The 288358-nt window shown below is 43.0% G+C and overlaps 3 protein-coding genes across 11 annotated transcripts; all 3 read right to left on the reverse strand.

Annotated features, from left to right (window-relative positions):
• Positions 1–1476: 1476 nt before the first annotated feature.
• On the reverse strand, positions 1477–17468 carry LOC106590026 (ras-related protein Rab-18). The gene is made up of 7 exons (XM_014180512.3): positions 17277–17468; positions 13920–13975; positions 9397–9458; positions 8897–8969; positions 8001–8119; positions 3222–3288; positions 1477–2285 (listed from the first exon to the last, which is right to left on the reverse strand). Exons 1-7 carry the CDS (start codon positions 17342–17344, stop codon positions 2113–2115), a joined length of 618 nt encoding a protein of 205 aa, XP_014035987.1. The 5' UTR covers positions 17345–17468; the 3' UTR covers positions 1477–2112.
• A 273-nt stretch (positions 17469–17741) lies between these two features.
• LOC106590025 (integrin beta-1) lies at positions 17742–68507 on the reverse strand. Of its 4 annotated transcripts, none has more exons than XM_014180506.3 (17): positions 68154–68507; positions 46858–46924; positions 46296–46381; positions 44232–44451; positions 43609–43779; positions 43101–43339; positions 38223–38378; positions 35208–35303; positions 29719–29808; positions 29354–29494; positions 28941–29143; positions 28481–28719; positions 27924–28146; positions 26966–27198; positions 26505–26671; positions 21125–21202; positions 17742–18875 (listed from the first exon to the last, which is right to left on the reverse strand). In XM_014180506.3, the coding sequence occupies exons 2-16, from the start codon at positions 46922–46924 to the stop codon at positions 21125–21127; spliced, it is 2409 nt and encodes an 802-aa protein (XP_014035981.1). In that variant the 5' UTR covers positions 68154–68507; the 3' UTR covers positions 17742–18875. The 4 variants fall into 4 exon arrangements, with proteins under 4 accessions (XP_014035981.1, XP_014035982.1, XP_014035983.1 ...); XM_014180507.3 differs by having other exon boundaries at positions 68432–68451; XM_014180508.3 differs by lacking the exon at positions 68154–68507 and adding an exon at positions 67623–67867.
• A 20533-nt stretch (positions 68508–89040) lies between these two features.
• On the reverse strand, positions 89041–215851 carry LOC106590027 (neuropilin-1a). Of its 6 annotated transcripts, none has more exons than XM_014180515.3 (19): positions 215567–215851; positions 212874–213325; positions 210456–210630; positions 172793–172974; positions 158518–158745; positions 153647–153802; positions 149664–149830; positions 118468–118623; positions 115321–115465; positions 105096–105271; positions 104625–104780; positions 103152–103296; positions 96161–96268; positions 95080–95127; positions 93423–93566; positions 93013–93290; positions 92695–92791; positions 92330–92383; positions 89041–92024 (listed from the first exon to the last, which is right to left on the reverse strand). In XM_014180515.3, the coding sequence occupies exons 2-19, from the start codon at positions 212938–212940 to the stop codon at positions 91723–91725; spliced, it is 2784 nt and encodes a 927-aa protein (XP_014035990.1). In that variant the 5' UTR covers positions 212941–213325; positions 215567–215851; the 3' UTR covers positions 89041–91722. The 6 variants fall into 6 exon arrangements, with proteins under 6 accessions (XP_014035990.1, XP_014035992.1, XP_014035991.1 ...); XM_014180517.3 differs by having other exon boundaries at positions 212874–213286; positions 215567–215801; XM_014180516.3 differs by lacking the exon at positions 215567–215851 and adding an exon at positions 214696–215277 and having other exon boundaries at positions 212874–213286.
• Positions 215852–288358: the final 72507 nt, after the last annotated feature.

Raw genomic sequence — 288358 nt, forward strand, 5'->3', positions numbered from 1 at the left:
GGCAATAGGGAGCCATTTGGGACACAACACAAATGTCTCTGCAAGTAATTCCCAGACTAAACATGAATAAAATAAGAATTCTCATGCAATTAAGGATGAATAATTATATTCTGATTAGATATACTGTAAAGGCATCTGTGTCACTCCTGGCACAAATATAGGTCATAGGTATGGCCACCCAAAACTACATTTCCCAAACACATTCTGGCACTCAAGTAGGGCTGGGCGGTATACCGTATTTTACCTAATACCGGTATTGATGCACTTACCAGTTTGAGTTTTTAACGGTATTTCTGTTTGGTTTGTTAACTCCGGCTCGTATCATTTTTATAGTTTACTCCATTTTCAACTTGAGTTGTCTCTCCATCTGCTGCATGCCGCTAACCACACTAAGCCAAGCCCCCATCACTTAAGAGAGCAGTTGCTCAACATGCTGCTTTCCACAAGCGTTCTATACACTATTAGTTTGTGTATCTTACTGTCTGCAAACTACTACCTACTAGTTTGTCTTTTCTTAGCAAGGTGTTGCTAAAATAATTTGTGTTAGTTGCTAACGGTATCTTATCGGTGCAGAATAGGCGAAGCATGAATTTGTTGGCTAGCTAGATTAAGTTAGAAAACATGTAATGTAACATTTAATTAGGGTCACCTGGAAACACTGACAAACACTTGGGTTCCTAGCCTGTCAATAATTCCTCTGATTTATTCATTTGTCATGTCAAACAATGTATTCAAGGTGCTGCCCACTATATTCCAACTATAGAATTAGAATAATTATTACATTTCCATCACTCCAACAGTTCACCAGTTAACTGGGCCTATATTTTTTTCCCCATATCATCCTGCGTGGCACAGTGTAGAAATTATAATAAAAGTGCAGGAAACATAGAAATTAATCAAAATGCTGAAAATGTTTTTTTTTTGGGGGGGGAGTTGGATTGAACAATATAAACGGAGAAAGAGAACTCTGCAAAAAACATTTGTACAGGGTTTAAGCCTCTTTAATTTCAGATTTCAATGGAAACACCCATATGACTCATTGTATTCTTTAATATAAAACACTTTTCCTTTTGTATTTTTTCCCCCCCACATAGGGATGAATTATGAAAAGCTGAAGCTAGGCTATAGTGTTGATATTTACTAATATCATCTGTCTGAGTGGCAGATGGGCTGTGACCAAACAGGCTATTAGAACAACTAGAAACAGCAGCGTTTGATCGTTTAGTTCCTTTTTCATAACACACACAATGGAAAGCCACCCCCCGGTGCCTGCCAATCTGTTTGATTTTTAAACCTTTCAAAAACACGCTGAAAGTTTGGAGTCCAAGTCAATAAACATAGTAAAACTTCATTCCAGAAACTTGGTAACTATTACTTTTGAACAAAATAGGTTTGTGGACAAAAGAGAGAATCATGTTGTGGGACTGAGTGGTGAAAGGGAATACAAGACGACTTGGGCTGATAAGACTATAAAACACAGAGGTGTTAGGAGAGTGAGCACTGGAGGATGACAAAGGTTGCATGATCACACAGGGCAGATACACTGGAGAATCAGCTCTGCAGCCAACACACACTAGTTGTGCTTGCCTTGCTAAGAGGAACAAAGTGCTAAGGGAGAGAAAATAGGGGGAATCTACAAAGAGGGGAGGGCAAAGAACATTTGTAAAAAACGTGATTGAGAACAGGTGATAAAAAAAAAAAGATCCTTGCTAAATAAGCATAATACCCCCATGTGCTATTGATGGTATTGTGTTTTTCCTCACTATTCATTACCAAGTCATACACTCATTAATTTTCTCCATTCCGGTCATTGGACAAAGAGACAGGCAGAATGAAAGACAGGGTAGAGGACTTATAAATAGCATTATAGCCATGATACAAGGAAGTGTGCAAACAGCAATGTCCCTATGAATGATCACAGCCAGGAAGCTTAGGGTGCTGGTCAGGAGCAGCCCTGCTTCACACCACACCTCAGGGGCTGATGGGGGAAATAGTCTGAATACCATAGCCTTCATAGTCCTCTTCAAAGGACATCAGCCATTAGTGTTTGGTAGGGTGTCTTTCAAGTGTGCGTGTATGTGATTTTTGTATATGTATGTGAGTATGTGTTGTCTACACCAGGGAGCAGTAGCCCCCACAGCTACCCCCTGCAGCCTGGTCCTGCCTGCCCAGCTGGACTCCTCGGCCCTGCGTCTCGCTCTCCCACAGTCCCGGGGTCTGGATGATCTTCTCAACCAGCTCCTCAAACGCACACTGCACCCCATCTCGCGTCTTCGCACTGGCCTCTGGCCCACATGAGAGAGATAGAGACAGAAAAAGAGGGTGTGAGAGAGGAGAAAGAAAGGATACAGACAACTGCCAGTGACTGGCTGCTTCATCATCTCATCTAGCTGCTGAAAATATACTGAAACCAGAATGTGTAATTTTCCTGAAGATTCCTTGTGTGCCTCCCCTGTGCATAGGGCCCAACAACGCCATTTACCCGTGACTATATTCATGACAGAGCACAGACTCTTATTGTTTAATTAGAATGTGCTCCCCTGTGCTATAATTGGATAATTTCAACATCAGGAAGTTATTTTAGCTAAAATAAAAATTAAAAGTTTGCGGTTACTCAGATAGCCGTAAACTCTTGATTGGTAGAAGTTCATTTCTGTTCTGATTGCTTAATGGAATAGCGAAGACATGGACAAGTAGTTCATACACTAGTTTGTTGTCTTACTTGTTGGGAAAGTGGTCAACATTATTGTTTCTTAAAGTGGAGAGAAAAAAAAAGTAGTTGACGCGGTTACTAAAACAGCCGTATCTCCGGATTGGTAGAAGGTATCTCTGTTCTGATTCATTATTTATTCCAATGTTGGTCTCACTGCTCTATAACACATAGCGTGTGTGGTTATCATATGAAAATGATCTAAAACATGTAATGCAAAAGCATGGTAAATGTACACTAATTTCAAAAGTCATTAAAATTGCTTTATTCAAATAAATCCTGTAAAATTTGTCCACAAGAGCCAAGGGTTTGGCCATGAATCAATGTGAAAAAATGTTAGACAGAGGACAAAAAAAAAAAGAGTTAAAAATAGAACTAGGCAAACATTTCAATCCAAGTATGAGAGATATCCAAAAAGCAGATTCCCCTGCATAACGGTCTACGATAACTCATGCCCCGGGTCAGTCCGAGAGGGGAGAAGAGAGGGGAATCTTCTCAGCTCCTGGCTTACCTATAAACAGCATGGAATGTTTTCTTGCAAACTTCAGGCCTTCGTTCCTGTCCAGTTCGCGGTTTTCCTAAAAGAAAGAATAGTCATCTTTTATGAGGTCTGTCCGGCATACCTGTCAGCTATGGGGAATATGACTGGGCTGGGAATACAGGAAACATAGTAGTCCAGTCAGTCCCACAGACAAAGGCTAGTACTACACAGTACTGTAAATGATGTCTACTCAAGTTATTACTATAGGGTCAACAACAACAACCAAGGACATATAATGGTGGAAGATGAGCATGACATGAATACATGATATGTAATTACATGTTTAAAAGAACAAACTTATGGAACTAAACCCAGAGAAAACAGTTGGTGGAACATGTGAACATTTTTTAAAACTGCTGTGGGCCACATGGGCTCGAGCTGTGTTAAAATATGAGGACATACACACTAAGACCTCTTCTCTCAGTTCAGTGGGACACAACTGGATGGGGGAGGTAATATTATTAACAATACATTCCAGCTCAAATTGGTAACACACCCATGTAGTAACAATGTTATTAGTGATGCACCTATGTGACATTTTTGGCCGATACCGATAGCCGATATTTTCCTTGCCCAAAAAAATAGATACTTTTTTTGCGGCTTTCTAAGCATTCTAGTACAGTTAAATAGTTAACACACACACACATGGATGCAGCGGTCTAAGGCACTGCATCTCAGTGCAAGAGGCGTCACTACAGTCCCTGGTTTGAATCCAGGCTGTATCACATCGGCTCGTGATTGGGAGTCCCATAAGGCGACGCACAATTGGCCCAGCGTCATTCGGGCTGTCATTGTAAATAAGAATTTGTTCTTAACGGACTTACCTAGTTAAATAAAGGTGAAATAAAATAAATAAACAATGATTACTTCTATTTCATATGGCACAACGATTCATCGATACATATTCTATAATGCTGTTAAAGTTCTCGCGCGCACCAACAGTGCTGGTCATAAAAAAAAAAAAATGCAAACAATGTAGTTCCTCCCCAAAAACATAGCAACACGACATAATCTGTTTCAGTAGCTATAGTTAGCTAGCTAACTATACATGTAGGTGTCATCTAAAATAACCCTAATTTATAAGACAGTTCTTATTTGATTAATGGTGGTCGGACCCATCTATGTGAAGCTAGCCACAATAAGGATTAGCCACAATAGTGGACTTTGCGGTTAGCCTTTAAAATAAAAGTATGGCATAATTCTACTATTTGTATTACTGTCAATGGCATACTTTTATTTTGAAGGCAATCCGCAAAACTCCACTATTGGGCCTAATCCTTGTGGCTAGCTTCACAACACATAACCCGGTCCGGCCGAGCCTCACTAGCCAGATGAAGCTAGCTGGCAGCTTATAACCTTAGCTTTGGGCACCAGGGTTAAGTAGCTGGCTAGCTATTTATTTTCATGAACTGAAGTTCAATTTCAATAGGCGAACAACAAGTGGCAACCTAGCTAATACTTAGTCACAAAGGATTCCTAAATCATTGATAAGAATTATGAAAATGACTGCAGTTTCTACTGGTCATTGTTTTCAGGCTGGTTGTATTGGTGATAGCTATGGACTAAGCTAACGCTAGCTGCCCAAGAAGTTGCGGTCGAACAAATGATGCTTTATTACCAACGCGGTATTGTAAACACATTGTTTCTGGCCGGTGTTGGCAGACTTTTTTTGTACAGCTTTGACAGTGCGACTGTATCTTTTTTGACACGCAAAGACCCAAACGGTGTTCCGTAGTATGCATGTCGTGAAGCTAATAGCAGTGACGCTATTACTGTGTAACTCCGGTAGGGCAACATCTGAAAAATAACACACTTGGTAGTGTGTACTGTTGCTTGACCAGTCAGCGGAAGCCAACATTACCCATGACAGATAACGGTTGTCAAGGGCAAGGAATTCCATTACCTTGGCTTTAATGGATTTCACCTATGAGTGGTCTCGCTGAAATTTTCTTACTCTTTCAAATGACTGCTTGATCCACACAGCAGACATTCTGGGCTAGGTTAAGAATACTGTGTTGCACGTGTAGCACAACATTTTACGTGGCGTCATTACGTCATGTACCAACGTTATATAGGTATGCACGGTAGCGTTGACATCGGCTTTTAACATCGGGCCGATACCGATTTTTGCATTTTTAGCTAATATTGGCCGATTCCGATATGTTCACCGATATATCGTGCATCCCTAGTTGTTATTGTAGTATTTACTGGATTACTACACAGGTATAAAATAAAAACTTAATGTAAAGTGTTACCCTCATACTTAAATAGAAAGCATTCCACAAATTGTATAACGTACGCAATAAAGTATGTGTTGTCATTCTGAAGACGGAATCCCTTGTTACCTGTAAACTATAAACGAACACATTTCTCCCTGATTACAGACCACTCTGATCTGACAAACTGTATACTTAACAAAAATATAAAAACGCATGTAATGTGTTGTTCCTATTTTCCATGAGCTGAAATAAAAGCTTCCAGAAATGTTCCATATGCACAAAAAGCTTATTTTGCTCAAATTCTGTACACAAATTCATTTACATCCCTGTTTATGAGCATTTCTCCTTTGCCAAGATAATCAAAATTGATTAAACAGCATGATCATAACACAGGTGCACCTTGTGCTGGGGACAAAGGCCGCTCTAAAATGTGCAGTTTCGCCACACAACACAATGCCACAGATGCCTCAAGTTGAGGGAGTGTGCAATTGGCATGCTGACTGCAGTAATGTCAAACAGAGGTAATGCCAGAGAATTTAATGTTAATTTCTCTACCATAAACCGAATCCAATGTAGTTTTAGAGAATTGTACGTGTATCCTAGCCAGGGGTGTTGAGGAATATTTCTGTCTGTAATAAAGCCCTTTTGTGGGGAAAAACTAATTCTGATTGGCTCGGCCTGGCTCCCCAGTGAGTGGGCCTACGCCCTTGCAGGCCGATCCATGGCCTGCCCAGTCATGTGAAATCCATAGATGAGGGCCTAATTTATTTATTTCAATTGACTGATTTCCTTCTATGAAGTGTAACTCAGTAAAATATTTGAAATTGTTGCGTTTATATCCACACACACAGCCATGCGAAAGTATTCACCCCCCTTGGAATTTTTCCTATTTTGTTGCCTTACAACCTGGAATTAAAATACATTTTTGGGGGGTTTGGATCATTTGATTTACACAACATGCCTACCACTTTGAAGATGAACAATATTTTTGTGAAACAAACAAGAAATAAGACAAAAAAACAGAAAACTTGAGCGTGCATAACTGTCCACCCCCCCATAGACAATACTTTGTAGAGCCACCTTTTGCAGCAATTACAGCTGCAAATCTCTTGGGACACGTCTCTATAAGCTTGGCACATCTAGCCACTGGGATTTTTGCCCATTCTTCAAGGCAAAACTGCTTCAGCTCCTTCAAGTTGGATGGGTTCCTTCTGGTGTACAGCAATCTTTAAGTCATACCACAGATACTCAATTGGATTGAGGGCTGGGCTTTAACTAGGCCATTCCAAGACATTTAAATGTTTCCCCTTAAACCACTCGAGTGTTGCTTTAGCAGTATGCTTTGTCCTTTAGCAGTATGTCATTGTCCTGCTAGAAGGTGAACCTCCGTCCCAGTCTCAAATCTCTGGAACATGGAAACAGGTTTCCCTCAAGAATCTCCCGGTATTTAGCACCATCCATCATTCCTTCAATTCTGACCAGTTTCCCAGTCCCTGCCGATGAAAAACATCCCCACAGCATGATGCTGCCACCACCATGCTTCACTGTGGGGATGTTGTTCTTGGGGTGATGAGAGGTGTGGGTGCTGGGTTTGTGCCAGACATAGCGTTTTCCTTGATGGCCAAAAAGCTCAATTTTAGTCTCATCTGACCAGAGTACCTTCTTCCATATGTCTGGGGAGTCTCCCACACACCTTTTGGCGAACACCAAACGTGTTTCCTTATTTTCTTCTTTAAGCAACAACTTTTTTTCTAGCCACTCTTCCGTAAAGCCCAGCTCTGTGGAGCATACGGCTTAAAGTGGTCCTATTGGCAGATACTCCGATCTCCACTGTGGAGCTTTGCAGTTCCTTCAGGGTTATCTTTGGTCTCTTTTTTTGCCTCTCTGATTAATGCCCTCCTTGCCTGGTCTGTGAGTTTCGGTGGGTGGCCCTCTCTTGGCAGGTTTGTTGTGGTGCTACATTCTTAAAAAAATGTAATAACCGATTTAATGATGCTCCGTGGGATGTTCAGTTTCGGATATTTTTTTGTAACCCAACCCTGATCTGTACTTCTCCACAACTTTGTCCCTGACCTGTTTGGAGAGCTCCTTGGTCTTCATGGTGCCGCTTGCTTGGTGGTGCCCCTTGCTTAGTGGTGTTGCTGACTCTGGAACAGGTGTATATATACACTGAAATCATGTGACAGATCATGTGACACTTAGACTGCACACACGTGGACTTCATTTAACTAATTATGTGACTTCTGAAGGTAATTGGTTGTACCAGATCTTATTAGGCGCTTTATAGCAAAGGGTGTGAATACATATGCACAGACCATTTAAAAAATGTAATTTCACCAATTTGAACTATTTTGTTTATGTCCATTACATGAAATCCAAATATAAATCAATTTAAAATACAGGTTGTAATGCAACAAAATAGGAAAAACGCCAAGGGGGTGAATACTTTGGCAAGGCACTGTGTACACACACACACACACACACACACACACACACACACACACACACACACACACACACACACACACACCTTATCAATTTTGTTCCCGACCAGCATCTTGATGAGGTCATTCCTTGTAGAGTACGTCTCCAGCTCATTGAGCCAGTTGTCCAGCTTGGTGAAAGTATCCCGTCGTGTTACGTCATACACTGAGGGAGAGATAAGAGACGAGATGCTCGGTCAGAAACATTTGATTTCTTCTGTCACCAGAAGGCTGCAGGACATACTGTCACTGAGGGGGGCCATTTGACCTTTCAAACCATGTTCCACGATAACCCGACATATGTAAAACGTACAGATTCTGGTGTTTTTATAATTGAATAGGCCTAAGCTTAGGGCTGGCACCGCCATAACTGTTGGGGAACGAACAGCTGACTGAAGACGGGCTGGCCAATTACTGTCATCCAATTACCGTTCCCCCTAATTTCATGACCGTCACAGCCCTACCTGACCTGTGTATCAACATAGTGAGTTACAACACTGGTCCTGGTCTTAATAGGAACTGAAATGATGAGGTAGGGTTGCAAAATCCCAGTAACTTTACACAAATTCCAGTTTTTCAGAAATCCTGGTTGGAGGATTCCTAGATTTCCTGCTAACTTGCCCTCCTGATACTGGGAATTTTCAAACATGATTTCTGGAAAACCTGGGAATTGTGCAACTCTAAGATGAGGAAAAAGATACCTACTTTCATTTCGAGTGGGAGCTCTACTTCATCCGTGGTGTTAACCACTATATCATAGCCTCCACACATCGTGTGCTTTGGAGGATGTCTGCTTTAGCGTTAAGAGTAGTAAAGTCTGTTCCAGAGAGTAAGGAAGAGGACAGGACAGGATGAAAATCCATCACTGTCTTTATGGTGGCTGTACGGACCAACGGTGGCTGACTGCATCTAAAGCATCTGAATTATGAAGTTGTTTGCTCACCCAGGATGACTCCCTGAGCGCCCCGGTAGTAACTAGGCGTCAGGGTTCGGAAACGCTCCTGGCCAGCCGTGTCCTGCAAAACACAACCATTACAGTTCTGGAGTCTGGACCATAACAGCTCTGGACACATCAAAACACAACCATAACCCTCTCAGCTATCATGCTCTGGACACATGGGGAGGAAGATATGGTGGTGTGACTAAGACAGAAGCATAAGTGATGCAGGACCAGGACTAAAGCATAAAGATACATTTAACTGCCATTTATCATTGATGGTTGGTGCTCAGCATGCTGTACATGATCGCTATCTTGTGGACATTTAGTGAACAACATTTTAAGCGGAAGGAATGGGAATTCAGCAATGTGATCATTTTTTCACTAAACCTTAATAAAAAACACACATACCTAGGAGGTAGAACTGTCAACAACAATACAATTGAATGTGCAGCCCAAACCAGCTCCTTACCAGTCTGAATTTCTAAGTTCAGAAGAATACATACCCATATTGCCAACTTTGCCTTGTTCCCATCCACTGAAATGGTCTTCACTTTGAAATCAACGCCTGCACGAACACACACAAAATATCACAGATGATTCATCACACAAGTCATATACGCCAAGAATATGAATCAAGAAGAAGTATGATGATATTATGTGATTCATTTAAACTGAATGGTCAAAAACATTCATAGGCCTACATACCACACAATATGTGTCTGAACTAAAACTGACCCTTCCACTAGTCAAGACAGGGTCTCAGCCTTGTGCACTTAAATTATGATGCGAGTCCTGATTTAAAACTACACAGGGAATATGTGGTTTAATATGTAAAGATCAAACAAATACAGCAGCTTTCAATAAAAAAAAAAACTCCACATGACATCGCTCAGAAGTGTAATGATTCATTCTTTAAAATCCCCTCCGTTCGGCACGAGAAATACATTTACATAAAATAACAGCGCTGTGCTCGTCACACTCAATGAGTAAATCTCTTCTATGACTTTTTTCAGCTCACATAGCATGAAGCGTTTGGCTGGACGTATTGCCCATCGTTTTAGCACACACTGAAAGATTTATCAAGAAAAACATATCATTGGGATGGAGTTGTTTCTGTCTGGACCAGGACCCAGACAAGATCCAAAACAGAGTGGGGGGTGGTGAAGGACATCAGACTCCCATTTTCCTACACCACACGACCCAGGAGGTTGTCAATCATGGCCCCTCGTTCTTCTCCGAGCCCAGCAGGGTTGCTCCACTTCTGTCGCCAGTCACGTAGCGCGCCGAGCAAGTGACAATTTACACTAAACAGTCCTGCTGGCCTACAGGCCGTGGTGTTTAGCACACACTACAGCAGTTCACCAAGTGCCATGATGCAGCATCCGATTGATATATCGTCAACCCAACAATAACTCACCATACTATATACATTTTACTCACACAGCATATTGTAAAATATACTGTGTCCGTAAAATGTATATAGTATGTAGCGTATAAGCTGGAAGTAGATGCCTAAGTGTTGTTGTCCATTAGTTTACTCCAATTAGGGGAGGGTTAAAATAATAAAATAAATATCACACACACACACACACACACACACACACACACACACACAGAAATGTTCTTGTTTTTGAAAGAAAAAAATATGCTTTTGTCCATTAAAACATAAAATTTATCAGAAATACAGTTTAGACATTGTTAATGTTCTAAATTACCATTTTAGCTGGAAACAACTGATTTTTAATGGAATATCTACATAGGCGTCCAGAGGCCCATTATATCAGCAACCATCACTACTGTGTTCCAATGGCACGTTGTGTTAGCTAATCCAAGTTTATAATTTTAAAAGGCTAATTGATCATTAGAAAACCCTTTTGCAATTATGTTAGCACAGCTGAAAACTGTCATGCTGATTAAAGAAGCAATAAAACTGTCCCTCTTTAGACTAGTTGAGTATCTGGAGCATCAGCATTTATGGGTTCGATTACAGGCTCAAAATGGCCAGAAACAAGGAACTTTCTTCTGAAACTCGTCAGTCTATTCTTGTTCTGAGAAATGAAGGCTACTCCATGGGAGAAACTGAAGATCTCATACAACGCTGTGTACTACTCCCTTCACAGAACAGCGCAAACTGGCTCTAACCAGAATAGAAAGAGGAGTGGGAGGCCACGGTGCACAACTGAGCAAGAGGACAAGTACTTTAGAATGCCTAGTTGGAGAAACAGACGCCTCACAAGTCCTCAACTGGCAGCTTCATTATATAGTACCCGCAAAACACCAGTCTCAATGTCAAAGGTGAAGAGGCGACTCCGGGATGCTGGCCTTCTAGGCAAGTTCACAACAATGTTTCTGTAGCGCTCATGTAATTGGTTTGCAAAACAAATGCCCACTGGATTGATGCCAATAATCATATCATCATTCTGACAGGTAGGCATTGGCTACTTTGAAGTTAACGTTTAATTGAGAAGGTTAATGGGAAAGCCTTTCCATCTCTACCAGAAGGATATCATTAGCACTGCACACATACATAGATAGGGGCATTCCTGTGCCGTTTCAGAAAGTTGCAAGAAAATACAAGTCACTGATGTATTTTGTTCTTGTCTTATGATTAACTTGACAAATTAATGCATTTCTAATAAATTCTAATAGATTTAGTTGATTTTCAAGTAAGTTCAATACATTTTTTTATATTGTTGAATTCCATTTTAATGTCTGGATTCTGTCCGCAATGCACATTTTATAGGGCCCTAAACATAGTGAACAACAGCCAAAGGCACCAAGTCAGTAGCAGTGTCAAGTATTTTCCCCAGGTTAATAGATTACAGACAAACAGTGTCTGAGGTTCTGCTTTTAGGCTATTTATGAGATATTCATCTGAATCTCTCATCACCATAGTAGTTGTTGAATAATAGGGAGGTATTTGTATTTGGTTGGCTCTATTTAATGTCAAAGGGGCAATACAAACCATGTGTTCCAATACAGATTTATTTAACATGCTGCTACAAAATTAGAGCAACTCTCAAATAAGATGTCTACAGAGACCTCGGAATGTTTATGCCAATATGACAAGTTTATAGTGAACTGTTGTGTTTCGACACCCACCATCTCTGATTGTTCTGAAATTGTTTCTTTTGTTAGATATGATTAGCATTCCTGCAACATTTTTTTGATTAAATAGAATTTGATCTGAGAAATTAAGCTAATTGATTGCACTCAAATTGTCAATTTTAATTTATAGAATTCATACATGTTCCTGGGGGCCGGAACATAATTACAAATCATTTATAGACTGCAATTTCACAGCAAGAATCACAAACAGATATAATAATAATTCTCAAAAACATGATAATTTCAAACCTTACATTTGTAGACGATCACGTGTCTCTCTATTATTCGTGGGAATACTTGGGAACAGATTTCCAAAAATAAAATAACTGGTGTTTTTATTTTAGATATTTTTTCTCTCAAAAACCTGATAAAAGCACCTGTTTTTTTTTTAGATACATTTTTAGATACTTTAGGATGATTTGCATTTGAAACAGTGGAAAACTAAACCAAAGCATGGATTACTGTCATACCTTGTCCAGTGTCATTTTTTTATTTGGGTGAACGATCCCTTTTACGTTGGGGGGGGGGGGGGGGGGGTTAAAAAAACAGCCTGGAACAGCACCATCTAGTGGTCAGAAACTGGTAATGACGTAGACAGAGATAAACCTTTCAACTTCAATAACTAATTTCTCTGAACAGGGGAAAAAAACATCACCAAATTCACTGGTTATACATTACATAGGAGGAAGAAACAATACTGTGAGCCGAAGCTCCATACTACTTGTCAGACATAGAGAAGTGATACCATATACTTGTTGTTGGGGTGGGATTGGTGTGGGGAGATCGTTGGTGGCTTTTGACAATTTATTTGGATTCCTCATGCCTAACTCTTGGTCCAAATCGGATGTTAGGTACTATATTTATTGGATATTATATGAATCTTCTAAATTAAAATGGCCAATTTGAGTGAAATCAATTAGCTTAAATTCTCAGAGATCAAATTATATTTCATCAAAATAATGTTGCAGGAATGCTAATCTTATCTAAACTACAGAAATGATTTCAGAACAATCAGATGGTAGGTGTCATGCTTGATGAAATGACATGGAACGACCGTTTCTTTATACCACAGCTGTCAAACTCATTCTACGGACGGCAGAGTGTCTACAGGTTTTCAATCCTCCCTTGTACTTGATTGATGAATTAAGGTCACTAATTAGCAAGGAACTCCCCACACCTGGTTGTCTAGGGCTTAATTGAAAGGAAAAACAAAAACCTGCAGACACTAGGCTCTCCATGAAATGAGTTTGACACCCCTACTTTATAAAAAGAGAGGAAGGAATAAGCAGGAATTGAGTGGTTTTCAGCAACAAATCACAAGGGACTTGTATCAATGTGGGGAGTAGCGTAGCTAGACTTCTATGGGGACATCTGTTTGGCAAATATATTAAGTTGGCCAAGTAAAATAGGAGTGAGGCATGCCTACCTCTCTGGGAATCCACAGGCATGTATGGTTGTTTCAACAAAGACTACATTGTGCAGTCAGAATAACTTCAGAGAAATCACATTATAGTAAAAAAAGAAAAAAAAAAGTTGGTTTTATGTCACCCCACCCCAGTAGTAATCAATAGCACTATGGATGTTTTGCCTGTCTTGCACTTCTTCCACTAAGTCACTCCTGGCTGTTAACCGTCTCAAGGCTACCTGAAAATAATAATAGGGGTGTCTTTGAAGAGTCTAATGTTTAATACATTTTGCTATTCTGATATAATTTCCAGATACGTGAAGGAAAGAAAGAATTATCCTTTTCCCAAACCATGTATTTCACCATCAGATGAATTACTCATTCACTGTAAACCGGGTCGTATCTGAAATTCATTTTGTTGAATACTAGTTAGTGAGTACAAGTTATACATTTTTTATGTAACTTTTAGGCAACCAAACTTATTTTTTCTTCATACAGTAAGAAATTACTTACCTATTGTTGCTGCTAATTCCGGGTCAAATGTGTCATCTGTGAATCTCAAGAGAAGACTGCAAAAAAAGAAACAAAAGACATTAACAGGGAACTTGATGAAACCTTACCATGTCTCTTCTATGGCCGATACTTAGAAAACATTTCATTTGACATGTGAGTCAACACTTACAGAGTTTTTAGAGTAGGCCTACATAACACATTTGAAATGAGGGCAAACTCCACAAAGTCAAATAGACAAGGGAACTTTTACTGGTATTGTACAGAGTCTGTGTTTGGTTTCCAATTAGCCTAGATATCGGTAAATGAAAATCAGCCCTGCCCTGGGGAGCTAAATGGAGTCGTCGCCCCCCCCTCAGGTCTATTTATTGCAAAATGATTGGACATGAGAACAAAGGTCTACATATTCAACACAACAACAACCAGACATCAGATTACATCATTACTTGCTGCATGGTCAGAGGGTCAGTGTTCAGTTGTGAGTCACTAATCAAGTGCTAGGAACTGAATCACAGGGCTAATGATGTAGCTAATCCTTCTTATTTCCAGTCAACCCAAACACAGATAATAGCCTAATGCTCAAATATTCTTTTTCAACCATACTCTAATTTCCTTCATCCATATTCATAAGAAATTGCTTCATCAGATAGAATGTCAGAACAATGACTGATCATTGTTTTATGTCTCAGTAGCCTGATACCTCAGTAGCAATGCGGTTAGGCTAAATAATAGCACAATAGCAGTGCAACAGGCCAATTTGTCTGGTAGAATGGAACCTCTTCTCTGCTAGGGATATTTCTAATGATTTGAAGACCTAGGCAGAGGGTAGAAATTAGAGAATGAGATCATGCATTTATTTATTTAATCAAAATAATAAATAAATAAATAAATAAATAAATATATATATACACACACACAATGTCAGATATGAGCACGGAGTCTATTAAATTCAAACAAGTTAAAAATACAAGGTAGAGGAAGATAACCAAAACAGCCAGTTGAAACACTAGCCTTGGCCTACATTGCTCATACCAATAGTTACACTTACTGTATCCTCATCAAGAAATTGCATTGATTTTTATGAGTCTATAGTTAACTAAACATTTTTTTACAAAAAAAAAAGTTACTGTTTACTGAAATCATAGAATTTCATTGTCTGATAGGCAGTAAACCCTCCCTCACCAGTCAGGTGGAAGGAATATCTAGTTTCACTCTACCGTTGGGTCGTTTCTTTAATTAAACTCATTTATTTGATTATTTCGAGAAAATTAAGGCTGTCTGGTCTGGACCAAAGGCATTGCATGAAAATGACATCTGCTACAAGACCATGGTGCTTGCCTATGGAGCGGCACCTCCGTACCTTCAGGCTCTGATCAGTCCCTACACCCAAAGAAGGGCACTGCGTTCATCCACCTCTGGCCTGCTCGCCTCCCTACCTCTGCGGAAGCACAGTTCCCGCTCAGCCCAGTCAAAACTGGTCGCTGCTCTGGCACCCAATGGTGGAACAAGCTCCCTCACGACGCCAGGACAGCGGAGTCAATCACCACCTTCCGGAGACACCCCCCCCCCCTAAAAAACATATAGATGTACTATTGTAAAGTGGTTGTTCCACTGGATATCATAAGGTGAATGCACCAATTTGTAAGTCGCTCTGGATAAGAGCGTCTGCTAAATGACGTAAATGTAAAATGTAGTCCCCATGCTGTAGTAATAAAGCATAGGACACGTGCCATCTTGGTTTTTAGGAGCATATACCCATGTGGGTGATTGAAAAATGAACTGAGGTCCACACCCCAGTCCAGTTGGTAGTGCACCTTAAAGTTGGTTGCCAACCTCCATATAAAGTCCAAAGAAGAAGCCTGAAGGAGGAGAGATTACTAGAAATGAACTCAGTTTATCCTTTTATCTGTGGATTAATAGTCAGAGTAGAGGACCTTGTGCATTCAGGTAAAATAACCTAATGTTTATATCCCTGGACAAATTAGCTAGCAACAGCAAGCTAGCTAGCTAAATTGCCATACATGTTTCATGCTTTTCAACCTGTCCCCAAAAATATTATATTTGGTTCAGAGTTTGTTTTGATATTTCAACCTGTGTGTGTCCTGATTGCATCTGGTGTGGGTGGACAAAATCAACATGCGCGTGCAGTCTGGTCAGCATGTTAGTCATTGGATGAAGGCATCTTCTGTAGGGGGGAGTTTTGATAAGATCCTCATCTTTCATTATAGCAAGATGGAAAAAAGGGTTAAATTGATACACACCATTTTAGTCACACATGGCAATATCTCCATGTTACAATGCTTGTTTATGGAAAACAGACGGAAGACCACCTGTGCTAATTAGCTATCTTGCATGCTCTTAACACCTGTGTGTACGCATAAGTGTAGCAGAAGTGTAGCAGAAGTGTAGTTTCAGTGGATGGAGGCAACCAGAGATGTATGGATCTGTGCAAAACTGCTACAGTAAATGTATCCTTTTAATTGTAAGGATTCTTTCTCGCTGAGCCATATCGCAAGCTAAGATTAATGAGGTTTCTAAACATTAAAAAAAACAATATCGGGATTGTAGTTCAAATGAGGCAGTCGTGGGCGAAGCTAATGGCTGAGAGCTGTAGGGAGAGTTTTCAAGAACTAACATTATTCAGACATACCAGAATTCTTTCTAGCAGTCTAAGAGCCAGAGATATACACAGCTTGGTAACTACAATATACTCCATGTTGGCACCAACCATTGCATAACAATAACATTCTACTTAGATTTTTTTATTTTTTTTAAACATATGGTGCCAACATAGCATCCATTAACATTATATTCTCAGTTGAGTTTGCCAAACTCTTTAGCTAAGCATTGGCCAAACTATTTAGCTATGCTAAGGCATTGGTCTTCACATAAGCATTTGTATCACTCAGGACACATAGCTAAACTCTGCTGTCATGTGAGGCAGGGTTTATCACTTCGCTGACACTTTTCCTAATAAGTGAAATCACTTACTGATGTGACTACTGAAGGTAGATCAATACATGTGCTTTATCAAACTGTGTGAACATGTAATTACAGCCACCCTAGTTGTTCTCCACTTAAACACAACGTTCCACGCAGCAAGCTAGCAAATGTTGTTAGCTAGCTGATGTGGCATAGCAAACAACTGTGTTACATTAGCCTGTTCGCTGTGGTCCACTAATATACATTAGTTTTTGCTTTGTTGACAAGTTCTTCTTAACTGACAAAATATTGACATTTAATTATTGGGCATGTTTTTAAACGAGACAACAATAGCTCCTAGCTAATCGTCCCAGCTAACAGTTAGCTCTACAACAACTTCACTCAGCTAACGTCAGTTGGTTACTGTAACCTTCTTACCTGGACTTCCCAACGCCACTTTCTCCAATTATTAATATTTTCAGTGTTGTCAAAACGTCGTCTTCCATCTTCCTGTCCTATTATAGGTTCAATTCAACGGGTAGCTGTAAAATACAACCCCAGAAGTGTTGTTTGTCAGCCGGGGAGCTGAATGATAAGACAACCAACACTTTCTCGCACTTCCGGTTTCCTTGGTAGACTTCCGGTACAATGTTGAGCGAGTTCTCTTCTTTTGAAAGTTACACATCTAACTTTGCAAACTGCATTTCATAATAATATAGTTGATTAACAGGCAAAATGTGATGTATTTCTTGTTTTTTTTTTAAATACATTTTCCATCAAACTATGGCTTTCCATAATAAAACCACAGAGAGGAAGGAGCTAGTTACAAGTTTCTTTGATCAAACCATGCCTCCTCTTTCTAGAAGCAACGTAGCAAAGCTAAAATAAAATAAGCATTCCATGTCATTTAGGTACTTATTTAATAAATAAATTCAGAAACAGCACTGGGAAAAGTGAACATAATATTGAAATAAAAGGCACTTTAAAAACAAGATGTGGTATTTTGAGGAGTTTTTGTATTTTAAAACAATTCCAAGAGGCCTTTCACTTAATACTGATCTTACACAAGCACTGCAGATGAGGGGTTACCCCAGCCCAATGATTTCAAAAGGGGGAAACAACAGATTAAAACAAGCTAACTTGTATCAATCAGTATGTTTTAAGAACAAAGTTTACAATTTGTTAAACATTGATCAACATGAAACACATGGAATAAGGCTTTGCAAAGAAGGCAGAGATTTGGCTTAGCTAGTAATGAGTACAGAAAAGGACCTGAGGTTGAATACTGAAATCTTATAGAATAAAACTAAATTATACTAAAAATAAATGGAACTTCTAATTTTGTCACAAATGCATCTCAATTGATTATGTAATTAAGTGATTTACATTTCTTTATCCCATTAATACAAGTGGTTTTAATCCCTTTAAAATAGCCTGTTTATGACAGTTTTATGAAATCATTCATTTTTCATGGATGCTAGTCTATCGCAAGGCAAAATCAATGTTTACTACATATGTACCCTATGGTTGAAAAAATACTTCACAGCCATAATGCAAAATATTGGTATGCTTTAGTCTCAGGTGCTGTCTGACACTCAATGGCACAATAATAACAAGTCCATGAAGAGAAAGAGAGCACTGTCTGCGCCCATATGGGTATGGTCTCTGAAAGGCACAACCCATGGCCCATAACAGTCCTGTGGCAAAAACCTTATTTCTAACCAATTCTTCAAGAAAAAAAAGCACCTTAAAGTATATACACATAACTAACTGTACATTTTAAAAGACAATGATTGCATAGAAAATAAATTGTTAGTAAGAAGACCAAATGTAGTGGCCAAATGTAACGTTATAATACTGAAGCGACAAGAAGAAGAAATTACCAAAGACAAAAATTACACCCCCCTCATACCTCTCATGCCCTAGAACTATATTTGCATACAGTGTTGTTCTGGGAGAACTGAAACTCCATCATTTGCCTTCATATTTGGGGTTAACCACTGTCGTAACAGCACTCTTGTAGATGGGATTTTCTCCCTGGAAGGCACAAGAGAAACAAGAAGAAAACGTTAGAATTGTAATTTACAGTCATTATATATGTACAGTGAGGGAAAAAAAGAGTATTTGATCCCCTGCTGATTTTGTACGTTTGCCCACTGACAAAGAAATGATCCGTCTATAATTATAATGGTAGGTTTATTTGAACAGTGAGAGACAGAATAACAACAACAAAATCCAGAAAAACGCGTGTCAAATTTTATAAATTGATTTGCATTTTTATGAGGGAAATAAGTATTTGACCCCCTCTCACTCAGAAAGATTTCTGTCTCCCAGGTGTCTTTTATACAGGCAATGAGCTGAGATTAGGAGCACACTCTTAAAGGGAGTGCTCCTAATCTCAGTTTGTTACCTGTATAAAAGACACCTGTCCACAGAAGCAATCAATCAATCAATCAATCAATCAGATTCCAAACTCTCCACCATGGCCAAGACCAAAGAGCTCTCCAAGGATGTCAGGGACAAGATTGTAGACCTACAAGGCTGGAATGGGCTACAAGACCATCGCCAAGCAGCTTGGTGAGAAGGTGACAACAGTTCGTGCGATTATTCGCAAATGGAAGAAACACGAAAGAACTGTCAATCTCCCTCGGCCTGGTGCTCCATGCAAGATCTCACCTCGTGGAGTTGCAATGATCATGAGAACAGCGAGGAATCAGCCCAGTACAACACGGGAGGATCTTATCAATGATCTCAAGGCAGCTGGGACCATAGTCACCAAGAAAACAATTGGTAACACACTACGCCGTGAAGGACTGAAATCCTGCAGCGCCCGCAAGGTCCCCCTGCTCAAGAAAGCACATATACATGCCTGTCTGAAGTTTGCCAATGAACATCTGAATGACTCAGAGGACAACTGGTGAAAGTGTTGTGGTCAGATGAGACCAAAATGGAGCTCTTTGGCATCAACTCAACTCGCCGTGTTTGGAGGAGGAGGAATGCTGCCTATGACCCCAAGAACACCATCCCCACCGTCAAACATGGAGGTGGAAACATTATGCTTTGGGGCTGTTTTTCTGCTAAAGGGACAGGCCAACTTCACCACATCAAAGGAACGATGGACGGGGCCATGTACCGTCAAATCTTGGTTGAGAACCTTCTTCCCTCAGCCAGGGCATTGAAAATGGGTCGTGGATGGGTATTCCAGCATGACAATGACCCAAAACACACGTTCAAGGCAACAAAGGAGTGGCTCAAGAAGAAGCACATTAAGGTCCTGGAGTGGCCTAGCCAGTCTCCAGACCTTAATCCCATAGAAAATCTGTGGAGGGAGCTGAAGGTTCGAGTTGCCAAATGTCAGCCTTGAAACCTTAATGACTTGGAGAAGATCTGCAAAGAGGAGTGGGACAAAATCCCTCCTGAGATGTGTGCAAACCTGGTGGCCAACTACAAGAAACATCTGACCTCTGTGATTGCCAACAAGGGTTTTGTCACCAAGTACTAAGTCATGTTTTTCAGAGGGGTCAAATACTTATTTCCCTCATTAAAATACAAATAATTTTATAACATTTTTGACATGCGCTTTTCTGGATTTTTTTGTTGTTAATCTGTCTCTCACTGTTCAAATAAACCTACCATTAAAATATAGACCGATCATTTCTTTGTCAGTGGGCAAATGTACAAAATCAGCAGGGGATCAAATACTTTTTTCCCTCACTGTAACATGTCAGTCATAAGACAAAAGTTGCAATTTATGAGGAAAAAAACCCACAGGAAAATCCGAGCCCATTTAGAATATCAAATGATTATCAAGCATTCTTTGGAAAGATCATGCCATCATATGGATATCTTGGTGTCATTTTGAGTAAGCATTCATGTGTTGTCATCCAGGTAACACTGTTAGAAGAAATATCAACAATCGTCTCAGACACATGCCATTTCAATCATAGCTTCAAATATGACACAATGTACATACTGTGGTTAAACTGAAGTGTAATAGGCTTATATGTGATGACCTGTTACAGTACTTACCTCTAGTCAAACTATTAACAGAGGGGACAGTTTACAGTATATGGGTTTATTGTTGGTTTTAATATACCATCGTGGATCTTTCTGTACAGTTTCCTCAACTGACTTACTTGGCCCAAAGAGTGACCAAATGAAAGCCAGAAATATTGAGATTGATGAAATAGTGACAGCTTACAGTACATTGACAAAAACAAAGAAACACACAAATAAAACAAACAGGAAACCCATGCATGAAAACAGACAAGAAAGTAAATACAAACTTATAGAACCGCAGCTTTACGTCCATAGATTGGATTCTGGAACTTATTAATAGGGCTCTTATATATAGGATTCTCTTGCTATGGGTAGAGAGAGTGGGACAGACAATTCAGAACAGGAAAAAACAACAGAAGAGAAACAGAGACAGAATGAAATGAAATCATGGGTAAAGACAAATGAGAAGGAATGAAACAATGATATACGGAAAAGAGGTAAAAAATAAATAAAAATAAGAATCCCTAGAGAAAGGAGTATTTCTACATCAGCATCAGAGGCTCAGAAGTTGAGAATCATCTAAGAGTGCTGGGAAGATTCCCTTTCTACAGTTGAAGTCGGAAGTTTACATACACTTAGGTTGGAGTCATTAAAACAAATTTTTCAACAACTCCACAAATTCCTTGTTAACAAACTATAGTTTTGGCAAGTAGTTAGGACATCTACTTTGTGCATGACACAAGTCATTTTTCCAACAATTGCTTACAGAGAGATTATTTCACTGTGGGTCAGAAGTTTACAAACATTAATTTGACTGTGCCTTTAAACAGCTGGGAAAATTCCCGAAAATGATGTCATGGCTTTAGAAACTTCTGATAGGCTAATTGACATCATTTGAGTCAATTGGAGGTGTACCTGTGGATGTATTTCAAGGCCTACCTTCAAACTTAGTGCTCTTTGCTTCACATCATGGGAAAATCAAAAGAAATCAGCCAAGACCTCAGTAAAAAAATGTAGACCTCCACAAGTCTGGTTCATCTGTGGGAGCAATTTCCAAACACCTGAAGGTACAACGTTCATCTGTACAAACAATAGTAAGCAAGTATAAACACCATGGGACAACGCAGCCGTCATACCGCTCAGAAAGGAGACGCGTTCTGTCTCCTAGAGATGAACGTACTTTGTTGCTCTCGTTGGCTGGCCCTCGCTTCATACTCGTCGCCAAACCCACTGGCTCCAGGTCATCTACAAGACCCTGCTAGGTAAAGTTCCCCCTTATCTCAGCTCGCTGGTCACCATAGCAGCACCCACCTGTAGCACGCGCTCCAGCAGGTATATCTCTCTGGTCACCCCCAAAGCCAATTCCTCCTTCCGCCGCCTCTCCTTCCAGTTTTCTGCTGCCAATGACTGGAACGAACTACAAAAATCTCTGAAACTGGAAACACATATCTCCCTCACTAGCTTTAAGCACCAGCTGTCAGAGCAGCTCACAGATTACTGCACCTGTACATAGCCCATCTATAATTTAGCCCAAACAACTACATCTTCCCCTACTGTATTTATTTATTTTGCTCCTTTGCACCCCATTATTTCTACTTTGCACTTTCTTCCACTGCAAATCTACCATTCCAGTGTTTTACTTGCTATATTGTATTTACTTCGCCACCATGGCCTTTTTTGCCTTTACCTCCTTTATTTCACCTCATTTGCTCACTTTGTATATAGACTTATTTTTCTACTATATTATTGACTGTATGTTTGTTTTACTCCATGTGTAACTCTGTGTTGTTGTATGTGTCAAACTGCTTGCTTTATCTTGGCCAGTTCGCAATTGTAAATGAGAACTTGTTCTCAACTTGCCTACCTGGTTAAATAAAGGTGAAATAAATCAAATAACCTGAAAGGCCGCTCAGCAAGGAAGAAGCCACTGCTCCAAAACCGGCATAAAAAAGCCAGACTACGGTTTGCAACTGCACATGGGGACAAAGATTGTACTTTTTGGAGAAATGTCCTCTGGTCTGATGAAACAAAAATAGAACTGTTTGGCCATAATGACCATCGTTGAGTTTGGAGGAAAAAGGGGGAGGCTTGCAAGCCGAAGAACACCATCCCAACCGTGAAGCACTGGGGTGGCAGCATCATATTGTGGAGGTGCTTTGCTGCAGGAGGGACTGGTGCACTTCACAAAATAGATGGCATCATGAGGATGGAAAATTATGTGGATATATTGAAGCAACATCTCAAGACATCAGTCAGGAAGTTAAAGCTTGGTTGCAATTGGGTCTTCCAAATGAACAATGACCCCAAACATACTTCCAAAATTGTGGCAAAATGGCTTAAGGACAACAAAGTCAAGGTATTGGAGTGGCCATCACAAAGCCCTGACCTCAATCCTATATAACATTTGTGGGCAGAACTGAAAAAACATGTGCGAGCAAGGAGGCCTACAAGCCTGACTCAGTTACACCAGCTCTGTCAAGAGGCATGGGCCAAAATTCACCCAACCTATTGTGGGAAGCTTGTGGAAGGCTACCTGAAACGTTTGACCCAAGTTAAACAATTGAAAGGCAATGCTACCAAATACTAATTGAGTGTATGAACATTTCTGACCCACTGGGAATGTGAACGAAATAAATAAAAGCTGAAATAAATAAATTCTCTACTATTATTTGGACATTTCACATTCTTAAAATAAAGTGGTGTTCCTAACTGACCTAAGAGAGGGACTTTTTACAAGGATTAAATGTCAGGAATTGTGAAACTGAGTTTAAATGTATTTGGCTAAGGTGTATGTAAACTTCCGACTTCAACTGTATATGGGTACAAGTCAGGTCAGACTGCTCTCTCATACAGTCATTGATGTCTGAGGTCTTCTCCATGTACCATAATGAGAGGGTCTAGAAGCCTCAGCGCCCTGCCCATTTCACCAGAGAAGCTCTCACATGTGGCTGGTCTGAAAGAGTAATTAGGACGTGCTGAATCATCAAGCATTTTGGAAATCCTGGGTCACATTCATTAGGGCATATCGTAGCAAAATGCTTTGCAATGGAAAAGGGATATGAGTGTTTCTTACAGACAATTCCATGTAGTACTCTGTCTGTTTTCTTACATTTGGTGCTGTTAGGTTCTAATTCTCAGAGTAAATAACTCAACGGACACTATGAAAGCTTAACCAAATGTAATTCTTCCCAGAGGATCAATACAGCCTCTTTAGACAAAACATGTTTCCACCACCACAAGTATTTATACACTCCAATTTTAGGCACTCCTCCTTCTCTCCAATCCTTACATCTATTATGGTTCGACAGGAAGATGAAGTAATAGGGTAATAAACCATAATTTCTCCCTTAAGGGGATCTGACCTCAACCCCTCATTTGCCTCATCCACAGATGTCCATCCGTATCCCCTATAGCAATCCTGTGACTTCCTCACATCCACCCAACACATTCCAAAGCCATCTGGCTCCTACAGATAACCATTAACTTCTGATGTAAAAACCAGTCTCTTTCACTCCTCAAATACTATATTTCCGAGTATAACAATGTTCCAAGTTTATCCCAGAATCTAACAGTGCCTAATGAATACCACCCTGCTGTCCAGAATTTAACCTCTGCCCGCTGTGTGGTTAACACGACACTAGATGGCAGAAGAACACCACCAACCAAACTAGGCTTCTGTAGCAACTCCCAGGAAAAGACAGATGAACAGTACCAGTCAAAAGTTTGAACACACCTACTCATTGAAAGATTTTTCTTTATGTTTACTATTTTCTACATTGTAGAATAATAGTGAAGAACTCATAAATACTATAAAATAACACATGGAAACGTGTAGTAACCAAAAACATTGTAAAACAAATCAAAACATATGAGATTTTTTAAAAGTAGCCACCCTTTGCCTTAATGACAGCTTTGCACACTCTTGGCATTCTCTCAACCAGCTTCATGAGGTAGTCACCTGGAATGCGTTTCAATTAACAGGTGTGCCTTGTTAAAAGTTAATTTGTGGAATTTCTTTCCTTCTTAATGCGTTTGGGCCAATCAGCTGTGTTGTGACAAGGTAGGGGTGGTATACAGTAGATAGCCCTATTTGGTAAAATACCAAGTCCCTATTATGGCAAGAAGAGCTCAAATAAGGAAAGAGAAACGACAGTCCATCATTACTTTAAGACATGAAGGTCCGTCAATTCAGAACAATTCAAGAACTTTGAAAGTTTCTTCAAGCGCAGTCGCAAAAACCATCAAGCGCTATGATGAAACTGGCTCTCATGAGGACCGCCACAGCAAAGGAAGACCCAGAGTTACCTCTGCTGCAGAAGATAAGTTCATTAGTTAACTGCACCTCAGATTGCAGCTTATATGCTTAATAGAGTTCAAGTAACAGACATCTCAACATCAACTGTTCAGAGGAGACTGCGTGAATCAGGCCTACATGGACAATTTGCTGCAAAGAAACCACTACTGAAGGACACCAATAAGAAGAAGAGACTTGCTTGGGCCAAGAAACACAACCAATGGACATTAGACCGGTGGAAATCTGTCCTTTAGTCTGACGAGTCCAAATTTGAGATTTTTGGATCCAACCGCCGTGTCTTTGTGAGACGCAGAGTAGGTGAATGGATGATCTCTGAATGTGTGGATCCCACTGAAGCATGGAGGAGGTGGTGTGATTGTGCTTTGCTGGTGACACTGTCAGTGATTTATTTAGAATTCAAGATACAATTAACCAGCATGGCTACCACAGCATTCTGCAGCGATACGCCATCTGGTTTGCGCTTAGTGGGACTATCATTTGTTTTTCAACAGGACAATTACCCAACACACCTCCAGGCTGTGTAAGGGTTATTTGACCAATAAGGAGAGTGATGGAGTACTGCATCATGTGACCTGGCCCCCACAATCACCCGACCTCAACCCAATTGAGATGATTTGGGATGAGTTGGACCGCAGAGTGAAGGAAAAGCAGCCAACAAGTGCTCTGCATGTATGGGAACTTCTTCAAGACTGTTGAAATGCATTCCTCATGAAGCTGGGTGAGAGAATACCAACAGTATGCAAAGCTGTCATCAAGGCAAAGGGTGGCTACTTGGAATAATCTCATAACTAATATATTTTCATTTGTTTAACACTTGTTTGCTTACTACATGATTCCATATGTGTTCTTTCATAGTTTTGATATCTTCACTATTATTCTACAATGTAGAAAATAGTAAAAATTAAGAAAAACCCATTGAATGAGTAGGTTTGTCCAAACTTTTGACTGGTACTGTATCTGTATTCAGGGACCTTCACATTCCAAAAAGGCTTCTGTTTTTTGGTTTCTCTATTTTGCACAGAGATTACTTCAAACTTCTAAGATATTTATTTTGAAATTGAGTAGGACTGTCTGAGTCTTATAAAATCATCATCATCAACAGGTCTGTTACAGTCATCAAAGGTTGAGAGAGAGTACAACACTGTTTCCAACTCTATATTTCTCTAGGAGTCCATTCTCTGTTTAAGAGATTCACACGGTGGTCATATCTATAACACCTGTTTTCCATGTCTCAATCAACCTACTGAAATTAGTCAGGGAGAATATAAACTAAGACCGGCAAAAATACATAATCGCCATTACAAACTTCTCAAAGATGGCTGCCTGGTACTGTGTCTACTATTCACTCTTACCGTGTCCCATTTAGCATTCATCTTCTCCTTTTCAAACTTGGCGAACTCCCTCCTGTCGTGGATGATCATGAGCAGCTTCCAAATGAGCAGCAAAGCCAGGCCGATCAGCACAATGCCCGCTACAACGCCAGCCACGATGGGGATGATGTCCGGGCCCGCAGGGCAGTCTGGAACACAGACAGGGAAACCCACAGCAAGAAAATTAAGTTAGCCCAATATTTTTGAGGGTATTTAACCAGGCAAGTCAGCTGATGTAAAATCAAATTCATATACACAATTACGTCCTGATTTGCATTATACTGCATCTAGGACAAGGAACTTCTGGTCAGTTCTTCACAGTCAGGGCAAGAACTCCTTGCTCTAATCACAACACTACTCAATGGATAAAACAAATAAACCTATTTTTCACTCTGTTATATCCTCAGTCACAATGCCATGCCATAGACTGCATATTCTCTCACCTAGTGTTTCCACCACATGGACCTCCTTCTCTGTGTTGTTGTTGACAGCGTAGGTGTAGTAGAACCAGCAGTCATTGGCATCCCTCTCCTTACAGTGCATCAGGGGGAAGGCCTGTCCTGGCTGGGGCAGCTTGTCTCGGTCCTTCACCTTAATCAGGTTGAAGTAGCTACAGTCCCTCTCACACGTCTCCTTCTTTTCCCCCGTCCCAAAGGCCCTGCACTGAACACACTCCCTGTGGAAGACAGGACATTGACATTAAACTCTGTACAGATGGAGTAACACATGCAGGTAGTCTCACATTGGGATTCCTAGACTTGTAACATATTCACTTGTCTATTGGAATGCAAGAAAGCTAAATATTGAGGTTTATGCAAGCGTCTATAGTGGGCAATGCTGTACCCTACACTCTTAGCATATTTTTTCTATCTAGAACCTAAAAGGGTTCTTCAGCTGTCCCCATTGGAGGACCCTTTGAAGAACCCTGTTTGGTTCCAGGTCTCCTTCTTGTGAGAGGGACTGGGTTTTGGGAACCCAAAAGGGTTCTACGTTGAATCAAAAAGGGTTTTCTCTGGAAGCAAAAAGGGTTATTCTATGGGGACAGCCGAATAACCCTTTTATCTAAGAGTGTAACTCGCACTTTTTTTTGGAATGATTGGAAGAAAGGAAACAGTGGTCACAAAAATAATGGAGGTTAAGTCGGTTTAAATGAAGAAAGCTAGATGCCTATTTAAAAAGGTTATGAGGCAAACTTAAGGCCGAGGAAAGAGAGAAGGAATCAGTCCCTTAAAAAAAAGAACGGGGGAAAAAAAAGCTGAATTATTTTCAACCATTACAATAAACCTTTATGTAATCCACATATAACATTCCCACAAGGAAATACAGCAAATAGTTGTTTTTTTCATTGTTAAAACAATATAATGATCAAATACAATTAATTAATTCCTTTATTCAACTCACTTGTGTTCTGCGCAGACTCCTGGACAGGTGGGACAGATCTCACAGGTAGGCCCCTGGAACTTGGGGTCAGTGCACTTGCAGGTGCCACACTCACAGGTGCCCCGGCCATTACAGATCTGCTTGTTAGAGGCCAGGCAGGTTGTGGTGTCCAGAGAACAGTCACAGGCACTGCCCGTCCAGTTGGCATCACAGATACACACCCTGCACTCACAACGACCATGTCCTGCCACAACACAACACACACAGGGTCAGAGATGAGAGATTACCCTGCAAAGATCAAATACAATCACAGATAAAAAAGGCTGACATTAACGAGGGTAAATCTAATTTCATAACGGGCAATGATCTGTAATTTCATTGGAAATGGGCTCATTATAACCACAAACGATCACAAGGTCACTCATTTGTGTGCAGAGCAGGATGTCACACTTGTCTTCAGATGGTAGAGCTTGGCCATCATTTCACAGTAAGCATAATCTGTAATGATATCATTTAATGCATTTATCTTCTTCGACACATGCATATTGCACACCACTGCAGCTCAACTGATGACTTACCTCCACAGAGTTTGTTGTTGGAGCGGTCACAGTTAAAGTTGTCACAATCGCAGAACTTTCCACTGTAGCGTTCCTCTGGGTTCTCCCTCTTCTTACACTCGCAGGATCCACACACACAGTCTCCATTGTTGCTGCAGATGTCTGTACCATTGTCTTTACGACAGTTCTTATCCAGGTCTTCACTGGTCACTTCGTTGGTGCTGCACTCACAATGTCTACCTATACGGCCCTCGTTGCACCTGAGCGACAATAAAGAAAATAAAATATAATCCTTTTTTACAACAACATGCCAATATTGTAGAATATTCAGACAAACCGATGCAATACACCGGAAATCAGTTACATATCAATGGACTATAGAAATAGATTTACAATGCATTATACATACAGTATCAAACATCATACTGTACACTTTCTCTAAGGGTTAAGATCTTCTGCCTGTGAAACATAAGTGCCTTACCTGCAGGCTCCACATTCATATGTCCCGTTGCCGTTGTGGCAGATTTCACTGTTCTCAGTGCCGTTTTTGTGACAGTCACATTCACAGATGAAGTTCAGAGCGATCTCCACCTCCTCTGTGAACCCAAGGGGTTTGATCTTGATGGTCTCTGGTTTGCCCATCTTAGGACACTGCTTAGCTGTGATGCTTATGTTGAAAGACACCTACAGATAAGTGATGAAGGAATGCATTCACACTAAGGGCATACTAATTACATTTCATAATAAAAAAACGATGGATTTGACAAGTCGGACATCTAATAATGGACAAATCCAATGCACTTGGTCAGAAAACTGAAATAACTGAACCCGAAAGATGAAAAAATAGATCTATATTTAGAATAGAAAACAATGGAGGATGTTTTGGTTACCCACCTCGTCTCCAATGGAGATGTTAGAACATTTTCTTCCCATCTCTCCCTCACCAGTCACTCCATTCTTGCAGCGTGACTGGTACGTGATGGTAACTCCCTCTGCTAGCTTACTGTTCTCCAGAATCACCTCTGAGGAAAGAGACTACCACACAAAAAACAAGAGTTAGCCCACTGCAAATTGAAAATATACTATTTTCCCATACAAATCTTCCCATACAAAGAACATTTCAGACAGAGACGTGATGACTTTAAAGTAACAACAGCAGCACGGTTTTTGCCAACTATTTTGATATTGAAAGGATTAGTGAGATTGTGTGCAGCAGGTGCATATTGTCTAGTAAACAATCCAATTCAATTTATACTTACATTGTAGGCATCAATAATAAGGTTGATAACGTTGCTGGAGTTTGCAGAGAGTGTCCCCACTGCAGACTTAGGAATGAGATTCTTCAACTCCTGAGTAGAGAGAGAACACCGTAGAGTAAATTATCTAGTATGTCAATATGAATCATGTACAATTGTGGCCAAAAGTTTTGAGAATGACACAAATATTAACTTCCACAAAGTTTGCTGCTTCAGTGTCTTTAGATATTTTTGTCAGATGTTACTATGGAATACTGAAGTATAATTACACGCATTTCATAAGTGTCAAAGGCTTTAATTGACAATTACATGAAGTTGATGCAAAGAGTCAATATTTGCAGTGTTGACCCTTCTTTTTCAAGACCTCTGCAATCGGCCCCTGGCATGCTGTCAATTAATTTCTGGGCCACATCCTGACTGACGGCAACCCATTCTTGCATAATCAATGCTTGGAGTTTGTCAGAATTTGTGGGATTTTGTTTGTCCGTCCGCCTCTTGAGGATTGACCACAAGTTCTCAGTGGGATTAAGGTCTGGGGAGTTTCCTGGCCATGGATCCAAAATATCGATATTTTGTTCCCAGAGCCACTTAGTTATGACTTTTGCCTTATGGCAAGGTGCTCCATCATGCCGGAAAAGGCATTGTTCATCACCAAACTGTTCCTGGATGGTTGGGAGAAGTTGCTCTCGGAGGATGTGTTGGTACCATTCTTTATTCATGGCTGTGTTCTTAGGCAAAATTGTGAGTGAGCCCACTCCCTTGTCTGAGAAGCAACCCCACACATGAATGGTCTCAGGATGCTTTACTGTTGGCATAACACAGGACTGGTGGTAGCGCTCACCTTGTCTTCTCCGGACAAGCTTTTTTCCGGATGCCCCAAACAATCGGAAAAGGGGATTCATTAGAGAAAATGACTTTACCCCAGTCCTCAGCAGTCCAATCCCTGTACCTTTTGCAGAATATCAGTCTGTTCCTGATAACTAAAGAAAAATCAGCCCCATCGCGGATCACGATGCCTTGCTCCCAGACAGACTAAACAACTTTTTTGCTCGCTTTGAGGACAATACAGTGCCACTAACACGGCCCGCTACCAAAACCTGCGGGCTCTCCTTCACTGCAGCCAACGTGAGTAAAACATTTAAACGTGTTAACCCTCGCAAGGCTGCAGGCCCAGACGGCATCCCCGGCCGCGTCCTCAGAGCATGCGCAGACCAGCTGGCTGGTGTGTTTACAGACATATTCAATCAATCCTTATCTCAGTCTGTTGTCCCCACATGCTTCAAGAGGGCCATCATTGTTCCTGTTCCCAAGAAAGATAAGGTAACTGAGCTAAATGACTACCGCCCTGTAGCACTCACTTCCGTCATCATGAAGTGCTTTGAGAGACTAGTCAAGGATCATATCACCTCCACCCTACCTGACACCCTAGACCCACTCCAATTTGCTTACCGACACAATAGGTCCACAGATGACGCAATCGCCATCACACTGCACACTGCCCTAACCCATCTGGACAAGAGGAATACCTATGTAAGAATGCTGTTCATCGATTACAACTCAGCATTTAACACCATAGTACCCTCCCAACTTGTCATTAAGCTCGAGACCCTGGGTCTCGACCCCGCCCTGTGCAACTGGGTCCTGGACTTCCTGACGGGCCGCCCCCAGGTGGTGAGGGTAGGTAACAACATCTCCACCCCGCTGATCCTCAACAATGGGTCCCCACAAGGGTGCGTTCTCAGCCCTCCCCTGTTCACCCACGACTGCGTGGCCATGCACACATCCAACTCAATCATCAAGTTTGCAGACGACACAACAGTGGTATGCTTGATTACCAACAACGATGAGACGGCCTACAGGGAGGAGGTGGGGGCCCTCTGAGTGTGGTGTCAGGAAAATAACCTTGCACTCAATGTCAACAAAACAAAAGAGATGATCGTGGACTTCAGGAAACAGCAGAGGGAGCAGCCCCCTATCTACATTGACGGGACAGTAGTGGAGAGGGTGGAGACGTTTAAGTTCCTCGGCGTACACATCACGGACAAACTGAAATGGTCCACCCACACAGACAGCGTGGTGAAGAAGGCGAGGTCAGTACAGGTGCATCAAAGCTGGAACCGAGAGACTGAAAAACAGCTTCTTCTCAAGGCCATCAGACTGTTCAACAGCCATCACTAACATTGAGTGGCTGCTGCCAACATACTGACTCAACTCAAGCCACTTTAATAATGGGAAAATTGATGTAATCAATTTATCACTAGCCACTTTATATTATTTATATTAGATAATGTTTACACAACCTACATTATTCATCTCATATGTATATACTGTACGCTATACCATCTACTGCATCTTGCCATCTTGATGTATTAGATGTATCACTAGCCACTTTAAACAATGCCACTTTAATGTTTTCATAACCTACATTACTCATCTCATATGTATATACTGTACTCTATGCCATCCTGATGTAATGTATCACTAGCCACCTTAAACAATGCCGCTTTATATGTTTTCATACCCTACAATACTCATTTCATATGTATATACTGTACTCCAAACCAGCTATTACATCTTGCCTACGCCGTTCGGCCATCACTCATTTATATATTTTTATGTACATATTCGTATTCATTCCTTTACACTTGTGTGTACAAGGTAGTTGTGGAATTGGTAGATTACTTGTTAGATATTACTGCATGGTCGGAACTAGAAGCACAAGCATTTCGCTACACTTGCATTAACACCTGCTAACCATGTGTATGCGACAAATACATTTGATTTGATGTTTTTCCTGGAGAGAAGTGGCTTCTTTGCTGCCCTTCTTGACACCAGGCCATCCTCCAAAGGTCTTCGCCTCACTGTGCGTGCAGATGCACTCACACCTGTCTGTTGCCATTCCTGAGCAAGCTCTGTACTGGTGGTGCCCCGATCCCGCAGCTGAATCAACTTTAGGAGACGGTCCTGGCACTTGCTGGACTTTCTTGGGAACCCTGAAGCCTTCTTCACAACAATTGAACCGCTCTCCTTGAAGTTCTTGATGATCCGATAAATGGTTGATTTAGGTGCAATCTTACTGGCAGCCCTTTTTGTGCAAAGCAATGATGACGGCACGTGTTTCCTTGCAGGTAACCATGGTTGACAGAGGAAGAACAATGATTCCAAGCACCACCCTCCTTTTGAAGCTTCCAGTCTGTTATTCGAACTCAATCAGCATGACAGAGTGATCTCCAGCCTTGTCCTCGTCAACACTCACACCTGTGTTAACGAGTGAATCACTGACATGATGTCAGCTGGTCCTTTTGTGGCAGGGCTGAAATGCAGTGGAAATGTTTTTTGAGGATTCAGTTCATTTGCATGGCAAAGAAGGACTTTGCAATTAATTGCAATTCATCTGATCAGCCTTCCCTGTAGCTCAGTTGGTACAGCATGGTGTTTGCAACACCAGGGTTGTGGGTTCGATTCCCACGGGGGGCCAGCACAGAAAAAAAATGTATGAAATTGTATGAAATGTATGCATTCACTACTGTAAGTCGCTCTGGATAAGAGCGTCTGCTAAATGACTAAAATGTAAAAAAAAAAAAACATGTAAAATGTGATCACTCTTCACAACATTCTGGAGTATATGCAAATTGCCATCATACAAACTGAGGCAGCAGACTTTGTGAAAATTAATATTTGTGTCATTCTCAAAGCTTTTGGCCACGACTGTAGATCTCTACATAATCACTGCACCAGAAAAGTTGCTCAGAGCAAAGCTATTATGTTTTGCCTGACCATTTAGATTGGAGAGTAGTTTGATTGTGGTCTGCAAACACGTAGTTGTAAGGTCTGAATCTAAAGTTAAAACTATTTAGTGTTGTGACATTCTACATTTCGACAAAGATCCAAGTCAAAGTCTGTATTAAAATGGCACCATATTCCTTAAACAATGCACTATCTAGTGCACTATATACATTGCCTTCGGAAAGTATTCAGACCCCTTGACTTTTTCCACATTTTGTTACGTTACAGCCTTATTCTAAAATGGATAAAATATATATCCTCAGCATTCAACACACAATACCCCATTATGATAAAGCCAAAACAGGTTTAGACATTTTTGCAAATTTATTAAAAATAAACAAAAACCTTATTTACATAAGTATTCAGACCCTTTGCTATGAGACTCAAAATTGAGCTCAGTTGCATCCTGATGTTACTACAACTTGATTGGAGTCCACTTGTGGTAAATTCAATTGATTGGACATAGTTTGGAAAGGCACACACCTGTCTATATAAAAGGTCCCACAGTTGACCGTGCATGTCAGAGTAAAAACCAAGACCTGAGGTCAAAGGAATTGTCTGTAGAGCTTCAAGACAGGACTGTGTCAAGGCACAGATCTTGGGAAGGCTACCAAAAAAGACTCTTCCTAGAGCTGGCCGCACGGGAGAAGGGCCTTAGTCACGGAGGTGACCAAGAACCCGATGGTCACTCAACCTCAAGATTCTCTGGTCTGATGAAACCAAGATTGAACTCTTTGGCCTGAAGGCCAAGCGTCACGTCTGAAGGAAACCTGGCACCCTCCCTATGGTGAAGCATGGTGGTGGCAGCATCAAGCTGTGGGGGTGTTCTTCAGCCGCAGGGACTGGGAAACTAGTCAGGATTGAGGCAAATATGAGCGTAGCAAAGTACAGAGAGATCTAACAGGACAACGACCCTAAGCACACAGCCAAGACAGTGGCTTTGGGATAAGTCTCTAAATGTCCTTGAGTGGCCCAGCCAGAGTTTGGACTTGAACTCGATCAAACATCTCTGGAGAGACCTGAAAATAGCTGTGCAGCAATGCTCCCCATCCAACCTGACAGAGCTTGAGAGGATCTGCAGAGAAGAACGGGAGAAACTCCCCAAATATGGGTCCGCCAGCCTTGTAGCGTCATACTCAAGAAGACTCAAGGCTGTAATTGCTGCCAAAGGTGCTTCAACAAAGTACAGAGTAAAGTATCTGAAATTCTTATGTATTTTTTTTATTTTTTATATAAATTAGCAAAAATGTGTAAACCTGTTTTTGCTTTGTCATTATGGGGTATTGTGTGAAGATTGATGAAGAGAATACGGCTGTAACCTAACCTCTGCCGAGGTTGACAAACATTGTCCAAGCATTGGGACTGATGTGGATATGATAAAGGAATATTGTCGAACTCCAGGCAGACATCTAAATGGCTTGAAAAGCAGTAGAGGGCAAAAGGGAACATTCAGAGGCTTGTGTCCCAAATGGCACCCTATAAAGTACACTACAAAAGTAGTAGTGCAATATATAGGGAAATTGTTGCCATTTGGGACACAACCAGATGTCCAAAAACATGTTACCCGTAAAAAGGAGCAGATGCTGCAGAGCAAAGGTAAATGTTTCTCTGCTCTTCAAAGGGTTGGGCTTCCTCCAACCTCCAACAGAGAAGCACAGAAACTCGAAAATAAATGTTTTCCACACACACAGGAACAACTGACTGACCTTGTAAACAGGCTGGAACTCCTCTGTGATGGCAAAGATTGTCTGGATGTTGTTGTCACTTAGTTTCTGAACCAGATGGGCGATGGAGGGGTAGTCCTGTTACAGGGAGACAATTAGTAAGTACAGGTACCAGGTTAGCCCTTTGATGACATCACTAAGGCAAGTAGCCCATAACCTTCAAATCTTGTCATATTCAAAATACAGACCACACAGAAGACAAAGAAAAAGCCACAATACATACAGTAAATAGCAGTGTATTATTTAAGAAATAATGCCTAAGAATCCGGGCATTACAGTGTGACAACTCCCGACAAGGGCTGTTCTAAGGCCCGGAGTGAAGCCATAATTCCTGGGTTCCAGGGCATTATTGTTTTAGTTATTTCCTCATCTTTTGACCCAGTCTTAATTCTATTCATTCGACATTGCTATGCTAAACAAATCATTGGCATGTACAGTTGAAGTCGGAAGTTTACATACACCTTAACCAAATACATTTAAACTCAGTTTTTCACAATTACTGACATTTAATCCTAGTAAAAAGTCCTTGTCTTAGATCACCACCTTATTTTAAGAATGTAAAATGTCAGATAATAGTAGAGAATTATTTATTTCAGCTTTTATTTATTTCGTTCACATTCCCAGTGGGTCAGAAATTTACATACACTCAATTAGTATTTGGTAGCATTGCCTTTCAATTGTTTAACGTGGGTCAAACGTTTCGGGTAACCTTCCACAAGCTTCCCACAATAAGTTGGGTTAATTTTGGCCCATTCCTCCTGACAGAGCTGGTGTAACTGAGTCAGGTTTGTAGACCTTCTTGCTAGCACACTCTTTTTCTGGTCTGCCCACAAATCTTCTATAGGATTGAGGTCAGGGCTTTGTGATGGCCACTCCAATACCTTGACTTTGTTGTCCTTAAGCCATTTTTCCACAACATTGGAAGTATGTTTGGGGTCATTGTCCATTTGGAAGAGCCATTTGCAACCAAGCTTTAACTTCCTGACTGATGTCTTGAGATGTTGCTTCAATATATCCACATCATTTTCCATCCTCATGATGCCATCTATTTTGTGAAGTGCACCAGTCCCTCCTGCAGCAAAGCACCCCTACAACATGATGCTACCACCCCAGTGCTTCACGGTTGGGTTAGGGTTCTTCGGCTTGCAAGCCTCCCCCTTTTCCCTCCAAACATAACGATGGTCATTATGGCCAAACAGTTGTATTTTTGTTTCATCAGACCAGAGGACATTTCTCCAAAAAGTACGATCTTTGTCCCCATGTGCAGTTGCAACCCGTAGTCTGGCTTTTTTATGGCGGCTTTGGAGCAGTGGCTTCTTCCTTGCTGAGCGGCCTTTCAGGTTATGTCGATATAGGACTCGTTTTATAGATACTTTTGTACCGGTTTCCTCCAGCATCTTCACAATGTCCTTTGCTGTTGTTCTGGGATTGATTTGCACTTTTCGCACCAAAGTACTTTCATCTCAAGGAGACCGAACGCGTCTCCTTCCTGAGTGGTATGACGGCTGCGTTGTCCCATGGTGTTTATACTTGCGTACTATTGTTTGTACAGATGAACGTGGTACCTTCAGGCATTTGGAAATTGCTCCCAAGGATGAACCAGACTTGTGGAGGTCTACAATTTCTTTTCTGAGGTCTTGGCTGATTTCTTTTGATTTTCCCATGATGTCAAGCAAAGAGGCACTGAGTTTGAAGGTAGGCTTTGAAATACATCCACAGGTACACCTCCAATAGGCTAATTGACATCATTTGAGTCAATCAGAAGCTTCTAAAGCCATTACATTTTCTGGAATTTTCCAAGCTGTTTAAAGGCACAGTCAACTTAGTGTATGTAAACTTCTGACCCACTGGAATTGTGATACAGTGAATTAATTATAAGTGAAATAATCTGTCTGTAAACAATTGTTGGAAAAAAATACTTGTGTCATGCACAAAGTAGATGTCCTAACCGACTTGCCAAAACTATAGTTCGTTAACAAGAAATATGTGGAGTGGTTGAAAAACACGAGTTTTAATAACTCCAACCAAAGTGTATGTAAACTTCCGACTTCAACTGTAGCTAGGTAGCATAGATTCAATGATGATAAGAGACAAGAACTTCAATAAATAATGACAATACTGTAAACATCCAATTGGCCTACATAGGCAAGAACTATTATGGTTGGCGAGTCCGAGCTAACCAAGCTGGTGATGTTAATAGTAATGTTTCCGTTGATGGCACATGAGTCCATTCTCCTGGCGCTGGTGGTGACAGTCAGTGCTTACCTAACACCGAACCCAAACCGGCTACGCGCGTGCGCCATCGTGCATACATTTATTTTGTCCCCCCACACCAAACGCGATCACGACACGGTAGGTTAAAATATCAAAAGAAACTCTGAACCAATTACATTAATTTGGGGATTGGTCAAAAAGCATGAAACATTTATGGCAATTTAGATAGCTTGCACTTGCTAGCTAATTTGTCCTGGGATATAAACATTGAGTTGTTATTTTACCTGAAATGCACAAGGTCCTCTACTCAGACAAATAATCCACACATAAAATGGTCAACCGAATCGTTTCTAGTCATCTCTCCTCCTTCTAGGCTTTTTCTTCTCTTGACTTTATATTGTGATTGTCTACTTTCATAAATTAGGTGCATTACCGCTTCTGACCTCATTCGTCTTTCAGTCACCCACATGGGTATAACCAATGAGATGGCACGTGGGTACCTGCTTCTATAAACCAATGAGGAGATGGGAGAGGCAGGACTTGTAGCGCGATCTGCGTCACAAATAGAACTGACTTCTATTTTAGCCCTTGGCAACGCAGACTCAATAATTGAATAATATAGATTTCGAAATGTATTTTGCAAAGCTGGCGCAGTGAGATTGAACAGAGTAAACAGGCATTTCAAGGCATAGACACCGGCTGGAAAGCAGTTTTAACCCATCATCATTCAGGATTAGAATCACCCGTTGTATAATACACTACATTATGTATTATTATACATACATAGTAGTGGCTCATGGTGTACATGTTGTTCTCCAGGTGGCATTTCCCATCGTTGGGCAGAACAATCCCTCCCAGTTTCCCATCTCCAGCAAAGTGGAAGCCAGCATCAGTGGAAAACACCAGCAGACGGGTGACGTTCCTCCAGCCAATGTGCTCCTGGGAGGAGGGAGAGAGAGAGGGGCCCATACAAACTCATTGTGAAATAAAACCACATACAGAAAAAGGACACAGCTTACAGAAATACCAGAGAACAAAACTACAACACATAGGAAAGATTCAGGAAATATATTCAAAAAACTAGGAACAGCTATGTAAGAGGTTAAAACTTCTTAGGGCTAGGCGTCCAGCTAGCGAGACAAATTCCGGTGCAATTCAAATAAATAATCATAGAAATTATGGATATTTAACATTTAGGTACATACAAGTGTCTTATATCGGTTGAAAGCTTAAATTCTTGTTAATCTAACTGCACTGTCCGATTTACAGTAGCTATTACAACGAAAGCATGCCATGCGATTGTTTGAGGACGGCGCCCCACATCAAAATATTTTTCCACCGGCACAGGTTTCATAAATTCACAAATGGTGATTAAATATTCCCTTTTTTTAAATCTTCCTCTGATTTGTCATCCAAAGGGTCCCAGCTATAACATGTAGTGTCGTTTTGTTAAATAAAATCCTTCTTTATATTCCAAAAAGTCTGTTTAGTTGGCGCCATCGATTTGAGTAATCCACTCGTTCAACATGCAGAGAAAGGAATCCGAAAATCTACCCCTAAACTTTGTTTCAACAAATCAAAATAGGTTTCTATTTACTCCTCAGATACCCTAAAATGTAATCAAACTATAATTTTTCTTACGGAAAGAAGTATGTTCAATAAGAAATCGATTTTAGCAGGTGCGTCTTGTCTTCATGGCGCGCCCAAACACCAATTTCCAAGACTGTGTTCCTGAACTAAAACTCATATTTCTTATTCGTTTTGGAAGATACAAGCCTAAAAACTTGAACATAGACTGCTGACACCCTGTGGAAACCATAGGAATTGCATCCTGGGAGGTAGAATTCAGTATGCCCCTATACTTTCCATTGTAAGAGCATGGTCTCTCAAAAAAGAAATTCTGGTTGGTTTTTCTTTGGATTTTCTCCTACAATATCTATTGTGTTATATTCTCCTACATAATTTTAACATTTCTACAAATGACAAAGTGTTTTATTTCCAATGGCACCAATTATATGCATATCCTGGCTTCAGGACCTGACCAACAGGCAGTTTACTTTGGGCACGTCAGTCAGGCGGTAATTGAGAAAAAAGGGGCCTAGTTAAGTACTGCAGTGCATCTCCTCCTCATGGACTGCACCAGATTTGCCAGTTCTTGCTGTGAGATGTTACCCCACTCTTCCACCAAGGCACCTGCAAGTTCCCAGACATTTCTTAGAGGAATGGCCCTAGCCCTCACCCTCTGATCCAACAGGTCCCAGATGTGTTCAATGTGATTGAGATCCGGGCTCTTTGCTGGCCATGGCAGAGCACTGACATTCCTGTCTTGCAGGAAATCAGGCACGGAACGAGCAGTATGGCTGGTGGCATTGTCATGCTGGAGGGTCATGTCAGGATGAGCCTGCAGGAAGGGTACCACATGAGGGAGGAGGATGTCTTCCACGTAACGCACAGTGTTGAGATTGCCTGCAATGACAACAAGCTCAGTTCTATGATGCTGTGACACACCGCCCCAGACCATGATGGACCCTCCACCTCCAAATCGATCCCGCTCCAGAGTACAGGCCTCGGTGTAACGCGAATCTGATCATCACCCCTGGTGAGACAAAACAGCGACTCATCAGTGAAGAGCACTTTTTGCCAGTCCTGTCTGGTCCAGCGATGGTGTGTTTGTGCCCATAGCCGACGTTGTTTGTTGCCAGTGATGTCTGGTGAGGACCTGCTTTACAAACAGGCCTACAAGCCCTCAGTCCAGCCTCTCTCAGCCTATTACGGACAGTCTGAGCACTGATGGAGGGATTGTGCGTTCCTGGTGTAACTCGGGCAGTTATTGTTGCCATCCTGTACCTGTCCCGCAGGTGTGATGTTCGGATGTACCAATCCTGTGCAGGTGTTGTTACACGTGGTCTGCCACTGCAAGGACGATCAGCTGACCGCCCTGTTTCCCTGTAGCGCTGTCTTAGGCGTCTAACAGTACGGACATTGCAATTTATTGCCCTGGCCACATCTGCAGTCCTCAAGCCTCCTTGCAGCATGCCTAAGGCACGTTCACGCAGATGAGCAGGGACCCTGGGCTACTTTCTTTTGGTGTTTTTTTCAGAGTCAGTATAAAGGCCTCTTTAGTGTCCTAGGTTTTCATAACTGTGACCTTAATTGCCTACCGTCTGTTAGCTGTTAGTGTCTTAACGATCGTTCCACAGGTGCACGTTCATTAATTGTTTATGGTTCATTGAACAAGCATGGGAAACATGTTTAAACCCTTTACAATGAAGATCTGAATTTATTTGGATTTTTATGAATTATCTTTGAAAAACAGGGCCCTGAAAAAGGAATGTTTCTTTTTTTGCTGAGTTTATATTGACTCAAGACAAAGAGGAGTAAGTAAGTATGTTTATTGTCACTGTGAATTGATCTTGTGGTACCAGACCCCAACACCCTATTCTCATTTGAGAATGGCTGGAGTGGAGGCTAACTGGAATCTAAGAGAAAGACGTTTTATAAAACCTCAATGTTGAGAGTTCATTCACTCTAGGGTGCTAAACTGCTATTTCAAAGGGCTAATGCAGCTGGTGGCCACACCAGATACCGACTGTTACTTTTGATTTTGACCCCCCTTTGTTCAACGACACATTATTCAATTTCTATTAGTCACATGTCTGTGGAACTTGTTCAGTTTGTTGAATCTTATGTTCATACAAATATTTACACATGTTAAGTTTGCTGAAAATAAACAGTTGACAGTGAGAGGACGTTTCTATATTTACTGAGTTTAAAACCCTGATAAAATGATTATTTGAATAATTTACAGTACACTTACTCATTCAAGGGTTTTTCTTTATATTTACTATTTTCTACATTGTAGAATAATAGTGAAGACATCAAAACTATGAAGTAACACATATGGAATCATGTAGTAACCCAAAAAGTGTTAAACAAATATATTTTAGATTCTTCAAAGTAGCCACCCTTTGCCTTGATGACAGCTTTGCACACTTTTGGCATTCTCTCAACCAGCTTCACCTGGAATGCTTTTCCAACAGCCTTGACAGCCTTCAACAGCCTTCACTCCGTGGTCCAATTCATCCCAAAACATCTCAATTGGGTTGAGGTCGGTGATTGTGGGGGCCAGGTCATCTGAAGCAGCACTCATTTACTCTCCTTCTTGTTCAAATAGCCCTTACACGGCCTGGAGATGTGTTGGGTCATTGTCCTGTTGAAAAACAAATGATAGTCCCACTAAGAGCAAACCAGATGGGATGGCGTATCGCTGCAGAATGCTGTGGTAGCCATGCTAGTTAAGTGTGTCTTGAATTCTAAATGAATCACTGACAGTGTCACCAGCAAAGCACCCCCACACAAACACCTCTATGCTTCACAGTGGGTACTACACATGCGGAGATCATCCGTTCACCTACTCTGCATCTCACAAAGACACGGAGGTTGGACTCATCAGACCAAAGGACAGATTTCCTCCGGTCTAATGTCCACTGCTCGTGTTTCTTGGCCCAGGCAAGTCTCTTCTTCTTATTGGTGTCTTTTAGTAGTGGATTCTTTGCAGCAATTTGACCATGAAGGCCTGATTCACACAGTCTCATCTGAACAGTTGATGTTGAGATTTGTCTGTTACTTGAAATCTGTGAAGCATTTATTTGGGCTACAACCTGAGGTGCAGCTAACTCTAATGAACTTATCCTCTGCAGCAGAGGTAACTCTGGGTCTTCCTTTCCTGTTGCGGTCCTTATGAGAACCAGTTTCATCATAGCGCTTGATGGTTTTTGCGACTGCACTTGGAGAAACTTTCAAAGTTTGATTGACTTTCATGTCTTAAAGTTGTTAGGTTGTAATTATCAGAGTAAGAACTCAATGGACACTGAAAGCTCAAATCAAGTTTATTCTTCCCAAAGGATCGAACAGCTGAATAGACGACATTTCATACAAGCACTGATATTTAACCCTTTCTCCTATGCTGAGTCTCCTCCAGATCTGAACAGCCAATGCATCTCTGTTGCTAGACAGAACCTTAGTGATACCTGTTCTTCCTCACTTCATCTGACCTGACCTGTGCCCCAATGTGCTCACTCCTCCCCAACTCATGTCTGTCATGGTGACTGGTACCAGACTGTGTCTCTTCTCCTCCCAGAGGATCCCTCCCATAGGATCCCTGATGGCTAACAATAACATATCCTGACATAATGTAAACATTATACATTACCCTCTCTCACTCAGTGACATTAATAAGTATATTTCATATTCTCAGAACCCAACAAAGTAATGATGGATTGTCGTTTCTCTTTGTTTATTTGAGCTGTTCTATACAACCCCATACCTTGTCACAACACAACTGATTGTTTCAAAGGAAATTCCACAAATTAACAAGGCACACATGTTAACTGAAATGCATTCCAGGTGACTATTTCATGAAGCTGGTTGAGAGAATGCCAAGCGTGTCATCAAGGCAAAGGGTGGCTACTTTGAAGAATATATTTTGATTAGTTTGACACTTGTTTTTTTATTCCATATGGGGTTATGTCATCGTTTTGATGTCTTCACTATTATTCTACAATGTAGAAAATAGTGAAAATAAAGAAAAACCCTGAAATGAGTAGATGTGTCCAAACTTTTGACTGGTACTGTATATTATAATAAAAACATAATACTTACACCACAGACAGCCACTTGCATGATGGCATCAAAGCCTCCCTCTGGTGAGTCCAGGTTTCCAGAGATCTGCTGTTGTCCCACCAGGGTGTTGAACTCCTGTCCATTGCTGGTCAGCTTCAGGACGTTCTTATAGCTGAATGGACTGGTGCAGTTCTGGTCCCCAGTACAGGGGTTCAGCAGCTTGGCTGGGGTGGTGCTTATGTAAGGCATCACAGTTTTCTCAACAAAGGAACCAAAACCTAGAAAAGAAGAAGAGAAGATATCCAGCTCACATATAAACTGTATTGGTAAGGAGACAGGACACCAATTTGTTAGCTTCAGAACATCTTTACTAAGATAAAACTGGATATGTTACACATAACATTATGGGTATTGTAGAAAATGTATAATTATGCAATATGCACCCAAACAGCACTGAAAGCAGAAGAGATCAAGTTATTGTGGAGGAAAAGTTATAAGAAATATGGACATCCCCATTCCTCATACCGGGGCAGATTCATAATCTTACCAATTCTGAAATCAGATGTGATCTTTGACATCTCCAGCATCAGCTGTGTTCCCAGGTTCTTTACATTTTCCAGATCATCCTTCATTGAGTAGGAGAGGTCCATCAGGTAGTAGAGGTCGATGGGGTAATCCTCAGCTCGTTTGAACTTCAGATTAAAAGACTGGGGTTCACCTACAGTATACAAACAGAGGCAAGGTTAAACCAGGGACTATGGATGAAAATTTGCACTTTTGCTAACTCTGGCATATTTATATTGATGTTAACACTGAAATGTTGATTAAGGTCCATTGTCCCTGTCAAATAAGCCTCTGGCACGGAAGAGTGCAAGGAGCACTCCTTCCTTCCACATCATAATAACAGCTGTACAGTTGATAGCTTAAACTCTCAAAGAAAATAGAGGATACTGTAACTAATCAACATAACAGTGAAACAGCAACCCTCAGCAAAATTGCTTCAGCAATGATCAAATGGGAAGTTATGGCTAAAACAAAGTTAACTAAGACTGCGTCCCAAATGCCACCCTATTCCCAATATGAGGCACTACTTTTGACCAGAACGAAAAGTAGTAGAACTAAATAGGGAAAAGGTTGCCATTTGGGATGCACCCTTATCAAAGGTCCTACCAGATCTGAGGCTAAGGGTGAGTTTCTGGGGCTGGATCTGTGTGATATCCTCTGGTCTGAGTTTCTTTGCTCCCTTGTTGCGGTTGGTCACAGCCTTGTTCTTCAGGACCCACTGGCTGCCTCGGGGGTTCTCTACCTTGGCGCCGCCGCAACCTCTCTTCCTCAGGGATTCCAGCTCGTCACAGCGGGTCGACGTGGCCTCACCCTGCTTAAGAAACTCCTGGGGGAGAGGGAGGAGGTTAATCAGTATCATGACAAATTGCATTATGCACTCAGAGGGAATCCACCCAAAATGTAAGGTCCTTATTTTCTGAAAATATACACTGCTCAAAAAAATAGAGGGAACACTTAAACAACACAATGTAACTCCAAGTCAATCACACTTCTGTGAAATCAAACTGTCCACTTAGGAAGCAACACTGATTGACAATAAATTTCACATGCTGTTGTGCAAATGGAATAGACAACAGGTGGAAATTATAGGCAATTAGCAAGACACCCCCAATAAAGGAGTGGTTCTGCAAGTGGGGACCACAGACCACTTCTCAGTTCCTATGCTTCCTGGCTGATGTTTTGGTCACTTTTGAATGCTGGCGGTGCTTTCACTCTAGTGGTAGCATGAGACGGAGTCTACAACCCACACAAGTGGCTCAGGTAGTGCAGCTCATCCAGGATGGCACATCAATGCGAGCTGTGGCAAGAAGGTTTGCTGTGTCTGTCAGCGTAGTGTCCAGAGCATGGAGGCGCTACCAGGAGACAGTACATCAAGAGACGTGGAGGAGGCCGTAGGAGGGCAACAACCCAGCAGCAGGACCGCTACCTCCGCCTTTGTGCAAGGAGGAGCAGGAGAAGCACTGCCAGAGCCCTGCAAAATGACCTCCAGCAGGCCACAAATGTGCATGTGTCTGCTCAAACGGTCAGAAACAGACTCCATGAGGGCCCGACATCCACAGGTGGGGGTTGTGCTTACAGCCCAACACCGTGCAGGACGTTTGGCATTTGCCAGAGAACACCAAGATTGGCAAATTCACCACTGGCGCCCTGTGCCCTTCACAGATGAAAGCAGGTTTACACTGAGCACGTGACAGACGTGACAGAGTCTGGAGACGCCGTGGAGAACGTTCTGCTGCCTGCAACATCCTCCAGCATGACCGGTTTGGCGGTGGGTCAGTCATGGTGTTGGGTGGAATTTCTCTGGGGGGCCGCACAGCCCTCCATGTGCTCGCCAGAGGTAGCCTGACTGCCATTAGGTACCGAGATGAGATCCTCAGACCCTTGTGAGACCATATGCTGGTGCGGTTGGCCCTGGGTTCCTCCTAATGCAAGACAATGCTAGACCTCATGTGGCTGGAGTGTGTCAGCAGTTCCTGCAAGAGGAAGGAATTGATGCTATGGACTGGCCCGCCCGTTCCCCAGACCTGAATCCAATTGAGCACATCTGGGACATCATGTCTCACTCCATCCACCAATGCCACGTTGCACCACAGACTGTCCAGGAGTTGGCGGATGCTTTAGTCCAGGTCTGGGAGGAGATCCCTCAAGAGATCCCTCCGCCACCTCATCAGGAGCATGCCCAGGCATTGTAGGGAGGTCATACAGGCACGTGGAGGCCACACACACTACTGAGCCTCATTTTGATTTGTTTTAAGGACATTACATCAAAGTTGGATCAGCCTGTAGTGTGGTTTTCCACTTTAATTTTGAGTGTGACTCCAAATCCAGACCTCCATGGGTTGATAAATTGGATTTCCATTTATTATTTTTGTGTGATTTTGTTGTCAGCACATTCAACTATGTAAAGAAAAAAGTATTTAATAAGATTATTTCTTTCATTCAGATCTAGGATGTGTTGTTTAAGTGTTCCCTTTTTGAGCAGTATATTTCCTACACTCCAAAGCAGGTTATAAAGGTTATAAACAATATTGCCTGACACACTACTGTTGTAATTAGAAGGGACAGTTTAGATGACATACTTCTCTCCTTGATTGCATACGAGTTCTAATGCTGAGTCAGTTACAGTAACAATGCAGTAACAAAGTTATTGACAAATTCAAATCCACATACTGGGTCTGTGCACCATCCACATTTCGCTCCCACTTGAATACACTCCCCACAGGATTTGGCATTGGCCTTGATGCACTCGTTCCCTTCTGAAGGTTGAAGAGAAGCAAACTCATTATAGACTCCTAAAGACTAAGCAGGCAAAAAGCCTCAGTGTTTACACATTGTTTAATTTAGAATTAGGAAAACTGTGCGGCTCAGAGAGAACAGTAATTGGAGCCAGAACGGAATATTCCGCTGTTCCATAGTTCTATAATGTCCTCACTACTAAGCTCCAAAAAGCCTAGGTGGAGCTGCTTCTTCTTCTGACGAATGATATCATTACATTACAGCAGCATGCTCGCTTTGCTTCGACTCACCCATGGAAAATCAGGCTATTAGTCACCATTCTGTATTTTATGTAGGCCTACATCGTTTATGACATAATATCATTAGATGATGTACTGTGTAGTCAGTGTACAGAAACAGAATACTGATGTTACTGTTGAGGATTGATTTTGTCTAACAAGGTGGAAGTTAAAGTAAGTAGGACAGAAACTTGAGATATGAGAGAGAATAACTTTACCTTGCTGCGCACTGCTGTAACAAATGACTGCTAACAATGTTGATACCAGAAGTAGTTTCAGGTCCATCTGAAAAATAAAACGGATACAACATCATGAGGTTAGTGTGAGGATACAGTAAAATCTAGCAGTGAATACTGTGTTTCTGTTTACATTTGTACTACAAATAGAAGACATTAGGCTGGATACCAGTTAATTGATATAACCTTAGGGCCCAGAGGTCTTGATGGTCAGGTGGTCACATGGTCTGGAGCCCTAAACAGTGCCTTCAGAAACTATTCACACCCTTTTATTTTTCCACATTTTGTTGTGTTACAGACTGGATTTAAAATTGATTAAATTGAGATTTTGAGTCACAGGCCTACACACAATACCCCATAATGTCAAAGTGGAATTATGTTTTTAGAAATGTCTACAACTTAATAAAAAATGAAAAGCTTAAATGTCTTGAGCCAAATATTATTCAACCCCTTTGTTATGGCAAGCCTAAATAAGAACAAGAGTCAACATTTGCTTAACAAGTCACATAATAAGTTGTATGGACTCACTCTGTGTGCAGAAATAGTGTTTAACATGATTTTTGAATGACTACCTCATCTCTGTACCCCCAAACAGATGCCTCACAAGTCCTCAAATGGTAGCTTCATTAAATAGTACCCGCAAAACACCAGAAATTGAGCTCAAGTGCATCTTGTTTCCATTGATCATCCTTGAGATGTTTCTACAAATTGATTGGACATGATTTGGAAAGGCACACACACCTGTCTATATAAGGTCCCACAGTTGACAGTGCATGTCAGAGCAAAACCCAAGTTATGAGGTTGAAGGAATTGTCTGTAGAGCTCTGAGATAGGATTGTGTAGAGGGGAAGGGTACAAAAACATTTCTGCTGCATAGTAGGTCCACAAGAACACAGTGGCCTCAATCATTCTTAAATGGAAGAAGATTCGAACCACCAAGACTCTTCCTAGAGCTGGCCGCCCGGCCAAACTGAGCAACTGGGGGAGAAGGGCCTTGGTCAGGTAGGTGACCAAGATCCCGATGGTCACTCTGACTGAGCTCCAGAGTTCCTCTGTGGAGATGAGAAAGCCTTCCAGAAGGACAACCAACTCTGCAGCATTCCACCAAATTAGGCCTTTATGGTAGATTGGCCAGACGGAAGCCACTCCTCAGTAAAAGGCACATGACAGCCCGCTTGGAGTTTGCCAAAAGGCACCTAAAGGATTCTCAGACCATGAGACCAAGATTAAACTCTTTGGCCTGAATGCCAAGTGTCACGTCTGGAAGAAATCTGGCACCGTCCCTACGGTGAAGCACGGTGGTGGCAGCATTATGCTGTGGGGATGATTTTCACGGCAGGGACTGGGAGACTAGTCAGGATCGAGGCAAAGATTTACATTTTACATTTTAGTCATTTTGCAGACGCTCTTATCCAGAGCGACTTACAGTAGTGAATGCATACATTCCATTTCATGCATTTCTTTTTTTTTTTGTACTGGCCCCCCGTGGGAATCAAACCCACAACCCTGACGTTGCAAACACCATGCTCTACCAACTGAGCCACAGGGAAGGCAGATGAAGATGAACGGAGCAAAGTACAGCGAAATCCTGCTCCAATGAAAACCTGCTCCAGAGCACTCAGGACCTCAGGTTCACCTTCCAACAGGACAACAACCCTAAGCACACAGCTAAGACAACGCAGGAGTGGTTTCGGGACAAGTCTCTGAATGTTCTTGAGTGGCCCAGCCAGAGCCCGGACTTGAACCTGATAGAACATCTCTGGAGAGACCTGAAAATAGCTGTGCAGCGACGCTCCCCATCAAACCTGACAGAGCTTGAGAGGATCTGCAGAGAAGACTGGGAGAAACTCCCCAAATACAGGTGTGCCAAGCTTGTAGCGTCATACCAAATCAGACTCGAGGCTGTGATAGCTGCCAAAGGTGCTTCAGCAAAGTACTGAGTAAGGGTCTGAATACTTATGTAAATGTAATATTAGTATTTTATCAAAATTACAAGTTTGCTAAAATGTCTAAACCTGTTTTTGCTTTGTCATTATGGGTTATTGTGTGTTGATTGAGGGGGGGGGGGGGGGACAATTTAATACATTTTAGAATAAGGCTGTAACGTAACAAATTGTGGAAAAAGTCAAGGTGTCTGAATGCTTTCCGAATGCACTGTAGATGTATATGTGATGGGATGTATAGACATTATGTGGATAGAATATTTAGTATTTCTGTAGGATACGAAGGATAGAATAGTATATATATACAGCAAAAGTTGAATAGGATGGCATTGACTAGAATACAATATATTCATATGAAATGAGCAAAACAGTATGTACTGTAAACATTAGTGACCAGTGATTCCATGTCTATTTACAGTGACAAGAAAAAGTATGTGAACCCTTTGGAAATACCTGGATTTCTGCATAAATTGGTCATAAAATTTGATCTGAACTTCATCTAGGTCACAACAAGAGACAAACACTGTCTGCTTAAACTAATGACACACAAACAATTATATGTTTTCATGTCTTTATTGAACACACTGTGTTAACATTCACAGTGCAGGGTGGAAAAGTATGTGAACCCTTGGGTTTAATAACTGGTAGACCCTCCTTTGGCAACAATAACCTCAACCAAACGTTCTCTGTAGTTGTGAATCAGACCTGCACAACGGTCAGGGTGAATTTTGGACCATTGCTCTTCACAAAACTGTTTCAGTTCAGCAATATTTTTGGGATGTCTGGTGTGAACTGCTCTCGGAGGTCATGCCACTCCAGAAGGCGTATTTTCTTCTGTTGAAGCCATTCTGTTGTTGATTTACTTCTGTGTTTTGGGTCGTTTCCTGTTGGATCACCCAACTTCTGTTGAGCTTCAATTGGCGGACAGATAGCCTAACATTCTCTTGCAAAATTGTTTTTTTTTGACAGCAGTGCTTACATAGCTTACATACATAAAACACTAAACAAGAATGGTGTTCATGGAAGGACACCACGGAAGAAGCTTCAAGGATTTTATAGATACTTTTGTAACCCTTTCCAGCTTCATGCAAGGCAACAATTCTTAATCTTAGGTCTTCTGCGATCTCTTTTGTTCGAGGCATGGTTCACATCAGGCAATGCTTCTTGTGAGTAGCATACTCTAGGGTGGAGGCCGGCTAGTGATGGCTATTTAACAGTCTGATGGCGTTGAGATGGAAGCTGTTGTTCAGTCTCTCAGTCTCAGCTTTGATCCACCTGTACTGACCTCACTTTCTGGATGATAGCAAGGTGAACAGGCCGTGGCTTGGGTGGTTGATGTCCTTGATGATTTTTGTTGGCCTTCCTGTGACATCTGGTGCTGTAGGTGTCCTGGAGGGCAGGCAGTGTGCCACCGGTGATACGTTGGGCAGACCGCACCACCCTCTGGAGAGCCCTGTGGTTGCGGGCGATGCATTTGCCATACCAGATGGTGATACAGCCTTACAGGATGCTCTCAATGGTGCATCTGTAAAGTTTGTGATGGTTTTACGGGCCAATACAAATTTCTTCAGCCTCCTGTGGTTAAAGAGGCGCTGTTGCACATTTTTCACCACACTGTCTGTGTTAGTGGACCACTTCAGGTTGTCAGAGAAGTATACACCGAGGAACTTGAACATTAAACCTCCACTGTGGCCCCGTTGATATGGACGTGCTCTCTCGGCTGTCTCCTGAAGTCCTCGATCAGCTCCTTAATTTTGTTGATGTTGAGGGAGAGGTTATTTTCTTGGCACCACTTCACAAGGGCCTTCACCTCCTCCCTCTAGGCTTTCTCGTCATTGTTGGTAAGCAGGCCTACTGCTGTTGTGTCGTCTGCAAACTTGAGGATTGAGTTGTAGGCGTACGTGGCCACGCAGTCATGGGTGAACAGGGAGTACAGAGGGGGCTGAGCCCCTGCGTTGAGGATCAGCGAAGTGAAGGTGTTGTTTCCTACCTTCACCACCTTGGGGTGGCCTGTCAGGAAGTCCAGGAACCAGTTGCACAGGGCGGGGTTCAGACCCAGGGCCCTGAGCTTAATGATGAGCTTGGAGGGTACTATGGTGTTGAAGGCTGAGCTGAAGTCAATGAACAGCATTCTTATATGTATTCCTCTTGTCCAGATGGGATAGGGCAGTGTGCAGTGTGATGGCGATTGCATTGACTGTGGATCTATTAGGGTGGTATGCAAATTGGAGTGAAATTGTAAACGGGCGAAGAAGGATTTTAGCTTGTCCGGGAGCAAGACGTCAGTGTCCGCTACGTGGCTGGTTTTCCCTTTGTAATCTGTGATTATCTGGAGTCCCTGCCACGTACATCTTGTGTCTGAGCCATTGAATTGCGATTCCACTTTGTCACTGTACTGATGTTTGCCTGTTTGATTGCCTTACGGAGGGTATAACTGCACTGTTTGTATTCAACCATATTCCCAGTCACTTTGCCATGGTTAATGTGGTGGTTTGCGCTTTCAGTTTTGCTCGATGCATCTATCCGCGGTTTTTGGTTTGTGTAGGTTTTAATAGTTACAGTGAGAACAACATGCCCTATACACATCTTGATGAACTCAGTCACTGTGTCAGTGTATACGTCAATGTTATTCTCAGAGGCAACCCAGGAACATATTGCAGTCTGCTTGATCAAAACAATATAGAAACTTGGATTCTGATTGGTCAGACAAGCATTGAATAGACATTAGCACAGGTACTTCCTGTTTCAGTTTCTGCCTATAGGAAGGGAGAAGCAGGATGGAGTCGTGATCTGATTTGCCGAAGGGAGGGTGGGGGAGGGCCTTGTAGCCATCCGGGAAGGGAAAGTAACAATGGTCTTGAGTTTTTGACGTGCGAGTCCTATAGGCAATGTGTTGATAGAACTCCGGTAGCGTTTTCCTCAAATTTTCTTTGTTAAAGTCCCCGGCTACAATAAATGCAGCCTCAGGATATGTGGTTTCCAGTTTGCACAAAGTCCAGTATAGTTCCTTCAGGGCTGTCGTGGTATCGGCTTGAGGGGGAATATACACGGCTGTGACTATAACCGAAGAGATTTTTCTTGGGAGGTCATATGGTCGGCATTTGATTATGAGGTATTCTAGGTCAGGTGAACAAAAGGACTTGAGTTCCTGTACATTATCACAATCACACCATGAGTAGTTAATCATGAAACATATACCTCTGCCTTTCTTCTTCCCAGAGAGTTCTTTATTCCTGTCTGTGTGATGTACTGAGAACCCAGCTCGCTGTATGAACAGGGACAGTATATCCGGAGAGAGCCATGATTCTGTGAAACACAGTATGTTAAAGTCCCTGATGTGTCTTTGAAAGGAGAACCTCACCCTGAGTTTGTCTACTTAATTGTAGACGAGCTCGTGTACTTAGGAGCTAGATAAAGAGCTGCCATGTCTATCAACGCCATCTTCTGTAATAGTACTAGGCTATTATACTGTGATGTAACTAACAAAATACATAGCCTCTCTGTAACATGTAATATTAGAGGAAGATTTGCTGAGCTAACGTTGCGCCTGTACACAGGTTTATTCCCTGCTAGCTAACGTTAGCAAGCTAGTTAGCTCATAATCAAGCAAACCTGACAACATGTTTGATGCATGTTGCCAGCTTGCTTTCAATAATGTTTCAACTTGAACTGGATAGCTACTGTCCTTGTTTGTTGTAATTCTTGGGCAAAGACACACCCACATTAAACCACACCTCCAAGACAACTCTTGTTTACCTTCAGTCATGGCTGCTAGCATTTCTTAACTTGTTATGGATAGGGGGCAGTATTTTCACGGCCGGATAAAAAACGTACCCGATTTAATCTGGTCATTACTCCTGCCCAGAAACTAGAATATGCATATAATTAGTAGCTTTGGATAGAAAACACTCCAAAGTTTCTAAAACTGTTTGAATGGTGTCTGTGTGTATAACAGAACTCAAATGGCAGGCCAAAACCTGAGAAGATTCTGTACAGGAAGTACCCTGTCTGACCATTTCTTGGCCTTCTTTGTCATCTCTATCCAAAACAAAGGATCTCTGCTGTAACGTGACACTTTCTAAGGCTCCCATAGGCTCTCAGAAGGCGCCAGAACGTTGAATGATGACTCTGCAGTCCCTGGCTGAAAAACAGTAGCGCATTTGGTAAGTGGTCGATCTGAGAACAATGAAACGGGCGCACGCGTGCACATGAAGAGTCCATTTTACTTTTTCAGTCTTTGAATGAAAAAAACAACTCCCAGTCGGAATATTATTGCTATTTTATGAGAAAAATCGCATTAAAATAGATTTTAAACAGCGTTTGACATGCTTCGAAGTACGGTAATGGAATATTTTGAAATTTTTTGTCACGATACGCGTCCGCGCGTCACCCTTCGTTACCCTTTGGATAGTGTCTTGAACGCATGAACAAAACGCCGCTATTTGGATATAACTATGGATTATTTGGAACCAAACCAACATTTGTTGTTGAAGTAGAAGTCCTGGGAGTGCATTCTGACGAAGAACAGCAAAGGTAATCCAATTTTTCTTATAGTAAATCTGAGTTTGGTGAGTACCAAACTTGGTGGGTGTCAAATTAGCTAGCCCGTGATGGCGAGCTATCTACTCAGAATATTGCAAAATGTGCTTTCACCGAAAAGCTATTTTAAAATCGGACACCGCGATTGCATAAAGGAGTTCTGTATCTATAATTCTTCAAATAATTGTTATGTTTTTTGTGAACGTTTATCGTGAGTAATTTAGTAAATTCACCGGAAGTGTTCGGTGGGAATGCTAGTTCTGAACGTCACATGCTAATGTAAAAAGCTGGTTTTTGATATAAATATTTACTTGATTGAACAAAACATGCATGTATTGTATAACCTCTCCAGCGTCTCGTCCCGTATGCGGGATCAAAATCCAGCGAAAACTCCTAGCGACATTAGCATAACAAAATTTTATATATTTTTTTTTTCAAATATAGGACTGTCTCATATCGTTTTATAGATACACCTCTCCTGAATCGACCCACGTCGTCCGATTTCAAAAAGGTTTTACAGGAAAAGCAAATCATTAGATTATGTTAGAGGAGTCCATCGTAAAAGCAGCAACATAGCCATTTTCCGAGCAACCACATGCATCACAAATAACCAAAAAACAGCTAAATGCAGCACTAACCTTTTACAAACTTCATCAGATGACACACCTAGGACATCATGTTACACAATGCATGCATTCTTTTGTTCAATAAAGTTCATATTTATATATGAAAACAGCATTTTACATCGGCGTCTGACGTTGACTAACTATTTTCCCGTCAAATGCATCCCGGGAAACAGTGCTACAATTTACTGAATTACTATTCGAAAACATTTTTAAAATGTAATATTGTCATTCTAAGATTTATAGATGAATATCTCTTGAAAGCACCTGTCATACCAGATTTAAAAATAACTTTACTGGATAATCACACTTAGCGATAAAAGGGGATGCGATACTCAGAAAATGAGCTAGTAAACCTAGCTCGGCACCATCTTGGAACAATCGCATATCACATCTAATCTTGTATAATATTGTCAATAATCGCTTACCTTTAGTTGTCTTCATCAGAAAGCACTTCCAGGAATCCCAGGTCCACAACAGATGTATTTTCGGTCGAAAAAGTCCATCCTTTATGTTCCGTTAGCTTGCTGTTGTTAGCGCGTCTGAATGCTGTATCCAAATGCTCTGCCGGGCGCGGGACAGCCGTTTCGAAATAAAACATTTTTTTCCCATTTAGGTTCGTTCAAACATGTCAAACGTTCTATAACATAAATCTTCAGGGCCTGTTTCAACAAGAGAGCCAATAAGATTCGAGGGGGACGATTGTATTGTGTTTCAAAACGTTTCGAAAGGTGGGGGTAGACAGGGCCGCCGGCGTCATAATGGTGATGGCCCTCCCCCTGTGACCAATTTCCAACGCGTCTCATTCACTGAGTTTCGACAGTAGAAGGCTCAAAACACTTTGTAAAGACTGGGGACATCTTGTGGAAACAATAGGAAGTGCTCAATGAATGATAGCTCACGGTGTGAATAATAGGCAACGACGTGAAGTTGAGTCCACAATTCAGAATTCCACTTCCTGTTTCAATCGGTCTCGGGGTTTTGACTGCCATATGAGTTCTGTTATACTCACAGACACCATTCAAACAGTTTTAGAAACTTTAGGGTGTTTTCTATCCACAAGTATTAATTATATGCATATCCTAGCTTCTGAGTTTGATTAGTAGGCCGTTGAAAATGGGCACGAATTTTTTCCAAAATGCGCTGTGGCGCCCCCCTATCCTAGGGTAACGTCAAGAGGATAACATAATGTCCTAGGAGTGTCATCTGATGATGATCATCAAAGGTTAGTGCTGCATTTAGCTGTGGTTTTGGTTTTTGTGACATTATATGCTAGCTTGAAAAATGGGTGTCTGATTATTTCTGGCGGGGTACACTGCTGACATAATCTAATGTTTTGCTTTCGTTGTAAAGCTTTTTTGAAATCGGACAGCGTGGTTAGATAAAGGAGAGTCTTGTCTTTAAAATGGTGTAAAATAGTCATATGTTTGAAAAATGGAAGTTTTCGGATTTTCGAGGAGTTTGTATTCCGCGCCACGCCCTATCATTGGATATTGGAGTGGTGTTCCGCTAGCGGAACGTCTAGATGTGAGAGGTTATGAACATTAAAGAAAAACAAGGCCAAATCAGGAAGTGCAGTCACCCTTTAACAGTTTGAAGAATCTGCTAAGTGGGCAATGCTACGGGAAAAGGGATAAGCACAGCATACATCACAGAATCCCCTAGGGTGGAAGAGGGAGTTGAGAGTAGAAGAGGGGGTTGAGAGTGCACCAATATAGAGAATTTAGAAGAATTTATGTCCAACTTCCTGTCTCAGTTCAACACACCAACCCTAGGGATTACACTTCAGGACAATCCTCTGCAAATGCCTATCTACTGAGGACATCCGTCCAACATAGAACTGATAATCATCAGCATGCTGAACTTGTGTACAGTAATGCACATGGTTTACAATAACGCTTGTATGACCAGCCGGCCAGAGATACAGAAGCTAGTTATGAATTCGGATTCCTCCCCATTTTACACACCATCGAAATGTGTGGTAGGGACCTGTCATAAATATACAGTATACCCCTGACCTGTCAATGACACCAATCGCTAGGCAGAGTTACTGCCTTAAGAGTGCTGCTGTATTTTCAGTGCTTTACATGGTGAGGAGGGAGTTCTGGCAGTCAGTACTGTATGGTGTTGAGTGACGCATTCCTTAGCGCCTCTGTGTGTGTGTGTGTGTGTGTGTGTGTGTGTGTGTGTGTGTGTGTGTGTGTGTGTGTGTGTGTGTGTGTGTGTGTGTACTCCATCATGTTCTATACAGAGCCTAACTGCACAGACAGCCTGTCTGCGACCCCCAGATTAGACTGAATAGCTGACTTGCTGACAGACTGACTGATTGTTGGACTGGCTGACTGATAGACTGACTGGCTGGCTAACTGGCTGACTGATCTTAGAAGAGCTGAAGCCACAATTAGTTCTTCTGCCATGACATTACCCAACTTCTGTGTTACACTAATGCAACTGACCAAAGGTCCTTCAGTCAGGTTAAGGCCAACAGCCTACGGCTCCAAATTCTAAAGGAATGTATCCTAGACCTAATAAGTCTAAGCTAATAATCTATAATGTGATTCAGTTGTTGATGTCTTTGTGTTAGAGACTAAATGTTGTAAATGTTGCTACTTTAGCTGAGTGCTTCAGCAAAAGTTGAAGTTCACGCAACACCGATTTGAGCCCAAAATGTGCACCTACTTTGTACCAGATCAAATAATCATATGAGATCTCTGGACAGTGTAAATAAAGATCATTTATATGTTTTTGGTCAGAAACAAATCCCTAGCCCCTGTTATTTTCTCCAACATTCTTGTTGGTTTGACTTTTAGTCCAGCACATAGTTCCAAGGAAACGTTTGAATGAGAAAATATGCCTGTAAAATGCCAGCGAGGTGTCAAGTTAGAAAAACAACAAGGCTACTTCTATTCTATGAAGCTTAGCAGCTGGAGAAAGGAATGTTCTTCAAGTTTTCAGAGGGACTAGGGACATGGCAGCAAAACATAAGATAACATTTAGACCAACACAATGGTACTACCCCCCGAAGATGATAACCCTACACAATACTGCTTTTGAGGGGTTGCATCTTAAGCTCATGAGGGTAACTTAACTTAAGAATCAGTACCTCCTGGAAAGATCTTTCACTGGGCAGATATACAACACAGGGGCCAACAGGATGGAGGGGGGGATTGAAACTATTATGGGAACTTGACTTAACAACCAAATTGCTCAAAGTATTTGCCTCCTCTGGGAGTGGAACAAAAACAGACAGATCTCCAGTTAAACTCAACCATGTCCAAAACCAGACATAGATCACTGGTGCTTAGACAGCGTGGTAGTGGGGCAGCTCCCTCAAACATCATCATCCAGGTGATACACACACACGCACACGCACACACACACAAACCCTCTCATCAACTCATTGCGGTGTTCAAGAGAGGAGAGGTGATACATGATGGTGGTCTGTCTGTGGAGAGTACCATGACTAAAAAGGACACGACCTGAGCTCACAGGCAATTCTCTGGGATAGGATACTCTCAGCAGTCAGACCAGGATAGTAGCTGCCTGCCTGGTGCCTGCACTTCATTGGGGAAACCAGATCACTCACATCCATGTTCCTGAGCCGAGTAGAGCTTCCATATTTGGACAGGCACCAGTTGTCATGTCCCATCTCTCCGACCGCAATGTTCCCTCTACCTGGTATTTTCCCCATGATAACCACCCTTTCCCTTCAAAAAACATACAGCCCACTCGGAGCACTCTCCCTGTTTTTTTTATTTAGCTGGCCTCTTGGCCAGGTCTCCCTTGTAAAATAGGTTTTCTAGGACCTCAATGGAGCTTCCTGGATAAATAAAGACACATTTAAAAAAAAAAAGCTGACCAATCGTGTATAAAGCTGGATGGGAGAGGGTTAAAAACAATCTCTGCATGTCTAGATTGTTGAAAGCTGTGTGACTCTAAGCATCAGATTGAGTCACTCGCAGCCCTTAGTCACGACTGATTGAGTGGCTTTATTTGTCAGCTCCTTTGCTTTAGAAATATCTACACATCAGCAAATGCTTCCTAGCAGCAGCAGCAATAATGGTAGAATCACAAATACCAAGCTAGCTGCTTTTTTGGGTAAAGCAAAGGGAGAACTTGGCAGTACTCCACTGTGACAATGCTCCAGAGAGAGCTTGCATTGGGATTTCTCCTTCTCCAGCCATGAAAAGAAGGAATGGAAAAGGAAAAACAGGAAAAGAAGGTTTTGTAACAGGGAAAGGGCTGCCTTAAGTCCAGAGAAAATAACTTTTACAGTGACTGCGCCACTCTGGTCCCTCCCTCCTTCTCCCTCCCCTTTATGCTCATCCCCCATCTTGACAGACCCTGTTATGACAGACAAAAGCAATGGGAGAATCTCCTATGCATTTCCTTGATTTCTCACGTCCTCTGTCCTTGCCTCCTTCTCAACCCATTGGAAGAGAAGGTCAGAGGGGAGGGGACCTATTCTCTGAGTAGGAGAGGCTGAGCCGAGACAATCCCGATAAGGTCCTCACTGTCCCAAATTCCCAGCATGCTTTGAGAGCCCCTGTAGATCCTACTAATGAGAGCTCTTCAGTCACAGAATATAATAAAGAATGGAACAGAATAGAAATCCGCCATATTAAAATATATAGCCTATACAAACACAATTCCACTGGAATATCCACAGAAAATTCACTCAATGTTTGAAAGCTGATTCCAGTAGCAATAACAACAGATGTTTTAAAAATAAAACTTTTAGAAGAATATTGACCGGAAGGTACTTTAGCTCCCTGCAGTCCTTCAAAAAATCTATAGCATTTACGCCTTTCTAGTGCGTTTTCAATTAAGCCTATTTTTGTCTCCCCCTCTTCAAAAATACATCTGCCTCTAGTCTTGCAAAACTAATAATTATCCTAATAATACAATTCCCCAGTTGAAATTATCATTAGGCCTATAACAAGGACTACTAGGCCAAAAAAAAGAACAACCCAAAATATCTGGAGCATGGCCAAGTTCACACTACTAACTATTTCTGACTCACCCACGTGGTTTTCACACTCAGATAATATTCAACCATCTCACAGACTAGGCCTATGAGCATTATGCTTAGTGTAAGAAGCACAAAACCCCCCAAAAAAGTATCTATTTGCCATACCATCTCAAATAATAAATCCATAAAATCATTCCGGCAAGGGGAAATAGAGACATTTCATTTAATCTGAATCTTAGCTAACAGATACCAATCCCTTCTATACACAACCTATTTCTGTGGTACTCATAGTACTTGAGTTCCTTTCCTGTTGCACACCCATGGCCCCAGATTCCCCCAACGAACAGCTAAGCTATGATAATGAGTCCACCTGTACAGAGATAAAATAAGGGAGATGAATACTATGATCCTGGGGGCTTGCGCTCTGGGCTGGAGTTCAGACCAGCAGCAGTTGCAGCAGCAGTTTTAGTCAGACCTGGGTTCAAATACTATTTGAAATCAATGAAATACTTTGAACCTTTGCTCTAGAATGCCTGGAGTGTCAGATGGGTGGTGTTTTCCATTTACAGACTATACTATTGGTCCATTAAGCCTGGCAAGCTCAATCAACATTTACATTTACGTCATTTAGCAGATGCTCTTATCCAGAGCGACTTACAAATTGGTGCATTCACCTTATGATATCCAGTGGAACAACCACTTTACAATAGTACATCTATATCTTTTTGGGGGGGGGGGTTAGAAGGATTACTTAATCCTATCCCAGGTATTCCTTAAAGAGGTGGGGTTTCAGGTGTCTCCGGAAGGTGGTGATTGACTCCGCTGTCCTGGCGTCGTGAGGGAGCTTGTTCCACCATTGGGGTGCCAGAGCAGCGAACAGTTTTGACTGGTCTGACCGGGAACTGTGCTTCCGCAGAGGTAGGGAGGCGAGCAGGCCAGAGGTGGATGAACGCAGTGCCCTTCTTTGGGTGTAGGGACTGATCAGAGCCTGAAGGTACGGAGGTGCCGTTCCCCTCACAGCTCCGTAGGCAAGCACCATGGTCTTGTAGCAGATGCGAGCTTCAACTGGAAGCCAGTGGTGTGTGCGGAGGAGCGGGGTGACGTGAGAGAACTTGGGAAGGTTGAACACCAGACGGGCTGCGGCGTTCTGGATGAGTTGTAGGGGTTTGATGGCACAGGCAGGGAGCCCCGCCAACAGCGAGTTGCAGTAATCCAGACGGGAGATGACAAATGCCTGGATTAGGACCTGCGCCGCTTCCTGTGTGAGGCAGGGTCGTACTCTGCGAATGTTGTAGAGCGTGAACCTACAGGATCGGGTCACCGCCTTGATGTTAGCAGAGAACGACAGGGTGTTGTCCAGGGTCACGCCAAGGCTCTTAGCACTCTGGGAGGTGGACACAATGGAGTTGTCAAATGTGATGGCGAGATCATGGAACGGGCAGTCCTTCCCCGGGAGGAAGAGCAGCTCCGTCTTGCCGAGGTTCAGCTTGAGGTGGTGATCCGTCATCCACACTGATATGTCTGCCAGACATGCAGAGATGCGATTCACCACCTGGTTATCAGAAGGGGGAAAGGAGAAGATGAATTGTGTGTCGTCTGCGTAGCAATGATAGGAGAGACCATGTGAGGATATGACAGAGCCAAGTGACTTGGTGTATAGCGAGAATAGGAGAGGGCCTAGAACTGAGCCCTGGGGGACACCAGTGGCGAGAGCACGTGGTGCGGAGACGGATTCTCGCCATGCCACCTGGTAGGAGCGACCTGTCAGGTAGGACGCAATCCAAGAGTGAGCCGCCCCGGAGATGCCCAACTCGGAGAGGGTGGAGAGGAGGATCTGATGGTTCACAGTATCAAAGGCAGCAGATAGGTCTAGAAGGATGAGAGCAGAGGAGAGAGAGTTAGCTTTAGCAGTGCGGAGAGCCTCCGTGACACAGAGAAGAGCAGTCTCAGTTGAATGACCAGTCTTGAAACCTGACTGATTTGGATCAAGAAGGTCATTCTGAGAGAGATAGCAAGAGAGCTGGCCAAGGACGGCACGCTCAAGAGTTTTGGAGAGGAAAGAAAGGGATACTGGTCTGTAGTTGTTGACATCGGAGGGATCGAGTGTAGGTTTTTTGAGAAGGGGTGCAACTCTCGCTCTCTTGAAGACGGAAGGGACGTAGCCAGCGGTCAAGGATGAGTTGATCAAGCATATTTGAAATGATTTCAAAATAGTATTTGAACCCAGGTCTGACAGGAGTACAGTGAGACATCTCTCTCTGCATTGGTTTGCTGAATTGGCCCTTCCTTTGCTGGGACACAGGAAGCTCATCCCAATCACAGAGGAAGACAGCCGGCATGCTGCCTGGCAATAGGCCACATCTTTAAATCTATCCATCCACAGTGATTTAAGTTCTGGAAAACACAGCAACACAGCAACACAGCACAGCAACAAGACCATTAACTGCTAGCACAACCACCCAGAGCTTATCTTTAATGGATAATAGTTGCAGAAATGAATGTAAGAGAAGGTCTCGCACAAAGAATAAATTAATTTTACCAATAAAGGATGGTTTGGGTAGCTATTCGAAACATCATGGCAGAAGACAGATGACCATTAAAGGAGTAAATATTTACTATGAGAAGTGATTGATCAGTTTCTCAAAGCCTTGATGTTGGAGCAGGATCAACACAGATGCTCATATCGGGGATTAGTAAAGTCCCTCAGTCTACCGTAGGAAATCCTGCTTGCTGCCTGCTACTGTGTTCCCAGTTGAGCTAAGGACTAATTTACTAAAGTTGTTAAAGTTGTTAATAATAAGCCAGTAATAATAGAACTTGAATAAAGAGTACCTTATAAAACCCATTAAATGGATCATTCTTGTGCAATTTATATTGATAGAAAAACCTCAATGTAGCCTATCATTATTTTAGGCTATCAGGCATTAGCGCGGAAGCTTTAGGGCCTAACTGTACGCTTGCCAAATAGCCTATACACCAATCGGAAAATGCTTTTGAGAACGGGCAGAACAAGTGAACTTCGATCCACGGAGGCAAAAAGGACAATGGCGGAGTTCAATAATTCAATAAGAAAAAATCTTTGAAATGAAGAGTTCAAAATGAAGAGAAGGGAGGGCAAGAAAAGTAATGTTTGGGAAAGATTTAGTGAAGTGGTAAAAGAGGATGATAGCAGTGCCTGCCGATACCATAACTCCACCTCACCATGGGGCACACTGTTCACAACGTTAACATCAGCCAACCGCTCGCCAACAAGACCCCATACACACCGTCTGCCAGGTACAGTTGAAACCAGGATTCATCCGTGAAGAGCACAATTCTCCAGCGTGCCAGTGGTGAGGATGTCATGCATGCAGATGAGCTTCCCTGAGACGGTTTCTGACAGTTTGTGCAGAAATCCTTCGGGTTGTGCAAACCCACAGTTTCATCAGCTGTTCGGGTGACTGGTCTCAGACGGTCCCGCAGGTGAAGAAGCTGGATGTGGAGGTCCTGGGCTGGAGTGGTTACATGCGGTCTGCGCTTGTGAGTTCAAGTGGGTGTACTGCCAAATTTAAAACAACGTTGGAGGCGGCTTATGGTAGAGAAATGAACATGAACAACAGTCCTTGCCAATTGCACGCTCCCTCAAAACTTGAGACATCTGTGGCATTGTGTTGTGTGACATAACGTCACATTTTAGAGTGGCCTTTTATTGTCCCCAGCACAAGGTGCACCTGTGTATTGATCATGTTGTTTAATCAGCTTCTCGATATGCCACACCTGTCAGGTGGATGGATTATCTTTACAAAGGAGAAATGCTCACTAACAGGGATGTAAACAAATTTGATTGACAGAAGCTTTTCATGAGTATGGGAAAATTCGGGGATCAGCTTATGAAACATGGGTCCAACACTTTAAATTTAGTGTTTATATTTGTTTCAGTGTATTTATGACATTCTGGTGAGCAAGGTTTTATTTAGTCTCATAGGGCAACATGTAATGACAGAAGAGAAGCTGCATGTATCTAATTATAGACAAGTTGACCAACAAATAGCCTACCAAAATGTTATAAATTATCAGCAGAAACATAACTGAATCAGGCAAAATAAATCTGCACTCCCAGTCAAAAAATCTGTAGCCTACAGCGCATTTTCTTTTAGTGGGTTAGGGTGCGGTGCGGGCTTCAGATTTTCACATGTAGTCTGGCAATTGCGGATGGGTTATTAGCAATTTCAGGCGAATGAGGGTAAACAAACAGCTGACCCGCGCACCACTAATGTGCACGCAGACACACACACTAAATCAAAACTTAACACGATAACAACTGAGCAGAGAAGAACACACAGGCTGTCCAACAGAAGCTAACATACCACAAGTGTTAGGACTATAGAACACAGACCATAGCCTGTGTGAAAACTCACTGTATTAGACTAGGAATGAAATCTCTGCAGGCCTAGAACAGTAAGCACTCACTACTTCCTCCTGGAATCATTGGAGAATTTTTTTTTCTACTTTCATTGCAAGACAATATGTAATTTTTTTCAGAAGCTGCAATTGAATGTTGTGTTGGGTTTTGCATTCTTCTACTCACCTGAAATGGCACAAAGCATTGATTCTTCATCCATGTTATGTCTTACTAAAGCAAATGAAAATCTAGCATTTGTAACAGGGGGAAAAGCTATTTTGAACAGAACTGCATTGAATCCTATAGCCTACAAACGTTTACATTTCTGGGCTATAGGCTAAAGGAAAATATGCAACTGAGTGACCATGCATGACCCTTGAGGTCTCAGAGTTCTGTAGGAACAGAATCTTCTAAGCGAGGACCATGCCGAGATAAGGCTGTCATGAAATTGAAGGCTATCATGGGTTGAATTAAGGATTTGTTCTGTCCCTTCAATGTCCTTTAAAGATCAACATTTAACAAATATCATTCATGAAGCTTGAACACAGGCACTTTGTTCATTTCAGTATACTCGTGCATAGAGTATAGATAAGAATACCATGGCAATGACGGTCTGGTAAATGTTCAGTAATCCGTTATTCTAAACAAAGATATACTGTATGGTGTAACTTTAAATTAAAACAAATTTAAACTCCTCCAAAATAGAACGTCCACGTAGCAAAGCACTGTAAACCCCCAAAATGTGCAAGGCCTCAATTCCACTTAAAGCTCTCAAATGTTCAAACTGTCATAACAATAAACAACATCTGACTACACACAGGCTGAGATAATATGGCTACACAGAGCCTGAGATCATCCCACTCTATTATTTACTAACAATATAAGGAGTTTGGCCCATTTTCAACACAGACCTCCTGTAGCCTTGCCAGGTTGACTAAACCAAGGCTCTATCCCAAATGGCATCCCATTCCCCTATGGACCCTGGTCAAAAGTAGTGCACTACATAGGGAATAGGGTTCCACTTGCACAACCTTAACCACACCCTTTCTCTGAGTGGTTTTGATGCCGTTTTTAGACCTGGACGTGAAAATCACAAAATGGCTCTGTCAGAGGGGAGTGGGAGGGCATTAGGGCTACACTTTATATAAACTACTGAGGAGGTCAAACCTAAACTCAAAGCCCTAACCCACAATTTCCACACACAAAATGGCAATTATAACCCAGACAACACACATACTTTTATAAGAGTGGAAATCAATCCGATATAGGCTTGACCATAGAAATCCTATAATTCATGGTTCTATATGTAATCCAATGGCTAAACACAGTAAATAATGACTATTCTTATACCTTTATCGCATTCAGATACATCGCAATAGAGCACAGTTTATTTCTAACATCAGCATGAGATGATTTCAAAATTAGACTGAAATATGACTAAAAATCAAGTTGAGAACTAATTATGAATTCTAAATTTGTCCACTCTCCCACGGTTAAAGTCCTTAGGTGATTCCATGATGTGCTAGTTAGAGCAGACAGTGATTTACTGACAAACAAAACATGATAACCACATTGTTATCATATGTTTGTTATAGAGTCAGACTACTCCTTGTTGTGTGTTATGGGTGTAACAGGCAGGCCTTGTACTACTTGTTTTCTAAACAAATCTCCCCTTTCAGCACAAATCATGTGTTGGAGTAGCAGCAGATATAGTGCACATTCATCACTTCCATCTCAGAGGGACAGGAGGTCTATGTCTCACACACACAAAACATTACATGACCCCCAGAACGGCAGGGCGGGGTCTTCTGTCAGTGAATCTGTAAATCAGATGAAAAGCCAGACCTCCAGCAGCTGTTATCTGGGGTTGGAAGTCACACCCATTCAGCTGGTAGATCCCCAGCCTAGCATCTCCTACAGTACCTACTGCCTCCACCCTCCATCTCTCCTAACACACACACACCACTCACACACACACAATGTCCCACGTGTAAACACACACACCCATTCTCTCTTCTTCTCCCTCAATTAGCCCTAATTCCTTCGCCTCCTCCCTTCCTCTACTTTCCTTCCTCCCTCATTCCATCCCTTCCCACCACTCCATTCCCTTAATAAAAAGAGAGAGTCAGCTCGCCTCGGCCGGCTGTATTTACAAGGTTAAAGAAAACCACACGCTCGTGCACACACAAACACAACAGACATGATACATGAGATTAAATGGGGGCCTTTTTCGGCTTGATCCAATTAATGTGACAGCCTGCACATTGCACAACATCTCACTCCTCCTTCCAAAAATAAAATTGTATTGATTGCATACACATATTTAGCAATGTTATTAGAGGTGTAGAAAAATGCTTGTGTTCCTAGCGCCAACAGCGGAGTAGTATCTAACAATTCACAACAATACACACAAATCTAAACGTAAAAGAATGGAATTAAGAAATATATAAACATTAGGATGAGCAATGTCGGAGTGACATTGACTAGAATACAGTAGAATACATAATATACATATGATATGAGTAAAACAGTATGTAAACATTATTAAAGTGCCCAGTGTTCCATTATTAAAGTGTCCAGTGATTCCATGTCTATCTACATAGGGCAGCTGCCTCTAAGGTGCAGGGTTGAGTAACCGTGTGGTAGCTGGCCAGTGACCGTGACTAAGTTCAGGGCAGGATACTGGGTGGAGGCCTGCCTGTGATGGCTATTTAACAGTCAGATGGCCTTGAGATAGAAGCTGTTTTTCAGTCTCTCGGTCCCAGCTTTGATCCACCTGTACTGACCTCGCCTTCTGGATGATAGTGGGGTGAACAGGCCGTGGCTCGGGTGGTTGATGTCCTTGATTATCTTTTTGGCCCTTCCTGTGACATCTGGTGCTGTAGGTGTCCTGGAGGGCAGGCAGTTTGCCCCCAGTGATGTGTTGGGCAGACCGCACCACCCTCTGGAGAGCCCTGCGGTTGCGGGAAGTCCAGTTGCCATACTAGGCGGTGATACAGCCCGACAAGATGCTCTCAGTGATGCATCTAAGAGTTTGTGAGGGTCTTAGGGGCCAAGACGAATTTCTTCAGACTCCTGAGGTTGAAGAGGCGCTGTTGCACCTTCTTCACTACACTATCTGTGTTGGTGGACCATATCAGATTGTCAGTGATGTTTACACCGAGGAACTTGAAGCTTTTCACCTTATCCACTGCGGTCCCACCGATATGGATGGGGGCGAACACCCACTGGTGTCTCCTGAAGTCCACAATCAACTCCTTAATTTTGTTGATGTTGAGTTATTTTCCTGGAACCCCTCTGCCAGGGCCCTCACCTCCTCCCTGTAGGATGTCTCATCATTGTTGGTACTCACGCCTACTACAGTTGTGTCCTCTGCATACTTGATGATTGAGTTGGAGGCGTGCGTGGCCACGCAGTCATGGGTGAACAGGGAGCACAGGAGGGGGCTGAGCACGCACACTTGTGGGCCCCTATGTTAAGGACCAGTGTAGTGGAGTTTTTTCTTCCTAACTTCACCACCTGGGGGTGGACTGTCAGGAAGTCCAGGACCTAGTTGCACAGGGCGGGGTTTAAACCCAGGGCCCTGAGCTTAATGATGAGCTTGGAGGGTACTATGGTGTTGAAGGCTGAGCTGTAGTTAATAAACAGCATTCTTACATAGGTCTATTCCTCTTGTCCAGATGGGATAGGGCAGTGTGCAGTGTGTTGGCAATCCCAATAGATCTGTGGATCTGGATCGGGCAGTATGCAAATTAAAGTGGGTGTAGGGTAAGGCGGACGTGATATCATCCTTACTTACCATCTTACATTATAAAGGGCAACTGAATGTCTGAAGCTGTTGCGTTTGTAAGCTGATTGGTGGTGGATCAAAGAAAATGACATTGACTGTATCAGGAGAGAGAGAGATGTCGCTCTATAAGACTAAAAGGAGGCTGAGTGTGTAGACCTGTTTGTTTTGAAGTCATAACCACTGGCTGTGTTCTTCTTTGGGACACACCTAGCCCTGATGTTATCTACGTGTCATGACCCGAACACACATCTCAACACACACACACACACACACACACACACACACACACACACACACACACACACACACACACACACACACACACACACACACACACACACACACACACACACACACACAGGGCTGTTCTTAGACACAATGCAGAGTGCCTGGAAGCAGACCTTTGCAGTGGCATATTGGTCATATACTGCAAACCTCAGAGGTTCCTTATTGCTATTATAAACCGGTTACCAACATAAATATAACAGTAAAAACATACCACAGATTTCAGCCAATCAGCATCCAGGAGCCAAACTAACCAGTTTATTATCTATTATAGACCTGTGGCCCACAATGTAGGGCAGGCATCAAGCACAGTAGCCTATCCAACGCGCCTACAAAAACGGCAAGATTATCATGAGGATGACATATTCGTTGTTGAATTAAAAAAAACATGGAAGAAAAAATAGTCAGATGAAATGTTGTTCGAAACACTACTTAAAAACAACATATTGTCCAAAACATATTTATCTGTACCAGATCATGTGAAGATTCAACCTCAACTAAAAAAAGAGAAGATTTGAGATCCATCTGGAACAGATATTCTCTCTCCACCCAAAATATTTATTCTGGTCCAAATTGGAAGACTGCCAAGATCCTACTGTCTGCCTGTAAAAAAACTTGAATTCTAGATAGGATATCCATCATCCAAGTCCTTCATCCATGTGGAAAAAGAATAGACTTTGGTTGGAGAGTAATCAACGAACGGATAAAAACAGGGTTCATACAATTATGAAATTATAACATTTACCTTCTCCTCGTGATTTATTGCCGAGGCAACATACGTAAATGTATCTATCCTTTTTAAAATATCCGTAGTGACCGCTACCCAGCGTAGACACAGCAACAATTGCCTTGTTGGCAAAGGGAGCTACTTTCTCCTCCTGCAAAAAGTCACGGTCGATTTACTCCCCTACGGGTCATTCCTTAAACAGTTACTCCATTGCGAAAGGAAAAATATTGTATACTATTTGGTTGTATAAAAGTGTACTTATTTGATATATTTAGTATTTTCCAGTAGCCGCGAACCTCTTTTTCTTCGCAAAATTAGATGAAGAGACAAGTCCGCAGTACCCTCCTCTGAACGAAGCCCCAATTTCACAGGAAAAGCCGGCTGACGTCATGAATTTAAGACACGCCCATATTCTATTACAGGCTATTATCCGTTATTATGGACATGGCTACTGGTGACATGTATGATGAGCGTAATGAAAGTTCTCCCAAAACTAACCCTGGAATAGCCCCCTCTTGTCAAATCAATTTTCTGAATGTTGTGTATGGATGGGTTTTTGTTATGTAGCCTATTACATAGCCTGTTCAGTCTCTCTCCTTTATAAGGTACCTCATTTTTTATGGATATTGTATGTTTAATATATGTTATGTTTTGGACATATACATAACATATATATATATATATACACACTTTGCAACAGGTTCTTGGGGGAATTGTTGACATCTAGATCTACTATAACACCCATTACTAAGTAGACTGACTGAGGGTGTGACAACAGTTTTCATGTGTTGTGAGGGACTGGACTGGTAAGGGTGTACACATACAGGCTCCCTTGAAGCTGTGCCTGTCAGAATGGGACACTGTTTGGGCTTTACAGAAAACTTCATTCAGTAAAGAATCAAAGGGGCATTCATTCTTTCTCATATTTGGACTTCTCACTCTCACACTCAACAACTTAATACACTACCTGTTATTTTATTGCTCTTCAGCATGGGTTTGGGTTATCGCTGCCTGTATTGTGTGCTTTAGCGACCTCCTGTGTTGGACTACACCTAGAGTGCGACACAAATCTGGCAAATCCTATGACAGGCCAGGGCACATATCACTGCAGGATGTGATTACAGCTTGTCCTGTATTTGTAAAACCAAACTGCTTTTGTGTGTGAATGATATCGTACAGTTTGATTGGTACTACAAATATAATCACATTAAATGGACATTCCACTTTGCAACTAATGTTTATGTCTATATTCTAATACGTCAATCTTCAACCAGATGACAAGTACCGTTTCAAATAATTTTCCTCATTTCTTTTCATGATTGTCGTTATTATCCCATGATTGTTTATTGTTTACCTGAAACCAGTAGCTATGAATATTTATACTGTGTAATTTAATATGTGTGCATTTTGTTTTTCACTATGGTTTGTTGTTTTGTAAGCCATTTTTTTTCTCTCTCTCTCTCTTACTCACTGCCCCACCATACTCACACACCTTTCACAAATTCTGCAGGGGCTGCAGACCCCAATCCAGAACTATGTTTGTGTGTAGGTGTTTTTATCTTCCGTAGGTTGCCACCTTGCCGTGCTGGAGGAGTCCCAAAGATCCCAAGAGCTATGCCGTCTGACGGATATGTTGACCGAGAGGTTTCAGACTAAGAGTGATAATCTCACAGACATTCATACTTGAACTGCACCTTTATTTTCCAAGGTAGAGTAAGTACATGATCAGTGACTATATTAAATGTAGAGGCTACAATGTGGGGATCTCATGCATGGTAATAACTACATGTATATACGACTTTCATCCTTGGCACAAAGTAATAATACATTCTTCTCAATCTATAGTCTTCATTAATGTCATTCAGACTGTTTTGAAGTTAATACAACTGGCTATGATAGCTGAGGTTCATAGCTAGGTTCTGAACTAATATGTATATAAAACGTTTTAGGGTCCATACACAAATAGAGCTACAACTTTCCGAGCTGAAGATCACTGATGTCACGATTTGACCTTGTTTTTTTCCGAGTTCCCAGTTGTCTTAAAAGCACAATGAATAGACCCATAGTCTATTAGGATTAGAACATTAGTTGAAAGGCAGTGTCAGGCCTGGAGCAAATTATACCCTAAACTTCAAGCCCACTGCATAAGGACCAACCATCCAGACAACTGGCAGAGTAAGTTAAAAGTTCAGAGTAAGTTCAAAGTTCCTTTACCTTTTGGATGAGTTATATTCATAGCAAGTTAGTATTGATTAATCTTGAATGTTTTATTTGAGCACATTTATTATTGTTTGCCTAATTGATTGTTGCCATCTTCTCTTATCTAAGAAACTATTTTACATTGGTATGTACAGTATGTTGTGTATATTAATTCCTTTACATGCTGTTTCATACACTCCCTTACTGTATGTATTTGGACAGTGATGCTACATTTTTTTATTTGGCTCTAAACTCCAGCATTTTGGATTTGAGATCAAATGTGTCATATGAGACAGTGACAGTACATACTGTAAGGTTAGCCTTTTATTTGAGGGTGTTTTCATACACATCTGATTTACCATTTAGAAATGAAAGTGCTTTTATTTATCCAGTCCCCCCCATTTGAAGATGTCATAAGTATTTGGACTTATGATAAAGTAGTCAAATTTAAGTATTTGTTCCCATATTCCTTGCACACAATGACAACATTAAGCTTGGGACTCTATAAACTTGCTGGATGCATTTACAGCTTGTTTTGGTTGTGTTTCGGATTATGTTTTAGTCTCATAGGGTGGTGCACAATTGGCCCTGTGTCGTCCGGGTTAGGGGAGGGTTTGGCCGGGTTGGCCGTCATTGTAAAATAAGAATTTGTTCTTAACTGACTTGTCTAGTTAAATAAAGGTTAAATATTTTTTTTTTTTTAAATGTTGGCCCAGTAGGAAGTGAATGGTGAACAATGTACTGTTTCATTTTGGAGTCACTTTTATTGTAAGTAAGAAAATAAGATGTTTGTGAACACTTATACATGATTGTGGCTGCTACCATGATTATGAATAATCATGAATAAATCGTGAATGATGATGATTGAGAAAGTTACAAAGATAAAAAAAAAAATGCTTTTCTCCCCAATTAAAGGTAATGTTGAGAAATTGGCATGCTTTGTTGTAGCCTCTGTAACTTTCTCATTCATCAACGTTCATGATTTAATTCATGATTAATTCATGATTATTCTTAATCATGGCATTATCAGGATTGACTTAGAAGTGTTCAGAAACATATTATCTACTCACTTAGAAAGAAAATTACTCCAGTCATCAATCACCATTCAGTTCCTATTGGGCAAACCACAATCAAAACAAATGGCAAATGCCTCCAACAACTTTGTAGAGTCACAAGCTTGATGTAGTCATACTAAAGTTTTGACTACTGTGGTACACTATAAGTGAAATTTGTCCAGTTACTCAACCTGGACTCAGGGATAGACGTAACATAGTAAATGTAAATCGGTAAACCCTCCATTTAGTATGATATGTTATGTTTCGTATGGTATGTATGAAAATGTATGGATGCATCATCCATTTCGTATGATGTGTTACGAATTGCAATTCGTATTATATGTTATGAATTTACAATACGCATGAATTCCACACTGTTGTGGCTAACATTACCTAGTTGGCTAGGTGTTAGGTTTAAGGTTAGGGTTAGTGGAAGGGTTAGCTAACATGCTAAGTAGTTGCAAAGTAGCTAAAAAGTAGTAAGTAGCTGCATTGTTGCTAATGAGCTAAAATGCTATAGTTGTTCATTGATATGATTCAGAAACGCAACATTTTCATTGTTAGATGTTCATGTTATACGCCCACCCATCCTGCTCGACCAACTTCCTTCTTTTAGTTTTTTTGGCATAAGTAACCTTCTGTCTTATGTAACCATAGCAATCGTAACATATCATACTGATTTGAGTGTCACAGATTTACATTTACTATGTACTAGTGTTTGAGGCCAGGCTGAAATACTTATGACCTCTTCAAATGTAGATCTATAAATCAGATACAGTGCCTTCAGAAAGTATTCATACCCCTTAACTTATTCCACATTTTGTTGTGTTACAGCCAATGTTCCCCCAATTTCTTTCAGAATTGAGCAAATTTAAGGTCTGCTGAGCGCAAACTTGAACATTGTGAAAATTCAGTGCAACTTCCAGCACGCGTTTACTGTAAACACAGGCTGTACCCGCTTTAAGTTACAGTTTTAACAGTGGCTAAGTAGGCTACTGTGGCTATTTGATCATAATGTGGGACTACGAGTGTGGTCTACCATCAAAAACAATGGTGATGCATCCCATAACATTTGAACATAGAAATAGCTATCATTCAGCCTACAGTAGCAGCCAATGTGTGGTGTTTAATGTAGGCCTACATTCCATGAGGGCTTGACATGAACATGTATACAAATTGTTGACATCTAGAACTACTATAACACCCATTACTGAGTATACTGACTGAGGGTGTGACAACAGTTTCCATGTGGCTGTTAGGGTCTGGTCTGGTAAGGGTGTACACATACAGGCTCCCTTGATGCTGTGCCTGTCTGAATGGGACACAAAGACACTGTTTGGGCTTTACAGAAAACTTCATTCAGTAAAGAATCAAAGGGGCATTCATTCTTTCTCATATTTGGACTTCTCACACTCAACAACTTAATACGCTACCTGTTATTTTACTGCTCTTCAGCATGAGTTTGGGTTATCGCTGCCTGTATTGTGTGCTTTAGCGATCTCCTGTGTTGGACTACACCTAGAGTATGACACACATTTTATTGCGTTACAGCCAATGTGCACTCAAATTTTTTCAGCAAATTTAAAGTCTGCTGAGTGCAAACTTGGACATTGTGAAAATTCTGTGCAACATCCAGCACGCGTTTACTGTGAATACAGGCTGTACCGTTTTAAGTTACAATTTTAACAGTGGCTAAGTAGGCTACTGTGGCTATTTGATCATAATGTGGGACTATGAGAGTGGTCTACCATCAAAAACAATGGTGATGCATCCCATAACATTTTAACATAGAAATAGCTATCATTCAGCCTACAGTAGCAGCCAATGTGTGGTGTTTAACGTACGCCTACATTCCATGAGGGCTTGACATGAACTTGTGTTACATTTTATTATTTTTTACTTTAGTTTATTTGGTAAATATTTTCTTAACTCTTTCTTGAACTGTGTTAAGGGCTTTTCACGGTAAGGTCTACACCTGTTGTATTCAAATAAAGTTTGATTTGATTTATCCACTTGTCCTTCAGACATGGAGGCGACTGAAAATGTTGTTGTGTTGTTTGATGCAAGAAACCACTTTACAAAATAAAAAACATTACTAGTTCCATAGCATTATTACAGAGAATCAGACAAATGATGCTACCCTCTGACTATTGGCTACTTAGTTTATTCAAGCCTGTCTCAAAATACAACACTCCCCCTTTACCTGACTTGCTTTTCAAAGATGTCTAGAAATGTACACGATTTGTAAACTTGTAAGGAGCAATCACTTCCCTATTGCTGACTACAAATGATCTATAATTGGGCTAATAAATAACTAACTAGCTAAGGATATAAACAAAATGTGCACATATGGTTACATGAAGCTCTAGTCAAAACAAGCACATCTTCTCACTACCACTCATGCTCTAACACAGTCCATTTCAAAGTAAATAGCACAGATCCATATGACAATGTTCTATTTGCATATAAGCCTACTGCAGCTTTTATGTGTTATGCCGCACTAGTCTGTGTAGAGTACGGACTGAGTCATTCATGTCAATGCAATGGAATCCTACTGCTATGCGTTCTGCCTGCAACAAAATCTCTTGCATAGTTATTTTTGTTTCGGTATGATGCATTGAAAGTGGCTAATATTGCGTTGGTTCAATCACAATTGCTACAGTAAAGGGAAACGTTGATAGTGTTAACAGGGAAAACTCTAGAACAGTGGCCACCAACCTTTGAGTCAAGATCACTTTCTGATTCAAAATGCAAGCCGAGATCTACCACTCAGATTTTTTTTTAACAACACTTAAAAAACGTAAGCCTATGCAACATTGACCAGTACTGTAGCATTAAACAGTACTCTAGCAATGAGGTTTGTGCAGTAAGCTATAGGACCAGTACATTATCACCACATATTGGCTTTGCTTGAATTGCCCTTCCATTTTTTGTAATTATATTTCGAACGTTGAGGTGGGCTATAAAATCACACCGGTAATCGAGCCTTGTTGTATTACTTGTGAGGCACAGCTGAGTGAGCATACATTGAAATAATTCGCTTTTTATTTTTATTTTACTGGGTTTATGGTGCCTGCATCTAAAGGTCATTTACAGCGGAGGCAGAGAGCAGCAGATTGAGGGTTCGCCACTCAACATCCCTCTGCTCTCCGCTTCTTCCACTGACCAAAAAGGACACCGTCTTTCAGCTGATGGTGAAACTAGAGTTGCACAGCATTATTTCTTTCTCATGCACAAATAAATGTTGTTACTCCGATGAACAGAGAAAGTGAAATATTCCTCGATATAAAAAAATACCCAAGCCGCTAATAATAACAACACTTTCCTACTCATTCATAACTGCTGCAGTGCTTGATATAGACAGCGCTGAGTGGAAATGGAAAGAACGCGCCTTTTATTCCTTATAAAAGTGTTGAATACAATGTGTTGACAGTGCTGAGTAAGAACATAAACATGAACTCACTCATAAAAACAGGAGCTCTTTGCTGTATTCGTCTATATCTAGTCATGGTTTTAAACGTTTTGAAATCTCAGTTTTGCCTTATCTTTCTTATATACTTGCTAAAGTACTGCAGACACAGTAATCTGAGCCATCCGATTGGCCTATATTGCACTTGATATGCTCTCTGGGCCAGCCGGGAAGGCAAAGTTTGTACCTTCAGACACATGAAATGGTTCAAAATGGCAACAGTTCGCAGTTCATTTTTTAGGTAGACCTGAGATCAAATGCCGCTGCCCTGCACACCGGGTAGACCTAGGTAGGCTTGCCAGTTTGATCTCAGGCCAACCCAAAAAAATTCCCAGAAATTATTCAATATAAATGGTGTTTTATTTGATTACATTTTTAAAAGAAATGCATGTGCGATTTATTTTCTATGGGTCATTTTATTATAATGTAACAAAGAAATAGTCTGCAACAATGAAGTTGGCTTTCAACTATTGATTACATTTAAAAAATGTAATCTGGAGGAAAAGGAGTGTGTGTGCCAGAAAATTATTTGGATCAATCTATCGATAGCTTTCAGAATGAGACATTAACAGGCGGCGCTAGCATAGAAACAACCGCAATCGCCATCACAACCGCCAACGCTGCGTTGAGCCAGGCATGCTTGCCTACCCCACCGTCTCCTCTCGTTATTGATGCTGCGGGCGGGGGTGAACCTGCAATAGGTCCACCGACAGATTTGTCTGCCGTTGATGAACCAGCCTGTCAACCAAAGCTAGCAAAGTTCCCTTCAAGTATGCTAAATGGCAAATCATGCTGCTTCTCTTCAAGGTGGCTTGACCAGTTCGTGTGGATTGAGTATAGCAAAGCAAAAAGTATAGTAAAGCAAAATATGCAATATATTGTAACATTTTATACGAGATGGATTTAAAAATTGCAGACTCACAAGAAATGCTTGCTGCAAACATGAGAATAGCAAATTACATGCTAGTGCCCTTGCAAAATGTTAATCCTACAAGGCGACCCATGGGCCTAGAAGTCGTGGGACTGTGTTGAACCAAATACATGGTGATGCAAAACATGGATTTTATAGAAAGAAACCGTGCACGTGTTAAAGTGGTCATAGATATTGTTCTCATGTGCAGGGGCGAAAATCTGATATCAACTTTGGAGGGGACAATTACATGACATTTTCTCAAGAGCAATTCCTGAGGGGGACACCAAAAGTAGTACTGTAACACATAGCCTACATTGTAATATGGTAAATGTATATTGAACCAAAGAAATAAGGTGTTTGCCGTACTCCTAACTACCGGTACCCAAAACTACACAACTAATCACAACAGCAATACCATTGCCTTTAACAAATCTTAGTTCAGTCACCAGTTTAAGTTGAGAGTGGGGGTATCCATGGCATTTTCCAATTATGTTCCTATTTTACAAGTAAAAAAAATGGAGAACCTTTCATAATGTTGCCAAACAAAGACTCAACAAACTTACCTGAGACTCCCTGTCTCTGCCAGTCTGTCCCTGCATATCTGTCCCCAACTCTGCTGTCTGTGTGCCATCTGTTGCCTGCTCTGCATAATGACATCATTGTGAAACATTTCCATTAGAATTTCATTTCATTATGAACATTTTATCAACTAGTCTTTGAGATATTAGGCTACTAGGGTTCTTACTTTGCGTTTTGGTGTTCTGAAAAATACTCTGATGTCCGTCTTTTATTTTTCTGCCATTTTTCTAGCTGGCTGGCTGGCTACACACACACACACACACACAGTGTGTAGGTTATTTACAGTAGGTGATGGGCTTCTATCATCTTATCTTTTAGCATTCTATTTGGGCTTCGATCTAAAAGGTAGCTCGCAAATGTGAACGGATTAAAATGACAAGAGTTGACAGCTGTATGAGTTCACCATTTACACAACATATGCTGCAACCTTTTGTAATTTTAATAGTTTGTTTCATATTGGCTGGCTTCCAACAATAGCTGAATTTGCAAAGCTAGCGAGCACCAATTCCGTTTCAGTGGTGTTTGCTATAATCTTTGCTACCCGGGTTAAATAAAGGTGCAATAAAATAAATAAATAAAAGTTCCCTTGCGACAATTTAGCTTTTGCAACGAGACCATTAAATATATTTAAGACAATGGTAGAAGAGAGTGTAGTTCTGTTCAGTTTGGACTTCAGTTTATCGCTAACCTTATCACAGGGACTTTGAAGCACTAACTTACATCATCTGCATGCTGATCTTGGAATAAATTGACGATAGCAAAGATTCCATCTTTGACGAGGCCACATAAATGGAATAGGTACTAGCTATGTTAATAGTTAATATTTGCGCGCTAGCTCTGCATATTCAGCTAGTGTGTGTGCGCGATTGACTGGATTAACCTCACGTCAGTTACGTTCATTGAGTGCCTTTCAGACAGTGGATACGACCCCTCTGTTACCTCGCCAACTAAGGAACTGGCAGTGGATCAAACCATTGTGAGGCAAAGGGTGGGGGGGTCGCAATCTTTTGAAACTTAAAAACGCGCTATTAAGTGTCTATAATCAGCACAATTGCTTTCATTCTGTATCATTAATATTATTTAAATTACATAGTTATGTTTCAGTGGTATATTGGGGGGGACAAATCATATTTTTCCCAGGATGGGGGGGTCGTGTCCCCCCCGTCCCCCCCCGGGATTTCAGCCCCTGCTCATGTGTGCAAAGCAAGATATTCTACTCAGAGGGCATAGAGAAACTGAAGAGGCAATCAACAAAGGTAACTCTTCAGAAATCTTAAATTTCATGTCAAAGTATGACTCAGAAACACAAAACAGGCTTAATGAGCTACCACGCAATGCCACGCTTATGAGCCCTGAAATTCAGAACGAGTTGCTGGAGTGTGGAGCATCATCGTTACTGTTGAGGATAAAAGATGAAGTTCATTCTGCGACTTCCACGTATTTTGCCATATTAGCAGATGAATATAAAGATCAATCTAAACGTGAACTTATTGCTGAGTGCATCCGATACATTAATGCTGGAATGATTTAAAGAAAGTGCTGTTGGGTTTATGGAAAAAGCTGATTTGTCTGCACAAGGAATTTCTCTGAAAATATTTGATGTGTTGCAACGCCTGGAGTTGGATTCCACTCTGTGTGTGGGTTTTAGTTTCAAAGACGTTTCAGTCATGTCAGGGAACAGAGGAGGGGTACATGTCCTACTAAAGCAAACATTTAAGCAAGCGGTATACGTGCATTGCAACTCCCACCGTCTGAATTTGTTTCTGTGGACCGCTGCAAAAGTGTCGGGACATGTCAGTACTTTTTTGACACAGTAAACCAGCTACACACATTTATGAGTGGATCATCATCCCACAGACATGCTCGATTCATAGAAGTACAGAAAGAGTTGCATCCCGATAGACCATGTATTGAGCTAGAAAGATCCACAGATGTACAGTGGAGTTCAAAATCAGGGTCTGTGAGTAAAGTTCTGCTACTGCTAGATGTCATTTTAGAGGTTCTTGCAGAGTTTTCAGAGGCTTGTGGACAAAGCTTGTGGACACACCAATTTAGAAGCCGATGCCCTCTTACAACAAATCCAGAACAATACGTTTTTATTCCTGTTGGTCATGTTTAGAAAATAGTTTGAGACAAGTAATTTTGCTATGAAGGGATTACAAAGCTCTATGTTATCTGTGACGACTGTATTGGTTTAATTGAAATCCTCAAAAGCAGCTTTTCTACGTTCAGAGATAACTCAGGAGGAGACTTTTGATAAAGTTCTCAAGCTAACTGAAGAGATGATTAAGCATGATATTAGTAATTGGGATGTGAGCACATCACGGCAGTGGAAACTGCCTGTAAAATTGGCAGACAATGTAGTCACAATTTCATTGGGTAAAACATCCAGCATCAAGAGTGACAGTGACCTAAGGCAACTTTGGAACAATATTCTAGACAGACAGACAGATTACTGAGTTGAACTCAAGATTTCAACAAGACACATATGGGATCATGCAAGCGGCAGTCTCCTTTTCCAAAGAATCCCAAACCTGCGGCCTTAAAGAGCAGCTGAAGACCACATGCGATCATAATGCAATATCAATTGAGGATGCTGAATCACTGTTTTTACTCAGCAGTTGAGTTGCAAAATGAACATGGGGAAGAGTGACTTTTCCTCCATAATGAGTGTACTTGACAGCTGCCCTGATGCTATTTTCCCTAATATTTCTCCGGATTCCTACAGCAAGCTCTGAACCTTTTCACCTGGATCATCGCAGCTAGCTAGCTGCAATCCGAGTGACTACTCCTCGCTAACGTCTCTGTTCCGAAGCAAGCACCAATTAGCCTGGAGCTAGCCCATGCTAGGCCCATCTCCTGGCTAGCTGAAGAGGCCCATCAGCCACTCCTGGGCTACAATACCTGAACCCCTTCTACTGCCGGTACGGGGCACAGAACCCCGCCGATCCCTCATGACTGGACTACCGACATAACCTGCTCGAGGGGGTACTCAACTGGCTCCTACGTCGCGACGTCCCCTGAATGCCCATCTGCTAGCCTGCTAGCCATGGCCCGCTAGCTGTCTAGAGGTTATCGGACTGTTGGCTAATAGGCCCATCGGCCAATTTCTTGGGCCACTATACCTATTTTGCCAATTTGCCTGGGCCCCTTTTACTCAACGAAGCCCTGCTTATCCATCACGACTGGACTACCGACGTAATCTGCCCGGGCTTTTTTTTTCCAACAGGCCCCTCCGTCGGGATGTCCCCTGAATGCCCATCTGCTAGCCTGCTTGCCGCGGCACGCTAGCTGTCTAGAGCATATTGGACTGTTAGCTGAATAGATCCATTGGCCAATTTCTTGGGCCACTAAACCTATTTTGCCAATTGGACTTGGACCCCTCTGCTAATTGGAACCCTACTAATCCATCACGACTGGTCTATCGACGTCACTGCACGAAGAGGCTGAAACAGACTTTCCTCAGTCGCGACGTCCCTCTAAGGCCCTTCTGCTAGCTTGCTATCCCCGGCCCGCTAGCTGTCAATCACCGTGTCTCCAGCCAGCCCAACCACTCACTGGACCCCTATGAACACTCGGCTACACATGCCTCTCCCTAATATCAATATGCCTTGTCCATTACTGTCCTGGTTAGTGATTACTGTCTTATTACACTGTAGAGCCTCTAGCCCTGCTCAATATGCCTTAACAAACCATTTAGTTCCACCTCCCACATATGCGGTGACATCACCTGGTTTATTAAACGTCTCTAGAGACAATATCTCTCATCATTACTCAATGCCTAGGTTTACCTCCAATGTCCTCACATCCTACCATACCTTTGTCTGTACGTTATGCCTTGAATCTATTCTATTGCGCCCAGAAACCTGCTCCTTTTACTCTCTGTTCCGAACCTACTAGATGACCAGATCTTATAGCCTTTAGCCGTACCCTTATCCTACTTCTCCTCTGTTCCTCTGGTGATGTAGAGTTTAATCCAGGACCTGCAGTGCCTAGCGCCACTCCTATTCCCCAGGTGCTCTCATTTGTTGACTTCTGTAACCGTAAAAGCCTTGGTTTCATGCATGTTAACATTAGAAGCCTCCTCCCTAAGTTTGTTTTATTCACTGCTTTAGCACCCTCTGCCAACCCTGATGGCTTAGCCGTGTCTGAATCCTGGTTTAGGAAGACCACCAAAAACCCTGAAATTTCCATCCCTAACTATAACATTTTCTGGCCAAGATAGAACTCCCAAAGGGGGCGGTGTTGCAATCTACTGCAGAGATATCCTGCAGAGTTCTGTCTTACTATCTAGGTCTGTACCCAAACAATTCAAGCTTCTACTTTTAAAAAACAAGTCTCTCACCATTGCCACTTAATATAGACCACCCTCTGCCCCCAGCTGTGCCCTGGACACCATATGTGAATTGATTGCCCCCCATCTATCTTCAGAGCTCGTGCTGCTAGGTGACCTAAACTGGGACATGCTTAACACCCTGGCCATCCTACAATCTAAGCTTGATGACCTCAATCTCACACAAATGATCAATGAACCTACCAGGTACAACCCCAAATCCGTAAACACGGGCACCCTCAAAGATATCCTCCTAACGAACTCGCCCTCCAAATACACCTCTGCTGTTTTCAACCAAGATCTCAGTGATCACTGCCTCATTGCTTGCATCTGTAATGGGTCTGCGGTCAAACAACCACCCCTCATCACTGTCAAACGCTCCCTAAAACAGAAAGGCGAGCAGGCCTTTCTAATCGACTTGGCTGGGGTATCCTGGAATAATATTGACCTCATCCCATCAGTAGAGGATGCCTGGTTACTCTTTAAAAGTGCCTTCCTCACCATCTTAAATAAGCATGCTCCATTCAAAAAATGTAGAACCAGGAACAGATATAGCCCTTGGTTCACTCCAGACCTGTCAGCCCTTGACCAGCACAAAAACATCCGGTGGCGTACTGCATTAGCATCGAATAGCCCACGTGATATGCAACTTTTCAGGCAAGTTAGGAACCAATATACACAGGCAGTTAGGAAAGCTAAGGCTAGCTTTTTCAAACAGGAATTTTCATCCTGTAGCACAAACTCAAAAAAGTTCTGGAGCACCTTCTCCCAGCTGCCCACTGCACTGAAGCTAGGAAACACTGTCACCACCGATAAATCCACTATAATTGAGAATTTCAATAAGCATTTCACTACGGCTGGCCATGCTTTCCACCTTGCTACCCCTACCCCGGTCAACTGCCCGGCACCCTCCACAGCAACCCGCGAAAGCCCCCACCATTTCTCCTTCCCCCAAATCCAGATAGCTGATGTTCTGAAAGTGCTGCAAAATCTGGACCCATACAAATCAGCCGGGCTAGACAATCTGGACCCTCTCTTTCTAAAATTATCTGTCGAAATTGTTGCAACCCTTATTACTAGCCTGTTCAACCTCTCTTTCGCATCGTCTGAGATCCCCAAAGATTGGAAAGCTGCCGCGATCATCCCCCTCTTCAAAGGGGGTGACACTCTAGACCCAAACTGCTGCAGACCTATATTTATCCTACCCTGCCTTTCTAAGGTCTTCGAAAGCCAAGTTACCAAACAGATTACCGACCATTTTGAATCCCACAGTACCTTCTCCGCTATGCAATCTGGTTTCAGAGCTGGTCATGGGTGCACCTCAGCCACGCTCAAGGTCCTAAACGATATCATAACCGCCATTGATAAGAGACATTACTGTGCAGCCGTATTCATCGACCTGGCCAAGGCTTTCGACTCTGTCAATCACCACATTCTTATCGGCAGACTAAACAGTCTTGGTTTCTCAAATGACTGCCTCGCCTGGTTCACCAACTACTTCTCTGATAGAGTTCAGTGTGTCAAATCAGAGGGCCTGTTGTCCGGACCTCTGGCCGTCTCTATGGGGGTGCCACAGGGTCCAATTCTCGGGCCGACTCTCTTCTCTCTGTATACATCAATGATGTCGCTCTTGCAGCTGGTGATTCTCTGATCCACCTCTACGCAGACGACACCATTCTGTATACTTCTGGCCCTTCTTTAGACACTGTGTTAACTAACCTCCAGATGAGCATCAATGCCATACAACTCTTCTTCCGTGGCCTCCAACTGCTCTTAAATGCAAGTAAAACTAAATGCATGCTCTTCAACCGGTCGCTGCCCGCACCTGCCGCCCGTCCAGCATCACTACTCTGGACGGTTCTGACTTAGAATATGTGGACAACTACAAATACCTAGGTGTCTGGTTAGAGTGTAAACACTCCTTCCAGACTCACATTAAGCATCTCCAATCCTAAATTAAATCTAGAATCGTCTTCCTATTTCTCAACAAAGCATCCTTCACTCATGCTGCCAAACATACCCTCGTAAAACTGATCATCCTCGCCGTCTGCGCCTTGTGATGTTGGTCACACCGTATGATACATCTACTAAAGGTAAGGTACCCTTTTATAGTACTACTGCCCGCCGTGGTATAAATTGTAACATCAAATATAGGCTTGTTTGCCCATCGAGATTAAAGTGCATCTGAAGATGAGTTTTATGTTGTTGGCAAGTTGGCAACTGGTCTAAAGTTACTGTCTTATTTTAATATGCTGGGATAGGTAATTTGTATACGTAACGAGGTCGCTCCAAGTACTATGCACTAGTATAAAACGATTGTATTACGAAGTAATATATGGTGCACATCGCAAAATAAATTAAATAAGTTGAAAAAATGCTTACCCAAATTTTTCTAGGCCTATCCCCCCCAACATTTCTGTCTACGCCCCTGGTGCAGGGAAGATGAATCGGATGCACCTACCGGCAACAGCCCGAGACAAATAAAAAAAAATAGGAGCACAACGCTTTATCGTTGGCTTTTTTACAGAAATGCTTGGCGATCGACTAGGAAGGCCTTGGCAATCGACCGGTTGGTGACCACTGCTCTATAGAGCTGAGTGAATTACATCTTGTGCTTCTCTCTATGGGCTGATATTTCTTTCTTGTCCCTGGGGAGTTGTGCGCCCGTGCACAAACGCAGTTTAGAGGGATTGGTTATGGCCTGAATTCAAAATTAATTTAATTGAGTTTCTTTCTCACCCATCTACACACAATACCCCATAATGACAAAGCGAAAACTTGTTTTTAGAAATCTTTCCAAATGTATTGAAAATGAAATACAGAAATATCTAATTTACATACAGTACCAGTCAAAAGTTTGGACATACCTACTCATTCCAGGGTTTTTCTTTATTTTTTAAAATGTTCTATATTGTAGAATAATAGTGAAGACATCAAAACTATGAAGTAACACATATGGAATCATGTATTAACCAAAAAATCTACATATATTTTAGATTTTAGATTCTTCAAAGTAGCCACCCTTTGTTGTTTACTACATGATTCGATATGTGTTATTTCATTGTTCTGATGTCTTCACTATTATTCTACAATGTCGAAAATAAAGAGAAACCCTTGAATGAGTAGGTGTGTTCAAACTTTTGACTGGTACTTTAAGTATTCACACCCCTGAGTCAATACTTTGTACAAGCACCTTTGGCAGCAATTACTGTCTTTCTGGGCAAGTCTCTAAGAGCTTTCCACACCTGGGTTGTGCAACAATTTCCAATTATTCTTTTCAAAATTCTTAAAGCTCTGTCAAATTGGTTGTTTATCATTGCTAGGCAACCATTTTCATGTCTTGCCATAGATTTTCAAATAGATTCATGTCAAAACTGTAAATCGGCCACTCAGGAACATACACTGTGTTCTTGTTAAGCAACACCCAAGGTAGATTTGGCCTTGTGTTTTAGGTTATTGTCCTGCTGAAAGGTCAATTCATTTCCCAGTGTCTGGTGGAAAGCAGACTGAACCAGATTTTCCTACAGGAGTTTGCCTGTGCTTACCTCTATTCCGTAAAATTGTTTATAGTGAAAAACTCCCCAGCACTTACCAATTACAAGCATACCCATAACATGATGGAGCCCCCATTATACTTGAAAATATTGACACTAGTACTCAGTAATGTGTTGTATCGGATTTGCCCAAAACATAACACTTTTTATTCATGTAAAAAAGTGAATTGCTTTGCCACATTGTTTGCATTATTACTTTAGTGCCTTGTTGCAAATAGGATGTTTTGGAATATTTTTATTCTGTACGGGCTTCCTTCTTTTCCCTCTGTCAATTAGGTTAGTATGTGGAGTAACTACAATGTTGATGATCCATCAGTTTTCTCCTATCACAGCCACTAATCTCTGTAACTGTTTTGAAATCACTATTGGCCTAATGGTGAAATCCCTGACCAGTGTCCTTACTCTACGGCAACTAAATTAGGAAGGACGCCTGTATCTTTGTAGTGACTGGGTATATTGATACATCATCCAAAGTGTAATTAATAACTTCACCATGCTCAGTGGGATATTCAATGTCTGTTTTAGTTTTTTTTTCTCCACCTAAATTAGGAAGGATGCCTGTATCTTTGTAGTGACTGGGTGTATTGATACACCATCCAAAGTGTAATTAATAACTTCACCATGCTCAATGGGATATTCAATGTCTATTTTTGTTTTTTTTCTACCCACCTACTGTAATGCGGATACTGGGAGTTGGGAAGTAAGTGCAGGTGGTGAGTTTAATAATAAACGGAACAATACAAGATACACGAGTGGCGTACAGATATGATAACCCAGGACGACACACTGGAAGGGAGTAATCCCGGTGGAGGAGTGATGTAATGAATTCTGGGCATATTCCACTCAGGGAAGGAATCGGGCACACTCCCCCTTCCGGTCCTGGCAGTGACTCCTCATGAACCTCCCCAGCTCCTGGTTCATCCTCTCCACCTGCCCATTGGACTGAGGCCAGTACCTGGAAGTGAGGCTGACCATGACCCCCAGTTTCTCCATGAAAGCCATCCATACCTGCAACGTGAATTGGGGGCCACTGTCCGAGACGATGTCCTCCGGAAGCGCATAGTGCCGGAAGACCTGCTGGAACAGTGCCTCAGCGACCTGGAGAGAGGTAGGGAGACTGGCATGATACAGAAAATCTGTTCACAACCACCAGAATGGTGGTGAAACCGTCAGAGGAGGGGAGATCGGTAACAAAGTCAATGGACAGATGAGACAAGGGACGCTGAGGCACGGGAAGGGGAAGGAGTTTCCCTGCTGGAGCGTGCCAGGGAGACTTAGTTTGGGTACACACAGAACAGGAGTTGACATAGCGAGTAACGTCCTGCGCCAAGGTGGGCCACCAATACTTTTCGGAGAGTGATTGTATAGTACGGGTGATCCTAGGATGTCCAGCGACGACAGCTGTGTGTGCCCAGGTCAACAGTCACTCCTTTATCCCCGTGGGAACATAGATTCGCTCAGTAGGACAGGTAGTGGGAGCGGGTTCCCTCTCCAGAGCCTGGCAAATATCCATGTCTACATCCCAGACCACAGGGGCTAATGCATGAGAGGAACAGGAAAACAGGTCCTCCGGCATTCGGGTGACCAGTCTGTGATTTTCATCCTCGACATGAGATGGTGGGGTTATGGCGTTGGAGCCACGGGAAGCCGAGGATGATCTTGTGAGCTGGTGCAATAATGATGAAGGGAACGTCTTCCTGATGAATGGACACCACGGTGAGAGTGAGTGGTGTGGTGATGTGTGTGATGGTTCCTGATCCAACTGGATGGCCATCGCGAGTCCAGGTGTGCCTATTGATGAAGCGCAGGTGCACGTAATGATGAATGCCAGGTGCGAGTAATAATGAATGCCAGGACCGGTGGTTAGTGAACAGGCGAAGTCGAACGCCGGAAAGGAGGAGCTGTCTTTTTGCTTGCCCTACCAAGCAAAAAGACAGTAACTGCTCATAGTGTGGAACTGAGAAAAATTGCTTTTATTTACCTTGCTTTCACAGTAACTTTATGCAGTTACTGCTAACATGACCCCCATTTTCTCCAAAACACAATATAATAGAGGCAGGATACTTGTCCACATGATTAAGCATGTATTTAATGTTGCAAAAATGACATTAACTAATTTTTGACCAAATGAGCAGTTATTGATTGGCTTTTTGCTTGTTAGGGCAGAGTAGACGTGACACCTACCAATAGGTGCCCTTCTTTGCAAGGCATTGGAAATGCTCCCTGGCCTTTGTGGTTGAATCTGTGTTTGAAATTCGCTGCTCGACTAAGGGACATTACAGATAATTGTATTTGTGGGGTACAAAGATGAGGTAGTCATTCAAAAATCATGTTAATAAACACCCTATTATTGCACACAGAGTGAGTCAATGCAACTTATGTGAATTGTTAAGCAGCATTTTTACTCCTGTATTAATTTAGGCTTGCCATTACAAAGGGATTGAATAGTTATTGACTCACAACATTTTAGCTTTTCATTTTGAATTAATTTGTAAACATTTTGAAAAACATAATTCCACTTTGACATTATGGATATTGTGTGTAGGCCAGTGACAAAACAAATCTAAATTTAATACATTTTAAATTCAGATTGTAACACAGCAAAATGTGGAAAAAGTCAAGGGGTATGAATACTTTCCAAATGCACTGTATGCATGAGAAAACACTTGTCACGTCCTGACCAGCAGAGGGAGCAATTGGATTAGTTTTGGTCAGGATGTGGCAGGGTTTTGTGTGTTAAGTGTTGTGTTGGTGATTGGACTCCCAATTGAAGGCAGGTGTGTTGAGTTGCCTTTGATTGGGAGTCCAATATAGTAGTGTGTGTTTTTCTTTGGGGTTGTGGGTAGTTGTTTTTGCACTGCATGTTGTGTGCCTGCAAAACTGTTCCTGTCGTCGTGAGTATTGTTTATTGTTTTTCCCTGTGGATGCTTTACTTGTGTTTATTTAAAAAACTATGAGTATCCACATTCCCGCTGCGCCTTGGTCCATTCTTGAAGACAGTTGTTACAACACTCAAATAAAAAGTGATGTTATGTACTGTCATACGAAACATTTTGATCTCAAATCCAAAATGCTGGAGTATAGAGACACATTTTTTATTTTAGAATCACTATCCAAATGCATATGTAGAGGGAGTGTACAGTGGCTTGCGAAAGTATTCCCCCCACTTGGCATTTTTCCTATTTTGTTGCCTTACCTGGAATTAAAATTGATTTTTGGGGGGTTTGTATCATTTGATTACACAACATGCCACTTTGAAGATGCAAAATATTTTTTGTATTGTAAAACAAACAAGAAATAAGACAAAAAAACAGAAAACTTGAGCCTGCATAACTATTCACCCCCCGAAGTCAATACTTTGTAGAGCCACCTTTTGCAGCAATTACAGTTGCAAGTCTCTTGGGGTATTTCTCTACAAGCTTGGCACTTCTAGCCACTGAGAATTTTGCCCATTCTTCAAGGCAAAACTGCTTCAGCTCCTTCAAGTTGGATGGGTTCCGCTGGTTAAGTCATACCACAGATTCTCAATTGGATTGTGGTCTGGGCTTTGACTAGGCCATTCCAAGACATTTAAATGTTTCCCCTTAAACCACTTGAGTGTTGCTTTAGCAGTATGCTTAGGGTCATTGTCCTGCTGGAAGGTGAACCTCAGTCCCAGTCTCATATCTTTGGAAGACTGAAACAGGTTTCCCTCAAGAATTTCCCTGTATTTAGATGAAAAAAATCCCCACAGTGTTCTCGGGGTGATGGGAGGTGTTGTGTTTGCACCAGACATAGCGCTTTCTTTGATGTCCAAAAAGCTACATTTTAGTCTCATCTAACCAGAGTACCTTCTTCCATATGTTTGGGGTGTCTCCCATATGCCAAACGTGTTTGCTTATTTTTTTCTTTAAGCAATGGCTTTTTTCTTGCCACTCTTCCATAAAGCCCAGCTCTGTGGAGTGTACGGCTAAAAGTGGTCCTATGGACAGATACTCCAATCTCCGCTGTGGAGCTTTGCAGCTCCTTCAGGGTTATCTTTGGTCTCTTTGTTGCCTCTCTGATTAATGCCCTCCTTGCCTGGTCCGTGAGTTTTGGTGGGCGGCCCTCTTTTGGAAGGTTTGTTGTGGTGCCATATTCTTTCCATATTTTAATAATGGATTTAATGGTGCTCCGTGGGATGTTCAACATTTCTGATATTTTTTTATAAACCAACCCTGATCTGTACTTCTCCACAACTTTGTCCCTGACCTGTTTGGAGAGCTCCTTGGTCTTCATGGTGCTGCTTGCTTGGTGGTGCGCCTTGCTTAGTGGTGTTTGTTTTTAAATTTCACTTCACCAATTTAGACTATTTTGTGTAATGTCCATTACATGACCTCCAAATAAAAATCTATTTAATTACAGGTTGTAATGCAACAAAATAGGAAAAAGCCAAGGGGGATGAATACTTTTGCAAGGAACTGTAAATAACGTAGTATACATTTACATTTAAGTCATTTAGCAGACGCTCTTATCCAGAGCGACTAACAAATTGGTGCATTCACCTTATGATATCATTTGGGTTTATTTGTATTCTATTAGTTTATGACTAAAGTGTATGTTCTTTCCCTTGTTTGTAGAGCAACAATCTAGAACCTTGTAAAATAAATCACCCCTTCCATTCCTTCCAAATAAACCGGGTGATAGCCCTTTGAACTGTACCTCCTCCTCCTGTGTTCTTATCGACACACCATCACAGTAGCCCACACCCAAACCACCAGCATGTTCAACTCAAATAAGAGTCGTTTAAACCTCAACCCTACAATACCAACACAAACGTTCTGCTCAGTTTTTTTAAGGCCTTGCTGTTTATTCATCTTTTCCTACAACAGCAAATTACAGAATTAATTATATAGTAGAAGCAGTATTGAAAATACAAATTTTTTTGTAAAAAGAAGTTGCACAAAATGTTAATGACAGTACAAAACGAAGCAATAATAATTCAGGTAAATGGATACATTACTATAGGAAATTTGTGTACCTTTTTCAATAATGAAAACTTCTCAATAATTTGTACATTTCAGAATTATATCACATAATCTGAAACTATAAAAATAAGAAAGGAAATTAACACCGTTTTTTCTGTTTTTGTTTTTGTTTACAAATGACAACCTTATTGAATATATTTATCAGTGCAACATTGTTTATTTTTAGTTTCCACGCTACAGTATCCATTTTCTCTAGTTACCAGATTGAGGCTACTGTCCTCGAAGCTAAATGCATAAAACAGTAAGCATTGCAAAGTGGGAAATCAAACCTGAAATGAACAAAACCCAAGCTGAGAATGTGTTCACCACAGCACACGACATAGCACACAGATGTAGCAGATGTCCTCTTGTTCAACATCATTATGTCTCTCTGATGGTAGTGGTGTAGAAAATCCACTGGACATTTCCAATGGTCAAGTCCTCCTCAGACCTGATACTGTGAGCCTCTTACTAAGTCCTTACTACAGATCCCCTTACTTCTCCATCCCAAACACTCTAGGAGGATTGATAGCTAGATTGATTGGTAAAGTGAGTCTGAAATCCAAGACTCGAGATTTCAGAGTTCACATGGATGCAACTTCAGCTGAAAAAATATGAACCATCGAACATTATAATTTCAACAGTCAACCCACCGTCCCCTCGTGACTTTGCCAGGAGTCCAGTCCATTTACTGTGAACATTTGTTGAAAAGGGGTGATTGTGGTTGAAATGCTGCAGTCCAGTAGTAGTAGTGTGTTGATAACAAACCCCTCCCCCAGTAGAAAAGGTATCCAATCATCCTTTGGTAATGACAACAGGGCAAGTGGCCTGATTCGCCATGCTTGATGACATCACTCAACCCCTTAGCTCTGTACCAGCGTCCCTTCCTAATGAAATCAGCCCTGACATCACAGCGTATGGCTGCTACACGTTACACATAAACCTTACGGCACGACTAGGCCATAGTAGGGTAAAGTATGTGACAATACAATACAAACTGTGTTATAGTTATGATTATGAGCATCTAGCCTGCAGTGTGAATGCGATAGCACCATTGATATACCCCAGTATATGTAATCCATCCTCCCTTCAGTATATCTCACTAGTGAGGATTAAGGTGTTGGATAATGAATTGCTTGTTCGTAAAAGTTAACACTTTTTTGTATGACAAACCACAGATGTATGTAGCTGTAAATAACTAGCCACTGGTCAACTCCATGTAGCTATAGCAATAGTTATTTTTTTGGTATGCTGGCAGACATTATACATATCTTCTTCCACTAATGCAGTTGATATGAGATATGATAGACCCTGTGACCACAGAAGGATATGGGATGTGTGGCTGCCATATGTTAATTAGTGTATAGAAGTTAGTAACATGAATACAACTGTTTTTCTTTTTTTCTTTTCTGTTTATAGTAACTTCTTCGTCCTCCCCGTGGTGCCATGAAGTGGATTGCATCTAGAAAATGTAGAACAAGAACATGTCTTCTTTGAATGTGCACTGGCCTATCTTTACACAGCACACAGAGCCTGCTCGAAATGAAACAATAAAACCAAAACACTTCACTCTTCACAACAACAGGCAGATGATTGTATTTACAACACACAACCCATTGGAAAAATGGATACTGCAGCTTTTTTTCAATTTCTTTCTTTAAAATAATTAAAATATATTAAAACGTATATACAATTATATGTGGGTCTGGGACAGAGAGAGAAAAGCGCCATGGAGGGATTGGATCCTGTTTTGCAGACTTGATTATTAGCTAATTTAAAGTCCCTGCTTCAGATGTCACAACGTTGTCAGAACGTAAGAGATGTCAAAACTCCAAAATCAACAAGGAAGCCAACAAATATGTATTAAAGGCACTCAGAACCATCTACTGCCAAGGGGTGCAACCTTTACCTTTAACCTCTGACCCACACCTGTAGACAGGGGCAGAGGTCAGGGGGCAGGGGGGGGGGGGGGGGGGGGACACACACCCTGCTGCTACTCCCCCATGGTGCAGTATGACCAACAATATTGTCAGTTATGGTTAATTTAGGGTTTTGATACTTCTTCTTCAACACAAAAATGACTGATTTAAAATAATTAGAATAACAAAAATGTTTCTTCCTCACAGAATATGATAAATACTTTAAACATTGTGATTATTAAATTGGTCTCAACACCAGCATCCTATTGTAAAAATGAATGAAAATCAAATAGAACAATTTAAATAATAATCTAATCATCTGTACATATTTTTTCCTCCTGTATTTAATTTTGTACACAGTGTCTCCTACTGGTAGGTTCCCATTACTGCAGCTCCTGAGAAAAGCAATGGCTCAATCACAACCTCCCATTGGTTCCTGAACCTGGGCCTCCTCCAATGAGAGGCCTCCAGCACTTCCTTTAGCCCCAGCCACACATTGAGTCTTGGCTATGCCTACAGTCTTGTGCACACTCACGGCATACTACACTCCCCACACACACATCTCACATCCCCCTTCCCGCTCACGCCTCTGTGTATGAGTTATGTGAGTTGAGTTTGTCTTTCTTTAGCTTGACTCCGTCCACAAGCTCAAAGTTATAGTTCTCCAGAGCGGATAAGTTCCTGTCTGACATGTGGCCATGTGAGCAGGCACAGTAGAGGACCACTCCACAGATTGCCCCCAGGAAGACCCCCAGGGCACTCATAGAGATGATGGTGATGAGGATGGGGTCCAATGTCTGCAGCATGTTGCCTGCCCCGCCACTGACACCGTTGAGGATCTCATTGTCCTCCATCATGTCAGGGAAGTCTGTGATATCCACAACTACAGGAGAGAAGAAGAAGAGGGTGAGTAGACCCTCATCTCATTTTCAACCATCCCAGTATTCAGGGAAATCTACAGCTTTGTAGATAGCTGTTACATATGTTTGGACAATGCTTGTTATTATTTTTACAACACTGAATCCCTAAACTTTGTGTTACAGAGTAAAGAGAGAGAGGTAGAGGGTGAGCAGACGTATTAGTGAAATCTACTGTATTGCTAATACATGTCATCATAAGTATGTTACTCTGTTTTACAACACTCAACCCCATAGACATTTTGTATTAATATGCAATATGGTGACATACTAATTTCATTAAATCGGTCTTCAGGCAGCATGGGCTCTGTAGGAACATCAGGATCTGTTGAAAATGATAGGACGAGTCAGTTACAAAAGCACTTCCCTCCAGCACAATAGTAGAAAAATCATCATCACTCTTTACATTGAACATGACATAGAGGGACAGTTTCCCAGACACAGATTAAGCCTAGCCATGGACCAAAAAAGCATGTTCAATAGCGAATCTCCATTGAGTTAGATTTTTTTGTCCAGAACGTCGCTTAATCTGTGTCTGGGAAACTGGCGCTAAAGGTCATGCCTGTACACACTGGTGTCCTTAGGTCACTGGTTCAAATCCAGCTCAAAAGATCAATGTAGCGAAGTAACAGTCACCCTTGCAGTCAGCCATGTTCAGATTATCCAGGATCTTGATATCATCCACAGCAATGTCACCCCAACTCTTCCTCTCCACAAACCCTTCAATCACCACCTGGGAGAGAAAGAACAAATTGTATTTTTTTTACCTGTATTTAACAACCCTTGAGTAACCTGCGCCAATCACCAAGTAGCACTAATCAAACAGACAAAACAGGCTCTGCAATTCTAACATATTGTATTTATACACATCAAACATAGTTTTAATGTATATGATGCTACATTGATCTGTCCAAGCTTATAGTTCAGTGTATGGAGACTCTCTCCATACCATACCTGATAGGGTTTACTGGAGTGCGGTACCAGCACGCGTCCCTCTCTCCAGCGGTTGCCCTGGTGACCGCTGATGGTCCACAGTAGTATGTCAGCCATGCCATCGACCGTCTCCTTCCTCTGTTTGATGTGCAACGTGCCAATGTGAGAGCCGAACATGTGGTACCAGAATGACACGCACAGGTCAGACTGACCGACTGTCACCACCGGACTGACCAGCCTAGCAACCTCCGTTTCCTGGGAGCCCATCGCTAGGGTGTAGATGAAGTTACCGGATCCGCCTGAAGAGGGAAATTATAAAGTTGGAATAGCTAATGAGAAAAGGGGTAGGTGATGACATCTAAAGTAGTGGTGGGGACATAAATGACGTATACTATTATCATTCGCTTCTGTTGTTGTTGTTTTGTCTGTACCTGTGTGGTCCATGTTGGGTCCGGTGTTGAGCGTGGGCGTGCCGCTGGACTGTATCTGCCATCTGAAGTCGCTGTCCTCTGAGGTCCAGCCGCAGAACGAGGGGTCGTTGGCCCAGCCAAAGTCACACGCAAACCACAGGAACGCTGCAGACAGATCACAGGTCAGTTGTGTCTCATAGAGATACATATAAATAGGGGCAGTTTCCTGGACACAGATAAAGCCTTGTCCTGGACAATAAAAAAAAAAGTTATTCTGTGGTGTGACAGGGGTCAGGGTAAGAACACAGACTGGTTGAAATAGACCATTGTTTTAATATGGTACTGAGAGATATACTCCAAGAGTATTTGTGTTGACCTGAGGGGCCACTAGACTAGATACAGTGAGTCTTGTGAAGGTGGATTATTTAGGTAAACCACTAGAGGGAAGCAGAGAACTGTGAAACTCAAATTTCAGAGGAAAGGGTAGATACAAAAAACTATGAGAAAGGGAGAGAGAATTAGAGGATGATACATTCTTGACAGAATAGGGTGGTGGTAGGAGTGAAGAGACTCCATGCAGACTTTGCAAGGAGGGAGATTGAATCAATCCAGTTAATCATCTATTTTAAATAAAGGGCCTGTGAACGTGACATGGGTTCATAAAAAAAGTGTACAATGCCAGTAAAGAGATACATAGCAGGCGAGAGGAGAGAGAGAGTTTGTGTTTTCCTTTACAGCAGACTGCTGAGAGAGAGCCCATTGGGCACAGACGTCAATTCAATGTCTATTCTAGGTTGGTTCAATGTAATTCCATTGAGATGATGTGGAAACAACATTGACTCAACTAGTGTTAGCCCAGCGTGAGGTCTTTATAATGAGCAGAGCAGAGCCCTGTTGGACTCTAAAGGCAGATATGGCTAATAGAAAGGACTTGCATTCCTGACACACAATCCCTCTATGGCACACACACACACACACACACACACACACACACACACACACACACACACACACACACACACACACACACACACACACACACACACACACACACACACACACACACACACACACACACACACACACACACACACACACACACGTTTGTGAGAGCGGGGCGATGGGGAGCCTCGTTTTGTTATCAAATTGGATAAAGAAAGAGACTTCCAAAGAAGCAACACAACAGAGATATGTTTAGGATGTCAGCAATGCCTCAGAAACCCTGTGTGTCTGTGTACGTTGGGCACTAAGGCCCCAGCTCACCAAAGGATAAAAAATGTGAGCCAATATTCCATTTAATAATCTCTGGGTTTTAACTAGTTTCTGCAGGCACCAGAATATATTTACCCATTAAACACAAAGTATGGAATTCTCATGTGGAACCACATTTCAGGCACAGAGACAAATTTTTCCATTCCCAATTAAGAGGGCTTTTTGTTTTTTCCATTCTAGGGAGGACTGAAGCAGGGATACTGACAAGCTCCACGTAAAATGAGCAGCCCAACAGTTCTGAGGAACACTAGAGAACACATTTTTCTTAAATAGTCAACTGGAAAAAACGATATCTACCCACACACGAATTAACCTCACATGCTCACACATGCATTCAAAGCCCCTCAAACACATACAGTCACAAGAGTCTTGTATACAGTACATTGATAATACAATGGATCCTAACCTGGGATGGTATCCACCTCTGTCTTGCCCTCTGGCACTGTGGTTCCACCTGTCAGAACAACAACACAGTGGCAGGACAGTTAGTCTAGCCGTAACACATAACAATGATATATATATATATATATATATATATGCCATTTAGCAGATGCTTTTATCCAAAGCGACTTACAGTCATGCGTTCATACATTCTACATATAGGTGGTTCCGGGAAGCACACCCACTACCCTGATGTTACAAGCGCCATGCTCAACAAACTGAGTTACAAAGTACAGTTAGCCTAGTGGTAACGCATAACAGTGTAGCACAGTTAGTCTAGCTTCCTCAAGCTAAGAACACAATGTAGCTCAGTTAGTCTAGCTAGCTTCCCTCTTTTGCTGACACTCGTCTTGTGTTAAGGCTATAGTTAAAAAGGAGCCTTGCTGACAGAAGGATAAGGGTCAAACACATTAGCATCCTCCTCCTTTATTCTGGTTCAAACAGATGCCCTCTCTCCTATCTCTCTAACTAATACCAAACACTTCCACACTCCCTCTTTCACTACATATAGGGCCAGGAGGGAGAACCAGAGTGACTGAGAGTGCCATGCACATCACTGATGGCTGGAGACTGCTGCTTTAAAATGGGAGGGAGGAATAGCCATAAAGATAACTCTATGCCTGAGTCCCAAATGGCACCCTAGTCCCTGTATGTTGACATACTTCTGACCACAGCCCTAGGGGCCCTGGCCAAATTAAATGCACTATGAAGGGAACAGGGTGCCATTTGGGAGGTATCCATAAGGAACAGCAAGGTATAGCAAGGTTGAAGGCAGGGGGAGTAAGGCAGGTTATAATTAGGTTAGTGGGGAAAGAGGTCAGGCTAGAAAGAGAACAAGTCTGTCTGTCTGTCTGTCTGTCTGTCTGTCTGTCTGTCTGTCTGTCTGTCTGTCTGTCTGTCTGTCTGTCTGTCTGTCTGTCTGTCTGTCTGTCTGTCTGTCTGTCTGTCTGTCTGTCTGTCTGTCTGTCTGTCTGTGTGCGCTGGGTTATTATATAGCGAGAGTAGGGTTAGGGGAGATAGCAGTCTCATGAGAGTGATGTTAGCACCTGTCACATCGTAGTCATCACCTGTTCCACTGTGGCAGCTGGCCTGGTCATCATCACACTCATCTGACGGAGTGGTGGATGCCAGTGTGGTAGGGAGGGGAGTGGGAGCTGCGGAGCAGAGGGAGAGAGAGGGCAAGAGAGTGAGAGAGGACACATGTTAAACTTGCATTCAGCTGCTGCTTTGTATGGTTTGCGGTACCACACGCACATACACACACATATACAAACATATACAAGGCAGGCCGTGCCAGTGTCACGAAACTGGGATTCAATCACTGAGCTATTAGCAGCCCTCCTTTTATAAGGATGCAGAGGGAGGTATAAATATATATTTTGGATGGTGCATGGTGGATGCTTAGGCTTTAGGTGTGTCCCCCAAATGGTACCCTATTCACTATGTTTTGCAATACTTTTGACCAGGGCCAATAGGCCTCTCATCAAAAGTAGTGAACTTTGTAGGGAATAGGGTGCCATTTGGGACACAGTTTAGGTTTGGGTTTAGGCTGGATATGAGATGCATAGGGCCTGGGATTGGGCTGAAGACTGGGCCCCACCCTGGCCTATCATTAGGGCCCGCTGGCCTTGTTGGATGTGGGCACGGCCCCAGCTCTGTTCCACGCTCTGCTAACACACAGCCTGGATGTGTTTACCCTGACGGAGTAATGAGAGGGCTTCCCCTGGAGGGAGGGAGCGAAAGTGAGAGAGAGCGAGAGGCAGAGAGGCCGAAGGAGAGAGAGGGAGAGGAAATGGTGCATGTGTAATCTAGAATTTCCCTCGCCCTCTGCTAGATGAAATATGAGTGAGATCAACCTCTGTCAGACTCAGGGTGAAGAGGTCATTGACAGGGTCAGTGTTCTAGTTGGAGACTTCCAGAAAAAAATATAGATTTGGCTATACTAACTGGGTTTTTAGCTTACATACCACCACTCATTGTCTCCTAGCTGGTATTAGTACCTGTGTGTGTGTGTGTGTGTGTGTGTGTGTGTGTGTGTGTGTGTGTGTGTGTGTGTGTGCTAGTGGTGCACAGGTCAGATAATAACCCGTTCGCAACTCCCCAACTATATGAGATAAAGTGAAAATCTGAGGCCTGCACCCAACCCTAATCTGCAAATATCGAAAATGCGCTATAGGCTATTCAAAGACGGCAGAACGATTTTTTGATAGGGGTGCAAGATTTTATTTTGCCTGATTTAGATATGTTTCTGCTTATAATTTCCGACATTTTGGTAGGCTATTTGTTGGTCAACTTGTCTATAATTACATACATACAGCTTCTCTTCTGTCATCATATGTTGCCCTAGAAGACTAAATAAACCCTTGCTAAATAGAATAATGTAATAGATCGATATAAGTAATACTTCAATCTAGTTGACATCATTAAAATTCTCTGTCATCTGTCACAGAGCCAAGATGTTTAGGGACTGGGAAGAAAATACAATAACGGAAAAAAAAAACGGGAAAGATTTTCTGTGCAAAATGTCCAAATGACATCAGTTTGACCAGTTGTAAGGGTAAAAAACAAGATTTCAGTTCGGCTTCGATGCATATTTTATGTGGTTGAAACACTATCAGCTTTTATGATGAAGACAGGACCTCTACAGATGGTATCTAACTGAGCATTGCATTCTCTCAAGATGCAGAAATAAATAAATAATATTTATGTTCCAACGTCCAAATTTTGCTTATCATTTTACTGAAGAAATGCTTAATTCTGCAGGAGTTAATATTAATTAAGGCTGTGTGAGAGGTTATAGAACCACAGTCAGTGTCCAGATTTCAGTTTCCATTTAACCCATCTAAACATTAGGCTACAGTTCCCTTGACATGCCATAGTCCCGTCTTGCAAATGTCAAATTTGTAAAACGCCTCTCAATCATCACACATAACATAACATAACTACTATTATCGTCTTTACCACTTCACCAAATCTTTTCCAAACATTACTTTTCTGGCCTTCTCATCTATTTATTTTTAACTCTTCTTTCACAGCTTCTTTCGTATTGAATTAAACTTCGACAATATCCTTTTTGCCTCCTTGGATTTACGGTAACTTTTTCTAATACCAGATATATCAGGATAAGGTAAGACCCAGATGCAGACCGTGTCGAAGTAACCATGTTGATTACAGCAACAGAGGTAAAGGTACAGGACGGCAGGCAGGCTCAGGTCAGGCAGAGTTCGGAAATCCAGATGGGGCAAAGGTACAGGACGGCAGTCAGGGTCAGGGGCAGGCAGAGTGGACAGGCGGGTGGGTTCTGGGTCAGGACAGGCAAGGGTCAAAAACCAGGAGGGCGAGAAAATGAGAGGCTGGGAAAAGACAGTAGTGACAGTAGACCCCCACCCCCCCTTTAGGGGCGCCACCTGGCGTCCTCCTGGGCGCATACCTGGTTGACCGGGGTGCTGGCGGTGGAAGTCGGCGATGAGGGCTGGGTCCAGGATGTCTCTAGCGGGGACCCAGCACCTCTCCTCCGGGCCATAACCCTCCCAGTCAACCAGGTACTGGAAACCCCTGCCCCGTGGTCGAACCCTCAGGAGGCGTCTCACCGTGTACGCCGAATGGCCATTGACGACACAGGGAGGAGGGGTGGGCCTGGAAATGGAAGACAAGGGACTATGAGACACGATCTTGATATGGGACACATGAAAGGTGGTATGTATACGAAGGGTACGGGGCAACAGAAGACGAACAGCAGAGGGGCAGATCCCGGGTGGAGACCCATACCTTGGAGATGGGGAAAGGGCCGATAAACCGGGGGGACAGTTTGCGAGACTCCACCCGGACGGGCAGATACTGGATGGAGAGCAATATCTTCTGCCCAAGACGAAACCGGGGAGCCGGGGTCCGATGCCAATCCGCTTGTCATCGACACCTGGAGGTGGTCTTGAGGAGGGCCGACCGGGCTCTCCTCCAGGTAAGACGACAGCGGTGGACAAACATCTGGTCAGAAGGTATGCCGACCTCCTCTTCCTGCTCAGGCAAGAGTGGTGGTGATACCCCAGGGAACACTCGAAGGCCCGTGGCAGACCAGGGAAGGGTGTTGCGGGCATATTCGACCCATACAAGTTGCTGGCTCCAGGTGGTGGGGTTGGCTCGCTCCTATTGGCTGTTGGACTGGGGGTGGAACCTGGAGGACAGGCTGGCCAACGACCCAATGAAGGTGCAGAACACTTTCCAGAACTGTGATGAGAACTGAGGACCCCGGTCGGAGACCATGTCCACGGGCAGTCCATGGATCGGAAGATGTGCTGCACCATGAGCTGGGCCGTCTCTTTGTCAGAGGGTAGTTTGGGAAGAGGAATGAAGTGGGCGGCTTTGGAGAACCGATCCACCATGGTCAGGATGACGGTGTTGCCATCAGATGGGGGAAGACCCGTGACAAAGTCCCGGGAGATGTGAGACCAGGGACAGTGAGGGACAGGCAGAGATTGGAGGAGATCAGCCAGAGCTTGCCAAAGTGTCATGTTCTGTGTACAAACTGTTCAAGCGGCGATGAATGAGGACACGTCCAGGACCATGGTAGGCCACCAAAAGCACTGTCGCACAAAGGCCAGGGTCCGACGAGCGCCCGGGTGGCAGGAAAGCCTGGAGGAGTGGGCCCAGGACCGCAGAGCCGCAGAGCGGCTCCAGGACCGCAGAGCGGACGATGTTGGGAATGAAAATCTGATTATCAGTGCCTCCCCTGGAGTTTGGCTGGGAACACTGTGCCTCACGGACCTGCTTCCCTATTTCCAGCTGAGGGCCGTCGCCAGGCATGAGGTGGGAAGGATGGTTCCGGGGTAGTAGTCGTGGGGCTATAGCGGTGGGACAGTGCATCCGGCTTGACATTCTTGGATCCCAGCTGGTATGAGAGAGAGAAGATGAACCGTGTGAACAGCAGGGCCCATCTGGCTTGCCTGGAGTCGAGGCGCTTGGCAGTGCGGAGATACTGCAGGTTCTTGTGGTCAGTCCTCACGATGAACGGATGTTCCACACCCTCCAGCCAGTGCCTCCATTCCTCCAACGCCATCTTCACCGCAAGAAGCTCCCGATTCCCCACATCGTAGATCCTTTCTGTGGTGTTGAGGCAATGGGAGAAGAAGGCACAGGGATGTAGCTTGAGGTGAAGGGCAGAACGCTGGGACAGGACAGCCCCCACTCTGACGTCCGAAGCTTCGGCTTCCACCACGAACTGACGAGATGGGTCCGGATGAACCAGGATGGGAGCTGTGGTGAAGCGATGTATGAGGTCCCGGAATGCCCGGTCAGCAGCTGGGGACCACGTGAACGGAACCTTGGGCGAGGTGAGTGCTGGGGAAGCCAGTGTGCTGTAACCCCGCATAAAGCGGCGAAAGAAATTTGGCAAACCCCAGGAAATGTTGCAGCTTCACCCTGGACGTAGGCTAAGGCCAATTCATCACTACTCTCACCTTCCTGGGATCGATCTGGACACTCCAAGCAGAGATGATGTAACCCAGAAAGGGGTTGGTGGAACGATGGAACTTGCACTTCTCCACCTTCACAAACAGCGGATTCTCCAGAAGGCTTTGAAGGACCTGCCAGATGTAGAACACGTGTTCTTGAGGAGAGCGGGAGAAGATGAGGATGTCATCAATGTAGACAAAGATGAACTGGTTCAACATGTCACGGAGAACATCATTCACCAGAGCCTGGAACACAGCAGGGGCGCTGGTGAGACCAAAGGGCATGATCAGATACTCGTAGTGCTCACTGGCCGTGTTGAAGGCGGTCTTCCACTCATCCCCCTCTTGGATCCACACCAGGTGGTAGGCGTTCCGTAGATCCAGCTTGGAAAACACAGTGGCCCCCTGGAGCGGCTCGGAGGCCGAGGAGATGAGTGGTAGTGGGTAACAGTTCTTAAGCATAATGTCGTTGAGTCCCCAGTAGTCAATGCACAGGAGCAGGGTCTTGTCCTTTTTCTCCACGAAGAAGAAGCCTACGCCAGCGGGAGAGGAAGAGGGACAGATAAATCCAGTAGCTAGGGAGTCCCCAATGTAGGTATCCATATCCTTGGTCTCCGGTCCCGACAGAGAGTACAGACGTCCCCGGGGCGGCGTGATGCTAGGGAGAAGGTCAATCCAGCAGTCATAGGGTCGTCGCGGCGGAAGCGAAGTGGCCCGGGCCTTGCTGAACACCAACCCGGAGGTCCTGGTACTCCGCAAGAATGGTTGGAGAGGTTCGGGGCAATTTCTGAGCACCCAGGAAGACGTCCCAGGGCAGGTTGTGCTGACTTCAGGCAATGGGCGTGGCAGAACTGGCTCCAGCCCATGATGGCACCAGTAGACCAGTTAATGAGGGGATTGTGTCCCTGGAGCCCGGAGAATCCCAATACCACAGGAATCAGAGGGGACTTGATGAGCAGGAACTGAACAGCCTCGCTGTGGTTCCCTGAAACCCGAGGGGAAAGAGGGCTGAAGCTCGGAAATGAGGACAAGCTGAGCTAGAAACACCCGACAGGTTGTAAACGGTAGGCTGCCTCCCAGACAACCCACGGAATTGCTTCAGCAAACCGTCCAATGTTCGGTCATGGCGTTCAGCCAATGTTTGGACCCCCTCCATAAGGCCACAAAGCAGTTCCTCGTGCCTCCCGATGGTGGAGTCGCGCAGCTTGCCCAGGTCTGCTGGGTCAGTCAAGGCCAGTTTGAACTATCAGGATAAGGTAAGACCCAGATGCAGACCGCGTCGAGGTAACAATTATATATTACAGCAACTGAAGCAAAGGTACAGGATGGCAGGCAGGCTCAGAGTCAGGGGCAGGCAGAGTGGACAGGCGGGCGGGTTCTGGGTCAGGACAGGCAAGGGTAAAAAACCAGGAGGGCGAGAAAAGACAGGAGCTGACAGGACAAACGCTGGTAATCTTGACAAACAAGACGAACTGGCAACAGACGAACAAAGAACACAGGTATAAATACACAGGGGATAATGGGGAAGATGGGCGACACCTGGAGGGGGGTGGAGACAATCACAAGGACAGGTGAAACAAATCAGGGCATGACAAGATAACCTAAAATAATGAAAGAATAACCTCAATGAAGCCTAAATAAATTCCACATGGATTTTTTGAAGGTATTGTTTTCTCTTTATTCAACCTGCCCGCCACCCACCCGCCCTTCAGCCACACAATATTTGATGACCCTAAACCCGTCCGCCCCACGGATATAACCGCGGGGACTGAGGTTTATGAGTCAACCCGCGCATCACAGTGTATGTGTGTGAGTGTTTGTGTGTGTGAGAGAGAGAGGGAGAGAGCATATGTGTTGGTGTTTGAGTGTGTGGTAGCATTAATAGTGAAAACAAGCATTATCATCCTTCTAAAGCCCCCAGTGGGACTCCATGTCTTACACAGGGCTGCACTTGCTACAGCCTCCCTAAAATCCAATATGTAAATCCACTTAGGCCTGGCAGAGCATGTTCTTATAGCTGAGCTGGTTCTAGTCTAAATTAGCTTTCGGTGGTGGGGGTGTAGAGAGGAGAGGGATAGAGAAAGCGAAGAGAGATAAAGAAAAGGAGGTGAGGGAAAGAGAGAAGGAGGGGGGAGGGAGAGAGAGGGGGAGAGAGAGAAAGAGGTAGAAAGCGAGAGAGAGGGGCAGAGGGGGAGAGGGTAGGGTGGGAGAGAGGCCCCAGAGAAAGGATGGAACAGGGACTAGAAGGGGCTTGCAGTAATCCTCAGGCCAGGTGGGTTTTCATTTGATCCCATGTGCAATGTGCATGAGTGGTCTTTCTTCAGGAATAGCTTTGATGCAGCACGCATGGAGACAAGACAACTGTCCCTCTCAGGGAGATAATGTTGCCTTTTGGGCCTAGTAGGACAAACACCATGCATTCAAACACCACCTTGACAAACACCATGCATTCAGCTCTAAAACTGTCATCACACAGATGATAGAAGATGGACTGTGTGTGTCCATGTGTGTGCCTATGTGTCTGTGTGTTGTGTGTGTGTGTGTGTCTACAATTAAAATGCGTGTGTGTGGGATTCCATTTGAGGCCTACGTTCAATCTCACAGCCCAGGAGCTCGAGTCGGAGGCCCATTCCAGCAGGGGTGGACCTCTCTGGGTAGACCCTGATGTAGTGTGTCAGCAAGGGCTCCACAGTCCTCAGCTCTGGTGTATCGTAGTTCTGATTCCCCTCGAAAATCTGTGGAGAGAGACAGAGAGAGAGAGAGAGAGACAGAGGTAGTGAGATTTATTGTTATTTTTAGAAATCCTTTATTGGCACCATTTAGCTACTGACATACAAAGCAAGAGAGATATAGAGCGAGACAGAGACATTCAGAGAGAGATACAAAGAGAGAGAGAGAGAGCGCAATATTACTGTCTGATAATGTCATGGCTCTGTCTGATATCTCTCCTATCAGAGGCACGAAAGCAGGCTTATTCCTTCCTTCTGAAAAGGAGCAGGGCTTCAGCAAGGCTGAGAGGGGGGAGAAAACAATGGAACATTGACCAGATTTCTCTGGCTGACATCTAAAGTGCTGTCAGTGGGACTGCAACCAAGAGCCCGGTGGCTACAACTAGCACCAGCCGCCCAGCAGGACACAGTGGTCAAAGACAGACTCGGCTCTCTCTGTCTCTGCTCAGGCTCTAAGAAAGAGAGAGGCTAGGGGCCCTTTCTTTGGTAATAACGTAGAGAAGAGGTACAATAGAGGAAAGGAGAGGTTTGACGCTGTCTCTCTCTGCTCAGCCTCTGAAGTTGACTTCTGAAAGGGGGATTCACTTTGGGATAACAGAGGTAGACGTAGAGGACAGTATAGGAGAGGAGAGTGATGGAGTGCAGTGGATTAATGGCCTTTAACACAGGAACAAGTCTTGTCTGTCTTTGATGCTCGGAGGTTCTTAGGGAAAAAGGGAGAGACGGAAAGAGAGAGGAAGAGAAAGGAGTGATTCGTAGGACAGGAGAATATCGAGCCTCTCACTCCTTCATAAATCAACCATCAGGCCATCTGGAACACATTTGTATCCTGTCGAAGGAGGTTGTAATTGGGGATGGGCTGTAGCGGTGCTTCCTGGAGAGGTATGTGTGTGTGTGACACGCACAAAGCATATCGAGGCCGGCAGATACATCTGGGGTGGTTTCTGTGTGTCACATGCTCTCTCAGCTCTCCTGCCTCTTCTCACCTCTCCTCTCTCTTGAGGAGAGCATAATTCCACTGAAATGCTTGAGCAACACCAGTAGAATATTAAGAGGAAAGACGCTAGGCAGCGTAGGACTAGGAGAAGCATTACAGGTGGTTATACAAATGTGCTATAGAGTACTACCCAAATGGACTCCGTAAATGATTCGGCCACAGGACAGGGATTATTACCTGTATCAATGTCACTGTATGTCTGTGGATGGTTTTCAGTTGAAAATATTAAGATCATTTTCCATTAGTTAGTCAACCAAACCCTATTTTTTGTCAACTCCTCAACACGGTAAACACAACCAACAAACAAACAACCAATCAAAACCGTCCTTTCTCTCACCTTTGGCTTGTTGCCGTTAGCGTCCTGGACCATCTTCCAATCAGATTCATTGTTACTGTATCCCAGTCTGAACTTCTTCATGAACACCTTGTTCTCTCTGTGTTTCCCTCCCTGGATGATGAGTCCTCTCACCAGCTTCTCCTCCCCCAGATCCACCTGCAGATGAATGGAGATGAAACGCCTTATAAGCAGTTCATAGATATGCATGACAAGACTTATAACGCATTATGACAGAATCATAATGCATTATACCTGCATGCCTTAAGTAAAGCATTACCAAACTGTTTATTTGCAATGTCATCATAATTTTTGCCAAATTCTTTGTACGTGAATGCAGAATATATACTGAAAACCCAAATGTACTGTGATATGTTACTGTATATTAACCAATATTTCGTAACCATCAAACCTTTCTCCAATTACAAAGCGATTAAAAACATAAGAAAAGTCTGTTACTGTAGGTGATCTAACCTGTAGCCACTCTGAGGTGAAGGGCTGGGGCTGGGGAAGCAGGGTCCACCCGGAGCGGCTGGTCAGCAGGCGGGCATTCTCAGGAACCCAGCTCCGGTCAGTGTGGGATGAAGCTGTGATCTGGGCATCTGTGATCAGACCTGATACCATGCCCAGCATGCCCGAACATGGGTACTCTGAGAGAGTGAGAGGGAGAGAGAGGGGTAAACAGAAGTCTTTCATTGAGCAAGAGGTGATTTGAGAGAGTACCTGATGGGATATAAATATAGCAATAAATGATTTGTATCAGCAGCCAGAGAAGGTTGTTCTTCATGGTTTACGTGTTTAAGGGGGAAAGACAGGGATGAAGTGAATGTTTGAGACAGTGAGTTATAGCGATGAATAGGGATGGTGTGAGAAACAGTTTCTCTGATGCATCCACCTCTCTAGACATTTATCTCCCCCCTCTCTCTCTCCCTCTCGCTCTCTCTCTCACACACTCTACCTCTCTGCTGATGTCTTGCATACTAATGTCTCTGCCTGCAGCGATTGTCTCCCGGCAGCCAATTAAAACTATCCTCTCCTTCGGCGTTCGTTTCTACCTCTATGCATTCTGGGATTTTCTTTCATCTCTAACCCCCTCCCTCCCTCTATGCCCATTTTCCCCCTTTCCTTTTGTCTTTCTATACCTCTGCTCTCATTTAGCCCTGTGTTCTCAGAGCTTTCATCCTGAATCTGCGTTAGTTCATTTTCACCCCCTTGAGAACCTTGTGCATTCTGCCTTTCATTCTACGTTTCATATGCCCTAACTGCATAATACCAGTACTACCGATTTCACTTTGAGCTGCACCGTTTCGTTTGCTGGCAGAAATTTTCCGTCAATGAACCCACACACATACAGGCTGGCTGTCTTGTCTGTCTCCTGGCTGGCCGTCTCTTCCATTTCCTTCCACTTCATCAAAAGCGTCTGAGTCTGCAGTGACCTGTAGTAACCAATATCATCCTTACAATCAGCTCCCAGGGAACGGGATAAAAGCAGATACATTTTGGAACGTCTGCATCTGTATTAAACTCAGAATAACTCTGCCAACTCAACAGAAAAAGGATTCATTTCAGTCCTCTCTCTGTCTTTATAGTTATCTGATGTAGTTCCTGTTCGAATCAGAGAATTAACTAGTCCAAATGAAATTAGAGAGAACTCCATGTTTCCTCAGGACAGGTCCAAACGCTCACTGGGAGATTTGTCATCCATTTGAGGGTTCCCTTTCGTCAACTGCCAAGAGCCCTGCCAGTGTGATCTCTGACAGCCTCCCTCTGACACGGCACTAAGGCACTCCACTGTAATGGCTCACACTCTCGCTCTTTGAAGTAGATGGATAAAACAGAGTTGTTGGGGGGGGGGGGGGGGGGGGTTCCAGGGGGCTGGGAAGTTTGGGTGATCAGAGCCATCCAAACTGTTGTCATGAGCTGTTAATGCATCTCAGCGGTCTGGTTGGAGATTGTTTGGGACGGCACGCATGGCGGACACACCGACCGTGTATATGTGTGCGGTGTGTGTGTGTGTGTGTGTGTGTGTGTGTGTGTGTGTGTGTGTGTGGTGGAATGCTACTGTAAGGAGCAGGGTAACCCAGGGTTTGAATGGAGAATTCTCTGGCTAAACACACACATGGGCTTATTTACCAACAGAACAGCAGAAACTAAGCAGTCAGCAGGGATGAGGTTAATAAGTAGCTGTGTATCTCTGACGCAGGGCACATCTCACATGTGCAAATACCAGATGTGATTAGACACAGCCTGAAGGCCCTGGTTTTCTGTGGGCTTAAATTGGGACACATTTTTGTATCGCATGAAAAGTATTTGTATACTGTCAGTAATCTCATTAAATTATGATTCTCTCTGAATGTATGTGATTATAGGATTGCAAAGTGGACTGGACTGAAAGCTGAAAACAGTTAAAACCCCTTTGACCCGTATGAACACGTGGGTGTGATCATTCATTCTACAGTGGTCCCTGCAGCATACGCTCTAACCAGTGTGATTAGAACACTTCATTGGAACGTCTAGTTACGATTGACGCAACAGTCAGCGTTTGAGCAAACCACAGTTTTTTTTCACAGAAACAGTTTGCACAAACACACTCTTTACAAGGTTATATCCTCAATGTGAACAGTTTATTTCTTCCTAGGTTCTGGCCTTTCTAGGGAGCTTTTCCTAGCCACCGTGCTTCTACACCTGCATTACTTGCTGTTTGGGGTTTTAGGCTGGGTTTCTGTACAGCACTTTGTGACATCAGCTGATGTAAGAAGGGCTTCATAAATACATTTGATTGATTGATTGATTGATTTCTGGATGCAATGTTCAGACAGTCACAGAAGTAGCAACTGCATAACACTTTTGTCATCCAAATCAGAAAATGTAGGCTACATTAGTCTTAGCGCTAACTGAGTAAAGGGTGAGCTAACACAAGCGGTCATATTTAGCCAACTCTCAGCTAATAGTAATTATACTCTGTCTCATCAGCCCAGCCAAGCAATTCAAAAACTTGTTCTTCACTATAAAAAGCATCTAGACATTATCTCTCATTTCATTTAGACTAACATTTCGTTTTCAACAACGGAGAGTTGTATAAATCATGCTGTCTCTCCGACATTTGAAGCATTGTTTCGATATTCAAATTCGATCTCCAGTTGTCCCATATTAATGAACGTGTCGGGATGAGACAGACAGGCAGGCAGTGTTTCTCAACCAGTTGAAGTCATGAATCAGCAGGCATCATTTTTATGGATATATACTGTCACGTCCTGACCAGTATAAGGGTTATTTGTTATTGTAGTTTGGTCAGGACGTGGCAGAGGGTATTTGTTTTATGTGGTTCGGGGTGGTGTTTTTGTAGAAGGGTATTTGATTTATGTATTCCGGGGTTTTTGGGCACTGTTCCTTGTTAATGTATTTCTATGTTTAGTCTAGTTAGTTGTATTTCTATGTTTAGGTTAATGGGGGGTTGGACTCTCAATTGGAGGCAGGTGCTTTCTCGTTGCCTCTGATTGAGAGTCCTATATATGGGTAGGTGTTTGGTTTAGTGTTTGTGGGAGATTGTCTCTTGTTTTGCGTGTGTGAGCCTTACAAGACTGTTTGGTTGTTCGTGAGTTCTTTGTCGTTTTGTTATTTTGGTGTTTTCTTGGTTTTCAATAAATATCAAGATGAGCATCCACATCCCTGCTGCGTTTTGGTCCTCCTTTCCCGATGACAACCGTGACATATACAAAGAAATGTCAATTGAAAAAAGATCAAACGAAACGAAGTGCAGCTAGTTTGCCGTCTTTCCAGCTTCAGTTTGAAGTGATTGTGTTAGCTGTATTATTGTCTCTCTCCTCTGAACAACAGTGTCCTGATGAGTGAGCACATTTTCTATGCCAGGCGAAATCGTGCCTCATTAGCTTATTGTTATGGATGCATCCAAATGAATGTCTCTAGAAAACAGCTTAAACAAATGCAAATGCAGCTACTTTGCTATTATTCTGGCTGCACTTTTAGACATGACCGTATTTGGCTAGCTAGCAAGCAAAGGATAAGAGCGTTGCCAGCCAGTATTTTACTTTTTTTTTTTTGTTGTCAGTTTTGTATGGCAATGGAACACTCAGAACAACTGGGTCGCGTCCATAGATACAGAACAAAAAGACTGAACGACTGGGTCTAGAACGAACGACCAGCCGGGTTGGGTAGCAACCCTAGATTTGTGTCTAGACTATATCTTGTGGAAGGATGAAATAGTATGAATAAATGAATACAAATAATGAAAATATGTCAATTATTATTTGAATATGTTGGTAATCCGTTGTATAAAAGTGATAATGCCCTCGAAGCCGGTGTTTGGAGGATATATTGGCATGGTTTGTCTTGACTTCGTCTCGGGCCTACCAACACCCGTGCCAATTTATCTTCCAAACACCAGCTTCTCGGGCATTATCACTTAATTATAAGATTGGTTGTTTGGATACTGGATGACGATTGGGCGAGCAACGTTCCATGCCGTGCTGTAATGGCCATTACAGACACTCCTACTGTATGCCTGCTAATCTGAAAATTATCACTGCGCCTCCATAAGAATAAATTGTTCATGTTGCTGTCCGAATCATCTCTTTTATTTATCTCAACTTGCACATCATTTTCCCCTTGCTTCCAGCCTAGCATTTAGTTTGGTACATTGGGGGTTATTGTCACATCCTGACCTGTAAAAGGGGTTATTTGTTATTGTAGTTTGGTCAGGGCGTGGCAGGGTGTGTTTGTTTTGTGTGGTTCGGGTTTTTTGGTTTATGTTCTACATTTTCTATTTCTATGTGTTTATCTAGTTTTTCTATTTCTATGTTAGGGTTTTGGTAGGACCTACAATTAAAGGCAGCTGGTTTCTGTTGCCTCTAATTGGAGACCATATTTAGTTGGGGTTTGTTTCACTTGTGTTTTGTGGGTGGTTGTTTCCGGTATAGTCTGTGCACCTTACTGGACTGTTTTCGTCATTTGGTTTGTTTAAGTGTTTTTTCTTTAATAAAGAAGAAGATGATAAATATACCCGCTGCATTTTGGTCCACTCCTTACGACGACCATGACAGTTATAAGCCTCGCTGTCTGCCTGTCCAACCTTTAGAATTTTGATCTCTGTATTATCAGAGTGAACAGTGCCCAGACGAGAAGAGACAACTTTTTCTGAGCCAGTCGAAATCATGCAACAAATGTCATTATCATGGACATATCCAAGTAAATGCCAATTGAAATGCAGCTAGTGTACTGTTATTCCAGGTTCAATGTTTGACGTGACTGAAATTGCTGCAGTTAGCTAGCTAGCTAGCAGGTTGCAAGTGACAAGAATGTTTTTCTTTGTTAACCAAAGATAAGAAGAGGTGACAAGTTGAGTTGGGTTTGTTTGCAGTATGCATGTTGAAGGCGAAGGGGGTGTGTCATCTACCATCATTCACTTCCCATCATTTACTTCCAGAAAGATGAGTGAACAATCCCTTTACCTCGTTTTGCTATAACATCTTTGGTCTGACAGACATTTACATGATACCCAAAATGCTTTGAGTGATGTCAACAAACATGGATCCACATATAGCTGGAAAATAGCTTACAACCTTCAAAAAAGTATTTAACACACGTGTCCATTACAATCTATGCAAGAATTGGAATGCATGATTTGTCACCAGTACTTGCAAATGTGAATAAAACAGTAAATAAAGAAATGATTACCACACAAACCATTTTCTAATAGTGATTTATTGATACAAGTGGCCCATGCCATTGTTATGATGCTGATGATTTGTCGCCACAGATGGTTTGTTTACATTTCTACTGTTGTGGCTAGATGGAGTAGCTAGGCCTACAACAGCTCTATCTAGTGGTCGTGTCAGGGACAACAGTTGTTGACAACTAGCATTGTAGCTAAGCCTTGCCTCTAACTCTTTTCCTAAGCTAAACCTCATTCTCTTAACCTCCTATGTTAATTCACCTAACCTTCTGCATTAGTTCCTAACTTGCCACGTTAATTATCCTAACCTGATATGTAAACAAACAATCTGTGGAGACATATCATCAGTATCACCACACCAGCAGCCAATCACGTCAACTGACACTCTGATCATTGTTGTTGTTTATGTAGCCTATGTAGCTAGTGGGCTAAGCTGTAGCATTAGACATGTCTTTCAAAAAGAGACAGCTAACAAATGCAGAATTTCTGGAGATTTTTGTAAATTTTAACAATGATTATTTTTTGGGTGAAGTACAGTAGGTCTGCAGTAGCTGGAAGGCCTCCAGCCATTTCACCCCTCCTGGCCCTGCTCTTGGTTTTGATGAGACCCAGTCTTGAGTGCAAAGCCCCTTTTTTGCAATTGGACATACAGTTCACATACAAATCAAATATAGTTCCATTATGCAATTGTATTGACAATATCTCACCCACCTCCCCACTCTCTCACCATCGTCTCCACTCCCTCATCCTCCCTACTCCCTCTTCAAACAGTATGTTGCTAGCATACAAAGGTGTCCTCAATCTTTAGCACAAAAGATGTTCAGTTCCAGTTATGATGTTGGCAAGTTATGTTCAATAATGTGTGTGTGTAGTTTCTGAAATACAGAATAAAGAGGAATTATTAGTAATTACAATACAATATCAGGATATAGCAATAAAACACTATTACAAGTAACATAATAACTTTAGAGCTCCACAAGGGGGAAGGGCATAGCTATGCAGGCCAAATACAGGCCAATTCAATGGTTATGATAAGGCCAGCCTGGGTAACTTCAGGATACAACAGAAGTTTTGCACATGCGCACTTCACAGGGTAGGCATTCCCTAACGAAAATATGCAAATAAATGCTAGAACGCGCCAATAGGATCTTACTAGCTCATGCTTGGCTCTGCCCACGTCCTTACTTTTTCTGCCCATCTCCTTGCTTATTATACCCTATATGATTAATTTGCTCCCATTGGAAATGACAGGCGCTGGTCTATCTTGGGTTAGTTATAAAAATCTTTGCTAATACTTCTTTGACGCCATTAGCATCAGCATTGTTTTACAGAACTAATAGAAAAATGTAACTACATAAGCACAATTGAGTATAACACCATAAAGGTTATGAAATCAGTACCTTGCTTGTCCGTGGTTGTAAAGGAATACACACAGAATACATTATGCTCCATACATAAATACGGTGTGCTACAGTAGAAATTACACAACACAGTATACAGAAACTGCATTATGATAAAGTAATAAGGCACTTACTTTGATACGAACACACAGAGTAATTATTAGTAAGGAAAACAACAACAAAGGCAATATGAGCACCATCTGGAAAATGCACCAGGGTGAAAAAGTTTGGGCAGGTTCTGTTCTGACTGGAAATGTGCAAATGTCTGCATACTTGACCTAGGGAAACACTGGTGGAATGCTTGGGCCATTGGGCTCACATCGAAAAGATAAGTCTGTCTGCCTCATCTAGCTAATCCTTGCCTTACATCAGCATAGCATGCCTCAAACGTAAGTTGTCCGCCACAGTGAAATGGGCTACTTCTATGTGAATTAATGAGGAGGAGGAACGCACCTCATTTCAAACTGTTGTAAAAATATACAAGTTGAAAGATAGCCTATAGATAATTAGCAGGCAACGTGCCTTGGTTTTTACTGGCAGTGGGGGTTAACTGTCCTGTTGCCTAAGAATCCCATTTTGGAACAATAACCATGTTTCCATCCACAGTTTTTATGCAAGTTTTATTTTATTTCACCTTTATTTAACCAGGTAGGCTAGTTGAGAACAAGTTCTCATTTGCAACTGCGACGTGGCCAAGATAAAGCAAAGCAGTTTGACACATGCAACAACACAGAGTTACAATAAACAAACATACAATCAATAATACTGTAGAAAAAATCTATATACAGCATGCGTAAGGTAAAGTCATACCGTATAAAAAAAAAAGTCACGACAGCTGTGTGGAAATAGGAAGTTTCAGTACAATTTTATAAATCCCGACAGATAATTTGTTTGTTCTACATTGTGGGATCTTTTTGTGTCTGTAAAATTAATTATGTGAGAAAAGGCGGTGGAAACGCCTTTATGGGCAAATATTTATATAATAACCATCATATCGAAGTAAACTTGGAGTCAAGCAATGATATGGTGTGTGGTCCTCCCACTATGACTCGGGAAACCGAGCAGTGTATTAGGCTACAGATGAAATAACTTATGATGAATTTCACAGGGTGGTGAAAGTGCACTGTGATCTTGATTCGCCTTTCCAATAAATATCAAGGGTATCATTCTAGTGACATGATGATTGATGCTGGACTGCCGTATGACAAATAATCATCCATAATAATCTCATCATGTAGACTAGCCTACCTGCAGAGCCTACCCACACTGTATCTGCAATCTGTTGGCTAGAGCGCACATGCCAAGACCTGAGCAGGCACATTTGCTATTTAACGCAACTGTTTTTTGTGACAAAAATATCGGTAGAGTTGAAAGTAGGATAGAAATATATTGAACTTTACATTTTTATTCCGAACATGAAAACGTAAGCGCAAAAAAATTATTTTGTGTGCACTATATCATCACGCACTGATTTTTACCCACAAAAAGTGCAATTGGTGAAAACACACCACTGGTGGGAAAATTGACATATTTTCTTTATGCGGATTCTAGAGTATTTGCATGAAAATCTGTTGCCAGTTGGAAGGAAATCTAGCTTCCGAACAAATTCTGAAATCACACGCATAAAAATATATACTTGGAACCTTCTCAAACCTGACTTGAGCATTACAAGATTCCCTGCCCCCCTCCCCCCCCTCCCCTCCCTCCCCCCCGCTCTCTGAGTGCCTGCAGAAAATCCCAGCTGGCAGCATGATCAGAGTGGTGTTCTGCCTGCCGCAGGCTGATGACGGCACAGAGGGGCCCTGTGGCACTCCCTGCTCCTGTGATGTGTCTGCAGTGTGGTCTTTGTGTCTGTGTGTCTGTAGTGCGGTCTGGTCGCAAGCCCAAACCCTCTCCAGCTATGTGCCAGCACCGCACTGCCCTCTGCTCTGCCACAGATACACATATATGTAGATACACACACACACACCACACACACATGCACAAACACTCAAACGCATAGAGACGCACACACATAAAAGGCACAGGCTCTCACACACACTAACAAGCACAAATACTAATAAACATTCAAAAGCAAGAGAACATAGACAGACTTTCAGACAAACAAAAGCACACACATGAAAAAGAACCCCACACACACATAAATCCTTTCACATACTCATACAAGAAATGCATGACAAAAATGGAAGTGATGATATGAACCCAGCCACAATCAAAGCCTTGCAGTGGGTGGAAAGGTTCCAACATCACACTGATGAGGATCACTGCAGCAGGAGACTGAGGCTAGGTGGGTTGGGGAGGGGGGGACAGGAAGGTGGACCAGAGCCATGGAGGTGGTGTGTGTGTGTGTGTGTGTGTGTGTGTGTGTGTGTGTGTGTGTGTGTGTGTGTGTGTGTCTACGCGGTAGAAGCAGCAGCACTCAGCTAGGGGAAGGCGCTCTGCTGGCCCCCGCTCCAAGAGCTCTGCCTGTCTGCTTGCTGTTGAAGTCATCCATATTGAATGAGGTACATTCAAACATCAGGTAACATAAATACGTAATCACCTTCATGTGTCTCTCCTTCATAATGCAGAAGGCAGCACTTGCCTCAGAGTAAACCTTCTCTCACTGGGCTCTCACTACTGTGAGATAGTAAACCATTTCATCTAAGACGAGGAGGAAAACATCAACCAGGTAGGTTACATGAGAGACGAAAGGCCTAAACAAATTCCAATGGAGACCTGTGCAAAAATATCACTTACCGTAATTTCCAGACTATTAAGCGCACCTGAATATAAGCCGCACCCACTGAATTTAAAAAAGATATTATTTTGAACATAAATAAGCCGCACATGTCTATAAGCCGCAGGTGCCTACCGGTACATTGAAACAAATTAACTTTACACAGGCTTTAACGAAACACGGCTTGTAACAAAAATAATTAGGCTTTAACGAAACATGGCTTGCAACAAAAAATAAAAAATTTGCAGTAAGCTTTAGTTGTCTTTTTGCACTGAGCCAATTCCTCACGCTGCTGTTTCCAACGTCTTATCATCGACTCCTTAAGACCAAGCTCCCGTGCAGCAGCTCTATTTCCTTTTCCAACAGCCAGATCAATCGCCTTCAACTTGCAAGCTGCATCATATGCATTTCTCCGTGTCTTTGCCATGATGAGGGTGACAAAATGACTACTGTAATCAGAATGATGGGAAGTTTGAGAGCGCTCGATTTAATCTAAACAGTAAACAAAAAAGTTGTTTGACCTTAACCGTTCGGCAATTTCATTGGTCTAATGAAAGCTTCATGCCGCCAAAAAACTGAGCACGTCACAGAATGTGTTAATTTGGAGAAAAAAAAATTGAAAGCGGGAAAAATCCATATATTAGCCGCATCATTGTTTAAGCCGCGAGGTTCAAAGCCTGGGAAAAAAGTTGCGGCTTATAGTCCGGAATTTACGGTACTCATTTTACCAAAAAGTAAAATCGGGTAAATAAAATATCATCAGCAGTCAGTGACTTGCATGCATTTGAATATTGTTTTGCCATTTGCATGGCAAACTAACATCGCTAAGTAGAGTCTGGTCTGCCAGTGCCAGACAGTGTGAAACACTGAGATTTCTATGGTACTGACCTGATATCTTACAGCCGTACACCTCGAAGCGCAGAGCGATGCCCATTTCCCAGGCAATGGGCCGGACCCGGACGAAGCGGGTGAGAGTGGGTTTGGGAAGCATCGTCCTGGCAACATCAGTAGGGTTGGTGTTCCCTTGGAAAACCTGGGATGGAGACAAGAAGTTGTTAATTATACACAGTTTGTTTAGTACGTGATGTAGATTCACCAGGAAAGAGGCCTACTTGGCCAACTGAGGCCTGGGCCTCGCATCACACAGTTTCCCACACAGCATAGGGACAGTATATTGTAATTTATTTTAATGGCCACATTAAATATTTCACTTGTAACACTGCTGCAAAAAGCAATACAGGAATTCAATCTTTTAGCCTACAGTTTTACCACCAAAATGAGGTACCACCAAACTGAGTGTTAATGAAATGTCAACTAAACTAATACATACAGATAATACATGTCTTCCAGAGAGGACAGACACAGATGAGTGTATAGAACAGCACAGTGCCCTTTCTGCTACTCCATCAGTGATCTGAACATCTTTCCGCTACTCCATCAGTTATCTGAACAACCTTTATTACAAGCACGCACACACGCAGGCACGGACACACACACACACACACACACACACACACACACACACACACACACACACACACACACACACACCACACACACACACACACACACACATACATACATACATACATACATACATACATACATACACACAGCTATGTCTTGCTACTCTTGTGAGGACTTTTTGGAGACCAACAATTGATTCCCATTGAAAATACTATTTTTCCTACCCCTAACCTTAAGCCCTAAACCTAACCCTAACTCCTAACCCATAAACCTAACCCCTAATCCTAATTCTAGTTCTAACCCAAAAATAGTATTTTCTGAATTTTGGTTGGTTTACTATTCTTGTGTGGACTTCTGGTACTCACAAGTACAGTAAAACGTGTACACGCACACACTCACACTCACACATATACACACACACACACAAACATTTGGTGGGATCTCTCTGACCTGTCTGACTGAGTGACTCTGTACTCTGTAGAAACCAGTGGTACTGTGGTGTTAACCCCGTGAGAGAATAGTGCTAGCCAATCAGTAGCAGTGGGTTGCTTGGTAGTAAACCTAATCTTGGCTGAAGTGTATGAGACAAATGAGATAAAATGTCAGCAGGCAGGGCCAATGGAACCTTAAGTCCGTCTAAGAGCCTTCCTCTCCCCGTCCCTATCCTCACTTCCCTGTCCCTATCTTTACTTCCCTGTCCCTATCCTCACTTTCCTGTTCCTATCCTCACTTCCCTGTCCCTATCCTCACTTCCCTGTCCCTATCCTCACTTCCCTGTCCCTACTTCCCACTCCTGGTTCCCTATAGATAATAGTCATCAACTGAGTAACGGAAGTAAGGAATGGCAAAAAAAAAAAGTTATCCACTCTCTTAAATGTCAGGCCGGTCAGAGATTCTCTCTCTCTGTCGCATTACCTGGATTTTTCCAGCTAGCTAGCGCCATCACCATCACGCTAAAGCGCCAAACTGCGGGCTCAGCACCTAGTAAATGGGACCCACTCCTCACAAAAGCACTTTAGAGGCCGGAACAGAGAAACATGGTTTTCCACATCACATTTAAGCACCCGGTGCTTTAAAAAAAGAACGGTATACTTAGGATAGGTCTTAAAAAAATTGGGCCTGAGAGGGGTGGTGGGTAGGGTACACACACTCACACACAAGCACAAAAAGTGCTACTTTGGTTGCTATTTGGGGAAAATGTTGCTGTCCTTGACATAAACACACACACACATTTTGACACATACACACACATGTACAATGGTGACTGTTTACAGGTTCCACAGATAACTTAGGCTGGTCAAACTAACATTTTGATGGCCCTGTGGAGTGTGAACACCGAGAGAGATGTTTACAGATAGAGAGTCTGCTGGTCTGTTTCACAGGCTGATCGCTGATCGGTTAGTAACGCTCGGGTTAATTCTCTCTCTCTCTTTCACTATTAGCCACCTCTACCAGCTGCTCAAACATGGAACCTCTCCTCTTACCATCCATTAATCTTTTTCTTTCTCTCTCCCTCCTCCCCATTTCATTCATCCATCTCACTCCTGGTTTATTAAAGCCTTTAATAACCCCTTTCCTTTTTCAGAAAAATACCAGAGCCTGACCCACAGTAAACAATGACTTCATCCAGCCCTCACTAAATGACTACGACCTATATACCAGGCGGTGTCAGAGGAAGGCCCAAAAAATTGTCAAAGACTCTAGTCACCCAAGTCATAAACTGTTCTCTATGCTACCACACGGCAACCAGTATCAGAGCGCCAAGTCTAGGTCCAAAAGGCTCCTTAACAGCTTCTATCCCCAAGCTATAAGACTGCTGAACAATTAATCAAATGGCCACCCGGACTATTTACATTGCTGCCCCCCCCCCCACACTTGCTGTTTATTATCTATGCATAGTCACTTTACTCCTACCTACATGTAAAAATTACCTTGACTAACCTGTATCCCCGTTATTATTATTTTGTGTTACATTTAATTTTATTTTGAAAATATTTTCTTAACTCTATTTCTTGAACTACATTGTTTGTTAAGGCTTGTAAGTAAGCATTTCACGGTAAGGTCTACACCTGTTGTATTTGGCTCTTGTGACAAATCTAATTTGATTTGACGACTGTAGTCTCTTTAAAAGACAGAGAGTAGTACGGCATTGTAAATACAGTCTCTCTCACACAATGTTGTGTGTATTAGCATACCACGCTTAGCACATAATATTATAGTGGGAACATTTTTGTTACACAAAGACAGAACAGAACACAGACCAGACCAGGCCAGGGGCATTCCCCTTTTTTGAGGTATGGTGTGGCTGAGACAGAGATCCAAGCTAATATTAAGGAGGAGACCACAATTCAACTCTGGCTGACTGTTAGTTTACACATGACTGACTATTTGAAGTACTGGGTCTGGTTGGCCATGTCTTCTGCTTTTGATATACTATTCTATTAGTACTGCTACTTCTGCAGTAACACACACAGTGCTGAAGTATAAGAAAAGCCTATGCGCTTATGACACCATGCAATCTTAGAGGTGGGCAGTGGGGTAGAGTGGGTGAGGAGTAATCTCTCTTACCTTCTGTTTTGACCCCTCCTTTAGTGTGATCCAGTCTTCTCCGTTAGAGCTGACATCCACCTTGTAGGACTTGATCCAGTAGGTTTTCCTGGTCTCCTGGGAAACGGCCCCCTGTGTTCCGATGGCCGACACAAACCGAAGGAAACCCAAGTCCACCTAAGGAGAGAGGGAACGGTCAGTAAAGTTCAATTCAAACTTTATCTTTCTCATTAGGGAACTTCTTGTGTGGAATAGTACAGAGCATACAGAAATACTGTACTTTCAGTATAAAGAGAAACTGTACTGCATGTACCAAATACTGACGATATAAAATAGTTATTGGAAAGCACCTTTAGCCCACACCTCATCAAACTATGACTGAAATGTAATAAACAGCAGAAGTACGGAATGATATTCTATTGATAAAAAAAGGACACTGGATGAAATCTTAATTTCCTGTGATGGGAAGAGCTTATTTGATAAAAGTGAATATTGAATGGAATGGAGTCTCCTCATATTCAACAGAAAAAAAGCCGATATTAGGTTGAATTTCAAATAGTATAAGGCTGTGTAAAAAAAAATGTAGCTTCATAAATAATCATGAACTGCTGTAACATTACTGATTTGTTATTATATTTTTACGAGCCGACTGTCAGACTGGGAGAATAGGGCCAAGAGGTTATTGGAGAGAAGGGAGTTAGAACAGAGTCAGTAAGGTTGAAAGGACTGTGATGCTGAACAGACTAAAGTGAAGGAGGTTTCCCTGCATCAGGGTTTGAGAACGTTTACACTGTTTTCTATCAGAACTGTGGACAGTCTCTGTCTCTGTCTGTCTCTGTCAGGAAGAAGCAAACCCATACTCCTGCACTGCCTCTCCATGTGTTGACTCCTACTCCTCTGAACAATCAGGACATCTCGACCTCAACCACCCCATCTCCCCATGGATCCCCTTAAATGGACAGATCCATGTCCCATCAAGCTTGTCTAACAGGGCTAAAGTTACAGTAGGGGCTTGAGTCTGGATTGATTAAACAGTTCAGACGTGGACTGTTAGTTACAGTAGCCCCCACTCTGAGAGAGAGAGAAGACATTGTATCGGCTCGCTGGTCCCTCACGCAGAGAAAGAAAAACAACACTTGTCCTTTTGGCTTGTCTTCATCCTCTGGTCTGCCCGTATGGATGCCACTTAAATCCTGCATCTCATCTCTCTATCCAAAACAGAAGAGAAGGGGAGGAAAGACTGGCGGACGACTGATGGAGGGCCCGTGGGAGAAACCTCCAGTTTGGCTCTCTCCCTCACTCTCTCATTTGACAGGACACACTGATGCTAATAAGGAGTAAATGATGCATCTCAAATGGCTCCCTATTCCCTATAGTGCACTAATCTGACCAGGGTCCATACGGCTAGTGCACTAAATCGGGAGCCATTTGGTATGCAACCACAGAGAGCCGAGGAGATCAGCCTTTCAATACTAGCTTAAACCAGCTGACTAGACCACTAGCCAGCTAGCCAGTCAGTACAGGCAGCCCAGGCAGTGCAGGTTAAAGACATCCATACAGCCTTAAACAGTGAAGAGTGCTCCTCTCTCTCCCTTGCTCCGCTGCACATGCTTAACATATGATAGTTAAGACTCAGACTCACATCTGCATATCACAGTGAATACATTGTGTATACATTGTCATTCCTGAATACATTGTAATTTGTCTACTTTAAATGCATTCAGATCCAAAAACAAAGGATAAAACCAGATGGGGAGACCATGAATAAAGTCTATATATTACTTACTTTTTTGGGGGAGCCGATGGATGGATGAAGAAAAAAAAGAGAGAGAAAGACAGAATACTTTTGTTCCTGCCTTGGAGCTTAACTGGGTTTACAGAATAAGGCCCAGATTTGTTTTGCCCCATAAACAGAGACAGAATCAAATCCCCTGTTTCAGAGCCTTCCTTTTTAATAACAGACAAGTCACAATCCCCATCGCATGGTTGGAAGGGAGAGGGGAAGAAAATAAGAATGTGCCAGTACAGATGGAGAGCGGTCTGGATGGGGAGAAAATGAGAGAGGAGAGGAGAAGAGTGAGGCGAGGCAAGGCAAGTCCTCCTCATCCTCCTCCTCATCATCTCCTTTTATAGGGGATGACATGTCATGAGAGTTGCCTCCTATGCTGCTTCACGGCTGACCTGAACCAATGACAGATCGGCTTACTGAGAAGACAAGGTCGAGTGGGATGACTTGGCCATGGATCATCCTTCTGCTTGGATCCTCATTAGCCATAATGGAATAATGGAATTAGAACGTTACGAGAGTTACAAGAGTTAGGAGCTCTCTCAGTCAGTGACCACCCCTAATTGAGAAAACTCATGAACACTCATAGTCAGTCAGATAGGCTGTGTCATTGGCTGGCTAAATGGTTCCCTCTGCCTGTGTCTCCTTCACTCTTCTTAGTTATGCGTCAGTGAGCAGTCACCTGATCACAATGATCTGCTCTGTACCTCCAGACCATGGACTCAGACACACAGAGTTGTGATTCCTCCATCAGGCCCAGTCTGAGCATGTTCAAAAATGCATGGCTATAAAGAGCAGTACTCTGAGGGTGGGTACAGTGAGGGCCATGAGGAGAGGTGAGGTGAGGAGAAGGAGAGAGGGAGAGCAAAAGATAAGAGAAGACAAGACAAGGAGAGAGAGAGAGAGAGAGAGAGAGAGAGAGAGAGAGGAGAAGAGAGGAGAGAACAGAAGAACAAAAATAAGGAAAATAAAACTGAAGAGAGGAGAAGCCGGGCTGCTTTGCTGAGGACCTGAGGATCTAAACGACAGAGCCTTGTAAGGCTATTCTGTTGTAAGGAGAGAACAGACATACTGGATCAATTTCACAGACATGAGCCTGATAACAGGGCTGTGCTAATGAGAGACATGATTTATTTATGACTCGTTGTTCAGCCAAAACAGAGCAGAAAAGGGAACCACGGCAATGCTAACAGACCAGTGTTACAAGGGTCAGGTATACTGGACAGACAAGCTAAAACAACAACGGCTGAACATACTGTACACAGTCCAAAACGCACAGGACAAAGAGGGTAATCATATCTGCTGGCACTTCTTTAACTCGGAGTGTGTATGGGGGGGGGGGTGTGGGTGTGTGTGTGTGTGTGTGTGTGTGTGTGTGTGTGTGTGTGTGTGTGTGTCTGAGGCATGGAAGGCATAGCTCACCCAAACCCCTTAACGCCCCTCAGGATGGGTGAGAAAAGAGTTGGGTGCAGTTGAATCAGTGAAGGTAACCTGTAGTGGATTTGTGATATTTGTTTGTTTTTTCTGGTCAAAGAGAGCAGGCGCTCCGAGTCATGCAACTTGGGTCAAGATCTGTTAATTGCTTTGCTCTTAGGAACATGGCATCATTCAAAGGAATGATTTCTGGGGTAGCGTTAAGTGTGGAGTTGAAAATGGAAAATTCCTGGTGTTTGGTGCGACGCAGACCCGGTGGGGAGCGTGGTGAAACATAGGAGTCATTATCAGTCCTTTTGAGTTTTGAGTTAGAGTCTCTACCAGACAAAGTCATGTTAGGAAGTATCAGTTATCCTGTTGGAGCTTTTGTGCTGACTCCACTGCACTGTTTCAGGTGCAGTGGTCATGTTGCAGCAGTGTGTAGGAAGGAGATTCCAAGATGTGGGAAGTGTGCAAGAGGGCGTGGGACAGAGGATTGTGTATTTTCGGTGGATAAAGTTGTGTGTGTCTACTGTAGGGGTGCTCATGTTGCTGTGGATCAGAAGTGTCCAGTGCGAGAGAGGCAGGTTGAAGTGACCAGAGTCAGAGTAGTGCAGAAGGTGTCGTATGCTGAGGCAGAGAAGTAGCTAGGTGTACTTTTTGTTTGTTTTTATGAAAGAGTGGTATATAGGTATAGGGTTTTAATTTTTATTTTACCTTTATTTATACCGTTTTTTCTCATTGAGATAACATATTTTTTTCCAAGAGAGACCTGGTCCAATAGCAGCAGGGGGAACAATGTTTCAGACAAAACAACTTACATACACAAACACAACATTAAACAAAACTATAAACACACATACATTACAACAAAACATTTTACGTTAAAAACACAAAAGTCTTGACTAAAAACAGCTGGCCTAAAACAATTACACTCTTCTATGATATATACATCGATCAAGTGTTTAAACTCCACCAACGAAACTAGATCATCAAATTTTAAAATGTTCAGGAGAGAATTCCAGTACCACGGACCTAAGTAACTAAAACTATTTCTACCATGACCTGTTCTAATTTTTGGTACTGCTAGAAGCAAATGAGAATGGAACAGTAATTGATATTTATTTACCGACCTGACTAAAAAAGAACAGAGATTAAATGGCATTTTACACAATATGGCCTTATAAATCAGTGTATACCAGTGTCTAAGCCTACGCAAGGGCAATGACGACCAGCCAACAGCGCTGTAGAGATCACGATGATGTATTAGACGTTTTTGATTTGTAATGAACCTGAGGGCTGCATGATACACTGAATCAAGTGCTCCCAGGGCAGTGGTTGAGGCCTGCACATATATAACATCACTAAAATCTAAAACCGCCAGTAATTTACATCATACCAGCTCGTTCCTGGCCTCAAAAGAAAAACAAGCCTCATGCCGGTAATAAAAACCTATTTTCAGCTTGAGCTTCCTTATCAAGTTCTCTACATGCTCAGCTTATCATCAACCCACACACCCAAATATTTGTAAACTTTAACTTGCTCTATAGTATGTCCAGCCAATGTAGCAATGACATGATTAGGAATATGCCTGGCATTTGAAAGTACCATACATTTTGTTTTACCTGAATTTAGAGCCAGCTTTAAATCATACAGAGTCTGTTGTATGATGTTAAATGCTCTTTGGGCATTTTCAAAAGCCAAAGATAAACTACTACCACTTGAATAAAAAACAGTATCATCTGCTTAAAAATGAACATCCGCTGTTTCAATAAGATCCCCAATGTTGTTGATATACAAAATGAACAACAGTGGGCCCAAAATAGAACCTTGCGGAACACCTGAGCACACCTCTATGGACACAGATTTACAACCATCCGCCATTACACATTGTGTACGATTTGATAGGTAATTGATAAACCTATCTAGAGCATGACCAGTAATTCCACAACATTTGCACTAACACAGCATGGTCCACGGTCTCAAAAGCCTTCGACATATCAATTAAGACAGACACACAATGTAACTTCTTATCAAGAACACAGTGGATGTCAGTGGATGTTAGTTGGTGGTGTTATTTTTTTCCTTTTAGAAACAGGAATAATGACAATAATTTAATTTAGGCAGGCCGTGACTGGCCTCACACTTCAGTACAGTAGGTGGAGGTGTATGCACCTTTTAAGTTGGATGCGATCCGCCAACCAAATCCCAAAGAAGAAGAAGATGTGTTGATAGTCCTTTCTACCGCTGCTTTTTTGAGCCATTGAGAACTAAAAAAGTTTTGCTACTTTTCTCAACAACATTGATGCCCTGAATTTAGCAGGCACTATCAACAGATCAGTTGGAAAAAGTTGTGATGGTCTACTTTCTGCACACACCACAGTCAGTGTGAACCGGAGTGACTTGACACAACGCTGGCCAAACAAGATGTAGCTACAAACAACATTTTGTTAAATGGTTCCAGTCTGCCGTGAAGCGTTCATCCACCAAATTTAGTCAGAAAGGAATTTTCATTTCAAGTTAAAGCGTACTGTTAGTTAGCTAGCGAACATTGAACCTAGTTAGTTAGATTTACCTACTTCCAGATTCATACTACAGCTATGACAATCAGTTTGAATTGGTGGTACAGTAGTAGTATGAGTTGGAATTATGCTGGTTCATTATTTAGCTAGTTATCTTGCAAGCTACATGTCTAATTCAAAAGACTCCACTTCGCCAGATGATTACATGACCCATCATGTTAGCCAGGTGTGTCTGGGGATGATATTGGCCATCTATTGTACAAGTATAAACCACTTCAAATTCCTTATATTAAGCAAACCAGACGGAACAGTTTTGTGGTTTTTTAGATTTACGGATAGCCAGGGGCACACTCCAATACTCAGACACCATTTACAAATGAAGCATTTGTGTTTAGTGAGTCCACCAGACCAGAAGCAGTAGGGATGACCAGAGATGTTCTCTTGATAAGTGTGTGAATTGGACCATTTTCCTGCCAAAATGTAACGAGTACTTTTGGGTGTAAGGGAAAAATGTATGGACTAAAAGGTACATTATTTTCTTTAAGAATGTGGTGAAGTAAAAGTACAGGTTGGCAAAAATATAAATAGTAAAGTAAAGTAGTACTATAAAGTATTTTTTACTTTAGAACTTTATACCACTGCCACTTAGCTACATGTGGATGGGGTGTGGTTTTAGCATTTATTTCACGTGATACATAAATTTAGACAAGTGTGTCTGGGTAAGTGTCATCTACAAATTATAAAATATTTATGAAATATTTTTATCTGGACACTTTCTGTTTTTTTTATATTGCTACTATGCAAATATGCAAGTAAACATTTCACTGTAACGTTTACACCTTCTGTATCCTGTGCATGTGACAAATAAAGTTCTATTTTATTTGATTCAGTGTGTGTTTACCAGAGATGGTAATGTGAAGAACAACATGGACTGCACCAAAGTCAGATTAGGATATAGGCCAAGGACTAGATAAAGTGTATATTTTCTTGGAGTTTTTCCTTATTGTAGACTACTACTTTTACCGCCTTTAGTCTTGAAATCTTTGGTTGTTTACTACACTACTCACTCTGTTTAGCACATGGCCTCACGTGAATCCTTAACCTCTTAGTGACCCCTTAACACGCGAATCCCATTAGCAGGATCGATTTGACAACAGCCAGTGAAATAGCACAGCGCCAAATTCAAAAAACTAAAATCTCATCATTCAAATTTCTCACACATACAAGTATTATACATCATTTTAAAGATAAGATTCTCGTTAATCTACCCACAGTGTCCGATTTCAAAAAGGCTTTACGGCGAAAGCAAAACATTAGATTATGTTAGCACATCACCTAAACAAGAAAAACCAAACAGCCATTTTGCAAGTAAGGAGAGGCGTCACAAAAACCACAAATACAGCTAAAATGAATTACTAACCTTTGACGATCTTCATCAGATGACACTCCCAGGACTCAATGTTAGACAATACATGTATGTTTTGTTAGATAAAGTTCATATTTATATCCAAAAACCCCATTTTACATTGGCGCGTGATGTTCAGAAAATGTATTGCCACCGAAAACTTCCGGTGAATGAGCACATCAATTTACAAAAATACTCATCATAAACGTTGATAACCTTTGCAACAGTTATTGAAAGAATTATAGATATACTACTCCTTAATGCAACCGCTGTGTCAGATTTTAAAATAGCATTTTCGGCGAAAGCACATTTTTCAATATTCTGAGTACAGAGCTCACCATCAAAGCAAGCTATACAGATACCAGCAAAGTTCTGGAGTCAACTAAACTCAGAATAAGTATTATAAATATTCACTTACCTTTGCTGATCTTCGTCAGAATGCACTCCCAGGACTCCTACTTCCACAAGAAATGTTCGTTTTGTTCGAAATACTCCATATTTATGTCCAAATACCTCCGTTTTGTTCGTGCGTTCAGATCACTATCCAAAGGCATATCGCGCAAGCATAAATCCAGACACGAAACGTCAAAATGTTCCATTACAGTTCGTTGAAACATGTCAAACGTTGTTTACAATCAATCCTTAGGGTCTTTTTAACATAAAACAATAGCGTATTCATTCAAGAAGAAAAAGAAGGAACGGCGCACTAGCGGGCTCGCGCATAACCAAGTCCTTTGTCCTTAGGCAGTCCATTGATTGACAGAGCTCCTATTTTCTGCCCAGTAACAGGAGAAGGATGAAACAAGTTTCTAAAGGCTGTTGACAGCCAATGGAAGCCTTAGGAAGTGCAATGTGACCCCACAGACACTGTAGTTTCGATAGGGATTCAAAAGAAGAACTACAATTCTCAGATTTCCCTGGTTGGATTTTTCTCAGGTTTTTGCCTGACATATGAGTTCTGTTATACTCACAGACATCATTCAAACAGTTTTAGAAACTTCCGGTTGTTTTCGATCCAAATCTACTAATAATATGCATATCCTACCTTCTGAGTCTGAGTAGGAGGCAGTTTAATTTGGGAACGTTTTTCATCTGAACGTGAAAATACTGCCCCCTATCCTTAACAGAGATGGGTGGGGCTAAGAAGTTGTGAACAATGCTGAATAGGTGTAGACAAATAAAATCTAGGTGTACCAAAACATTTAAGGGTCATTTATCAACTTTCAAAGCATGATTACTTAACCATTGTTCCTCAACTGCAGTGTATGATATACCATTTTCTAGCTCTGAGTCTATACTTTTATCCAATGTAAAAAACATTTCAAATTTTGCTACATAGGACCAAATCCAGGTGGCCAGTCACACATCTACAGGGGCACACACCCGTTCCCATGAAATGCCGCATAAAAAAATTGCAGTGACCAAATAATGTCTCTTTCTCTTTTTCCTCTGTTTTCTCTATCTTCTTCCTGCTCTTTCTCTCAGGGTTTTTCCCTGTCCTACTAAAATAATGGTTCTTTCACCTGGTCCACTAGTGTGTGTGTGTGTGTGTGTGTGTGTGTGTGTGTGTGTGTGTGTGTGTGTGTGTGTGTGTGTGTGTGTGTGTGAGAAAGCTGCCTCTAAGTCATGTGTTTAACAACATGTAAAGAGAGAGAGCAGGCTCCAGTCATTACGCTGAAAAGCAGAAACAGAATTATTGTCGTTGCACAGGCTTTTAAGCCCACAGTTTAGCCTGTTGGTCCAATTAGATTAACGTAGAGGTTTTCACCACATCAGAGGTTGTGTGTGTGTGTTCCTAGGCTGTGATGGTTATCACATTTTGTCAGCTGGTAATTGTCATGCAAATGACTGCTGGTCTCACAGTAATTGACCGTTAATTACCAAACACTTTTAGCATCTCCAGGCCATTTAATATACATTATCACAATAAACCCATTATTTATTTTAGGCAGGTCTAAAGAAACATTATGATATGAAGAACATTTATTTCAGAAGAATAGAATATCAGTCAGCCTACTGTATGTTATCTGGCTATGCGCCATGCTATAGGCTGTAGGCTAGTTAATTTAGCAGACAAGATATGCTTATAAGTCCCGTGCCATTATCTTATATTATATGATTTTATAGTAAGAAGAATATAGTTGAACTTAGCTGAATACAATAGAAAGGGCCTTTTTCCCATTCTGAAGCGAGCACATATGAAGTGGCTATGTTGAGCGTAAAAGCGATCATTTGAAACAGGTTATGTATGCTAGATTTAGAGTTACTTGACAACTTTTGTTGTGAATGTTACAAACCTGAGAATGTCTTACAAATCAAAACATACAGTGCATTCGGAAAGTATTCAGAGCCCTTGACTTTTTCCACATTTTAGCCTTATTCTAAAATTGATTAAATCGTTTTTTCCCCTCTCATCAATCTACAAAAAATACCCCATAAGGACAAAGCAAAAACAGGTAAAAAAAAACTTGGCACACCTGTATTTGGGGAGTTTCTCTAATTCTTCTCTGCAGATCCTCTCAAGCTCTATCATGTTGTATGGGGAGTGTCGTTGCACAGCTATTTTCAGGTCTCTCCAGAGATGTTCAATCAGGTTCAAGTTCAGGCTCTGGCTGGGCCACTCAAGGACATTCAGAGACTTGTCCCGAAGCCAGTCCTGCGTTGTCTTGGCTGTGTGCTTAGGGTCGCTGTCCTGTTGGAAGGTGAACCTTCGCCCCAGTCTGAGGTCCTGAGCGCTCTGGAGCAAGTTCTCATCAAGGATCTCTCTTTACTTTGCTCCGTTCATCTTTCCCTCGATCCTGACTAGTCTCCCAGTCCCTGCCGCTGAAAAACATCCCCACAGCATGATGCTGCCACCACCATGCTTCAGGCCAAAGAGTTTCATCAGACCAGAGAATCTTGTTTCTCATTGTCTGAGAGTCCTGTAGGTGCCCTTTGGCAAACTACAAGCAGGCTGTCATGTGCCTTTTACTGAGAAGTGACTTCCGTCTGGAGTGTTACAGAGATGGTTGTCCTTCTAAGTATCCCTTTCTCCTTCCCTTTCTAGAAGGTTCTCCCATCTCCACAGAGGAACTCTGGAGCTCTGTCAGTGACCATTGGGTTGAATGATGGGGGCCAATGTGTTCTTGGACACTGCTGCAGAATTTGTTTTGAACCCTTCCCCAGATCTGTGCCTCGACACAATCCTGTCTCGGAGCTCGACGGACAATTCCTTCGATCTCATGGCTTGTTTTTTTCTCTGACATGCACTGTCAACTGTGGGACCGTACATAGACAGGTGTGTGCCTTTCCAAATCATGTCCAATCAATTGAATTTACCACAGGTGGACTCCAATTAAGTTGAAGAAAAATCTCAAGGATGATCAATGGAAACAGGATGCACCTGAGCTCAATTTCGAGTCTCATAGCAAAAGGTCTGAATACTTATGTAAATAAGATATTTCTGTTTTTTATTTTGAATAAATGTGCAAGATTTTCAAAAACTCTGTTTTCGCTTTGTAATTATGGGGTATTGTGTGTAAATTGATGAGGGAAAAATGTAATATCATCCATTTTAGAATAAGGCTGTAACATAACAAAATGTCGAAAAAATCAAGGGGTCTGAATACTTTCCAAATGCACTGCATATGGGCGGCATGATGCGACTATAGGCTATTGATTATTTAAAAAAACTTGCGCTCTGTTCCTTGCCTCAGGCTGCACATGCTGTTCTCTCACCAAGTGATCATATTTTCACCCATCAAATGATTCTCAATGTAATATTGTCTTTTGTTTAGATTTACAATGGCTCATTATCAAATGGGCAGGAACAGGGGTAGGGGAAAAATACATGTCGCCTGTATCCGAATGGAGGCCGTTTTCCCAGTTTTATAGTGGTGTAATGCTTAATTTTAGCAACTGAGAAATAAATATAGTAGCAGTAAAGGCTGGGATCCTCCCGTTTTTAGTGGCAACCATCAAAACTTTGCTTTCACATGGGATTGCAAATGGAAATGTCTGGGCTTATAAGAACACATTTCACTCCATCTATCAACCACTGTTTGAGGAACATGCAGCCTCTCGCTGTGCGACAGATGATATTCAACCCAAACTCTGTATGCCATGGGCTCTCCAACCCTGTTCCTGCAGCTACCCAGTGCTTCATTTGGGAAATCAAGTCAGTCAAATCTGTTCGGGAATATCGATAGTAACATGTTTTCACAACTAAATGTATTTCATTAAACTGTTGAAGCCCATCTGCGCAATGTCTAGAATATAATAAAGAAGAGAGAGGAGGAGATGGAAATGCATGGTGGTGAGATATTCTGTAGCTTAAGGTAATGTGTCAGCCTATTAAGAAAATATAAAAATACCCTATTACTAGGCTAACTCAATAAGCTGGCCTGCACAATCAATCAACCAACCGTATTGGCCAATATGTTCTCTCCCAGACTCATGGATATAAAGTTTGGAGCATAGGATAAGGTAACCAGTCCACCCAGTATGTATAATAATACAGGCCACACTCATAGGCAACTACTTGAATTTGTTTAATTTTGGAGTATAGGCTAGAACAATTATGTACCTAAGACATCTTAAATCATTGTATTTTTTATGTTTTTCTGCAGTGCCTAATATTCGGTAGGCTATAAGGCTATGTACAGGTTTTTTTTTTCGGGCTTGTGCTCATTTATAGACCTATGTGTATGCATAAGCTCTAATAGGCGTATGGGTGTTTCAAATTAATCATCACCTTAGGACAATGGTTCCCAAACTGTAGGGCGAGGGTAACATTTTCAGTCCGGCTTTTAACTTTCTCTTGAAAGTAATAGTAGAATGCAATTTCGAAGGTGCAATTTCGAACTTGGGTAGGGAATCATCTTGTCATGTTAGTCATTGAATACTATTTATAAGTTCTCAGAAATGTCCAGATCAACTAGCCCATGTCAGCTAACTTTTTTTAATTATTATTTTTTTGACCATAGATATTGCTATTGAGTCACTCAAATATAAAATGCATACACATTAGAAATTGCAAATTGTATTGATTTGCAAGAAAATGACCTTTAAACCTACAAAATTCTCTCCACCAACAAGAGGGGTGTGAACAGTTTGTGTCATTAACAGTGCTTGTTCCAATAGAAATAGACGTGGCATGTGCGTGCGCACAGGAGAGGGGGGGTGTGGGATGTTCCCCAATGATGAAAGGGGGGGACCGAGAGAAAAAGTTTGGGAACCCCTGCCTTAGGAAGCGATGTCCATTCCATTGTGTTTGACTTTGAAACAACATCCACAATGACCATGTTTTCTACTCACTTTCAACCTCTTACTTTCTTCAAATAGTTCAATCACATTGAGGTGAGTTTTAAACGAATAATACTGTGTTTGATGTGACCTTCGATTGCATTTGCAATGATGTCATAGTGGTTAGAGGGACAATAGAGCGCTGAGTACCAGGCTATTAGCGACCTGATGGTCATTAGCGAGTTGGGTACTATAAACACATATCCAGAGTGCATAAGAGGAGATTACCATGACTCAACGGTCATGTGGAATTTGACTGTGGTCATGACCAATGTTCCCTCTAAGCTGTTTAGGAGCTAGAAGCAGAGCTGCCATATCTGTCAGTGTCATCTTACTATTCCGTGCGCAGAGAAGCACAAGATTGAACTTCACTCAACTTTCTAGAGTTTTCCCCTTCAGTTAACACAATCAACGTTTCGCTCTACTATGGGAATTGTGCTCGAATCAATGCCATATTGGCCACTTTCAATGTAACATACCAAAACAAAGCAAACTATGCAAGACTTAGTATGAAAAACTAACTGTGCGATAGATTTTCTTGTAGGCAGAGCTCTTTGGAGCAGGATTCTATTGCATTGACAGGCACGACTCAGGCCCGTATCCTACACAGACTGGGGTACCATAACCAATCAGAGCTGCAGTAGGCCTATATGCAAATAGCCATTGTCATATGTGGATCTGTGCCATTCACTTTGAACTGGACTGTGTTTATAGCATGAGCAGTTGCGAGTATATGCGCTTGTTTTGATATCAAAGTGAGAGCTGCATGTTGCCACCTGTGCACATTTGTTCATATTCTTTGCTAGTTAGTAAGTTATAGTGGAGTGGTTGCTCCCTACAAGAGCACAAAATGTATGCATTTCTAACCATCTTTCAAAAGTGAATCAGGTACAGAGCTTTTTTTATGTCTTAAAGGGGCAGTGTTGTATTTTGAGATGGTCTTGAAAAAGCTAAGAAGCCAATAGGCAGAGGGTAGCATAATTTGTCTGTTTCTCTCTAATAATGGGATGCAAATAATAATTAATTTTATTTTGTAAAGTGGTTTCTTAATTCAAACAACACAGCATTTTCAGTCACCTCCTTGTCTGAAAGAGTCTCATGGAATGTAAGCCTACATTGCACACCACACATTTGCTGCTACTGACAGAACAGCTATTTCCATGTTCAAATGTTATGGAATGCATTTTTCTACATTGCTTTTGATGGTAGGCCACTCTCATAGTCCTACATTATGACCAAATAGCCACAGCAGCCTGACTGGCCACTGTTAAAATGTCACGATTCCCACCGAAGGAGGCGCCCCCTCCAGCTCGGGTGGAGCTCGGCGGTCGTCGTCACCGGCCTACTAGCTGCCACTGATTCCCTTTTTGTTTTCCCCCTTTTGTGATTGTTTGCTCCTGTTCGTAGTGGGAGTGATTAGCGGGGCTATAATTATTAGCTGGCCCGCCTTCTCTTTGTGCGGGATTGTTTATTCTGTTGTATGCTTGTGTTTGCGCTTGTGCGTTGGTTTTGCGCCGACTGTGTTTTCCCCTGTGTTTGGGGCACTTTGTTTTGTGTGTGCGCTTATCGCTGTTTGGGGTGGCTTGTGTTTGTTCGCCTCTTGGCCCATTAAAAGCCACTACCTTGTACTCGCTGCTTCCTGCGTTTGATTCCTCACCCACGACGCCCGAGCATTACATAAAACTGTAACTTAAAGTGGGTACACCCTCAGAGTTCACAGTAAATGCGTGCCGGAAGTTGCACAGAATTTTCAATGTTCAAGTTTGTGCTCAGCAGACCTGAAATTTGCTCAATACCCCAAAGAATTGAGGGAACATTGGCCCTATGTGTTCCTCAAGTTCGATGAGATTACTTCCATGAATCATCTATTATAATCACCACAGACAGTGTCGGACAAGGACATAATCCTCATCCATTGCTCTCTATATATAGTAACAAGGGTGCAATTTGGGACTCAGACCCTGGAACAGGATCACTGTCTGAGGTTACAGTTAACTCATTGTTATGTGGCTGCCAACTGAATAGCAGAGCTGAGGGGTGGGGTGTGGTTGGTAGAAGTGGAGGGGAATACAGAGTTCATTTCAGAGAACAATGACTTCCATAGCCGTATTCTTACTGTTTGACTACCTCATAATTGAGCTGGTGGAAGTTAGTCCAATCATTTCTCAAGGATAGTTTAGTTTTTAACCAAGTTTGGGCCCTATTTTGCTTTGCCTCCCTGACTGTGGATGGGAAAAATAGATTCCCCATCTGTTGGTGTGTGGGCTGAATGAATAATCAAGAAACTCCAGGGAACACAATAATACATTTTCTCTTCTTCTTTTCTCTCTCTCTGTCTTTCTCTCTCTCTCTCTCTCTCTCTCTAAAAACAAAGAACAACCACAGAAAAAGCTGATCACCACACAGAGACGGGGTATTATCTTAATGTATTTCAAAGTCAAACACCAGCTGGTAGTCGAAGACCAGACAGACAAACACAGACTCCCAGCTACAGTAGATCTCTGACTGCATGGGGAGGTTGTGTGATCCTCTTTGGCAATCCAAAACAAACAATCGGATACCTTGCGTGTTCAGGTACAGTATTTCTAAACTAGCCTGGTCCCAGACCTGTTTGTGCTGTCTTTTCAACTCTTATGGTCATTGTCACTGTTTAGAGTTGGTAAGACAGCACAAAGATCTGGGACCAGACTACAGTACTTCTGAACATTGTGATAGATAGTGATTCATCACTATTGCCACTTCCTCTAATTCCATGTAGAGACTCTGGCTAGATGGTGTTATATTATTATATTGGTTTGGGCTTGTCCTCCAGATTTGGGTCTGTCCTCCAGATTCCATCCCCATTAGCCTAAAGTATAATGAAATCCTCTTTCATGAAAATATTATGACCACGACAACGCTGTAATGCTGTAAAACCTATGAGCTCCTTCGAAGACCTTCCATTCATAACAGGGTTTACCTGACAGAATTACGAGCGTATTTTTAGCTCTTTCTGCCGTTAAATTATGCACGTCTTTACTAAGCAGTTGATCATCTATTTTATCCTAAAAAAGAGGAGTGAGGTGGGTGGGTCTAACGGGTGTCGCAGGTATGAGTATGTGTGTGCGTGTGTGTACTTGTGCGTGTGTGTGTCAGACGTTGCATGATTACAGATTTCAGTCTGAGACAGTAGCCTTGCTTCAGGGCAGGTAGTTTATTACCTGTTGAATCAAAGCTTGATGACGAGTTGGTTATTTGCATCAGCTGTGTAGAGCTAGGGCAAAAACCAAAATGTGCACCCAGGGTGGGCCCCAGGACTGATTTTGAGAAACCCTGGTTTTGGGTGATTCAATAGGTAGTAAACTTTTGGAATGCATCCTAAATGGCACCTTATTCCCTATATAGTGCACAACTATGGACCTTGTGGGCCCTGGTCTAGTAGTGCAGTAAATATTGAATAGGATGCAACCATGGTTAAAAGTAGTGCACTAAATAGAGAATTTGGGACGGTTGGGTACACTGGCGTTGAGAAAACAAAGCAGCTGTCCTGTCCCAACGTTCAGCCCTGGACCTTAACCTGTTAGGGCTAGGGGGCAGCATTTGCACGTCTGGATAAAAAAAATGTACCCGATTTAATCTGGTTACTAATCCTACCCAGTAACTAGAATATGCATATACTTATTATATATGGATAGAAAACACTCTAAAGTTTCTAAAACTGTTTGAATGGTGTCTGTGAGTATAACAGAACTCATTTGGCAGGCAAAACCCTGAGACATTTTCTGACAGGAAGTGGATACCTGATGTGTTGTATTACCTTTAAACCTATCCCATTGAAAAACACAGGGGTTGAGGAATATTTTGGCACTTCCTATTGCTTCCACTAGATGTCACCAGCCTTTACAAAGTGTTTTGAGTCTTCTGGAGGGAGATCTGACCGAACAAGAGCCATGGAACGATGATGTCCCATTAGACACCTGGCGCGAGTGTTCATGTTGGGTACCCTCGTTCCAATACGTTATAAAAGAGTATGCATTCGTCCACCTTGAATATTATTCATGTTCTGGTTAAAAAAGGCCCTAATGATTTATGCTATACAACGTTTGACATGTTTGAACGAACGTAAATATATTTTTTCCCCTCGTTCATGACGAGAAGTCCGGCTGGCTTAGATCATGTGCTAACAAGACGGAGATTTTTGGACATAAATGATGAGCTTTTTTGAACAAAACTACATTCGTTATGGACCTGTGATACCTGGAAGTGACATCTGATGAAGAGAATCAAAGGTAATGGATTATTTACATAGTATTTTCGATTTTAGATCTCCCCAACATGACGTCTAGTCTGTATCGCAACGCGTATTTTTCTGGGCGCAGTGCTCAGATTATTGCAAAGTGTGATTTCCCAGTAAGGTTATTTTTAAATCTGGCAAGTTGATTGCGTTCAAGAGATGTAAATCTATAATTCTTTAAATGACAATATAATATTTTACCAATGTTTTCTAATTTTAATTATTTAATTTGTGACGCTGACTTGACTGCCGGTTATTGGAGGGAAACGATTTCCTCAACATCAATGCCATAGTAAAACGCTGTTTTTGGATATAAATATGAACTTGATAGAACTAAAAATGCATGCATTGTCTAACATAATGTCCTAGGAGTGTCATCTGATGGAGATTGTAAAAGGTTAGTGCATCATTTTAGCTGGTTTTATGGTTTTGGTGACCCTGTCTTTGAATTGACAAAACATTACACACAACTCTTGTAAATGTACTGTCCTAACATACTCTAAATTTATGCTTTCGCCGTAAAATCTTTTTGAAATCGTAAAACGTGGTTAGATTAAGGAGATGTTTATCTTTCAAAGGGTGTAAAATAGTTGTATGTTTGAAAAATTTGAATTTTGACATTTATTTGGATTCAAATTTGCCGCTCTTGAAATGCACCTGCTGTTGATGGAGTGCACCACGGGTGGCACGCTAGCGTCCCACCTAGCCCATAGAGGTTAAGCTGCATCCCTGCGCCTTCTTCTCCCACCACCTCAATGCCACGGAGAGGAATTACGATGTGGGGAATCGGGAGCTTCTCGCGGTGAAGATGGCGTTGGAGGAATGGAGGCACTGACTAGAATGGGCGGGACATCCGTTCATTGTGTGGACCAACCACAAAAACCTGGAGTATCTCCGCACCGCCAAGCGCCTCAACTCCAGGCAAGCGAGATGGGCCCTGCTGTTTACCCGGTTCAACTTTTCCCTCTCTTACCGGCCGGGGTCCAAGAACGTCAAGCCGGATGCCCTGTCTCGCCGCTATAACCCCACGGTTACCACCTCGGAGCCCGAGACATCCTCCCCACCTCGTGCCTGGCGACGGCACTCAGCTGGGTTATAGAGAAACAGGTCCGGGAGGCGCAGCGGTTCCAGTCGAACCCTATGTCTCGGGCTTCGAGGTGGTATTTGTGCCTGACTGTCCGCTCCATGGTCCTGGAGTGGGCCCATTCCTCCAGGCTTGCCTGTCACCCGGGTTCTCGTTGGACCCTGGCCTTTGTGCGACAACACTTTCGGTGGCCTACTAGGGTTCCGGATGTTGCCGCGGTTGTCGCCGCCAGCACGGTTTGTGCACAGAACAAAACTCCTCGGCAAGCTCCGGCTGGTCTTCTCCAACCACTGCCTGTCCCTCACCGTCCCTGGTCCCATATATCCCTGGATTTCGTCACGGGTCTCCCCCCATCTGAGGGCAACATTGCCAACCTGACTGTGGTCGATCGGTTTTCCAAAGCCGCCCACTTCATTCCTCTCCCCAAACTACCCTCAGCCAAGGAGACGGCCCAACTTATGGTGCAGCACGTCTTCCAGCTCCACGGACTCCCAGTGGACATAGTCTCCGACCAGGGTCCGCAGTTCTCATTCCAGTTCTGGAAGGTGTTCTGCATGCTCATTGGATCGTCGGCCAGCCTGTCCTCCAGATTCCATCCCCAGTCAAACAGCCAGTCGGAGCGAGCCAACCAGGACTTAGAGACGCCTCTTCGCTGCCTAGTCTCCGCCAACCCTACCACCTGGAGTCAGCAACTGGTATGGTTGAGTACGCCCCCAACACCCCTCCTTGCTCTGCTACGGGTCTCTCGCCCTTCGAGCGTTCCTTGGGATTTCAGCTGCTCTTTCCTGAGCAAGAGGAGGAAGTCAGCAACCACTCTGCCCAAATGTTCATCCGCCGTACCTGGAAGAGAGCCCGTGCCGCTCTGTTGAAGACCACTTCCAGGTATAGGCGACAAGTGGAACGCCACCGGACCCCTGTCCACGCTATCGGCTCGGGCAGAGGGTATGGCTCTACACCTGGGACCTGCCCCTCCGGGTGGAGTTCCGTAAACTTTCCCCCCATTTCATCGGCCTGTTCCTCATCTCTAGAGTCATTAGCCCCACTGCTGTTCATCTTTTGTTACCCCGTACCCTCCGTATTCACACCTACTTTCCATATGTATCAGACAAAATTGATCAATCCTGTATCAGCCCTGTAGTCTAGGCCTAGATACTGTACTGTACAGTATATCTCACAGGGCAGCCAAATCCCATGCCCCCTCCCTCCACCCTCTCAGACTTAATCAACAGAGAGAAGCTGATGTTACTTACAAACAATATTCTAATTATTCATCTCTTGGCATGACAACAGGACAGGCCCCCTGGTACTGAGGATAGACAGTAGCAGCTTGAAGGGCTCTCATTGTCAAAGACAATGGAGAGAGAGAGACTGCGTTCCAAATGAAACTCTATTCCCTATAAAGTGAACTACTGTCGGCCAGACCCCTATGGGCTCTGGTGCACTCTGTAGGGAACAGCGTCCCATTTGGGATGCAAACAGAGAGAGTGCTAGACATTTTAGCCCTTTATCCCACTGACCACGGATAACTGAAAGCAAATTTAGACATCTGTCGACCACTGTATGGGTGTGTGTGTTGACAGTGTCCCAGGGGAATCTTCACTCCTCTCTGAGGGTCCCAGAGGACACTTTGTTTTCAGGCCGGAGACTGTCCTCCTCCAAAAATATAGCTATCCTCCCTCAGTCAGAGGGCCAAATGTGTTGTACAGATGCAGGTATTTCATCCTACTATGTCACGCACCATTCAGGTCTTCCTATTGGAACCAGGCCTAATCCATAAATATACTATTTGGCTAAAGGGCGATCAGGAGTTGGTCCACACAGTGTTCAATCATCATCACAGCAACTTGCTGCTGCTATTCCCCTTCTGGGACTGAGACTTCAAAGAGATGGAGAATTCACAGAGGTAGGCAGTCACTATATCTCCTATTGATGTGTCTGACATGGCAAGGGAATAGGGAATAGGGAATATGAGGATAATTCTCTTATTTCCTTGTCAACGTAAGAACGCTCAAAGGATGCATGTCTGTCCTTCTATCTACACACACACACACACTAGCCTTATAGAGAGCAATAGTAATGGCATCTTTTTGGCGGCACTAACTCCGCCATGGCTGTTTGCCAAAGCCTATGGGGAAACATATTTTTGGGGGTGATTGTTTTTGGATAAATGCCGAAAATTTAAAAAAAAAAAAAATCTGAAATGTAGCTGAAGCATGTCAATCAAAGACAAAATGACAAAGTTACCAAACACTGGTAAATACAGGTTTAGGAGATCTTATACATTTTGTTCTATGAGATAATCTTCATCAGCTAACGTCCTTTTTGTGAATTTTGAAGCATTTCTGTAATCAAAACAAGCACATAAAGCACATAAAGGCTTCATAATTCATGAAGGTCATGTTAACTGATAGATGTTATAGAACAAAACATATAAGAGATCCTAAGTCTGTGTTAACCTCAGACCTTATTTTTGGCATTTATCTCTGAACCCCATTCTTTCCCTATTAATTTCCCCCATAGGAATGGCTGAACGAACCAAAGGTAACTCATTTCACTTTTTTAGGACTGCAAGCTCTATTACTAGAATGAGAATCTCCAGGATATTGCCCTGCTCCTTATCTCAATAGATTGAGAGAGGCAACATTAAAATGGATGACAAACCAACGTTAGATATCGTAGATATATTTTATCTGAATATACAATAGGCAGAAATATGCCAGAGATATCAACCCGTTGTAAGGGGTGCGTAACTGGTGGCAGGGAAGTCAGACGCAGGAGAACAGAACTGGGTAATAACCAGAGCAGTTTAATTATCAAAACCAACGGCATCCAGAAGTACAAAATATGGGTACAAAACCCGTCGCGCACCAGTCAAAAGTACTTACAACAAACAATTTCACACACAGACATGGGGGAAAGAGAGGGTTAAATACACGACAAGTAATGAGGGAAATGCAAACCAGGTGTGTGGGAAAACAAGACAAAACAAATGGAAAATTAAAGGTGGATCGGCGATGGCTAGAAGACCGGTGACGTCGACCACCGAACGCCGCCCGAATAAGGAGAGGAACTGACTTTGGCGGAAGTCGTGACAGTACCCCCCCTGACGCGCGGCTCCAGCAGCGCGCCGACACTGGCCTCGGGGACGACCCAGAGGTCGAGGTGCAGGGTGATCCGGACGGAGACGGTGGAACTCCCGCAGCATTGAAGGGTCCAACGCGTCCTCCACCGGAACCCAGCATCTCTCCTCCGGACCGTACCCCTCCCACTCCACGAGGTACTGAAGGCCCTTCGCCCGACGCCTCGAATCCCGTATGGAGCGGACGGAATACGCCGGGGCCCCCTCGATGTCCAGAGAGGGCCGGAGGAACCTCCCGTACCTCAGACTCCTTGAGTGGGCCAACTACCACCGGCCTGAGGAGAGACACATGGAACGAGAGGTTAACCTCTCTAGGGTAGGTGGCACCAAATCGTCCCACCTACGTAACAGCCAGTGTAATCCCGTGGCGCGTTATTCAAAAACCTCAAAAATGCAAAAACGTCTATTTTTCAAACATATGACTATTTTACACCATTTTAAAGACAAGACTCTCGTTAATCTAACCACACTGTCCGATTTCAAAAAGGCTTTACAACGAAAGCAAAACATTAGATTATGTCAGCAGAGTACCCAGCCAGAAATAATCAGACACCCATTTTTCAAGCTAGCATAAACCCAAACCACAGCTAAATGCAGCACTAACCTTTGATGATCTTCATCAGATGACAACCCTAGGACATTATGTTATACAATACATGCATGTTTTGTTCAATCAAGTTCATATTTATATCAAAAACCAGCTTTTTACATTAGCATGTGACTAGCATGTGACTAGCATTCCCACCGAACACTGCCGGTGAATTTACAAAATTACTCACGATAAACGTTCACAAAAAGCATAACAATTATTTTAAGAATTATAGATACAGAACTCCTCTATGCACTCGATATGTCCGATTTTAAAATAGCTTTTCGGTGAAAGCACATTTTGCAATATTCTCAGTAGATAGCCCGGCATCACAGGGCTAGCTATTTAGACACCCAGCAAGTTTAGCACTCACCAAAGTCAGCTTTACTATAAGAAAAATGTTATTACCTTTGGTGTTCTTCGTCAGAATGCACTCCCAGGACTTCTACTTCAATAACAAATGTTGGTTTGGTTCAAAATAATCCATAGTTATATCCAAACAGCGGAGTTTTGTTCGTGCGTTCAAGACACTATCCGAAAGGGTAAATAAGGGTGACGAGCATGGCGCAATTCGTGACAAAAAAATTCTAAATATTCCATTACCGTACTTCGAAGCATGTCAACCGCTGTTTAAAATAAATTTTTATGCCATTTTTCTCATAAAAAAGCGATAATATTCCGACCGGGAATCTGCGTTTAGGTAAACAGACAAAAGAAAATAAAGCATTCGGTCGACTCGGGCACGCGCCTAAGCCCATAGTACTCTGATCGGCCACTTGCCAAAAGCGATAATGTCTTTCAGCCAGAGGCTGCCTCGATATCGTTCAGCTTTTTCCCGGGCTCTGAGAGCCTATGGGAGCCGTAGGAAGTGTCACATTAGAGCAAAGATCCTCAGTCTTCAATAAAAAGAGCCCAGATGAAACACAACTTGTCAGACAGGCTACTTCCTGCATGGAATCTTCTCAGGTTTTGGCCTGCCATTTGAGTTCTGTTATACTCACAGACACCATTCAAACAGTTTTAGAAACTTTAGGGTGTGTTCTATCCAAAGCCAATAATTATATGCATATTCTAGTTACTGGGCAGGATTAGTAACCAGATTAAATCGGGTACGTTTTTTATCCGGCCGTGTCAATACTGCCCCCTAGCCCTAACAGGTTAATACTCGGTAACAGGGGGGAAGTTGTAACCTGTAACTAACCTCGTTCAGTCTCCTCAGGACTTTACATGCCCCCACAAACTGCGGCCCCAGCTTCCGGCAGGGCAGGTGGAGGAGCAGGTTTCGGGTCGAGAACCAGACCCGGACCCCCGGTGTTCGTCCCATGTCTCCTCCGCGTGCCTGAACCAGTTGTCCACCGCAGGAGCCTCGATCTGACTCTGATGCCTAGGCGCCAGAACCGGCTGGTACCCTAGTACGCACTGGAAGGGGGAGAGGTTACTGGAGGAGTGGCGGAGCGAGTTCTGGGCCATCTCTGCCCAGGGCACGAGTTAACCCCGGCCGGTCCTGGCAGTAAGACCTCAGAAACCTACCCACATCCTGGTTAACTCTCTCCACCTGCCCGTTACTCTTGAGGTGGAAACCCGAGGTAAGGCTGATCGAGACCCCCAAACGTTCCATGAATACCCTCCAGACCCTCGACGTGACCTGGGGACCCCGATCAGACACTATATCCTCAGGTACCCCGTAGTGCCGGAAGACGTGCATAACAAGGCCTCCGCAGTCTGTAGGGCCGTAGGGAGACCGGGCAGAGGAAGGAGACAGCAGGACTTAGAGTAACGATCCACAACAACCAGGATCGTGGTGTTCCCCTGTGATGGGGGAGATCGGTCAGGAAATCGATCGACAGGTGCGACCATGGCTGTTGTGGAACGGGTAAGGGGTGTAGCTTACCTCTGGGCAGGTGCCTTACACTGGGTGCACTTCGAGCAGGAGGAAACATAAACCCTCACGTCCTTAGCCAAAGTGGGCCACCAGTACTTCCCACTCAGACAGCTCACCGTCCGACCGATGCCTGGACGTGTGGGCCCAATAGATCAGCCGGTCATGGACAGTAGACGGAACGTACAGACGCCCAGCGGGACACTGGAGGGGAGCGGGCTCTGCACGCAACGCCTGCTCAATGTCTGCGTCCAGCTCCCACACTATCGGCGCCACCAGGCAGGAAGCCGGGAGTATGGGGGTGGGATCCATGGGCCGCTCCTCTGTGTCATACAGCCGGGAAAGTGCGTCTGCCTTCACGTTCTGGGAACCTGGTCTGTAAGAGAGGGTGAAAACAAAACGGGTGAAAAACATGGCCCACCTTGCCTGGCGAGGGTTCAGTCTCCTCGCCGCCCGGATGTACTCCAGATTGCGGTGGTCAGTCCAGATGAGAAAAGTGTGTTTAGCCCTCTCAAGCCAATGTCTCCACGCCTTCAAAGCCTTGATGACAGCCAACAGCTCTCGGTCCCCCACGTCATAGTTTCGCTCTGCCGGGCTGAGCTTCCTCGAGAAGAAAGCACAGGGGCGGAGCTTCGTTGGCGTACCCGAGCGCTGAGAGAGTACGGCTCCTATCCCAGCCTCGGATGCATCCACCTCCACTATGAATGCCAAAGAGGGATCCGGATGGGCCAGCACGGGAGCCGAGGTAAACAGAGCCCTCAGGTGACCAAAAGCCCTGTCCGCCTCAGCTGACCACTGCAAACGTACCGGTCCCCCCTTCAGCAGTGAGGTAATGGGAGCCGCTACCTGACCAAAACCCCGGATAAACCTCCGGTAGTAATTGGCAAACCCTAGAAACCGCTGCACCTCCTTTACTGTGGTGGGAGTCGGCCAATCACAAACGGCTGAAATGCGGTCACTCTTCATCTCCACCCCTGAGGTGGAAATGTGGTACCCTAGGAAGGAGACGGACTGTTGGAAGAACAGGCATTTCTCAGCTTTGATGTACAGGTCATGCTCCATCAGTCAACCAAGCACCCTGCGTACCAGGGACACATGCTCGGCGCGTGTAGCGGAGTATATCAGAATGTCATCAATATACACCACTACACCCTGCCCATGCAGGTCCCTGAAAATCTTGTCTACAAAGGCTTGGAAGACTGATGGAGCATTCAACCCGTACGGCATGACGAGGTACTCATAATGCCCTGAGGTAGTACTGAACGCCGTTTTCCACTCGTCTCCCTCCCGGATACGCACCAGGTTGTAAGTGTAACCGATGTGAAATGGCTAGTTAGTTAGCGGTGGTGCGCGCTAATAGCGTTTCAATCGGTGACGTCACTCGCTCTGAGAATTGAAGTAGGGTTGCCCCTTGCGTTGCAAGGGCCGCGGCTTTTGTGGCGCGATGGGTTACGATGCTTCGTGGGGTGTCAGTTGTTGATGTGTGCAAGGGTCCCTGGTTCGAGCCCGGGTTGGGGCGAAGAGAGGGACGGAACCTACACTGTTACATAAGCGCTCCTGAGATCCAGTTTAGTGAAGAAGCGCGCCCCGTGCATTGACTCAATCGCCGTGGCGATGAGAGGTAGCAGGTACCTGTACCTCACCGTGATTTGATTTAGACCTCGATAGTCAATACATGGGCTGCAGACCTCCCTCCTTCTTCTTCACAAAAAAATAAACTCGACGAGGCGGGTGAAGTGGAGGACTGAATGTACCCCTGACGCGGGGATTCGGAGACATATGTCTCCGCCTGTGACAGGGGATACACGTGACTCCGGGGAAGTGCGGCGTCTACCAGGAGATTTATCACACAATCCCCCGTGGGGTGGTAATTGAGTCGCCTTCTTTTTGGAGAAGGCGAGAGCCAAATCGGCATATTCGGGGGGAATGCGCACGGTGGAGGCCTGGTCTGGACTTTCCACCGTAGTAGCACCAACGGAAACCCCTAAACACCTCCCCAAGCACTCTCGCGATCACCCCGTGAAAGCCCTCTGTTGCCATGAAACAGTGGGGTCATGATAAGCTAACCAGGGTAGGCCTACCACCACGGGAAACACAGGAGTGTCAATAAGGAAGAGACTGATTCTCTCCTTGTGACCCCCCTGCGTCACCATGCCCAGAGGAGTGGTGGTCTCCCTAATCAACCCTGACCCTAATGGTCAACTGTCTAAGGCGTGAACTGGGAAGGGCATAGCCACTGGAATGATGGGAATCCATAAACTATGGGCAAATGATTTGTCTATAAAATTCCCAGCCGCACCTGAATCGACGAGCTCCTTATGCTGGGAATGCGGGGAAAACTCAGGAAAAGTAACAAACAAAAACATGAGTGCAACAGAAGGCTCTGGGTGAGAATGGTGCCTTCTCACCTGGGGTGACGCCACAGTGCCCTGCCTGCTGCCTCGACCCCCAGAGGGACCAACCCGGCACTGACCGGCAGTGTGACCTCTGCGGCCACAGATGGTGCACGAGACGGAAAATCCTCCAGTCTCCCTGAGCGCAGCACCTCCCAGCTCCATGGGCATTGGAACGGTGCTGCTGGGGGATGGAACTGACAGACCCCGCTCTGGACGTCTGTGGGTAGCCAGCAGGTTATCCAGCCGAATGGACAGGTCCACCAGCTGGTCGAAGGTGAGGGTGGTGTCCCTGCAGGCCAACTCTCGACGGATGTCCTTGCGCAAACTGCAGCGATAGTGGTCGATCAGGGCCCTGTCTTTCCATCCCGCGCCAGCGGCCAGGGTCCGAAAGTCCATTGCAAACTCCTGGGTGCTCCTCGTCCCCTACCTCAGATGGAAAAGCTGTTTACCCGCCGCTCTACCCTCGGGCGAGTGGTCGAGGACCATTTCGAGGATTTCACCCACCGCTTCCGGGCAGTCTTTGACCACCCACCCGAGGGTTGAGCGGCGGGTGAAATCCTCGAAATGGTCCAACGCCGCATCTCCTTCTCCCCACACGGCGTTGGCCCACTCCAGGGGTTTCCCCGAGAGGCACGAGACGAGGGCGGACACCTTCTCACGGCCCAAAGGAGCCGGGTGGACGGTTGCCAGGTAGAGATCCAGCTGCAACAGGAAACACTGGCAGCGTGCAGCCGTCCCATCGTACTCTCGGGGAAGGGCGAGACGAATCCCACTAGGACCGGGTGAAGGGGGGGCAAGTAGTGGAGACCCTGGTGGTGCTGGTGGAGGCACTGGAGGAACTCTCTGTCTCTCCCAGTGGTCCATGGTTTGGACAACGCGGTCCATGGCGACGCCGAGGTGGTGGAGCATCGCCGCGTGCTCCTGGATGCGCTCCTCGACTCCTATACTAGGGTCACCTGCTCCTGCTGACACCATATTGTGGGTGTGAAATTCTGTAAGGGGTGCGTAACTGGTGGCAGGGAAGTCAGACGCAGGAGAGCAGAACTGGGTAATAACCGGAGCAGTTTAATTATCAAAACCAATGGCATCCAGAAATACAAAATACGGGTACAAAACCCGTCACGCACCGTGAAAATGTGCACAAGCACTTACAACAAACAATTTCACACACAGACATGGGGGGGAACAAAGGGTTAAATACACGACAAGTAATGAGGGAAATGCAAACCAGGTGTGTGGGAAAACAAGACAAAATAAATGGAAAATGAAAGGTGGATCGGCGATGGCTAGAAGACCGGTGACGTCGACTGCCGAACGCCGCCTGAACAAGGAGAGGAACCGACTTCGGTGGAAGTCGTGACACCCGTGAAACCCCACCCCCATCATGAATAGCTAATATAACGTCTGCTGAAAATTGCATTCAGATAATGAATGAAATAAATAATGAATTGATTACATACATCTAACAGGCGTGTGAGATGATGATTTGTGCCGTGCTGCTGTGAGGGTGCCTGCCATTAATGATGGGGAGAGATTGTTGTTGCTCCTGCTGCTCCCTCCCTTCCCCCGACAGGCTTAATGAAATGAAGAATTACAGTCTTTTAATAACACTTGTTATAATTAAACTTCTCTCTCTTCATGAGTGCATTGAGGGCATAAGTGAAGCAGCAACGATTTCATGAAATTATAAATTACACACTATACCAACCACAGAATTCACTCTTTGTTACCCTAGAAACAGATGTGCCAGGCTTTGACTTATCTGTCATTTGATTGGCTGAGGAGGGAATAGGAGCGCCCAACAGAGCATATCCCCTTTTTATCCAGTTTGTATTTTAATGCTAAATAAAATGACATAAATAAATAAGAAAACCTCAGACTAATCAATACTATATTGAGCATTCTGAACTGTTCCAAAATCGTTGTTCTACTGCTCTGGCATCAGCACAGCGTGAGAGAGACCATTTAGAGTTTAATTACAATCTAAAATGACTAGCAGAGTTAGGAGAGAAAGTCTATGAAGTCTACTTGATTATTGGGAGTAGTATATGAAGTGGCAACTGTTAAGCAGTGCAGAACAGAACAGAGCAGAACAGAACAGCCCACTTGGTTTTAAAGGGCTAGTTTTAATAACCTCTACAGGATCTGTGGGTCCCCCGAGGGACGGTTGAGCTAACGTAGACTAATGTGATTAGCATGAGGTTGTAAGAAACAAGAACATTTCCCAGGACATAGACATATCTGATATTCGCAGAAAGCTTAATAAATAATAACTGCACTGTCCAATTTACAGTAGCTATTACAGTGAAGTTATACCACGCTATTGTTTGATGTGTGTGCACAGTTATGAATTTGAAAATGTATTAATAAACCAATTTGGCACATTTGGGTAGTCTTGATACAACATTTTGAACAGAAATGCAATGGTTCATTGGATCAGTCTAGCACTTTGCACATACACTGCTGCCATCTAGTGGCCAAAATCTATATTGTGCCTGGGCTGGAATAACACATTAAAGCCTTTCTCTTGCATTTAAAAGATGATGGTACAAAAACAATACAAAAAAAACGGATGTTGTTTTCTTTGTATTATCTTTTACTAGATTTAATGTGTTTAAATTCTCCTACATTCATTTCACATTTCCACAAAGTGTTTCCTTTCAAATGGTATCAAGAATATGCATATCCTTGCTTCAGGTCCTGAGCTCCAGACAGTTAGATTTGGGTATGTCATTTATGGCGAAAATTTTAAAAAAAGGGGCGGATCCTTAAGAGGTTTTTAAATAAGTCCTCATTAGCAAAAAGAGGCATTCTAAACAGATTTACACAGAATTAAAGTCTCTTGGGACACATTATACTGCATCTAGCGTCACTGGAAAAGGAAAAGACCATAGTATCTACAGTATGTCTTATAAACTACTTATCCTTCCATTTACAAGTTATTATTGCTTCTTGATCGAGTGTGTTCGCATACTCCCTTAAAAGAAGGTTGCTTGAAAAATGAGAAATAGCAGCAATAGCACTGTTTGTCCATCTTGAGATGTCGTAGACAGTATACACTTTCTCAAAATGGTCAGATAACTCAAGATATCTGTCATTCATTTTGATGTTTTTGCTAACTAAGATGTTTGGTGCAGTATCTTGCAAGTGGAAAAATCTCTCGTTGAATGACAACAAACACTTAATTGAAGAATCCCTACTGTTGACCAATGACCGATGAAGGTGCATAGACTTTGGCTCTCGAACTTCGGCTTGCCTCAATAATTTTTTGTGTGTGCACGAACAGCTCGAAAAAACCCTTGCCAAAGAGCAAAACAAACAAAAACATCACAAAATATTGTCATAATACGTGAACGCTGTTCCGAACTTAACTCTCTGGTCAAACTCACAGGTTATTCCAGACATGATAAGACCTATGACAATGTATACATGCCTGTTTACAGTATGAACGTGTGTTCTGTCGATCAGTAACCTCCTCTCTGTCCCATTGACCTCCTACTGCATCTTAGGGCTTAAGTGTGGAATTTCCCCTCTGAGAGGCTACCAGTATTACACAATTGTCTGTCCCATCTCCTATACAGGAACTGCTTGAGGAAATAGTCTGGGACGGGACGGGAGGGCATTGTGTGCTTGCGTCCCAAATTGCAACCTATTCCCTATATAATGCACTACTTTAGACTACTTTATAGGGAATAGGCTGCTATTTGGGACACACCAACATGGGTTCCTCTCCAGTAGAATGGGCCCCCGCCAGGCCCACACACACACACACACACACACACACACACACACACACACACACACACACACACACACACACACACACACACACGCGTACACACACACACACACACACACACGTATGCAAAACACACACACACAAATACACACTCCCCTGCCACTGACTCAATTAGTCTGCAAGGAGCAACAGGGGCCCTTAGGACAATATTTTCATAGCAATAAGGAAAACCTTGCTTATGGACCTCCTCATGTAAATATTTGGCTGCAGGTCGAATCTATTATAAGGCCCCCAAGGATTATATACGTATGGTCTGGCCAAACTTTTAACTTTTAAGCGACGTGGGGATGGATTGTAGGCCTAATAAAAAAACTAAAATATGGAAAAATAAGTCTGAGCATTTACATGGCCTGGAGGCTTTTAGGTTACTAAATCAAACATGCTCAGAACTGTGTATAGGTATTAGTGTATGGTTGGGTCAAGTGGGGTTGTCATGTCAACACAATAACAGGTTCCAGTGTATGTGACATAGTCATGCCCTTGGGATCAGAGACTCAGAAATTCAGAGCTCCAGTCTTTTCATATAAAGATCCCTTTCTGTGAATGATAATGCCAGATATTCTAAAATGCATACTCTAGGCTACAGTATAGCAATACCAAATGATAAAGTTATGTATGTGTGAGTGGATGTGGTGGATATGTCCCCTGGGGCAGTCACCACAGCGGATGACAGGATGCCAGCGATTATCAGGTAGGAGGGAGAGGGAGAGAGAGAGAGAGGGAGAGAGAGAGAGAGAGAGAGAGAGAGAGAGAGAGAGAGAGAGAGAGAGAGAGAGAGAGAGAGAGAGAGAGAGAGAGAGAGAGAGAGAGAGAGAGAGAGAGAGAGAGAGAGAGAGAGAGAGAGAGAGAGAGAGAGAGAGAGAGAGAGCTTTGTGGAGTGTCTGGAATCCACAGCTAGCCTGGAGTTCCATCAGACAGGAAGCAGAAAGTAGTCAGATTTCTGGATCACCTTAAAGGATTTACCCAGCATGCCACAGGGGTGTCCACAGAGGACACAGTCAGCAGACAGACTCCTGGAATTGGACCAGGAACTAGAAAGTAGGAAGGAGTCACCTCTACTGTAGTCACCACTCTGAATCAGACTGTGAGTCTGAAATGGCACCTATTCCCTATGTGGTGCACTACTTTAGACCCTATTGTCTATTGTACACTAACTCTGACCAGGGCCCACGCCACTACTTATTAACCTATTCCCTACGTAATGCACAACATTTGACCAGAGCTTTATGTAGGAAATGTTCAAAAGTAACGAATAAGGTGCCATTTTGATGATTCAGCTTCAATAACACAGTCAAAAAGCCTGTTGTTGTTTTGTCTCCAAACAGCTTTGGGTAAATTGACTTTGGAGAAGTATTGCTCACAGTATTGCTCATAAGGTATATGGCCTTTTTTTGCCATAAACACACACATTCTTCTCATTAGCCATCTCTGTGACAGTCTGTGACATGTTGGGGATCCATGGTAGTCCCATGTGGTTCAATTGGTAGGGCATGGCGCTAGCAACTTTAAGATTGTGGGTTTGAATCCTGCTGGGGCCATCCATACCAATATGTATGCACTCATTGATGTACAATATGTCTCTTGGGATAAAAGCATCTGCGAAATGGCATATATAATATATTGCTTTGAGGTTACGGTGCAGACCATACCTGTATCCACTCCTTATTGTTGTCCTCTCCTGGTGTCCATGCGTTCTCGTAGTAGTTGAGTCTGGCTCGCTCAGGGGACCAGCCGGGGTTGTACTGAGAAGAAGCTATGATCTGCTCTGATGCTATCTCCCCCGATTCCATACCTAACGGGTCTGTACAGTCAAAATCTGAGAAAGAGAGAGAGAGATTGTTGAGACACTTTAGTCTACATTTTTAGCTGAAAGCACCATCCAGGCCAGAGTACACATCAACTCCCAAAACAAAGCTGCTCCCTGAGGATAGGGAAACTCACTGGCAGGGTCCGGGCTGGCACTCTGGTGGCAGGAATAAAATGCCACATCAGCGCCGCCTCAGAAGATCCCCACTTCCTCTCCCTCTCTCTTGCCCACCACACACATAGGCTTTAATGGACGGCAAGCACAGTGGAACTGTGGTGCTACATCAAGACATAAAGCTTTATTCATAAAACATTCAGTGTAGGGCTAAGTTCACTATTGTGCATTAAAGTGGAGCCAGTAGTTTTTCATTGGAGCTGGTGCTGGTTCATTCCTCCATCAAAGCTCCCTGTAGGCAGTTTATGTTTCGCACATGGTGCAAATATCCTAATATTTTTGTCCTGCAGGATTTTAAGGCAGATTTAGTGTCAGTGTTCTGGGTCGTAAATTCTCCCAGAATGCCCTGTACCACCCAGGATAGAGGGTATCTCCTTGTTTGTGTTGACATGGTGCAGTCGGCCAGGGTCAGCCTGAGTGAGTGAGTGTGTGTGTGAGTGTCTGAGTGAATGTGTGTAAGTGTACGACTACCGGCAAGGTCAAGAGGTGAGCTCCTCTTCTCTCCATACTACATCATTCCCCAGAGCCCTATGTGTAGCAGGGGTGTCTGGACGCTGACCCTATGACCTCAGGGGTCAGACCCTGGCACCGGTTGACCCTGCTGTCTCTAGTCACCCACCCTGTCACACACACACACACACGAAGGCAGGCGCACAAGCACACACACACATTCAGGCAGGCACATTGTGTATACCAGCGCTGTGCAGCGTCCCAGAGACTCAGGTCTGAAAGGCTTCAAGCAGATGGAGAGACCATCTGTGTTAGCTCATAGACAGTCCCTGACTGCTGCACACCCTATACTGTACACACTACAGGAGAGAGAGAGAGAAGAGAGAGAGAGAGAGAAGAGAGAGAGAGAGAGAGAGAGAGAGAGATGTAAAAAAGGGACAACAGCTTCACTCTCATCTTCTCCTTTCTTAAATACCACTTCTACTTCTTATTCTTCATCGCAAACTCTGGAAGGAGGAATCTGAGTATCTCCATAAACATCAACCAAACCCAGATTATTTAATGTATATTCCCTCTGATTGTAAACAAAGAGTCTCTAGTTCACAGCCTGATGTGTAGATGGCCTCATGTGTGTTGCTATCAACTATTAGCCTGCGTTTCAAGCAGCACACTCTATGAAATGTGACGGAGGGTGATCAGGAAGATAGTAGGGATATGCTCTAAATGGCACCCTATTCCTTTATAGTGCATTACTTTTGACCAGTGCCCTATGGACCCTTCTCAAAAGTACTATAAAGAGAATAGGGTGCCAAGTGGGACACCTTAGCAGGGCTGTCAAGGTGTCACACCCTGATCTGTTTCACCTGTCTTTGTGCTTGTCTCCACCCCCCTCCAGTTGTCACCCATCTTTACAATTAACTCCTGTGTATTTATACCTGTGTTCTCTGTTTGTCTGTTGCCAGTTCGTCTTGTTTTGTCAAGTCAACCAGTGTGTTTTTCCGTGCTCCTGCTTTTTCCTAATCTCTGTTTTTCTAGTCCTCCTGCTTTTTGCCTGCCTTGATCTTTGCCTGCCCTGACACTGAGCCCGCCTGCCTGACCATTCAGCCTGCCCTGACCTCGAGCCTGCCTGCCACTCTGTAGCTCTGGACTCTGACCTGGTTTATGATCTCTTGCCTGCCCCTTGTTTATAATAAATATCAGAGACTCAAACCATCCGCCTCCCGTGTCTGCATCTGTGTCTCGCCCTGTTATACAGGGAGAGAAGAGAGAAGGCAAGCCTGCTTTATTCCCATCAAAGCAACACCTTATCACCCCTACATCACCCCCTCTCAACTGAAGTGTAAACTCAGTAAAAAAAAAGAAACATCCCTTTTTCAGGACCCTGTCTTTCAAAGATAATTCGTAAAAATCCAAATAACTTTACAGATCTTTGTTGTAAAGGGTTTAAATATGTTTCCCCTGCTTGGTCAATGATTCATAAACAATTAATCAACATGCACCTGTGGAACGGTCGTTAAGACACTAACAGCTTACAGACGGTAGGCAATTAAGGTCACAGTTATGAAAAACTTAGGACACTAAAGAGGCCTTTCTACTGACTTTGAAAAACACTAAAAGAAAGATGCCCAGGGTCCCTGCTCATCTATGTGAACGTGCCTTAGGCATGCTGCCAGGAGGCATGAGGACTGCAGATGTGGCCAGGGAGACAGGACGGACAGCTGATCGTCCTCGCAGTGGCAGACCTGCACAGGATCAGTATATCCGAACATCACAGCTGCAGGACAGGTACAGAATTGCAACAACAACTGCCCGAGTTACACCAGGAACGCACAATCCCTCCATCAGTGCTCAGACTGTCCGCAATAGGCTGAGAGAGGCTGGACTGAGGGCATGTAGGCCTGTTGTAAGGCAGGTCCTCACCAGACATCACCGGCAACAACGCCGCCTATGGGCACAAACACACCTTCACTGGATCAGAAAGGACTGGCAAAAAGTGCTCTTCACTGACGAGTCGCGGTTTTGTCTCACCGGGGTGATGGTCAGATTCGCGTTTATCGTCGAAGGAATCAGCGTTACACCGAAGCCTGTACTCTGGAGTGGGATCGATTTGGAGGTGGTCTGGGACGGTGTGTCACAGCATCATCGGACTGAGCTTGTTGTCATTGCAGGCAATCTCAACACTGTGCATTACAGGGAAGACATCCTCCTCCCTCATGTGGTACCCTTCCTGCAGTCTCATCCTGACATGACCCTCCAGCATGACAATGCCACCAGCCATACTGCTCGTTCTGTGCGTGATCTGGAATGATTAGTGTTTTATTTAACACCAGCTATCGCCATAATAACCCGACAGGGACAGGGTGCGGTGGAGGGGAGGGGTTGACTGGGTGAGCCTGTGGAAAGATTTACTGTCTTCAAGGTGGTTGTGTTTCGCAAATTAAATGTTTAGTCGGAGCATTTCTAAAATTGTGGTCATGGGGGCCAGGCCCTAGGATGATGATCATGCTGTGTTAGTGGCTGGGACACTGTCTGCCCCACAGTGTCTCTACCACTGCTGTGTTAAAGTCAGGCCTCATAAACTGGGGGAGATTGCGCGTGCCTTGTAACACGTCCACTTAATGAAAAGACCGGGAGCTGTTGATTTAATAACTCCCTTTAGTGCCACATTAAAGTAAATGTGTATAGCAGTGAGACAGGGACCACCCCTTGTGTGTATGAAGGCATGTGTGGTACCATTTCACCCTATTGTATTGACCTGAACCAAACTCTGCTTGTTCGAATATGTTATTTTCACATTGTCTCTTTCAGTATGGTTCCAGCAAATGTGGTGGATGCATAACCAGGCAAGCTAAATCCAGCTTTGGTTTAGCTACAGATGTAGGATCTTAATTAATTTGATCACTCTTTTGTTGCTGAGAATTTTCATGATTTACATAAATTCACTGAAAACCTACACTAACAAATGGTTATATTAACAGTATTGCATTTTTCACATAGCCTAATTTTGGCAAGCTAATAGCCCAAACGCTGATCAAGCAACACTATGGACTAAACATTTAAATCCTTTTGCTGCAGGATTATTTAGCTGTGACAATTCACGTCAAATTAAGATTCAACACTGCAGGTTTGGCTCAGTAGCATGAATTCCCTCTAGATTGTTTCTCTGGTCCAGTTTGCCAATCAATGATAAACAACACTCACCCTCTGGCACAGTCCGCTCCAACACAGTGAAGTTGGCAGAGAAGCCCTCCTTGGCGATGGCACTATCGGTGTTGATTGTCAGTGCCAAGATGCCCGTGTAGGAGATGATACGACCCGGGGTGTTCTGACCACAGTACCGCCCAATGTACGGACCAACTGCAGAGGGGGGAGGGAGAGAAACAGATGGAGCGGTAGATAGAGAGAGGAGAGGAACAGAGAGGGCGGTGGGAAGTAAGAGAGGGAAGGAGAGTGAGCGAACGAAAGAGAGAGAGAGGGGTGGCAAGAGAGAAAGATCATCAGTTACCAAGGTAATAACTGAAGATGGGAGTGTGTGTAGAGTTAAGAGTTAAGTCAGTATTTGCTTGCTGTAGATCTGTCACATGGGTGTTCATACACAGTACAAAAGCTGAAGAACATATGCACATCCAGGTACTTTCCGCAGGTGCTGGAGTTGTAGGCAAACTCATGGAAAACAGAAAGGAAAACGCTGCATACTGGGAGCATGAGCTGCAGTGTTTTTGGCCTCCCAAGTTGCGTAACGGTCTAAGGCACTGCATTGCATTGCTAGAGGCATCACTGCAGACCCTGGTTCGTTCCCAGGCTGTGTCACAACTGTCCGTGATCGGGAGTCCCATTGGGCGGCGAACAATTGGGTTAGGGGAGGGTTTTGCTTGGGGGGGTAGGCCGTCATTGTAAATAAGAATTTGTTCTTAACTGATTTGCCTAGTTAAATAATAATATTAAAGTGGGCAGCGTTTTCCTTTCTGTTGTTCATACAGAGTAAACACAACCCCCTCATGAGCAACCCTCATGAAGGTAAAACTCACTCTCATGTCCACAAAACACGTAGAGAGATGAAGAAGAAGAAGAAGGGACTCCTGCTTAAGACAAGGCAGTCGAGGCTTCTGTCTGTTTTACACCAGTCATAAATTCCTTGGCCTTTTTTTATGTGATGGTTTAGTGTGGAGCTGGGTATGATCTGGCCACTAAGACCAAACAACCAGAGATAAGGGGAAATACAAGGGAATGTCAAAAGAAAAGAGGGCAATAAAAGTGAACCCAGGAGCTGACGCCATATTGTGTCTATGAGTGTGTGTGTGTGTGTGTGTGTGTCTGCCTGCTTGTGTGTGTGTTCCTCTGTCTAGATGTTAAGCAGGTCTGGAGGCCTGGTGCTTATCTATGATTAGTAAGCCTGTGATCAGTGGCAAGTGACAGCCTGCTGCCCTCTAAACCTCTCACATCCCCTCACTTTGACATGCCTCTTACAGCCTGGCCTTACAACCAGAAACACAGATGAAAGGGAGAGAGGGGTTAGCTAGGGTGTGGGGCTGATGGCTCAGATTCAGCATCATAACACAGGAGGGTTAGGGTTAGCCATCTCCTAGAGTTTCTGCATGACTCAACGGCTCTGCTGTGAACTCTGTGTCTCTGCAGGTCTCTACTATGGTCCTGGGGGAGGCGAGAGGAGGGTAGATGGAGGGAGGGGGAAGAGAGAGGAAGGGAAGGAGAGAAGAGGGGGAGGTTGCCACAGCCACACTCTCTGCCCATCTCAGTCTGCCTGAGATGGGGGAGAAAGGGAGGAGGGAGCGAAGGAGGGAGAAGGAGAAAGGTAGGGAAGAAGGCGCGACTCCCCAGGCGCTACATGGGAGTCCTCATCCTCACCTCACCCTGTCTCACCCCCTCATCGCCCCCTGTGGTGAGCGTACCTCCAGCCTTCCGTGCTAATGCACTATCGATCCAAAAGGAACCACAGGTACTGTGCCCAGCCCTCATCAGACAGGGCCTGACACACCCCAGCCTCCCCTCTATGTCTTCCCTGTCTCCCCCATGACCTTCCCATGTTCCAGGTCCGCTCTCTCACACTCCCAATTACTCTGGATGTGAGAAGAGTGTTATTTTGTTATTTTCTAGACCCCCCAAAGATAATAGAGGAGACATTGCTGTTGGTGGCTATTTCTTTTCTTTGTTTTCAATGGAAACATTATATGCTCTTAGACTGTAATATGAACCCTTAGTCTGAGAGTGTTGAAAAGTAAAAGTTTCAGAATTTCATACACAGAATAAACTTGTGTTCCTAAGAGAATTAGTCTCATGGTAAAAGTCTCCATTGTTGATCACAGATGTCAGTTTTCTGAATGCATTTCACGAGTGATGAAAATAAAGGTGATAATAATGTGAAAGACTGTGCCCTCAAGGTCTTCACAGCTTGTTTAATCAACACTGTTCGTTTAAGAGAAATGATAAACTTCCCACCTACATGGAAAACCTTGCAACACTTTTATATGAAATACCTGAGCCAAGTCTGACACTGTTACAAGCCAGTTTAACCTCTAGAACAGTGTTTCCCAAACTTTTTATAGTCCCATACCCCTTCAAACATTCAACCTCCAGCTGCGTACCCCCTCTAGCACCAGGATCAGCGTACTCTCAAATTTTGTTTTTTGTTGCCATCATTGTAAGCCTGCCATACACACACTATACGATACATTTATTAAACATAAGAATGAGTGTGAGATTTTGTCACAACCTGGCTCATGGGAAGTGACAAAGAGCTCTTATAGGACCAGGGCACAAATAATAATATAATAATAATCAATAATTTTGCTCTTTATTTAGCCATCTTACATATAAAACCTTATTTGTTCATCAAAAATGGTGAATAACTCACCAAAGGTTAATGAGAAGGGTGTGCTTGAAAGGATGCACATAACTCTGCAATGTTGGGTTGTATTGGAGGGAGTCTCAATCTTAAATCATTTTCCACACACAGTCCGTGCCTGTATTTAGTTTTCATGCTAGTGAGGGCCGAGAATCCACTCTCACATAGGTACATGGTTGCAAAGGACATCAGTGTCTTAACAGCGCGATTTGCCAAGGCAGGATACTCTGAGCGCAGCCCAATCTAGAAATCTGGCAGTGGCTTCTGATTAAATTCAATTTCACAGAACCGCTTGTTGCAATATCGATGAGGCTCTCTTGTTCAAATATCGGTAGACTGGAGGCAGGGCATGAAAGGGATAACGAATCCAGTTATTTGTGTCATCCGTTTCGGGACAGTACCTGCTTAATTGCGCACATAGCTCACTCATGTGTTTCGCTATATCACATTTAACATTGTCTGTAAGCTTGAGTTCATTTGCACACCAAAAAAATCATACAATGATGGAAAGACCTGTGTGTTGTCCTTGTTAATGCAGACAGAAAAGAGCTCCAACTTCTTAATCATATCCTCAGTTTTGTCCCGCACATTGAATATAGTTGTGGAGAGTCCCTGTAATCCAAGATTCAGATCATTCAGGCAAGAAAAAACATCACCCAGATAGGCAGTCGTGTGAGAAACTTGTCATCATGCAAGCTGTCAGACAAGTGAAAATTATGGTCAGTAAAGAAAACTTAAGCTCGTCTCTCATTTCAAAGAAACGTGTCAATACTTTGCCCCTTGATAACCAGCACGATAACCAGTATGTTGTTAAAGTGTTACATGGTCGCTGCCCATATCATTGCATAATGAAGAAAATACACAAGAGTTCAGGGGCCTTGCTTTAACAAAGTTAACCATTTTCACTGTAGTGTCCAAAACGTCTTTCAAGCTGTCAGGCATTCCCTTGGCAGCAAGAGCCTCTCGGTGGACACTGCAGTGCACTCAAGTGGTGTCGGGAGCAACTGCTCACCACTCCACTGTCTCCCTGTCATGGCTTTTGCGCCATCAGTACAATACCAACACATCTTGACCACCGAAGCCCATTTGATATCACAAAGCTGTCCAGTACTTAAAAAATATCCTCTCATGTTGTTCTGGTTTCCAGTGGTCTGCAGAAGAGGATGTCTTCCTTAATTGACCCCCCATAAACATAACTGACATATACCAGGAGCTATGCCAGGCCCGCCATGTCTGCTGTAAAGCATATAATTCACTGGCTTGTAATTGCAGTAATTGTTTCAAAACATCCCCTGCCATGTCACTGATGCATCGTGAAACAGTGTTGTTTGATGAAGGAATTGTCTGTATAGTTTTTTGGCCTTTTCCCCCAGCATTGTCCCAGCCATATCCACGGCAGCAGGAAGAATGAAGTCCTTCACAATAGTATGGCGCTTGCCTGTCCTAGCCACTCGGTAGCTCACCATATAAGATGCTTCTAGCCCCTTCATACTAATGGTATCTGTTGCTTTTATACATGTCATACTACTCGAAAGTCGTCTTTATTCTCGCTCAAAAAACTCCCATGGCTTATTTTTCAAATTGTCATGTTTTGTTTCTAAATGTCTGCGCAAGAGTGAAGATTTCCTGCGAGAGAGTAACGGTTAATGTAATTGGATGTTAATTATTTGACTAGGCTACCTGTATTTGACATTGTGCTGTTATTTCGCTGAACACTAGATGGTTTAATTGTATTTTTGGCAGTGAAACGAGGCTTCTCAAGCTAGAAAAAAACCTCTGAATCACATTTTTATTTGCCGTACCCCCGACGGCATTGCATACCCCAGTTCGGGAATACCTGCTCTAGAAGAAACAACAGCTAAAACCCAAACCCATACAAAAGGGTTAGGTTGTTTCTGGACACAAAAGTCCACTCCTGACCGATCAATCAACAGTAAGGTGGAGTAACACCCCTGTCTACATACGTACCATGGCCTCCTCCCAACTGACAAACATAAACAACTCCACAAACACAACACAGAAAGGGAGTATGGTAGATGATCAGAATTAGGACATGTTTGGCATTGAGTTAGGACAACTAAGCTACGTGTCCTGTCCACATTCATCGCCCTATTAATATATTTTTAAATGTTTATATTACCCTACTGTATAATACTGAGAATGCTAACAAAGATACTAGCTATATCTGACTAGATGTATGACTGTGACTCACCTCCAGGGAAGCCATCCCAGATCTCCAGCCTATCGTATCGACAGAAGACCCCGGTGGGAGGCGTGGTGTCAGGCTCAAGCTCGAAGCTCTCAAACTCCAGGATGATCTCGGACATCTTGGGGGCAAAGATCATGAAAGTGCAGTCCAGGTTGTTAGGATACTTCTCTGGAAAACCAGGTGACTTTATTACCCCATTGTTAGATGTGAAGTTCCTGGAACATTCCGGACCTGAGAGGAGGAGGGGAAAAGAGAGATTTCTAATGTATTTATTTATTAAATCAGGGAAGTCGCACTGAGACTTACATCTCTTCTGCAAGTGAGACAGGAGGAGACCCACAGGGAACACACTGATTGAATCAATGTTGTTTCCATGTCATGTCAATGAAATTACATTTACCACATTTCTATCAGCATGTTAAATGTACAACCACTCTGGAGCATCTATACTCCACACACAGAGATGCATACAAAGCTCTCCCTCGCCCTCCACTTGGAAAATTTGACCATAATTCCATCCTCCTGATTCATGCTTTTAAAGCAGGAAGCACCAGTGACTAGATCAATAAAAAAGTGGTCAGAGGAAGCAGATGCTAAGCTACAGGACTGATTTGCTAGCACAGACTGGAATATGTTCTGGGATTCCTACCAATGGCATTGAGGAGTACACCACAACTGTAACAATAAGTGCATCGATTACGTCGTCCCCACAGTGACTGTACGTACATACCCCAACCAGAAGCCATGGATTACAGGCAGCATCTGCACTGAGCTAAAGGCTAGAGCTGCCGCTTTCAAGGAGCGGGACTCTAACCAGGAAGCTTATAAGAAATCGCCATATGCCCTCCGACGAACCATCAAACAAGCAAAGCGTCAATTCAGGACTAAGATCGAGTCATACTACACCGGCTCTGACGCTCGTCGGATGTGGCAGGGCCTGCAAACCAATATAGACTACAAAGGGAAGCACAGCCGAGAGCTGCCCAGTGACACGAGCCTACCGGACAAGCTAAACTAGTTCTATGCTCACTTCGAGGCAAATAACACTGAAACAGGCATGAGTGCACCAGCTGTACCGGAAGACTGTGTGATCACGCTCTTTGCAGCCGATGTGAGTAAGACCTTTAGACAGGTCAACAAGGCCACAGGGCCAGACGGATTACCAGGACGTGTACTGCGAGCATGCGTTGACCAACTAGCAAGTGTTTTCACAGACATTTTCAACCTCTAACCTGTCTGAGTCTGTAATACCATCATGTTTTAAGCAGACCACCATAGTGCCTGTGCCCAAGAACACTAAGGTAACCTGCCTAAATGACTACCGACCCGTAGCACTCACGTCTGTAGCCATGAAGTGCTTTGAAAGGCTGGACATTGCTCACATCAACACCATCATCCCAGAAGCTCTAGATCCAATCCAGTTTGCATACCGCCCCAACAGATCAACAGATGATGCAGTCTCTATTACACTCCACACTGCCCTTTCCCACCTGAAAAAAGGAACACCTATGTGAGAATGCTATTCATTGACTACAGCTCAGCATTCAACACCATATTCCCTAAAAACTCATCAATAAGCTAAGGACCCTGGGACTAAACACCTCCCTCTGCAACTGGATCCTGGACTTCCTGACAGGCCGCCCACCAGGTGGTAAGGGTAGGTAACAACACATCCGCCACACTTTTCCTCAACACAGGGGCCCCTCAGGGGTGTGTGCTCAGCCCCCTCCTGTACTCCCTGTTCACTCATGACTGTACAGCCAGGCACGACTCCAACACCATCATTAAGTTTGCTGATGACAAAACAGTGGTAGGCCTGATCACCGAAAACAATGAGACAGCCTACAGGGAGGAGGTCAGAGACCTGGCTATGTGGTGCCAGGACAAACACCTCTCCCTCAACGTGATCAAGACAAAGGAGATATTTGTGGACTACAGGAAAAAGAGGACCAAGCATGCCCCCATTCTCATCGACAGGGCTGCAGTGGAGCAGGTTGAGAGCTTCAGGTTCCTTGGTGTCTACATCACCAAAAAACAAACATGTTCCAAGCACACCAAGACAGTCGTGAAGCGGGCACAACAAAACCTATTCACCCTCAGGAGACTGAAAAGATTTGGCATGGGTCTTCAGATCCTCAAAAGGTTCTACAGCTGCACCATTGAGAGCATCCTGACTGGTTGCATCACTGCTTGGTATGGCAACTGCTCGGCATCCGACCGCAAGGCACTACAGAGTGTAGTGCGAACTCCCCAGTATATCACTGGGGCCAAGCTTCCTGCCATCCAGGACCTCTATACCAGGCGGTGTCAGAGGAAGGCCCTAAAAATTATCAAAGACTCCAGCCACCCTAGTCATAGACTGTTCTCCCTGCTACCACACGGCAAGTGGTACTGGAGCACCAAGTCTAGGTCCAAGAGGCCTCTAAACAGCCCCTATCCCCAAGCCATAAGACTCCTGAACATCTAGTCAAATGGCAACCCAGACTATTCACATTGCCCCCCCCACACACCACTGCCACTCTCTGTTGTCATCTATGCATAGTCACTTTAATTAACTCTACCTACATGTACATACTACCTCAACTAACCGGTGCCCCCGCACATTGACTCTGTACCGGCACCCCCCTGTATATATTGTTCTTTTTTACTGCTGCTCTTTAATTACTTGTTACTTGTATCTCTTATTCTTATCCATATTTTTTTTAACTGCACTGTCGGTTAGGGGCTCGTAGGTAAGCATTTCACTGTAAGGTCTACACATGTAGTGTTCGGCGCATGATTTGAATAGACGTTGAATTGACGTCTGTGCCCAGTTGGGAGAGGAAGAAAGAGTAGAGAGAAATAAAGAGAGAGGAAGAGAAAGAAAGAAATAAAGAAAGAAAGAAAGAAAGAAAGAAGAGAGAAGAAAGAGGAGAGAGAGAAAGAGACAAAAGAAGTTGATACTTTTGAGTGTCTTGTTTTATGATTTGTTTGTTTGCCTGTTCCTTTGTGCTTTGTGATGGAGAAGCTCTGTGAGCCAGCTGGCGCTTTAAGACATTGCTTTATGGCCCTGAGAGGGAGACCACCTTGAATCTGCTGTCATTCATTCAATGGGCGGCTGATACACAATACACACCGTCTTTCTCTCTCTCTCTCTCGCTCTCTGACTGTCTTATTCTTTGTCAGTCCTTGACTTCGCACTTCTTTATGCTTCTGTGTGTGTGTGTGTGTTGAATCTGTTGCTGCTGCTGTAACATCTGGCCAGAGTGATTGTAAACATCAGTGAAAGACCTCAATCACCAGCACAGGACTGAATAAACATGCCCCCCCCCAGCCATGTCATTACGCATCTGTGTGACATATGAGAAGTGCTTAGAGAAAATTACAGCTTCAAAGTTGAGGTAAGGGGGGCTGCATACACACACATACACACAAGCATGCACACACTCACACCAGTTTTATGTTTTATACCAGCAAGTCAAAACATTTACTCATGGCTCCCTGGAGAAGAGGCTTTCAGCTGATTAGGGAACTGAGCAGATTTCACACATTCATCACTTTACACTGCATGATGGCCAGATGAGTATGATTTAACAATATGTGAACCGTGGCCAAAAAAATACCCAAAAATGCATAACAAAGATGTACTATACTGCAACTCAAGAGACAGAGAACATAAAACAGTGAGTCTCAGACATTCAATTCAGAGTAAATTGTCCCATTGAATATATCTTAGTTATTTCTGATGAACTATGACCATTCGTGGGTGGAAATGAGCAGCGGTTAATGTTAGGTCCACGTTATTCAGAAAACCATCCTTTCCATGGGCGGAGGCCAATTGAGGCAGAAATTGTGGGAGAGCCATGAACCAGCCATCCATGGCAAGCTTGATGGAGGCATAGAGCTTAGTGTACCAGTGTAACAGCCCATGCAGCTTGAGTGAATGTGGCTAACTCTTTTTCCCCTGTCATTTAGTCATCTGCAGGCATCTCGCTGGGCCCCTAATTCAGGACCACTTCAGCATGTCTGACACACTTTGGAAATGAGAGTGGCTTATTTCTTTTCTTTCTTTTTTGAAGGGGTAAGGGGGGAGGGAGAGAGAGAGAGAAAGGAAAAGCAGGAACATCAGTTCAGTTTGACTGTGAGGCAAGTTGATATTTAGTGCTGCTCTGAAAGCTACCGATTCATTCTGCAGTTTTCCTCCTTTTTCCTGTTTGAAAAACCGTAGACCAGAAAGACTTTTCTAAAATATCAGGGCCAGGGATGTGGTCGTCCAGAACTCTGTGGGCCTCCACAGACTGATCCCAGGGATGACTGAGTTTGGGAAAAGAGGGAGGTTCAGGGGCAGACAGGTATGTGTGTGTGTCTGTGAATATCTGTGCGTGTGTATGTTTCAAGTTCAAGTTCTGATAAGAAATAATAAAATAAATAAATACGAAAAGATAAGAATGCGAACATAAAGTTAATGGCTGAGAAAAATTGAATAAATATTTTTGCATAATATTATATAGCAAGGCAAAATGTATAGTCCAATATTTGCACGTTTTGGGGAAGGGGGGATTCGGGGGCAAGTGTTTAAATTGTACAGTATTTAGTAATAATAACAAGAGTCTGGTAGCAGCAGTTGTGGTGGTGTAGCATCTATATATATATATATATATATATATATATATATATATATATATATATATATATATATATATATATATATATATATACTGCTCAAAAAAATAAAGGGAACACTTAAACAACACAATGTAACTCCAAGTCAATCACACTTCTGTGAAATCAAACTGTCCACTTAAGAAGTAACACTGATTGACAATAAATTTCACATGCTGTTGTGCAAATGGAATAGACAACAGGTGGAAATTCTAGGCAATTAGCAAGACACCCCCAATAAATGAGTGGTTCGGCAGGTGGTGACCACAGACCACTTAGTTCTTATGCTTCCTGGCTGATGTTTTGGTCACTTTTGAATGCTGGCGGTGCTTTCACTCTAGTGGTAGCATGAGACGGAGTCTACAACCCACACAAGTGGCTCAGGTAGTGCAGCTCATCCAGGATGGCACATCAATGCGAGCTGTGGAAAGGTTTGCTGTGTCTGTCAGCATAGTGTCCAGAGCATGGAGGCGCTACCAGGAGACAGGCCAGTACATCAGGAGACGTGGAGGAGGCCGTAGGAGGGCAACAACCCAGCAGCAGGACCACTACCTCCGCCTTTGTGCAAGGAGGAGCAGGAGGAGCACTGCCAGAGCCCTGCAAAATGACCTCCAGCAGGCCACAAATGTGCATGTGTCTGCTCAAACGGTCAGAAACAGACTCCATGAGGGTGGTATGAGGGCCCGACGTCCACAGGTGGGGGTTGTGCTTACAGCCCAACACCGTGCAGGACGTTTGGCATTTGCCAGAGAACACCAAGATTGGCAAATTCGCCACTGGCGCTATGTGCTCTTCACAGATGAAGCAGGTTCACACTGAGCACATGTGACAGACGTGACAGAGTCTGGAGACGCCGTGGAGAACGTTCTGCTGCCTGCAACATCCTCCAGCATGACCGGTTTGGCGGTGGGTCAGTCATGGTGTGGGGTGGCATTTCTTTGGGGGGCCGCACAGCCCTCCATGTGCTCGCCAGAGGTAGCCTGACTGCCATTAGGTACCGAGATGAGATCCTCAGACCCCTTGTGAGACCATTTGCTGGTGCGGTTGGCCCTAGGTTCCTCCTAATGGAAGACAATGCTAGACCTCATGTGGCTGGAGTGTGTCAGCAGTTCCTGCAAGAGGAAGGCATTGATGTTATGGACTGGCCCGCCCGTTCCCCAGACCTGAATCCAATTGAGCACATCTGGGACATCATGTCTCGCTCCATCCACCAACGCCACCTCATCAGGAGCATGCCCAGGCGTTGTAGGGAGGTCATACAGGCACGTGGAGGCCACACACACTACTGAGCCTCATTTTGACTTGTTTTAAGGACATTACATCAAAGTTGGATCAGCCTGTAGTGTGGTTTTCCACTTTAATTTTGAGTGTGACTCCAAATCCAGACCTCCATGGGTTGATAAATTGGATTTCCATTGATTATTTTTGTGTGATTTTGTTGTCAGCACATTCAACTATCTAAAGAAAAAAGTTTTTAATAAGATTATTTCTTTCATTCAGATCTAGGATGTGTTGTTTAAGTGTTCCCTTTATTTTTTTGAGCAGTGTATATATATGTATGTATGTATGTATGTATGTATGTATGTATGTATGTATGTATGTATGTATGTATGTATGTGTGTAGTGTGTGTGTGTGTGTGTGTGTGTGTGTGTGTGTGTGTGTGTGTGTGTGTGTGTGTGTGTGTGTGTGTGTGTGGATGACTGTATGTCTGTATGGGTGTGTGGTTGAGTAAATGCATGTGTTCTAAGGTGCAGAGAGTCAGCGCAGGTGGTCAGTCCAGTTCAAGTGTTCCGCAGTCTGATGGCTTGTCTGATATTCACAGACGATGCAATCGCCATTACACTGCACTATCCCATCTGGACAAGAGGAATGCCTATGTAAGATTGCTGTTCATTGACTATAGCTCAGCATTGGACACAATAGTACCCTCCAAGCTCATCAATAAGCTTGAAGCCCTGGGTCTCAATCCCACCCTGTGAAATTGGTCCTGGACTTCCTGACGGGCTGCCCCCCAGGTGGTGAACTTAGGAAATAACATCTCCACTTCGCTGATCCTCAACACTGGGGCCCCACAAGGGTGCATGCTCAGCCCCCTCCTGTACTCCCTATTCACCCATGACTGCGTGGCCATGCACGCCTCCATCTCAATCATCAAGTTTGCAGACGACACAACAGTAGTAGGCTTGATTACCAACAATGATGAGACAGCCTACAGGGAGAAGGTGAGGGCACTCGGAGTGTGGTGTCAGGAAAACAACCTCTCACTCAACTTCAACAAAACAAAGGAGATGATCGTGGACTTCAGGAAACAGCAGAGGGAGCACCCCCCTATCCACATCAACAGGACAGCAGTGGAGGTGAAAGGTTTTAAGTTCCTCGGCGTACAAATCACCGACAAACTGAAATGGTCCAGCCACACAGACAGTCTCAGGAGGCTTAAGAAATTTGACTTGTCACCTAAAACCCTCACAAACTTTACAGATGCACAATTGAGAGCCTCCTGTCAAGCTGTATCACCGCCTAGTATGGCAACTGCACCGCCCACAACAGCAAGGCTCTCCAGAGGATGCATAACGCATCACCGGGGGCAAACTAACTGCCCTCCAGGACACCTACAGCACCCGATGTCACAGGAAGGCCAAAAAGATCATCAAGGACAACAACCACCCGAGCCACTGCCTGTTCACCCTACTAACATCCAGAAGGCGAGGTCAGTACAGGTGCAGCAAAGCTTGGACCGAGAGACTGAAAAACAGCTTCTATCTCAATGCCATCAGACTGTTAAACAGCCATCACTAACACAGAGAGGCTGCTCAATACATACAGACTTGAATCATTGGCCACTTTAATAAATGGATCACTAGTCACTTTAATAATGCCACTTACATTAATGTTTACATATCTTGCATTACTCATCTCATATGTATATGTTGTATTTTATGGCATATATTGCATCTTGCCTGTGCTGCTCTGTCATTGCTCATCCTTATATTTATATGTATATATTCTTATTTCATTCCTTTACTTAGATTTGTGTGTATTAGGTAGTTGCTGTGGAATTGTTAGCTTACATGTTAGATATTGCTGCACTGTCGGAACTAGATGCACAAGCATTTCGCTACGCTCGCAATAACATCTGCTAACCATGTGTATGTGAGCAATACATTTTGATTTGAAGATATAAATAGTCTGAGCCTATTGGTATCAAACCACATGCTCCGATACGTCTGCCCAACAGTAAGGGAGTGAACAGCTCATGGCTGGGGTGTGTGGGGTCCTTGATGCTGCTGCGGGCCTTCCTCGGGCATCATTTTGACTAGAATTTCTGGATGGGTGGGAGCACAGTCCCAGTGATGTAGTGGGCCGTCTTCACCACCTGTTGAAGTCAAGAATCAACTCCTTTGTTTTTCTGACGTTGAGGGAGAGGTTGTTGTCCTGGCACCACAATGCCAATTAACTTACCTCCTCCCTATAGGCTGACTCGTTGCTGTTAGTTATCAGGCCGACAATCGCCGTGTCGTCAGCAAACTTGATGATGGATTTGGTTTCGTGCAAAGCCACGCAGTCATAGGTGGATAGGGAGTAGAGGAGAGGGCTGATGACACACCTTTCGTCTTTTGAATACCGATAGAAATGGCATCTTCGTGGATCTGTTGGAGTGGTAGGCAAATTGGAGTGGGTCTAGTGCACCTGGCCTTGATGTGGGCCATGACCAGCCTCTCGAAGCACATCATGATAACCGGTGAGAGTGCGACGGGGCAATAGTCATTTGGGCATGTCACCTTGTTTTTCTTGGGCACTGTGATGATGGTGGTCTCCTTGAAGCAGGTGGGGACTACAGACTGGGACAGGGACAAGTTGAAGATGTCTGATAAGACACCCGTGTGTGTGTGTGTGTGTGTGTGTGTGTGTGTGTGTGTGTGTGTGTGTGTGTGTGTGTGTGTGTGTGTGTGGTAAAGTGGAGAGGCCTAAACAAGTGGCCATTCCATGGAAAGAAGACTCCCACAGCCCTTCAGTGCCCTGGACTACAGTCTGCTGCAGAGTTCATAATGGGTGTACAAGTCAAAGAAAGACTGTAGCTCTGTCTGAGAGGAGCTTTCTATTTGGTTGCCGCTGTCTGACACTGTTATCGCACATGGTGTTTGACAAGTGCAGAATTGGGCCAAAAGAAAATCATTTCAGATAATTTTTAAATCCTTTCACACTGTATAACTTTGTTCCCAATGCCTAGGTGAGGAGAGGACAGCGCTAGCCGCTTGCTAGAACTGCAGGGCTATCTCAGAGCAGGATCGACATCTAGTCAAAGTGAGTAGGAAAGATAAAGTGCTAGCCTCGTGGGTAACAAGAGAGCATGTCTGTCTCGCCTATGTGTACCATAATTACATGTTATCACCACCAACCTCCATCCCGGCTCCCTCCCTTTTCTAGTTTCATTCAGCCACAGAGAAAAAAGGGACAGGCAAGGGCAAACTGGCGGCCATTGTGTGCCTTTGTGTGGGTGTCTTTAAAAAGATAATGGGCACAGAGAAAAGAGATCAGAACAGAATAAGGAAAAGGTCCAGTCTCTCCCCTGAAGAGATATTCGGCCAATAGATAATTTTTTTAATCTTCTATTATCTCCATCTCCAAAGGGCTTTGGTCCAAAGAAGCCCCTCAGGCCCTCGTCGCTAGCTACCTCTCTACCCATGATGCTTTGTGTTGCGTGCATGGTATTTATGCGCTACAATCTGACTATTTACTGTACCAGCTTCAAGAGGCAAATAATGTGGCATTGCTAACCACACGCTAACTCACAACCCCGTCTGTCTCTTTCTAGTTTTACTACTGCTGTTATTTTTGTTACGTTTGTGAATCACATCGCCACCGAAAGCTGAGCCGTAGAGGTATTTTCACCAGACAAGAGGGAGAGAATTGAAATGGTAAAGTTGAAAAGGACCTGTAAACACGACAGAGCTTCTCCCCGAGAAACAAAGCGCACCCTATCACCACCCACTCCTCTCACGCCATGGCCCACTGCCACCACACACACACACACACACGCACGCACACACACACACGTTTCGTTCAGTTTACATTTCAGTTTGTGCCAAAACAAGCAGTCATTGTGTAGAGAATCATTGTACCATTTAAACTGCTGTGAAATATATTTTCCATGACCCAAAATATTGCATTTTCAGCTGTTTGAAGCCAGTTTACAAAACTGAAAGTGAACTAATTTAAGAACGGGCAGCATAGAAATAGCACACATAGAATAGATCTACCGCTTGTTAAACTTTTGATCTGGTCGCCCAAAAAGTTACATATTGCAGCTTCAAGCTATAGAATGTATGATGGGATTGAGACAAGCTGCAGCCTTAAAAACACAGGTGTATGCCCCCAATTGGCACCCTACTCCCTATATAGTGCACTACTTTTGACCAGGACCCATAGGGCTCTGGTCAACAGTAGTGCACTGCGTAGGGAATAGGGTGCCATTTGGGACACAGCAGAGTCTTTTCAAAACAGGCTCTAAGTGCTCTCTTTGACATTTACAAGCCTCCATAATGGCTTCTAGCTGGCATCTTTCACACTTGTGTATGTTGTGCCATATCTCCCATGGGTGAGGGGGTAAACAAATGTAACTCCCTCTTTTGTGTAGAGTTATGAGAGTTTATTTAACAGGACAAAGTCACAGCTTGTTAAATATATATTTTACATAATCTAATCTCAAAATCTCAAAGTGCTAAGGAGTTATGCTTCGTATCCAAATCTTAAATAAATATGGTTTAACAGCCGACTTGGGGCTTCTTTCAACATACTTTTCCCCTGATTACTTTTTCCTTAAGCTAGGTTTTTCTATTTAACATTTCAAAACATTTTTTTTAGATGGTGAAAGCAGACTGCTGCTTTAAGACTGTGTTGTTAATCATTGAGTGACTCTCCCCCCCTCTCTCTCTCTCCCTCTCGCTCTCTCTCTCTCACACACCATCCCTCACCCTCCTTTCCCCCTCCGTGGTCAGTGTTATAAGGGACTGGGGACTTAATGACCTGAGGTGTTGTTCTAAGACTGCTGAGCAAATACCTATAGTTTATATTCCATGTATCAGTCTATTTGATAGTTAGCCCAGTTTGTCTAGTAACTAGCTACTCCTGGATGGACGTTTCCTCCCCTGTAGCTAGGCTGATAGAAGGGTTAATGGGCAGTGGAGAATTCCGGTAACTCTGGACACATAATCAAATATTAACCTGAAGCCACAGCTGGGGTTGTGTGTCATTCAGTTATACAAACGCATGCACGCACGCACGCACGCACGCACACACGCACACACGCACACACGCACACACGCACACACACACACACACACACACACACACACACACACACACACACACACACACACACACACACACACACACACACACACACACACACACACACACACAATCTGACACACTGGCAAGGCATTTAGCATGCCAACATGCCGATGACATCATTTCCCCCCTGTATTGTCAGTGAGGTATGAGAGAGAGCATGTGGCCTTTAGAGAGTTTGGGTCTTAAGTTTCCATGGAGGCTGGCTGTGTGTCTGTTTGTGTGTGCGCTTGCGTGCGTGCGCTTGGGTGCCAGACAGTGAGTGCTGTGCCAGATGTGACCTTTGCCCATCAGAGCGCTCATCAGATGAAAGCCCAATTGCCCTGCATCTGTCTCCCCCCTTCCCTCCCCTCCATCCTCTCCTCAAACCCCCTCCCCCTTCTTCACCTCGTTCCCCCCTCCTGGGTGTTGACACAGGTGTCCTCGTAACAAGTGCCGTATAGCTGCGACATGATGAACAGCTCTGGTGGGTGAAATGCCGATGATGGAGCTTTTCACTTATAGGTAAGGCAGGGCAGAGGGCTCTCCCTTCTCACCTCCTTTCTCCCTTCCTTCCCAGTTCTCTTCTCTCCACTCTTCAAGATCCATCCCACTGAGCAGCATCAGGGAGAGAGCGGAAGACAGGAGAGGAAGAATGGGGCAGGGGCACGATCCCTGAATCTCTCTCTCTCTCTCTCTCTCTCTGCCCCCAATGCCATGCTTGATGTGACTCTAAGAGTAACAAATTGCAGAGCTGTTAACCAGAAGCATAATACTTTTTTCAGAGAGAAAGAGACCCAGTTGTGACAGACTTTAAGTGACTGAAGATTAGAGGATAAATATAGAGGTTTCTGGTCAGAGAGAATGGCCTGTTTGTATTCTGAAATCCGGAGAGGTGGACATTAGGGACCATTTGGGCTAAAGGGGTGGTAGTGGTCAATTTGTATTAGTGACCTTAGTGGACTCCAGCACTAGACAACACCAGCAGTACCACAGGTACAGTGTGTTCTCTTCCTGTAGCTGACTATCTACCGCTGAGTTCAGTGCATCCATAAAAATAAGCTGGCCTTATCCCCTTTCTCAGCTCTCTTTAATTCCTCTCCTCACCCCCCTCTGTCTCTGTTTTCATCATTCCCTCCCTCCCTCCTTCCCTCCTACTGTTCGGTCAGTGGAGCAAGGCCAGCAATTTTGCTGCCCATAAAATAAATAGCCCAGTCTAATTAAGATCCCTGGATTGAAAAAGCAATGTGTGTCTGTGTGTCTGTGTGTGTATCTGTGTGTGCGTGTGTGTGTGTGTATGTGTGTGTGTGTGTGTGTGTGTGTGTGTGTGTGTGTGTGTGTGTGTGTGTGTGTGTGTGTGTGTGTGGTGTGTGTGTGTGTGAGTTGTGAAAGGCGATGGACGACCACAAACAACCTGTTTTCTCCCAATTAGACATTCCTTTGCGCTACTGACGGCACCGCTGATGAGAACCAGAGCTGCTCTCCAGTTTCATTACAGAGAGATAGAGTGTATACCCTGTTTCCCATCTGACCTTGAACCCTCATTTACCTCTGAAAGAACCCAGCTCCATTCCCTGAAGCTGCCCTCGAACCCGAATCTGTAGTACTTTACACACAGCATTCTTCCATCCAGACTCATTAAGATGCACTGCATTCCTTGCATTACTTCTCCAGTGCTATCTCAACATGTACCATCATTAAGTTTACATGTATTAGCCAACACAAATCTGCTGATACTGTCCGCCTAATAACCACCCTGGTGTTGATAAGCTTACCTAATCAACAAGCTAGCTGCTCTCTAAACCAAAGGAGGGAGGCTTAGGATGTGTTCCAAATGGTACCCTATTCCCTATATAGTGCACTACTTTTAACCAGAGCACTATGGGTCCTGGTCAAAAGTACTGCACTAAATAGGCAATAGGGTGCCATTTGGGACACAGGCTTAATAGATCTCAGAGCCACCGCCTTGGCGGCGGCCGGCTCTGCTGTAGTCAAAACACAGCACTTGTTTCAAAGCTAAACAAGCTTCTGCTGCCTGCTTCAGAAGAACCGGCCCGGCCCCACAACACACCCATGGTGCCAGCTCTACAGGGGATGGTCCTGGAGCAAAACAACCCACAGAGGGTGCACCATACTGGGCTGTGTCTCCAGCTGGCTACCCCTTGGTGCATCCCCTCTTACTAACAACACATCTGGGGATCCATATTTCTTCATATCTCAACACCCTGCACTCAGCACTTCTTTCACCCATCCCTCATAGCCCAGGGGCCCGAACACAACTAATTTATAATCAGCCCTTTTAATGGATGAGACTGGGAAATACCTCATCAGGAGATGAATGTGGGGTGCACAATTTAACCGCATCATCAAGAGGGAATGCTGCACTTCACTGAAGTGTGGGGAGATGTGTGTGTCACGCAAATACATCAGATCAAAGGGACATCCCCTCAGACACACACACATACACCCTACCCCTACACACACAAACACACACTACCTCTACACACAAACACACACACACACACACACACACACACACACACACACACACACACACACACACACACACACACACACACACACACACACACACACACACACACACTTCTGAGATTAAAAAGAGGGCCCTGTCAGGGCATCCGTCTTCTCTGTGGGTCACTCTGAGTTGTCCCATAGACTAGCTGAGGGTTAATTAATCAGAGTGGAGTCCGCTGTCTGTTGCACCTGTCTGTGTCCTACTCCCCTGTCCCATGGCAGCCATAAACACAAAACACAGTCAGGAAGTCAAGCCAACAACAGGAAGCTTTCCCTCTTATTTTATTTTCTTCAGATAAGAAATAAGAATATCCCCGGAGTGTATTTGTGAAAATAAGGCTGCTTGGTGAGTTCAGCAGGGACACGTCTGTGGTCTTTTTTGTGAGATTTTATTGTTGAGGATACTTCTCAGGGTTGGACAACATTATCGGTTCATCTGATCGTCTGCATAATAAGCACTATGCTACCGCAACGGAATATATGAGTATGAATTGAGCTTATCAAGAGCAGGAAGAGGAGAAAGCACTTCCTTCATTCATGTTGGTGACTCACTTTCTCCACTTAACCGTGATGATGTAGCATCACATAAACAGAGAAAGGGGACATTATTATGTCTGGATGAACAGATATCATCATATGTCTATAACTACAGCAAGTCTTAGAAGTACCATAAATACATTGTTGCTACTTTACGAGCTGTGTGTGTACTTGTGTGTGTGATGATATTTTGTGATTGTGTGTGTGTCTGCCATTCACTCTTTCTCCTCTCACCTGTTTTGAAGACCTCGTAGCGGATGGAGAAGCCTGCTCCATGGGTCTCGTAGTCGGACACAAACTTGATGTAGAGCTGGTACCCAGAAGACACCACGGGTGATGGGGCTATCTTCCCACAGTACTTCCCCACCAGCTGCCCACTCTCGTCCACGCCGTCACGTACCTCCACATAGTCATACCTGGACAGAGAGGGGGAGTGAGTACCTGTCAGGGACCTGTTGTTGTATTAGATATTTTATGCACACACACACACACACACACACACACACACACACACACACACACACACACACACACACACACACACACACACACACACACACACACACACACACACACACACACACACACACACAATAAGTTGGAAACAACAACCAAGTTCATGTTTTGATAGGTGATCCTCCATAATGCAGAAAAAACATGCTCTAGTGGTAATGAGGTCTACAGGATAAATCCAAGATCAGGTGGGCAGGTTGGTTAGCCTACTCATACTTCCTCCACGTGGCACAGCTCCATGTTGTTAGCTAGACAATGCGGACACTGCATAGATTCTATCACAATGACTCCCAGCTGTACGGAGTCTAGGTTTACATAAAACTGGTCTAGAGGAGCTGTGAGTGTGTGTTGGAGCTATGTCGAGACTGTCAGTGCAGCTGAATAGCTGTCTTCTCCCTGTAAAAGAGCCGATGCCTAAAGAGAGAAGTGTGTGTGGGGTTTATATGTGTTTCTGTGGCGTCTGGCATTGTGTGTGTGTCTGTGTGTATCTGAGTATATTTAATGTCAGTGATCGTATTATACTCCAGGTACAGGGAGACCACCAGACGCACGTGTTAACGCAATCAGGTGGCAGCTATGGGATTGCAGCTCATGCACATGCACACACTCACACACACACACACACCACACACACACACACACACACACACACACACACACACACACACACACACACACACACACACACACACACACACACACACACACACACACACACACACACAACTCAAATGGAATTTCAGATCCAGGGCTATTGGCATGAGGAACTGGCTAATTGAGTCAGCACGAAGCTTTAAGACCAAGGGAGGAAATCGCCTTCAGAATGTGCACGGGTAACAACGGGAGCCAATGCACTTACACATCGTGTGTGTAACATAAGATGGAGTGAAGAGGGCAATGTGAATCTGATCCGTTGGCCAACCAGGGTGGCCTGAACGAACACAGCCCATGGGGATCTGGGCTGAAAAGTCAGTATGCGGTGTATACCTTTGCATGTACGTGTGTGTGTCTGCAGTGCAGGAGAAATTAATCATCCATGCTTTGTTAGGGGTTCAAGCAGCGAAACTGGTGAAACCGTATTGTATTTGTTCCTGTTCATTATTAAGGGTTCAAGCAGCATTGATAATATATTACATTTGATCTTTCTTGAATAAGTTCCTCCATTTCTTTTTGTTTTTCCTCTAACTTATTCTGAGCCTCTATGGTACAGTTTTTATTGCTATCTATCTGTTCTGTTAGACCTTCTATTTCCTTTGTTAATATGGACTCTTTTGACTTAAATTGCTTTTTGTTTAAGAGCTGAGTACTGAATTGCATGGCCTCTAAAAGCACATTTAACCATTTCATACGTGATTTCTGAATATCTCTAACGGTCGCCCTAGCATGAGTTGTTTTATACACGTGATGTTAGAATACACTCACTGTTCCAAAACGTGATTGTTACGCAACAGGACAGTTAACACACGCTGCCTGTTAATTGTCTATAGGCTATGTTTCAACTTGCCAATTTAAAAAAGAATTCTAACGACAGTTTGAATTGAGGTGCGTTCCACCTCCTCATTAATTCGCATAAAGTAGCCCATTTCAGCGTTGCGGACAATTTATGTTTGAGGCTTTAAGTGAGCCCAGACAAACGTCTCTCTTTGAGGAGAGCCCACACACTTCACCAATGTGCAGACATTTGCGCAGTTTTGCATGAAGTGGCACATTTTCTGGCTGGCGCAAGCATTGTCTTGCTTGTTGTTTTCTTTATAAATAATAACTTTGGACATGTGTGAGTTTCTATCAAAGTAAGTGCCATTATTTTCTGTATATTGTGTTGTCGTTTCTACTGTAGCATACAGTATGAATGCATGTATGTATGTACTGTATGCACTGTATATATGGAGCATAATGTATTTACAGTTTTATTCACATGTTTTCAGGTACTGGTGACAAATAATGCATTCCAATTATTGTATAGATTGTAATGGACATCAATTTTGTGCAGATATTTTGTGCAGATATGGATAGACATTTTAAAATAAATTATTAATATTTATTTATATACTGTCCTAGCATGATGGAATGGTCCCCAACTATATACCACTAGACACCCACCTGAGAGACCTATACACAAAGGAGAAGTCCTTATCTGTTTTATAGGCCTACTGTAAGTAGCCTATACGCAGCCAAATCAGAAAGATGAATGTGGTCAGAGACCTACTAAAGCAGTACCACCCCCTCAAGATTCTGAGCCTGCCTGGCAGGGTTGGTCCGACACAGCCAAAGCCCCCTGATGGGAGAATTATATACAAGGAAATTCTCAAACCTGCTAATAAGAACCTTGACGACCTTGTACCTAGCCGGTGGGGATTCCGGTGGGGTGCCCTCACCCAGGCAGTAGCAGTGCTGGCAACACTAGCTGCAGTAACCCATGGGGACGGGGTCACACTCGGCCATTAAGAGAGGGGGCATATTATTGTGGCCCTGGTGGCACAAAATCATTAAAGGTCTGACTGCACAGAGATGCTTGGGAATTTTGGTCCAACGGGGGACCGCTTGTGGGTGCTTACAGGGGGAAAGGGGTATATCTGATCTCCATCACCTAGGACGTGACAATGGTTAAACAAATCTCCCCATTTCTGCTCAATTTCGCATGCCTTCTCATACAGCTGCAGCTGTATATGCATTCGTAAATCAAGGCCTTTCTTGAGTCGGGCCCTGGGATGGCGCAACAGTTAAGCGTTTGAATGTATAGTTGCTTGTGGGGGAAAAGGGTTGAGTGTGTATGAGAGTGTGTATGAGAGTGTGTGTGTGTGTGTGTGTGTGTGTGTGTGTGTGTGTGTGTGTGTGTGTGTGTGTGTGTGTGTGTGTGTGTGTGTGTGTGTGTGTGTGTATCTCACAACTGTTGTGAGGGATTAAAAATGTTAGGGACAATATAGGATTAATCACAATAATTGTTTGCAAAAACAATAATTGCTTGCCAAAACATATCTTTTGTAATGGCAATACTGGTAGGAGGTAACACTCCTTTGCATAAACTACCTACCTTATTAGAAATATTCATTTCTAAATATGGAAATTAGACAAGGATAATTTTTTAAATATATACACTGCTCAAAAAAATAAAGGGAACACTTAAACAACACAATGTAACTCCAAGTCAATCACACTTCTGTGAAATCAAACTGTCCACTTAGGAAGTAACACTGATTGACAATACATTTCACATGCTGTTGTGCAAATGGAATAGACAACAGGTGGAAATTATAGGCAATTAGCAAGACACCCCCAATAAAGGAGTGGTTCTGCAGGTGGGGACCACAGACCACTTCTCAGTTCCTATGCTTCCTGGCTGATGTTTTGGTCACTTTTGAATGCTGGCGGTGCTTTCACTCTAGTGGTAGCATGAAACAGAGTCTACAACCCACACAAGTGGCTCAGGTAGTGCAGCTCATCCAGGATGGCACATCAATGCGAGCTGTGGCAAGAAGGTTTGCTGTGTCTGTCAGCGTAGTGTCCAGAGCATGGAGGCGCTACCAGGAGACAGGCCAGTACATCAGGAGACGTGGAGGAGGCCGTAGGAGGGCAACAACCCAGCAGCAGGACCGCTACCTCCGCCTTTGTGCAAGGAGGAGCAGGAGAAGCACTGCCAGAGCCCTGAAAAATGACCTCCAGCAGGCCACAAATGTGCATGCGTCTGCTCAAACGGTCAGAAACAGACTCCATGAGGGTGGTATGAGGGCCCGACGTCCACAGGTGGGGGTTGTGCTTACAGCCCAACACCGTGCAGGACGTTTGGCATTTGCCAGAGAACACCAAGATTGGCAAATTCGCCACTGGCGCCCTGGGCTCTTCACAGATGAAAGCAGGTTCACACTGAGCACGTGACAGACGTGACAGAGTCTGGAGACGCCGTGGAGAATGTTCTGCTGCCTGCAACATCCTCCTGCATGACCGGTTTGGCGGTGGGTCAGTCATGGTGTGGGGTGGCATTTCTTTGGGGGGCCGCACAGCCCTCCATGTGCTCGCCAGAGGTAGCCTGACTGCCATTAGGTACCGAGATGAGATCCTCAGACCCCTTGTGAGACCATATACTGGTGCGGTTGGCCCTGGGTTCCTCCTAATGCAAGACAATGCTAGACCTCATGTGGCTGGAGTGTGTCAGCAGCTCCTGCAAGAGGAAGGCATTGATGCTATGGACTGGCCCGCCCGTTCCCCAGACCTGAATCCAATTGAGCACATCTGGGACATCATGTCTCGCTCCATCCACCAACGCCACGTTGCACCACAGACTGTCCAGGACTTGGCGGATGCTTTAGTTCAGGTCTGGGAGGAGATCCCTCAGGAGATCCCTCCGCCACCTCATCAGGAGCATGCCCAGGCATTGTAGGGAGGTCATACAGGCACGTGTAGGCCACACACACTACTGAGCCTCATTTTGACTTGTTTTAAGGACATTACATCAAAGTTGGATCAGCCTGTAGTGTGGTTTTCCACTTTAATTTTGAGTGTGACTCCAAATCCAGACCTCCATGGGTTGATAAATTGGATTTCTATTGATTATTTTTGTGTGTTTTTGTTGTCAGCACATTCAACTATGTAAAGAGAAAAGTATTTAATAAGATTATTTCTTTCATTCAGATCTAGGATGTGTTGTTTAAGTGTTCCCTTTATTTTTTTGAGCAGTATATATATATACATTTTAATATCTATATTATACAAATTGAGGTGAGGGCGATGGAAATGATTTTGGCGGTTGATCTGCTTCTGTTCTGTGGGTGGCACTGTGTGCTCTTTTTGAAGGATGGGTCCCGGTCTCTCGGGGGCCCATGGGATCTGGGGGGTCAGGGGTGGTCTGCCGGTCAATGGGATGACAACCCAACTCGGGATGAGAAGGGGTTTTAGGGGGTGGAATAGTGGGGACCATTTGGGGGTTTACTTAGCAATGCATATATCATGGTACAGCTATATGGATACTCATGTTACTTTTTAATGGTACGTTTACAAACATATATTGTGATAAATATAATTAAAACTTGTGTCGCATTATGGTAATTGGTGAAATAAGTATAGCCAGTTATAATTGTAATGGCTTAGCAGATTATAAGAAAAGACAATCAGTATTTACCTGGCTAAAAGAGAAGGAATGTAATATGTATTGCTTACAGGAAACTCATTTAACAATTTTAGATGAAGTTTTGTGGGAAAAGGATTAGGGGGCGAAGTATATTTCTCCCATGGGCAAAGAAATTCAAATAGGGTGATGATATTAATTAACAGTCATTTTGATACAAATGTGCAAATTGTCCAAACAGATCCGCAAGGTAGATGGATGATTTTAAATATGTTATTGGACCATAAACAGATATGGGTTATTAACCTTTACGGTCCAAATAATGATTATCCATGCTTCCTTGAAAATACATATAATAATTTATCAACCCGACAAGCAACACAAGACTATTATTACAGTAGGAGATTATAATACAGTTTTAAATACATCAATGGACCATAAAGGAAATCACACTACAAACTATCCTCCTCATGCACTTAAGGAAATAATGAATGTCATGGATACATTGGAATTTGTGGATATATGAAGGCTTAAATACCCTGACCTAGTGAGATATACAGTTGAAGTTGGAAGTTTACATACACCTGAGCCAAATACATTTAAACTCAGTTTTTCACAACTCCTGACATTTAATCCTAGTAAAAATGCACTGTTTTAGGTCAGTTAGGATCACCACTTCATTTTAAGAATGTGAAATGTCAGAATAATAGTAGAGAATGATTTATGTCAGCTTTTATTTCTTTCAACCACACTCCCAGTGTGTCAGAACTTTACATACACTCAATTAGTATTTGGTAGCATTGCCTTTAAATTCTTTAACTTGGGTTAAACGTTTTAGGTACCCTTCCACAAGCTTCCCACAATAGGTTGGGTGAATTTTGGCCCATTCCTCCTGACAGATCCGGTGTAACCGAGTCAGGTTTGTAGGCCTCCTTGCTCGCACACGCTTTTTCAGTTCTGCACACACATTTTCTATAGGATTGAGGTCAGGACTTTGTGATGGCCACTCCAATACCTTGACTTTGTTGTCCTTAAGCCATTTTGCCACAACTTTGGAAGTATGCTTGGGGTCATTGTCCACTTAGAAGACGAATTTGCGACCAAGCTTTAACTTCCTGACTGATGTCTTGAGATGTTGCTTCAATATATCCACATCATTTTCCTTTCTCATGATGCCATCTATTTTGTGAAGTGCACCAGTCCCTCCTGCAACAAAGCACCCCCACAACATGATGCTGCCACCCCCAGTGCTTCACGGTTGGGATGGTGTTCTTCGGCTTGCAAGCCTCCCCCTTTTTCCTCCAAACATAACAATGGTCATTATGGCCAAACAGTTCTATTTTTGTTTCATCAGACCAGAGGACATTTCTCCAAAAAGTATGATCTTTGTCCCATGTGCATTTGCAAACCATAGTCTGTTTTTTTTAATGGGGGTTTTGGAGCAGTGGCTTCTTCCTTGCTGAGCGGCCTTTCAGGTTATGTCGATATAGGACTCGTTTTACTGTGGATATAGATACTTTTGTACCTGTTTCCTCCAGCATCTTCACAAGGTCATTTGCTGTTGTTCTGGAAATGATTTACACTTTTCTCACCAAAGTACGTTCATCTCTAGGAGACAGAACACGTCTCCTTCCCGAGCGGTATGATGGCTGCGTGGTCCCATGGTGTTTATACTTGCATGCTATTGTTTATACAGATGAACATGGTACCTTCAGGTGTTTGGAAATTGCTCCCAAGGATGAACCAGACTTGTGGAGGTCTACATTTTTTTACTGAGGTCTTGGCTGATTTCTTTTGATTTTCCCATGATGTAAAGCAAAGAGGCACTGAGTTTGAAGGTAGGCCTTGAAATACATCCACAGTTACACCTCCAATTGACTCAAATGATATCAATTAGCCTATCAGAAGCTTCTAAAGCTATGACATCTTTTCTGGAATTTCCCAAACTGTTTAAAGGCACAGTCAACTTAGTGTATGTAAACTTCTGACACACTGGAATTGTGATGCAGTGAATTATAAGTGAAATAATCTGTCTGTAAACAAATGTTGGAAAAGTTACTTGTGTCATGCACAAAGTAGATGTTCTAACCGACTTGCCAGAACTATAGTTTGTTAACAATACATTTGTGGAGTGGTTGAAAAACGAGTTTTAATGACTCCAACGTAGGTGTATCTAAACTTCCGACTTCAACTGTACATGGCGGAGGCTTAATCAAGTTAGTCGTCTTGATTAATTTTTTATGTAATTTTTATGTCAAGTAAAAAAAAGTGTTGATATGGGACAGAATGCGGACGGACCATCACATAATTAGCATAAATGTTACTCTTACAGAATTTCCACGTGGGCGAGGATATTGGAAATTGAATCAAAGCCTACTGGATGATAACAGAATAATTTTTAACTGACCTTTTCTGACATAACATAGGTACAGTAGATCCCCTTATTGTATGGGACATTTTTAAATGTACCTTTAGAGGCCATGCAATTCAGTATTTAACTATAAAACAAAAGCAATTTAGGTCAAAAGAGTCCATTTTTACAAAGGAAATGGAAGGACTAACAGTACAGACAGATAGCAATAAGAACTGTACCATGGAGTCTCAGAGTAAGGTTAGAGGAAAACAAAAAGAAATGGAGGAACATATTCAATAAAGATCCAGATCCAATGTTATAAAAATAAAGCGAACTGGATGGAATATTGGGAAAAATGCACCGATGCATTCTTTTTCAATCTTCAATAATTTTCTACCAAAAATGATTTACTGACACTTGTTACAAATGATGGAGTCACCCATGATTCACCAATCAATATTTAGAAAGAGGAAGTAAAGCATATGTTTTCGTTTCAGTCTCCTCCAACTCCACTAACAAAAGATAAATGTATGTATTTTTTTCCCTATTAATAATGTAAAATTAACATCTGTACAGAAAGACTAATGTGAAGGACAAATTATAAAGGAGGAACTTCTTAATGCAATTACATTGGCTTGCGAAAGTATTCACCCCCCCTGGCATTTTTCCTATTTTGTTGCCTTACAACCTGGAATTGACATGGATGTTTTGGGGGTTTGTATCATTTGATTTACACAACATGCCTACCACTTTGAAGATGCAAAATATGTTTTATTGTGAAACAAACAAGAAATAAGACAAAGTCAATACTTTGTAGAGCCACTTTTTGCAGCAATTACAGCTGCAAGTCTCTTGGGGTATGTCTCTATAAGCTTGGCACATCTAGCCACTGGGATTTTTGCACATTCTTCAAGGCAAAACTGCTCCAGCTCCTTCAAGTTGGATGGGTTCCGCTGGTGTACAGCAATCCTTAAGTCATACCACATATTCTCAATTGGATTGAAGTCTGGCCTTCGACTAGGCCATTCCAAACCTACGTTCCAGTCTCAAATCTCTAGAAGACTGAAACAGGTTTCCCTGAAGAATTTCCCTGTATTTAGCACCATCATTCCTTCAATTCTGACCAGTTTCCCAGTCCTTGCCGATGAAAAACATCCCCACAGCATGATGCTGCCACCACCATGCTTCACTGTGGGGATGATATTCTCTGGGTGATGACAGGTTTTGGGTTTGCACCAGACATATAGTTTTCCTTGATGGCCAAAAAGCTACATTTTAGTCTCATCTGACCAGAGTACCTTCTTCCATGTGTTTGGGGAGTCTCCCACATGCCTTTTGGGGAACACCAAACGTTTGCTTATTTTATTCTATAAGCAATGTTTTTTTTTCTGGCCACTCTTCCGTAAAGCCCAGCTCTGTGTAGTGTATGGCTTAAAGTGGTCCTATGGACAGATACTCCAATCTCCGCTGTGGAGCTTTGCAGCTCCTTCAGGGTTATCTTTGGTCTCTTTGTTGCCTCTCTGATTAATGCCCTCCTTGCCTGGTCTGTGAGTTTTGGTGGGCGGCCCTCTCTTGGCAGGTTTGTTGTGGTGCCATATTCTTTCCATTTTTTAATAATGGATTTAATGGTGCTCCGCGGGATGTTCAAAGTTTCTGATAATTTTTATAACCCAACCCTGATCTGTACTTCTCCACAACTTTGTCTCTGACCTGTTTGGAGAGCTCCTTGGTCTTCATGATGCTGCTTGCTTGGTGGTGCCCCTTGCTTAGTGGTGTTGCAGACTCTGGGGCCTTTCAGAACAGGTGTACAGTCGTGGCCAAAGGTTTTGAGAATGACACAAATAATTTCCACAAAGTTTGCTGCTTCAATGTCTTTAGATATTTATTTCAGATGTTGCTATGGAATACTGAAGTATAATTACAAGCATTTCATAAGTGTGAAAGGCTTTTATTGATAATTACTTGAAGTTGATGCAAAGAGTCAATATTTGCTGTGTTGACCCTTCTTTTTCAAGACCTCTGCAATCCGTCCCTGGCATGCTGTCAATTAACTTCTGGGCCACATCCTGACTGATGGCAGCCCATTCTTGCATATTCAATGCTTGGAGTTTATCAGAATTGGTGGGTTTTTGTTTTTCCACCTGCCTCTTGAGGATTGACCACAAGTTCTCAATGGGATTAAGGTCTGGGGAGTTTCCTGGCCATGGACCTAAAATATCGATGTTTTGTTCCCCGAGCCACTTAGTTATCACTTTTGCCTTATGGCAAGATGCTCCATCATGCCGGAAAAGGCATTGTTCGTCAGCAAACTGTTCCTGGATGGTTGGGAGAAGTTGCTCTCGGAGGATGTGTTGGTACCATTCTTTATTCATGGCTGTGTTCTTAGGCAAAATTGTGATTGAGCCCACTCCCTTGGCTGAGAAGCAACCCCACACATGAATGGTCTCAGGATGCTTTACTGTTGGCATGACACAGGACTGATGGTAGCACTCACCTTGTCTTCTCCGGACAAGCTTTTTTCCGGATGCCCCAAACAATCGGAAAGGGGATTCATCAGAGAAAATGACTTTACCCCAGTCCTCAGCAGTCCAATCCCTGTACCTTTTGCTGGTGCTGCCTGGTGCTGCCCCGATCCCTCAGCTGAATCAACTTTAGGAGACAGTACTGGCGCTTGCTGGACTTTCTTGGGCGTCCTGAAGCCTTCTTCACAACAATTGAACCACTCTCCTTGAAGTTCTTGATTATCCGATAAATGGTTGATTTAGGTGCAATCTTACTGGCAGAAATATCCTTGCTTGTAAAGCCCTTTTTGTGCAACGCAATGATGATGGCACGTGTTTCCTTGCAGGTAACCATGGTTGACAGAGGAAGAACAATGATTCCAAGCACCACCCTCCTTTTGAAGCTTCCAATCTGTTATTCGAACTCAATCAGCATGATTGTCAATCATCAATCTTCAACACCCACACCTGTGTTAACGAGAGAATCTTGATGTCAGCTGGTCCTTTTGTGGCAGGGCTGAAATGCAGTGGAAATGTTTTTGGGGGATTCAGTTCATTTGCATGGCAAAGAGGGACTTTGCAATTAATTGCAATTCATCTGATCACTCTTCATAACATTCTGGAGTATATGCAAATTGCCATCATACAAACTGAGGCAGCAGACTTTGTGAAAATTAATATTTGTGTTATTCTCAAAACTTTTGGCCATGACTCTATATATACTGAGATCATGTGACAGATGATGTGACACTTAGATTGCAGACAGGTGGACTTTATTTAACTAATTATGTCACTTCTGAAGGTAATTGGTTGCACCAGATCTTATTTAGGGGCTTCATAGCAAAGGGGGTGAATACCTATGCATGCACCACTTTTCCGGTTTTTATTTTTTATACTTTTTTGAATCGTGTAATTTTTCAATTTCACTTCACCAATTTGGACTATTTTGTGTATGTCCATTACATGAAATCCAAATAAAAATCAAAAAACGTCTAGCTAAATACTTAGCGCATAGAATTAAAAACGTTTTTGTCAGATATTATTCATCCTAATCAGACATTGACGTATACGATGATTCGGTGAGTGAGTTTATCAGGAAGTGCATAGGAGATGTTGTACCTACTGTGACTATAAAAACCTACCTTAACCAGAAACTGTGGATAGATGGCGACATTGACGCAAAACTGAAAGAGCGAACCACCGCATTTAACCTTGGGAAGGCGACTGGGAATATGGCCGAATATAAACAGTGTCGTTTTTGCCTCCGCAAGGCAATCAAACAAGCGAAATGTCAGTATAGAGACAAAATGGAGTCGCAGTTCAACAGCTCAGACACGAGACATATGCGACAGGGTCTACAGACATTCACGGACTACAAAAGGAAAACCAGCCACATTATGGACACCGAGGTCTTGCTTCCAGACATACGAAACACTTTCTTTTCCCGCTTTGAGGATAATACAGTACCACCGACATGGCCCGCTACCAAGGACTGTGGGCTCTCCTTCTCCGTGGCCAACGTGAGTAAGACATTTAAACGTGTTAACCCTATCCACGTCCTCAGAGCATGTGCAGACCAGCTGGCTGGTGTGTTTACAGACATATTCAAACTCTCACTCTCCCAGTCTGCTGTCACCACATGCTTCAAGATGACCACCATTATTCCTGTACCCAAGAAGGCAAAGGTAACTGAACTAAATGACTATCGCCCAGTAGCACTCACTTCTGTCATCATGAAGTGCTTTGAAAGGCTAGTCAAGGATCATATCACCTCCACCTCCACCTTACCTGTCACCCTAGACCCACTTAAATTTGCTTACCGCTCCACAAGGTCCACAGACAATGCAATCGCCAACACACTGCACACTGCCCTATTCCATCTGGACAAGTGCAATACCTATGTAAGAATGCTATTCATTGACTATAGCTCAGCTTTCAACACCATAGTACCCTCCGAGCTCATCATTAAGCTTGAGGCCATGGGTCTCAACCCCGCCTGCATCCTGGACTTCCTGACGGGCCGCCCCCAGGTAGTGAAGGTAGGAAATAACATCTCCACTTCACTGATCCTCAAAACCGAGGCCCCACAAGGGTGCATGTTCAGCACCGCCCACAACCGCAAGGCTCTCCAGAGGGTGGTGCGGTCTGCATAATGAATCACCAGGGGAAAAATACCTGCCCACCAGGACACCTACAGCACCCGATGTCACAGGAAGACCAAAAAGATCAAGGACAACAACCACCCGAGCCACTGCCTGTTCACCCCACTACCATCCAGAAGGTGAGGTCAGTACAGATGCATCAAAGCTGGGACTGAGAGACTGAAAAACAACTTCTATCTCAAGGCCATCCCTAATACAGAGAGGTTGCTGCCTACATACAGGCTTGAAATCATTGGCCACTTTAATAAATGGATCACTAGTCACTTTAATAATGCCACTTTCATAATGTTTACATATCTTGCATTACTCATCTCATATGTACAGTATATACTGTTTTTTATACATTCTATTGTATCTTGCCTATGCTGCTCTGTCGTTGCTCATTCTTATATTTATATGTATATATTTGTATTCCTTTACTTAGATTTGTGTATATTAGGTAGTTGTTTTGGAATTGTTTGATTACATGTTAGATATTGTTGCACTGTCGGAACTAGAAAAACAAGCATTTCGCTACACAAGTTGGTTGTAATTTCAGTTGTATTCACCTGAAAAGACAGAACAAATAACACAACAAATATTGTGGTTAAACTCAAATATACTAATTGATAAAAAAAAACGATTTCGATAAAATGTTTAAAAAAGGTATAATCTTTGTAAATGATATCATACATAGGACTGGTGGAGTTATGTCACACATGCAGCTAACACAGACATTGAAATGTCTGCTCTACCCAAAATTACAACCAACTAATTGCAGCTTTACTGCAAAAATGGAAGAGGCAAGTGGAAGGGGAAAAAGTAAGGAACTTGTCTGTTGGCCCTGCATTAAAGACCAAAATTGGTTATAAATAAAAATATATTCCAGTTTCATTTACGGACCAAAAAATTGACAGCTGTTCCATATAAATTGCAAAATAGTTGGGAAGAGATTTTCGATGTACCGATTCCATGGCACATGGTTTATGAATTGACACACGACACCGGATTCAAAACTTAGAATTTTTCTATTTAAATGACTATACAAAATTCTTGCAACCAATAGAATCAGCTCTGCAGATTTTGCTTTTGTTTGTTAGGCTACTGTGCAGTCTGACAAGTAAACATAGCCTACAATACATACTGTAGTAAACGTGGGAAAGTGCCTAATTCCTTACCTAAGTGAGAGCAGGCCATGTCTGTACTACAAAATGCAGGCACGCGGGAGACCCCGGGAGACCCCGGATCGATTCCCCGATGGGGAGGAAGGAGTAGGCTGTCCTTGTAAATACGAATTTGTTCTTAACTGATTCCATATGTGTTATTTCATAGTTGTGATGTCTTCACTATTATTCTACAACGTAGTAAATAGTAAAATATTAAGAAAAATCCTGGAACGAGTAGGTGTGTCCAAACTTTTGACAAGTACTTGCTTAATTTACTTGATTAAATTTATGGTGTTTCTATTCCATGTAAAATGAAAAACCTTCTGAGTTTCTGTTAGGATGGAATGGAAAATACAACGTGATGGTCAGCAGTACAGTACTGGCCTATTTTGCTAAAGAATCCCTGTGTCATCTTTAATTTACAATCTGTTGAAACTATGAGAATAGAAAGGTTCAGAACTTTTGTGAAGCATCACAGCACAGATGAAAAATATATGGCAAATAGAAATCCAATATGGATGGTGTTAAGAGATAGATGGGAGGGGTTGAATGGAGCTGAAGGGTGGGACTAATAACAACAAGATAACAAATGTAAACATACGGGGTCTGTAAAATGTTAATAGGTTCAGAACTTTTGTGAAATAGCACAATTACAAATATGTGGCAAATAGAAATCTAACTGGATGGACATCAGCAATAGAGGAAGGCCAGGACTAAAAACAAAGATAATATAACTATTGTAAAATAGATTGTGTCTGTAAAATGTATATAGTATGTATAAGCTGGAAGTAGAAGCCTAAGTGTTATTGTTTATTAGTTTACTCCAATTAAGGGAGGGGTGGTTGGGTTTGCGGGGAATAATAAAGGAAAATATATTTTTTAAAGATATGTATATTTATACATGTATATATGTATGTGCATTTGTATGTATATGTACAGTATGTGTATATGTATGCATGTTTATGTTTATGTGTGTATATATATATATATATATATATATATATATATATATATATATATATATATATATATATATATATATATATATATATATATGTGGGTATGTGCATGTAAAGTATGTATACATATAAATATATATATTTGCCCCAAAAATATAAGGGGGATTGGAAAGGATGCAGACATTTACATTGATGGAAGTGATAATCTAGCCGTAATATTAAAGCTGATCCACCTATGAAAAAAATGGACAACTATGATGTGTGTAAAATACTTTTTTGAAGGTTGTACTGATTATAATGAACTAATGCTAAGCTGTTTGCCAGCTATGTGTGGCTGCATGTTTGTTGACATTATACAATGCATTCTGGGTGTCACGTAAAGACCAAAGATGTTATAATGAGGTGATGGAATGATTCACTCATCTTTCGGGTAAACTTCCGGAAGTGAATGAAGGGAAGTGAATGATCACCCCCTTCAACATGCATACTGCAAACAGACCAAACTCATCTTGTCTCCTCTTATTATCTTTGGTTGACGCAAAAAACAAACATGGTGGCGTGCACAAACTACCCATTATCGGATTACTAGAAAGTGTTTTAATCAATTATTTTGATAAATGTTGAGCTCACTTGTGATGTAATGAATTATATATAGCAATTGATATTAGCAAACTCATATTGTGATTTCTGTCAGCCTAGAGTTATCTAAATATGACCGATTGTGTTATGTCAATATTTCCTCAGTTAGCACAAGGACTAATGTTGCTTACATTTTCCAGTACAGATGATTGTGTATGCTGTTGCTACTTCTATGCATGTCTGAACATTGCATCCAAAAATAAACTTGTCATATTCAGGACATAACTTTGTAAGGACTGTGTTTGTGCAAAATGTTTCTGTGAAGAATTCAGTGTGGCTAGCTCAAATGCTGACTGTTGTGTCAATCGAAACTGGACGTTCTAAATAAGCGTTCTAATCAAACCGGTTTGAGCGTATGCTCCAAGGACCACTGTAGACAAAGGAGATGATTGTGGACTACAGGAAAAAGAGGACTGAGCATGCTCCCATTCTCATCGACGGGACTGCAGTGGAGCAGGTTGAGAGCTTCAAGTTCCTTGGTGTCCACATCACCAACAAACTAACATGATCCAAGCACACCATGACAGTCGTGAAGCGAGCACGACAAAACCTATTCCCCCTCAGGAGACTGAAAAGATTTGGCATGGGTCCTCAGATCCTTAAAAACTTCTACAGCTGCACCATCGAGTGCATCCTGATTGGTTGCATCACTGCCTGGTATGGCAACTACTCGACCTCCGACCGCAAAGCACTACAGAGGGTAGTGCGTACGGCCCAGTACATCACTGGGGCCAAGCTTTCTGCCATCCAGGACCTCTATACCAGGCGGTGTCAGAGGAAGGCCCTAAAAATTGTCAAAGACTCCAGCCACCCTAGTCATAGACTGTTCTCCCTGCTACCACACGGCAATCGGTACCAGAGCGCCAAGTCTAGGTCCATGAGGCTTCTAAACAGCGTCTCACCCCAAGCCATAAGACCCCTGAACATCTAGTCAAATGGCTACCCAGACTATTCGCATTGCCCCCCCTCTCCACACCACTGCCACTCTCTGTTGTCATCTATGCATAGTCACTTTAATTAACTCTACCTAAATGTACATACTACCCCAACAAACCGGTGCCCCCGCACATTGACTCTGTACTGGGACCCCCCTGTATATATTGTTATTTTTTTCTGCTGCTCTTTAATTACTTGTTACATTTATCTCTTATTTTTATCTGTATTTTTTTAAACTGCACTGTCGGTTAGGGGCTCGTAAGTAAGCTTTTCACTCTAAGGTCTACACCTATTCTATTTGGCTCATGTGACTAATACAATTTTATTTGATTTGCTTTGATTCGAATGATCACATCCATTTGTTGGTACGTGTGAAAAGTGTCCCATATAATAAGGGGATCTGCTGTATCTACGTTATGTAGGAAAAATGTCATTATAAATTCCTCTCTCCTCCTAAAAACAAGTTATCATCCAAAAGGCTTTGATTAAATTTCCAATATCCTCGCCCACATGGAAATTCAGTAAAGAGTAATGTATATGATAATTATCTGATGGTCTGACCGCATTCTCTCTCCTATCAACACTTTTTAAACTTTTAGTGCCAACAAGAATGACATGAGGAAGTAGTCAAGACGACTAGCTTGATTGAGCCTCCACCACGTATATCTCACTAGTTCAGGATATTTAAGCCTCCATATATCCACTAGTTCCAATTATCCATGACATTCGTCATTTCCTTAAGAGCATGAGGGTGATAGTTTGTAGTGTGATTTCCTTTACGGTTCATTGAGGTATTTAAAACAGTATTATAATCTTCCACTATAATATTAGAGTCTTGTATTGCTTGTAGGGTTGATCATTTATTATACATATTTTCGAAGAAACGTTGATCATCATTATTTGGTCTGTAAAGGTTAATGAGCCATATCTGTTTATGGTCCAATAACATATTTAAAATCATACATCTACCTTGCGGACAAAGTTGGACAATTTGCACATTCGGATCAAAATTACTGTTAATTAATATCATCACCCCTTTTCAGTTTCTTAGCCCATGGGAGATGTATATTTTAGCCCCCAGTCCTTTTCCCACACAACTTCATCTAAAATTGTTGAATGAATTTCCTGTAAACAATAGATATTATATTTCTTCCCTTTAAGCCAGGTAAATATTGTTAGTGTTTTCATATTATCTGCTAAGCCATTACAATTATAACCTGTTGCAGGATAACTTTCCTGCAATGCAGTGTATTTGAAGTTTAAAATAGCATCTGAAGTTCTTAATTTCCACTTCGCAATTTCCATTAATTATAATAATTCACATTTCCTGTTGCTGTAGGATTATTTCCTGTTGTAGCAAACAGACTCAAATTAAGATCCTACAGCTGTAGAGACCAGTCTGACCAATAGGTCTTTACTTTAGGACCTTGGTGTGGTATGGCTACAATACCTTCACCTGGCTGTGATAATGGTGTGGTCTGACTGCGATGTTTCAGTTGTAATGAGTACTCTGTGTTTGCATGAGCCTGTTTGGCTTCTTTTCCCTCTGTTTGTTTTTTAAGAGCTGACCCTTCCTTTCAGCTTTTAGGATCAGCTGTGGCAACAGCCCATGTATTGGTTGACTTGGACAAATAAGACCCTGTTTCACAAGTCTACTTTATCAGTGTGCTTGAGACATGTAAAAAACAAGGTACTGTGTGCCCGTGCTGTGTGTCAACATAAGGAGTTTATCATGGTACATTTGTGCAGGAATCCATCGGTTTACAGTGTTTTTCCTGTGCTTTACAACACAATGACCATGAAGGCTCCCATTATCCAGTTTAAGACAGATTGGGTTTCTTGCCTTTCTTATTTCACTGTATGCATCCCAAATGGCACCATATTCCCGACATAGTGCACTACTTTTGACCAGAGCCCTATGGGCCATTATATAACGATCATTTAGACACAGCAGGTTATTGTCCAAGAGAGAACATTGTGTGGCATAACACAGCTTAAATTGGCATAATGTAGCTTCCAAGAAGTATTATATGCAGCTTATCATGTGTTAAAACAGAAGATAATATCAGAAAGAGATCGTATCTACTGTAAGTCATATGTTTTTGTGGTGTATTGCTCTACAGTTTTTCTCAGTATCTACTGTAACAGATCTTCTGTGAGGTAATATTGGGCAGGCTGCATTGGCCCTGTCTGTTCCACAGCTCACAGCACAGAGAGGGCATCAATCTTTTGCAGCACTGTTCTGTTCTCCTAACTTATATATGTTTCACCTCAGTGCCTCTACCTCGGTCTCTGCAGCCCACTCTCCTCCTCCCTCACTGATCAAACCGGAGACTTGCCAGGTGTTTAAAAAATTGATGCGGAAATGCATCAACGTCGAAGGAGGGAGGAAAGCTGCAGGACTATACGGATGTGTGTGTGTGTACAGATATGGATCATATCAAATCAAATTTTATTTGTCACATGCGCCGAATACAACAGGTGTAGACCTTACAGTGAAATGCTTACTCACAGGCCCTTAACAAACAATGCAGTTTTAAGAAAAATAGGTGTTAAGTAAAAAATGGATAAGTAAAAAATAAAAAAAACAAATAATTAAAGAGCAGCAGGAAAATAACAGTAGCGAGGCTACATACAGGGGGTACCGGTACAGAATCAATGTACATGGGCACTAGTTAGTCAAGGTAATTGAGGTAATATGTACATGTAAGTAGAGTTATTAAAGTGACTATGCATAGATAATAAGAGAGTAGCAGCAGTGTAAAATAGGGGGCAATGCAAATAGTCAGTCTGGGTAGCCATTGATTAGATGTTCAGGAGTCTTAGGGCATAGCAGGATTTCTTATCAGCGTAAGGGTTAGAGTCCCGCTCCTTGAAAGCGGCAGCTCTACCCTTTAGCTCAGTGTGGATGTTGCCTGTAATCCATTGTTTCTGGTTGGGGTATGTACGTACAGTCACTGTGGGGACAACGTCATCGATGAAGCCAGTTACTGATGTAGTGTACTCCTCAATGCCATTGGAAGAATCCCGGAACATATTCCAGTCTGTGCTAGCTAAACAGTCCTGTAGCTTAGCATCTGCATCATCTGACCATTTCTTTATTGGCCAAGTCACTAAAGGATGAGTGGCTCATTGTGTGTGTGTGTGTGTGTGTCTGCGCGTGCATGCATGTTTGTGTGTGCCCTAGGCTTTTTCTCTAATGTTTAGTCTTGTTATGATCTGATCCGAGTACAGTGGTACAGTTGCCCAGACCAGGCTGTTGTCATCTGGGAGACATTATGGGATCATTTGCTAGATTGTCCAACACAATGCCTCAGAAAAACTTTCTCTTGCCAGCTGTATTAAACGCCCTATGGACTAATCCGTGTCTGTATGCACCTGTGGCTTACGTACTGTATGTTGACCCCTGTGTGTGTGTTTGTGTGTCTGTGTGTTTCTTTGTTTGGGAGCCCTATGAGTTGAGGACCCAAAGGCCCAGGACAGACAGACAGACACCATTAGACAGTATAGAGGGGGATACCGTTCTCATCAAAACACAGCTTGGACAATCCTCCTGCTGCCCTCCACTCATAATTTCTTTCCTCAGGCTCTACCAAGTTACATTTGGATGCCCCCCACACAGAAAGTATTATCATTTGTTATGTTTTGTGTTGTTGTTGTTGTTCTCCCTCATAGACAATAGGATCCAGCTGAGCCATGCCCCGACTATAACAGTCATTAATCTGTCTGCTCCACTCCAGCCCGGGTAGGCCAGTGCTGTGCCAATGGAGCACACACACTCCCTCCCGCAGCGCTAATGGTGAAAATGGTCTGCCAATCCAGAGGGCAAATTAAAAGCAAAAAGGGATGAATCTAATTCTCGCTTCAGCGCCTCCAAATGTATTACCCTGCCTTCGTACTGCGGGGAGAGAGAGAAAGCAATCCTACAGTGACAAATAGGAACATTAGCCCACCTCACACAGCCCAAGAGGAGGCGATGAACCACAGTCTAACAATATAACAGGTTTTTAAATGCCTTGAGCTTTTCCTTATAGAAATGATTGTCTCTTTATAGCTCTATCTAAAAACATAGAACGATATGTTGTGATATATGGAATATGATCCAGGTAAAGGAATAATGTTATGAAGTGCCGTTAAGCTTGATACAAGACGTTACAGTTTGTTAATCAGGTCAATTTATAAACATAAGCCCATGACCTAGTGGAAAGCAATGAAACCAATGTTGTTTTATATTCCCTCCTTTGGTAGAACTGTGTCAAAACAAACGGTCAAAGAGAGCATTCCAAATGGCAGCCTATTCCCTATATAGTGCACTACATGTGGCCTGGTCAATAGTAGTACACTATAGTGAAAAGGGTGCCATTTGGGACAGAGACCATGTCTGTTCTCTAGTGTTTCTCTTTCTAGACCTGTCTCAAGGGCTAATGATCACAGCAAAAACATGTCACCTCCAAACATTTAAAAACAACTCTCAGGGTTAAACTAACTAAACTGGTAAAGCCCAAACAACAAAAGAGATCAGGGACAGCTCAGCTCAGTGAGGCCTAGTCTGCATCCCAAATGGCACCCTATTCCTTATATGTGGTGAACTACTTTTGACCAGAGCCCTGTGGGCCCTGATCAAAAGTAGTGCACTACATAGTAAATAGGATGCTATTTTAGACGCAACTCCAGAGAGGCCTAAATGGGGTTTACAGGAAAAGCCTGTTGTCGGCTGTCAAGAAATCCGTCTCGGAGATCTGAAATCCTGCTCAAGTCCTAGCTAGACATCAGGGCTAACAAACTGTCACTTAGGACTGGAGCATAACATCATTACCGTTTGTACAATGAGGCCGCCGGCTGAGACAAAGTATATTTTTTTCGAGCCTGGCGGGGACATACCTCACCGATTCAGATGGACTGCGCTTACCGCCTTTCTCCAGCATGTGATATTCATTAACCAAAACTATAGTAATAGTCTCACCCTGCTCTCTCTCCTCCCTCCTCCCCCCTCCTCAGTGCCATCCAGGTTTGTAATGAACTGTCAGTCGCTGAGTCTGACAACAGGGAGGGAACGGTGTGGGCAGCAACAGACTCTACATTTAAACGTCAGACTCCGACTCCATCCTGAAATAAAAACACACCCTAATAGAGTCATTATGATTTGTGACTGCCGAGCGGCACGGAACGGGTAGAGTAGTAAAGAATTAGCAAGATCATTATGTCACGAAAACATGATTACAGAAAGTTCGAACGTTGTATAATATAATGGTTTGCTGTAAAATGGTTGTAAATGATAAGCTAGAATGGCCTAGTTGAAACTGTTGGAGAATTGCATGTGAGATAGCTGTGACTCAAGATTGTTGCCTCAAGTGCTGAATGACATTCTGATACACAGTGGTACATTCACTGTCAAATAAATAGTTCATGTCATGACGACACACACACACTCTAAGAATATATAAGAGACATTATGACCAGTTGTTCCATAAGCCATAAATCAATCCACTCTGGATAAACACCCTTAAACTTGATCTAATCGCTAAATGTATAGAGCACATGCTTTGTAAAGGACAGGCTCAAAGCGCAAACAAACACCTTAATTCCTTCCCACCCTTAATCATCACCTTTCAATGTTTATTCTATTCATGGGGTTAAACATTTCATGGAAGCAGTGTTTGTAGTACAGCTTGATGAGAAAGCGGTGAAGTGCTTGTATTTTGCCCATATTACAATCCATTCATTTTCCATAGTACATCTTGTTATCATGAATAAAGCAGGAATGAATTACTACAAATAATTAGCGAATCGCCCAGGGCAGAATGGAAATATGCATTTAGCACTTTTTCCTTTTCAAGTCAGCGCCTGATATTAAATCACTTAGCTAGGCTCCAATACGGCAGTGTTTCTGTGCATATTTGTAGAAGAACGTTGTTATGAATATTCAGGTACTCACGGAGCTGTCACTGAATACCCCAGCAGCTGGTTTTCTAGGAAATGCATGATAACATTACCTCAGGGTCGGGTGACATTGAATAACCTAAATTATTAGTAACTGACTAAATTACTCAACATTCCCCACTTGCTGTCTCTGCCTTGCCGGTTCCCCTCTTTCCACTGGGATTCTCTGCCTCTAACCCTTTTACAGAGGCTGAGTCACTGGCCTACTGGTGTTCTTCCATGCCGTCCATGGGAGGGGTGCGTCACTTGAGTGGGTTGAGTCACTGACGTGGTCTTCCTGTCTGGGTTGGCGCCCCCCCCCCTTGGGTTGTGCCATGGCGGAGATCGTTGTGGGCTATACTCGGCCTTGTCTTAGGACGGTAAGTTGGTGGTTGGAGACATCCCTCTAGTGGTGTGGGGGCTGTGCTTTGGCAAAGTGGGTGGGGTTATATCCTGCCTGTTTGGCCCTGTCCGGGGGTATCATCGGATGGGGCCACAGTGTCTTCTGATCCCTCCTGTCTCAGCCTCCAGTATTTATGCTGCAGTAGTTTATGTGTCGGGGGGCTAGGGTCAGTCTGTTACATCTGGAGTATTTCTCTTGTCTTATCCGGTGTCCTGTGTGTATTTAAATATGCTCTCTCTAATTCTCTCTTTCTCTCTTTCTGTCTTTCTCTCGGAGGACCTGAGCCCTAGGACCATGCCTCAGGACTACCTGGTATGATGACTCCTTGCTGTCCCCAGTCCACCTGGCCGTGCTGCTGCTCCAGTTTCAACTGTTCTGCCTGCGGCTATGGAACCCTGACCTGTTCACCGGACGTGCTTGTTGCACCCTCGACAACTACTATGATTATTATTATTTGACCATGCTGGTCATTTATGAACATTTTAACATTTTAACATTTTGACCATGTTCTGTTTTAATATCCACCCTGCACAGCCAGAAGAGGACTGGCCACCCCTCATAGCCTGGTTCCTCTCTAGGTTTCTTCCTAGGTTTTTGGCCTTTCTAGGGAGTTTTTCCTAGGGAGTTTTTCCTAGCCACCGTGCTTCTTTCACATGCTTTGCTTGCTGTTTGGGGTTTTAGGCTGGGTTTCTGTACAGCACTTTGAGAATATCAGCTGATGTACGAAGGGCTATATAAAAATAAATTTGATTTTGATTTGATTTGATACTGAAGTCTAGCCTCATGTCTTGCAACATGGCCTTTACTGTACAAAACACACCTTGGTTCAATTTCATAATTTAACACAGCAGAGTAACTAGCAACCTTATCAAAAAAGAGAGAGAGAAAAGCGCTAATTGGAAAAGAGAGACAGAAGTGTGGAAGACAATAAGGAAGACACAGACAGTAGCAGAGTAGCAGGTACTCATATTGTCTGTGTCAGTGAGCCATTACTGAGAGAACAGCTCCCATTTGTCGCACTGTGACATCTGAGAGCCCTGTGATTACAGAGGAAAGAAGGAGAGGAGAGGAGGGGAAGAGAGTAGAAGAGAGAAGAGAGGAGTCTCTATATAATTCTACTCATCCATATGATTAAGCTAAAATCAATAAAATGTAAATGTTATTTGTCACATACTTACAAGCCCTTAACCAACAATGCAGTTTTAAGAAAAATACAAAAAAAATAATATTATAAGAAATAAAAGTAACAAATAATTAAAGAGCAGCAGTAAAATAACAATAGTGAGGCTATAGACAGGGGGTACCGGTACAGAGTCAATGTGCTGATATGAAGCTGATATGATGAATACTATGATGAAGCTCATACAAAACAAGGAGAAAAAAATAAAAGGTGAGGAGGAAGAGGACAAAAAAGTGGTTAACTGTAAACAATGGGCTCGTGACCAGAGAAGATACTGTATGATTTATGATTTATGTGACAGCCAGCACTGCGAGCAGAACATATGTAAAAAAAACAACAACAAAAAACACACAAACTATATGCCCATTTATTGACTACTGTAAGATGCATTCTCCCTCCCTCCCTCCCTCGTGGGTAATGAGCTGCGTGTATTCTGCACAGTGGATTCTAAGGGTGGGGGAGAAAAGGGGGAGGAATGGGGTCAAACAGAGGTAAAGCCTTTCAAACTGCTTCAAGGCTAGGTGCCGTTTCAAGACTCTTTCCTCTCCACAATGAGGAGAGAGAAAGAAGAGGATAGGAAAAGAGAAAGGGAGTGGGAGAGAGATTAAGGAGAGAGAGAGACAGAGGAGAGGTAGCACAAGAGACAGAGAGAGCAAGAGAGAGAGGTAGTAGTAGTAGGCTAATGGGTGACAACATGAAAAATGCTGGTGGCCTGGGGGAGCAGTGTCATGTGAAGGATTCCTGCCAGGCAGAGCAGACAGGGTAGACCAAACTAGGCCTCTCTCCTCTCTCTCTCTCAGCTGTCCCCTGATTATTTTATCTGGCTCCGCACTGACTAAAGAGCTGGTGGGCAATAGCAATAACTGCTTATTTAATTAAAAGGTCCATCCGTCTCTCTCTTCCTCCCCATCCACCCTCTCCTCTGCTCCCAGAAGACTGCAACAGAGAAACAGCAGGGGTTTAGGGGAAGCCAGGCCCTGCTGCCCCTCAACCAGGTCAGAGAGATATACAGCCAGCTGGGAGAGGCTACAGAGCCTGGGATAAGACAGTGGCTGGCTGGAGAGAGGAGCAGGGAGGACAGGAGGACAAATGATTTTGGGCAGGGCGCCCTTTCTACTCTAACACACACACTTAAGACCGGCAGGCAGCTATTTCTACTCTTGACAGGAAGCGGAAGAGGATGACGATAACAAACAGCAGTGATTTAGAATGTGTGCGCCAAATGTATTTTGGCGTGACCAGTTATTTGACTGATTGTCAAATAGCCAAGGACACTCACATCCTCTATCTGGTACGCTGATCCTCCCTAGTGATCATTCACCTCTCATAGCTCCCTCCTCCCATCCGCATTTCCACACTAGCTATAGTATACTTTATTTTTTTCATGACAAGTTTGTTTGGAAGCCAAATAGGCCATGCTGTGAAGGCTGTGAGGGTGAGATGCCAGGCAGTGCATCTCTTCAATAACAACAACAACAACATGTGTGGGCCGTGGGCTGTAGGCCGGGCAGAGCTGAGGATAGGGGGTATGGAGGGGTTGGCATTGCCCATTCTTTACCCACTGCCCAGGCTGATCAAAGTGCCGTTCTGATGGGCCAGCCTAGCAAATCCTGCCAAGTTTTTGGAGGGTGAATTAACTGACCTCTCCATTTACTGGCCCTTCCATGCAAACCCTGGTCTGTCAGCCAACATGGAGCCCATCCACCTAGTAATTAGCTGCCTCTGCATTCTGACCATGGTTGCATGCTTAACTGCACCCTATTCCCTATATAGTGCACTACTTTTGACCAGGGGCCCTGGTTAAAAGTGGTGCACTATATAGCAGAGGTGTGGACTCGAGTCACATGACTTGGACTCGAGTCAGACTTGAGTCACAAATATGATGACTTGGAACTCGACTTTGACTTTAACACCAATGACTCGTGACTTGACTTGGACTTGAGCCTTATGACTCGACCTGACTTGATACCCTCCCCAAGCTCAAATATAAAAAATGATGCTATTATAAAAAGTGTGCAGCGCATCAACTCTTAATTTAATGGGTTACATTTTGAATCGGACAGCAGCCAATCAAATTGTGCCAGCTGAGGAAAAGTTGTGCATGGCAGTGCAGAGGGACGTTGGCGGGTGAATTCAGATGGAGCCCTTGAAAAGATGATACCCAAAATTATTATTTTCGGATATAAAGACGACGCTGTATCAACAAAAAACAGATTGCAACTTGCAAAACATGCAACTTTGTTTGACATTTGAAGCTGCACATGGCTAATATAGCTATATATTTTATTACTTTACTAGTGTATCATGTAGGGTAGCGTAACGTTAAATCAATGAGGCTCCACACAGTCAGTCAGTGCGGGAATGTGATCATTGCATCCAAGATTGAGCTACAACTGGCTAGGCAGTTGGTAGGCTAAATTCTGCCTGATGTTCCTAAAACAAGGTTGGGCGACTGTGGTTGGGTGATTGTGTACAAGCCTACATTGCCCGATTGCGCCCCATAGCGATCCTCGATAGTCAATCACTACTTGGGGGGGGGGGGGTCTTTCTCATGGCTACCCATGTATTTCCATGGAAATAGAAAGTTTTTTGGAAAGTAATAAATATATAGATATTTTTAAAAACATTCATGATTTGCGTAAATGTAATATACGAACTATTACTCTTGTTAAAAATATGAAATAGTAATACATTCGATGAAGAGCACATTATGACTTGTTTAGGACTCGAAACTCAAAGTTAAAGACTTGAGACTTGACTTGATACTTGGCGGTCTTGACTTGAAACTTGACATGGACTTGCCTGTCTTGACTTGGGACTTGAGTGCTAAGACTTGAGACTTACTTGTGACTTGTAAAACAATGACTTGGTCCCACCTCTGCTATATAGTGAAAAGGGTGCCATTATGGAAGCAGTTTGTGTCCCCCTCTGGACTCTGGAGGATCCATGGATGGGTGGCAAGGAGAGGAGAGGGGCCCTCTCATGGACCCTGTTGAGGAGTGGTGCGATGGGAGGGGGTGGCACCTGGGGTACAGGGGTAAAGTATGGCAATGGGAGACCACCAGCACCCCATTGCAAAACAATTTGATCTTAAAAGCGTAGTATATTGAGGTGTAGAGTGGCTAAATGCACCATATATGTGCCTATTGAGGCTATTTAGGTAATATAATTATGCTGTGAGAAAAAGGCGGTAGCTTTTCTGGTTTACAGAGAAGAGATCAAGTGGGAAAGCCAACAAAGCGAGTATTTGAGGGGTGGCTCTAAGTCAATCAGAGAGCAGTGGGGTCCAGAGGCATCCATCAAAGTCTTCTTGCTGCTGCTGCTGCTGCATGCAGCCAACCCACACACACACACAAACACGCAGGCATACACACATACCCTTGTCAACCTACAGAGAGCTGTGGAGGTAGGGCCGGGGAAAGACCACACAAGCTATCGATGGACGGGCTTGCAAACCGCCCCACGGTGTGCACACACACAGACAGACAGACAGACAGACAGACAGACAGACAGACAGACAGACAGACAGACAGACAGACAGACAGACAGACAGACAGACAGACAGACAGACAGACAGACAGACAGACAGACAGACAGACAGACAGACAGACAGACAGACAGACAGACAGACAGACAGACAGACAGAGAACGATGGACCACGGACGGTTGGAATGTGCCGGCCTGAAATAGGACAACTGTCCTACATACTGCAAAACAAACCCACTTGGCTTCAGAGCCTCTCCTGGTTGATGCTGGAAGCTGGAAGAACAGCCCCCAGTCTCTGAAGGTGCATTTATATTGGTCCGACGTGGGCCAAACTCGGCTGTTTATAATTATACCTTGAGTCCTCCATTCCTTGCCCCCTTGCAGCTCATAAAGCACTGAGGCTTTAGGGCAACCAGGTATGGAAGGAGCTGAAGACCAGGACCACATCAATCAAACCTTGAGGGCCATTCAGGGATACGCCACTAAACTAAACACGGCTGACATGCCTGGACATGGTGTATTAAAGACTTCACAGACTTTACAGCTCCATCTGGCCTCATCAACAGGCCTCAACAATCTCCAACTGGCCTCATCAATTAAAACAGGATTCCATGGACTCCACTCATTCCTCTAGGGACTGGGAGGGTGGATGGAGGAAGGAGAAGAATGACATTGTGAGGTACTGTTTTCTACTAATCCCCCCCCTACTCCCACCAACATCCCATAATTACCACTCGTTTATTTCCCCTTTCGTTGTTTTGGAAACAGAGAGAAAGAGAGAGAGAGGAGGGGAAAACCTGTTGCTAATCATATTATCTATATCCAAAAAGAACTTGAGTTGAGACTTAGTGCTCGTATGTCTTTGGAAACAGTACACTTAACTGAATTACGGCCTGAGAGTTTAATGCTTTTTCATATTACGCTGGAAGGAAAACATTTTATGAATTTCTTACAGTCCAAAGATCTGTGTCCATGTTACCATGCTGTCCTCTAATCAAGGTCTGCATCCCAAATGGCACCCTATTCGCTACAAAGTGCACCAGGGCCCTATCTTTTGACCAGGCCCCACAGAGCACTAGGGAATAGGATGCCATTTGGGACGCAAACATGGACTTGACCATAAAGTTATTTTCCTGGGAGTCGGTTATCGGATAAAAGCAAAAGCATACTACAAGAAATCCCTCAGCTGTGCGGGCTGCGACTTCATCCACCAAAAATGTCCATATAGGGATGCTTGTACGGCTCTGGAGGGAAAAACGAAAAAGGCTGCTGCCAAAAAAAACTCAAGATAGTCAATACTCCATCCTCAGTGAACATGGGAGTATTACTCCCCACATTAAAAATGAAATAAAAACCTAAAACATGATATCTTTATATCGTTGTGTAGCAGAGTTATAGGTCTCCAGTTAAGTTTTTTTTACGACTGTGGCCCCTTACTCCTCTTATCCTTCCATTCCACTTCATCCCACTGTTTCATCTCCCCCTTCTTCTCCTCCTCTGAAGTGGAGTCCTCTAGAGGAGTGGCTCGCCTCCCAATCGCGGCGTGCGTGAGCTGGGTGCGCATGAATCAAAGTGGTGACAGAGCAGCAGGGAAGATGGCAGATGTCACAGTGAGAAAGCTTTTCAATCAAGCTGTCCTTCCAACACTGGCCAAGGTGAAAACTTCACCACCGGCACAACGGTAAACCCTTCTCCTCTACTTTAGCCCCAGCCGGGGATAGACACACACACACACACACACGTACACGCACGGATGCGCCCACATACACGCACACACTAGGACTTTACAACCATTAACGCTTTGAGTAACATGGAAGATTGATGAGAGAGAGAGAGAGAGGATTCCTACCCCACTCTCTTTTTCAGCCTTTTGTCCTCTAACTCATGACAGAGGTGAACCTCTCTTTTAAACATGACCCTGAGGAGATAGTTTAGACAGGGCTTTCATCTGCTCGGAAATGCTAATTACACTAGTTATAATGGATCACCGGATGTGTCAAAGGTACTTCTGTATTCTGTGAATATAGCAGAAGAAAATGTATTTCTGACAACATGTTTTCTATCATGGCAAGTTATGATTTGGGATAATTCATAGCAACTGCTAGCAACTTCACTTGAAGGAAATTGCTATCAGTGGTGCTGTCACAATGTAGTTTGAGATACAATGTACTTCCTACTGTACAACACTGGAGACTGATGTTACGCAAAATTACCAGGTACATCATTTCAGCTGCCATTGTCCTAAAAGAAACAGTGCTGCTGCTCTCTGCGTTTTGTCTCATTGTGCGGATCTTCCTCTGTTATTTCAACTCTGCTTTGATCTTGAAAAGCATAAATGCTTCACTGGTACATTCTTACATAAAAGACAACCATAAACAACTATAAGTGTCTCAAACAATTCATGTCAGCCCAAGCCTCTTCCCCTGGCCCTGAGAGGTCACAGCCGTCCAGCCCATTTTAAAAGGCATGACCTTGCTGATAGAGGATAAAAAAGCCTTGTTATACACTCCTGCCTTATTTATTGTTGTCCATGACAACGGCTGATGGACGATCACTCAACCCACTCACAATTTTTCCTAATTTGCTTGTGCGGTGGTGGAGCGTCAGAGGGGCCTTTAATCCCAAATGGCACTTTATTCCCTTAATAGTACACTACTTTTGACCAGGGCACATAGGGGTCTATTCAAAAGTAGTGCACTGTATAGGGAATAGGGTGCCATTTGAGACACATCCAGGGTGTGATAAGGGAAGTGAAGCACACTTTATTCAGGGGATTTTTTGGGAGAGTAATAGAGCACTTTCCCAAAGAAATGGAGCCTCTCCAGAGAGGAGAGAGAACTCCCACTGATCCCAAACCCCATCAGGTAGCCTCAGATCCAGCCAGGCTGTATAGACATTGTGTGGCAGTACCAGTGAAAGCAGTCACAGCAGTGAGTCCCATGCACACACCCTCTTCTTCCCCACAGTACCCCTCCTCTACTCTGAATAACTCAGTGGAACAGGTGGACTTCATTGTTAAACATGAGTGTTGTGTTATGAAGCTATGAGTCAGTCAGGGTGTCAGGATTCCTGCTTAACAAAATAACCTGTATGAAAAGAGAACTCTCCAGAACCAACAGGGGGCTGAGTACTACTTTCCCCTTTCCCCTGCTTTCCCTGCTGCAACTCATGTCTGCAGTGTAGGTCTGTGTAGGTTGCGTCCCAAATGGCACCCTATTCCTTACATAGTGCACTACTTTTGACCAGAGCCCTATTGCACCTGGTCAAAAGTAGTGCACTATATGGAATAGGGTCCCATTTGGACGCAGGCCTGTAGTCCAGCAGGCCTGACCTGGACGAATGCCTGGCAGGGAGGGCGGAGAGTCGAGGGCAGCGGGGCAGGCAGGATGTGCATTGTCTCAGGCCACAGAGGAGAGTGTTTGTCTACCCAGCAGGGTATGTCGCTCTCCGAGGGGGCTACTAGACAGGAGAGGGGAGTGGGGTCATAATTAGAGAGAGGGAAAGGCTGCTTTTTCAAGCCTAGAATTATGGGCAGTCACAGTCAGGTGCAGGGAAGAGAGGAGAGCGAGTGGGGAGCTCAGCAAGTGGGGAGCTCACTTCAGAGCCATTGTGTGTGAGGCAAGCTGAAGCTTTCACTCACTCATTGACTGACTTTCTCTCTCTCCCCCTCTCCACTCCTCTCTCACCACAAAGTGCAGACCTTCTTCAGAAGGCATTCCCCATATATTTTTCCCCACCCTCCCCAGCTAGTATATTTGGTTCTTTGGAAGTTGAGGGAATGTGCGTTTTTGGTTTCTCATTGGTTCTGGGAACGAAGCTATACATTTTCTGACTGATAAAACTGAACATTTTTTTAACGTTCTGAGAACAGAACTGAATAAGGTTGCCTGTTCTGGGAATGTACATTGTTTTTGGTTGCAGGGAGGTTCTGAGAACGTTTTACAATGGTTCTCTGAAAGTTTTTCTGGGAGGTTTAATTAACGTTCTGATAATTAACAGTATAGCTTATTTGAAGGTAATTAAATAACGTTCTAAGAACATGTTCCAATAATAATTTTAATAACACTGCTAGCATAATAACACTAAATGTATTGAACTCCAAGCACAGAAAGGACACATGGAAATGTGATCATTTTAGTCTATTCAAACAGATCCCAATTCAAAGGGAAAAAAGCACTCAATAAGATCAGGTGTGGCCAATTAGTGGGTGTGGCCAACACACCTGAACACACTTAACAAGATAGCGGAAAGAGAGAGTTTAGTTGACGTTATGCTGAAGTACTGAAATTACCACAGAAGAACATTGTTTCTTAACATTCCCTGAACTATTTGAGAACATTCCCAATGTCAAACCAGTTGGAGAACATTCCTAGAACATTACCAAAATGTAAATGAAATTGTTAGACATTTTAGGAAACATTCTGGTAAAGTAATGAAATATCAAGATAATGTTTTTTTGTCAAATTGCTTAAATGTGTTAAGAATGTTCCAAAGCCAAGCAACTATCCTGCACCATTCTCATAAGGTTGTGGGAAGGTTGTATTAAAATAACCATAGAATAACCACACTCTCACCACGCTCTAATAAACATATGGTTCTCAGAACGTTATGTGCTAGCTGGGATACCTCCTCGCTATCTCAGGACTGCACAGGCTGTCGCACACACAGGCCAGGCAGAAAGTGAAAAGAGGGACAAGGGAATAGGGAGACTCACTCTCATATAAAAAGTATCCTATTCTCATCTTTCCATTTTAACCCATCTTTCTCTCAAAAACGTAGAAAAGAGGAAAGAGAGAAATTCTCATATAGAAAGCATCCTCTCCTTTTCTACTTCATCAATCAATTTTAACCCCTCTTCCCCTCAAAAGGTAGCTCTACTCTACTGCACCATAGCTTCAAGGGGATTTCTCAATGTGTAGGCCTAGAAAAATCTGTGTCTTTTTGTTTGGTCAGTGGATCCAAGCAGATCAATGATTCATTGTGCTGTCAAAAGCATATAATATTGGTGGCATGTTGATTCCAGCCAACGCAGCTTTCACAGAAAGCAACAACAACAAACAGTCAACAAGGTTTTTTAGCGAAGGCTTTTTAAGTCTCCCATTGAATGGGGTATGTTTGAATTTTTCAGAATACGACCTCAATCTCCTAATTAAAATGTTTATTAAAACAGAAAAAGACTGTTCAAATTAGGCCAAATTATCATTCCACTTCCTATATGTGAAATAAACTATATACACAAAAGTATGTGGACACCCCTTCAAATTAGTGGATTTGGCTATTTCAGCCACACCCGTTGCTGACAGGTCTATAAAGTTGAGCACACAGCCATGCAATAGACAAACATTGGCACTAGAATGGCCTTACTGAAGAGCTCAGTGACTTTCAATGTGGCACAGTCATAGGATGCTATCTTTCCAACAAGTCAGTTCCTCTAATTTCTGTTCTGCTAGAGCTGCCCCGGTCAGCTGTAAGTGCTGTTATTGTGAAGTAGAACATTTTTAGGAGCAACAATGGCTCAGCCGCAAAGTGGGAGGCACACTAGCTCACAGAATGGGACCGCCTAGTGCTGAAGTGCGTAGAACGTAAAAATCGTCTGTCCTCGGTTGCAACACTCACTACCGAGTTCCAAACTGCCTCTGGAAGCAACGTCAGCACAATAACTGTTCATCGGGAGCTTCACAAGCCTAAGATCACCATGCGCAATGCCAAGCATAGGCTGGAGGGGTGTAAAGCTCGCCGTCATTGGACTCTGGAGCAGTGGAAATGTCACTTGTTTATGACTTCATATCCAGCCAAACATCCATTTCTCCATGAGACGGCATAACTGCCACAACTACATGTCTGTCTAACAGCGTATTCAGATTGTAATGAATTTAAGTACCCAGAAGGCAAGCTCAAAGAATATACATTTACTCAATTTTGCCTTCTCGCCAAGAAAGCTGTTCATTCCACTGAAGATCAGAGCGAATTGACTTCAAATATTTGTCTTGACGGACCGGGCTTTTACCTCAAACTTCTTAAATTTTCTGTGAGCATACACGTTAGTGCCATGAGAGTTTATATAACAGTGTGTGGAAAGGTAAAAACATGACCAACATTTACATCTCAATGCCCACTTAGTCCTTATCTACACTCTTACAAAAAGGGTTCCAAAAGGGTCCTCTGGCTGTCCCCATTGGAGAACCCTATTTGGTTCCAGGTATAACTCTTTTGGGTTCCATGTAGAACCCTCTGCTGAAAGGGTTCTACCTGGAACCAAAAAGGGTTCTATCTGGAACAAAAATGATTCTACTTAGAACCAAAACGGGGTTCTTTAAAGGGTTCTCCTATGGGGACAGCCGAATAACCCTTTTTTTCCCCCTCCAACTCTCTGCTCAGCCAGGATATGAGCTGTATACCTAGTCTGAGTCCCAAATCGCACCTCTGGTCAAAAGTAGTGCACTATACACTACCGGTCAAAGGTTTTAGAACACCTACTCATTCAAGGGTTTTTCTTTATTTTTACTATACTCTACATTGTAGAATAACAGTGAAGACATCAAAACTAAGAAATAAAACATATGGAATAATGTAGTAACCAAAAAAAGAGTTAAACAAATTCAAATATTTTTTATATTTGAGATTCTTCAAATAGCCACTCTTCGCCTTGATGACAGCTTTGCACACTCTTGGCATTCTCTCAACCAGCTTCACCCGGAATGTTTTTCCAACAGTCTTGAAGGAGTTCCCACATATGCTGAGCACTTGTTGGCTGGTTATCCTTCACTCTGCGGTCTGACTCATACCAAACCATCTCAATTTGGTTAAGGTCGGGGAATTGTGGAGGCCAGGTCAACTGATGCAGCACTCCATCACTCTCCTTCTTGGTCAAATAGCCATTACACAGCCTGGAGGTGTGTTGGGTCATTGTCCTGTTGAAAAACAAATGATAGTCCCACTAAGCCAAAACCAGATTGGATGGCGTATTGCTGCAGAATGCTGTGGTAGACTGCTGGTTAAGTGTGCCTTGAATTCTAAATAAATCACAGACAGTGTCACCAGCAAAGCACCCCCACACCATAACACCTCCTCCTCCATGCTTTACGGTGGGAAATACAGATGCGAAGATCATCGGTTCACCCACACCATGTCCCACAAAGACACGGCAGTTGGAACCGAAAATCTCCAATTTGGACTCCAGACCAAAGGACGAATTTCCACCGGTCTAATGTCCATTGCTCGTGTTTCTTGGGCCAAGCAAGTCTCTTCTTATTATTGGTGTCCTTCAGTAATGGATTCTTTGCAGCAATTTGACCATGAAGGCCTGATTCACACAGTCTCCTCTGAACAGTTGATGTTGAAATGTGTCTGTTACTTGAACTCTGTGAAGCATTTATTTGGGCTGCAATATCTGAGGCTGGTAACTCTAATGAACTTATCCTCTGCAGCAGAGGTAACTCTGGGTCTTCCATTCCTGTGGCGTACTTCATGAGAGCCAGTTTCATCATAGCGCTTGATGGTTTTTGTGACTGCACTTGAAGAAACTTTCAAAGTTCTTAAAATGTAACATTCATGTATTTTTGCTTATTTGAGCTGTTCTTTTACCAAATAGGGCTATCTTCTGTATACCTCCTACCTTGTCACAACACAACTGATTGGCTCAAACGCATTAAGAAGGAATTAAATTCCACAAATTAACTTTTAAGAAGGCACACCTATTAATTGAAATGCATTCCAGGTGACTACCTTATTTATTTAGAATTTTTTATTTAACCTTTATTTAACTAGACGAGTCAGATAAGAACAAATTCTTATTTACAATGACAGCCTCATGAAGCTGGATGAGAGAATGCCAAGAGTGTGCAAAGCTGTGATCAAGGCAAAGGATGGCTATTTGAAGAATCTCAAATATAAAATATTTTTTATTTGTTTAACACTTTTTTGTTTACTACATGATTCCATATGTGTTATTTCATAGTTTTGATGTCTTCACTACATTGTAGAAAATAGTATAAATATAGAAAGACCCTTGAATGAGTAGGTGTTCTAAAACTTTTGACCGGTAGTGTACATAGGGAATTGGGTGCTATTTGGGACATAACCCTAACCTTCCAAACAAACCCGTTAGGGAGGGAGTGCCAGCAGTCACACGTGTTTACAACAGAGGTAGGCTCAGCCACTGACGGTTTTTACAAGCACTTTCAGCTTGCTTCTTGTTTGGTTTGTTGATAACTGTCATGTAGGAGCACATGTATAGCATATGTGTTCCATTTGGACCACTAATTAGATTGCAGGGGAGTGCACTGAAGCATGCATTGTAGCTGCCTGCTTCCCCCCTACCCACTGGTCCATCAGATAAGGAAGGCAATGTCGCCATTCTGGTGCTGGCAATTATCAGTTTCCAGTATGTAAGAGGTGTTTGTGTGAGTCGAGCTGCGACTAGACAGCCCATGGTAGTCTGATTACTGCTGTTGTACAAATCACATCAACCAACCGAACCGCTATCTACCAACAAAGACACCATGGCCATCATGCACATGCCTCTCCCTCTCAAGCCTGAATTGATTTAGATATGACATGTCCCTCTTGCTATCAACACAACAGCGGCATTCACTTTACAAAGCACCACTAGGCTACTTGAGTTGAAACTTTTTGAGTGAGAGTAATTGAATGACTGCATCTTAATAAACTGCACCCTATGGGCTCTGGTCAAAAGTAATGCACTATGTAGGGAATAGGGTTCCATTTGGCATCCAGACAATGTCACTGACAATCTTCCTCAGCCAGTCTAAAGTGAACACATTACAAGGTGAAATAGTAAAGTGGAACTTGTGGAACTAAAGTTCAATGAAAACCGCTCCATTAAAACATTACATATGAAACAGTAGCAGACCAAGTTGAGCAGAGGAGAGGTGGTTAAAATAGAAGAGCCTTGAGATCAAGCTGACCCTGTTTCTCCACTGTATGTCACTGTATCTCAAATGGCACCCTTATCCCTATGTGGTACACTACTTTTCAATAGAACCCTATGGAAAACCCTATGGGCTCTGGTCAAAAGTAGTGCGTTATGTAGGGAATAGGGTGCCATTTAGTATGCATATAACTGTGTGAACCACATGAGTCACTAGACTTGATTAAGTTTTACAGACGTCTCTGCAAATCAGTTGTTAGTGTGTTTCTCTCTAGCACTGAGGTTTATAACCCGTGACCACTCTATGGGCAGCATTACACAGTAATATACACATTACACCCTGGCTCTGCTCCAAACATAACAAGCACATTTGGCAATGGCAGGGACAAGAAAAATAACTTGCTCTTTATCTACAACTAACAAATGTACAGACAGACAAGCAATTGACGGCATGACAGTTCAGTACCAACTTGGAAAACAGAAAACTTTAATCGACCTTGGATTGAAACGAACGGCAGAAGTAATTTGAAAAACGATACCAAAATGGATCAAACTTGAAGTTCACTGAGTACATTTATTTTAACTGAAAAAGGGAAGCCATTTGATTTGTTACATTCCTTGACTTTTAGAGTGTGCTTTTAAAAACACCGGAAACTCATTCCTGGTTAATTTTATTAACAAACACACACGCACTTGCACGCACGCACACACACGTGCACACACAGCCGTCCCTCTGCGCAACCTTGGATCTGGGGACACTTTAACAGATGCTGGGTAGTGACACCTGAGCCAGAAGAAGTCAGGACCATCAGGATCCTTCTCTGGAAGACAGGAGCTGTCAACCAGGCAGTAAATCGCAGACTGCCCCTTTAAAGACACAACTAAGGCGGTATATACCTACAGTTTCTTTTTTCACCTAACTTTTTCGGTTGATTTCACTTTGAATTCAAATTTGTTGACAACTCAATCAAATGTAAATCAAAACTATAGTTGTTGAACTGACGTCTGTGCACAGTGGATAGAGATCATGATAAAACAGCACAATCTTTGGACCTACACTGTATTCAGCGAAAACACAAAGGGCGTAGCAGCGAGAGAAAGAGCTGAGCTTGGGCGTAGTGCGTAGTGGGGATACAGTAACAGTATCCAGCCGTATTCACTCTGCGTGTTCTCTGGCTGCCCCTCCAGCATAAACAAAGGCTCAGAAGGAACACACATGCACGTAAACACACACACACACACACACACACACAGAGAGAGAGAGCAGGGTGGAGGGTAGGGGTGCAGTCTAAGACAGAGGCAAGAGCCAGTCAGCCCAGGCAAAGGCATTGCATGTCTTGCTTCACCTCAGGGCACCACTGACACAGGGATGCAGCAGGTTCATCACATTACTATGGAGCTCTGGTTTCATAGGCAGCTGCCAGGTTAACCGTTTAGCCCTAGTCTGGTTTAATACCTTACAGCTTAAAAGTTAAACAGGGATTTGTAACTAACCCAGCAAGAAGGGTAATGAGTTTAGACATCCACTAAATGGGCTTACTTCCTCAATGATGTGAAACCATGATAACAGTAAAAATATTACAACATAGTAATACAATTATTCTCAAACAATGACAAGCAAAGAAACTCCAAACCAAGGATTTTTTCAACACTCATGTTGCCCAGTACTGCGCGCTCAAGAATTCCACGACCACTAGATGGCGGGGTTTCATGTACAATATGCACGAGTGGAGTAGAGGGCAGCCAACTTACTTGCACTCTCTGTCCTCGAGATCAAAATGCGGGTTAAAGTTGATTAGAATTCTCTGGTGAGGTCCAGGCGCTGTAATCACCCAAACGCATTTCTGAGATGGCAAATATGATGCCGGATAGCCAGGTGAAGTGAGGTAATTTGCATTCGTTATTCTGATGTTGTCCCCACACTTGTCTGCAAGAAAGAACGTGGGAAAAAATACAGTTAGCACAACAGCCCAAAGCAACGCAGATAGCCTACAGAGATTAAATGAGTCAATAATGTTTGCAAGAGTATGTGCTATAAGCAATTATAGCCTAGATGTTGTAAACTATAGGCTATATTATTGTAGAGATGGAGATGAGGGGGATCTGTTCAAAATCAAACTGGATTTGAGTTGATCTGAATGTCAAAACAATCATTATAAAAGTAAATTCAGGATCATCATTTATAGGCCCACCCACGCCATACAAATATTGTCCTACATTGTCTAAAGATGGCTTAACTAGACCAATTGAATATGCTTTTGGCTACTTTAAATAGGTTACACGCGTAAAGACGCACGGGTAAGATAAATCCTTTCTGACCATCAAAATGCTAACAATTAGGGAGCCAAATCTGAGAAATCAAGAGTTTGGGACTGTGGTTCTATCTGCATTTTTGTAAAAAAAAAATGTTATTGACATAGCCTTGTTCTGTTCAATGTTCTCTACCTATATAGTACTCTATGTACCCCAATTTAGGTTGTTAAGTTAAAAAGAATACAATATAAAGATGTCTAATTTAATTCAAGCTAATTATCTCAGAATCACATTATTTCTGATAGAACCTTATAGTCCCAAGCTCTCGAAATCTATTTTAAATGTATCAATTTGCTCAGATTAGACTTTTTACAGGCTTGACGTTAACTATACAGTTGTTCACAAACATGACCAAAAGTGTAATTAGTGTTATTATTCTTATTTAGTGTTATTATCGATCACTATTGGTGTTTTATGTTGGGGCATAACGGTTAGGATGAATATGTTAGTCACTTATAGCCCAAGTGAAAATTATAGATGTTCTTACTTTTACGCTTGAAAAATGTTTAAGTCTGTGAAATGTCACCAACAGTAATTCGCTAGAACAACTCGTAATGACTAAGGGACATATGCCCTGGCAGGAAGTCATTGATTAATGTAGAGGACTGAGAGTGGACTGGGAACGGATACTAACTACACTGTGGCTGTGCGGGGTTTGGCTGAGCTTCGATAGGAATGGCCGATATGGTGCCATGTGACTTGTAGACAATATATCATATGGCAATAACGCCAAACAATTCGAAAGTATTATAAACCCGAGTATTTCCAAGATTATATGTGGCGAGCATATGTAGGCTACATTTATTTGTGGATTGGGGGTATGAAAACACAGGCCTATCACCAAATATCTATGCCATCTATTTTCGTTTGCGGACTAAACTTTATTAAGAAATTATTATCGCCTTATAAAACGTATTTTTCTTTTCATACAGACCACTTCTCCAAGCGCCAGAGAATAACGCGACTTTCTTGTGTCTCGAGGCAAGCTACTTCAAGTAGCCCAAATTACCTTATGAGTTTATCTTTATTTATGTGTGCGCAGTCATGCGTTTGGATTATAACTACAATCTGCCATGTAAAGTAGGCTACTTGAAATTAGTTTTGAATAGGATAGGTGACAATGCGATGTTCAAGAGAATGGGAAATATAGCAAGTTCTTTCCTTGTCTTTCTTTAGTTTTTCTCGTAAATAAGTTTACTCATAGAAACGAAACAATTAGGCTAAGTGTCGCCTATATGCTACAGCAAGAAACAGCCTACTACTGTACCCTAACTTTGACAGACTCTTTTCATAATATTCTACAAAAATAGAAGAACCTGCACACTCAAATGATAAATCGGTGGCAATGACAGGACTCACCCGCGGGGAAGACTTGACAGGTGAATGGAGGTTTTGAGACTCATGTGTCCTTAAAGGTCAAATGCAGCAGTTTTTGTCTCAATATCAAATAACAATTAAGTACGTTACAGTGATTGTTTCAATTAAAAAGAAGCCAAATTTTGCTAGGACTGTCTGGGAGTGGTCTGAATGAGGAGGGGAAAACTGAAAACAGGATGTAATTGGCAGAGAGGTTTGGAACTCTCTTTTTTATTTGTCTAATAACTAATTTACCGCCTTGTGATGTCACCAGGCATGCCAAAACTCCATCCCACCAAAACAGGCTGAAATTTCAGGCTGTCTTTTCAAACAGCTGTTAGGCTACACTAAAATGGTATTATCATAATTTTCACAATTTCAGAGAATTATTCCAACCTCATTGTGTGGATATATAAAACACAGCTAAATCATGTTTGTGGCTGCATTGGGCCTTTAACAACACCAGGATAAGTATCCCAGCATATACTAGTTGTCACTTACCATTTTTGAAAGCTTTAGCAACGAAGAAGATTTCCATTAAGAGGAACAGCACTAATCCACAATGCATCCTTGTTTTGTTAGAAAAATATTCATAGGAAAAACAAAAAACGAACCTAAATAAAACTCCTCCAAAGGTTTTTCAGGCCGTGTTAGTCTTCCTTATTTTCAAGCTTGGGGCTGAAGGAAAACAAATAAAGCAGAAGTGTCTTGACTGAGGCAGTTGAAATGTGTCTGGATATGTCTCAGGTTGTCTGCTGCATCCTGTCATTCAGCTCCAGTTTCCTCTCTCCTCTTCCAGTTGAGTTCCTCTCTCAAACGCTGGCGTTGCCATTTCCTCCACACAAGTAATCGGAGCTAGCAAAGGAAGAAGTAAAAATCCCAGGCACCAGCACCAACAACTCCCGTTTCAACTCCTTGGAAACGATGACAAGGCAAGAGGTAAACCGTCGGTGCTAAATGGAAATAAATATTGAGAGTAAGCAGTAGCAGTGGTGATGATATTCGTTTCAAAAGTGGGCAGATCATCAAATCAAGCTCGTGTTGTGCTCCTTCGCGCCCTGCTCATTCTCAAATCTGACAGGACACGAACTAGTAATACTAACATCTGGCGAAAGGCATTGCCATAAAAGGGGCTTAAAGCGATGGATACACCCCCTAATTTGAGAACGCTTTTCTTCTTTTGAAATAGTGTGCTGCCTGCCTCAGAGTGGCTGCTCTAGCCGAAATCTCAGAGGGGTCTCTGATTGGTTTGATTACAAATGTGCAAAGCCCAACCTTTGGAAGCCCCCTCTCTCTTTATTAGTGGAGGAGGTCTCGGCTCCTGCTCCGAGACTCACTAGACTCGCTCTCACTCGCAGATCACCAGCCAGACCTGAAAGTGTCCGCGTATAGGCGCGGGCGCTCTCTCTCTTTCACTATAGATGGACTGTCACACTGTGTAAGATGCCACTAAACTCCCTAATCAACTATGCTAACAAACATCACTACTGGAGAACAATAACATAGACCACTGTCTGCCTCCGAAACTTGAATGTTTATGTGCCAAACGACTTCTCTCAAAGCTACTATGCTAATTCGGAATAAATTGAGCTCCCTAGGAGAGAATAGCCTCAATTCTATTTTGTATTCAATATCGAATTATCATTCTAAAGAAGAGATATTGATTTGAAATATTCATATATTTTAACATTGATCTATTTTTACCCATTAATGGGCTACTTAGATATACTACTTCTAAAAACATTTTGTATTTTATTTTGTATTTTATTTAACCTTTATTTAACTAGGCAAGTCAGTTAAGAACACATTTTTATTTACAATGACAACCTACAGTTAAAGCATGAATCATGATAGAGCATTCATTAAAACGCCACATTGAAACTTAGGGAAAACCAATAGAAGTGCAAAGCATCAAGCAATTTGGCTTTTCAAACTGTCTGTTCTTATGGCATTGCACACAAGAAGGAATTACATTCAATATGAAATGCTTTCGACAAGCTGCTATGCTCACCAGGTCACATCTATGATTAAATGGTATGCAACTTCTCTGACACGAATCCAAAGGCGTCTAACATTCCTTACATGTGGAAATCTGAATTACAGAGTAATTCAACATTTAAAGCAATATTCTTATAGACACCACACAACTTGCATTCCCTGCGTCCTATGCTGTTCAGAGAGATAATACTTAAATTGAGTGTATTTTCAAAACCATGTGAATGAAAGCTAAAAGCATTCTTCACTCAGTGCTCTCCATAAGGCAACATTGTTCTGCCTCTCCTGATTTAAACCCAGCCACGTAAAGCAAGCAAACGGCAATCACCTGTGTCTCGTAGACTCATTCACAACCCCATATGTATCCAATATCGAAGCGAAGCAGCTATCGGCAGGCTGACAGTAACCCCTCTCTCTTTCTCTCTATCAAACGCTGCGGACTCCTTTCCAAAATCCGTAAACATCAAAATCACCACAGGAAAGGACAGGTCTCCACAGCTGATGAGAGAGGAAGTCAATTTCCAAGTATTTAACCAGTCAATCAATAGCTTGTATGTTTGCAACCTTACGCTGGGACCGGTCTGGGGCAGCCCTATAGTGCAACTCCTCTTCTCCGCTCAAAGGCACGCAGCCGCTGCCGATATCTCGGACACTCAACTCAGTGCATAGACAGCCACCTTTCCGCCGTCACAAGTGAGGGAAACGGGATTTGCGCTAACAATGAACAGCCCTTTTTTTGACAGCCAGTCAAAAGAAATCACAGCATTAGAGAAGATATCTCCTGTATAGATCCTTGATTGATTGTATGCATTGAATTGAATGTAGGCCGATTCCTTATTGCTCTATCTGTACTGCGCGTCACGCACCACTCTTGTTTCTGACTGCTGTGTTCCGCTACTATAGCGCTGCTGAGAACATAGGACTGGTTTGGAGTATCCGGCGTCTCGAGACCCAGCTAGCCAGTCAAACGCGCCTTTACCAGGGGGTTGCATCGGCTATCGAGTTGCAGATTAAACTGCTGTCGCAGTACATAGATCTATGTCACAAAGTGGATTCGAGTAGGACACATCTGAACACACTCGCATCATTAGCACTGACATTACAACTGCCAATAATTTTACTCATTCTCTACATTAAAAAGATATTAGTCTTCTGAAGCTCTCACGTTGAATGTGTTGAAATTCAAATGTAATACTGACCGGCATCTTGAAGTGTCTAGTACTGTTGAGACCTGGGCTGTGTGTTTGGAACTTCCTATTGACCAAGAAGTAGGATAAACAAACCCTGTGTCATGATTTGAATAATGTCTTTTGAAAATAAAACAAATGTGAGTTATTGATTGACATGACAATTTAAACAAGCTGAACACACGACGTTCCAAAGTCCTTTGGAGATTGCTATTCATTAACATAAAGATGTAACCTCCATTGCTGTCCTATTGAAATGAATCTCCTCAAACACATAAAAAAGATATCCGGCCCTGATATTTAGGGGGTTGCTGAAAATATTGACTCAGACTGCATTCTCAACACACCAGGGTGGCACCGAGGTTGGAGGGTCTGGGAGACAGAAAAGGTGTCTTGGAGACGGCCTCCGACAGAGAGTTCACACGATAAGGTTAAAGTAGGTGGTATGGAGGCATCTTGGGGAATTCCCTAATGCCTATAAGACTTCTATATTTCCAAAGAAGTGTATACTTAAGCAATAAGGCCTGAGTGTATATGGTACAGTGCATTCGGAAAGCATTCAGACCCCTTCAATTTTTCCACATTTTGTTATATTTACAGCCTTATTCTAAAATCAAAAAAAAAAAAAATCCTCATCAATCTACACACAATACCCCATAATGACAAAGCTAAAACAGTTTTTTAGATTTTTTTTTGCAAATGGGAGAAACTCCCGGAATACAGGTGTGCCAAGCTTGTAGCGTCATACCCAAGAAGACTCAAGGCTATAATCGCAGCCAAAGGTGCTTCAACAAAGTACTGAGTAAAGGGTCTGAAAACGTATGTAAATAGTACATTTAAGTTTTTTCAGCCCGTAGCATTGAATGCGAGGGAAGCCAGCGAGCATTTGGCCTCCCTTGATAAAAAAAAGTATAAAAAGTGTGTCAATCAGCGTTGAGCTAAAAAAACATTGTCAACGGAAGCCAGCTTGGATTTGGCGTGACTCCTATCAAATCCCATTGAGAGCATACATCTCGTTGTGTTTTTGTCCTCTGGTGGCTAGGTAGCCAGCTAGCTAAAACTGTCCCTTTCCTAAATTAACCATGGATGGAGATAGGTATTTGGACTTGTGGTTTTACTTAATTCTCCATACTGGCCAATGATTATAACAGCAATTCTGATCCAACCATTAAGTCATACATTGTTGTGTCCTTGGCCTGAGAGGATGGAAGTTCAATAAGTAGCTAGATGTAGAAGGGTAATGTTAACTTGCTAACATTGCCCATGAATGGTAGTTAGGCTAACGAGCAAGCATTTTAGCCAGGTAGCCTAGGACAACAAAAAATAAAAGTGTGTACTGTATGACTGTCACGTTCTGACCAGTAAAGGGGTCATTTGTTATTGTAGTTTGGTCAGGACGTGGCAGGGGGGTATTTGTTTTATGTGGTTCGGGGTATGTGTTTATGTAGAGGGGTATTTGGTTAGAGTATTCCGGGGTTTTTGGGTTATGTTCTATGTGTCGTATTCTAGGTTCTATCTATGTTGTGTATTTCTTTGTGTTGGCCTGGTATGGCTCTCAATCAGGAACAGCTGTACATTGTTGTTGCTGATTGAGAGTCATACTTTGGTAGCCTGTTTTCACCTGTCCCTTTGTGGGAAGTTGTATTTGTGCACTGCTATGTTTAGCCTGCAGAACTGTTAGCTGTTGTTTGTTTTTTCGTTTTGTTGTTTTTGTGTGGTGTTCGTAATAAAATAAATATGAGCATTCACGTACCCGCTGCATTTTGGTCCACTTCCTACGACGACCGTTACAATGACAGAGTGATAGACCGTTTTGTCAAGATGAAAGAGAGAAGGATGGCACACACACACACACACACACACACACACACACACACACACGGCCACATCATATTTAGCTTATGTTGATTGGACTAAATTGTTTTTGCTATCTTTTAGTTGTCACTGTATTAGACTAAGCAGAGATGATTTGATGATGTTGAAATGGTGGAGGTACCTCCTGTTTTATTTGCCACTTGCAGTAACTATCTGTGGTTCTAAATCAATAATTGTTTAGTGGTCCGAAAATGTCAGAAACATTAATTTGCTTGACTATGCTATAGGTCATGTAACTGTCTGTTACTGTACATGCAATATGCTTTGTGGACTTTACTGGACAGAGGTTGCTATCCGGTTTTGTGATAAAACACAGGTGTGGTTGAATTTATTCTGCCACCGTCTTCTTATTGTCTCGGCCTTTAGGCCTACGTATATTTCACGTCGCAAGGCATATGAATGAACAGGTTACAGAGCGAACAGCGAATTATCACAACACATAGCTTGGAATATGGGGCTTCCGCAGTGATTTTACCCATACATCATTACTGTGTACTACGCAATGCAGAATGCCTGGATACAGCCCTTAGCCGTGGTATATTGGCCATAATCTAAAAACACCAAAGTTGCCTTATTGCTATTGTAAACTGGTTACCAATGTAATTAGAACAGTAAAAATACATGTTTTGTCATACCCTTGGTACCAAGGCTTTCAGCCAGTCAGCATCCAGGGCTAGAACCACCCAGTTTATAATTATAAATAGAGTCTTGGGCCTTCATTCAATCAAACTTGCAATGCAGAAGAAAAGTCTCTGATACAGTGAAAGTTATCAAAATCAAAAAGGGTTTCATTTGTATACTGCATATGATGAATTCATTACATAAAACATTACAACTTGGATTGCTGGTCTTCACATCAGCCTGCTTAAGAATGTATAATAATAGGCCTATAGCCTATATGAGGACTGTATAGGCCTAAAAATTATGAACACCAATACAAATAAAAAATACTGAAGTTTATAGATTCCACTCTTCTTCAAATAAATTGCTAATATTAAATGAAGTGTTGTTTGTGTGTTTTTGTTTATATACCATAGCCCTATAAAGAAATGGAGCAAGATAAGACAATCATGGCACTAGCCAGGCTAATGGTATCTGTCTGTAGTCTTCCTAGAGAGAAAGGAATGAGCTGCTTTATTCCACTCACCACTGGTAATTCCCCCTTTTTCAGATAACACTCTACGTTAGAGAGGTATTGAGCCCCTCTATCAAAGCGCCACTAACTAGACTTGTGTGTCTTGTGGATAACAAGGCTTTGGAATAATGGGACAGGGTAATTTCACAAGGGCGGCTGCCTACTGCCATATCTGAAATGAGGGGGATTGTGAGGGAACAATGAGAGAGCCATTTAAAGGATTTGCTCCTTCACATCCCACAGTAATCTTTAATACATTCCTGGAATAATTAGCCAAAGCACAAAGACAGACATTATATTTTTTGCTCCATCGTGAGCTGAGTTGACGGTCTGTTTTCATTAGGGGAGCCTTGCCTTCTTCTTGCTTATTCTTCTTTCCCTGAAACAGAAGAGTACTGCCCCATTGAACAAAACACATTTTCATTTATTCCATACAAACTCAGGATGAAAGATTTCAATATTTATTTTCTAATCAATGGAAAATAGACTATACTCAGTCAGGGTTAATGTAGGCTGCGTCCCCAAAATGGCACCATATTCCCTATTTAGTGCACTACTTTTTTTTTCAAAAGTAGTGGACTTTATAAGGAATAGGGTGCCATTTGAAATTCAGACAAAATATGGCCACCCTTTCAAGGGGCCGCCATTTCAGTTTTCCAATTACAGCTGCACAATAAAGGCAATATTTTCAGCTATGCCTCAAATTACTGGGTGTGTGGTGCCAGTCCTGATGTCATATCAAGCCTATGGTATGGCACACTGAGCCCAGAAATTCACACTGGTTAATCCTGCTATATGAACAGCAATGTTACATCTGCTTCTGCCACGCCCTCCTTTGCTTATCCTGTGTCTCCTTGACCTGCCGCCACTCCCCCAGTACTCTCTCCCTCTCTCTCTCTCTCTCTCTCTCGCTCTCTCTCTCTCTCTGTGTGTGTGCGATTGTGTGGGCGGAGACAGGTGTGCTGGAGTCAGAGCAGCTGCAACCTGTTCCATAATCAAGACGTCTACAAATACTCAGCCCTGCCACTTCCACGCTGCCAGATTGTAATCTCTGCTCAGTCAGTCTATGCTTCTAGCTGTTTGTTACGGTTAGATCCTGTTGTGCCTGTTTTCCTGACCTGACTCTGTTTTTCTCTCCGCTACAGTTCCGCCCGATCTGACTCTGGTCCCTGTCTCCAGTTCCACATCTCGTCATCCTGCTACTCTGTCTTGGATTCCCCACTCTACTACTTCCTTGGATTCCCCTCTGGACCTGCTTACCCTGTCCCAACCCCTCTCGCCTCAGCCTCCGCACCTGGTTCCCTGCAACCCACCCGAGCTTCCCCTGGCCTGCACTCCATCTTCCCCCTGTGTTTCAATAAATACCTTGGTTACTTCATCCCAGTTTCCTCGTCTGACTCTGCTCTTGGGTTCCCCTGTTCCACTCCGCGTAACAAATAACTGCCGGAACCATGGCTTATGATAATATAGACAATGCCATAGAAAACCTTTATGAATTTGTATGGTAATATTCATATTAGATCTATTTCCTTTGTGAAAACGGGTGATATTTTCGAATGTATCATTATCAGACAGTCACCTCTGTACTGTAGCTTTACCTCTTCTTTCAGCATTATTGTGAAGTAGTTGATGTGGTGGTTAGATTAATTTACACTTTTGGCAGCTGTTGGTAATGACTTTCCCTAACAATTCACACACAACTGTATATCTGAAACAATGGTTTTGATCTAGGCTGTCTGTTTTTGTGTGTGTGAGAGCATATAGATTTTTTTTGTGCATCACTCAATGCTGAACTTCTAGAAAATGTTCTGACTTTATATTTTCCGTCTGGGTCAGACAAAGCTTTCTCAGATGGCGTTGGCTCTTTCATAGTCTGTGACCTCAACTTTGGTTGTATCATGGGAACAAGGGAGACCCTGAGAACTTCCCCTTTATACTGAGTCCCATAGTGCCTCCATGAGATCAAGATTGGAATTAATTGTAAGCAAAGACAGCTTTTCTGCCTACAGGCAGTGTCAGAGGAAGGGCCTAAATTGCCCAAGACTCCAGCCACCCAAGTCATAGACTTCTCTCTCTGCTACCTCACGGCAAGCCGTACCAATGCAAGTCTATAACCAACAGGACCCTGAACAGCTTCTACCCCCAAGCCATAAGACTGCTAAATAGTTAGCCATCGGACTATCTGTATTGTGCTTTTGTACATTTTTGTACTTACTGTACTGAACAAAAAATAAATGCAACATGCAACAATTTCAACTATTTTACTGAGTTACAGTTGATAAGGAAATCAGTCAATTCAAATAAATTCATTATGCCCTAATCCTTTTCACATGACTGGGCAGGGGCACAGTCAATCAGTTTTTACACACAAGGGCTTAATCACGGACAGAAATACTCTGTTTCATTAGCTGTCTGGGTGGCTGGTCTCAGACAATCCTGCAGGTGAAGAATCCAGATGTGGAGGTCCTAGGCTGGTGTCGTTACACTTGGTCTGGGGTTGTCAGACCGGTTGAATATACTGCCAAATTCTCTAAAATTATGTTGAAGGCGGATTATGGTAGAGAAATGAACGTTCAATTCTATGGCAACAGCTCTGGTGGACATTCCTGCAGTCAGCATGCCAATTGCATGCTCCCTCAAAACTTGAGACATCTGTAGCATTATGTTTGAGACAACTGCACATTTTAGAGTGGCATTTTATTGCCCCCAGCACAAGGTGCACCTGTGTAATGATCATGCTTTTTAATCAGCTTCTTGATATGCCACATCTGTCAGGTGGATGGATTATCTTGGCAAAGGAGAAATGTTCACTAACAGGAAGGTAAACAGATTTGTGCACAACATTTGAAATATGCTTTTGTGCATATGGAACATTTCTGTGATCTTTTATTTCAGCTCATGAAACTTGGAACTAACACTTTACATGTTGCATTTATATATTTGTTCAGTTTGACTCATCACATACTCTTCTGCTACTGCTACTATTTTTCTCTCTGCGTGGTTGGAAAGGGCCCTTTAAGTAAGCATTTCACTGTTAGTGTACACCTGTTATTTGTGAAGCATGTGACAAATGACATTTGATTGGATTCTCCTCAGAGGCTCATTGTGCGAGGTGAAACTAAGTGTGAATGGAATTAGCAGAGGACTAAAACTCATAGGCAGGAACTTGGAGGAGGAGCATTAAGAATAGGAAGAGATGGAGAAAATAAGAGTAAAAGACTAGAATGCCTTCATTAGTAGAAGAAACATTTACAATGACATTTAGTGAAGTGGAAAGGATGTATGTATAAATATGCATGATGTTGCCAGAAGAATATTGAAGAGGTTCTCAGGGGTTGAAAGATGAGAGAATGATGGATTCTTAATGATGAGGTAGTCTCCCTGTGTGTGCGTGTGTGTTTGTGCGTGTGTGGATGTATGTGTGCATGTATGTGTGTGGATGTATGTGTGCATGTATGTGTGAGTGAATGCATGCGTATGTGTGTGTGTGTGACAGCATCACACTGTAATTGGGTCCGTGCCTTAACTTCCTTCACATTTAACTCACTCTAGCAGCACCCCAAATTCATATCATCACAGACAGAAATGTCCCAATGCTCGATGCCTAATCAAGCAAACCTTTTTTTGGAGACACGGAAGACTGAAAGCCGTCTTCATTGCTTAATTACATTTCTGAAGACATAATGAGACAACAGTCTGGTGAATTCAGATTTTGGTGCATTTCTGGAGTTGTTTTTACTGAATTTTCCGTGACAGTTCAGATTCTAGGATGAGAAGATAAAGTATTGTAATCAATGTTCCCTCTAAGCTGCGCGGGCATGCAGCTCCCCTCGACTGCCTGGCAGAAGAAATATCATCCCACACAGAGAATCATGAGATTGAAGTTAACTCAACTTTAGTTAGTTAACACTAACGTTTCGCTCTACTTTGGGAATTGTGCTTGAATCAACGCAATATTAGCCACTTTCAATGTAACATACCGAAACAAAACAAATTATGCAAAACGAATTAACAATGGGGGAGTGGTTGCTTCCTACAAGAGCACAAAATCTGTCAATTTTTAGCCATCTTTGAAAAGTGAATCAGGTAAAGAGCATTTTTATGTCTTAAAGGGGCAGTGTTGTATTTTGAGATGGTCTTGAATAAGCTAAGTAGCCAATAGGCAGAGGGTAGCATAATTTGACTGATTCTCTGTAATAATGGTATGGGAATAATATATATTTTTTTTGTAAAGTGGTTTCTTGCATCAAACAACACAAGAAAATGTTCAATCACCTCCTCGTCTGAAAGACAAGTGGATAAACAGGTTAATGTCAAGCCCTGCAGGTTTTTTCAAAAGTTTAATGGATCGTAGACCACCATTGAACACATTTGCTGCTACTGTAGGCTGAATGATAGAACAGCTATTTCCATGTTAAAATGTGATGGGATGCCTTTTTCTCCATTGTTGTTGATGGCAGACCACTCTGGTAGGCCTACATTATGATCAAATAGCCACAGTAGTCTACTTGGCCTCTGTTAAAACTGTAATTTAAAGTGGGTACAGCCTCATTGTTCAATGTAAACTCGCACCGGAAGTTGCAGAGAATTTTCACAATGTTCAAGTTTGCGCTCAGCAGACCTGGTATTTGCTCAATGCCTCATTTTTTTTAAAGGAACATTGGATCCCTGACTGCAGAGAGAGAAAGACAGAGAGAAGGACAGAGGGAGAGAGAGAGGTAGAAACCCCAGAGAACAACCCAAAAGAGAAAAAGAGACAGACAGAGGGAGGGAGAGAGATTGAGACATAAGAGCACAGAGAAAGAAAGAAAGAAAGAAAGAAAGAAAGAAAGAAAGAAAGAAAGAAAGAAAGAAAGAAAGAAAGAAAGAAAGAAAGAAAGAAAGAAAGAAAGAAAGAAAGAAAGAAAGAAAGGAGAGAAACCCCAGAGAACAACCCAAAAGAGAGCAGTGTAAATGGGAGGGGAACTGTCAGAAAGGAGAAATGTTATATAGGTCAATGAAGAATTGTGCTGCATGGTGGGGATAATATTGCTGCATCAGCTCAGCCTTCACTCTGTCTGGGAGGCTGATTTGATTTCCCCATGAATCCGTCTGACTTGAATTATGAGCGTTCATCCCATTAAAAATCACCTCAGTGACCACCCTGGAAATCTTCCTTGGAAACTCACTGTCTCAGAACAGGAATCATTACACTGAGTGTACAGAACATTAAGAACATCTGCTCTTTCCATGACATAGATTGACCTGGTGATTCCAAGTGAAAGCTATAATCCCTTATCGATGTAATTGTTAAATCCACTTCAATCAGTATAGATGAAGGGGAGGAGACAGATTAAATAATGATTTTTAAGCCTTGAGACAATTGAGACATGGATTGTGTATGTGACCAATTCAGTGGGTGAATGGGCAAGACAACATATTTAAGTGCCTTTGAACAGAGTATGGTAGTATTTCATTTTTTAATTTATTGAACCTTTATTTAACTAGGCAAGTCAGTTAATCTTATTTCCAATGACGGCCTACCCCGGCCAAACCCTAACCCGGACGACACAGGGCCAATTGTGCGCCGCCCTACGAGACTCCCAATCACGGCCGGTTGTGATACAGCCTGGAATCGAACCAGGGTCTGGCACTGAGATGCAGTGCCTTAGACCGCTGCGCCACTCGGGAGAAGTTGCCAGGCGCACCAGTTTGTGCCAAGAACTGCAACGCTGCTGGGTTGTTCATGTGTGTATCAAGAATGGTCCACCACCCAAAGGACATACAGCCAACTTGACACAGCTGTGGGAAGTATTGAAGTCAACATGGGCCAGGATCCCTGTGGTATGCTTTCGACACCTTGCAGATTCCATTCCCCGGGGGACACCCTATTAGTGCACTATATAAGGAATAGGGTGCCATTTGGGAAACAGACAATATCTCTGGGTTACTGTAGTGCATTTTACTTTAAGACAGAAGTGTTGTGTCATTAGATAATTAGTTTCCTGACAAGATGAAAAAATTACCAGTGAAATTGATACCTTTATCCACCCTTCCCACCCTTCCTTCCCTCCCTCCACCTTCCCTCCATTCTTTGTTAAGTCAATAATTACCATAACAGGTGGTAAGGCTAGACGCCAATCACTCCCTGGCCTAGCCTACATCTTACAGGAGGTTAAAGTCCTATACAAGAGACCGGGGCAGAAATTGTGCCGGAAGTGTGTGTGTGTGTGTGTGTGTGTGTGTGTGTGTGTGTGTGTGTGTGTGTGTGTGTGTGTGTGTGTGTGTGTGTGTGGACGTAGTATGGGTCTGGACGTAGTATGCGTGTGTGCTTATGTATGCTTATGTGTGTTTCCGTGTGTGTGTGTTGTCTTCCTTTTGGCATTAAGTGCTGACTTGGGGTCATAGGACGTCTGTAATGATTTAGTGTAGGATCCTTTACAGACAGGAGACTGACAGGACTTGGAGTAGAAGATGAGTCTCCATTCACACAGATAAGACCTTTTCTGATTAGTCTAAGCTCATCAGGGAGGTGGAAGACTTGGTCACTATCAGCACAGTAACAACAACACTGCATTTCTTACTATTCAGAGGAGTTGTACACAAGCATATTAGTCACAAACAGACAAGGGGGGCTTTTGGTTTGCCTCACATTATAACATATAAGTGTGCACGTTTAAGTATGAGGTTGGTTACGAAAGGAAAGAGAGGGAGGGAGACAGAGAGGGGAGGGGGGAGAGTGAAAGAAAGAGACAGCGGTGTTCCAACGGTAGAGAGATGTAATGAGGTCAAAGGTCAAACCGATGAAGTATCCTTCATGAGGTCAGAGGATGAAATAAAATACAATAAAATAATGAGACATAAAAAAATTTAACATTGTGTAAATCACATCTTTCATTAAGTGATTGTGTTTTCTCTCTCTTGTTATAAAAGATAACCACTCCTGCAATCATAAGCTACAGCCAGAGACATTGCCTGGCATTGTGATGTCGCTGACCTCTGGTGACCCTATTTGTCACACGCACACACACACACACACACACACACAAACCAGGCCCGTTCATTACTTCAGGATCCTACTCTCAACCCTCAAGGCCTACACTCAGGTTATCACACCCCGGCACGCCAGTCATAATCAATGTCATATCACAATCAACGTCAGGAGTGGCAAACACACTCTCAAAATTATCCCTGTAAAATGAAGTGTTCAGGCCTTATGGTTTCTTGTCTAGTCTGTTTTCCCATTAAACATGGCCATCATGCTGTCAGGCAGGCGAGAAGCGGATCGTGGCCGAGGCAGGCAAGGCAGTTCAGCAGATCAGCTAAGTGGACACTTAATTTGTATTTTTTTGTGATTAGTTCAGTGGCCACCATCTGAGCCATGCAAACATTTCCTTTATTGATTTAACATCACATCACTCCACGGCAGTGATGCACAACTCGCAGCTAGCTGAGCTGCTCTCATTTTCGTAAAAACTAATGGACATCACATTGTAGTGTACTGTATGAAGCACATCCAACTGGCAGATTGTTGACAATGAGACCTGAAGGTAGTGGGCCTTCTTGGGCTGAAAGCCTTTTATATGTTGTCTGTGGCTTCAGTGCTTTGAGCTTGGACACAAAATGTCCAACAACCTGAAGATGTGAAATACTAGCGCAGATTGTATAATACATTATGGCAAACTACAGTCATGAGCTAGATACATCAAGGTCATCCTGCTTTTCTACCATGTTTTGACATTGTAATTTCAGTAAAAGATGGCTGGTAAGGTGGTCATGAGATTATTGTTGCAAAAGTCCTTACTTAAGAAGAAGCAAGAGTCCTTAGGAATCTCCCCCCTCCTCTCTCTCTCTGTCTGTTCTTTACTTTTCTGTCTGAAACCTTTGAGAGGAATATAAAGGATGTTCTCTCCTTGAAGACGGTGTGTCCTCTCATCATTCTGTTATGAGGCTGCTGAAGGGCATCTACTGTAGAGGAATACTTAGCAGCAGGGAAATGAACAATAGTAATACTGCTTGGATGTACAAGTTTAATGAAGATTGCACAAGCGCTGCAAACATTTTTCATAAAGAAATGCAGGGGAGGGCATAGATGATCTCGATGACTCAGTGAAATGAAACACAGAGAGACAATAAAATTCAACAACAGATGACTGCAAAAAGGTCAAACTGGCATTGGTATCAGTGTTAATTCAGACTGCCAAAACAAATACCAATGATTAAAGATGCTTTAGGGAACATTTAATACTTCTGAGAATATTCAGACCCCTTGACTTTTTCCACATTTTGTTACATTACGGCCTTAATCTAAAATGTGTTAAATCATTTTCCCCCTCATCAATCTACACACAATACCCCATAATGACAAAGCAAAAACAGGGTTTTAGAAATTTTGGAAAATTTATACAAAATGTAAAACAGAAATACCTTATTTACATAAGTATTCTGACCCTTTGCTATGAGACTCGAAATTGAGTTCAGGTGCATCCTGTTTCCATTGATCATCCTTGAGATGTTTCTACAACTTGATTGGAGTCCACCTGTGGTAAATTCTATTGAGTGGACATGATTTGGAAAAGCACACACCTGTCTATTTAAGGTCCCACAGTTGACAGTGCATGTCAGAGCAAAAACACCTTTATGGTGGAGTGGCCAGACGGAAGCCACTCCTCAGTAAAAGGTACATGACAGCCCGCTTGGAGTATGCCAAAAGGCACCTAAAGGACTCTCAGACCATGAGAATCAAATCAAATGTTATTGGTCACATACATGTGTTTAGCAGATGTTATTGCGGGTGTAGCGAAGATTCTCTGGTCTGGTGAAACCAAGATTGAACTCCTTGGCCTGAATGCCAAGCATCACGTCTGGAGGAAACCTGGCACCATCCCTACGGTGAAGCATCATGCTTTGGGGAAGTTTTTCAGCAGCAGGGACTGGGAGACCAGTCAGGATCGAGGGAAAGATGAACAGAGCAAAGTACAGAGAGATTCTTTATGAAAACCTGCTCAAGAGCGCATAGCCAAGACAATGCAGGATTGGCTTTGGGACAAGTTTCTGAATATCCTTGAGTGGCCCCTGGACTTGAACCCGATCCAACATCTCTGGTGAGACCTGAAAATAGCTGTGCAGTGTTCCTCCCTATCCAACCTGACAGAGCTTGAGAGGATCTGCAGAGAAGAATCAGAGAAACTCCCAAAATACAGGTGGCCAAGCTTGTGGCGTTATACCCAAGAAGACTCAAGGCTTAAATTGTTGCCAAAGGTGCTTCAACATAGTAAAGGGTCTGAATACTTACGTAACGGTGAAATGTCAGTTCAATTTGTTTTATGCATTTGAAAAAGTTTCTAAAAACCAGTTTTTGCTTTGTCATTATGCGGTATTGTGTGTAGATTGATGAGGGGGAAAAAATTATTTAATCCATTTTAGAATAAGGCTGTAACGTGTTATTACAACGTTTTTAACAACCTTTCAGATCATTCATAGGGGCATTTAGAAATGTAACTGATATTTGGGTAAGAGTCTCGTGCGTCCCAAATGGCACCCTATTCCTTCCTTATATAAATACTGTATATTCCTTATACCCTATGGGCTATGGTCAAAAGTAGTACACTATAGTACACTATAAAAAGAATAGGGTGCCATTTGGGATGCAACTTTGACTCTGTCTGATTTGCGGTTGTGGGTGTCCGTTCCCGTACAATTACGTTTATCAGTAGAGGTAGAGGTGGAATATGAGTCAATGTTTGTACATGGGTCATGACTGGTGTGTGAGTCAGACTGTTGAGTTCTCCTATGGGTTAATGACCCAAACAGCATCAAGCACACAACAAAACATGGTGCAGCGTCTGCAGCTACGCAGCCTGAACACTTGCTTCAATTCACATTATGTCCGTACTGTGATAAGGTGTGTGTGTGTGTTTGTGTGTTACTTTACAATCTAACTTGGTGTCCCACAACAACGCTGACAGGAAGCAGATAAAGAACAGAGAAACGCAATGCTTGCTGGTAGGCCTGTGATAGACTGAGGACCACTGTGCATGGAACTGTCTTGGAGATGTTTGGTGCACATTCCACTGGTTCTAGTGAAAGCAGTGTTCTCAAAGATCAAGCCCAATATGTTTCTTTGTGTCTTTCACAGTGTCTTTATTTCACTTCAGCTCTATGACAACTTCCCTCAAAGTCTCGCAATGTGTGCCTTTTTATGACCTTAAAGACACTCTCTTCTTCAAAAAGGCCTGAATCATTTTCAAAAGTTAGCAAGAGTTTAGTCAAGTCTTTTAAAGAAAGCAATGCACTGGGTAATCTTTGTTGGCAGTCAAAGAAAGAACAATGGGTTTGGAAACTACTATTTCCTAAACATCTACTGTTGTGCTGTTTATGCGGACTGAGTCATGTTATCACCTCGCTTTATTAAAGCCTCCATTTCACTACCCTGTTTTCTTATTGGATTCTCGTCCAGGCTCAGAAAATGCCATAATAAGCTGATATCTTATTCAATTTAAATGCCAGCAAGCAATAATGATGTGGTACTACAAACAGATTTGAAATAAGCCTTTTATCTGAGCTATAATAAAAAGCCTCATGTGCTATGCGTTATATTAGAACATACGGCACAAAGTCAAATAGATGTTATCTATATTGCTTTATTATTTCTCTGGAATTCAGAGAGGATTTTAGGTACTTGGGGGAGGTAGTGCAAACCTGACAGAAATATTCCTATGGCATAAAGCTAACACAGCTAACTGAAGCAACGTCTACACTCTAAGAAATGCAGGGTTAAAAACAACCCAATTTGGGTTATTTGGTAACCCAGCGCTGGGTAAATATTGGACAGAACAAACGCTGGATTAATTTGACCCAGCTAGTTGGGTTGCATGAATAACCGAACATAGCCACGCCCCTACTAAACCATACCTCCAGTCTTCTGATCTGACCCGGTTGGGTCATATCTCAATAAGCCAGCACCAATAACCCAGCATCAACAAGCCAACCATGCTCTTTTTAAAGAAAACAACCAAACTAAGTGAACCAACTCCTGCAACCCGGCAGTTGGGTCAACCAAACAATGCAGCAATTTTTATTTGTGTATACAGTGAAGGAAAAAAGTATTTTATCCCATGCTGATTTTGTACGTTTGCCCACTGACAAAGAAATGATCAGTCTATAATGTTAATGGTAGGTTTATTTGAACAGTGAGAGACAGAATAACAACCAAAAAATCCTGAAAAACGCATGTCAAAAATGTAATAAATTGATTTGCATTTTAATGAGGAAAATAAGTATTTGACCCCCTCTCAATCAGAAAGATTTCTGGCTCCCAGGTGTCTTTTATACAGGTAACGAGCTGAGATTAGGAGCACGCTCTTAAAGGGAGTGCTCCTAATCTCAGTTTGTTACCTGTATAAAAGACACCTGTCCACAGAAGCAATCAATCAATCAGATTGATTGATCCACCATGGCCAAGACCAAAGAGCTCTCCAAGGATGTCAGGGACAAGATTGTAGACCTACACAAGGCTGGAATGGGCTACAAGACCATCGCCAAGCAGCTTGGTGAGAAGGTGACAACAGTTGGTGCGATTATTCACAAATGGAAGAAACACAAAAGAACTGTCAATCTCCCTCGGCCTGGGGCTCCATGCAAGATCTCACCTCGTGGAGTTGCAATGATCATGAGAACGGTGAGGAATCAGCCCAGAACTACACGGGAGGATCTTGTCAATGATCTCAAGGCAGCTGGGACCATAGTCACCAAGAAAACAATTGGTAACACACTACGCCGTGAAGGACTGAAATCCTGCAGCGCCCGCAATGTCCCCCTGCTCAAGAAAGTACATATACATGCCCGTCTGAAGTGGCCTAGCCAGTCTCCAGACCTTAATCCCAAATAAAATCTGTGGAGGGAGCTAAAGGTTCGAGTTGCCAAACGTCAGCCTCGAAACCTTAATGACTTGGAGAAGATCTGCAAAGAGGAGTGGGACAAAATCCCTCCTGAGATGTGTGCAAACCTGGTGGCCAACTACAAGAAATGTCTGACCTCTGTGATTGCCAACAAGGGTTTTGCCACCAAGTACTAAGTCATGTTTTGCAGAGGGGTCAAATACTTATTTCCCTCATTAAAATGCAAATAATTTTATAACATTTTTGACATGCGTTTTTCTGGATTTTTTTGTTGTTATTCTGTCACTCACTGTTCAAATAAACCTACCATTAAAATGATAGATTATAGATTAAATTATATAAAATGTCTTTGTCAGTGGGCAAACGTACAAAATCAGCATGGGATCAAATACATTTTTCCCTCACTGTATCACTACCCAATAACTCACTGTCACGTGTGCTCCCTCTCCGGCCTCTAGGTCAACAGGCTGCTCGTTATGGCGCACACCTGTCACTATCGTTACGCGCACCTGCACGTCCCTATATATGTCACTCCTTTTGGTTCCTTCCCAAGGTGTCATTGTTTCTGTTCCTGTATCAGTTCTGTGCGTTGTTTGTGTTTCTAAGTTTTGTATTGGGTTGTGTTTATTTATTAAAACACTCACTCCCTGAACTTGCTTCCCGACTCTCAGGGCACAATGTTACACTCACGTCCTAAAAGACAACATCAATGGAATAAAATTCTAGTATGCCTTATAGAATCACAGCACCATTACTCATTATATGAAGGCATATATTGGCCAAATAAACAAAATATGTTAGGATAAGAAAATGCATTAATAGTTATCATCCTGGCCAGCAGACAGAGATACAGTTGTGTTGGCTCTGTCAGTTCAGTTCAGGCCTCTGTTCAGATGTAAATGTTATATTGTTAAAAAACTTTGTTATTAATGTTATAAATGTTATATTTGTTTTTGAGGCTGAGGGTAGTGGTTTCTGGGGGTGACCAGAGAGATACTGTATCTATCTTCCCTACCCCTCTACCCTCGGCATAATAACCATGTACCATCCCACAACAACATCAAACGTTATGAGGCCATGAGCCTTTTTAATGACTTTATTTTTTAAATAACACAAAAATACTTTGTTCTGAAAGAATATGAATACTTTTTGTGATAAAGAAGCTGGTTTAATATGACCTTAATGGTGAAAGACAGATGTCACACAGGTTTTTTCACATGGTTGAGTCAGATGAGGCCAAGGTTACATCCCAAAGGATACCCTCTTCCCTACATAGTGCACTACTTTTAAGCAGAGCCCTATCAAAAGTAGTAAACTATATAGGGAATAGAGTGCTATTTCAGACCCAGGCCTCCAGTTTTGGCAGGCCAGGAGATGACCCCTAACAGAGGGGTCCTGGGACCCTGTCAGAATTACAGAATGACTAACAGACTATCAGTGTTTACAAAGGTCAGTTCGTTATGCGCCAAATGAACATCACCCAGCTTATCAGTCACCTGGCCTTGATGACCATGGCCAAACAGGGCTTCTGTGTGTGGAGGGGTGGGAGTGTGTGCGTATTTGTCTTTGTGTGTGTGTATCAGAGGACACTGGTGGTAGGAGCTATAAGACGACAGACTCACTGTAATGGCTGTAATGGAATTTATGGAACGGAGTCAAACGTGTGGTTTCAATATGTTTCATGTGTTTGATACCGTTCCATTTATGTCATTTCAGCCATTACAATGAGCCCATCCTCCTTTAGCTCCTCCCACCAGCCTCCTCTGGTGTGTATGTATGTATGTATGTGTGTGTGTGTGTGTGTGTGTGTGTGTGTGTGTGTGTGTGTGTGTGTGTGTGTGTGTGTGTGGGTGTGTGTGTGTGTGTGTGTGTGTGTGTGTGTGTGTGTGTGTGTTTGAGCAGGTTGGTGTGAGAGTGGACAAGGCGATGGATACTATCTAAACAAGTTTTGACAAGTTCTACGCCATGCAGGGGCTAGTTAATGGTTAACAGAGCAGCGTTGAGAAGGGCCCCAGAACACAATTAGACTGGCCCGTCAGCACAACATACCATTGACTGACCACCCGATAGGAGGAGAGGAGAGGGGGAGAGGATTGGAGAAGAGCTTGCATGTAGTTCCCCTTGTGCTTAGTTCCCTTGTAATTGTACAGTAATATGTGACAATAGGCATCATTACTTTAGTTGGTTGGGCTGCTTTATAAAATTTGTATTCAATAAACCCCAATTTCCTTCTCAATTAAAGATACAGTAGATGTTGTGTAGCCTTGTTTGGAAAACCACTCTTACCCTCTCCATGACTGTTGATGCTGAAACATCCTGCCACAGAGAGAGAGAGAGAGAGAGAGAGAGAGAGAGAGAGAGAGAGAGAGAGAGAGAGAGAGAGAGAGAGAGAGAGAGAGAGAGAGAGAGAGAGAGAGAGAGAGAGAGAGAGAGAGAGGTGTTGCCAGCATCTCTCCCATGTGCCCCAGCCATACGTACAGAATTACACCCGAAAGGCAAAGTAATAATCATCAATTTGGTCCCATTTGTTTTGCTGCCACCCATTTGCCCAAACACAAGCATGCACACACACCCACAAGTGCACGTGCTTACACACACACACACACACACACACACACACACACACACACACACACACACACACACACACACACACACACACACACACACACACACACACACACACACACACACACACACACACACACACACACACACACACACAGTGCTGTGAATTGGGGCCGGTGACCATGTGTCCATCAGACAGATGGGAATAGTAAGGCGTCCATTGTAGTCTTTGCTGCTTCGCTCCTGCATGTAGAGCAGAAAGCACAGTGATCCCCCTGTACACGCGCACACACAAACACTAACACAATTACTGGAAACAGGTTTCATTCCTATTGATCTCTCTCTTGCGCGCATGATTTCTCTTTCCCACCTTCTTCCCTCATCCTCAATTTATTTTTCTCTTTTTAATTTCTATTTCTCATTATCTTTCCCTCTTCACTGTCTGTCTGAAATTATTTTCTCTCTCTCTCACTCTCTTGCTCTATCTCTCTCAGTTTTGATCATGCCTTTCCAGATTATACATTCTTTATCCCCTCTCCCTCAATTGCTTCTAATTCAAATTCTCTGGTATCTTTTGGTAATGTGCAACTTATTTACAATGCCAGTTAAAACAAATTCTGAATAACTACCACAGCTTTGAGTGAGTGGGTGAATTAATGAATTAACTAGCAAACAAACAAACAAATGAAAAACTGAACGAACAAACAAACTAAGTAACAAATAAATAAATGAATGGATGAACAAGTGTCTCTACATCTGTGCCAGTCTCTGGCAGGCAGCTTTCTGGTTGGGGCCACGCACACACACCCGCACACGCACCCGCACACGCACACACACAGTGAGTCATTAAAGTGCATCTGCCTCCACTCCACCATCCTCCTCCACCCCTCCTATGCTCCACTCGACATCCCCCTCTTCCACTCTTCCTCTACCCCACTGGGCTAATGGTCCATGCTAATGGTCCACAACCCTGCACAGCCACCACGCGCTGCAAGAATGTCACACTGCTGCCAGCCCAGGGCTCTGGGACTGAAGGGGGTGAGTGTGCGTGTGTGTTTGACCAGAGGGCAAGCAAAGGGGGAGCATATGGTTGGGAGGTTGAGGGCTTTGCAATACACCACACTAGATTAAACTTTGACCCTGAGCGTGAAGCCCTACATTTCGGAGAGGGACAACAGTGAGGGGTGTTGCATATCTGTTTAATGACATGGTGTGAGAGGTGCTGGCCAGGGGGTGAAAGTTTCAGCTAGCTCTTCTCTGGAGTGTGTAATTAACCAGGGTCACTGTGGATGGCCTCTCATTAGACTCATCCCTTTTGGGAAAGAAATGGTAATGTAGTGTTTGTCTCATTAAACATCTTAAAACATCTCATCAATATATGCTCGCCAGTACTAATTATCTATAAGACTGAGACTGTTTGGATGTTTATCCAGGCCTAAAGAAAGCTGTGATTCCCTTGTTTAGTCTGACAACTGTGAATATGTAGGCCTAACTGGAAAATGGTTATTCTACGTCAATGAGTATAAGTGTAATTTATTTTCCCCATCTGAGCTTGCCGACAATGGCCCTGCATGCTTTAGTTTATTAGTCATTGTCCATATTCAGCAGGTATTATTAATAATGTCTTTGTAACACGCTATCATTATGTTGATACAATAGCTGCTCTTGACAATGTTTTATTGTCCCACTATTTATCATTCTAAAGGATTTTGTGATTTAATAGGTAAAAAACGTATATATTCACACAGTTATTTTGAATATTTCTAATATCTTACTATCATGAATAAAATTGCCTCATTCTGTAGGTCTACAATTACATCTGTTCTTGATTCATATTTATCTGTTTCTAGAGGAACAACATTTTCATAATACCGGGTGTTGGGATTAGAAATGTGAACAGGCAAAAACAAAGATGAAATTGGCCTCTTGAGAAGCCATCGTATGTTAGGCTGATTGCAGAGTGTGTCTGCTTCCCAAATGGTACCCTATTCCATATATAATGCACTGATTTTGATTAGAGCCCTATGGGACCTGATCAAAAAAAGTGCACTACATAAGGAATGGCGTACCATTTGGGACTCATTCTGTGTCTTCACTTTCTGTTTGTTATTGTGCTGGTTGAGGCTACGTCTTAAATGACACCTTATTCCCAAGGTAGTGCACCAATTTTGATCAGGGCCCATAGGGTCCTGGTCAAAAGTAGTACACTACATAGGCAATATGGTGCCATTTGGGACTAACTCTGAATCAAACTGGGTCTGATTCTGTAGCAGCACCCACTCAGGAACATTTTGAGACGGCACTTTACAGACTACTCTCTAGTTGCTGATTACCTTTGCTTCCACAATGGCACACTCAAGGAGGGACAAGCAAATGTGGCGTAGATTTGCTTTCACTCTGAGATAATATTTGTGTGTATTGTTTTAAACACGTGGGGATGAGAATAGGGTTGGCTTCACTTTGCACTTGCCTTGACTTTTAGTCTGAGACAAAGAGCAAGTATCACATCTGGTGGTTGAATATCAACGAGTTGCAATTCATTCATTGTCTCTTTGTGTTTCCATTAGTTTGGATCGACAGTAGCACTGTGGCTCATCCAATGCATTTCCACCTATTGTATAAAACATAAATGTCAGGCAATTTTCTTGTCATAGTTATTGCCATACAGGGAGTAACCCACATACTGTACATGATCAAAATCCTACCTTGCTTCAGTGTTCATTATCTGCTCACACTGTATACTGTAAAACTACAGGGTACTGACAAAATAAAGGAAACACCAATAATGCGTTGGGCCACTACGAGCCACCTGAACCTTTATTTTGGCAGTGGCCTGTACCCCCTATTTACTGTCGCACATATGGATGATATTTAGCAAAACATTTAAGATGCTGTATGTACAGTATGTGGCGATAAATATGTTAATGGAGAAGGCTTATCCATAATGAAGACAATGAGGTATTGGGTCATTGGTCAACACCTTGCAATAATTCACAGCTTTCTACATCACCAGGAGACATACTGAAGCACAACACAGGGGAGCTGGAGAAATATACATCATTGATGAAATACAGTTAGAGTTAGCAAGAATCTCACCTTTTCACCCCACATTCCTAACATTCTTACTGTAACATCTCCACTAGTCAATTTTGATTTGCGGCACACAGGAACGTGAACTATGAACCACAACTAGATGTGCAAAATACATCTATCATACCTACTGTAACATCTACATCAAGCAAGGAAGTTCCAGGAAGATGGCGGTGAGTGAAGATGTGAAGATCTACCCCCTAAAAATGTTGAGAAAAAAAAAAAAAAAAATACTATTGGGGAGACGCTTATTCTACATGAGCCCCTCAATCTCTCCAGCAATGGAGCTGTCATACATTTTTGAGGATGTTTGTGTTTTCGAGTGGATACTCCTCTATGAGTGATAAGTAATTTACCGACTTTGACTTTTATTATGGAGTTCCTATGGAAGTCAGAGCAGGGGATGTGGGAGATGTTGGATGTAAATTCATTCTTCAGGAAAGTAAGTGGGAGACAAAAATGCTATAGCTTTTTTTTTATCACTGAAAGAGAAACTTTTCCAAAATCAAGGAGAAAGAAACTACAAAATGCTGCTAAACTACTGCTTTACCTCCAGCATGAAAAACATATATGACATAATTGAACATTTTACCAGCAGGCAACCAACAGAAAGTGCTGGAATGGCCCAGAATTTCCTTGCGGTTATTTTAATGCAACCTTCCATCACCATTGTTTAAAAAATTGTTGCCTCAGAACGTCCTAAAATGTATATTAGTTTATACGGGGTGGAGTGTTCTATTACGTAGGCTATTCCCCCTCTAGAGCAATACTTTTGACCATGGCCCATAGTGTCTTTGTAGGGAATAAGGTGCCATTTGAGACGCACCCATAGTGTGTGTGTTGCGTAGAAGGGCAATGTTTTGTGTGTTCCGCCAAGCTGCAATCTTATCAGGAGGGATGTGTGTTTGTGTCTTAGTGAACTCATTAAATGCGGGGACGTCTTAATTAAAAGCGGGTTCACATGTAGAAATTAAATGGCAGGTAGTCTAGTGGTTAGAGTGTTAGACTAGCAACTGAAAGGTTGCAAGATCAAATCCCCAACCTGACAAAATACAAATATTTCTTTCTGCCCCTGAACAAGGCACTGTTCATAGGCCGTCATTGAAAATATGATTTTTTTCTTAATTAACTGACTTGTCTAGTTAAATAAAGGTAAAAAATCCACCAGATAGCAGATGGTCTCAGGTTCTGTTAAGTTTAATGGGTGAAAGAAGAGATTTGCTGATGTAGGGTCTTAATTTCACAGTAAACAAATTAACCAATTGTGCAATTTTGTAAATTTTTTTGGGTTGTGTGTAACTTATTTTTTAACTTATTGTGTACATAATGTTGCTGCTACCGTCTCTTTTAACCGAAAATAACTTCTGGACATCAGAAAGCAATTTCTCACCGCGGACTGGAAGAAACTTTTTCCTTTGACGAGTCCGACAAGAAGGATATCCTGCTTTCACTGGAACAGGCCCAGATCCACGCCTTTTGCTGAAGAAAATATGCCGGAAAAGGGGACGCAGATCGGGGATCCTTCTGAGAAGCCGGAGGCGAGCGAGTAAACTCCCAATGCCTTCCATTTTCCTTGCTAACATGCAATCATTAGAAAATAAAATTGATGACTTACTATTAAGATTATCCTACCAACATTAAAAACTGTAACATCTTATGTTTCACTGAGACATGGCTGAACGAAGAAATGGAAAATATAGAGCTGGCGGGATTTTCCATGCACAGGCAGAACAGAGATGCTACCTCTGGTAAGAAGAGGGGTGGGGGTGTGTGTATTTTTGTCAAAACAGCTAGGTGCACAATGTTTAATATTAAAGAAGTCTCGAGGTATTGCTCGCCTGAGGTAGAGTACCTTATGATAAACTGTTGACCACACTATCTACCAAGAGAGTTCTCATCTGTATTATTCGTAGCCGTCTATTTACCACCACCAAGCGAAGCCGGCACTAAGACCGCTCTCAACCAGCTCTACCAACAGCATTCCCTGTAGCTCAGTTGGTAGAGCATGGTGTTTGCAACGCATGGTGTTTGCAACGCATGGTGTTTGCAACGCCAGGGTTGTGGGTTTGATTCCCATGGGGGGCCAGCACAAAAAAAAAAAGAATGTATGAAATGTATGCATTCACTACTGTAAGTCGCTCTGGATAAGAACGTCTGCTAAATGATTGAAATGTAACTCTGTAAGGCCATAAGCAAAGAAGAAAATGCTCACCCAGAAGTGATGCTCCTAGTGGCCAGGGACTTTAATGCAGGAAAATTTAAATCAGTTTTACCAAATTTTTACCAGCATGTCACATGTGCAACCAGGGGAAAAAAAATCCTAGACCACCTTTACTCCACACACAGAGATGCATACAAAGATCTCCCTCGCCTTCCTTTTGGCAAATCTGACCACAATTCTAGCCTCCTGATTCCTGCTTACAAGCAAAAACGAAAGCAGGAAGTACTAGTGACTCGCTCAATACGGAAGTGGTCAGATGATGCGGATGCTACACTACAGGACTGTTTTGCTAGCACAGACTGGAATATGTTCCGGCATTGAGGAATACACCACCTCAGTCATCGGCTTCATCAATAAGTGCATCGATGACCTCGTCCCCACAGTGACTGTACGTACATATCCCAACCAGAAGACATAGATTACAGGCATCATCCGCATCGAGCTAAAGGCTATAGCTGCCGCTTTCAAGGAGCGGGAGACTAATCTGGAAGCGTAGAAGAAATACCGCTATGCCCTCAGACGAACCATCAAACAAGCAAAGCGTCAGTACAGGATTAAGATTGAATCCTGACAATCGTCGGATGTGGCAGGGCCTGAAAACTATTACAGACTACAAAGGGAATCCCAGACGTTAGCTGCGTAGTGACGCAAGCTTACCAGACGAGCTACAGGCCTTTAATACTTGCTTTGAGGCAAGCAACACTGAAGCATGCGCGAGAGCACCAGCTGTTCTGGATGAACGCTCTTGGTAGCCAATGACCTTTAAAACCTTTAAACAGGTCAACATTCACAAAGCCGCTGGGCCAGATGGATTACCAGGACGTGTACTCATAGCATGCGCGGACCAACTGTCAAGTGTCTTCACTGACATTTTCAACTTCTCCCTGACCGAGTCTGTAATTCCCACATGTTTCAAACAGCCCACCATAGTCCCTGTGCCCAAGGAAGCAAAGGTAACCTGCCTAAATGATTCCCGCCCTGTGGCACTCACGTCGGTAGCCATGAAGTGCTTTGAAAGGCTGGTCATGGCTCACATCAACAGCATCCTCCCGGACACCATAGACAAACTCCAATTCGCATACCGCCCCAACAGATCCTCAAATGACGCAATCTCAATCGCACTCCAACCTGCCCTTTCTCACCTGGACAAAAGGAACACCTATGTGAGAATGCTGTTCATCGACTACAGCTCAACACCATAGTGCCCACGAAGCTCATCACTAAGCTAAGGACTCTGGGACTAAACACCTCCCCCTGCAACTGGATCCTGGACTTCCTGACGGGCCGCCCCCCAGGTGGTAAGAGTAGGCAACCACACGTCTGCCACGCTGATCCTTAACACTCGGGCCCCTCAGGGGTGTGTACTTGGTCCCCTCCTGTATTCCCTGTTCACACACGACTGCATGGCCAAACACGACTCCAACACCAACATTAAGTTTGCTGACGACACAACAGTGGTTGGCCTGATCACCGACAACGATGAGAGGTCAGAGAACTGGCAGTGTGGTGCTACAGGAAAAGGCGGGCCGAACACACACCTATTAACACCGACGGGGCTGGTTGGAGTGGGTCGAGAGTTTCAAGTTACACATCACCAACGAACAATCATTGTCCAAACATATCAAAACAGTCGTGAAGAGGGCAGGACAAAACATATTCCCCCTCAGAGACTGAAAAGATTTGGCATTCGCCCCCACCTACATGTACAGATTACCTCAACTAGCCTGTACCCCTGCACACTGACTCGGTACCGGTGCCCCTGTATATAGCCTCGTTATTGTTATTCTTATTGTGTTACTTTTTATTATTACTTTTTATTTTAGCCTAATTGGTAAATATTTTCTCCTTCGTGAACTACACTGTTGGTTAAGGGCTTGTAAGTAAGCATTTCACAGTAAAGTCTACACTTGTTGTATACGGTGCATGTGGCAAATAAAGTTTGATTTGATTTTGAATAACAGATTTTCAGCACACTATTAGGGAAGGGCATTCAATATGTACAGCATTTACACAAATGACTGATAATTGGTTGAGGGAAATTGATAATAAAAAGATTGTGGTAATAAAAGGTCTTAGCAGTCCCAAGTCAAGTCCCAAGTCAAGACAGGCAAGTCTGAGTCAAGTCTCATGTCAAGACCGTCAAGTATCAAGTCAAGTCTCAAGTCCTAAACTTTGAGTTTCGAGACCTAAACAAGTCAAAATGTGCTCTTCACCAAATGTAATACCATTTCATATTTTTAACAAGAGTAATAGTTAGTATATAACATTTACGCAAATCATGAATGCTTTTAAAAATATCTATATATTTATTACTTTCCAAATAAACATATTTCCATGGAAATACATGGGTAGCCATGATAAAGACGCCCCCCCCCCCCCCCCCAATAGTGATCAACTATCGAGGATCGCTATGGGGCACAATCAGGCGATGTAGGCTTGTACACAATCGCCCAACCTTGACACACAAACACACACACACAGAATCAATCAGCAGCTGGGACTGGATTACATAGGCTAACGTATGTCAATGGTTTTAGGAACAGCAGTAACATCAGGCAGGATTTAGGCTACCAACTGCCTAGCCAGTTGTAGCTCAATCTTGGGTGCAATGATCACGTTTCCGCACTGACTGACTGTGTGGAGGCTCATTAATTTAACGTTACATTAGCCTTCATGCTACACTAGTAAAGTTATAAATTATATAGCTGTCGGCTATATTAGCCATGACTTACCGTTCTTTGTGCAGCTTCAAATGTCGAACATAGTTGGAAATTGTTTCGCCTCCATCTGTAATTTTCTTTCCGCATATTTAGCAAGTTGCAATCCATTTTTTTGTTGATACAGCATAGTCTTTATATCCGAAAATAATAATTTTGGGTATCATCTTTCCAAGGGCTCCATCTGAATTCACTCGCCGACATTCCTCTGCACTGCCACACACAACTATTTCTCAGCTGGCACAATTTGATTGGCTGCTGTCCGATTCAAACTGTAATCCATTAAATGAAGAGATGATGCAATGCACACTTTTATTTATTAGCATAATTTTGTATATTTGGGCTTGGGGAGGGTATCAAGTCAGGTCGAGTCATAAGGCTCAAGTCCAAGTCAAAGTCGTCATATTTGTGACTCGAGTCCACACCTCTGCCTACCACTAACTCTCAGTATAGCCTGGGTGTCTACATATATACGCTGAAGACTCAACACGATACACATCAGCTACCACAGCAAGTGAAATCACTTTCAGAATGGGTGGCAAGAAATAAGTTAAGAAAAAAATTATTATAATAAAAATCCACATTATTTCAAACCAAAAACAGACATGTAGTGAAATAAATACCTATTTTTGACATTTTGCTTTGTGTACGTTTTAATGATTCTAAATGAGCCAAGCATGGCACCAGTTTATGATGATGAAGCACAACAAAATATAGCAAAAGGAACAGAATTGCTGTAGAAAATATGCCTTAATAAACTATTGTTACATTTCTTATCTAGTAAACCTATGCCATTCACCTTTATATTGCTTACAATAGAAGATGTTTCAAAATATGCATTATTCTGAAGTAAAGATTTTATCCCACTAGGTATAGCTTTTGTAACTGTGTCATATTCCTTGCTTGTAAGCTCAAAGTTGTATCTTTCCATACATTCTCTACGCATAAATAGATTCCCACTAATACTAACTAATTGGCTGACAAGAACAATGTTTTTCGAGAACCAGTTACGGTAAAATAACATCTTGATTCTATGTAATATCGACCCATTTTTCCAAATAAAACATTTATGAGGTGAAAAGCATGCTTGTGAAAAGCCGCCAATTTCACAGGAAGTTTACTCACAATATAAGGACATTGTTGTAAAAAATTAAGCCCTCTGAGCTTCTGAAAATATAATGAGGTATAATATTCTAGAAACTATTAGGATTTTTTAAGTACCTTCTAACCCAGTTGACTTTTGATGTCTGATTAAAGAGAGTGACGTCTAAGACATTTAGACTGCCATCATTAACCCTGTTGGTGATAACATCTTTTTTGAAATCTTATGTGGCTTGTGAAATTGTACAATAGCCTATCTAAGGTACAGCAACTGGATTTGGGAATGTCAATATATGAAAAAGATAGGATGCACGAGATGCCCCTCAGCTTTGGATAAAAGCACCCTCCCTTGAAGACTTAAATCCCTCCTTCACCATGAAGATAATTTATTTTGATAGATTCAGTTACAGGATTCAAATTAAGATCATTCTCAGCCTTAAGATTTTTGGTGATCTTTACACAGAGGTACAGTACCAGTTAAAAGTTTGGACACACCTACTAATTTCTTTATTTAGACTATTTTCTACATTGTAGAATAATAGTGAAGACATCAACACTATGAAATAACACATGGAATCATGTAGTAATCATAAAATTGTCAAACAAATCAAAATATATTTTATAATTTAGGTTCTTCAAGGTAGCCACCCTTTGCCTTGATGACAGCTTTGCACACTCAACATTCTCTAATGCCAACCGAGTGTCCAGATTCCTCAATTTCTTCTCCTGAGGAGTCAGGTGGCGGTTTCTCTCCGGTGTATGAGTGGTCAGCTAGGAACTGCCTTCTCCTCCCTTTGTCATTTCACACATTTCTTTCTGCCATTTTGCCAAGTTTCAGATCTTGATATATGAAATGAATATTGACATGTGTGGTCATAACATGATGTTGTGACATACCACAACAATGTCATGTGATCGTATCAAGTGTCCACCACATAAATATATGGCACATGCATCTGTTTATTTGAAATGAAATGATACTAGATTACTTTAGAAAAAAAACTGGTGTTGACTGATCAGATCAAATGATTGAGATAAAGAGCCGTTGTGTTGAACACTGTGCGATGTTTAACAGTGAGAATGGCAGAATGGTGAACTTACTAAATGAAATGAGAGGTTGACTGTGTGATATTAGGTTGCTCCTTGTGTAAATATTTTCTGTCTGGATTTTAATGATTTGTATGTGGCGCATGCATGTGCACCTCACTCAGGTTTCAACTCAGGTTGCATGGCCTTAACTAATGTATGGAATACTATGTGATAAGTGCGTGTGTAACAGTATATAAAGTATGCTAATGTCCTGGTGTGAAGGCATTTGGGCACTGGTGTAAAGTACTTCAGTAAAAATACTTTAAAGTACTACTTAAGTATTTTGGGGGGTATCTGTACATTACTTTGCTATTTATATTTTTGTCAACATTAACTTCACTACATTTCAAACGAAAATAATGTACTTTTTACTCCATACATTTTCCCTGAAAATCAAATGTACTTGTTACATTTTGACAGGAAAATTGTCCAGTTCACACACTTATCAAGAGAACATCCCTGGTCATCCCTACTGCATTTGATCTGGGAGACTCACTAAACACAAATGCTTCATTTGTAAATTATGTCTGAGTGTTGGAGTGTGCCCCTGGCTATCCGTCTATAAAATTAACAAATAAAAATGGGTCCGTCTGGTTTAATGTAAGGAATTTGAAATTATTTATACTTTTACTTTTGATACCTAAGTACATTTTAGCAAATCCTTTTACTTTTGATACTTAAGTATTTTTAAAACCAAATACTTTTAGACTTTTACTCAAGTAGTATTTTACTTGGTGACTTTAAGTTTTTCTATTAAGGTATCTTTACATTTACTCAAGTATGACAATTTAGTACTTTTTCAGGTCCCCCTTGTCCATGTTAAGGCAAAACTGATCCTTGATCAGCACTTTTACTCTAAGACACTTTGTGAATACAGTCAAAACATCTCCATGTCAACCTCACTAAACCCCCCGAAACCAACTACTGAGTAGTACTGAGGCTGGGATTTAGTTCCAGTCCCAAATGGCACCCTATTTCCAATATAGTGCACTACTTTTGACCAGGGCCCATAGGGTAGGGGTCTATGTCGGGAAAAGGGTGCTATTTGGGAAGGTGCTATTTGGGATGCACCCTCAGAACTTAGATTAGAATTTAGATAGTCTGCTGTAATGATGACTATAACTTCAAGTTTGAAGTTCTAACTTCAAGATGACAGTAACTCCAAGTTAATGGAGCAATGACAATAATGAACAATTTTGGTGCAACTTCACAGTGAAAAATAATTTTAGTGTCAATGGGGCATCCTTGTTTAATACTGCTTCTTCCCAAATCTAAGATATGGCAAGTATTACTGCCATTCTAATATACACTTTACAATCTAATACTCAACAATTTCCTACAATCTGCAGATCAACTTCTGCTAAATCTGTATAGGCTGTGTGTGTTTCCTGTCATCAGAAGACGTTTAGATGGGGACAGGTGACATCGGCTGATGTAAAAAGCGCTTTATAAATACATTGATTGATTGAAATTTGATTGATATAACATATACTGTTTACAGGAAACTCACTCTACATCTTTATATGAAGTTGTGTGGAAAAAGGTGTCATGGACAAAGGAACTCAAAAGGTGTGATTATATTATTTAACAAACCCTTTTGAATATGAAAGTGGATGAAAAATTGATTTGGCTCATTAATCTATATGGCCCAAATCAGGATGATCCCCACATATTCATACCAATCTGTTGAACTTACAGACAACAAACGATCAAATCATTACGGTGGGAGACTATCAGAGCCGTCCCTGATCTCCCTGGGGCCCTAAGAAAAATTATGCTAAGGGATCTCCTACCCGACCCGTGAGCCATGTAAACCATTTGCCATTGCCACACAGTCACACCTGACACCCTAGTGCTCCCACTACAATCCTCCCTCCTTTAAAACAGTTTGCTCCATCTGTCGGTCTAAGAATAAGTAGACCTATACAGAACAGAATGAGGTATAAACAAACAATATTTATTGAATAGATAATTTTTTCTAGAATAATAAGATAAGTGAATATTAACATTAACATGAATAAGAAATTGTAGAAATATAAAATGTAGAAAATAATAAAATATAACACTAAGCTTTGGCTTTGCTGCCTGGTAATTAGTCCAGTCCTCAAAATATTATACAATTAGCTTTGTCTATACAATGTAAACATAAGCCTATAGGCTATGGCTGCAGCTATATGTCTTAAAATAGTAAAATAAAACCTATGCAGCTGTGTGATTAGCTTTGGCTATACAATGTAAACATAAGCCTATAGGCTATGGCTGTAGCTATATGTCTCAAAATAGTAAAATAAAACCTATATAGCTGTGTGATTAACTTTGGTTCCCTCTACAGCCTGGGCATTTTCAGCATCAGCATGGGCACCAGTCTATCTGGACTGTCTGGAAGAAATGGAGAAAGTATTTTTTTATTTTTTTTATTTCACCTTTATTTAATCAGGTAGACTAGTTCAGAGCTAGTTCTCATTTGCAACTGTGACCTGGCCAAGATAAAGCATAGCAATTTGACACATACAACATAATAATACAGTAGAACAAAAGAAAACTAAAAGTCTATATACAGTGAGTGCAAATGAGGTAAGTTAAGGCAATAAATAGGCCATTGTGGCGAAGTAATTACAATATAGCAATTAAACACTGGAATGGTAGATGTGCAGAAGATGAATGTGCAAGTAGAGATACTGCGGTGCAAAGGAGCAAGATAAATAAATAAATACAGTATGGGGATGAGGTAGGTAGATATAGTAGATGGGCTGTTTACAGATGGGCTATGTACAGGTGCAGTGATCTGTGAGCTGCTCTGACAGCTGGTGCTTAAAGCTAGTGAGGGAGATATGAGTCTCCAGCTTCAGAGATTTTTGCAGTTCGTTCCAGTCATTGGCAGCAGAGAACTGGAAGGAGAGGCGGCCGAAGGAGGAATTGGCTTTGGGGGTGACCAGTGAGATATACCGCTGGAGCACGTGCTACGAGTGGGTGCTGCTATGGTGACCAGTGAGCTGAGATAAGGCGGGGCTTTACCTAGCAGAGACTTGTAGATAACCTGCAGCCAGTGGGTTTGGCGACGAGTATGAAGCGAGGGCCAACCAACGAGAGCATACAGGTCACAATGGTGGGTAGTGTATGGGGCTTTGGTGACAAAAAGGATGGCACTGTGATAGACTGCCTCCAGTTTGTTGAGTAGAGTGTTGGAGGCTATTTTATAGATGTCATCACCGAAGTTGAGGATCGGTAGGATGGTCAGTTTTACGAGGGTATGTTTGGCAGCATGAGTGAAGGATGCTTTGTTGCGATATATGAAGCCAATTCTAGATTTAATTTTGGATTGGAGATGCTTAATGTGAGTCTGGAAGGAGAGTTTACAGTCTAACCAGACACCGAGGTATTTGTAGTTGTCCACGTATTCTAAGTCAGAGCCAACAGAGTCTTATCTTTAAAATAGTGTAAAATAGTTGATTGTTTGAGAAAATTGAATTGTGGTATTTTAGTTGTTTTTGTATTTCGTGCCATGCGATTCCATTGGCTGTTGGCTAGGGGTTCCGCGGAACGCCTGTCCACAACAGGCTAGCTTCAGTTGAGGGATTCCAGATCCGAAGTAAATAGAAATACTTTAGAAAAAAAACAGATCCACGCCACATTGGGTGAGGCGGGTTGCAGGAGAGTATTTAGAAGTTGAAGTTAAGGAAAATATTTTTAAAAGATACGCGAAGAAAAAGATATAAAAAGATATATACAAGGGACACGACAGGACAAAGACAAAGACGTCTGACTGCTACGCCATCTTGGATTCGTATGTCATATAGTTAGTTAAGCAGTCAATTACACAAATGCACTTCTTCCATACAATCTTAAATATTACTAAGTGTGTAAACATGTGAATGTTTGAATTAAAATCTTGCCATCAAAATATTCCTCTTCTGCACTTTCTTGAGGCAAAATCATCAATAATGTCGTCATTAGGACATGTGTTTCCCCACATCATGATTTATACTCATGATGGCCAGAGCAGCAGCACTTCATATTTGGTTTTCACCTGGTTGAGTGTTTCAAATTTCTCATCCATGGATGTCAGCAGAGTTGACCACAATGTTGAGAAGTAGTTTACTTCAAGGTTTTTCAGTGCATCAGTCACTGGTTCATCAGGAGCCTCATAGCTTAAATGCCTCTTGTTGTTTCTCAGTCTCTTCTCTTTCAGAACAGCCTCCATATGCATTTCTCACAAATGCTTTTGGCTGTTGTCTGGGCCTCAGAGAATCCAGTTTCCCGGTATGTGGTGAGGGAGGCCTTTGCATTTCAGATTAAATTCATTGTCATTGTCAGTATCTCACACCATACGACACAGCAAATCAAGAAGCGGTATAACCCAACTTCCTCTGCATGTGCTCGTGCCTCCACTTTGGCCACAGGATCGTTGATCGTCTGTCTGGCATCCAGTAATGCCCCCCGAACCTCAGAAGCCTGATACCTGTTTGCATGAACACTTTGGAGCCTACTCTCCCATCTTGTGTCATTCCATGACTTCACGGTTATGTTCACGTGTTTCTTTGTGTGCCAGCTGAAAAGAAGGCGAAGAGCTTTTGCACATGCCCAAAAAAAACAACTGCATCTTTTGAAGATTTGGCAGCATCTGCAATGACAAGGTTTAGAGTATGTTCTCCACATGGGACCAACACGGCTCTGGGATTTTTTTTGTACTCCTTGGTGCTTGCCCTTCACGTTAGCCCCATCATCGTAAGCTTTCCCTCTGCAATCTTCAAATGCAATCTTTAGCTCGTTCAGCTTATCTAAAATGACAGTGGACAGATTCAAGCCTGTTGCAACCTCAACATTCACAAAGCCGAGGAAGTGCTCCTTGATCTCTGACTAATGTCATGTGTACAGTCCAAGATAATGGAGAAGTACTTTGAGTATCTTACTTGAGTGACTATTGCTTCCAGAATCCTGTCACTCACAATCTGTATCAGCTCATTTTGTACGCGTTTCCCAAGGTAATGAGCATGTGTCTCTCCATCTTTCATTTTGCTGAGATGATTTTCCACTGCGGGGTCAAATTTTGCCAGTAATTCAACCTCTTTTAGGAAGTTTTCATTATCTGGTTAGAAGAGTTTGTCTGATGAACCCCTGAATGCTAGGTTTCTTTCAGCCAGAGACTGGGTGATACTTATTAAACGTGTAAGGACATCCCGCCATCGCTTTCTTTCAGCCTCCAAAATTGTCATTTGTATCTGGTCAAGAGTCTATCCCCGACTTAGGCGCAGATAAAGTTCTCTCCACTTAAACATATTGTTTGTGTGTTCAGGACTACCCTCATGGTGTTTCAGAATGGCGTTAATATACTGCTCAAAAAAATAAAGGGAACACTTAAACAACACAATGTAACTTCAAGTCAATCACACTTCTGTGAAATCAAACTGTCCACTTAGGAAGCAACACTGATTGACAATAAATTTCACATGCTGTTGTGCAAATGGTATAGACAACAGGTGGAAATTATAGGCAATTAGCAAGACACCCCCAATAAAGGAGTGGTTCTGCAGGTGGTAACCACAGACCACTTCTCAGTTCCTATGCTTCCTGGCTGATGTTTTGGTCACTTTTGAATGCTGGCGGTGCTTTCACTCTAGTGGTAGCATGAGACGGAGTCTACAACCCACACAAGTGGCTCAGGTAGTGCAGCTCTTCCAGGATGGCATATCAATGCGAGCTGTGGCAAGAAGGTTTGCTGTGTCTGTCAGCGTAGTGTCCAGAGCATGGAGGCGCTACCAGGAGACAGGCCAGTACATCAGGAGACGTGGAGGAGGCCGTAAGAAGGCAATAACCCAGCAGCAGGACCGCTACCTCCGCCTTTGTGCAAGGAGGAGCACTGCCAGAGCCCTGCAAAATGACCTCCAGCAGGCCACAAATGTGCATGTGTCTGCTCAAATGGTCAGAAACAGACTCCATGAGGGTGGTATGAGGGCCCGACGTCCACAGGTGGGGGTTGTGCTTACAGCCCAACACCGTGCAGGACGTTTGGCATTTGCCAGAGAACACCAAGATTGGCAAATTCGCCACTGGCGCCCTGTGCTCTTCACAGATGAAAGCAGCTTCACACTGAGCACATGTGACAGACGTGACAGTCTGGAGACGCCGTGGAGAACGTTCTGCTGCCTGCAACATCCTCCAGCATGACCGGTTTGGCGGTGGGTCAGTCATGGTGTGGGGTGGCATTTCTTTGGGGGGCTGCACAGCCCTCCATGTGCTCGCCAGAGGTAGCCTGACTGCCATTAGGTACCGAGATGAGATCCTCAGACCCCTTGTGAGACCATATGCTGGTGCAGTTGGCCCTGGGTTCCTCCTAATGCAAGACAATGCTAGACCTCATGTGGCTGGAGTGTGTCAGCAGTTGCTGCAAGAGGAAGGCATTGATGCTATGGACTGGCCCGCCCGTTCCCCAGACCTGAATCCAATTGAGCACATCTGGGACATCATGTCTCGCTCCATCCACCAACGCCACGTTGCACCACAGACTGTCCAGGAGTTGGCGGATGCTTTAGTCCAGGTCTGGGAGGAGATCCCTCAGGAGACCATCCGCCACCTCATCAGGAGCATGCCCAGGTATTGTAGGGAGGTCATACAGGCACGTGGAGGCCACACACACTACTGAGCCTCATTTTGACTTGTTTTAAGGACATTACATCAAAGTTGGATCAGCCTGTAGTGTGGTTTTCCACTTTAATTTTGAGTGTGACTCCAATTCCAGACCTCCGTGGGTTGATAAATTGGATTTCCATTGATTATTTTTGTGTGATTTTGTTATCAGCACATTCAACTATGTAAAGAAAAAAGTATTTAATAAGATTATTTCATTCATTCAGATCTAGGATGTGTTATTTTAGTGTTCCCTTTATTTTTTTGAGCAGTGTATTTAACCAGTCATTCACACCTTCCTTTATTATTTTGTAGTCTTTTGTAGAAATGAGCTAACAGCAAAAACAATATACAGCGTTTTTTTTTATTGAGTATGAAAGCCAGCTCCTGGTAATCTTTTCCCTATTTGACAGCTATCTCTGTAATAAGCCTGAATGGAAACTTCTTCTAGATTTGTCTTTAGGGCAAGAAAAATCCAGTCCTGGTTTGAATGGTTTGAATACGCACTAACTCAGTCCTCATAAAGTCTGTTAAGAAAGGGGGCCAATCTGCGGGTCATTTGGTGGAGCAGCAACTGTTCTACTAGGGTCTGAGCTGCTTGTATCTGATGCTGGCTGTACACCTCTGGTTGTGTTAGTACTGGCTGAGGCTGCCTGTACTTCACCTGAGTTTGTAAGCATAGCACCTGTAAATTATAGATAACAATACTATTATAAATTTTATTAGCTGCATCAGGCCCATTCAAATTGGCTCCCCCAGATTTCCTTTTATACATTTTCAAATATAAAATGCTATTTATACAATGGCTTGGCTGAATACTTGAGGATTATTATTTACTGAGAGATGTGCAGATATATTGCCCAGTATGCCCAGCTAATCAACATTTTAAATTCAACATATGAATCAATAGTCAATGTCAATCCATTGCTTTCCATCTTGAATTAGTCCAGAGTTGTAACTTAGCCTTGACTGATAGACTGATAGACATTGTCTTGTTTTAAAATTATGTGTGCCTATGAGGAGTGCCATCACGCCCTTATATTGTCTGGACTGGTCCCCACAGAGGTTGCTGCTGGAAAGCGCGAGTTTCATTTCGTGCACGCGTATATGAACGCATGTTGATGCGCGACGCGGTTATCTTTTCCGAGTTGCAGTTTATTAACACCGTTGCCCATTGGCGTTTATCAAACTATTTCACTCTCACTTTTGTCAGGTACAAAATCACAGAACACAGCCCTGGAAGTGGCAGGCAAACAAGCAAGAAACAGACAGACCAAGAGATGCACTGCCCAGCTAGGTTAGCAAGACAGACAGACAAACTAGAGAGAGATGCACTGCAACTTAACGTTACTGTTATTTACTGACATCAAACTTGGAGAGGAAAGAACACAAGTTTACCTGATTACTGTTCCCGCAATTCGCTGTTATGGTGTTTAGTTTTTCTCTTTTCATGACCAGAAGGATAGATCCGCTTCATCCTCTCATTGAAGTTGTAAACATTGATATCTGCTTTGACACGAGAGGGAGGTGGGGCACTTGCGTAATTTGCTGAGCCCTACGCAACTTGCATAGTGAGTGTATAGAGCCGCCTGGCTCTGGAGACTATTACACAGTGTTAGGTACCTCAAAAAATCTATCTACAAACTATCATCACCATGCCCTTAAGGAGATCACAAATACTATGGACACATTAGAAATAGTGGATATTTAGAGACTAAAAAACCCTGACTTAGTGAGATATACAGTACATGGAGGAGACTTAATTAAGCTAGTCGTCTTGACTACTTTCTTTTCTCTTTCTGTGTTGCGTCAAAGGTTAAAAAAGTATTGAAAGGAGACAGAATGAGATCGGACCATCATCTAATTGGTCTTCACAAAAGCTCTTACAGAATTTCCTCTTGGATGAGGATATTGGAAAATGTATCACAGTCTACTGGAAGACAATTTGTTCTTAATTCAGAAAAAATTATTTACAACTGCATTTTTCCCGTATCCCCTTATTGTTTGGGACAGCTTTAAATGTACCTTCAGAGGTCATTCAATTCAATATTCATCAGTAAAAAAGAAGCAGTTTAAAGAGAATTCTAACAAGGGAAATACAGGAACTAATAGTACAGGTAGATAGCAATAAAAACGGTACAACAAAATTACAAAACAACTTAGAGGAAAAACAAAATGAAATGGAGGAACTTATTCAAGAAGGATCTAATGTAATATATTACAAAAATAAAGCAAACTGGATGGAATATGGAGAAAGATTTACCAAATTCTTCCTAAATCTTCAGCACAGGAACGCTACCAAAATAATTTGCAGAAACTCGTTACTAAAGACAGAGTCATCCATGATTCTCTGAATGATACTTTAAATATTTTTTTATTTGTATCTTTATCTTATTTTTCTCCCCAATTTTGGCCTTGTCTCATCACTGGAACTCCCCAACGGGCTCGGGAGGTAAAGGTCGAGTCATGTGTCCTCCGAAACTTGACCTGCCAAACGCAATGCTTAACCCAGAAGCCAGCCGCACCATTGTGTCAGAGGAAACACCGTTCACCTGACGACAGAGGTCAGTCTGAAGGTACCAGGGCCTGCCACAAGGAGTCGCTAGAGTGCGAAGAGCCAAGTAAAAAAAACCTGGCCAAACCCGGACAACGCTGGGCCAATTGTGCGCCGCATTACAGGACTCCCGATCACGGGAGCCACTTAGAAAAACTACAACTTCTCCCTCATTTTCCCAAACACCAGCCTGAAACTCTTTCTAAAGACTGTTGACATCTAGTGGAAGCCCTAGGAACTGCAATCGGGGACAATTTCGCCCTATTATAAAAGTGCCAGCCATTGAAATCAGTGGTATGCTGAATATTTTTTGTTGTTGATGGTTTGTCCTCAGGGTTTCGCCTGCCATTTCAGTTCTGTTATACTTTCAGATATTATTTTAACAGTTTAGAAACTTTAGAGAGTGTTTTTTATCCAAATCTACCAATTATATGCATATCCTAGCTTCTGTGCCTGAGTGGCAGGCAGTTTACTCTGGGCACGCTTTTCATCCGGATGACAAAATACCGCCCCCTATCCCAAAGAAGTTAACTTGGCTTTCGAAGACTTTAGAAAGGCAGGGCAGGATGGATATAGGTCTGTAACAGTTTGGGTCTAGAGTGTCACCCCCTTTGAAGAGGGGGATGACCGCGGCAGCTTTCCAATCTTTAGGGATCTCGGACAATAAGAAAGAGAGGTTGAACAGACTGGTAATAGGGGTTGCAACAATGGCGGTGGACAATTTTAAAAAGAGAGGGTCCAGATTGTCTCGCCCTGCTGATCTGTAGAACAGATCAGAACAGAACATCTGCTATCTGGATTTTGGTGAAGGAGAAGCTGTGGAGGCTTGGGCAAGTTGCTGGCAAGTTGGGGTGCGGAGCTGATGGCCGGGGTTGGGGTAGCCAGGAGGATAGCATTGCCAGCCGTAGAGATATGCTTATTGCACATTTCTGTTTGAAAAAGCTAGCCATTGCTTTCCTGACTGACTGCCTGTATTGGTTCCTGACTTCCCTGAAAAGTTGCATATCGCAGGGACTATTCGATGCTAGTGCAGTCCGCCACAGGATGTTTTTGTGCTGGTCGAGGGCAGTCAGGTCTGGAGTGAACCAAGGGCTATATCTGTTCTTAGTTCTACATTTTTTTGAAAGGGGCATGCTTATTTAAGATGGTGAGGAAATTACTTCTAAAGAATGAGGCATCACCAGGCATTATCTACTGACGAGATGAGGTCAATATCCTTCCAGGATACCTGGTCCAGGTCGATTAGAAAGGCCTGCTTGCAGAAGTGTTTTAGGAAGCATTTGACAGTGATGAGGGGTGGTCGTTTGACCGCAGACCCATAGCGGATGCAGGCAATGAGGCAGTGATCGCTGAGATCCTGATTGAAAACAGCAGAGGTGTATTTGGAGGGCAAGTTGGTCAGGATAATATCTATGAGGGTGCCCATGTTTACGGATTTAGGGTTGTACCTAGTGGGTTCCTTGATAATTTGTGTGAGATTGAGGTTATCTAGCTTAGATTGTAGGACTGCCGGGGTGTTAAGCATATTCCAGTTTAGGTCACCTAACAGAACAAACTCTGAAGATAGATGGGGGGCAATCAATTCACATATGGTGTCCAGGGCACAGCTGGGAGCTGAGGTGGGTCTATAACAGGCGGCAACATTGAGAGACTTATTTCTGGAGAGATTAATTTAAAAATTAGAAGCTCGAACTGTTTGGGTATAGGTCTGGAAAGTATGGCAGAACTTTGCAGGCTATCTCTGCAAGTATTATTCAGGGTATAGCGGCAGGTGTCTGTGCAAAAGGTAAAGGCCTCTAATTAGCTAGTAGCTGGTTAGCTTCTGATGGCTAGCTCCTAATGGAGGTTTTGGCTATAAGGTCTAAAAATAGCCGATCCGTATCACATTGGGTGAGGCGGGTGGCCGGAAGGTATATTTAAAAATGGAAAAAGAGATAAATTGAAAAATAAAATAAATTGAAATATATACAAAAAATACAAAAAATACAAAATGTACACGGGAGAAAAACAAACAACGTCTGCACTGCTTCACCATCTTGGACATCGGGATATGAGTTGATATATAAAACAAAGCAAGATTCAAAACTTTGAATATTTGTGGCATACAATCATTGCAGCTTGTTGCAGGATTGCAGATTTTGTTCCAAAGACACAGAATCAATAGACCATTTTTTGTGTTGTTCAGGTAGCCCATTTCTGGTCTCAGGTTCAGGAATGGATGAAAAAGCATAACATTAATTTAAAATATACCCTAGAAATAGCATTGTTGGGAGATTTGGAGAGACCTGGTCAGTCAATTACTAATATACTAATACTCTTAATATCTGTGGATTATATTTGATTAGATAGAAATTGTTTGTTTGCCAAAGGCTGATGCCGCACAGGTGCTTGTACACGTGTACTGATGCATACACACACACTCACATTCAAACTAACACATGTACACACACACACACACACACACACACACACACACACACACACACACACACACACACACACACACACACACACACACGTAAACAATACCACACATGCACTCAAACATATACAGTTGGCCTTGCTGTGTAGATTTTTGTTGTCCTTGATGTCTTTTGTTTTTGCATTGTCGTTTTCTGTTGTTGTTTTCCTTAGTTTTTCCTTTTTTTCCTCGGCGGGGGACTGTGGTGGGGGGGGGGGGGGGGGGGTCTCGGATGAATGAGGGGCAGCTCTCAGGGAACTGTGGAGGGATCTTGGATGGTTGGGTGTCTGGCAGTTGGGAGCTTGGGCCGGTGGCCAATAGGTCACTGATTCGGGTCCCCGATTTGACTTGGTGGGAGATCTGTCGACATGCCCTTGGGCGGGGTGCTTGACCCTGGTTGCTCCTGTGGGTCGCTCTAGATGGGAGTGTCTGCTAGATGATTGAATGTAATGTAAAAGCCTCTCTTCTCTGCTGTGACTAAGGTTTGACTTAAAATTAAATAAAATGAAAGACAAAACAAATAGCCTGCTAAAGCGCTAGCTCTCTGTCTGTCCATATGAAGAAGGCAAGGCAGCAGGCAGGTTGATGTGGTTTATCGAAAGGCAGCTAAAGTGAAATGTCATCAGTCAAATCAGGGATTTCTTTCAGAGGAAGATTGATTGACAGGTAAAGGATTGATGAGGCTGTGTACACAGGCTTGTCTGCAGTAACAACACATCTATTCATCCTTTCAAACAAACATTTATCTTGTGAACAGCAAAGTGACCAGCCGGCCAGCTACATGTGAAGTGAGTGAAAATAACACAGAGAGAGTTGGCTTTGTGGCCTCCCATGGGCCTGGTCCTGGGCACGAGATAACTTGTTTGTGTGTGTGTGTGCATGCATGCATGCTTGTGCAGGTGCCTGTACGTAGGCCTGTGTGTGTGTTAGTCTCTCCGCTGGTCTGAATGCCCCAGTGGAGAACCATGTCTTGCAGGCAGGCGGCCATGGCAGGAAGGGCATGCATCTGAGGCGGCTGAGACCAAGTGACTGGCAGCTGCTCCGGGGCCACCATCACCAGATGGCTAGGCGTCGATCCACACCAGTCACGGTGAGTGACCCTGTGTCACTGTGCTACTGTGTGCGTCTGTAGCTCATGTCTAAACCCTGGCAGGGACAGCATGGTCGGCCAGACGTCTAGCTGTCACAAAAACCTCCCCATCATCATGGGGACCAATCTTGGGCAACAGATGAGTCGCTGCTATCAACATTACGGTCAAGCACCTGATGCTGTGCTGGCGGCAGTAGGACGTCTTTGGCAACGCTTCAAATAGGATGTGAGGGAATGGGCAGGGGTTAGTTAGAGAATTGGCTAGCATAATGCCAACCCGAATAAGGAAGTAGTGAGGGCTGGGTTACAGTAATCTGGTATCTCCAGAAGTTCTGCTGAACATGAGTCATACTTTGCTATTGAACTGTACCATTTTGCTACACTACTTTCTCATCTACACTTTGAAATTAGGTGTTATCCGTTTTCCTTCAAGAATAGGATATACTCTGCTGTTTGTATGAAGGCTACATAGCCTACACTGGCAGGATGATATCAAAGCCAGAGTCATGGTTAACCTACTGATCAATGATCAACCTTCAAATCAGGTCACTATCCTTAGAGATGGATGTGAGACGAGAGGCTACTAGCAGGAAGCCTGGGTCTTACCTTTATCCTGATACTGCTCTCTTTCTCTTTCTCTCTCTCTCCCTCTCTCTCTCTCTCTCTCTCTCTCTCTCTCTCTCTCTCTCTCTCGCACTCTCTCGTGTGGCCTTTCCAGAGAACTGTAGAATATCCAACACGAAGACAGCCAGCCAGGTGATCAATATTTGTGCAGCCGTGTTGCCTGTTGTTCCCCATTGGTGTCACAGGGTCCCTGTTCCTCTCTGGATCCAGCCAACACCAAGACAAGTGCCAGGTTAGCAGTTTCTTTGAGGGATGGTCAGAGAGGTGTTGTTTTACCAGCGCTCGCCTTGATACATTATAGATCAATTGGTAATCCAAACACACAAACACAGGCTCGAACATACACAGACACTGAGATTATCTGAGATAATAATTCACTGTACTGTTCTGCCTCCTCTCTCCCTCCATTCGCTCTTTCTCTCTTTCATCTTTGGGTACGGCCTTCACACAAAATCAACATCATTAGAGGCACAGCAAGATAAGCCGCACCTCTGTTCTCCTGAAATTAGAAAATATTGATGGATGTTGTCCCCTGTATTTTATTTTAGAAAGAGAGAAGAGAGAGAGAGAGAGAAAGAGAGAGAGGTGAAAAGAGAAGGGGCTTGCCTCTGATCATTCAAAGTGTTATGGCAGGCAGAACAACTACACAAGACATGTTGGCTAAACTGTGGACTTTGAAATTATGTGTGAATTAAATAACTCCCCACCCATCTCCACACCACTTTACACATTAGAAATGTGATCCACTATAAGTGCCTTTGTGCTGAAGGCTGGACGAAGGGAATGGTATGTTTGATCATGTTGTGAAGTCTGACTCAAAAAGAGAGACTACTTCTTCCACTCTAAAGTTTTGGATTTGTGCACAAATTTGTTTACATTCCTGTTAGTGAGCATTTCTCCTTTGACAGGTGTGGCATATCAAGAAGCTGATTAAACAGCATGATCATTACACAGGTATACCTTGTGTTGGGGACGATAAAAGGCCATTTTAAAATGTGCCGTTTTGCGTCACAAGACAATGCCACAGATGTCTCAAGTTTTGAGGGAGCGTGTAATTGACATGTCCACCAGAGCTGTTGCCAGAGAATTTAATGTTCATTTCTCTATCATAAGCTGCCTCCAATGTCGTTTTAGAGAATTTGACAGTACGTCCAACCAGCCTCATGACCGCAGACCACATCAAATAAAATTAAATAAAATATAATTTTTCACATGCACCAACAACAACTGAAATGCTTACTTACAAGCCCTTAACCAACAATGCAGTTTTAAGAAAAGAGAGTTAAGAAAACATTTACTAAATAAACTAAAGTAAAAAAAAAAAATAAAAGGAACACAATAACATAACAATAACGAGGCTATATACAGGTGGTACCAAGTCAATATGTGGTGGAACAGATTAGTAGGTTGGGGTAAAGTGACTATGCATAGATAATAAACAGAGAGTAGCAGCAGTGTAAAAACAAGGGGGGGGGGGGGGGGGTCAATGCATATAATAAAGGTTGCCATTTAATTAATTGTTCAGCAGTCTTATGGCTTGGGGCTGAAAGCTGTTAAGGAGCCTTTTGGACTTAGACTTGGCACTCCGTAGCAGAGAGAACAGTCTATGACTTGGGTGACTGGAGTCTTTGACAATTTTTTCGGCCTTCCTCTGACACCGCCTAGTATACAGGTCCTGGAAGGCAGTAAGCTTGGCCCCAGTGATGTACTGGGGAATAAACACTACCCTCTGTAGCGCCTTATGGTCGGATGCCGAGCAGTTCCATACCAGGAGGTTATGCAACCGGCCAGGATGCTCTTGATGGTGCAGATGTAGAACTTTTTGAGGATCTGGGGACTCATACCAAATCTTTTCAGTCTCCTGAGGGGGAGAAGGCTTTGTCATGCCCTCTTCACCACTGTTTTGGTGTGTTTGGACCATGATAGTTTGCTGTTGATGTGGACACAAAGGAACTTGAAACTCTCAAGCAGCTCCACTACAGCCCCATCGATGTGAATGGGCGCGTGTTCGGGCCCTCCTTTTCCTGTAGTCCACGATCTGCTCTATTGTTTTGCTCACATTGAGGGAGAGGTTGTTGTCGTCTCTGACCTCTTCCCTATAGGCTGTCTCACTGTTGTCGGTGATCAGGCCAACTACTGTTGTGTCATCAGCAAACTTAATGATGGTGTTGGAGTTGTGCATGGCCACGCAGTCGTGAGTGAACAAGGAGTACAGGAGGGGACTAAGCACGCACCCCTGAAGGGCCCCGGTGTTGAGGATCAGCATGGCAGATGTGTTGTTGCCTACACTTACCACCTGGGGGCCACCCGTCAGGAAGTCCAGGTCCAGTTGCAGAGGGAGGTGTTTAGTCCCAGGGTCCTTATGTTATTGATGAGCTTCGTATGCACTGCGGTGTTGAATGTAACACTTACTGACGTGAGTGCTACGGGGCGGTAGTCATTTAGGAAGGTTACCTTCGCTGTCTTGGGCACAGTGACTATGGTGTCTGCTTGAAACATGTAGGTATTACAGACTCGGTCAGGGTGAGGTTGAAAATGTCAGTGAAGACACTTGCCAGTTGGTCCGCACATGTCCTGCTAATCCATCTGGCCCTGTGACCTTGTGAATGTTGACCTGTTTAAAGGTGTTGCTTACATTGCCTACGAAGAGCATAATCACACAATTGTCTGGAACAGCTGGTGCTCTCATGTAGGCTTCAGTGTTGCTTGCCTCAAAGTGATCATAAAAGGTATTTAGCCCATCTGGTAGGCTCACGTCACTGGGCAGCTCACGGCTTGGTTTCCCTTTGTATTCCGTAATAGTTTGCAAGCCCTGCCACATCCGACGACTGTCAGAGCAAGAGTAGTAGTACTCAATCTTAGTCCTGTATTGATGCTTTCCTTGTTTGATGGTTCATCTGCGGGCATAGCGGGATTGCTTATAAACTTATGCATTAGTGTCACGCTACTTGAAAGTGCAAGCTCTAGCCTTTAGCTCTGTGCCGAAGTTGCATGTAATCCATGGCTTATGGTTGGGATATGTACGTATGTACGTACGGTCATCTGGCTTCCTCAACTGCGGGATCGTCTCTGGGGGGTTGCTAAGGAGTATTTCTGTCTGTAATAAAGCCCTTTTTTTAGGGAAAAACTACTTCTGATTGGCTGGGCCTGGCTTCCCAGTGGGTGGACCTGGCTGCCAAGTAGGTGGGCCTCTCGCTGCACCCCTGCCCAGTGATGTGAAATACATCGATTTGGGTCTAATGAATTGACTGACTTCCTTATATAAACTGTAACTCAGTAAAATATTTGAAATTGTTGCATGTTGCGTTTATATTTTTGTTCAGTATAGTTTTGCTGTGATTTCTTTTATTTTGATGGAATTTAACATAGCTGATAATAGGCCAAATTTAGGTGTTCTCTTTGAGTTTTGTTTTTGGTCTAAAGGGGTATTCTCCAGAAGGTCCTCACGAGTGGCACGGCAGTCTAAGGCACTGAATTGCAGTGCTTGAGGTCTCACTACAGACTCAGGTTCAATCTGCGAGCAAGGAGGCCTACAAACCTGATTCAGTTACACCAGCTCTGTCAGGAGGAATGGGCCAAAATTCACCCAACTTATTGTGGGAAGCTTGTGGAAGACTACCTGAAATGTTTGACCCAAGTTAAACAATTTAAAGGCAATGCTACCAAATACTAATTGAGTGTATGTGAACTTCTGATCCACTGGGAATGTGATAAAAGAAATAAAAGCTGAAGTAAATCATTCTCGCCACTATTATTCTGACATTTCACATTCTTAAAATAAAGTGGTGATCCTAACTGACCTAAAACAGGGAATTGTTTCTCGGATTAAATGTCAGGAATTGTGAAAAACTGAGTTTAAATGTAATCGACTAAGGTGTTTGTAAACTTCCGACTTCAACTGTATATTTGACCCGATTCAGGAAACTAGGCATAATTCATGTCTTCACAAGAGAGCTGTTTGAATGTAAAAATATATTTTTTATCAAAATGCATTTTTTTTGGGCAGAAATGCCTTTTCGAACATGTGAACTATCATGTGCCTTAATATCAAACTTGTATGCCATTGTAACGCCCTGGCCATAGAGAGGGTTTTTTGTTCTCTATTTTTTGTTAGGCCAGGGTGTGACATGGGTGGGCGTTCTAGGTTACTTTTTCTATGTTGGTGGTTTTCTTTGTTTCGGCCGTGTTTGGCTCTCAATCAGGAACAGGTGTAGATCGTTGTTGCTGATTGAGAGTCATACATAGGCAGCCTGTTTTTCCTTTGGGGTTTGTGGGTGAATGTTTTCTGTTTAGAGTTTGTATCCTGACAGAACTGTTGCTGGTCGATCTTTTTGGTTCCTTTTTGTATAGTGTTCTTTCGGTCATTAAAAACCTTACAAGATGAACACATCCTCCGCTGCACCTTGGTCTCATTTTAACGACGGCCGCTACAGCCATCTGTAAATTAGTAAAATTGTTAAATTATGAGCCTAGTTGGTTTAGCCACAGAAAAAGTGAGCAACCTTCCCAAAGGCCATGATTGGCTGAGATAATGAGTGGGCATGACATGATGAGAGATGAGTTTGGATTCGTCAGCCATATAGCACATATAGTCTATTGGAGCTGGTCAGTTTGTCTAGGTAATTGTGTCAAACGCGACATTTAAAAAAATGTATCTCGTAGTAAAACTGCATAAACCTAATGTCAATGTTCTATTAGCTAGCTAACGTTAGCTGGCTGGCTCGCTAGCTAACGTTATGTGTATGCTCTCCACTTTCTGGAGGACCAAGTTTTGAAATCAGTGGAATCCGAGTATGATAGCTAAGGAGATGGAGAAAACACCGTCAAACTAAGGGCAACCATGCATGGCATCAGACAGGAGACGTGTTCAACCACGATGGTAAGATAGTCTAGCTAGCTAAATTTTCAGATGTTACACGTTTCTAATTTTGACAGAAAGTGGTTTCCTTTCAAGTATACTGTTAGCATGCTAACATTACCTGGCTGGGTCGCTAGCTAACGTTATGTGTATGATCTTATTCTTCACATCTCAGACACATTTGCTGGACTAGTTATAGCCATAGAACTTGGTTGGTTATCTACCTGCAGATTCATGCAGGGTAGTAACGTCATTGTGGAGTTGTGATTATGGTCCATTGTTAAGCTAGCTACATCTCAACAAGACTCCACTTTAATTTTGACAAAGTATTTCATTTCAAGTTAGTGTACTGTTAGCTAGCTAGCTAACATTAGATGGCTGGCTCACTAATTTATGTTACGTCATGTGTTGGGATTCATTGATTACATAGCTTGCTATCTAGCTACATTTCTTAACAAAAGACTCTCGTCTTAGTGTGCCAGAGTGCAGAATAACTGAACGCTCAACAAATTTTTGAACGCTCAACACCCGTTGAATATGTCCGGTGTCAGCATAATTCAATTGTTGCCAGCAGCACAGTTACAGTCACCAATGCTATGGATAACATGAAAACTGCCTAACCAGCTCTGCTAGGGGGAGTAAAATGGTCAGAGTGGGGTGTTCTCTCATTATGTGTCTGGAAGTAGCTAGCCAATGTTAGCCAGTTAGCTTTTGTGTTTGACTGTCATTGTGAGGTCAGAGCTTTCGAAACAACCCTACTTATTGGCCAGAGCGTCCAGTGTTGCGATCTGAACACGAAACGCTCTGAATTTACAAACGGACAATCTGACAGGACAGTTGCAGGCACCAACACTCTAGATAACATAACAGCCTAACCAGCTCGGCTAGGGCGAGTAATGTTCAGTGAACTGTTCTCTCTCTCTCTCTTAGATGTCTGGAAGTAGGTGGCAAGTTAGTACAGAACTCTCGGTTCAACCCTTAAAGAGATGGGTGGGGCTAAGGCTTAAGAGGGTGTGAACAATGCAGAATGGGTGTAGACAAAGAAGGGCTCCAATAGTAGTACCAAAACATTGAAAGACGGTTTTCTCAAAAGTGAGTTTACAAGTTGATCAACTTTCAAAGCAGAATTACTTTCCCATTGTTTCCTCAAATGCAGTGTATGATATACCATTTTGTAGCTCTGAGTCTCTACTTTTATCCAATGTAAACCGAATCCAGGTGGTGAGTCACATATTCTTGTTTCAGTCTCCTCCATTTCCACTAATTGTCAAGATGTTTTTCCTAATAATAGTGTAAAATGAATCTCTATGGAGTCAGTGTCCCCCACAGGACGGTTTAGCTAATGTAGGCTAATGTGATTAGCATGAGGTTGTAAGTAACATGACAATTTCCCAGGACATAGACATATCTGATGTGGGCAGAAAGCTTAAATTCTTGTTAATCTAAATGCACTGTTCAATTCACAGTAGCAATTACAGTGAAAGAATACCATGCTATTGTTTGAGGAAAGTGCACAGTTATGAACTTGAAAATGTATAAATAAACCAATTAGGCGCCTTTGGGCAGTCTTAATACAACATTTTGAACAGAAGTGCAATGGTTCATTGAATCAGTCTATTTTTGATTTTTTTTTAAACCTTTATTTAACTAGGCAATTCAGTTAAGAACAAATTCTTATTTACAATGTCAGCCTACCGGGGGAGAGTGGGTTAACTGCCTTGTTCATGGGCGACATATTTTTACCTTGTCAACTCGGGGATTCGATCCAGTAACCGTTCGGTTATTGGCCCAATGCTCTAACCACTAGGGTACCTGCCGCCCCACTAGATGGCAGCACATACACTGCAGGTTTTTTTGGAGGGGGGTCGAAGTGAGGAGGTTGATTATTTAAGATACTGTTTGAAGAGGTAGAGTTTCAGATGTTTTCGGGAAGATGGGCAAGGACTCTGCTGTCCTAGCTTCAGGGGAAAGCTGGTTCCACCATTGGGGTGCCAGGACAGAGAAGAGCATGGACTGGGCTGAGCGGGAGCTGCCCTCCCATAGGGGTGGGAGGGCCAAGAGACCTGAGGTGACAGAACGGTGTGCTTGGGTTGGGATGTAGGGTTTGAGCATAGCCTGAATGTAGGGAGGGGCAGTTCCGCTTGCTGTTCTGTAGGTAGCACCATGGTCTCGTAGTGGATGCGAGCTTCGATTGGAAGCCAGTGGAGTGTGCAGAGGAGCGGGGTGACATGAGAGAACTTGGGAAGGTTGAAAACCAGGCGGGCTTCAGCTTTTTGAATAAGTTGCAGGGGTTTGATGACACACGTGTGGAACCAAGCCAACAGCGAGTTGCAGTAGTCCAGACGGTAGAGGACAAGTGCCTGGATTAGGACCTGTGCTGCTTCCTGTGGGAGGTAGGGTCATACTCTATGGATGTTGTCGAGCACGAATCTGCTAGAACATTTATCTAAAATTAACCCTAACAATAGCACTGTTGGGAGATTTGGAAAGCCATAGTCAATCTATCAACAATATAATAATTCTTTAATAAAACAATGGTCTTTCACTTAAAATCTGTTGATACCATGTGATTAGAAATGTTCAGAATTTATGTGAAACATCACAGCACAGTTGAAAAATATATGGCACATGGAAATCATAAGAGGGCATTTTACGGAAATAGGTGGGATGGACTGAGAGTAGCTGAGGGGTGGGTTTAAAAACTCATATTCTATAATATTTATGACTGAAAACACAATGTATAATTGCTATCTATCCAGGTGTATGTCAAATTACTTTATGTAACTACTGTGAAAAAAAAGAGCCATGTATGTAAAATATGTGTGGAATGTGCATGAAACATCAAAAGATGGGGGGGTGGCCAAACAAATAATTAAAAATAACATGATAATTGATCCACAGGTGTGGCATGTCAAGAAGCTGATTAAACAGCATGACAATTACACAGGGGACAATAAAAGGACACTCTAAAATGTGCAGTTTTGTCACACAACACAAAGCCACAGATGTCTCAAGTTTTGAGGGAGTGTACAATTGGCATGATGACTGCAGGAATGTCCACCAGAGCTGTTGCCAAAGAATTTAATGTTCAATCAATCAATCACATTAATTTATAAAGCCCTTTTTACATCAGCCGATGTCATAAAGTGCTGTACAGAAACCCATCCTAAAACCCCAAACAACAAGCAATGCAGATGTAGAAGCACAGTGGCTAGGAAAAACTCCCTAGAAAGCCCAGAACCTAGGAAGAAACCTAGAGAGGAACCAGGCTCTAAGGGGTGGCCAGTCCTCTTCTGGCTGTGCCAGGTGGAGATTATAACAGAACATGACCAAGATGTTCAAACGTTCATAGATGACCAGCAGGGTCAGATAATAATAATCACAGTGGTTGTAGAGGGTGCAACAGGTCAGCACCTCAGGAGTAAATGTCAGTTGGCTTTTCATAGCCGATCATTCAGAGTTAGAGACAGCAGGTGCGGTAGAGAGAGAGTCCAAAACAGCAGGTCCGGGACAAGGTAGCACGTCCAGTGAACAGGTTAGGGATCCATAGCCGCAGGCAGAACAATTGGAACTGGAACAGCAGCATGACCAGGTGGACTGGGGACAGCAAGGACTCATCAGGTCAGGTAGTCCTGAGGCATGGTCCTAGGGCTCAGGTCCTCCGAGAGAAGAGAAAGAGAAAGAAAGAGAAAGAGAGAGAAAGAGAGAGAACAGAGAGAGAGAATTAGAGGGAGCATACTTAAATTCACACAGGACACCGGACAAGACATGAGAAATTCTCCAGATATAACAGACAGACTCTTGCCCCCCGACACAAACTATTGCAGCATAAATACTGGAGGCTGAGACAGGAGGGGTCGGAAACACTGTGGCCCTGTCCGACAATACCCACGGACAGGGCCAGACAGGTAGGATATAACCCCACCCACTTTGCCAAAGCGCAACCCCCACACCACTAGAGGGATATCCTCAACCACCAACCTACTACCCTGAGACAAGGCAGAGTATAGCCCACAAAGACCTCCCCCTCGGCACGAACCCGAGGGGGGCGTCAACCCGGACAGGTTGATCACGTCAGTGACTCAACCAACTCAAAGTGACGCACCCCTCCTAGGGACGGCATGGAAGAGCAACAGTAAGCTAGTGACTCAGCCCCCATAATAGGGTTAGAAGCAGAGAATCCCAGTGGAGAGAGGGGAATCAATCGGCCAGGCAGAGACAGCAAGGGCGGTTCTCTACCATGACAACATCGTTTTAGAGAATTTGGCAGTAAGTCCAACCGGCCTCACAACCGCAGACCACGTGTAACTACACTAGCCCAGGACCTCCACATCCAGCTTCTTCACTTGCGGGATCGTCTGAGACCAGCCACCCAGACAGCTGATGAAACTGTGGGTTTGCACAACCAAATAATTTCTGCACAAACGGTCAGAATCTGTCTCAGGGAAGCTGACCAGGGTCTTGAACTAACTGCAGTTTGGCATCGTAACTGACTTCAGTGGGCAAATTTGCTCACCTTCGTTGGCTACTGGCACGCTGAAGAAGAGTGATCTTCACAGATGAATTCCGTTTTCAACTTTATCGGGCAGATGGCAGACAGCGTGGATGGCGTCGTGTGGGTGAGTGGTTTGCTGATATAGACGTTGTGAACAGCGTGCGCAATGGTGGCGGTGGGGCTATGGTATGGGCAGTCAAAAGCTACGGACAACGATAACAATGCATTTTATCTAAAGCTATTGGAATGCCATGATGAGATCTTGATGCCCATTGTTGTGCCATTCATCTTCCGCCATCACCTCATGTTTCAGCATGATAATGCACGACCCCATGTCGTAAGGATCTGTACAAAATTCCTGGAAGCTGAACATATCCCAGTTCTTCTATGGCATGCATGCTCACTAGACATATCACCTATTGAGCATGTTTGGGATGCTTTGGATTGATGTCTACGATAGCTTGATTCAGTTCCTGTCAATATCCAGTAACTTTGCACAGCCATTGAAGTGTAATCGGCCTGTGTGTAGCTGGTGTAGAGAGTCAGGTGCAGGACAGCAGATATGAGTAATCAACGTAAATTTACTCAAGTATTCACAAAATACAACACAATATACCTAGCCCACAATAACGGACCATATACAAGACAAACAATTACTCACAAACAAACATGGGGGAACAGAGGGTTAAATAATGAACAAGTAATTGGGGGATTGAAACCAGGTGTGTAAGACAAAGACAAAACAAATGGAAAATGAAAAGTGGATCGGCAATGGCTAGAAGGCCGGTGACGTCGACCGCCGAACGCCGCCCGAACAAGGACAGGGACCGACTTGTTCGAGCCATCCTGGACTCGAGGCGTCGGGCGAGGGGTCTTCAGTACCTCGTGGAGTAGGAGGGGTACGGTCCGATGGAGAGATGCTTTGTGCCGGTGGAGGACGTCCTGAACCCTTCGTTGCTGCGGGAGTTCCACCGTCTCCACCCGGATCGCCCTCCGCCTCGTCCTCCGGGTCATCCCCGAAGTTGGTGTCGGCGCGCTGCTGGAGCCGCACGTCAAAACCATGTTTTTTGTCAGTGATTGTTTGTATGTATTACGGTCCGTTATGTGGGCTTGCCTCTATTGTATTGTTTTTTCCTATTTTGAGTAAATTACGTTTATTTACTCATATCTGCTGTCCTGCTCCTCCTCTACACTCCTCTACACAAGCTACACACAGACCTCATTACAGATAGGATGATTATCATTGATAGACACTGCCCACCCCTATCTAATTCATAGTTTGTTGCACATGGCACAAGCAAATCACAGTGCATCTGTGGTAGGTGATGTTATTTTCCGCTTAGGAAAAGTAAATAGCTGCAGCTGTCACAACATCGACGGAAGGTGGCGCCCCTCCTCGCCCGGGCGGCGCTCGGCGGTCGTTGTTGCCGGCCTACTAGCTGCCACTGATCCTCTTTTATTTTCTGTTGGTCAGGTCTAGTTTAGTTGGCACCTGTTTAGTATTAGTTCATTACTGGGGGAGGGTTATTTAGTCGTTCTGTGTAGGTTTGTTTTTTGTGCGTGATTCATTTTCGTCATGTGTTTGTTCTGAGGTGCAGGTGTTTTTTCCCTCTGCCTGTGGGTTTTGTGGCAGCGTGTTTTGGGCTGCGTCCCTACGATGCGTGCAGGCTGTTATTTGGGCATTTGTGTTGCTTTGCCCTGTCTTACCTGTTTTCTTGGCAACGTGTGGATTATTTATTAAATTACGTGTGTTCACGGACTTGTGTCTCCTGCGCCTGACTTCGACCCTCCTGCTTCCTTGAGCACACTGACAGCAGCAGGTCTAATAAATAGTCTAAGCAGTGTATCCCAGCCCTGGTCCCCGAGTACCCCCAACAGTACACAGTTTCATTGTAGCTCTTGACAAACACACCTCATTTAACTAATTGAGGTTTTGATGATTAGTTGACAAGATGAATCAGGGGTGCTTGTCCAGAGTAACAATAAAAATATGTACTGTTAGGGGTACATGAGTACCAGGGTTGGGATACACTGGTCTAAGGCAGTGAATATATAGGCAACCTACAAGCTTCTCCTCCTATATGACTTCCTAGGGTACTTTTGAAGGATAATTAGGAGAGTTATAATACCTGCTAATCATTATTTGTTGGTTCAACGTCCTCAGTAAAGAAACAAAGCAGCCAGACAGCCAGGCCACCTCTTAAGGGGCAATAAATATACATTTGAGAAGTGTGAAATTCAATAAGCCTGAATCTTAATCACCACTCCTGTTCAGTTCCCATTCAACCGTGACCACAAAACAAAACAAAAACACCCACAGAGAAAATGGCAGCGGTAGGGCGTAGAGAAGGAATGTGGTTCACCTTGTGGTTCCCATAAAGACCATAAATCAACTCACTGACAAGAAGAGAGAGAACGAGATTATTTTATAATCATTATAATGCATTTTTGAGCTATTCAGATCATTAACAAGCTGTAATATTGTTTATGGCATATGTTTGTATATGTGGGAAGCACGTGATTGCTCCATGGAATGTTGGCAAACACGATTTTTCAAAGGTTTGCTGTAATAAGCAAACATGTAACTAATGTAACCAAGCCTTACGCCATCTGAAGAGATGTCTGTTTCTGTAAAAAAAGTGAGAGCTGATCTTTAAATCCTTTGATGAATATGCTGGCTGAATATGTAACAGCAGCAGCTGTGGTGTGTTAAAATCTGTCATGAGAATAATGGTTTCCACTTGAGATAACAAAATACCTTCATTCAGCATCAATACCTCCAGCGTCCATTCAGGTAAAACCATGTTTGGCCCGGCACTCACTTGTATCCTAACACTTTGGCTCACTTACTGTAGGTGGAGTGATGTGATACAAAGAACAATGGAAGAATTAGTGTGCTGCGTGTACATGTGTGTGTGTGTGTGTGTGTGTGTGTGTGTGTGTGTGTGTGTGTGTGTGTGTGTGTGTGTGTGTGTCTAACTCTCTCCCAACTGATCCAGAAAACAAAGACACATTTCTGGCTCTGTAACCATTTGACATGGAGGAAGCTGCTAAGACCATCAACACAACACCACACAGGTGGAGTTATTAGCTGTTTCCCCAGTAGGTCTATTGTATTTGATAAGCTAATATTTTATACAGTATTACTAAACTGAGAAACAGTGAACATTTTAATATGCAATTTACAAATACATATTTCAATAAATTTGAATTCAGATATTCATATATTTTATTGAAAAATCATTCTCAAAGCAATCACTGATGGAATTGTTGTTTGATATATATATTATCCTACAGTAACACTGTAGGGGCCCCCTCATGCTTTTCAAAACCCATTTCAATCATCTTCACAATCCAGAAAAAGAAGTGTATAAATCAACAGTAATTATCTCTCTGCTGGGTCTTAATGACAGGCTAAGCTTCACCCTTGTCCTCTAAAGAAACAGCATGATGAAACAATGAGCTGCCATCAAAAGAATTTGATACAAAACACCCCTCCTGAATCCCAAATTAAACCCTATTCCCGTGCACTACTTTTAACCAGGGTTGACCAGGGACCATAGGGTTCTGGTCAAAAGTAGTGCACTATATAGGGAATAGGACACCATTTGGGACACAGACTTCCTGGTCCACACCCCACCCTGTCTGCCATACAGGTGCATTCATCCAGCCAGAACAGCCCTTCTCCTTGACTGACCTTGAAGGAAACGTCATGTGCCAAACATAGAGGCTTTGTTTCTGTGAAATGTCACCAATTAAGGGATGGAGCCAAGCGTGGGGTTATTTTTACAAGGTGATCGGGGACAAACAGCCAGGCACAGTCAGGCAAAGGAAGGGGACCTGAGTAGTGGAGCAGCGGGGGCCTGAGTGTGAGAGGCAGAGAGAGGAGCCAGAAGGTCAGGGATAATTAGAAGCCTTTGTGGGCTCACTCCAGAGGCTCAGGAGGCTGCTACAGATGGGCCCTCAACTCAGCTTCACACCACCTTATACAGGGATACACACACACACACACACACACACACACACACACACACACACACCCACACACACACACACACACACACACACACACACACACACACACACACACACACACACACACACACACACACACACACACACACACACACACTCCAGACACCTGGGAGACATGGGCTGGGGTGCTGGATACAAAGAGCGCTAACAAGGGGGAGTGTATACAGGAGGAGAGCAAAGTAGAATAAAGAGATGAGGAGAGAATGGAGTGGGTGGGGGCAGCATGGTTTTGGTAGGAAATTAGTGAAGCCCCATTTGTCACTTTCCCTAATTGTTGCCTCATCTGGTATTGACTAATTGATGAATGGCTGAATGAATGCGTGTAGTGTAAGCGTTTTGTAATAGCTGGATGTATTTTGCCACTGTTCACTGTTAACAAAAGTCTTATTAAAGCTTGGCAGTTGTTTACTACATACTCCATATTATCTTTAATGCCAGACGGAACTCCTGGCTGAATAACATGAGTTTTAGCAACACACTACAACACTCTAGAGTTACAGAGTACACCCACGTTTGATTTTTCCATTTAAAATGTCAATGACGTCAACGAGCCCTATAACCAACAGTAATCTTTCTCCTTTTTTGAGCTGAGCTAGGGGAGAAATTCAATTAAGTCTAACCATGACTCGTTGTGCTGCAGGTATGACCACATAAAACAGCCCAGACACTGGCAATTAGTGACCTGACATTTCAATCGTAGCAGCAACATGCAAATTCACTCACACAGTCCACTCCGGTGAATTAAATGGAGCTCATATCAACTATGGCACCTGGATAGTCTATTGACTGTTTATGAACCTGAGACAAACTCTATATAGCTACTATACATGTCTACATGAATAAACATTGGTTTATTCACATAAGGCTGTGTAATTCTGATTCATCCTGATTCACGTCACTCAGTGCTATTGAGCCAGTGATTCCCATCAGTAAGGGCTTGACAGATAGGTGGAGCAGTCCTCTTAAAGGACAGTATTGTGCCACACAGTCTGTATTGTAACCTGCAGAAGTACATGTTTTTATGGCCTGCACCTGTCTGCCTGTCACTCAGTCAGGTGATGTCTCCATTCGGGCTGGTAATGATGATCGCATCGGCTTAGCGGTGCTGACAATCTCATCAGGTGTCTACAAGTACCATGCTCTCCAGGGAATTAATTTGGGGGAATACACTCACCACGTACGCATACACACATGCATGCACGCACATGAAACACACACACACACACACACACACACACACACACACACACACACACACACACACACACACACACACACACACGCACACACACACAGGTGTGTGGATCTTTTATGTGTTTCCCCATCTCAGGCAGCAACGGCGAACGCGGACTGATGTACAATAAACAAATATGTTATGGCAGAAGGTCAACGTGGTGAGCTGCCTTTGACAGTGTTAGATGGGAAATTGAAAATAGCCCCGGATAGATATTTAACATCTTGCCAGCGAGAAATTTCGAACTAAAACCACAGACCCATTTTTAAGTTTCTCACAGAAAGATAACCTATAGTGATGTACACTGCAACAGTGATGTGCGCTGCTCTGCTCCACCAGTATGCAAATAACAGGAGTGTGTAACGTTTTAATGAACGTTGAGAGCATTCTAGATAAGGGTTTTTCTTGTCTAAGCTGCATAGGTCACCTGCAATATATCTTTACATGATTGATTGTGTGTAATTTAATCTAAACTTAGTGTTCTGCATGCTAATTCAGCATCATGCCTAACATGTAAATATCAGCTAAATGTCACGTTCATTAGGGCATGCAAAAATTTGGGTTTGTTACCCCCTCTCCTCCTTTTTCACTTTGGCTTCAAATCAGTGCAACCCTCTTGGCCTGGTTTTAAATGAGAGAGGTCTCTCATGAGGGTGAGGGGTGGGTTGGGGGGGTGTCTGTCCCCAAGACGGGGTCATGTCCTCAGTGAATATAGCTGGGAGCAAGTATGTGTGTGTGTGTGTGTGTGTGTGTGTGTGGGGGTTGGGGGTGGGGGGGGGTCTTTGTGTGTATGTGTATATGTATATGTGTGTGTGTGTGTGTCTGTGTGTGTGTGTGTGTGTGTGTGTTTCCACCACCAGCCAGAGCTCAATACAGTTAATGAACAGTGACTTTATTGTTGACTACAGTGCGAAATGTCAGCATTGTTGGCGTCACTGTGTCTAGTATCATCATTTTGACAGCCCTGTGTGGAGTTCCCCATCACTGAGCACATGATGGTGTGTATGTGTGTGTGTGTGTGTACATGCGTGCGTTTGTGCATGTGTGCGTGCGAGAGAGTGAGTGTGTGTGTGTGTGTGTGTCTGTCTCTTCAACTCTAAGCACAGCTTGTCTCTCCACTGATCTGGGAATTATCTATACTACATGACCAAAAGTATGTGGACATCTCAATCCAAAATCATGGGCATTAATATGGAGATGGTCCCCCCTTTGCTGCTATAACAGCCTCCACTAGATGTCGGAACATTGCTGCAGGGACTTGCTTCCATTCAGCCACAAGAGCATTGGTGAGGTCGGGCACTGAGGTTGGGTGATTAGGCCTGGCTTGGAGTCGGCGTTCCAATTCAGCCCAAAGGTGTTCGATGGGGTTGAGGGCAGGGCTCTGTGGAGGCCAGTCAAGTTCTTCTGCACCGATCTCGACAAACCGTTTCTGTATGGACCTTGGTGCCCTGTTGATATTTTCTGTATTCCCTGCCTTGGCTCAGCATCCAGCCCCGTCACCCTCACCTTTCACCCTCAGGCGCCCAGATAGGGGTGAGGGTGTCTGGGGTGGAGGAGCGGGGCAATGATGCCCTGTTCAGGATGGAGAAAGCCCTGGTAATTAGCTAAACAGCATCTTAATGGCTTGCCACACCATCTGGTCACAGGGTGGTGGGGTGTGGAGGGGGTGAGAGGGAAGTGGAGAGGCAGAGAGAGGGGTGTCATACCTTTTAATGGGCTGAAATATTTGCGCAGAGCAATTATTTGGGAGAATAGCATGAGACCTGCACCACACTGGGCCAAAATATGTCAGAATGTGTCGAGGAAAAGGCCCTCCTCCAATAAGAAAGTCCTCATGACCAGACCTACCCCCAGCCACCTTCTAGCCATACAGCTAATCTGTTAGTCATAGACACACACACACTCATGCACGCACTCCGCACACACACACACGTGTGCCTGCGCCCACACACACACACAAACAGGGGGAATAGTAACAAAATCTCACGGTTTTACCAATTTGGCTTCAGATTCTGATGTTTATCCATGTTTCTCCAAACGTCAAATGACGAAGTTGCTCCAAACATTACATTTTGAAGTGTGTTTTACACCCTGGGTTGCTTCTCTGCATCATTCCGTTTCACCAAACATCAAACGTTAAAGTTGCTCCCAACTTCAAATTTCAAGGTTAAGGGGAGACTTTGTGATTTTGGCAAGGAGGTCCCTTATCTACTTCCCCAAAGTCAGATGAACTCGTGGATACCATTTTTATATCTTTGCATCCAGTATGAAGGAAGTTATTGGTAGTTTCGTGAGCCAAATCTAACTAGTGTTAGTGCAATGACTGGAAGTCTATGGTATCTAATAGCATGCTAATGCTTGTTAGCAACTGTCACGTCCTGACCAGTAAAGGGGTTATTTGTTATTGTAGTTTGGTCAGGACATGGCAGGGGGCTGTTTGTTTTATGTGGTTTGGGGTTTGTTGATATATGTGTTTATGTAGAGGGGTGTTTGTTTAGAGTATTCCGGGGTTTTGGTTATGTTCTATGTTGTGTATTTCTATGCTCTATCTATGTTGTGTATTTCTTTGTGTTGGCCTGGTATGGCTCTCAATCAGGAACCGCTGTACATTGTTGTTGCTGATTGAGAGTCATACTTAGGTAGCCCTGTTTTCACCTGTCCCTTGTGGGAAGTTGTTTTTGCATAGCTGTGTGTGTAGCCTGCAAGACTGTTTGTCGTCTGTTCCGTTTTCTTGTTTTTGTTACGTGTCTCAAATAAAGTTCAAATGAGCACTCAACCCGCTGCGCCTTGGTCGACTTCCTACGACGGCCGTTACAGCAACTGTGCTAATACTAATTAGCAACTTCCTTCAAACTGTTTGCAAAGACATGAAAATGGTATCCACGAGTTCAATTAGATAAAGAAATGGATTTATTGCCAAAATCCCAAAGTATCTCTTTAAGCATTTTGGGATATTGTTAAAAAAAATATATTAAAAACATGGTGTCTACCACTGGGATTGAACATGCGACCTTCAGATCTGGAGTAATAGGACTTTACGCATTCATTATGAATAGTTGAGTTAAAGTCCAGGAAGCAGATAATGGATCTTAACAGAAATGTATGTAGTTGGTGCTGTATATAAACTAATATACAGGTTTTTTAATTTTGTATTTGTATTTAACATTTATTTATCTAGGCAAGTCAGTTATTGTAAATAAGAATTTGTTCTTAACGGCATACCAAGAGGTAAAAGGCCACCTGCGGGGGCTTGGATTAAACATAAAATTAAAGGACAAAACACACATCACAACACTACATAAGGAGAGACCTAAGACAACACCACATGGCAGCAGCACAACATGATATCAGCACAAACATGGTACATCCTTTGTTAGTTTTCAATTGTACAATTTATGCTCCCCCCATACAAAATCCACGAAGACTGCTGAAAGCCCCGAACGCAAGATCGTAATTTCTATGACACTGTGGAGAAATATATTTTTACTCTAGCCTACTTTACATGGTAAGCTGTAAGTGGCAATGGGCAATGGGATGGAAGCTATCAAATAATTCGGAACTGACTGACAGCCCAGAAAAGTCGAAAGTTCCATATGTTCAGCAAGTAAAGCATCATAACGTGCAGTTACTTCTGCAAGCTCCTTGTAGCTGCCCTTGTTTGAAGAACTTTCCATCTCATCGTCATGTCCTTTAAAAGCCAATTCTTGCATGCAGCGGTGTCAATAAACCGCTTCAGAATATCCATGTTTCTTCTTACCTTCTCGTTGTGCTTCGCAGTTTGAATGCGCAGACCTTCGTCCATTACATGATCAATATGGCTTTTTCCCAGAAGTTTGAATATTATGTGGGCATTTATATGCTCCCTGCTTTTGTTATGCCGTTTATGTCACACCCTGATCTGTTTCACCTGTCTTGTGCTTGTCTTCACCCCCCTCCAGATATCACCCATTTTCCCCTGTGCAATTATACCTGTGTTTTCTGTTTGTCTGTTGCCAGTTTGTCTTGTCAGGCCTACCAGCAGTTTTCCCGTACTCCTGTTTTGCGCTCTAGTCCCTGTTTTCTAGTTTTCCCAGTTTTGATCATTCTGCCTGCTCTGAGCCTGCCTGCCATTCTGTACCTTGTGACGCTGTCCTGGGTTACTGACCTCTGCCTGCCCCGACCTTGAGCTTGCCTGCCATTCTGTACCTTTCGGACTTTGCTCTGGATTACTGACCTCTGCCTGCCGTTTGACTGTCCATTGTTTTTGCAATACATTTCTGTTACTTTGAACTGTCTGTATCTGGGTCTTATCCTGAGGTCTGATAGTACGAACTGGCCATGACTGACCCAGCAGACACGGACCAGCTCCGCAACGCCATCTCCTCCCAAGGAGCCACCAATGGAAGACACAAGGAGTTACTCCGAGGTCTTATGGACGGATTCCAGACCTTGGCAGAATGCCATGACTGTGCATTGAATACATTGCTGGAGAAATTCAGTGGATTATTTGTGAGGCGACCGGTCACGACAGTAGCCTCCCAGCCCCCCAGTAACACCACTGTCAGCAGTGTGTCTCTCCAGGCCACCCCGGCTTCCTTTGAACCCCGCTTACCACCTCTGGAACGCTTCGCTGGAGGTTCAGGAAACTGTCAGGCGTTTCTCTCCTAGTTTCCCTCATCTTCGAGCTACAGCTGTCGTCCTTCCCCCTCGGACCGCTCGAAGACAGCGTATCTCATAATGCTAATGTCCGGGAGGGCTCTGGCCTGGGCTACTGCGTTGTGGCAACAACAATCTGCTGTGTGTGTCAGACTGGAGGAGTTTGTGGCTGAGGTGAAAAAGGTTGTTGATTGTCCGTTGTCCTGGAGAGAGGCTGCCATGAAGTTACTTCAGCTTCGCCAAGACTCCCGCAGCGTGGCGGACTACGCGGTTGATTTCCGCACGTTGGCTGCCGAGAGTGCCTGGAACCCGGAATCCCTGTTCGATACATTCCTTCATGGATTATCAGAGGTGCTTAAGGATGAGCTTGCAGCCCGGGAGCTTCCTATGGATCTCGATTCGCTCATCGCCTTTACCATCCGGATCAATGGGCGGCTATGGGAACGTTGGGGGGAAAGGAGGGCTGATTCCGGTCCCAATCACTTGACCAAGGATCCCACCTTGCCTCTGAGGAACTCCGGAAGTCCAGAGCGTCTACGTCCCTGAGAGGATCCGAGCTTACCTGAGTTCCCCCATGAGTCTCCAAGGTCTGCCAACTCGCCTTTTTCGGAGCCAATGAAACTAAGCAGAGCTAGTTTGTCTCACAGCCCTCTGTCTCCTCTTTCCAGGCCAACCCCCCGTTTCATCGACAGCCATCCGGCATACACGGTGAGGTGTCTCCTGAGTGATCGACCTCGGGGCAGGGGTTTCTAGTACCTGGTTGACTGGGAGGGTTATGGTCCAGAGGAGAGGTGCTAGGTCCCCGATAAGAACATCCTGGCCCCAGCCCTCATCGCTGAGTTCCACCGCCGGCACCCCGGTCAACCAGGTATGTGCCCGGGTAGGACGACAGGTGGTGTCCCTAGAGGGGGTACTGTCACACCCTGATCTGTTTCACCTGTCTAGTGCTTGTCTCCACCCCCTTCAGGTGTTTCCCATTTTCCCCATCCTCTGTGTATTCATACCTGTGTTTTCTGTTGCCAGTTCTCTTGTCTCATCAAGCCTACCAGCGCTTTTCCGGTACTCCTGATTTTTTTCTCTCGTCCCTGTTTTCTACTTTTCCCGGGATTGACCATTCTGCCTGCCCTGCCCCTGAGCCTGCCTGCCGTTCTGTACCTTGTGACACTGCCCTGGATTACTGACCTCTGCCCGCCCTTGACCTGTCGTTTGCCTGCCCCTTGTTTTTGTAAAACTTTTGTTACTTTGAACTGTCTGCATCTGGGTTTTATCCTGAGGTTTGATAGTTTAGCTGAACAATCGATGCTCTTCAGGTTACCCAAGATTCAGACTTTACAAAAAGCAGGCAAAGCCATCAAATCAGATGGGTTGATGAAAGAATCCCTGTTAACCAGCTATACTTTTGATACCAATTGATATTGAACACCATCACCTTTTCATCCTTCGTCATAAAACTAATCTCAGGCAGAGGCCGACCCTTGGTTTTAATTCACACCTTTTCCATGTACTCCAGAGAATGAAAGGGGTTATTCAACAAAGTCCACAACATTATCGGTAGCGTTGGCCATTCTGCCATTCGGATGGCGAAACTGCATGTTCGCGCCGGTGGATAGGGCTGCCGTCTTATTAGCCCTCAACCAATCATGCTATTTATTTTTTTTTTGCCTTGTTTGTAACTTTCTTTTGTACATAATGTTGCTGTTACTGTCTCCTATGACCGAAAAAGCTTCTAAACATCAGAACTGGGATTGCTCACCTCAACTGGACTGAGAGTCTTTCTTCAATAAGTCGGATGCGAGGGATATACTGTTGACACCCAAACAGGCCCTGATCCCCTGTGATTCGCTGGAGAAGGAAATGTAGATTTCAAGGCAAAAGATCAGGGTACCTTGTGAGGACCAGGCGACGAGTGGTTAATCTGCCCTTGCCCTCTGTTCTGCAAGCGAACGTCCAATCGCTAGAAAATAAATGGGACAGACTGAAAGCACGTATGTCCTACCAATGGGACATTAAAAACTGTAATATTTTATGCTATACCGAGTCGTGAATGAATGACGACATTAAGAACATAGAGCTGGCAGCTTATACACTCTATCGGCAAGACAGAACAGCAGCCTCTGGTAAGACACTGGGCGGGGCCTATGCATTTATGTAAACAACAGTTGGTGCATGATATCTGCATGATATCTAAGGAAGTCTCAAAGTTTTGCTCGTCTGCTCGTCTGAGGTGTAGTATCTTATGATAAGCTGCAGATCTGACTATTTACCCAGAGAGTTTATCTATTTTTTTCGTAGCTGTCTATATACCACCACAGAGCGAGGTTGAAACTAAAACTGCACTAAATGAGCTTTATTCTGCCATAATCAAACAGGAAAACGCTCATCCAGAGGCAGCGTTCCTAGTGGCCGGTGACTTTAATGCAGGGAAACTTATATCAGTTTTACCGAATTTCTATCAACATGTTAAATGTGCAACCAGAGGTAAGCTCTCCCTCGCCCTCCATTTGGCAAATCTGACCATAACTAGCCTCCTGATTCCTCCATACAAGCAACAATTCAAGCAGGAAGCACCAGTGACTCGGTCTATAAAACAGTGGTCAGATGAAGCAAATGCTAAACTACAGGACTGTTTTGCCAGCACGGACTGGAATATGTTCCGGGATTCTTCTGATGGGATTGAGGAGTACACCACATCAGTCACTGACTTTATCAATAAGTGCATCGAGGACATCATCCCCACAGTGACTGTACGTGCATACCCCAACCAGAAGCCATGAATTACAGGCAACATTAGCACTAAGCTAAAGGGTAGAGCTGCCGCTTTCAAGGAGCGGGACTCTAACCCGGACGCTTATAAGAAATCCCACTACGCCCTCTGACGAACCATTAAACAAGCAAAGCTTCAATACAGGACAAAGATCAAATCATACTACACCGGCTCGGATGCTCGTCGGATGTGGCAGGGCTTGCAAACTATTACAGACTACAAAGGGAAGCACAGCCAAGAGCTGCGTGAAAATGGATTTTAAACAGCGGTTGACATGCTTCGAAGTACGGAATATTTAGATTTTTTTTGTCACGAATTGCGCCATGCGCACGACTCTTATTTACCATTCGGATAGTGTCTGGAACGCACAAACAAAACGCCGCTATTCGAATATAATGATGGATTATTTTGGACCAAACCAACATTTGTTATTGAAGTAGCATTTTTTCATTTACATTTAAGTCATTTAGCAGACGCTCTTATCCAGAGCGACTTACAAATTGGTGCATTCACCTTATAATATCCAGTGGAACAACCACTTTACAAAAGTGCATCTAAATCTTTTAAGGGGGGGGGTTAGAAGGATTACTTTATCCTATCCCAGGCATTCCTTAAAGAGGTGGGGTTTCAGGTGTCTCCGGAAGGTGGTGATTGACTCCGCTGTCCTGGCGTCGTGAGGGAGCTTGTTCCACCATTGGGGTGCCAGAGCAGCGAACAGTTTTGACTGGGCTGAGCGGGAACTGTGCTTCCTCAGAGGTAGGGAGGCGAGCAGGCCAGAGGTGGATGAACGGAGTGCCCTTGTTTGGGTGTAGGGCCTGATCAGAGCCTGAAGGTACGGGGGTGCCGTTCCCCTCACAGCTCCGTAGGCAAGCACCATGGTCTTGTAGCGGATGCGAGCTTCGACTGGAAGCCAGTGGAGAGAGCGGAGGAGCGGGGTGACGTGAGAGAACTTGGGAAGGTTGAACACCAGACGGGCTGCGGCGTTCTGGATGAGTTGTAGGGGTTTAATGGCACAGGCAGGGAGCCCAGCCAACAGCGAGTTGCAATAATCCAGACGGGAGATGACAAGTGCCTGGATTAGGACCTGCGCCGCTTCCTGTGTGAGGCAGGGTCGTACTCTGCGAATGTTGTAGAGCATGAACCTACAGGATCGGGTCACCGCCTTGATGTTGGTGGAGAACGACAGGGTGTTGTCCAGGGTCACGCCAAGGCTCTTAGCACTCTGGGAGGAGGACACAAGGGAGTTGTCAACCGTGATGGCGAGATCATGGAACGGGCAGTCCTTCCCCGGGAGGAAGAGCAGCTCCGTCTTGCCGAGGTTCAGCTTGAGGTGGTGATCCGTCATCCACACTGATATGTCTGCCAGACATGCAGAGATGCGATTCGCCACCTGGTTGTCAGAAGGGGGAAAGGAGAAGATTAATTGTGTGTCATCTGCATAGCAATGATATGAGAGACCATGTGAGGATATGACAGAGCCAAGTGACTTGGTGTATAGCGAGAATAGGAGTGGGCCAAGAACAGAGCCCTGGGGGACACCAGTGGTGAGAGCACGTGGTGCGGAGACAGATTCTCGCCACGCCACCTGGTAGGAGCGGCCTGTCAGGTAGGACGCAATCCAAGCGTGGGCGGCGCCGGAGATGCCCAGCTCGGAGAGGGTGGAGAGGAGGATCTGATGGTTCACGGTATCAAAGGCAGCAGATAGGTCTAGAAGGATGAGAGCAGAGGAGAGAGAGTTAGTTTTAGCAGTGCGGAGAGCCTCCGTGACACAGAGAAGAGCAGTCTCAGTTGAATGCCCAGTCTTGAAACCTGACTGATTAGGATCAAGAAGGTCATTCTGGGAGAGATAGCAAGAGAGCTGGCCAAGGACGGCACGTTCAAGAGTTTTGGAGAGAAAGGAAAGAAGGGATACTGGTCTGTAGTTGTTGACATCGGAGGGATCGAGTGTAGGTTTTTTCAGAAGGGTTGCAACTCTCGCTCTCTTGAAGACGGAAGGGACGTAGCCAGCGGTCAAGGATGAGTTGATGAGCGAGGTGAGGTAGGGGAGAAGGTCTCCGGAAATGGTCTGGAGAAGAGAGGAGGGGATAGGGTCAAGTGGGCAGGTTGTTGGGCGGCCGGCCGTCACAAGACGCGAGATTTCATCTGGAGAGAGAGGGGAGAAGGAGGTCAAAGCACAGGGTAGGGCAGTGTGAGCAGGACCAGCAGTGTCGTTTGACTTAGCAAACGAGGATCGGATGTCGTCAACCTTCTTTTCAAAATGGTTGACGAAGTCATCCGCTTGGAGGGAGGAGGGGGGGGGGGGAGGAGGATTCAGGAGGGAGGAGAAGGTAGCAAAGAGCTTCCTAGGGTTAGAGGCAAATGCTTGGAGTTTAGAGTGGTAGAAAGTGGCTTTAGCAGCAGAGACAGAAGAGGAAAATGTAGAGAGGAGGGAGTGAAAGGATGCCAGGTCCGCAGGGAGGCGAGTTTTCCTCCATTTCCGCTCGGCTGCCCGGAGCCCTGTTCTGTGAGCTCGCAGTGAGTCGTCGAGCCACGGAGCAGGAGGGGAGGACCGAGCCGGCCTGGAGGATAGGGGACAGAGGAAATCAAAGGATGCAGAGAGGGAGGAGAGGAGGGTTGAGGAGGCAGAATCAGGAGATAGGTTGGAGAAGGTTTGAGCAGAGGGAAGAGATGATAGGATGGAAGAGGAGAGAGTAGCGGGAGAGAGAGAGCCAAGGTTGGGACGGCGCAATACCATCCGAGTAGGGGCAGAGTGAGAAGTGTTGGATGAGAGCGAGAGGGAAAAGGATACAAGGTAGTGGTCGGAGACTTGGAGGGGAGTTGCAATGAGATTAGTGGAAGAACAGCATCTAGTAAAGATGAGGTCAAGCGTATTGCCTGCCTTGTGAGTAGGGGGGGAAGGTGAGAGGGTGAGGTCGAAAGAGGAGAGGAGTGGAAAGAAGGAGGCAGAGAGGAATGAGTCGGAGGTAGACGTGGGGAGGTTAACCTCTATGGGCTAGGTGGGACGCTAGCGTGCCACCCGTGGTGCACTCCATCAACAGCAGGTGCATTTCAAGAGCGGCAAATTTGAATCCAAATAAATGTCAAAATTCAAATTTTTCAAACATACAACTATTTTACACCCTTTGAAAGATAAACATCTCCTTAATCTAACCACGTTTTACGATTTCAAAAAGGTTTTACGGCGAAAGCATAAATTTAGAGTATGTTAGGACAGTACATTTACAAGAGTTGTGTGTAATGTTTTGTCAAGTCAAAGACAGGGTCACCAAAACCATAAAACCAGCTAAAATGATGCACTAACCTTTTACAATCTCCATCAGATGACACTCCTAGGACATTATGTTAGACAATGCATGCATTTTTAGTTCTATCAAGTTCATATTTATATCCAAAAACAGCGTTTTACTATGGCATTGATGTTGAGGAAATCGTTTCCCTCCAATAACCGGCAGTCAAGTCAGCGTCACAAATTAAATAATTAAAATTAGAAAACATTGGTAAAATATTATATTGTCATTTAAAGAATTATAGATTTACATCTCTTGAACGCAATCAACTTGCCAGATTTAAAAATAACCTTACTGGGAAATCACACTTTGCAATAATCTGAGCACTGCGCCCAGAAAAATACGCGTTGCGATACAGACTAGACGTCATGTTGGGGAGATCTAAAATCGAAAATACTATGTAAATAATCCATTACCTTTGATTCTCTTCATCAGATGTCACTTCCAGGTATCACAGGTCCATAACGAATGTAGTTTTGTTCAAAAAAGCTCATCATTTATGTCCAAAAATCTCCGTCTTGTTAGCACATGATCTAAGCCAGCCGGACTTCTCGTCATGAACGAGGGGAAAAAATATATTTACGTTCGTTCAAACATGTCAAACGTTGTATAGCATAAATCATTAGGGCCTTTTTTAACCAGAACATGAATAATATTCAAGGTGGACGAATGCATACTCTTTTATAACGTATTGGAACGAGGGTACCCAACATGAACTCGCGCGCCAGGTGTCTAATGGGACATCATCGTTCCATGGCTCTTGTTCGGTCAGATCTCCCTCCAGAAGACTCAAAACACTTTGTAAAGGCTGGTGACATCTAGTGGAAGCAATAGGAAGTGCCAAAATATTCCTCAGCCCCTGTGTTTTTCAATGGGATAGGTTTAAAGGTAATACAACACATCAGGTTTCCACTTCCTGTCAGAAAATGTCTCAGGGTTTTGCCTGCCAAATGAGTTCTGTTATACTCACAGACACCATTCAAACAGTTTTAGAAACTTTAGAGTGTTTTCTATCCATATATAATAAGTATATGCATATTCTAGTTACTGGGTAGGATTAGTAACCAGATTAAATCGGGTACATTTTTTTATCCAGACGTGCAAATGCTGCCCCCTAGCCCTAACAGGTTAACTAACCTCTTGGGGCTAGGTGGGACGCTAGCGTGCCACCCGTGGTGCACTCCATCAACAGCAGGTGCATTTCAAGAGCGGCAAATTTGAATCCAAATAAATGTCAAAATTCAAATTTTTCAAAAATACAACTATTTTACACCATTTGAAAGATAAACATCTCCTTAATCTAACCACGTTTTATGATTTCAAAAAGGTTTTACGGCGAAAGCATAAATTTAGAGTATGTTAGGACAGTACATTTACAAGAGTTGTGTGTAATGTTTTGTCAAGTCAAAGACAGGGTCACCAAAACCATAAAACCAGCTAAAATGACGCACTAACCTTTTACAATCTCCATCAGATGACACTCCTAGGACATTATGTTAGACAATGCATGCATTTTTAGTTCTATCAAGTTCATATTTATATCCAAAAAACAGCGTTTTACTATGGCATTGATGTTGAGGAAATCGTTTCCCTCCAATAACCGGCAGTCAAGTCAGCGTCACAAATTAAATAATTAAAATTAGAAAACATTGGTAAAATATTATATTGTCATTTAAAGAATTATAGATTTACATCTCTTGAACTCAATCAACTTGCCAGATTTAAAAATAACCTTACTGGGAAATCACACTTTGCAATAATCTGAGCACTGCGCCCAGAAAAATACGCGTTGCGATACAGACTAGACGTCATGTTGGGGAGATCTAAAATCGAAAATACTATGTAAATAATCCATTACCTTTGATTCTCTTCATCAGATGTCACTTCCAGGTATCACAGGTCCATAACGAATGTAGTTTTGTTCAAAAAAGCTCATCATTTATGTCCAAAAATCTCCGTCTCGTTAGCACATGATGTAAGCCAGCCGGACTTCTCGTCATGAACGAGGGGAAAAAATATATTTCCGTTCGTTCAAACATGTCAAACGTTGTATAGCATAAATCATTAGGGCCTTTTTTAACCAGAACATGAATAATATTCAAGGTGGACGAATGCATACTCTTTTATAACGTATTGGAACGAGGGTACCCAACATGAACTCGCGCGCCAGGTGTCTAATGGGACATCATCGTTCCATGGCTCTTGTTCGGTCAGATCTCCCTCCAGAAGACTCAAAACACTTTGTAAAGGCTGGTGACATCTAGTGGAAGCAATAGGAAGTGCCAAAATATTCCTAAGCCCCTGTGTTTTTCAATGGGATAGGTTTAAAGTCAATACAACACATCAGGTATCCACTTCCTGTCAGAAAATGTCTCAGGGTTTTGCCTGCCAAATGAGTTCTGTTATACTCACAGACACCATTCAAACAGTTTTAGAAACTTTAGAGTGTATTCTATCCATATATAATAAGTATATGCTTATTCTAGTTACTGGGTAGGATTAGTAACCAGATTAAATCGGGTACATTTTTTTTATCCAGACGTGCAAATGCTGCCCCCTAGACCCAACAGGCTAATGTAAAAAGCTGTTTTTTGATATAAATATGAACTTGATTGAACAAAACATGCATGTATTGTATAACATAATGTCCTAGGGTTGTCATCTGATGAAGATCATCAAAGGTTAGTGCTGCATTTAGCTGTCTTCTGGGTTTTTGTGACATTATATGCTAGCTTGAAAAATGGGTGTCTGATTATTTCTGGCTTGGTACTCTGCTGACATGATCTCATGTTTTGCTTTCGCTGTAAAGCCTTTTTGAAATCGGACAGTGTGTTTAGATAAAGGAGAGTCTTATCTTTAAAATGCTGTGAAATAGTCATATGTTTGAAAAATTGAAGTTTTTGTATTTTTGAGGAATTTGTCATTCGCGCCACACCACGCCTATCATTGGATATTGGAGCAGGTGTTCCGCTAGCGGAACGTCTAGATGTAAGAGGTTAACTTGGGTTAAATATTTCGGGTAGCCTTCCAAAAGCTTCCCACAATAAGTTGGGTGAATTTTGGCCAATTCCTCCTGACAGAGCTGGTGTAACCGCGTCAGGTTTGTAGGCCTCCTTGCTCACAAACGCTTTCAGTTCTGCCCACAAATTTTCTATAGGATTGAGGTCAGGGCTGTGTGATGGCCACTCCAATACCTTGACTTTGTTGTCCTTAAGCCATTTGGCCACAACTTTAGAACTATGCTTGGGGTCATTGTCCATTTCAAAGACCCATTTGCGAACAAGCTATAACTTCCTGACTGATGTCTTGCGATGTTGCTTCAATATATCCACATCATTTTCCTCCCTCATGATGCCATCTATTTTGTGAAGTGCACCAGTCCGTCCTGCAACAAAGCACCCCCATAACATGATGCTGCCAGCCCCTGTGCTTCACGGTTGGGATGGTGTTCTTCGACTTGCAAGCCTCGCTCTAATGATGGTCATTATGGACAAGCAGTTCTATTTTTGTTTCATCAGACCAGAGGACATTTTTCCAAAAATAACAATCTTTGTCCCCATATGCAGTTGCAAACCGTAGTTTGGCTTTTTTATGGCTATTTTGGAGCAGTGGCTTCTTCCTTGCTGAGAGGCCTTTCAGGTTATGTCAATATAGGACTCGTTTTACTGTGGATATAGATACATTTGTACCTGTTTCCTCCAGCATCTTCACAAGGTTCTGCTGTTGTTCTGGGATTTATTTGCATTATTCGCACCAAAGTACGTTCTTCTCTAGGAGACAGAGCGTGTCTCCTTCCTGAGTGGTATGATGGCTGCGTGGTCCCATGGTGTTTATACGTGCGTACTATTGTTTGTACAGATGAACGTGGTACCTTCAGGCATTTGGAAATTTCTCCCAAGGATGAACCAGGCTTGTGGAGGCCTATAATTTATTTTCTGAGGTCTTGACTGATTTCTTTTGAGTTTCCCATGATCTCAAGCAAAGAGGCACTGAGTTTGAAGGTAGGCCTTGAAATACATTCACAGGTCCACTTCCAATTTACTCAAATTATGTCAATTAGCCTTTATAAAGCTTCTGAAGACATTACATAATTTTCTTACATTTTCTGCTGTTTAAAGTCACAGTCAACTTAGTGTTTGTAAACTTCTGACCTACTGGAATTGTGATACAGTGTGTATAAGTGTAATAATCTGTCTGTAAACAATTGTTGGAAAAATTACTTGTATCATGCACAAAGTAGATGTCCTAACCGACTTGCCAAAACTATAGTTTGTGAACAAGAAATTTCTGGAGTGGTTGAAAAACGAGTTTTAATTACTCCAACCTAAGTGTATGCAAACTTCCGACTTGAACTGTATGTTCCCTCTATTTAGTATGATATATTACGTTACATTAGGTTACATTATGTATGGAATAGCGTCATTAATATCAGTTGAATTAGAGGACATAATGTATCATATGTATTTCTCCTGGAATTGGTTGCTTGTTGCGTCATAACAACAAATGAGAATTACTGATAGAATTTACGTTGGTGGTTAGGAGAAGTAACAACAAAAGTATAGAATTTATATAGCAGGTTAGGTGAATTGGGTTAGAATCAGGGTTAGGGGAAGGTTTAGCTAAAATGTTATTTGTCCTCGACACGACTCAACCACACAACCTTTGGATTATACAAATCAAATCAAATTTTATTAGTCACATACACATGGTGAGCAGATTTTAATGCGAGTGTAGCGAAATGCTTGTGCTTCTAGTTCAGACAGTGCAGTAAAATCTAACAAGAAATCTAACGATTTCACAACAACTACCTTATAAACACAAGTGTACAGGGATGAATAAGAATATGTACATATAAATATATGGATGAGCGATGGCCGTGTGGCATAGGCAAGATGCAATAGATGGTATAGAGTACAGTATATACATATGAGATGAGTAACGTAGGGTATATAATCATTGTATAAAGTGGCATTGTTTAAGGTGACTAGTGATACATTTATTACATCCAATTATGAATGAATGTAGTGGCTAGAGATTTGCGTCAGTATGTTGGCAGCAGCCACTCAATGTTAGTGATGGCTGTTTAAAACCTCTCTGGGGTATGTGGGACACCGCGGGACACAATATTCAACAGCCAGTGAAATAGCGGCGGCAAATTCAAAACAACAAAAATCTCATAATTCAAATTTCTCAAACATACAACTATTATATCCCATTTTAAAGACACTTCTCGTTAATCCAACCACATTGTCTGATTTCAAAAAGGCTTTACGGCGAAAGCATAACATTAGATTATGTTAGGACAGCGCCGAGACAAGAAAAACCACACAGCCATTTTCCAAGCAAGGAGAGGTGTCACAAAAACCAGAAATACAGCTAAAATGAATCACTAACCTTTGATGATCTTCATCAGATGGCACTCATAGGACTTCATGTTACACAATACATGTATGTTTTGCTCGATAAAGTTCATATTTATATCCAAAAACCCCATTTTACATTAGCGTGTAATGTTCAGAAATGTTTTGCCTCCCAAAACCTACGGTGAATGAGCACATCAATTTACAAAAATACTCATCATAAACGTTGATAAAATATTCAACAGTTATTCAAAGAATTAAAGATACAATTCTCCGTGGTCCCCTAGGATAGGGGGCGCTAAAGCGATTTTAATACTTGTGGATAGAAAACACCCTAAAGTTTCTAAAACTGTTTGAATGGTGTCTGTGAGTATAACAGAACTCATATGGCAGTCAAAACCCCGAGACAGATTGAAACAGGAAGTGGAATTCTGAATTGCGAACTCAACTTCATCACGTTGCCTATTAATCACACCGTGAGCTATGGTTCATTGAGCACTTCCTATTGCTTCCACTAGATGTCCCCAGTCTTTACAAAGTGATTTGAGACCTCTACTGTGAAAACTGAATGAATGAGACGCAGTGGAACGTGGTCACACGGAGAGGGCCATCACCATTATGGCGCCGACGCCCCTGGTTACCCTCCCCTTTCGAAACGTTTTGAAACACAATGCAATCGTCCCCCTCGAATCTTATTGGCTCTCTTGTTGAAAAACGCCCTGAAGATTTATGTTATACAACGTTTGACATGTTTGAACGAACCTAAATGGGAAAAAAATTCATTTTCTCGAAATGGCTGTCCCGTGGCCGACAGAAGTTTTGGAGCAGCCTTCAGACGCGCTAACAAGAACAAGCTCTTGGAACATAAAGGAGTATTTTTTTCGAACGAAAATACATTTGTTGTGGACCGGGGATTCCTGGAAGTGCTTTCTGATGAAGACAACCAAAGGTAAGGGATTATTGACAATAGTATATAAGACTAGATGTGATATGCGATTGTTCCAAGATGGCGCTGACCTGTAACGTTAGCCTATTTTTCAGAGTATCGCATCCCCTTTCATCGCAAAGTATGATTACCCAGTAAAGTTATTTTTAAATCTGGCATTAC

This window comes from Salmo salar, chromosome 29 (genome assembly GCF_965601325.2).
Source record: "Salmo salar chromosome 29, fSalSal1, whole genome shotgun sequence".
NCBI classification, from domain to species: Eukaryota; Metazoa; Chordata; class Actinopteri; order Salmoniformes; family Salmonidae; genus Salmo; species Salmo salar.

Excerpts from the sequence above, each read along its gene's own strand:
- LOC106590025 (XM_014180506.3), bottom strand. The coding sequence starts at position 46,924 with ATGGACCTGAAACTACTTCTGGTATCAACATTGTTAGCAGTCATTTGT. Across the intron at positions 46,382-46,857 it reads TTACAGCAGTGCGCAGCAAG|AAGGGAACGAGTGCATCAAG; the intron begins GTAAAGTTATTC and ends TTCAACCTTCAG. Across the intron at positions 26,672-26,965 it reads CCATGTGGTGGAAACACTAG|ACTGCCCTGCGGGCCCGGAC; the intron begins GTGAGAGAATAT and ends TCTGTGTTCCAG.
- LOC106590027 (XM_014180515.3), bottom strand. The coding sequence starts at position 212,940 with ATGCATTGTGGATTAGTGCTGTTCCTCTTAATGGAAATCTTCTTCGTT. Across the intron at positions 95,128-96,160 it reads TGATGACTACGATGTGACAG|GTGGAACCACAGTGCCAGAG; the intron begins GTGCTAACATCA and ends TTGTTCTGACAG. Across the intron at positions 93,567-95,079 it reads AGAGGTGGATACCATCCCAG|CGTTCCTGTGGTTTGCGTGT; the intron begins GTTAGGATCCAT and ends ATCTGTCTGCAG.
- LOC106590026 (XM_014180512.3), bottom strand. The coding sequence starts at position 17,344 with ATGGAAGACGACGTTTTGACAACACTGAAAATATTAATAATTGGAGAA. Across the intron at positions 13,976-17,276 it reads AGTGGCGTTGGGAAGTCCAG|TCTTCTCTTGAGATTCACAG; the intron begins GTAAGAAGGTTA and ends CTTTTTTTGCAG. Across the intron at positions 2,286-3,221 it reads ACATTCCATGCTGTTTATAG|AGGCCAGTGCGAAGACGCGA; the intron begins GTAAGCCAGGAG and ends CATGTGGGCCAG.